This window comes from Aulostomus chinensis, chromosome 13, assembly GCF_037954235.1.
Source record: "Aulostomus chinensis isolate RoL2024-O1b breed Wild chromosome 13, RoL_Achi_v1.0, whole genome shotgun sequence".
NCBI lineage: Eukaryota > Metazoa > Chordata > Actinopteri > Syngnathiformes > Aulostomidae > Aulostomus > Aulostomus chinensis.
In genome coordinates this window covers 13,272,501-13,517,896 of record NC_141332.1, presented here as the reverse complement: position 1 = coordinate 13,517,896, position 245,396 = coordinate 13,272,501, and the positions used below count along the sequence as shown (strand labels likewise).

General features: G+C 42.0%; 4 protein-coding genes and 3 long non-coding RNA genes across 12 annotated transcripts; 4 read left to right on the top strand and 3 right to left on the bottom strand.

Annotated features, from left to right (window-relative positions):
• Nucleotides 1-14,535: 14,535 nt before the first annotated feature.
• Nucleotides 14,536-20,235, bottom strand: adra2db (adrenergic, alpha-2D-, receptor b). Its single transcript, XM_086221423.1, has one exon. The coding sequence runs from the start codon at nt 19,864-19,866 to the stop codon at nt 18,595-18,597; it is 1,272 nt and encodes a 423-aa protein (XP_086077549.1). The 5' UTR covers nt 19,867-20,235; the 3' UTR covers nt 14,536-18,594.
• Nucleotides 20,236-23,372: 3,137 nt separating this feature from the next.
• Nucleotides 23,373-32,066, bottom strand: LOC147250949 (uncharacterized). The gene is made up of 3 exons (XR_015118881.1): nt 31,919-32,066; nt 27,861-28,012; nt 23,373-24,382 (listed from the first exon to the last, which is right to left on the bottom strand). It is a non-coding gene; the product is annotated as an uncharacterized LOC147250949 (long non-coding RNA).
• simc1 (SUMO interacting motifs containing 1) lies at nt 31,726-42,905 on the top strand. 4 transcript variants are annotated; one of them, XM_086221420.1, is made up of 11 exons: nt 35,383-35,475; nt 35,582-35,644; nt 36,547-37,602; nt 37,684-37,931; nt 38,032-38,101; nt 38,303-38,472; nt 39,330-39,422; nt 39,586-39,717; nt 41,433-41,589; nt 41,845-41,929; nt 42,590-42,905. In XM_086221420.1, the coding sequence occupies exons 2-11, from the start codon at nt 35,630-35,632 to the stop codon at nt 42,799-42,801; spliced, it is 2,238 nt and encodes a 745-aa protein (XP_086077546.1). In that variant the 5' UTR covers nt 35,383-35,475; nt 35,582-35,629; the 3' UTR covers nt 42,802-42,905. The 4 variants fall into 4 exon arrangements, with proteins under 4 accessions (XP_086077545.1, XP_086077546.1, XP_086077547.1 ...); XM_086221419.1 differs by lacking the exons at nt 35,383-35,475; nt 35,582-35,644 and adding an exon at nt 31,726-32,057; XM_086221421.1 differs by lacking the exon at nt 35,582-35,644.
• A 350-nt stretch (nt 42,906-43,255) lies between these two features.
• Nucleotides 43,256-59,591, top strand: cnot6a (CCR4-NOT transcription complex, subunit 6a). Of its 2 annotated transcripts, none has more exons than XM_086221417.1 (12): nt 43,256-43,342; nt 44,414-44,535; nt 46,726-46,912; nt 48,056-48,141; nt 48,222-48,326; nt 48,646-48,714; nt 50,248-50,405; nt 50,818-50,972; nt 53,128-53,282; nt 54,889-55,122; nt 55,403-55,605; nt 56,420-59,591. In XM_086221417.1, exons 2-12 carry the CDS (start codon nt 44,424-44,426, stop codon nt 56,633-56,635), a joined length of 1,680 nt encoding a protein of 559 aa, XP_086077543.1. In that variant the 5' UTR covers nt 43,256-43,342; nt 44,414-44,423; the 3' UTR covers nt 56,636-59,591. The 2 variants fall into 2 exon arrangements, with proteins under 2 accessions (XP_086077543.1, XP_086077544.1); XM_086221418.1 differs by having other exon boundaries at nt 43,258-43,328.
• Nucleotides 59,592-112,716: 53,125 nt separating this feature from the next.
• LOC147250946 (uncharacterized) lies at nt 112,717-123,129 on the bottom strand. The gene is made up of 3 exons (XR_015119040.1): nt 123,044-123,129; nt 113,319-113,404; nt 112,717-112,767 (listed from the first exon to the last, which is right to left on the bottom strand). It is a non-coding gene; the product is annotated as an uncharacterized LOC147250946 (long non-coding RNA).
• Nucleotides 123,130-125,291: 2,162 nt separating this feature from the next.
• On the top strand, nt 125,292-239,650 carry LOC147250944 (uncharacterized). 2 transcript variants are annotated; one of them, XM_086221415.1, is made up of 23 exons: nt 125,292-125,477; nt 126,957-127,369; nt 174,678-174,852; nt 207,316-207,521; nt 218,070-218,153; nt 219,830-219,986; nt 221,437-221,542; nt 221,826-221,969; nt 222,510-222,642; nt 223,338-223,367; nt 224,477-224,590; nt 224,718-224,863; nt 224,987-225,162; nt 227,466-227,599; nt 227,689-227,812; nt 228,234-228,314; nt 228,413-228,576; nt 228,768-228,924; nt 229,021-229,156; nt 229,813-230,020; nt 230,348-230,477; nt 230,943-231,026; nt 234,447-239,650. In XM_086221415.1, the coding sequence occupies exons 1-23, from the start codon at nt 125,390-125,392 to the stop codon at nt 237,680-237,682; spliced, it is 6,426 nt and encodes a 2,141-aa protein (XP_086077541.1). In that variant the 5' UTR covers nt 125,292-125,389; the 3' UTR covers nt 237,683-239,650. The 2 variants fall into 2 exon arrangements, with proteins under 2 accessions (XP_086077541.1, XP_086077542.1); XM_086221416.1 differs by lacking the exon at nt 223,338-223,367.
• On the top strand, nt 139,309-140,804 carry LOC147250945 (uncharacterized). Its single transcript, XR_015118880.1, has 3 exons — nt 139,309-140,152; nt 140,233-140,331; nt 140,513-140,804. It is a non-coding gene; the product is annotated as an uncharacterized LOC147250945 (long non-coding RNA).
• Nucleotides 239,651-245,396: the final 5,746 nt, after the last annotated feature.

Genomic DNA, 245,396 nt, shown 5'->3' with positions numbered 1-245,396 from the left:
CATGGCTTTTTTTTTACACTCAAATAATTTTTATATTTAAATTTTTATAATTTCAATTCATTCACTCACTGTTAATCTAGAGGGAAAAATCATATTGATGGTTTTTGAAGTACATCTTTTAAGACATTCCTCTTCTCCGCAATCACTCTGTGTTCATGTTCCCATTACAGTTGGGTCTTAGCAGCTTTGAGTTAATTGCGAGGATGGTGCTTCAATGTGCTAATGCAACATTTTGGATTTTGTTTTTTGTTTTTTTACCAAATTGAAATCAAGGTTTGCAGCCAACCAAATGCTGCAACAGCCAAGTCCAATAATTAAACTCCTTCCATTCTGCTTAATGTTGTTCTTGTCAGTGACATCAGGTGCAACAGGCTACTTATTAATTTCATTATCAACAGTTCTGTCACTCAATTGGTTTTCTTTTTTTTATGGCATTTCTGAACAAATCCTCTGTGCCAGAGGCTCCTGAATTATTCCGGTGTTGACATCAACCTGTGTGTGTTTCTGTCTCTGAGCCTGACTAACCCTGTCTCTCTCTCTCTCTCTCTCTCTCCGTGTCTGCATGCCGACCACAACAGAGCTACGGCTCATTTCCGACTGTCAAGTGACAAATGCTTTCTGATGGGTTTATGTCAAACAAGGAAATCAGCTTCTCCCACCTTTTATCCCGACAGTTTCATCATCTTCATCGGAAGGGAAAAACCAAATTAAATCAGGGTGAGCTCCTCACGCTCTAACAGTATGCCTGTAGAAGGATTTTGAATGGAATCTCGGCGCTGGGGATAAAATACTCTGCATTTCTACATGGCTGTCATTGTGAGGCATTGCAGTCTCAGCCACCTGAGTACTGCATTATTCATAGGTAGCATACAGGGATCCATCATTGTAATAAGCCGATGCAACATGAAACTTCACCTCCGACTGCAAAGAAGTAGATGATATGTAAAAGAAAACCAACTGACTGTATTGTGCAATGTGCTGTCAGGGGCTGGTCAGGGTAAACACAGAAAATACATCAGCATCAACTCAGAGTACATCCCTCTATTTACCAAGAGAAAAATGTGCATTGTCTAGAGGCATAACGGGTACACCGGATTCAGCACCTATGCCAGGAGTTATTCAGCCCACTATTGTGGTTCATGCGTGTAACGTCTCATTAAGCGTTGGATGAATGAGTTCGTGTGACAAAATATCAAGCGTCAGTCTATATTTTTGAGAGGCAGAGAAACATTTTCAGCGATGAGTAAGGCGCGCTTTTATGCTGATTTAAGCGCAGTCCAGATGTTTTGTGGACGAATCAGATTGCTCGGTCAGAACTACTTGTGTGAGTTTTACTACTTGATCAATGATAAAAAAAGAACAAATGAATGTACAACAAAATGTTTTTCGATTGTTCAGCTCTGCTAGATTTTTTTGGATAGATTCCTCGAGTTTATATTGACAGCGCTGAATGTTACAGAGGGGCTGAAAAATCGGTCTTGTCAAAAATGCTGGTGTTCCCTGGCAACTTTAACATAGAAGGCTATGGATGCAAATCCATAGCCATGTGTTGTTGTGGCTAAAAGGTCCATCCATCCATCCATTTTCTGTACAGATTATCATGTTAGTGGTCACGGAGTAGGTGGAGCCTATTTTTTCTGTCGCTGGGCGAAAGGCGGGGTTCACCCTGGACAGGTCGCAGTTGGCTAAAAGGTTTGATTCCTAATTTTAAAAGGTTTTTAACATTTAATCACCACTGTACGTCACCAGAAAAATAATACCACAGACATTTCAATTGAATTATAATCCTCATTTGATCACATAATCTTATATAGCAGCCATCCATTCAATTGCTACCCCCCCCCCCACACACACACACACACACACACTCACACACACAAAACCGCTCCACTCTCCTCCTCTTTACCTGTCTGGGTGTCTCTGTATTGCTACAGTTCAGCCTCTCCCTTCTTTTCACCCTTCTTGCTCTCCTCCAGAATGAACTCTATTCCACCATCTGCCAGCTAATCGGAGTGCGCAGGCTGTCGCATCCCCACCACTGTTCCCCCTCCTTGGTTCCCAGTAGCTGCAGAGTAACTGCCTACTCATTTAGCTACCAGTCAGCATAGCACCTACATCCACTTTGCACCAACATAACAAGGTTATTCTCACCCACGTCTGTAGGCTTTGCAAAAATTATTTGTGCCTGATTGACAATACAATCCATTGCTTTGGTTCCTTTCGGATCAGAGCAGAGTTTTTACATAATGTGTTGCTTCAGAGAGTTGCGGGCACGTTCAAAGCTCTACCTTCGTTTGCATCTCATTCATCACAGCAGATCTCCTTGGGCTTTACATTCTCACACAAATGATCAGAGAGTCTCCCTCAGTGGCAACTTGCCTTCCTACTGCGGTTTGACCTGAACATATTCCCTGTGTGCATGTGTTATTTACAGGTTCTCAAGGTCCCAAAGCTACAGGAGCTTTGTCTCAATTAACGATGTCTTATATTCCCTTGGCAAGCACCAACCCACAAAGGTAATAATTAAAATTGATCCCCCAGGGTCATTAAAACATCATTTGGGAAGTCCCGCTGTATCTAGCATGGTTAATTTAGAGTAATGTGTCATGGTGGAAGGAATTCCTGAATTTTCTACTCGTGGTACTCTAGTCAAAATGCCAATGTGAAGGTATGCGTCCTTCGAAGAAAAAAAATCAAAATATTTGACAGCTAAATACTTAAAGTGACTTACTTAGTAAGTTGGTATGAGATAGTCATTCATGGTACCTTGAGAGCGTCGAGAGCAGCGGTGGCTCTGCAGCTTAGCATTGTACTGCTAAATATGGGCTTCAACAACAATCAGCCCCTCCAGAAAAACTGTGATTCTATGATTGCATAAACTGTTGCATATTTTCAAAATTCTGCACTTTTCCCCGAAAAATCAGTGTTTTTTTGGGGGGGGGGGTTGCAAAAAAGTTGGAAAATATTGCATCATTGTTGGTGCAGGAGGTGCCTTTTTACTAGATATGATGTCATGGTGTGAATTCTGTGGTTTAAAATCAATCGTCATCGCCTCGTACGTACTTACTCTAAAACAGTGTCGTTTTTTTTTTGAGGTGGGTCATTTTTTTTCAACAAATTGCTATTTTTGCACCATTTGAATGTTTTACAAGTTCCCACAATTTTACTGCAAAAAAGTCATAGTCAAGTCAAAGTCATTTTTGACCCCCCCCCCCAAAAAAAAATCACATTGAAAACTCAGCACTCCCTTGGCTGAACCATACTGTAGAACTTCCTCCGTATTCCTATGCGTGCTGTGCATTGTATTACTCCTTCGTAGCAATTTTTGATGCCATCAGCTGATCTGCGCTGCTGTGAAGGAATGCAGCAAGAGGCATGTGTAGGGATGCAAGGTTGAAAACGTTCGAGCAGCAAATGATCTCGACAAGCTAAATCTTCATATTTCCCTGTCCAAATCATGAGTGGGCAGTCGAGTACCGGACAGTACAGTGTTCACCCAAGTTGTGAGAAACAAGGAGATGCTAACTACTTTATCATTGGGCGGCTAGAGAAAGTCTAAATTTACAAACATCTCAACTCTCAGCTTGGGTCACAAGCTTTGATTGGTGACTGAAAGAGTTAATTTTGAGTGTGTTAGCTGGTCTGAACCACTGCACGTTTGCAACGCTAGACCCTGGAACACATTGTGGCTTGGATATCGTCCCAGTTTACCTGCCACTGCCAGGTGAAGAGCTTCAAGTTGACAGCCGGTGCAGACCAATGGCACAGCAGTGGCTTCACCACACTACTGATACACTATCGCCAGCTAGATCTGACTAGAACCTCGGATCCTTAACGCTAGAATATCAAGACAAGTACAAACAAGCTTGGTGACGAGAAAACTGTCCCCTTTAAAAAAAACTGCACCTTTGGGTGACTGCAGACTTCTCTTATGTGTAGTAAGCAGTTTTATTGCTGGATGCTTGATTTGATATTCCTTTGTTTCTCTATAATCAATCTCATACTCTGTACTTTCTGTCTGCATGGTGACAACATACCACTTGGCCGTGCAGGATCCACCTAAAAATACCCTCTTTAAATACCCGCACAGATCTCTTGAAGCTCTTGTTATTCATCTGGGAATTTCAAATAACTCTCCAATACTTTCTGTACTACTTGAAGTGGAGCACTGGCAATTTCAGCTGAAGATGAATTTCCCCAAAGAGACCTAAGCAAGTGCAAGGTAATAAATCTTATAATATATGTCCGATAAATGTGTCACAGTTTGAACTTTATTAATGACAGTTCATTCATTGTGAAAAAAAAAAGTCAACATTTTGGATTAACCTGGTGTGAATTGAGCTTTTTGACTAAAATACCGTGATGTTTGATGAGGTTTTTATTTGAAATGTTTCGAGTGACGTGAAGCATGAGAGACTTCTTTAAATCTGGAAGACTATAATTAGCAGGAACGATTAACCGCTCATTTAAACTGCTCATGCCCTAAAATACCAGTACAGCTGGAAACTGGCGAAACACAAAAGAGGCGACGGGTACACAGAGGGAGATGGAGGCAAATAGATGCAGCAGAAAGGGCTTAAAGGTCATGAAAATAAACAGTGCACTTGTTTGGACTGGTTTGTGTTGTTCTCTCTGCGGGACGTTCGTCTATTTCCTTAGGGTGCCGTCATAAATGTTTCATTACTCCTGTAATTTTTTTACTCTTGCTTTATCTTGATGTCACTGCAGAACTGTGACAGTCTCTGTAATGTATGATAGCCTCTCTCTGTCTGTCTCTCTGTCTCTCTGTCTGTCTCTCACACAGCTGTTCTCTCTTCTTTAATCAAGCCTCGCTTTGATTTATTGCTTCCTGTTGTCCTTGAGGTTGCAGGATTCACTATACAATCTTAACAGTTAGACCATCAGAGTCCAGCTTCTCTGCTGCTTGGGAGCGTTGACCGCAAGGCCTAGCTGTAGGGTCTAAAATAGTTTCAGCCAGGGAGGGAGATAAAAGCTATGGAAAACTAAATGACTCTCCCTCCCTGGCTGCTTGTAGGCAGGTTGCAGGTTTGTGAGAACTTACATCTCTGGATGACGGTTGTATGTGGGTGACCTGAGTGACTCCCAGCCCCTCAGGGACTGGTGGGTGGCCCCACTTGAGTCATTGTTCCACTATCTTGGATTTGGATTAGTAGATTTAAAATAACCCATTATTATCAGGCTCTTCCATCCACGCAGACCCTGGTAAAAGAGTACAGGATATCTTTATGGAGAGCACGTCAGGCCCCGTTACATCTGGGGTTCAGGATAACCAAGATGGAGGTCAGTGCCAGAGGATCCCTCCTCCACCTTTCCCATAACTCCCTCCATTTCTTGCACCAACAGCTGCTCTTGCTAATCATTAATGAAGAGGTCATTTCACACTCTTCAGTACAGATGGAGAACCTATGAATATTAATGATGGAAGACTGTGGCTTTCATTCTGATATTTTTTTTCAGACTCAAGACTCAAGCAGGTCCACAGAAAAGCTACTGTAGCGCAAATGGCTGAAAAAGTTAAAGCTGGTATCTAGCGTTGAGAGAAAGGTGCCATGGAAAGGTGTCAGAACACTTGTCTACCATTGCCCTCGTATTTCCATAATACCTGGTTACATGCTATATCGTGACAGGGCAATTTTGATCTAGACCGGCCAACCACAATCAGTCCCACACACCTCCCATTGTCATGCTTCCCTGAATATACGCACCACCTGTGGGACTGTTGGTTATCAAGTCAAACAGCACATCGGTCCTTCGGGAAAGCGACCGGTCTACCGACGATTGGTCTCTACCTCATACAATTTTACCATTCAGTAGAAAACTGGTCCAAAACCCCACAAATATTAAGAGTAATTCAAATGTGATCCTACCTCTCAGAACATGACTAAGAGCATGTTATCCTGCTTCTAAGCTTAACCTTCGTATCGCTTGTAGGATTAGGAGAGCCAGAGAGCTGGAGCAATGTAATAGTTTCCAGCTGATGAACACCAGGCAGTGATGTGCACACAGTTTGTGGGTGAGGATTTACATCCTAAATTACAATGACCAAAAAAAAAATTCCATAAAGAATGAACACTGAGGTTCTTCAATGCAAATCCTGGAATCCAAAAGAAAGTTCTATACTCATCAGCTGTGCATCAAAAAATAGATTTGAGCTTGTTTTGCCTGTTGGAAAAGATTCTGTTACTGCATTGCACATTTCCCAAAAATACTTTTGGAATATGGTTGCCATGTTGAAAGCAGCAGAGCCAAAACCAAACACTGTCCAACTACAACTCCTCCATGATCCTACTCACTGAGTACGGTTGAAGAAGAGCTGGCTTTCTCCTTTAAAAGATGCACAACGCTGGATAATTGGATCACCGCTCGACTGACATCCAGACGACGAGGAGCAAAATATTAGGCGCTGCAGGCTTTGCCAGACCCAGCTGGAGGAAATCTCAACCTTCAAGAAAGCCACATCAAATCTGGGGAAAACGTGGAGGGAAGATTACCGTCGTAATGTTTACACACACGCAAATGTCTTCCCGTTTGGCACAAACATTGGGATTTTTGTGTCAAAGGCCACAGTGGTCAAAGGTCACTGTCACTGTCACCTTAAATCAGTGCGGTAACTTAAGGCCCCCTTGCAGGAATGTGGACATAAACACGAACATTGGGGATTAAGGTCACCTCAGCTGAAGATGAAATCTCAAGGCCACCCTGACCACCTTCAAATTTAGCACACACATTCACTGGGACGTAAGAATTTGTGGGTCAAAGGTCAAGGTCATGTCAACTCATATGAACATGATATCAGACATATCATGTCTGGTTCTGGATTGGCATTTCAATTACACTTTTCAAAGACATCTAATGAACTTAGGGTACTTCTACACTCAGTTTTACTTCTACTTGAGTCTTTATAGTTATACGCTAACACTTATACTTCTTATATCTCCAGCTTCCACTGATCATCAAAGCTTCAGCGTGCATAGCTGAGCAACCACGGTGTCAGGCTCGTTCAAAGAGGTCTACTCTGCAAGAATGTAGGTTGAAAGCTTTGTTATCTTTCATATCCCGGTAGGTTCTATTTACTGCTTTACTCTTGGACTGAATACAAGATGTCTGCATGATAAAAATGCCTCCCACTGTTCAGATTTGCAGTCTGTGCCTGTGTCCACTCAGGGGTATGCTCAAGAACTTGGAGGCTCAGGTCAAAGATCTTTGCAGATACAAAGATCCTCTGCATAACACCCCTCACCCTTTCCCCTCCATAAGATGAATTTAAAATATGTATTGATTGGTTTTGAAGAACCCCTCCAGACAATAGTTTAAGAATATATACGTTGTGCGTTTATGTTGCTGCAACTCCTTCTATTCACCCTCATTATATTCTGTATTATCTCTGAGTGTTTGGCTCAATGGAACTTTTCTAATTATTGCTGCTGTTGGTGCCAGTGGCCTTTAGGCTTTGACAGTATTCTAAATACTGCAAGTAGTTGAACGTGAACAGTTTGAAACTTTCCTTAAGAGCCCGTATGTGAAACTCCTTTGGTGGAATTTATTTTTATTTTTGCTTATCAGAGCACGGTGATCAGCGAAATCCCATAGGAAAAAAAAAAAAAGAGATATAAAGAGCTGTGTACGTGTTGTTTTATGGTGTGATTTCATGCAACAGATAAATAGTTCAGGAATCTGATCAGAAATGTTAGGGTTAAATTGATGTATAGTCAATTGGCTGTTATTTTATGCCTCTTTCTTTACCGTCATCATGCTACCTCAGCTGGCAGAACAGAGGTCGAGTGAGTGGTGCTTCTCCCGTAGCATTACCCTCAAATTCATAATTAATGACATCTAAAGTCAAAGCAGACAGTAAGAAACTTTTGAAGAACTCAAGAGCTATTTTTTTCCGTGGCAAGCAGCCTATGAGGTTTGCGTGAGGCTAATGCTAAGTGCTAAGAGGAGTTTAATTTATTCTGCACGTTTACATGCACAGTTACAGTTGAGCTACTCGTATAGTTCAGTTAGGTAATTTGATTGGACTGCTGTTGTCCCAGTTTTCATGAATGGGAGGGATTGAATTGTTGTGCTAACCTCCTTAACGACACCTGGCTGTGATCAGACCTTCCTCCAGTTTACTGATTATATCACATCAAAACAAGACAACATGCCTGAGAAAAAAAAATGACGACTTCCGAAAACTTCCGAAACAGAATAAAGTTTGTCTCCGTGTCCAATAATGTGTTGTTGTTGACAGTAGTTTCCTATTTGATACTCCCTTGACTTTCACTGTTGGACTTCTGGGTTAAATAAAACTGCAGTACCAAAACAGAACATGCAAAGAATCTGATGCAGAGCAGCAGTGCTGAAACGTCACTCACTGTTGGTGCAATAAATAATTGATATCAGAGTCCTGCAGTATGCGAGCTGTTTCTTTTTCCTTTTCATGTTTTAATACTCTTGAATCAGCACCTGCCCAATAAGTCTGGCTTTGACTGTGTGTGCGGTCTCCTTTTGCTGCTTTCCCACGACGGAAAATGTGCCAGGCAAGTGCGGGGCCAACTGAAACAGAGTAGTTCGGTTCCCAGTCATATTTTATCCGTATGTTTGTCAGATTTTGTATGGTAATTGTCAAACTTGTCAATTTCCTGTTCTGGCACATGTTCATATTTAGCTTTGAACTTCTCCCTCATTCCTGTTTGTGTCTGTTTCCCACCTTTTCTTTGTGCTCAGCTGTGTTTCGTGAGTTAATCGGTCCCCATTGGTTGCGGCCGTGAGCCTCTTATCCAAGCAACTTGTTTCTTGCTTCCGTGTCTTGTCGCGTCCTTAGTGGAGTTTGCATTTAAGTTCATTTTCTCACTTCATTATATGTCTGTTTTTGTTCTCTGTCGATTTCCAAGTGCATTGTAAGTTTCTTTTAAGTTTATTTTTCAAGTGTCATCTACATTTGAGTCCATCTTCCTACAGTCCAACAAAGAATGACAAGACACACAGGATCCAAAAAAGGGAGAAAAAAAATCCAGAACAAAACAGAAAAGACCGGACGTAAAGCAAAAAACAAGTACTTTTCAAAATAAAACAGGAACTGACAAAGACTTTGATCACAACATGAGTGCACAAACTGGAGAATTAAGGAAAGTGAGGATCAGCACAAAGATGAAGAGTCAAGAGTCCATGATTATGCAAACTTAAAGGCAAAAGTTCAAACAAATGAAATAAACAAATGTGACAGGACTATCATGTTTATATATTATAGAAGTCCAGTTTTAGCCAAACTAACACATCATGAACGTACATTTGCACTTTGCTCGTTCACAATACAATTCTCACAACATGACTAAACCAGGGATTGGTACATTCCAGCTGGACCTAAAAATGCCCATTTTAAGGAACCAGTCTTCTTCTGTGTATCTTCAAGAGAGCTGCAGTTTGATTGACAGCTCGGCTGTGTGACTTCCTCCCCTGCTTCTTAGGTCACGTTTTCCTTCCTTGTTTCCTGTTTTATTTGGAGAATATTGTCACAGACAGGTTGTGACAAAGCACGGAGTTAACATGAGTTGGCATGATATGGAAAAATGAAACATGCTTCTGTCAATCCTGCAGGGAAGAAGAGATCTCTCACACACACATTCTTCAGACCAAGTGATTAAAGGACATTGAAAGATACAATATGGACAAAGATGAATTCAGTTTGTCCAAGTGTGAAATTGAACCATTAGTTTGGAGAGGTTAAAAAGAGGAGAACCTTTTTGTTGACTCAGCAGTGCTGCTACTAACAAAATGTAACTGAAGCCATAAATTCACTCAGTACTGAGCTCCCTTGACGAATTAAAAAAAAAAAAAAGAACAGCAACAAGCAAGACCACCCAAATGACCCAAAAGTTTTTCTCTTCGAAACAACTGCTGACAAAACATCCTGTCTTTAACTTGTGCTGAGAGTCTACCGGGCACATTGGCGCCATGTTGCCACTGGAGCATTTCAGAAGCACAGACAGCTGAATTTGTGAAAGTACACAAGAATATATGGAGCATTGGAAGAGAACAACAAACAAAGCAGAGGGTACTTGGGCTATTTTTCTTATGTGCAATCTAAAGGGAAGTCAAGGGCAAGAAATGGCACAAGTCCCCAGAAGAAACACCAGGGAAGAATTAACGGTAACACCTAATCTAACTATGAGATCAAGGATGAGCGCGTGAGCAAGCTGAAGCAGCAGAAGTTGGATTTCTCTGGATTTTCAGCGAAGATACTCGAACAGTGAAACCACCAGCTTTTAGAAAGCCTCTCCTCAAACTTCTAAACCAATCATTAGGTTTGCAAAAATTGCTCTTGAGACCAAAAGTAGTACTTATCATTGGAAACTTTACTCAAATAACGATTAATTCACCAAATAAGGTGTTGTTTGGTCATTTAAAGGGAAATGAACAGCTCTCATATTTTGTATTATTTATGGTATAGTACAGTATTTTATATTCTTTATGGTATCTTAAAATTGGTCATCAGATACAGGCCTTGAAGGGTGATCATAAATAAGAGTACATTTTTTTCCATGACGTTACGTAACTCTTTAGTGCAGCGGTGGCGTATGTTTCACTCGTAAGTTCTCATATATCAGGTCATAACTGACCTTTTAATGGGGTGAAGCGCGCGCGTGTGTGTGTGTGTGTGTGTGTGTGTGTGTGTGGTATGTTCCCATTTACTGTTCAATGTCAGGAAAAGAGACACTACATAACAGGTCCAGCAGGGCTTAGCATCATTATTCTCCACAAACGAAACCCCTATTGAACACTAGAACACACCAAGAATAGCAGCACCAAGCAAAAGAGATTGTGAAACATAACCACTTCACACTCTTTCCCTGGAAAATGAATCAGTTGCAGAGAAGTTGGGTTTGGATCCAAACATTGACTGTGAATTTCTGCAAGAAACAAACGAAAGATGTTTATATCATACAGACTGCTTAGAAAGCAAGTTGACTTAATGAATGAGTGTGTGTGTGTGTGTGTGTGTGTGAGAGAGAGAGAGAGAGAGAGAGAGAGAGAGAGAGAGAGAGAGAGAGAGAGAGAGAGAGAGAGAGAGCATTGACCGGACAATAAAACTCATAGAAACAATTCATTCACTGGTGAGTCAAGAAAATAACTTAAACTGCAAACTGCAGGAAGTAAAGGGAAAGAAAAAAAGAGGATTTTATGTATTAACTTTAATAGAACTTGAAAACCTGGAGAGAAAGTTTTTTCAAGCAGCCAGCAAATCATTAATCACACCCCAGCGTTGTCCTTTTAGTTCCACCAACAACCTTCTTTCTTTGGGAGTGTTTGATGGCCAATTATTATTATGCAAATATTCAGCCCTGTATGCGATCGACTCACAGACCAATTTAATGGTTTTAAAGGATAAGGCTGGACGGTAACCCTTTATAAGAGAGCCTGCGTGCAACTTGCCAACATTATTATGTTCAGTGATTCACCAGAAAAGCAGCACAGTGGTGCAGTGGTCAGCACTGTCGCCTCACAGCAAGAAGGTTCCAGGTTTGAGCCTCGGCTCCAGCACAGGATCTTTCTGTGTGAGTCTCCATGTTCTCCCTGTTCCTGTGTGGGTTCTCTCTGGTACTCCAGCTTCCTCCCACAGTCCAAAGACATCAAGAGGGGACGAGGCTGATTGATACTCTAAATTGACTGTAGGTGTGACTGTGAGTGTGAATGGTTGTCTGTCTCTATGTGTTGGCCCTGTGATGGGGGGTGAATCCCGCCTCTCGCCTGTGCCCCCCCCCCCCCCCCCCACGACCCTTAAGAGGATGAGCAGTAGAAGATGCATGGATGGACTGCTTATCCCTCCTGTATGAATCCTACATATAAATTCGCAAATGTTCTCTCTGGTACTTCAAAAAAAAAAAATCGTGGCTGTCGGGTATTACAAAAACAAACTAAGCCCTTTGTTCAAGCTAACACCCATGAGCATCTGGCTTCAGTTGTACTAAGACATGGGTATTTACTGGCTTTGGCTCTGATCGATATTTACGACGTCATTTATACTTAAATACCATGCAGGTGATTAAAGCTTGTCATGTCCGTTGCTATTCTCTGCAAGTTTTTGTCATTTCCGGCTACAAATTCATGTCTGCATTCATCCTGTCTGCACTGAGCTTGTAAAACAGACTGGAGCGAATTATATAAAAATAATAATAATGATAATAATATAATACTAATCACAGATTATTACCCCTCATACTGCTTTGCGCTAAGCCGACTGTTTGTTTACATGGTTTTCAGGTGCATGATTAGTGTCATTGAATGTGACGCAGCAGAAAAATACAGAGAGAGAGAGAGAGAGAGTGAGTGAGAGAGAGAGAGAGAGATGATCTACTCGCAGCAAAAACAGAATCTGTTGTCTTTTACTTAGTTTTGAAAAAAGTTGCATGTATTTGTTTTTTGTATGTTGTTTATTTTTCTTAATAATGAACAATGAATAATATCTGAATTTTCTTGAAAAATCATCCCCAGAGAGACAATACTACATTTAAAAAGAATAAAAAGACAGAATATCACCTCACAGTGAGTACGTAACAATGATGTCAGCAGGCTCGTGTTATGTCATTCCTCTGTTACACAACATTCAGGTCTGGTGGGGTTGAACGTAATTAGAAGAAAAGAACTTTAATTGTTGATTGTTCTCTTGATTTTAACAAAGGTTAGACCTTCTTCTTGGCTTGTCAGTCCAGAAGCAGGAACTTATTTTTTTTTGCCTTTGCATCCTAACACAAACACAAACACGCACACGCGCGCGCACACGTACGCACACAGGGCACTAATCTGGCCAGCTGCCTGGTTTCTCCTGACACCTCCAGTCATACACAGGTTAAATATATTAGTCCTCGGAGATGAGCTTAGTCGCCCACCCTTGGACACGACACCAGCTGATTTACGCTAATGACAAAATGGCTCTTCTACTCCAGATGCGCGGCTTCCTGGGATTGACGTGGGTTTTAGCCCTACTTGCCTCCCAGCCTTATCTTGTTAGAGACAATTGAAAAAGCAATTACCTGCAGATGCCAAATTGTGTCTGACAAACAAGGTAGCAGAGGACAAAAAGCCACTGCTCTCTTCCCTCTCTCATCCTAAGAGGCTATTTCTTTTCTTTTCTTCCAGCGCTGTGGCCATCTTGAAACATTTATAACCACGTCTCCTCCACCTTATGACTGTAGATAGTATTGCTCTGGAAGCCCGGCTCTGACCCTGTGGTCCTCGTCTGATTTGGAGGGTCCAAATAAAGCAGCATCCCACCCCAGGACATGTTGTGAGTCCATCCAGCTGCTCTGTTGCTCTCATTATGCCTTCAGAGGATGATTTGAGGTTGAGGGTCGTTAGATGTGTCTCCAATTTGATTTCTTTTACATTCTGGTATAAAAAAAGGCCTAGTAGATGGAAGTACTTTGTAGCCAAGACCACCTAAACTGACCAAGATGAAGACAGAGACAAGCCTCGAGGGTCCCATAGCGGTATTTACAGCTTAGGAGTCCTTTCTTTGTTGATGTTGTTGGTTTTGTTTTTGTTTTATTTTTTTTGCAAATTCAATCTTTTTGTGTGTGTGCGTGTGTAACCAAACGTAATTATAGGCAAATTTGCCGACATATTCCTCACAGGTTCTTCCACTGATCGTTGAAGTGAAGGGGGTGGGGGGTAAAGGCGGGGCTAAGGTTCTAGTAGTGCTCAAAAGGAACTAGTCAAGTAATTGGTTGCATTTGGAGCAAGCAGGCGTTTTTACATACATTCAAAGAACGTAGAAGCGATCTTGACATCAAATATCAAGTCTGCTGGGTCCGAGAGCGAGACAAGACCCAGTAAAAACGCATTTGAGACAGAGACAAGACTGAAACTGTTAAAAAGTGGTCTGGAGACCGGTCTCACTTGTGCACAACACGTGAAAGCAACACTAATCTTCACTCCCGGCTGCAATTAGCAGAAGATTAAATGATAAACGATTGCCATCCATTTATTCTGCATTACACTTTTCATGTCAGCAGCGATGATGATTATGTCAGTGATACATTTTTTTCTGTCTTCTACTTTGAGCGGCAGATCAAAAAAAGTGAAGCGTGTGATCAGACGTGACTGCAGAGACCGTGCATGACTGAACGTAGCAGAAAACACTACAGCTAATTAAGAACGTCGTGCTCCATCCCTGCTGCAATGGAGCAGTTGATTAGAAAGATAATTGAGTTTGGAAGTGAGATTTAACAAGGGAATTGTACATTTTACCAGATTGTTATCAGTATTCTATATTACATATGAAGTGGATACATTCCTCATGTTGCACGCCTCGCTCTCCAGAGGAATGAAAATAGCATGTGCACATATATAAATCACAATAAATAGCACTCCCATCCTGTTATTCTTCTGACTGATTACACAAAGTTCACATGTGAGTGCGGCCCCTTGCATGTCATTTGTTTCAAGAGTTTCTCAAACCCTTCGAGATAAAGTTTCCATCCTCACCCCCCCCCAACCACCCCCCCCCCCACCTCCATTCTCTCAGCCTCTCTAACACTGCTCATCTTCACTCGACCCTCACTGTGGTTTCCTTCATGGGTTTTTTTGTTTTTTCTTACACAACTCTCTCATGAATATTAGCACACCTCACCAAGACCACTTCATTCAGCATTTTTAAAATCTTTTCAAGCATGACACCCCTCAATCTGGGTGATTATCTTTGGCGAGGAGCCACCGAGTGGTAGGAGTGTTCTGAAGACATTCCTCAGAGGATATAAATAGTCTGTTTATCCCCTGCGCCCCCATGCAGACAATAGCGTAACGATACGGTCAGCTTTTCCTCTCACTTTTCTCAGGGAAGCCTCATCCCGCGGCCTCCATCATATATTCCATATTTCATTCACACTTTTCTCCCCAGATCCATCATGAATCAAAGACAGTTGGAGGCTTTATGAGAAATGGCACCCACAATATTCACTTTTCATACAGTATTTTAAGGGCATCTGAAGTTCCTGGATGATGTGAATTACAGTATGTCTACATAATTTTATGCAGCTATTTGAAGTCGTAATTCAAAGGTCTTTTCCTCCAGAATACAGCTTTATAAAGCTGAGGATTACTACAGAGCCCTACGGAGGGAGGAAAAAAATAAATCCTTTACGGCCACAAGATATCCTTATCTGGCATGTTTTGATGAAATCAGAGCAACATTTTGATTAATTTGTAGTCACAAGATATAATTTGCCTCTACATTTGAATTAATTTGTGGCCACAAGGTGAAAGGAGTCCGCATGACAGACCAGTAGTTTCATCTTTCAACTAGCTATTTTCTAAGTAATCACAAACAAGAGAACATTTATAAACCACTTAATGCAGCTTTTATCATAATACAACCAAGGAAGACATGTTTTTTTATGGCATATATCTGTTTGTTTGTCGGCAGGGTGCAAAAACAAAGGGGTTGATTTTACCAAACTTGATGGAAGGGGTGTAAAACATGCTGAGGAGGAACCATTTTGGGCCGGATCAGTATGGTGCCACCCTGGCAACAGGAAATGACATGGTTTTTTTTTTAACACTTTCATGTAATTCTTCCTAGTGGGTTGACCCGATCCAACTCAGATTTGGTCAGAAACAATTTAAGAAGGTGGTGATGGGTGATGAAGTTAACTGATGTTGTGGTGAACCGGGCAACATTGATTCTTCGCCATCCAAAATGAAACCGTATAACCGGACTCCGCATGGACCCATATTTCAAATTCTTCACATTTGATGAGAGTCTGAAAACATCTACTCAATTTAAATCATAGCGCCACAAATTCCTGTCTTTTCAACAAGTCAGAGACAAATATGGCGTACCCTCTCAACATTTCTATGGTTGTCTCCAAGTTAGACATTTCATTAACGGTCTCAATCTCCATCAAGCTCAGGCAGTAGTCTCAACCCTAGAATCATCCTTATTACATTTTCACGGCAATAAAAAAATGGTATCTTATTTTTATGAAAAACTCAAATCCTTCAATACATTTAATATTGACAGAGTTAAAACCTTATGGAGTGGAGACATGGGAAGGGAGTTTGGAGAGGATGAATGGTCTGCAGCGGTGGAGTCAATGGGCAAAATTTTCCTGTGTAACAGGCTAACAGAGAGTCAATATAGGATCCTTCATAGACTGCAGCGTACCCCCCAATCCCTTAATACTTTCTATTCTGGGACCTCTCCCTTTTGTGTCAAGTGCAAGGTAGAGGTTGGGACATATATACATTGTATCTGGAGTTGCCCTCTAATTTTCAAATTTTGGGAAAGAGTCTCACAGGAAATTAACTCAATTTTTGGTCAGTGTATACAGATAAGTCCAGGCTTGTTCCTATTAAATCTTTCAGGAGAGAGACTCTCTTTGTCTAGAGTCAGGCAAAAACTTCTGAACAAGCTTCTTTTATTAGCAAAGAGATGTGTTCTATTTCAATGGATTAAATCCAGGCCTCCAACTATTAATCAGTGGTACGGGGAAATTTTTTAAAGTTTTGCCTATGGAATGCTTAAGCTCAGTTTTGAAGGGGAATGAGGGGGCTTTTGACAAGATGTGGGCACCCTTTTTAGATTATTTACCTGGCTGCACAACGGACTTTGTACGTAGAGGGCGCTGCAGCATTGACTGGCGCCCCTCTGGCACCACTGTGAATATTTAAATGCCCTCCCCTGGGTACTGATTAATGCTGTTGAATTGTTTCCGCTATGTTATCCCAGATCCAAGAGAAATAAGAAATGTCCATGTATGACCCCATACAGTAGCAATTTAATGTGTATGACTTATGTATGTATGCATGTATGTAGATATTTGTACATGTATATGCGTGTATATTTGCTGTCATGTGTGTTTTATTTTTTGTTTGTCTTAAAAACTTAATAAAATATTGTTTAAAAAAAATCATAGCGCCAGCTAGTGGTTACAGGAAGCAAACCTGAGGTGGCATTATTGGATTTACATCACAATAACACTGACTTTTCTTCATGTGAATTGCTGTAAAATGACATGTTGTAAAGGTATGTTCTCTATGGCCATGTGGATACAGGAAGTGATATTCGTGAGACAGTGCACACGTGAATCAGCTCCTTTATGCAAAAACCCAAATATTTCCAGGTTCCACCTCCCTCTCGCTCCTCACAACAGCCACACACTCCACCGTACACAGTGATGGGAGAGCCCACTCTTGGCAGTTGCTCTGGTTGAAGTTGACACTCTCAGAATGCTTTCTAGTCATTCTTATATTTAAGAATATGAAAAATAAGAATACTAAACAGGCTGCTTTCTGCTGTGTGTCCTCGGCACCATGAGGATGTGCAGGAGAGAAAAATGAAATGTTTTTCAGGTGTTTTACAAATGCCTGGTGCTCCCCTTCGGCCTGTCACTGAGCCTGAAGGTGTTTGTGAAAATACATAGAAGCTTGTGCAGACCCCCTCAGGGAACCTAACAAAGAGACTGTAGCATTTGAAGAGAAGCGCAGCTCTACCTGCAGTAATTGTGTCCAGAGATGTTGTTTTTAATGAGCATAATTATCTTTACTTTTTTGTTTCATGTGCGTCACATCGGTTCATAGATATTACTGCTAGACTTGTATTTCTCAGTATGTTTGGAATTTTTTCAGAGAATAGAAAGGAGTTTGACAACACCGTAAAAGTAATATTTGCAGGTCAATGTGGGCCTGATCTAATCTCAGGCTTCGGACAAATCTGGTCGAATTGTGCTATCACGTGGTTTTACATGTTTACACGCTGAATGTTGAAGTATTGAAAGGACATGCGCAGATTGATCCAATAAATTCTGCACAGGCGGCCCTCAGCTTATCATTGTTCTCGCGTGAGGTGGCGCAATGGTGCAGTGAGGATGTGAGATTAGACTCTTATGTAAGTTTGGGGGTTCACTGATAAGAAATAGCTCGGAGTCCTGCTGGTCCAGCATTAACTGAATTGGCTCAAGCTCCATTAAACGAGCGAATCTAGACGAATGCGTCAGAACGACCTGCCGAATATATAACATAGAGTTTACGTCTGGTGTTTCATTTCATCTTTCAACTCCCAGACCTTCCTTCATGTCTTATAGATAGTGGAGATTAATCATCCCAACGCTAAAAACTCCATGAATTTGACAGCAGCTTTGGAATGCAGCCACATACATTACTTTAATCTTCCTTTAAAGTCGGTGTCTCCTGCTTGCTGCATGGTAAAAGACTGATCCAAACCAATGACTTTTTATTCTAAGATGCAGAACTTATTATACAGTGACCTATAACTTATACCTATATGCATATTTGCAGTAAAGTTGTCCAATAATTAAATATTGACCGTGCAGACGTCAGGTGTGCAACACTGATGAATATAAATGGAGAATATATTTCTGTTACCGTTTTTTTTTTTTTGCTCAACTTTACATTTTATTCATATACATTACGATGTGCACACAACACTCATCATTTCAGTAAGATAGTAGTTACATTAAAATAGTCAGCTGAGAGGAATGAGTTCTAAATCTCCCTTAATTCCTCCCTGGAGGAAAGCTGGCAGAACACATTTACCAGCTTAATTTTTTTCTTTTTTCTGTATCTCTGTATTCATGTTCGTTTAGAAGTCCTGCAAATTATTTTCTTGAAAGCTTTTCTGAAATCCCTGTTGAAAATCGTGTAGATGATGGGATTCACAGAGCTGTTGCAGTAGCCAATCCAAAAGAAAAGGTTAAAAAGTGCGCCAGGTATGTAGCAGCGGTCTCTGCAGATGGCATGCAGGCTGTAAGTAAAGAAGAACGGAAACCAACAGAGCACAAACACCCCCATTACCACCGCCAACACAAAAGTGAAACGTTTCTCCCGCATCTGGGCCACTTTGGTCTTGTTGGCGGCGGCCAGCTGTTGTCGCGCTACTGGGTTCTTCTGCTCCGGGTAGAGTTGCAACGCTCGCGCTGACGCCCAGGAGAGGCGGCAGTTCTGAGGTGGGCAGCAGTCCGAGCCCTCCACCTTCCTCCGCTTGGTGAAGTGGTGGTTGCGGGGTTTAGTATCCGATGGGCAGCAACTCTCCTCCAAGTCAATGTCATCCAGCTCTCCCTGCCTCTGCTGGTGGCTGCCGGAGCTCTGGCTGCTGGGGCTCTCCATCTCGAACCGGTCCTTCCTGACGAAACAGGTCTCCGACTGAGAGGGCTGCCTCTCCAGGCCGTTTTTGGCCACAAAAACAGTAGAGGAGCGCTGTTTGGCAACCTTATATATTTTACAGTAAACCAAAATCATGATGAGACCCGGGGCGAAGAAAGACACCAGGCAGGAGGAGAGAATGTACCAGGTCTCGTCGTTCAGCAGACATTCCCGTTCATCATGTTTGGTCATGAGGAGAGGAGGGAAGGAGATGACAGCAGATATGAGCCACACCACGGCGATCATGGACTTGATGCGCTTAGGTGTCCGCTTCAGGTTGTAGCTGACCGCCTTAGTCACTGACCAGTAGCGGTCCAAGCTGATGGCGCACAGGTGCACGATGGATGAGGTACAGAACAACACGTCCAGCGCCAGGTAAAAGGCGCACCAAGTACTGCCGAAGTACCAGTAGCCCATGACTTCATTGACGAGGGAGAAGGGGATGACCAGTGTGGCCACCAGGATGTCCGCTGAGGCCAAAGAAACGAGGAAAAGGTTCTGTGGCGCACGGAGAGCGCGGCTTGTCAGCACTGCTACAATAACCAGCACATTACCAACAATAGTCACTGAAATGATCACAGTAACCACAAGGATGATGAGCGCAGCGGCTTCCAGCGTGTGTGGCCAAACAAGCGGCGCGACCGTGGTGTTGTCATCGTTTGAAACATTTTCTACCAACAAATTTACATCCGCTAAATCCATTCTGGCTCGACTTTGCACCAGCGTATCATGTTTGTGCGCCTGCTGAGACGCGGTGCCCTGAGCTGCTCTCAACTAAGCCATGCTTTCTTGCGCGTAATTCTCCTGGTCGATTCAAACCCACGTAAGATGCAGTACTGCGCATATTTAGCCTATATTCACCGCAATTCCTCCTCCAAATGGTCCTGAGGCGCGCACCAAGTTCCAAATACATCGCGAATGAGTCGGAACATTTTAAAATCCAGTTCTACAGGAATGGAGGTTGCTCCTCTGCTGTTTCATCGTCGTGCGTAAAGCTGCTTTTGGTTTAAAGCATAAATTTGGCTGCAACGCAGATGAACGGTGCTGGTGGACTGAATACCCATACAGCGAGGTGACATCACTCAGAGGACCAGCCCATCTCTGAACCTCTAAACTTAAAAAAAGGAGAGAGAGAGAGAGAGAGAGAGAGAGAGAGAGAGAGAGAGAGAGAGAGAGAGAGACAGCTGGTTGAAACTGGAAGTTTTTTCTATTCAGGGAAGCCCTTGGGCTCCTTGTGTTTGATTTCATACACACTTTGTCGTTTTCTTTCATATTTAACTTTTCTCTGCATACACATCCCGCGGGGAGAGGGAGAAAAAAAAACAAGACTGCGGAACAAAAAAATACCTTACATTAAGTATTTACTGTGCTATGATAGGTGAAATGTCAGGGATGGAGGTAGAATCTGCAGGAAATGCAAAATAAGAAGAACTTCATGCAGCAGTAACTGAATGATCTGCATTTTATTGTCCGTCACACAAGGGGAGGCCCAGAATTGTTTACATGCACCATTGTAATGAAATCTGTGGTTGTTCTATGCAGGCAGGGAGGTGACCACAGTACCTGTTACTGAGAAGGTTGCATCTCTTTGCTGGAGGTTCAGTTACGTAACTTGTTTGTGTTGGGCTGCTAGTCATACGAACACAAATCCAACACGCACACATGGCCACTCAGAGGTCATTGTGAAATGAAATAAATAAAATAAATAATAGTGCTGTTAACAGACGGCAGCTCAGATCACCAGAAGCCAATCCATCTAATTTTCGATTTTAAAAAACCTGTTTAGAGAATAAATAGCTTTTGCTGGAAGGTTATCAGTGAGGGATTTTCGATCCATCTAAAGCTGTTTGATGGATGCCAACATTCATGCGTGCAGCTGTGTCCTTGAAATGGAAGTGTTTGGAGGCTCACTAAGAGCGTCTTTTACCCACCGCAATGAGATGAAACTCAAGGAGATAGGATAGACGTAGAGGAGGATTCAGACGGGCTATCTCCTGCTCTCGCTAACCTCGCACGCCAGCTCTCATCTCACTCCCCGGGATGAACATAAAAACATAGTGAGGATCATCTCCAGGGTGACTGTCACCATAAATCAAGGGTCTGTTGACATTCTCTTAAGGCTCTACCTGCTACATAAAAAAAAAAAAAGAATAAAAATCACCAACCTCAGGACCCGCCAACACACACATGACCTGTTTGTGCAGTTACATTTTTATCTTGCTGTTTAACCTCAGTATAATTATTACAAATGAGACAGCCGAGCTCTGCAGTCCCTTGGTGCACATTTCATATGTTTTATTGTTTTTCCTCTGTGAGATTATCTTAACATTAAAGAAATGTGAACATGTTTATAGATTTGTTCCAAAGCAGGGAACAGACCTGGTGTTGATCTGAGCTGAAGCTGAAGTAATGATTTAATTACTGAAATGAATAGCTGTGACATTTCCTGAAACTGGCTGACAATATAATAGCCTCTGCACCTGTTTTACAGTTACACTGTCCGTTATAAATAGCCGGCATTTTATCTTTCAAAGTCTTTATGCTGGTCAAATTCAGGTCAGAAATGTTCTGTCATGTGGAGAACGTGCTTGTTAAACTGAGAACAAGTGCGGAAAAAAATGCTAAATGGAAGAAGGAGAAAAAGTGCCGAACAATGCAGTAGTGTTATTTGATCCAGATGTTGATGAGTGCAGCGTCGGTGGTTACGTTCTGCAACAAACATCCCTGGAGGCAGAAAGCTACTAGACTCACAGTATATATAGAAAATAACCAGAATATATGTTTTGCAAAAATATTGATGCAAGGCATAAGGATATTTATACTTTATTCATTTTCCTTCTTCAAATGGGAATTTTTACCTTTAGAATTATTTTGCTGGCCCAGGAAAACTAAATATAAAGAAATTAATTATGTTTCCTTCAGCCATCCGTACTTTCCTTTCCAAGTAGTACAACAATACCCAGCATCCTGTCACTCTGGATACAGCTTCCTGTTATGATGCAGTTCATTAGGCATAATTAGGGGTGGATATACTTTCATGTCTGTCGTGGGGTCTCCGCTGTTGTGTATGTCAAAGATCTCCAGTAAAAATGATTCAGTGGAAAAGGCTAAGCTGTTCGCTGCATTTGCCTGTGCCAGATTCATTTACAGCCATATTTCATGATATAAGCAGCCTCAGCTGGAAGCAGTGCAAACACTCATCATCAGCCAACGCGCAGTTATTTAGCATGGTGTTCAACTGCCAGCAGGTAACTGATGTGGTAGTGGTGATAGCTACTGCCCTTAATACTCTCAGTAAACACTGTTTTACTGTAAAATCTCTGCTTAGAACAAGAGTCCATAAACAGGGCAGCCTCTTCCACAGAAACGACTGACGGCTGTGTGTCCCTCGTTGCAGCAATCCTCTTACCTTCCTGTTTTCCTCTAAGGAGGCTGTTTGGGCTGAATGTGAGCAGAACCCACTGCGTTACGTAAGGTTCCAGGAATAAATGGCCTTAGGTGGTGTGAAAAACTCATTTTAGGTTGTAGGTTTTTTTGTTCTACTAATCATTTCCTCCTGGAATTCAACCTGCAGAAATTCTACGATGCCCTCCTTTGGATTCCTGGAATACAGAAACTTTCAGGAATTACAAACCAGACAAAGATGAATTATTAGAGTCCATGCGTGTTTGCAGTTGCTACAATGCAGATTTTGGGGTCAGAGGTTAGGGATTTGCAAGCATTGGTTCGGGTTGGTCGATGTAAATGCCCCAGAACTGACTTAAGTGAAGATGTGTGTGTGCGTGTGTGTGTGTGTGTGTGTGTGTGTGTGTGTGTGTGTGTGTGTGTGCGCGCACTCGCATGCGTGTTTGTGTTTGTGTGTTCCAGGCTCTTGTTGGTGTGTCTACTTGTAGGAGATAGCTTACAAGGGAGTAGGAGTGAGAGTGTGTCACAGCTCGACTGTGATTCACATGTTCTTTTTTCAGACATCACACATCTTTCCACATCTTCTCGGAGTGTTGCTATGGCTGTCAGTAGGTTTGGCAGGTTGAGATAAATACATGACAGCTGACCTTTGTTGCATCCCCCCCCCCAAAAAAAAAAAAAAAAAATTCCACAGCACTGGACACAAAAACCACACTGGAATTTTTAAAAGGGGAGCAAGTAAATGAATCTTTGAAGGTCACACACATCAGCACATTGCCTAAAATAACTATGAATAACACGAACAAGAAATCTGGGAAAAAAGCTAAACCATTAGATTAAATACACAATGACTTCGTCACCATAGATTATTAAAATTTCTTAGAACAATTACAAGCTAGAAACTGATGGATCTGTGTGATTAGTTGGACAATGGATGGGGAGATTAGGGATGATGGACTTCAGATCTCTGATAAAGATCTGTAATGGTCTGCACTAGAGAATGGCTTCCTGTAAAAACACTTGAGGGATACAGATACTCCATCTAATGGAGCTCTTGTTCTGGGTGTTTGGTTAACCGCCTTTTTAGCTGGTGAGTCGTTTCAATAGGAAATGTAAAACAATGAAAATGAAGTAGGGATTGAGCAAATCAAACTTTAGTTTCTGTCCAGTACATAAACAGTATAAAAAAAAAAAGATGAAGGTCTTAGAAGTGAAGCCAGTGTGTTCTTCCCAACCTGCATTCTTTCTCATGGTTAGCAAGGGGCCAAATCCACTGGGTGCAAAAAAAGTTTTCTGGTATAGAAGTCTGTGAGAAAATGATCCAGTGATACAGCTTGATTCATTCCCTCAGGTACAACAGTTTCAGGTTTTCTTCAATACGCATACAGCGCAAAATAACAGCAGGGAAGGCTTTATGACATGGCTCCTGTGACATCAGTGTTGCTCAACCTGTTAGCATATGGCTACAGTAAAAAAAACATTCTGGATTGTTTTTGTAAGCACAGTGTAGACACACGAGTGTTTACATCCTATATTGTTTTTCACACAAAACTCCAAAATCGAATCTATAAACAGCGTTCTTAATATCAAATCGATTGCGAGTGAGGATATCACCGACGTCATTTCAGTTAAAGGAGATGAAATAAAGACACACACAAAAAAAAAAACAGAATTCACATGGGGTATTGATGCTGGAGGTGGAGGGGAGAGCAAGAAATGGAGATGGAACATCTGGAATAGTGTAGGTGGAGCAGATCCCTCGGATGGGTGGAACCAACTGAGGTATTATGGGGAGGAGGTGGGTGGCGCATATCTGAAAGAGATAATAGCATAATAGCATGAAATGACAGCAAAGAGAGCCTGGTAGGTTCACGGGCAGAGAGGTGATTATGTAGATGAAGTAGCATCAGAATTGTGAATGAAAGGAACATCGACAGTGTGGGAAAGCACAAGTGACAAACCAGATGAGGCAGGATTCCCAGAGGATGATGAAACGCAAGATCTTCCTCACTTAATGAACTTCCGACAAGGCTTGATTAGGCTCCATGACTGACCAACCCACATGACAACCAGCGCGAGGAACTTAGCACGACTCAGTCACATCGAATACGTAATGCATAGTGTCAGGATAGGTCTCACACACACACACACACACACACACACACACACACACACACACACACACACACACACACACACACACACACGGGCACACCGGTTGATGGTGGCGCAGGCCTCGGGATGTAGAGTGGTTGTAGTCCTCCGGTTACTGGAGAGTAAGACAAGCATGAGCCTGATAAGCTGGTCGGATCGACTCACCATCTGTGTGTTTGAATACGAGTGTGGAAGGGTGAATTTGGCAGCACCTTAGTTTAACTGAATGGAGAACAGAGGGATGACTAAATGATGTAAATGTGTTTGCTACACCAGCAATGTAGACTGATTCCCTTCAAATTTAGCGCTGGGGCTGAGAGGATGAATACTACGAGTGAAAGCAGCTTCTCCTCCATCACCACCACCTGTGTGGTCCAATATGTTTATGATCAGAAAGCTGAAAAACTAATAACAGAGCGAGATGATGAACGAGAAATATTTGTTTTTATTTTTAATGAGACGATGAGTAGCAGCGATATTTCTCTTGTTTTTATCGACTGGACATTAAAAGCAGAAGAGAGAGAAATCGCCACAATGCTTATTCCTCCCAAACCAGCCTGCAAAAGATGATTTTACAGCTGTAATAATAATAATAATAATAATAATAACTCTTTATAGGCTTTTCACATAACCAGATGTTGTAATAACACGCCATTCGACCGCGCTCAAGTGCTTCCTCTAAAACATCAACTAATGAGTCCCTCAATGTGGCCCAGGTCACACCACTGGAAGGATGGGACTTCACGTGGCCCAGAACACCCCCGGCTGTGGTTTCAGTCATCGGATCTCAGGGCGTATTGAGTGTGCGCACACTTGGTATGAAGACGGCCCACTTGCAATCGCATCACTCGCTTGTGACGGGATCTTAATAGCAGGTGTGCTGAAGGCTGGAGACGCCTTTGGGAGGACTTAACTATTGGATGAATTACCTTCAAACTTAGCACAGGTATACAAGGGGCCGAGAGCAGGATCCCACTGGTGGACCCACAACTTCAACAACAATAAGGTGAATAACATTCCTTTTCCAATGAACAACTTCCTATTTGGAGCCTCTTAACAAGGTTATCTAGCTGTAATTTTATTTTGTACAATTTTATGGTGTACAATAAAATCCGGGGTTTTATCTGCACTTGGAGTGTTTGAGTCTGTCCAATAATTATCAGATTTGCAGTATGACTTCCACTTGAACTGCAGTTAGAGTTTACAAGTTCCTCAAATTAAGTTTTTGTATATTCAGTTTCTGTTTTATTTGTCTTAGTGTTGCTCAACTGCTCCGAGATGATTATCTACAAGGGAACATGAGGACGTTCTTTGTAGTCATCAGATTTTGGCACAAAATGGCAAATTTAAACATCTCCTTTCAGTTTTCTGAGCTTATTGGTTGGTGTGGATCTGCTGCAGCTGCCCAGGGAGGGAACCTGCCGTGACACCCGTCAGCTGCTGGGGTCACAGATTGTGGAGTGAGTCATCGGGCTCTGATCCAGAATCAGCTTCATGTGTCTCTGGACCTGGCACGCTCTGCCACTCAAATGAAGCGCGTTCAGGGTGCTGTGCTGCTCAACGGCTCCAGATAAAAACAGGCGGCTGACACTCTTCCGAAACCTAAAGTGAAGTAGGATAATTGTGGCAGGCGAGGAGAGCATGACGAGTATGTGGACGTTAAACTAAATTAAGGAGGCGGCTGTTGGGCACTCGTGTTGCTTCTTTTTTTTCTTTCTCGCCACCGTTTCCTTCATCACGCCTCAATCTCACTCTTCCTGCAGCTCTTCCTCTATTCAGTTCATGGTCACTTGTAAGAGTCGAAACCAGCAAAAATACACTTTGATCTCATGACACGTGAACGGTGTGACTTTGATCTTTGAATTTAGTCACGGGAGGAAAGCCAAAGTGAGTCACTTACAGAAGCACACACCATTTTGGTGTTCTGGTGCATAACGAAGAACTACACAACTATTGATGCATCACACTCGCCTGAGCTGCAGACCCGTTGAACGATTAAAAAAGTGGAGTCGGGTTGAGTAAAGTGCATTGTGGAGCTCGAAGGCTAACCTCTCCTTCGTAACCACACAGAACCGCATGAACACATAATTCCCCCATATTCACATCCAAAAACTCTCACAAATTCGGCTCATGCAACAAATTGTTTCGCTGAAATCTCTTACTAAAGTATCATTTGTACAGCATGGATGCATGATTCAGTGACCTCGGCAATAAACGCAACAGTAGCTATCCGTTTCGACCACATGCTTGAAGTTGTTTGTGAGCCAACGGGAGGATCGGCCTCAAAAGAAGATGGTTGAGCAACTCCTATCAACACTGCAGTATATTTCTGAAACTATTCCGAAGGCACATTCTTTACTATATCATATAATATGTGCTGAGATAGGAGAGTCTCTGCTTGTTTGAGACGAATGGCCGTTAAAGGAAAGTCATATACTCGGAGGAGATACTATTTGGTTTTGCATAATAATGTTTTCCCCTTCTGCCTTGTCCATTATTTTTCAGTAACAGTACACCCCTTGTGTATTCTGACTTAGGCCTGACTTGAATAACAGACACTGAAAAACATTATTCCCTCCTCATAAATTACTGTCACTCTGAGTCAAGAACAGGGAGCTCCTGCAATATTTATAGCTCAGTAGAGTTGTTCAAATAATAGATTTGTCAAAGCGGTCTGTCTCTCGCTATTATGATGTTGATTGCATACTGAAAGCTATAAAAAAAAAGTTTTAGTTTTTGTTTTTTGGACTCGATTTTCACCCAGAAAGTATTTGTTTCTTTATTTAAATAATTCTTAATTTTCTGCTAAATGCGATAAGACGACTGGGTTGACCTTTGACCTAACTGCCCACGTTGGCGCTTATCTCCTTTCTTTGTCAGCCATGTTGTTTAACAATGGTATTTCATATCTGTCTAGGAAAAACGCCTCAAATTCCAACTGTGCAACTTTCTTTTTTCTTCTTTCCTCTGTTAAATAAAGTGTACATCCTCTTTGTGAAAAAGTTATGTGCCTTTAGGTATGAATTCATTTGCTGATTCTTTAAAAGAAAAACGCCTGCCACTTAAAGATATGACTTCTTTTCAAACCCAAAATAAACATTGTGGAGTTTCATTTGTATTTTCATTGCAACACTTACTGGATGAAAAGGTGCTCCCAGCATGCTTTGCTACCTGTCACATGTGAGAGTCCTTACAGGCGACTCTCTCTCTCGCTCTCCCTTGAAAACATCTGCTGGTATTGCCGAAAGCAAAGAAACGGTTGTTTTCTTTTGTTTTATTAATGTTGATCCTGTCAGAGAGAGAGATGATGTTGACATTCAGTTCAAGTCAGTCAGATGATGAAAACCCAAACCTTGGCTGCATGCAGATGTTGTCGATTTGTAATGCTTCTGTTGCGCATTTGAAATTAGTCAAACGTACGATGAGCTCCTCTGCTGACTCGGCAAGAGAAAGTCAATCCAAACTACTGACCACTAGGTTCTTCTTCACCACGCTGCTTTAGAAACATGGAGGCTGGTCTACATTCATACGCAAAAAAAAAAAAATCCAGTCACTGCTATGAAATAAGCAATTATTATGTCATCAAATACATTCCACAGCTTTCCTTGAGGAGGAAGGTTATTAATATTACATGGGTATCCTCCATTCTCCTTGCCAACTACTAACAGTAGCGACGTGCTGTTGTTCACCTTTATCTTACGCTCTACTGCAGAGAAAGTATTCCATCTTTAATTTATGTCCATGTATGGACTGCATCCTGGAGGATGAGGGGGTTCATCTGGACTTCGTAGCTCTCTTTCTCTCTGTCTAAGCAGAGTAGGAACACCGTTTTCAGTTGACATTAAAGCAATGCGTCACCCTAAAAGTGTATTTTGCCGTTAAAGTATTCACAAGTAATTGCTCGGAGAGATGTTTTCTCACAGCTGCGTTACTCTGCAGCTCCTGAATGCAGAAATAGTAATCCACGTAACTACATAAGGCTAAAGATGGGACAAACTTTCCACATAATTCGTGTCTTCTCCATCTGTGTTTTTAGATTATTCTGGACGATAACATTTTAGACTAAGACACTAACACTTTTCAGGCAGTTTTTTTAAGTGTCATGAATACTTGAAACACTTTTAAGGGTGAAGAATCTTTAAGTTTGACATTATTGCAATATTCATATGCTCTCTGAGCCTGACCTGAGCTCATGATTTAGCATCGATTGCAGCTGTGTGTTTGCCATCGTCACTCATTACAACCTGCTACTTCCATCCAAACAAAGATGATAGTCTGCTTTCAAACCACGTCCTCGAGAGACCACACTATCTTGCCATTGAGTGCAAAAGGCAAGAATGATTCAAAAGTAGAAAATACAGTGAAATGCATCCCCACACAGCCAGCAGCATCAACAGAAAGAAAAAATTATGTCTCTCTGTCTGCACCCAAGTATCCTTCTTTAAGTCTTCAACTCTCCATACAGTGTCAAGCGGTTGTTTATATCTGACGACAGTGCCACTTCCTGCCTGATATTCCTTAAAGGATCTAACGGCTGCGGGTCGCTGAGGTTAATGTCTCCTTTCATGCAATTACAGCCATGCGCTTTATAAATGTGTGTTTCTTTGAAAAACAAGCACAACTTAAAGAAAAATACATTCCAGGAATGTCCATTACAAATTTGCCTGCTTATATTTTTCACAGATATTATGCTTTGAACGACCGTATGATCACGAATATGTCCTGACAACAGATCAGTGTTCTAATTTGCCACTGCAGCTCCAGTAATGGTCTTATCACAGTTACAGCGCTCTTATCTACGAAAAGCACCAGTATGTCAACAGTAATAGGAAGCAGTTTACTGATGGCGTGTGCCACAAAAACACTCTTAATTTTTGTCTTTGCTTATCATTGGAAGTCAAGACATTAAAAAAAACAACCTGAAAAAACCATGCAGCAGAGGGTACCACATGGTATCTGTCAACAGTAACCACATGTAGAAGTGTTTCACATCTGTTTCCTGCTGCCTATTCATCCCTGACAGTGTGTGTTTCTATCACTACAACACATGGATTTTTATGACACAAGGTTTTTATTCCAGTAAAGTAAGGGATCAGAAGAGTGGGCATCAGTATGACGTGTATTTATCTCATATAACCAAGGCCGTGCCAAATTTACTGGAGATACGCTTGTTCTCCATCATTGTTAGTGGCAGACAAACAGATAGATACCCTTCTCTCTTTCCTGTGGGTGCATGACAGAACCTGACTCCCACCAGACGGATGTCTGCTTGTTACAATAAGACAATACATGTACACCCCCCCCAAAAAAAAAAGGGAAAAAAATTGGCATGCACCTTTAAGTATAAATACATTCAAGATGCGAGTAAACCCAGACAACAACTGTCTCATTGTTCACAGCCCACATTTGAGTGCACCTTCTGTTAATGTAACAGGCACATTTCAGAATCTTTTATACAACATGACCGCCCTCCAGTGGTGATATTTGAGACTACACATTGTCGCACAACCACAGGGTTGATCGTTTATGGTTCTGAATCGCTCCACCTAGGGGCCGCAGTGATTGTTGTTGAAGATGAGCACCACTGCAAAAAATTTACACATAGATAGATAGATAGATAGATAGATAGATAGATAGATAGATAGATAGATAAATGGTGTTAGAAAGCCCTCGTAGTTTAAGTAGAATTTTGTTCGGTTCATTCAGTACGTTTTATTTCCATTTACAGAGTAAGTTGAAAGTCACAGTTTTTTTCCGTGGTGTCCCTGAACGCACCTCGTTTACTCTGTGTCGTGGTTCCTCTCGCGCGTGCATGTTTAAAATTATATCTGCTTCGAAAGCCTTTTAAACTTTAATTTCTTTGCTGTGTGTAAATGAACAAAGGTGGGTGGAGGTGGAAGTACGTAACGGACATTAACTTTAGCCATTACGCCCTCAAATTGTTAATTATTTCACGTCTGGTTATGTTATTCACGTTCCTTTTCTTCGGTATAAGTGCTATTTACAGTGGTTGTGCTTAAGATATGTTCATTACTGATGATTACTGTTTTAATATTCCAGAAGCACAGCGATCTGTAACAGCTGTCTGCCGTGGATACCTACCAGCTTTTCGATTTATATCCCGTAATAAAGACAAAACCTGGGAAGTCAAGCTGCCTGCTCTCTAACCGGAACACCTCATACCTGCGCCGCTCTGAAACTACACACCTGGAGACATCCGTCTCCTTTTTAGATAGATAGATAGATAGATAGATAGATAGATTGTAAAACACGATATAACATAAGATGTTCAAAAAGATGGAAGATGTACAAACTTTTATATAATTTATAAGAACTATCCCACATTTTTGTGCTGCTCAAATATAAAGGGATCAAAAATCATTCAATAAATAAACCAAGCCTTGACACACTTTTAGATTTTCAATATATTTTGTAATTCTCTGAAATCGTGACCATGTCTGTGTAACAGAACAAGATTTGAGTATTACTCTGTCGTGCATTAACTCTTGCTTCAAATGTAATTAGTCAGATCTGCATGAACTTTATTGCATGTGACCTTTTTTTACTGTCCAAATAGAGGATTTTTTTCAGCGTGTGTGCCAGTTGCCTTTATGAACTGTACCCCAAATTTCCACACAGCAATTTAGATAAGCAAATACAAGCAAACAATTCAGAATACACAGTGATTTGTGTCTTATTTTGCCCAAAATGGCAAGAACACAAGTATTAGGTTCTTGTAATTGTGTGAAAACATCTTGATCTCTTACACAAGGACGCAAAAACACGGCAGACATTACTGTGACGCGCTTCATAAATCTGAAGAGGCGAGACGTGGATCAGATTACAATAGGAGATCAGATTAATATGGTGAATAATCCTGTTTTTGAAAGTGGGTGGTTAACTTGACAAGAGGACGGCATCAATGATGGAAATGATGTCAGGCATGCCACTCCAGTAGGTGGAGAAGCGTGCATGTGTAGCGAAATGTGCCGCAGAAGAAGAATGACAAGCGAAAACACAGGAAGCAGGCAGTTTTAGACATGATTTTAATTTTACTTGTAATTAACATCAGAATTTAAAGTTACTCCGTACCCTCCGACCCTTCGCATTGTTTTAACGCGCTGCTATATATTAACTATAAGATTTATTTATTTATTTTTAGACTGAATAAGTGAGAAATGGAAACAATAATCACCATCAGCTCTGGCAGTGAGGAAGACGAGTCTGATCTGGAAATAATCTACGGCTACAGTAACGGTAACAGTTACAGTAACAGTAATGTCATAGCAACGGCTGATCGGCTGCCACAAACGACGAACCTCGACGTCTCCCCGGTAGGTACCGAGAAAATATCATCATTTGAACATCCTTAAGGTGTCGCTGCAGCTGTAGTTTGAGCCCACTGTAACCTGAACAGCGTGTTGCTCACTAGCGTTGCTCTCTGTTAAGAATTTAACTCGTTTCCCCATCGTCTGCATTTCCCGGGTTTTTTGCTTGTTTGTCTCAGCGAGGCTAACGGATGAAACCAAAGGTCGCTGGGGCACTGGTTGCCTTGAATTGGGGGGGGGGGGGGGGGGGACGACGACGACGACGACACAGGAACTTTTTGGGAAATTTGTTATGTTTCTTTCCGGGGCCAGACAAAGAATAAAAATCCCTTTTCTCCTCCGTGTGTCCAATATGAAACTCACAAACACCGACTGGCAGCTAGTTAGCTTAGCGTAATGAAAGGTAGCAGGTAGGCTGTGTACAGCTCAGCGTTCACCTGAGAGACACCAAAAAAAACCGTTTGTTTTAACGAGGAAATATTCCTGCCCTTTCTATTGACTGATTACTTTTCAATGAAAAAAAGAATTCCTGCTCTGTCAGTCTGAGTTAATAATTGCCAGCACTTGTTAATTAAGCTTCCGGTGACAAACTAACAGCCGCTCACTTGAGGGGTTTACTGGCAGTTGGAAACAAATGTCTGCCAAAGTGACAAACTAGGGTTGCACCGTGATCCTGGTCACTTTTTAAATATATCAGTATGATTCTGATATTTAAATCATCCTAGTTTTGCCCAATTCTCTGCATCTTTTCTCCTCGTTTGTCAGCTATGATAGGGAAAAAATTCAGTTAATACACCGCCTGCCCCCCCCCAAAAGTCACCACCTGGATTTAACTAAAAGCAAATAGGAACAAGACTCCTATTGGATAATTGCTGAATGGGCAATTATCTTTCAGCTGGCAACAAGTTATTAACCCCAGCTGATGCAAAGAGTAGCTTCTCATTTGTTCAAACAACCATATCAAAAGATACATCCTGTGGTTTTATAAAAAGCTGTTAGTCTGTTTGTGAAGGGTCAAATCATTGGAATGCATCAAGCAGAGAAAACATCTAAGGAGATAGCAGGACCTTCTAAAATTGGGTTAAGAACTCTCCGACACATTAAAAAACTGGAAGGATTGCAGGGAACCATTGTCTTAGAGGAAGAAATGTGGTCAGGAAAACACCCTGATTGATCGTGATTAGCAATCACTTAAAAGTTTGGGGAACTCAAATCAAAGACAAACAGTGGAAATCAGGGCTGTGTTTAATAGTGAAAGTAAGAGCATTTCCACACAAACAATGTGAAGGGAACTCAAGGGACTGGGCCTGAACAGCCACCAATAAGTGAGGCTAACCAGAAAAAAAGGCTTCAATTTGCAAGGAGCATAGAAATTGGACTCTGGAGCAATGGAAAAAGGTCATGTAGCTTGAGTCCAAATTTACCCTGTTCCAGAGTGATGGATGCATCAGGGTTAGAAGAGAGACAGATGAAGTGATGCACACGTTGTGCCTACAAAACAAGCCAGGGGGCAGTGCTGTGATCGGGGGTTGTTGCGGTTGGTCAGGTCTAGCTTCAGCAAATTTATGTGCCCAAAGAATTAGGTCAGCTGACCACCTGAACATACTGAAAGACTAGTTATTCCATCAATGGATTTTTTTCTTCCCTGATAGCACAAGCGTGTCCCAAGATGACAGTGCCAAGATTCATGGGGCTCAAATTGTGAAAGAGTGGTTCCCCGCTGAGGGGATGTCAGCTGTGATAAGCTCCAGGCTCCATCCTGGGACCCTTAATGGATAAGCCCTATAGAAAATGGATGGATGGTTCAGGGAGCACGAGACATCATTTTCATGCATGGATTGCCTCCCACAAAGTCCAGACCTGAACCCCGATGAGAATCTTTGGGCTGTGCTGGAGAAGGCTTTGCGCAGTGGTCAGACTCTCCCATCATCAATACAAGCTTTGGGTGAAAAATGAATGCAACACTGGATGAAAATAAATCTTGAGACATTGCAGAAGATTATCGAAACAATGCCACAGCAAATGCGTGCTGTAATCAAAGCTAAAGGAAGTCCAATGAAACATTAGCGCGCGTGACCATTTTATGGTAGTGACTTTTTTGGCGAGGCAGTTTGTATGACTAATGAGCTTTCTAAAGGGTTGTGTATACCATTCACAATGATACAGCAATTGAAATTTGGGAGACGTGGTAGTTTTAGAAAGAGATGCAGAGTGGGAATTTCCTTACTGATTGGGAGCAGTTATTTGATGCAGCATGGTGGCACTTGAGTTGACAAAACAAAACATTTGTTTACAATTAGTAGACCGACTTCTACTTCTTATAACCGACTTTGTATTAGAGAGTGAGGAGGGGGTATGTCTGGAAAAACTAAGATCCTGAACCATATTTATTTGAACCAACAAAATATAGAGAGAAGGTCTCAGAAAGCTGAACTGGCAACATAGAGCTATGCTATTCATCCCATAAACCTCCATTCATTGTGCTAAGCTAACTAGCAAACAGCCGGTCTCTGTGGGTCTCGCCTCCCTCATGCAGCACCGGGGGGGGGGGGGGGGGGGGAGTTGCTACCTTCTTGAGGATGACAAATAAGCATATGTCCCAATAAGTTTCCATGTTCCTTTAATGTTAGAAAGCATCATAGATAATAACAAATAAGATTTACCGGTTGTCAAAGATGAACCTAAACTAAAAGCAAGAAGAAGAAGCCAAGTTTGGACTGTTAGAAAGCATCATGGACTTTTACACAGTGACTTATTAATCTTACACAAACATACTGGCTACATTGAATTTTATTTAATGTAAATAATGGGTTCATAAAATTAGTCTTGTTGTTAGTTATCCTTCAAGGGTCTAAAACTTTATTTGCATTTTGTCCCCTGCCACTGATACTGAATGGGTAATATGAATACTAACTCACCACCATCTGTGTTGTGTTGTAAAGAAACACAACAATTGTAGTGTGTAAGTGTTAGTACTTAGGGGTATCACAATTTCAGTGCTAACCAAGTGAAGTGATTCCAAAGCATTTCCATGGCAGCCCTGCCCACTTTGCTGTGATTGGGAACTGGGAATCACTTGAAGTGAGAGCTTACTCACAGCAGAATGGACCAGCAAAGCAACACATTTTGATTTGTTTGAATGAACTCTCTCCTGCCTGTGTGTCTGACACTCTTCCCGGCTGGCTATGAGTCCCCAGGGCAGCCAAGGTGGCAAGGTTGGTGAGACTTTACTACTGCCTGGCTGGTTATGTTGGCCAGGCCACCATTGAGTTGCGGAGTGTAGGGTGTCAGACCTGGATCAGTACATCCACATGAATGACATTACTGTCAGATGCCGTGAGACAAGACTCCAGTCACATGCTCCTGCCATGATGAGGGACCGGTAGAAATCACTGGACCCAAACTGATCTCAATGGAGCAACAGGTAACTGCATTCTTCCATGGCGGAGGTGTAGCAATAACACTGAGACTTGCCATCCCTTACCGAGGATAAACAGGAACAACAAATCTGTTTTCTGCTTTGCAAACAGAAACTGCCTGCTCACCGTGGTGTGGATTTTGATCTGCATGGATAGAAAATGCAACAGCCAGTTGTGTGTATAGAGCACCAGGATCCAACATTGAAACATTCAAGGACACTGCACACTCTGTATTGTTCACACATATTTCCTTTTCTGACCTACCGAGTGGAGATATGGGCTAACACTTATAAAAGCACCTTACAACCACTGCAACAAAAGAGCATTAAGAAGGTCTTGTCTCTTGTCTATAAAGTCAAATGCTTTCAAATTGATTGATGTAATGAAACGGAAGTAATGTAAAAATATCACCCAGTTCAGGAAGAGTGGAGAAGAGATCTTTGAGAGAAACTTTGATAGTTATCTTTATAGTTGTGTGTTGCAGTCTGGACTGACTGTGTATCATTGACAAATAGATTGAGGGAATATGTGTATTTATGTCGTTGAATTGATTTACTGCTGAGAAGGTGACTGGATAAATGAGGGTTTTATTCTGTTCCTTTTCCTTTTGTTTACTGAGGTGATTCTTTTGTCTTGGCTGCTTATTTTTTGTCTTTTTTTATATAAAATGAAATATTCGCTGCTTCACTGGGTGTCTGAATATACAACCTGCATGAAACCCCCTCTGTAAGAGTGCTTTTTGTGCAATACCAGTTTATCTTGGTGGTTTCATAACATTTCAAAAAGTGAACGGATAGAGAACACACAACTAGATTTAATAAATGTGTCCATTATTTTCTTTATATTTGTTAACTAATGCCATGCCATGTTGACATAGTACAGGCGACTACTTATCGAAATATTGATAGTTTGAATTTTCTAGAATTATACTCTTCATGGGAAGCAGAATATGTTCATGATGACATACTGCATGAGTTTTGCCTCCTACTTCCTTGCTTCAAATGTTTCTTCAATATGTGTATGTAAGAAAATGTGGCAGATACTAATGTATTTCTGTTTATCTTTCCCTTGTTCAGGTTTATCTTGATTCCAAACATCCAAAACGGACTCAAAAAGTGGGGTTGAGTAAAAAACACAGTCTCATGGCTTTGCCAGCGGCAGACTTGAGAAAGAGTGACGTAACAAATGTCACTAAACAAGAGAGAGAGAAATTACAAGAAAGTCCAACTAATCATCCATCATCAAAGAAAACGGGGTTCCATGTAGGGAACTGCTCCACAGACCAAACTATTCCTTCATCAAAGCAGGGATGTGGGAATAGGTATATTGACTTGAAAATACAAGCAAAAAAGCAGAGCATTAAAGCTCATGACTCAGATTATACACCATTTGTAAAACTGAGACGACTGCCTGTCCTTGAAAACTCCACACAGATATCATTCCTTCTGACAGACCTCAACAAAAACAGTGCACCGCATTATTTGGGGACATCAAATTTGCAGAACATGGCAAAATCAGGTGACGAGCCTCTGCCCGAGGCTCCTGCTGGGCTGCAGCAACAGGAGGAAAGAAATGACTCTGACTCTGAACAAAAAACAGCTGCCTCTCTCTTTGAAGATAAATATGCCACAATTGTCAAGGAGCACAGCACTCGTGAAGAGAGGAGGGATGACGTTCTCGTCCCCTATGACTTATCTCCTGAATCATTAGCTGAGCAAGTGCAGGGTGACCGTAGCTCCAGCTCTAAGTCCCATGAAAGTCTTGTATCTCGTAACAGCGAGGATCAAGCTGACACAGCCCTGGCCTCTTACGAAGCACAAGCTGAGAGTGCTTCAGCGTGGAAATTGAAGGAGGAGGAGGCTTCAAACGCCTCCGACCCCGTGCGCTGGGATCCACCTGGTGATCCTCAGATAGTGTGCAAAATTGAGGACATGGACCAAGTCTCTGGGACACCTCCATGGGATCAAGAAATTGAGAGTCCATCAGATTTCCTGTGGCAAGACGAAAGTGATGAAGAGGTGAATGCGGAGAGTAGATTTGATTCTGAATTCAGGGGCGCCAGCCAAGACGACTTGCACTTTGTGTGCCCGGTTGCATACATGAAAATAACATCTGGACCGACTCACTCGCTGGTTAGAAACATTTCTCCAGATATTTCCTGCTTTTTTTCTTTAACCCATTATAAATGACTTTTGTTTTTTTTTTTATTTTAGATTTTAGAAAAAGATGAAAACTGTGAAACTCCAGCGGAACTATGTTCTCGGAGCCTCAGCCTAGTTTACAGCACAATAGACGAGAACTACCCAGAAGGCACCCTGCAGCTCCTGTCTGACCTTCTGCACCCCAGTTACTATCCTCCCAAGGACATCATCTCCCACCTGGTGCATGGCATACTGCTGGACCCACATTGTCCCCATCACCTGTGTGTGCATGCCTTTAATCTGCTAATGAAGACCCAGAGGTGAGAGAAATATAACAAATTCCCAACCTGTCCTCCACATCCATCTTAAATCTTTGCATCTCTGAATCCAGTGTTAAAGCTCACATTTTGGTGGTTGCAGACTCCACATGGCTGATAAGAACACAGTTCCATGGAGCTGGGAAATGCTGAGATCAGTCATGGCCAATCAGGTACTTCAACCCATTTAGTTCTGATATTGTGAAACTGCTAAAATGGTCTCGTCTGACAGTCTGAATTACATTTCCAGGCTCGGTTTCCAACTGAAATGGTTATAAAATCTGCAGCTTCACATGTTCGTGTGTGTGGGCGCGCGCGCGCACGTGTGTGTGTGTGTGTGTGTGTGTGTGTGTGTGTGTGTGTGTGTTCTCTAGCTTGATCAGGACCACAGCAAGAGACATCGATGTGAGGTTGTGCACATGCTCTTGGAGTACATCGTGCAGACTTTGGAGGATGACTTCCAATACAAATGTTCCAAGTCAGCCCCACATCAGTCAATTGCAAAGGCGACGTTGTCATATGATCAGCACTATCCACAAGTCAGGTGAGTTTGGTCACCAGCAGCTCATATCACAGGGTTGCAGTGCAGGTCTTTCACTCATATGTGCGGCTAGAAGTAGTCTAAGTGCAAACTTAAATAACGTCTAGTTTTAATATATTTACTTATTTGAAAAGTGGATAAGTCAGTTAAGATGGCAATAGTAGCAGCCGAAACACTGAACAGTTGTCATTTGAAAGAAATCATTTGGCCGAACTGGATCTAGAGACATCTAGTGGTGAAGTTGCAGATTGCAACTGCCCCTGTGGTATTAACAACAGGTGTCATGCCACATTTCACCATGATGACACACCCACAAGTTGAAAATAATACCAGCCAGAACAGCTAGTGGATCTTACACCATATGATATTCATATATATGAATACTATATTCTTATTCAGCCATGAGGCCATCCTAAATTCAATAAACTGGACCTTCAAAAAAACATTTTAAGTTAACCCATCTGAGGAACTTAGATCGAGAAAATCAAATCAAAACCTGTCCATCTACTTACCACTCAGCTCCAGTGACAATTCCTCACTTCTAACAAAAACACCCTTTAGCCACACCGCAGTTTTGTTTAATGAATGACAAAGTCGGTTCTGGTTTGCTCTAGAGTTTTTGCCAACAGCCCCACCTCTTGTGTGTAAATGAAACTCAGCCAGTTAAGAAAGGAAGTCAAAGTCTGCTGGTGAAACAGAGATCCAACCTGTGTGATGATACTGGCCATTCCACTTCAGGACATAAACAACTAAATATCATCTATCACCTTAACCTACATGCGTGTCTAACAAGTAGTACTTGCATATTTACATTTTTTCATTTTATTTTTACTCTCATTAATACTCGACTTTTTTTTCAGGGATGTCATCAGATGGCTGTTTTTTGCCATTATGAAATCAGTAGAGTATGGAGAGAGTGGTGAAGCAGCCCGTGAGAGAGATGAAGCAAACAGGTGAATTGGTTTTTTTTTTTTCAGGATAATGAGTCGTTTCCATGAGCAGAGTACTACTAATACACTCGGGATACTCGTATCTGTGTGTATCTTATATTCTAATGAAAGGTTCTAAACAGATTGAAGGAGAACATCTTGTGTTTTGTCCCTTTCTCTCTGGCAGAATGGTGTCCATCCTGCAGAGGATGCTGTCCCTGGCTCTAGAGGCGGACCTCTCTCCAACTCTCACCTCTGCCAAGTTGTCCCAGGAGCTCTTCCACATGCTCCTCGGTGACATGCCTTTACGTGCACACAGGTGAGGACGAGAGACAAGTGAAGACAAGCATGTAACGAAGGTTTTGTATTCACCAATAAAAGAGGGTTTTTATTAGGGGTTCGCTCCGAGGATTTCTGAAACCTAAACAGTTTAAGAATGCACACACACCAGATGATTCAGTCAAGATACCGAACCACACGTTTGACATTTATATTAAACAATTAAAGAGTGCAGAGAAATGTTAAAGATGTTTTAAGATTCAGCCTTTTTAAGGCCAATTATGACTGATTATCTAGAGGGGATCCAAAGCCAAAGGGGTTGTTACATTGGATGTTCAACCTTTGCAGAATATACAGTGGACTTTGTCTTTGGTAAACAGAAGTGCATCACATTTACGGGTTTTGTCTCTAAAGATAATCTTGACAAATGAACACCACTTCTATGGTTTTTGAATCATTTAAAAGCACAAAGCTAATGTTATTCTTCCAATGAGCTACAAGGGGCAGGCGTGACTCCCGCATCACCGCAACCAGCTTCACACTTTTGTTTTCATCATGATGAGGTCCAATGTTACAACCTCTGTTGTCTTGTTTGGTCAGTTGTGAAGAACCACCATTTTAAAACACATAAACGCTTTAAAAATGAATTTTTCACCTGTTGTATATGTTAGAACAAACCTTTGAAATAGTTTAAGTCTGCATTCCCCGCAGAACTTTTACGCTGCTCTATTCTCTATCTGAAAAAAGCCATCATAGCATCTCTGCCACTAAGCTCTCCCTTCCAGAAAGCTGTCTTCTCTTGGTCAGCCAACGTTTGGAGGCCTGCTAAGAGTCAGTGGTTCAGGTTAAAACTGAAGGTTTATGCATCCTGCTAAAAGAAATCATTAAAAATCTTACGTTTGTATAAAAAAAGAACTTATCTAAGGAGTTGGGTTCGCCATGCTTGTAGACTCGCGTCTGTGTTAGACACCCTCCTGAGACAGCATTTTTGAACGCACCCCCTGTAGCTTGTGTGCATGCTGTGCCTGGAACAGATGACCATAGAAAGACATCCATGATGAGCTGACGTCCGTCTACATCAGTAGAAAAGAACACAGTGTTCAGAACAGGTTGAGGCTTGAGAGTTTTTCATTATAGATCCTTTGACCATGTTTAATATCGGCATGTTACACTGTGACACGGCAGAACACAAGGGAAGAAAAACACAAGTTCCTTTCAATTTGAAATTGTCATCGTCAAGTTACCCATACTTGAACAATTTGGACATATTTGCCCTATACGTTTCAGATTACATGTAAAAATAAATACATTTCATGAGGCTTAAAAAAGGGTACCTTCATAAAAATGAATTCTTAATTAGAATTCGATTGTCACCTTTGATTTATCTTCGCTGAATATCCTAATGAATCTTTGTCTTTGAATGAATTAGACGACGTTGTCATGTAATGGGCCGAATCGTCAACTCAACAATAAAGGAGCAGGCAAAGTGTGAGAATATATCCCAGAGCTGAGGCAGCAGCATGGCGTCGAATTTAAAATCCCTTTTAAAAGGAATTACATGAGACTATTTCAGCTTGCGTCGTTAAATGACGGCTGATTTTCATTTATTAAAAGCACATGCTTTTAAAATATTGTATTAATTCACCAATTACCTGATTTATAATCCACACAGAAAATTATTTAATTCTTGCAGTTGCGCAATCGTCCTCTTTCCCCCAGTTTTGATCCGTGTCCTAATCTGTCTCTGACTCCCAGGATGTTGTTACTGGAGAGCCTGCAGAGCATGCAGCTGAGGTGTAAGCTGTTGGAACATCTGCTGGACTACGCATGCCCACTTAAAAACCCCGTGCCCATGTCACTCGGACTGCTGCTTCACTTTCTGAAGTACTGCACGCTGACACCAGACCCGACGGTGACTACCAGACTTGGCTTGAATTTGTCCCCCTAATTTGGTTTTATCAGCTCAAATGTACCCCTCACCTATATAATTGTAAGGAGTAGTTGTGTCTCGTAAAGATGATTGTATGTAAAACATTCTGGAAGTGCCGAAAAATCTCTTTAATATCATTATAGTTTTGTTTTTTTTTCTAATGGAGACACCAAGCTATGGTTTGTTTTTCCGAACTCAGTAACTTCAGAGCCCCTGACTGATGGCTGTCTTCTCTAGGACGGTGCTGAGCGGTGGCAGAAATGGGAAGAGTTGATCCATCTCCTCTGGATGCTGCTGCTCAGTTACAACAAAGCAATGAAAGGTGAGATGTTGGTAAACAGGAGCTCGCTGCTCTGTAGGATTTATGGCCGAGAAAATAAAAATGGGTCCCTATAAATTCTGTAAATGTGAGGAGGACATAATATTTGTTGTGATGACGGGGCGTCCGAATGGTCATGATTACTGTTTGCCATCTTGTTCAACAGCGTCTTAAAAACACATTGGTGGTCTGAACCCTAACCGACATTATTTGCTCCAATGTCCCTGTGGACCAGCCTGCTGGTGTCCTCTGCCAGGAAGCAGACTGTCTTTGGAGCCTGTGGGAAACCTCAGACTCCAGTGATGGTGCAATATCTGGGATTCTACTGAACCGTTTTATCTTAATGTTGTTTGTACAACAGAGACGTTTGGATTTATGTCATAATAACCAATGACAGGGTTGAACTTTTAGTATGTTTCATCCTATGGTCTGTTCCTTTTATTTTACTTCACGTGAAAGAACCAACCTATTGATTTTTGCATTGTCATTAAAATTGAAAGTGCATTCTTCGTCTATGAAATATGGATTTCTGCTCATACTACGCTTCTCAGGCGATGGTCGCATGAATCACCTTTTGATATTTGATACACCACATCTCTCCGTCAACATCAAGCAAAGCCTCGCATATCTGAATGTTAACTTCCAGGCGTCTTTTATCCCCAGGTCATCTGTGCAGCTCAGTCCTTGAACAAAAACTCTGTAGTGGCACCTTGGTCTACAGGCAGTATGATAAGGTAACACAGCCTGAGGTCCGTGAAGCTGTGGAGGCCTTCTTGACCAGATCCCAGGAGGACCTCGGTCAAACCTTGCCTTTCCATGTGGAAGAGTCACTCACTTATCTGCAAGATTACCTGCTGGATGTCTGTCAGTGTTGATGCATATTCATTTTGACTAAAGACGTTAAAAAAGAGAGATTTCAAATCGAAATTTTGGTATGATATTTTTACCAGTTCTATGATAAATAAATGACTTTATGAAATTTATTGTGAGTGAAATTGATGTGTGCATTTCATTTTTTGATTATCTTGTCTGATTGCCAAGAGGACATTTATCATTTAGCCATCAAGCATGATCCTCCCTGGGTGGAACAATATATCACAGTAGTACTTGACTCCACAACTATTGACAAATATAATTTTGCAAAGTGCATCATATCTAAATAAAATAAAGTGAACTGACACTTGGTATCCATGTCATGGTCCAGGACCATCACTCGTCACTTGAGGATTTATTTACTCAGATTCAACAGCTGGTTGGACCTTCTGCACGCTGACCAATAGGATCTAGCGCCGTTATCGGCAGAGAAAAAAAAAATTCCGTACAGTCGCCATGATACAGCAGCGGAAACGGTTGAGAAGTAGCTAGAAAACAAAAGAGAACACGCAGTCGTCCTCGCGATCTGGTATGCTCTTGCAGGTATAAATTAAAGTCTTTTTTATCAGATTGCTTCTATTTCCTCACATTTCACCGCAATCTTAATCAGATGCTGAAAAGCATATGGTGATTTTCAGAAGCACGACTTATTGGAATAGGAAGTCGGTCAGCTTCGAATAATTGGATCTGTTAGCTTTGAGCTAGCTGGCTAAGAGAGGCTAGGCTAAACAGCTTCCAATTCCTTGTAAATCCAGCATTGTTTGGGTTTGTGAGCTCGTTTGCTGACTGTTTATCTAAGTGACTGTGATTCCTCCTGTTGGTAAGCAGCTAGTGGTAGCTAACTATTGCGATGTTTCTTGGCCTAGTGTTAATGCGCGAGGCACTGCTTTGCTGTTATGTAAACAACATTTCTATCTTTTTAAATAACTTTGCGTGTCTGTGGCAAACTCAACGAGCAAAGCTATTGCTAATTTCCTAATATGACCAACTTCAAGTGTACATTTTCCGTCCTTCTTGTCAGCAACTGAGACGGCGATAACGTTAGCTTTGTAGCGTTTGTTATGTATAGTTTGGTGGCTAACAGCTACCTATGTAGGTTAAGCTAGGCTAATCAGCTAGCGACAATGAGAAGAGCGATCGGCTATCCTTGGCTAACTAGGTTTAAGTTTCTCCAGCTTAAAACAAAATTTGGCTGAATAAGTTGATATTAGGTTATCTTTTCAAATTTTTATTTACTATTAAATTCAAAATGTAATACATAATATGTAACTTAAGCGAAATCACAGCCTTAACAAGAAGGTGTTTAAAATTTAATTATACTGCATTAGAAAGGATCGACAGCAGTTTACTATTTCAAGCCTACCAAGATCTGAAAGTGTTTTTTTTTTTATCGGTATGGATCAGCTCTCCCATTTACTATTTATACCTGTGCGTGCTGATGTGGTTTCTTATTGCAAAATTTCCGTACAAAACAGACTTTATTTTACTGGGTACATCCCTAGCAGTCAGATTTTACAGACTGTTGTCTTTATTTGGGGGCTAAATTAGTTGAAATTGAAACTTTTTTGTTTGTTTGTTTTACATTTCACTCATACATTGAAATGATATGTGCAGTGTTATAGGAATGCCCAAGGAAAAATATGACCCGCCAGATCCCAGGCGGATGTACACAATTATGTCCAGTGAGGAAGCAGCCAACGGGAAGAAGTCATACTGGGCTGAGCTGGAAATCAGTGGTGAGTATTATCCAAGTGTTCTGGGCTGTCCAGGAACTTCATGCGAATTAGAATCATACCTTTTACTACCATTCATATCACAGCTCCCCACTACTCAAAAAGCAACGGGTCCACTGGTGTAGGACCACTCCTGTCAGTCTCATATAGGGTTTAAACTAATTATTAATTTCCTTATGGATTAATCGTGAACTTTTTTTTTATTGAATTACCATTAATTAGTGTATAAAATGAAAATCTCAAATGATGTAATTTGAATCAGTCTCGGAAAACATGAACATTTACTTCTTAGAGATGATGCTAATGCAACCTGGCAAATGAAAACCATCATCACTGCGATCAATGAGTTTGATGCAAATTTAATGCTAGTATTTAGTACCAAGTATTGCATAGGAAACGGTTGATGGACATGACAGAAATTTGAACAAGTTATTGCAAAAGTTTAATGGTTTTTTTTTATGCCATGACTTTTTTTATGCTTGGTTGTTTATTTATTTTTTAAGAGTAAATGCTCAAAAAATCAGACAGAAACTAAAGCAAATGTGGTCTTTACCTCTGGGGAGAATGCAAAATGTCTAGTACAGGTACGTAAAGGAACATGTCAACTTTTTATGTAATGTGCTTACTATCCATTCTTTTTTTTTTTTAAGTGCTTGATAAGCAGATAGTTACTGTGTGTGTGCGCGTGCACATGTGTGATTGAGAGAGGGAGAGAAAGAAACAGAGCTCCTGAACCCAAGCAGAAGGTCAACTTCTACTTAGCTTAGCTGCAGTGAATGCTAGCCGTGGGGCAGGAGAGAACCCATCACAAAAGTCATCAAATATACCTTTAATCCTCCAAAACGGCCTTTGCTTGCATTGATAGAATCAGGGCTGTACAAAAACGATGGACAGTGTCTTTGATTAAAATACACGTTTGTTTATTTATTTATATCAAATACATACCTGGAACAACATTGCCAGCCTCAGCCTCCTGTCATACAGTCAGCTTCCAAAGCCTGCAGTTCCTCCTCTGTGTATATTCTGGTTCAGATATATCGTGTCTTTGTTTGTCAGAAGTAATCCTCTTCATCCTCTCACAAAATTAGCCATGATTAGTAGCAGCAGTTGCTCCTCTAGTCATCAACAAATGTTTTTTTTTGTTTTTGATCGAAATTTCGATGGGTGCTTATGAGGTGCTGCGTCAGATCCCTGTGCATAGTAAGGAAAGTAGTAGTGGGTCTGAATCAGACTCTAATAACAACATCCTTCAAAAATAAATAAATTAAAAAAAACACATCACAAAGAGTGTTGAGCATAGTACAAAGTTTTATTAATGCCGGCAAAGAGCATTTTGGAGAGAAGAGTTTTTAATGACTTTTTGTAGACAGGTTGTTCTTGCGCCCCAACACTAGCTTTAATTGCAGCTAAGCTAACCAGCAGTCAGCTGGCTGGTGGGGGTTTTGAGCTTCTTAATACATGCAGAGAGAAGAGAGAGGTATCTATCTTGACTTGCACTAACAGCAATGGACAGTGTGCACATGTCCAAACCCCCCCCCCAAAAAAGTCACATTTTGAATTGTTCCTTTTTAATTGCTTCTCTTTACATTGTCTCCCACCAAAGGTTTATTCTCAATTCCTCTTAATTTTTCACTGATTGACAGCTCCTTTTTCTGTTTGTGACAACCATGCGCAGTGATGCTTTTGCTGCCATCCTTGTTACTGCATCACATTGCCCATTTATTCACTGTAAATCATTTGATGGTAACACACCTGATGTACATTTACTTTTTTTGCACCATATCTAAAGTTTGCCTAAAATTAACATGTCACTTAAATAGAAACGCAGTTCTGATTTAGAACTGTGCAGTGCCATTTTCAATGAATGTGACGTCTGCTTCTACAGTAGGTTCCAAAATATTGATTCTCACAAGAGTTGCAGCACTGTATTCCCCGACCTCAGCTTACTAACAAGGTTTCCTGCTGGTGCCAACATGGAGCAGTATAACATGTCCCCCCTTTTCATGAAAAGACATGTTGGGACCAGCAGGAAACCTTGTTAGTAAGCTGAGTTACAGATCAGATCATTAAAGCCATGTGGAGCCAACCCCACCAATGGTGAAAGATCTATTCCCAGGCTTTTTCTCTTAAGTGTGAAAGGTTGAATCCATGTTGTTTGCCTCTGTAACACAATTCCTCCACTTGTCACTGTAGGCCGAGTAAGGAGTCTCAGCACGGCCCTGTGGTCTCTCACCCACCTCACTGCCCTGCACCTCAGTGACAACTCATTGTCACGCATCCCGCCAGACATTGCCAAACTACACAACTTGGTGTACCTGGATCTCTCATCCAATAAGATCAGGAGCCTGCCGGCAGAGCTCGGCAACATGGTGTCTCTCAGGTGAGTGATTTTGATTTGCACTGTTATCCTGCTGTTGGCCGATTTTTCAGATTGAACAACAAATGCTTGGTTTAGAAAAGGAATACTTTCAGTCATTTTATCCAGTTATCCCTGTCTAGTTTTAACTGATGAAAAGTCACTACATTTTAACCAGCGTTTGATAGTCAATCTTACAGCTCCACGAACTTTGAAAATTTTCACTACTAACCACAGGCCACAGAACATTTAATTGGATTACAAAGTTAAATTCAGATTAAGAACATTGTTGTTGGTTAATTGCGCAACCAAGCCATGGGAACTAATCTTCATGTATTTAGCAAAGGTAAGACTTTGCAGCTTTGTCAGCAGGGGGAGCTTGAAATATCTGAGCTTTTTTCTCGTGGACATAAAGTCTAAACTGTACTTGTATGTATGGTGTTGCAGTCAAGCTTCTGACATGCTTGAAGAGTCCTAATCTGTGTGGATGCCCCTGCTCTACTGGAACACGAGCAAAGCTCTGCAAAAACATCTTTTTTTTAAATGAATTTTTATGAACAGATATTAGTAACACTGCCTCTGCTTCACACTCTGGTTCACCCACTGCACTGCTATGTTTACAGCTAACGCCATTGCTAACTTCATTATGTCACCAACACACACTCTCCTCACCAACATTGTGACTCAGGCGGAAACCCTGCTGTCTCCATATGCGACGAGTGTCTTTTTCATTGTGTTTGAAAGCCTCAGCAGACGGTAATTACCATGCATTTAGAACGTCTGCTAGCCCATCTCAATCATTGTAGTCTTACAGAATACAGATAAAACACATTATGTTTAGAATCATCTTTATTTATTTTTTTAGCTTGAAAGGTTATTGATGGACATTTTCCTCAATGAGTGAATAACCATTTATTCATCCTTAAAGGCATATTGTTTGCATCGATTTTTTTAATTTGAGCTTGGCACTCAAACCTGATACACATCAGTCCCTGTAACACTGGTACATTCAGTTATTCTTGTCTATTATAGATTCTTTTCTTTTTTTTGTCAATTCAATGTCATCTCCCACCTCTATTGATGAGTTAGATTTTTTTCAGAAGAAGCAAAGTCAGGTGTTTGTCTGGTGAGCTGTTTTCTGATCCTCTTCCTCCATGTCCTCCTCAGGGAACTGCTTTTAAATAACAACCAGTTGCGGGTTCTGCCATTTGAATTGGGGAAACTCTTTCAGTTACAAACACTGGGGTTGAAAGGTAAGTAGCTCATCAATAACTTTGAAATCCTGTTGCTTTCTTGTATAAGTAACCCCACTGCTATGCTTTTCCTTCACTAGGAAACCCACTTGCACAAGAAATTATGAGCCTCTACCAGGAACCTGATGGCACGCGGAGACTGCTCAACTACTTGTTAGACAATCTCGCAGGGGCTATCAAGCGCAGTGAGTCTCCCTTCTCCTTTCTATTTGGAGTAGCGTGTGATTGTTTCCCTTCATGCACGTACAGTATAAACAAATTTGACTGTATGTAACCTGTCAACATTCCTTTTCTTTCATTACTTAACCACGATTAAGGGAGCGCGGAAAACACCGCAGTTCCTCTCTCTAGTTTGGCCAGGTGGCAGTTAATTTCACTGGCTAAAAAATACAGTCGACAGCTGTGCATCATTTCAGTTGGCAAATAGTATTTTAGATATAGTTTAAGTCTTGCAGCTGAGTTTATGTCACCAACCATATTAAATCATGGTATCTCTTTGTCAAGTACCAACAGAGCAGCCCCCAGCCCGGTCATGGATCTCTCTCCAGGAACCAGACCGAACACGACCATCAGGTAAGAGCAACACGTGTGAGACTCAACTTTATACAGAAAGACACAACTCAGAGAGAAATTATTGCTGGAGTTGCTAACTGCAAAACTGTTTGTGGAAGCTATTTTAGTTTACTGGTGACAAACGTATGCATATTTATTGCGCCGTATTTTATTACAAGTCAAGGAGATCACACACCATCCATACTGACAACAAAATGACACCTCCTCCACAGTATATGTAAACTGTCAAAACACATAACCGCAGAAAGGAATAATACTTTTGAAACGAGGAATTTCAAGAAGGAGAAATATAAAGTATTCAAGGAAAAAAATAATGCTGGCAAAAAAAAATCTCAGGAGCGTAGGTATCATCAGAAGTAAATCTGCTGCAGCAAGAGAACATAATGGGGAAAATCAAACAGCATTTATTGAACCAAAGCTGATGTGAGTCTGGACTCATGAAGAGTAGTTGTGTTTTGTACAGAATCACGTGCCAAAATATTTTTTTCCTTCCACATTAGCCGTGTCAGCTTCGGCAATAAATTACAAATATAATATTGTACAATAAATTCTCTCTGCGCCTTGGTCGGGAGGCTGGGGAAACTACAAGAGCCGCTGTTGTATGCTGTCTCGCTCGAGTCTCTAACTCAAGTTCCTTAGGGAGGAGGGTTAAGGTTGTGAATCATGGCAACAGAATCGGTGTGGGTGGCCCTGTGTCCTAAAAAAAAAAAAAAAATACGATTGTAGACCCAGTCTCTCAGAATAGTCAACCATATAACATTATGCTACTGCAGCAGGGTGTTCACATTACTGCGTAATGATAGTGTAGCATAATTTGGCTAGTTAGCCACTTACTGGGATACTGATTTGTTTCTAGTTCACACCAACATGTACCCCTCTGGTCCCTGTTAACGTTCATCTCTCAAGGAAATGTTAAAAGGGCAGAGGTATTGTTGCTAAGAAGACTGGTATACTGGACTTCACTGCATGGGGCAGCTCAGATGGATTAGGTCACAGTGCACGGGATAAAGATGCTCATTCGTCTGTTCCAACATTCGTAATCGGGCACAGTGGTAAAAATGTCAAATCTGGCTGACTTTCTGTAGTCTGATCCCCACATTAAATGTGTCATCCAATTTGTTGTCCAACCTGACTCGCAGCTTATCAGCTTTCCATGTATTGCTTTTTCCCTCGCCTCCAAAGAGAAGGCCAGGCTTCTGATTGTTTACCACAGGCCATCTTCTTCCTGTTGTTAGCCATATATGTCAGCTCCTGTCTGATGCATGATGCAGTCACACAGATGCGTTCTTGCTGATAACAGACGTCCTTGCTGAAGTCTGAAGTAGAAACTGAGAGTGAGACCTTTTTAAGGCGCGTTATATCTGATTCTAATGTGGGGACATTGAAACAGTTTTCAAAAGCTCATAAATCTTTGCTTGGTTGCTAAAATATTAAATCAGTGGAAATAAAAACAAAACGGCAAAAAGTGAGATAACTAAGGATCGGAGCAGCTTCTTCAAGTCTGAAATATATCCTACTTTTTCCTTCTTTCAGCACTCTTCTCCGTGATGTGCTACAATGTGCTGTGTGATAAGTATGCCACGAGACAGCTATATGGCTACTGCCCCTCTTGGGCTCTAAACTGGGAGTACAGGAAGAAGTCCATCATGCAGGAGATCCTGGGCTGCAACGCAGATATCATCAGTCTGCAGGTGAGAGATGGTCATCTGTGCACATGTTCCTGCTCAAAGGAGCTGAGCTTTAAACTGGTCAACTAATATTCAAAATGTTTCTGTTGTAGAGAAAATCTCTTGAATACCGTAAATAGAAATGTTATTAAGCTTCTATTGTTTTCTAGGATTCATATCCATGGTCAGATAATTTTTTAAGAAATAAGCAAATATTCTGTTTTACAGATATTTGTCAACCTTTGTTTTGTATCTGCTCCGGTTGCATTAATTATGTAAATGTTTGAAAATGCATCTCTGCAAATTGTCTCAGACTCTTCTTCCTCTCGTATTACAAAACACAAACCAGCATTAAGTTTTTTTTGTACACAGGTCGATCGTATATGCGTGATATTCAACCCTCACCATCCTGACACATGCTTGTTGTGAATTACAGGAGGTTGAGACGGAGCAGTACTTCAATTTCTTCTTGCCAGAACTGAAAGAGCAGGGGTACGACGGGTTCTTCAGTCCAAAGTCACGAGCCAGGACCATGTCGGAGTCTGACCGCAAACATGTGGACGGATGTGCAATATTCTACAAGACAGAAAAGTACATTCACGCATTTTGATTTTTTAATATTCATCACCTTTAACCAGATATTCAACAATTTCTGTATGTAGATACCGGGTTTTCTAACCTTTTCTTAGTCAAACAAATACTTTGCTGCAAATGAAGAAAAGTTATAGATCTATATTTTGAAATATAATTTTGGTGTTTGTTTTTGAACCTGATTCACCATGACATAGAGACAGGTTAATATTACGTGGGATTTGGCTGCATTAATTCAGACATCCTGTTTTGATAAAAAGCTTAAGTATGGATTGTTGGGGCACCATAGAGAGCCAAATGCCTAGATTTGTGTAGGAGGAAATGTGTTAGGAGGGGGACCAGTCGAAGCTGTTGCATCCTGCATCAATGCCATCAATTTATTTTAAGTTGATGGTGTAAATGTGCGACACCAGCATCGCTCCCCTGGCATGTCACTCATGTTGAGTCACCCCCAGTCCTCCACGTCAGTGAGAGCGAAATATATTTGAAAGTAAAATGGTGCGGAGCAGTAATAATATATACTTTTTTTTAAAAATCTAAATGGTATGTGTTCATTGAATAAAATTAAATGTTTTCTAAAGACTTTATTCTGATCCTCGGAGTCACTAATCTCCTCTTCAGTAGCATTCTGGTCCTGTTCAGTTTGGCATTAACATGCACCCTGAGTGATCCGATCACAAGTGGACAGCTCTAAGTATGCGAGCACACACACACCTGGCATTACAATGTTCTCAACATGCACCTGGAGTGACCTAACTTCCCTGCTTTATATGCAAGCGTGCGGTCGTTGTAACCAGCAGTAGCAAGTGTTTCACAAGTTAATTGGAAGTCTTGCTAAAACAGAAATGCCTGAGGTGCTGTGGGAGCTGTGTAGCACATCTGCTTCAATGTAACCCTTGTAGAACTTTTTTTTTTTTTTTTAAGGCCAACCGAAATGGCAAATTATTTTCCTGCAACAGTTTTTGTGTATAAAGTACAAGCAGCACGTGTTTGTACATTACACAAACTGTGAAAGTAAGAGATTCACTCATTTCAATCGCTGACAATTAATTCATGGAAATGCCATCTTGTTTGGATGATCCGGCTGGATTATTTATATATTTATTTAGAAGTGCAAGAGGCGAGAGATCAGTTATGAAATTGCAGGGCATTGCTCATCTTATTAGGACCCACAACGTTGTGCCTGACCAGTGGGATGCAGCAATCTTCGGTTATTTAAAAATGACATCAAAGCAATGGACATCAACTCCATTTCCTCCATATGTTCCACACAAACCAGAACAGCCCAGATATTTTGGACACTTCTTGTTTATCTCTGAGCTTCTTGACATTTTCAGGCATGGAGCAATAATAATATCCCTTCTTTTTATGGATCGTAAATCAGCTTCTACTTTCAATAACCCAGAGCCGAATAGGCATGTGATCACATTTGTCTTCATGCTATTAGGGGGTTGCTCATATTCACAAAACTGACCTTAATAATAGAAACGAGGGGAAAAAGAAGCATGTTCTTCACGTCACTTCACCTCTATCGCCATAACAATGTGCAAAAAGGTCTTAGATTTGTAAGTCTTGTCAGTGTTGTTGTCATATGGTTGGACAGCATCAACGTTTGAGTGAGATGCAGAGTATTAGGAGCCAGTGGAAAAGTTTTGCCATGTACAAGCATTTAAAACGTCACGCAGCAATTTAAGATCATTTCTAGATAACAACTAAATCCCACACACTCTCTCGCTCTCTCTCTCTCTCCCGCTCTGGCGTTTTGTTTTGGTGCTTTCGAGCAGAGTAGCGTGACCCAAAATTGATAGCCTTTAAAGAGGTAAAGGCCTAGCGTGGAAATTACATTGCAGCTAATCCTCCTTACTGTGGCGCATATACATTTGACATATAGTATTGAGGTATGAAACATTTTATTTAAAAAAAAAACTTCAATTTTAATTATTTTAGGTTTTTTTCCCCTCCTTTTTAACAAAATGTCGCGGGACAGTTTGCTAAATGATTGTCGTCTTAAGTTTCGATATTGTAAAATTTGGCATGATTGCTTCTGCATATTCAGCAAAAACTTTTCATCAATGTTTTTTTGAATTCCAAGTAATGAGTCCAAAACGTGTCCCTCCCCTCATCTCTCTCGGCTTTGTTTTTGTTTCCCCCGCAGGTTCAGTGCGGTGCAGAAGCACACAGTGGAGTTCAACCAGCTGGCTATGGCTAACTCCGAGGGCTCAGAGGCTATGCTGAACAGGGTGATGACAAAGGACAACATCGGGGTAGCTGTACTGCTTGAGGTCCGCAAAGAGATGATGGAGTCCTCCTGTGAGTACAAGTCTAATTTGTGTTGGTCTCTCGAGCATCGCCACATTCACCGTTAGTGTGTTTTTTTATCTGATTGTCTGAGGATAATACTTCCAGATGTTTCCCCCACAGTGGTGCGTACACTGACTCCCACTGCAAACATTCTGAACACCCACTGCACCTCAAATGAATATTTTATGTACTACGTATGAAATTTAAGGCGTTCAATCACATATGTGTGTATTGTTATGTAAAATATGTTCTTTACTTTTCTTTTCTCTATATTTAATTCCATATTTATCTATTTTACACCAGGAAAACAGAGATGAGAGAAATGAAATTTCATTCCCATGTACGCTGTATGTGGAAATGACAACAAAGTATCTTGAATCAAACTGAAATGTTTGGCAGCTCTTAGGTCGGGTTTCCACTGGCTCACTTCGGCTTGGTACAGCTCAGTACATGTGCGTTTCCACTAGCACTGGGTATCACATCAGTGCGGGGGGACTCACCGGCCGAGAGTCCCCCGGCGTAATTTGTGCGCAACACAACAACAACAGTGGACGACATGGAGGCAGCGTTATGCCTGTTGCTTGGTCATTGGTTTTTGCTTGAACTGAAAGTAAGGGACGACAGACAGGCAAGGCTTCAAGCGGCGACACTCCCAAGAAAAGTATAAGACTTTACCAAGCGATCGACCAGTATTCCGCTGAGGCCAAGATGATAGGAAGTAGACGACGTGAGCGGGTAAGTTACCCAATCAGCGCCCCGCTATGTGTTTACGTCACATTTTAGTCCCCACTCGGCTCACTTGGAACTCCAGCAGAGCAAGGACCAAAATGGTAACGGTTAGTACCGTGTTGGGGTCAGTGGAAATGGGGCCAAACCGACCCGACCCAAGCCGAAGTGAGCCATTGGAAACGCACCCTAAGTGATTCTGGGCCAAACATGTCACTAGCTTTGGGGCTAACACTGCTCAGTTGAAGCAGCTTGTATGATAACGTAAGGGCTTGGGTCTTGAGGAGCTGTCACGTGTGTATGTACGTATCAGTATAAACATACAGGTTTGCTTATGGTTATTCATCCTTCGCGGTTTGATTTCAGAGCTGCTGTGTTTGAGCTTCGCAAATGCAGGAAAATGAAGCACGTGTGGACCTACCTCAACATGTGGTCAATTACAGAGCTTTGCTACTGCTCTTTGATTTAGAAAACAAGCGTGTTACTGTACTACATGTTTCTAGTAATGCTGCCACTCCCAAACACTGCACCGCTGTTCTCGAGCCTCATATCCATTATCACGCACACACTTTCTCTCGCACTTTGTCCCTCTTCAACTTCACATTCGCTAACACTGCAAGACTGATGAGATCTCTGATGTCTCCATACATGACTCAGAGTCGTTAAGCTGACCTGGTCTCTAGCTGCACTTGCTACCACGTCTTGGAATATTGTCATTATTATCCAGTATCTCCAGGGCCATTAGTGTTTTTTCCGTACCATAGAAAAACAAGCACGTTTTCAAGATTTTGTCTTCAAAATATTGATGGCACAAGTATTGTACTGTTCACTGTTATATTGTGTTTGTCTTCCTGTCAGCTCACTGTCTTTCTGTCTTTCATCCACCTAGCTGGAAAGTCATTGCACGGTATGGAGAAGCAGCTGCTCTTGGTAGCAAATGCCCACATGCACTGGGACCCAGAATACTCTGACGTCAAACTGGTCCAGACCATGATGTTTTTGTCAGAGGTGAAGAACATTGTGGACAAGGCTACGCGCAGCCTCAAGCTGTCCTCGGTCTCCGGTGAAACCAATGCCATTCCACTGGTGCTGTGCGCTGACCTCAACTCCTTACCTGATTCTGGTAAGCAGTGCTGATCGACCTGTGCTGTAACTGACCCCAAATAAACTGTATAGTAATACTATCAAGATGCAACAACAGTAGGGTGGTATTACAGTACCCATGTCAAAGTATTTTGATTATGTCTCATAATCATCATCTCCATTTTGTTCTAAAAGCAGCCTGTAGATCTGGTTCATGATGTGCAGTGCAACTGTGGCGTTCAGTAAACCACTCCAGATTTTGCTAGTTCTGATGACGCAACCTCTCCTCTCCTCTCCTCTCCTCTCGTCTCTCTGTCCAGGCGTAGTGGAGTACCTGAGCACTGGCGGAGTGGACTGCACCCACAAGGACTTCAAGGAGCTTCGCTATAGCGACAGCCTGACCAAATTCAACTGTAACGGCAAGAACAGCACGTCCAATGGCAGGATTACCCACGGCTTCAAGCTGAAAAGCGCTTATGAGAACGGCCTGATGCCTTACACCAACTACACCTTCGACTTCAAGGTAATTTGGCAGCCCAAATAATAGAGAAGTGCATTTAAAACAAAATTCTATTTATTATTTGTTCACTTGGAATCACCAAAGACGACTGCATACATGGATACCTGTGGTAGCCCCTCTAATGACTACTCAGTCAGTCACCTGACCTAGTCACCAGTCACCAACGCAGGTTATTTCTCGGAACTCTGAACCAGAAATTACAATACCAGAAACTTTGTGTTTCTTTGTTGCAAGAGAACACCTCTGAGGTGCAATACCTCCACCTTCTGGTGGTAGTAATGCATTCCTACCCATGACCAGCAAAACATGCATGTTACATATGTATTTTAAGACTAGTCAATAGTTAACCCATCCCTAAGACAGATGTGTTATTTCAAATGGGTGTGTAATGAGGATGCTGTTGAACGGTCAGATTGCTGATGCAGAGTCAGGCATTCCTAAAGAGGCAAAGGCCATTTTGTAGCTTGCTGCATCACACTTGAGCGGGACTCATCGAAGTATGCATCCAGAACAAGTTTACATCGGGCTGTTCATTCATTCAAAGATCAACAAAGAACATCTGAACCTAGGACATGAGAATCGCTGATCCAAACAAGTGTAAGCTGCACCAATGTATATTTAATAATCAAGAAAAACGAACACACACAGACAATCCTCATGAAGATGTGTACATCAAGTCTGTTCAGGATTAAACACAGAAGGTCAGTGTCGAAGTTGAGATGAAAACTCCCCTCAGCTCCAGAGCGTCAGTGATGTCTAGCATTGATCGGCTCTTGCGCACGTATCTGTAGAAGTGACTCTCGTCTTTTCTCTCCAGGGTGTCATCGACTACATTTTCTACTCCAAGCCTCACCTGAACGTGCTGGGTATCTTGGGCCCCCTGGACCCTCACTGGCTTGTAGAGAACAATGTCAGCGGCTGCCCACATCCCCACATCCCCTCCGACCACTTCTCTCTCTTCGCCCAGCTGGAGCTGCTCCTGCCCAACGTGCCCCCCCAGGTCAACGGTCTCCATCTGCCTGCACGCAGGTAGTGAGTCCCCGCCACACCACCAGAGGGAGCTGGAACCACAGCCTCTCTCTCTCTCTCTCTCTCTCTCAACACCTGCTCCCTCCCACTACCAGCTCTTCCCTCCGTCACATCGGAGGAGGAAGACAAAAACACAACCTGTAAAATATTCGTACAGTGAGGTCTGGCCGACAGGGATTTCGTATAATGTTATAGATATTCTATATTTTTCTTTTTTCTTTCTCTGTTTTTCTTTTTTGTTCTTTTTTTATCTGCTTGATTCAGTCCAGTATGTGTGTCATATTTTGTGTTTTGGACTCCCCCTTTCCTCCTCAAATCCACCCACTTTGCTTCTGTCTACTGGCATTAGACGGGATGGTAGCTTGTTCAGATTCAGGACTCTGGTTTAAGAGACAGAGGAAACTTGGCTCCATAGCTGATGGTCTGCCTGTCTGTCCTGTATTATTCTAAAACCAGCAAAGACAGCAGACGTGTCAGTCTCAGACCTCCATCATTTTGGCACGTGCTTGTTTTCTCGAACTCTCTGGGCGGCCATAGTTCTTCTTCAGTCTTTGTAGGATACACACATTTATCAATGTGGTTGTACGAGCGCAGCCTTAGCTGGTAGTTAGGCGTCCCTGGAGGCGGATGTCGGGCAGCTCATATGAGGTGAGATTTCCTGCTGTCATTCTGTGGTGCTGAGGCCTTTTCATGTGGTCATGGCCTCCTGTGGTGCTACAAAGATAGTCTACACCTCTGACCCTGGCCCAGGTGCATTAGCTACCGAACCCACAGATGCCTCGAGAACCAGACGTCCCGGCACTGCATCGCCCCATTTCACGTGGGTAGTATCAATCTGTGAAAGAGAGGAAGGATGTTTGTGAGAAACTGAGCGCTACCATCCTATTCACAAACTGTTTCACCCCCAGCTTGTGTAGTTGTTGGGCTAGTCTTGTGCTTAGGAGCTTATATGGGCCATATATACCCCCTTTTTTTTGGGCTAGGGGCATGGGATTCAGGCTGATGGGCAAAGGGATTTGGGGCTTTCACAAATCTTTCCTTCATTGCTTTTAGGCAGAGAGAGCGAGTAATGGAAGGGTAAAACCAGCATTCCTCTCACTGTCTGGAGTTGACACAGAGCTCCATACATGCAAACTGACACACACACACACTCATGCACGTACACGCGCACACACACACACACACACACACGTAATTTGCAGGCAGATCTGTAGCACTGTCTCTTGAGGCCAGTAGTGACTTTCCCCAGCCATAAATTCCATACACGAAAGCAGTGGGTTTTTTTCACAAGTGTTTGTACAGAATAGAACTCTAGACTCAGTCTTTACATGATTGTATATGAACCACAAAAGACCTGTTTTCTGGCGTTTTTTGTACTAAGAGTAAATTATGATCAGATTTGAGGAAAAAAAAAGATTGTATTGTAAACTATGGCTAAATTTTTATCCAGTTAATGTTAAGATGAATTGATATTACCAGCTTGTACAAAAGACGTAAGAAGAGGTTGTTCAAGGCGTCCCGTCACTACTTTGCACTCCCCAGAGATGAACTTAAATTAGTGTTTCAGTATCGTTTGATTCCCACCTCCACCACCAACTCACTCCGTCGTCGATTTAGCTTGCTGGCATATTGCTGCAACTGTAAATAGACATGAAGTCAACTCCACCTGTTGCTGTTCGCCCATTTAACGAAAGCCATCGATCCATATTGCTGCCATCGGTTCAGACGAAAGGACACAAACATGAGTCGCATCTGACAACACACACACATACACACACACACACACACACGTGTGACCGCAACAACCCGTACCAACCCCACTTGTACAACAATAACATCGTGCCTCACTGTAGCAGTTGTCGTTGTCTTGCACTATTTACATTCGACGTACGCCTGAACAACCTTTTCTCCTTTTATTTTTAAATACTGTTGAGACATTTGTGAAGATTTTATGTCCTTTTTTTTTTTTTTTGTTAATGTTGATTTCCTTTTTTATGAGCTGTGACAATGTAACAATGTGTATATCCTTCCTATTCACTGAGCTCTCTAGTAATCAGGTATGTTTTCTCCCCCCCTCCAGAACTTGTCCCCTTCCTGTAGGAACATGAGTCTTTTATCGTTAGCGATCCACTCTCGCGGATTGTTTTTGTACCCTCATTATACCTTAGCACAGCTCAACGCCCAGCCCCACCCAAACACACCAGTTTTAGCCCCGAGCTGCTTCCCCCAACCATATATGATTTTAACCCCCCCCCCACTTACACACACACACACACACACACAAACACACACACACCAGGCCTCGCCACTGCTCCACCAGACTACCCTTTATTTACTCGAGCTGTGTCTTTTTAAATCCCTTTGTGCAACCACTTTGTATAGTTCTTACCCTTGTCACTGCAGCTATAGTGCCATCTGTGGACCCCTGCCCCCCCCTCCCCCACCCCACCTCTATATTGGAAAAGGTGGACTTTGTTCTTCTTTCCTTCCTTTTTTTTTTTAAATTTTCCCTCTTTTTTGGGGGTGAAGAACAAAGAACGAGGGGCGGTGAGCTTCGCTGTTTCTCTTTCTCTTAACTTTTGATTCAAGTAGTTTCACCTCAGAGGTGAACTCAGCTGAGCTTTTACACGACAGAGAGCGAGCACTTAGCGGATCCACCCCCACACACACACACACACACACCCTGTACTTTCACCATTCACCCCCTTTTTTTAAACCAATCCAGGGAAGCAAGTAAATAGGAAGTTTGAATTTATTCAGATCAAGGTGTCCCCCCTCCCCCTATTTGTTTGCTTCATGTTTTTTTTAAACTTTGTTTTCCGATGGGAACCAATGTGTCCAGTTTGACTTTTCTTTTTTTTTTTTCCTGAATGGCATTAGTATTGTAGTAGATTTAAAAGGCTAGCTTTTTTTGTAAAGTGTGAATAAAAGATGTATCTCATGTTTCCTTTCTAAAAAGATATTGAATTGTGTTGTTGATGTATAAATCATGAATTCTATGATGGTATTATGTTTGCTACATACATGTTTTTACTTTTGACTCAATAAGCCCCTGACACCCCCCCCCCCCTTCACCACCACCACCACCTCCTCCCTGTATGCCTCCCATCCAGTCACAAATCAAATCCTCCGTAGTAATCATGAGTTCTTGTCTTTGGCGGGGTTGAATGTTCCTGATATGTGATGCCTACGTAGAATGAAGGACTGAGGGCGTGTCGACGGGGGTGCCTGCATCGTCGGTGTGGTCGTTCAAATGTTCAAAACAGGGATATTCAAACTTTGCGTTGTTACATTTCAGCTTTATTTTTGGATGTTGCCTGGCACTAGCTGGAGAGTGCTAGTGCCCCGTAGGTTAGGGCAGCAGAGCTGTCTTTACTCGTGGCTAAAGGACACTGGTGTGTGTGTGTGTGTGTGTGTGTGTGTGTGTGTGTGTGTGTGCGTGCGTGCGTGCGCGTGTGTGTGCGTGCGTGCGTGTGTGGGGGTGTGTTTAAGCTAATGATGTGCCGCTGGTCATTAGACTGGTCCTGTGATGACTGAGTACTACTAGTCCATCTCACCATGTTCTTGTGCGTCACAGTGGTTTAAATCTGTTAGATAGCTACTTATTGATAGTCACTGATTAAAATCTCTTCAGTTGTTGACCACCCCCCCGCCCCCCAAAATCACCCTTCTGATTGGATTCAAAACAAAAGAAAAAAACCTGGCGAATCACAGAGCAGAGTTGTGTCACGCTGTGAAAGCCTCAGCGAGTGATCGCGTCCTTTTACTTACCACTGTCGCTTTTGTGTTTCATTGTTGGCTTGTTTAGGCGTAGAGTGACACCCCCCTTCTCCCTCCCTCCACTCCTGGCTGCATCCTTTTGTAAACGATGCACACCAAAGCGGCTTGTAGTTGAATCGTAGAGCGATTTCTTCTTCTTCTACTTCACCGATCGTTACCATTTCCTGCCAAAATCAGTCGTCATGAAATGTAGGGCTGTAAGGAAAGCAAAGGTACTTTGGTCCTTTTCCTTCAATCACATTAGCACATCCTTCTTTTCTTTTTTTTTTGGTGAGTTTCTTGACCTTTTATATGTATCGTCCACACACACACACACACACACACACACACACATACAAAAAAAACAACAAAAAAACTTGGCAATAATTCTCAAACATTCACAGATCTTCAGAATTTTTAAATATTTTATCTGGGGAAAAAATGTAGCTTTTTCATCTTTAAAACTGTGGTTGTTGTTTTTTTTTTTGTCTTTTTAACCTCCCAGCTTCAACTTTTTTTTTCTTTTTTTTTGGGCTCTTTATGATCCATCTTGTATATTTGCTCACACCCCCCACCCCCACCCTACCCACCCTTCCTTTCCCCCCTGCCAATCTAGTGGTAGTTGTTCAATGATCAGGATTGTCTCTCTGTAATCAGCTAAGTACATTTTATTGATCTGTCACTGTGTTTATGCACTGGACCAACTATTGTTTACCATTCATGAAAATACCAGCAAAAAAAAAAGGAAAAAAAAAAAGATTTAATGACGAAACACTTGCACAATGTTGTAGAATGTCCATTAACCCAGATGAGAAATCAAGGCAGCTGTTTTCAAATCAACACATACTGTTTTAAAAAGAAACTGAATGGTAAACAATGCTTTCTGTTGTACCCCCTTAGCCGTCCTCTCGATTCTCTTTGGACTAGTTTTGTACTTTAATTTTTTCCATTGACTACAGGTTCTGCTTGGTTCCTTTACACCTACCTATGTATTTTCCTACTTCTTGTTGAAAATAAATTCTATATTATCTGTTTCAAGCTGTGTCACCTCTTATTCTTTGCAATGAATATTGGAAAAAAAATAAATGCTATATCTGTTCTTCTCTTGCCTTCTTTCGCCCCCCCCTTAAAATATTAAATTCTTTCCAGTCTTCCCTGCTTGGTTTGAGTCCAGTGACGTTGGCTTTTTTTTTTTTAACCTCCTGTATTTTAAAGAGTGAGTTCCAACACTTTGCTGGTTGTGTCTCTGAAGTCTTCAGCATCTGCATTTCTGCGGGTGTCAAGTGAAAATACAAACCCGTCAACCCTTAGTAGCCCATTTTAGCCGCACCAGTCCCTCGAACTTGCTTCTGTAGTGTCCTGTAGCACCGAACCATTAGAAACACCGCAGGAGCTGTTTGCTAGCTGAACCTGACCTTTGATTCTCCTCTAGGATGACAAATGAAAAGAGGATTTCTCACTTGAGACCAATAAGATTTCACATTTCATATCTAAAACAGCTGGAGGATGATGTGCTGGGTGTGTTATCACTTGTGGACACAAGGTGGAGCCAAAGACACACCTCTGAACTTGGTTCATTGAGGGATAATGACAGGTCTAGCTGGGCTTCTCACATCAGCTGGAGACACGTTGGAGAACACTCAGAACCCAGAGGTGCAATTGTGCTGTATGACTTTATAAAATACGAGAGGATGAAACGGTTTATAATAGTTGTATTGAGTGTGAAAGTTACACAAATGTTGATATCCCAGTGATGGTAATGAGTTATCCTCCAGAAACATGCTGGATGCATCGTATTTTACAAATGATTTGGCTGATGATAAAAAACAACTTTAATCGAATAGAACATTTTGTTCATACTGACAAACAAACCTAATCCTTCCGCTTATCCTGTTAAAGGTTGCGGGGGGGGGGGGGGGCACTGGAGCCTATCCCAGCAGGCACCATTCACACTCACAGCCACACCTGCAGTCAATTTAGAGTATCAATCAGCCTCGTCCTCTCTTGATGTCTTTGGACTGTGGGAGGAAGCTGGAGAACCAGAGAGAACCCACACAGGAACAGGGAGAACATGGAGACTCACACAGAAATATCCCTGCTGGAGCCAGGACTCGAACCTGGAACCTTCTTGCTGTGAGGCGACAGTGCTGACCACTGCACCACCGTGCTCAAACCTAAATATGACAAATTTAAATGAATATTTTTTTCGTAATTTAAAATGGAAATGTGATGGAAAACCTCCTTGCTAGTCTTGATTTTTTTTTGTGACCAAATCTACTGGTCCGGATGTACAGTTGTTATCATGCATCCCTGATTTATAGAACCTGAGATGATTAGTGGCGGAGTCATACAATTAAGCAAATTTAAGGGTTCGTTAGCTAGTTAGTTTGATTTACCAGTACTCAGACCAGGGATTATTTCACTGGGTTATTTTGAATTTTAACAAATTAAACAGGAGTCAGTACTCTGTAGTACTGACTGATGTTGTTTGTTTGTTCTTCGGGGATAGCACACAGTCAAAAGTATCTACAGCAGAGTAAGCTAAAAGCTAATTTGCAACTGTCATCCTTGGGCAGGAAGACAAAAACACACGTAACATCAAGCACAGTAACCAGTAGTAGGAGTAGTTGTAACTAGCCAATTCAAACCCTATTTGTAAGAGCCCATTGTCACCGTCTTTCGTCTTAGTTTTGTATTTTTGTTGAAATAAATGTTTTTTTGGTACCGTCGGGGCTAGCTAGCTGCAATGGGACAGTACTGATGCTAGCTAATGAGGCCGGGTGTGCAGTCTGACAGGAGAAGCAAACACACAGTGGAACTGTTTTTTTTTAGTCAAACTACCTCAGTGAGCATTCATCCGCCTGGATGAAAGAAGATGAGAAGGATGCAGAACCCTAATTCATCACTCGCCCTCATGAGTTCTTCATGAGGGCGAGTGATGAGAATTAGAGGAGTTTCTTTTTTGTAATTTTTCATGTTGAAAATAAAATCAAAATGTCTGTAATTTAGCCAAAATGGTTTTTAAGACTTCGATTTATTCTCCAGGTGCAAAATTAAAAATATGTTCCTATTTTTTCCTATGTCTTGAGCTCATATTCTTCCATCGCCAAAATGTTGGTGTCTTCCATGAAAGCATTTGTCTTTTTTCTCCATTTCATTATTGTGTGTGAGATATTCATGCGGAGGGTTTGAATTGTGTGTTTTCTAGTTTGTTTTTTTTGACTGACTTAGCAGCTTGAGCGCTCGTTGTGACTCGAGGAAAGTTTTCACCCGGCAAACTAAGTCTTGTCGCTTTCCATCTTGCCGGACTCGCCGCAGTGCCGATGGAAATGAGCGTTGACTCGACACACTGACGAACATTTCCTTCTCGCTTGTGTGTGCAGGTACTCTGGAAAGATGGAGTGCAGCTGTTTCTGTGAACTTAGGAGCAGTTAACAGACCTGCAGGGGTGTGAACCACCACTTCTGGCTGCTCAAAATGATAAACATCTAAACAACTCTATACTTAGAGATGTTCATTTATATTCTTGCAACAGAACTTGTGCAAAATTATAATCAGTACACATAAATGTGACTGCAATCCAATCTTAATTCGGGGAGTTTAAATAAGAGTTTGGAAACTGGAGGGGGAAATCAAAGGTGGTCTGGGACTTATTTTGTCCTCCTACGGTTCTGAACTATTTTCTTGTTTTAAATGGAATGTCTCCCTGGAGAAGCTGTCCAAATTATATGTGTGTGTGTGTGTGTGTGATAGGACGCTGGACAGAATGAGGGGGTTTGCTGTTTGTTTCAAGACACACACAGACACAGACACACACACATTCCGCTCTCCTTCACCGCAGTGTTGGCCGACTATCTGTCTTGTGTTGACGTGGCAGCATGGTTGCAAAGCCTACTGAGTCCTTTGCAGATGTAGCCTCTCTCTCTCTCTTTCTCTCTCTCTCCTCTGTTGTTTCTGCTTGTTTTCATCCTTCCTCCACTACTTAACCCCCCCCCCTTTTAAAAAAAAAATCTTTTTCCCTCTGCAATGTGGGACTAGTAGGCCAGCTGCCTGTGTGATGTTCAGCCAACAGCACAACACACTCAGAAGACTTCTTTTGGTTCCATGCTTGTGAATTCAAGTTGTAAAGACTAAGAAATGAACCTGTGAAATATAGCTGTGTGTATTTGAGTGTTTCCGTCTGTGTGTGTGTGTGTATGTGTGTGTGTGTGTGTTATTGAAGTTGGCCCTGCCACACCAGATTCAAAGCCAAAGCAGCAGGCCGGTTCAATTCCCAGGAATTGATATTTCCTGAGGGTTTCCCGTAGAAATCAAGAGAACCGAACCTTCACTGAACCGTAGCTGTTACGATGGCGGGATGGACACCTGAGCGTGTGATGGTGCGTGCATGTGTGTGCGTTTTATTACTGCTGTTAAACCCGGGGGGTGTGGTTTTGTCCCATTAGAGAAAGGTGAGACCCTGACGTTTTGCGTGCGTGCACGCGTGTGTGTGTGTGTGCGTGCGTGCGTGCGTGCGTGTGTGTGTCAGCAGGGTGGTCAGGTGGCATCCTGACCAGATGTAAAAGGCTTTTAACTGGCGTCACCTGTTGTGAGTGTGCGGGGAGTTCGTGCACCAGATGAGCTGTGAGCTGTAAACTAACTTGGTGATGGTGCAGCACCCCTGGAAACAATTAAAATTGTTTGTTTGTTTGTTTGAGGAGGGTGACATCTCTTGTTGGGTTTAAAATTGTTCTGGATGTGTACGTGTGTTGATACGTTCCATCTGGTCTTAATTTCGTCAACGAACACTTGACTAAAGATGTTTATTCACTACCCTTTCGCATGCTGTTAACCACAAGGAAGAATAGGCTAAATAAGAATAGTACAATACCATGGAAGAAATAGACGGTTTTACACTTTTGAGAGGAAAATGATATTAAACCTCTCCTTTTTCTGTCATAATTCAACTTGTGAATATTGTGGGAGAGCTCCAAGTATGAAACTACTGTAAGCGAACAAATATACGGCGGTGTCTTGCAGTCCTGCGAGTTAACAATTATTTTACAAAATTTCTTGACATGAGACTAAAACTGATATGCGTTGTTGTCAAAAGACTAAAAGTAAATTAAAAGCAGCTGCCCATAAAAACGAAGACACACAAAAGCATCGAAGCTTCAAAACAAAGACAACAAGGTCAAACAGTATGAGAATGTTTTCTTCGACTAGGATAATAAAACGCTCGACTAAATTTTGACTAAATACAAAGAGAATAAAGGTTGGCGTCTAAGCTTCAACTAAAACTAAATTAAAGAAAGAACTGATTAAATTAACACGAGTGAGTTCCATCCGGTGTGAGATCTTTGTAAGAAGAAAAAAAAAAAAGGAAAAAAATCTGTTTCCCATTGTTCGCTTGCGGGTTGAACCGCCTCCAACATATTTGAAGATGTCATGTGCTGTTTATAACGCGGGTCATAAAAAAAAAAAGGAAAAAAAAAACACACCATAAAATGTCTGCAAAAGGAAGAGCTGCTCGAAAGGTTTACACGTTTCCTGCAGACTTGCTTTGATACGCTCTATATGTAAAATGGTTTCAGCTCCAAGAGCGCAAGTGAAGAAAGATCTTAACTGCTGTTTGCTACAATATGACAAGCGATGTGATCACAGCAAATCAATAATAAAAAAGAACTCTCAGGATTTTTGAGAGAAGGCTATTTGATGGAGACTGAATTACTCAACTCATAAAAGGGAAAATAATCTCTTTTTTTATCTTAAAACCTTGAATTACATAACGCAGGTTGTTTGGCCTTTCGGTGGGTGAAACGCTGAATTAAATTCGTTTTCTTTTTGCGATCTGTTCGAGATGAAACGGAGAGCAACACGAGATGGAGGAGAACAACAACCGACCGACACGCACGCGAACGCACAAACGCACACATGAGCGCTCCCCTTCACCGGCAGCACCCCTGCCACCGACAACATATATTATCCACAAAGAGCTGAGGGAAAAAAAAAACAAAAAACGGCTGTTTTCCTGTGAAGCCATGCCAGGAATTCACAGCACGTATTTCATGAAAGACAGGGAGACTGAGAAAGAGAAAACACATGCCCTGATTTTTCTCAAAACAATGCAAAGTAGCGTATTTCCTGAGTTTATCTGGGGTCGAGGTGTGTGTGCTGGAGAGGCCTGCTTGCTCTCTGTGTGTTGTGGTAATGTTGCAGTGAAAATTGTTTAAGTGATCAATCTTTGGAAAAATTTTGGCTACTTGAATAAACAATTGGAGGCTCATGGCCGATCTGGCTGGACGTGCAATTTTCTCTCCTACCGCACAGGAAGGAGGAACTGCTGTTGAGGGTGAGGTGAGGATACCCTGGAGTGAGAGGTGAGAATTGGTCAAAGCTCGCCATTTCTCTCCTGTCATAGTCAAGGAGTCTCAGCGACGTGGATCATCATGTAACAGTACCCGGTGTGTCGGAGCCAGGGTCACGACCCTTCGTCTCTCATCAGTGAGCTGACAGTCTCTCTCTGTCTCTGTCTCTGTCTCCAGTGCTAGCTGTGCTAATTGTTCTCAGGGCTGGGGAGCGTTCATCTGTCACTTGAGGCCCATACACTGGCATTTGTGGGTGACAGGCTCTGGTGGAGATTTAAACAGAGTATGACAACTCCTGTGTGTGTTTGTGTTGGAGTGTGTGTGTGTGTGTGTGTGTGTGTGTGTGTGTGTGTGTGCGTGTGCGTGTTTTGTCAGTGTAAGGAGAGACTGACGGTTAGAGCCACAGATTATCCAGACATTATGTTTTGTAAGAAAGACAACACAAATGAGAAGATGGCAAGCCACTGGGTTATTGTCGCAGTTAGCATCACGCTGTCTGCTATTTGTTTGTGGGGTCTATAATTAACATTGTAACCCCCCCCCCCTCCACACACACACACACACACACACACACACACACACACACACACACACACACACACACACACACACACACACACCAGTTGCAGGAACAACACTGTCAGCTCAGTTCTATAGATGACACCTGATGCCTTTGACTAAGCCAGTGACAAGTATACATACACACTTCTGTGCGTGTGCAGTTTTTCTGGTGGGTTAACCGCTGAGCTCATGTTGCACCGTCGCGGTGGTTGATCGTCTGATGACTCACTGTTGAATCTATGTAAACTATTCTAAAATTCGTCATCAGGATGCAGCATCCTGCTCTCAATTACATGTGTTTACAATTGTTTTCTGTTGTTCTGTAGCTGCCGTGACGGTTCACATCTCCAGCCTGGACTGTCTTAAGTGTGTGAAGTTTGAATAATAAGAACCACAGCACATCAGTCTTCAGAGAATCTGCACGCAAACGGATCAGTTCCTCACACTTCCCTCTGATGCTTTCAAACACACCCAAACGTCACTCATCCCGTCCCGACTCCCTTAAGAACATCAGCAATGTCCATCAGGCCGCCTGCCGTCGGGGCCCAGCAGCAGTATGGCCTCCAGGAAGTGGGCGATGATTGCAGCTTGTCTCTGTGTCCGATCAGGTTGATGAACCGTACATCCAGACAGCCGTTCCCCTCATCTCCTGCTGCTCCGCCTGCAAGTCCAAAGCAAAAATGAAGCCAGATTTGAGCGGGTGTGTTGTCCGCCAATATGCTGGTTGGCTGGTCGCTGCCTGTTTTTCACAGTGGGGACAGTGTGGTTTTACATGTTGACAATTAATCAACTACTACTGGGACACACTGACCAGCACGGTCCATACATTTACCAGGCTTTCACCTGTTCTAGTCTGACGTATGCACCCTCCTTAGCCCTCGTTAGCACCGCAAGAGGCTAAAGTGATTGGAAATGCAGTTTTCAAATAGCCTTTTTGCCTATAACAGTCTATAGTGATATTACCACTGTGTGTTTTAGACACTTTAGCATTTGGGTCTTTAAATTCTACCTGACAGGCACAATGGGTTCTGAAATGCAACGAATATGTGAACTGATGCCACTGATGCCTGAGAATTTTTAGCTGAGAGATGGATTGGGAAGGGGACGGTGCACAAGTGAGTTTTTATTGACGACGTGAGGCTCGACGGCTTGATGTGAGGTTTGGAGACTTGATGTTGACAATGGACCAACACCAAGGAGGGGAAACACAGAGGTTAAATACAAGGAGGTAAACGGGGCACAGGTGGTGCAATCAACCAGGTGCGACACATAAGGTAATCACAGGAGGGAGGACAGGAAGACAGGACATGACTACAAAGTCAAACAGGAAGCACGAGACAGGGATGGTGACAAGAGACACAGCAAAAGTCTTGTGTTTTACCATTCTTATGTAAATGGAGTCTGTGTCTTGTTAAACCCTAGTGATACTTAACCCATCGAGTGTATTTTGCCCATCAAGCAGCATTCACAGCAACATTTATCTCCTCCCCTCCTGCATTGCTACTTTGTGACTCCAAAAGGCAGAAAGAGTAAGCCATGTATATTTAGCTTGAAGCTAATGGCGACTGATGCTAACAACAACAAAAATGTCCAAAAACATCAGTTTACAAAGCTCTCAGGCTCATCTCCCTGTACAATCTATGTCTTCTTTGTTTGACTGTCTGTTCAGTAATCTGAAAACACTTGGATGTTTGCTAAAAACTTATTATGGTCACATTCACGGTTTGATGACGCGCCAATGAGTACTAAAGTAGAGGGGTTACAGTTTGTTTTGTTTTTTAGAACACAAATTACAGTGTTTGTGGGTTATAGAGCGTATGACCACATAAAGAAGACGTGGATTACACCAGACACATGCTTTACTGTTGTTAGCCTTCAGTCACCAATAGCTTCAAGTGAAATATATGTGACTGACGCTTTCTACGTTCTCAAGTCACAACAAAGAGGCACACAGAGGTGAGCTGAAGACACATATTTATGAATACTTGAAAGGCAAAATATACTTTTTTGAATGACATATCACTTTGAGAACTGACTTGAAACTACTTTATATCTGTAGGTTACGCTCCGACTTCCTCTCGCCCAGTTTATTGTCTGGGCCCGCGTCCCACTGGTCTTAGGTGGTCTCAGAAGTATAATATGATATACAGTATACTACCTGCCTATATGATTTAAGCCCCAGGCTCAATTCTATCCAAACCAACATGAATCAAATATATTTGCTTGCGGTTCTGGAGGAGTTGGATGAGAGGGAATAGAGGCTGAGGGAATAGAAGCAGCTCCGGCTGATGACATAGTAGAGAAAGATGACCTCAACGATGACCTCAATAATAAGTATGTTGTGGAAGGTTTCATTGTGAGGATTTGATTGTGGATTTACGCTGCAGCCAGAGTGCTGATGGCTCCGCTGTCAAGAGCTTGTAGGAAAGAATGTTGTCCCTTTGTTTACTGTTGTTTAGTCTGTGGTATTTATAGGTACAGCGCTGCTTGTTTCTGCTAATCATACTGTGGATGCAATAAGTATGATTGCAGTAATGACTGGTTGGCTTCCCAAAGAATTTGTCGCTGTTTTTTTCTCTCCGTTCATTTTGCTACACGACGCAATCGGGGTTTTTTTTTTTGGGGGGGGGGGACGTGTGTACGAGCACTTTAGGTTGGCGCCTGGTGGTGCTTCTCATCATCAAAGAATATATCTAATTCTTTTGCCATGAAAGTGCCCATCTGATAGGGGCCCATCTTACACAACTGCCAGAGCTTAGTTAACATGCAGAAACAGACCCCAGGAATGTTCTTTAATCAACCTTAATTATAGGTTCCCAGACTCTGCTGCTCCCAGGTCAGTTGTTAATCCTAGATCCTGGTTCAAAAGTTCAGAGCGTTGTTCGCTCAGAGGGTGAAGGCCCCCGAATACCTCCTGCAAAATACTAACCAACTTATAAGTTGATGCAACATTCATCACATGGCCCTGGTCTGCGCACCCACATATCAATGCCCTGCTAAGTGCCTGCTGTTAATGATGTAAAGTGTGAACTTTCAAGCGCCTCCTCTGTCTGTGGGACAGGATTTTACTTGTAATGGTCCGAGCATTCTGTGATTTGTTTTTTGCAGCATTGTTGCATCAGGAGAATGTAATGTGACAAGGTAGGTCTGCTGAACGTACACATCTCCGAGTGATGATTGTTTGTGGTGTGTGTGTGTGTGTGTGTGTGTGTGTGTGTGAGAGTGTGTATGTCTGCCTGTTCTTGCATGTAAACAACAAAGATCCAGTCACACGCAGAGGAATATGGACGGCTCATTCAGTAAAGCCTGAAAAATAATCCAGCCCAGATCCAGTCAAACACACACATGTGGAGTGCGGATGTTGGAACTACTGCCGACACGTTTTCAAAACACTGTGTGCTGGGTTGAGAGTGTGCTGGATGGGTCAGTGGAGTTTGACGGAAGAAAAACAGTCTGGTGTCAGCTGAGGAAATGCATCTCATCTTGTCTGACTGCCCAGTAACTCACGACCTCAAGTGACTTCAGTTTGGGTTCGAAAGAAAGAAAAAAAAAGTCTAAGTGTAGCGGCATTAATGGAAAAGGAAAATCAGAAATATCTCAATAGATATAGAGTATTGCAACTCCAGCTGTAACAGATATGCTAAATAAATGTGTGGTCTGACCAAAATAATGTAAATGTTGACATGTGGATTGTGGTTGTGTTAAATCAGTGTGTAACAGAACTCAGCCGAGGCTGCATTTTTGTGGCCAATTTAAACTCGTAACATGAACAAACCTATCTGACAATGATCCTTCCCAGGCCTCCCAGGGGTCACGAGATAAGTAAAATAATACACAGAATATTTTTTCTACACTTTTTCCACAAATTCTTGCTTTTTTCTTCAGGCATCTAAAATTTCCTCAAATTGGATTAAAAAAAAATTGGCAGGAAACTGCTTACAAGTTTTCTTATTCACTTTTATTCAAGGCTTTTGACCCGATATCAAAGCTTTCCTCTGCAAAAATATGTCATCCTGTTCATAAGTCATCCTGAAGATGTCCAAGTCACTGACAGGGAAGGTTAGGAAGAACATAAATATAGTTCTACCATAAAGACACGGCAGTTAATAATGAAGTTTTATTCCCGAATATGACAATTGGTCACAGGAGGCTTCTAATCTTTAAAATTTTTAAATGAACAAAGTAAGATTCAGCTTTATTGCCACGAAAAATATAACTATATATGTAAATACTGTTTTGAACTGTTCCAGCTGTTCCAGCTGTTAATTGATAATAAAATCACTTATATAAATATAACAGTGCAAGAATTTAATATGAGAATATAAAGAAAATATAGAAAAAATACGTTGAGGCACGGTGGTGCAGTGGTCAGCACTGTTGCCTCACAGCAAGAGGGTTCCAGGTTCAAGTCCCGGCTCCAGCACAGGATCTTTCTGTGTGAGTCTCCATGTTCTCCCTGTTCCTGTGTGGGTTCTCTCTGGTACTCCAGCTTCCTCCCACAGTCCAAAGACATCAAGAGGGGCCGAGGCTGATTGATACTCTAAATTGACCGTAGGTGTGGCTGTGAGTGTGAATGGTTGTCTGTCTCTATGTGTTGGTCCTGTGATGGACTGGTGACCCGTCCAGGGTGAACCCCGCCTCTCACCTGAAGGCTGCTGGGATAGGCTCCAGCACCCACGACCCTTAACAGGATAAGCAGTAGAAAATGAATGGATGATTATAAATAAAAATACAAAAAGTACAAGGCAACACAACAACAGTACTTGGCACAGGCTTCTCTCCTAGGTCAAATATGCAGGACCAATGAAGAGTGAACACCTGGTGGAGGAGGAGAAGACGCGCTGAAAGCAGGAGTGAGGTGGGACAGTTTAAAAACAGTATTCGCTCTTTCTAGGATAGTAGGAAGGCTAATATAACCTCCCAACAGAGTTACTGTGCTGTTGGTTAGTAGAACTGAAAGACTGAAATAAACCACAATACAACCCCAGAAGGTGTTTGCTATCAGAGTCGCGATGTGATGGGTGAGCGAGCTTCCAGGGAGAACTTTTGTCATGTCCCCAAAAGTTGATCATCATCTCTGGGGAAGGCCATTGCCAAAGACAAGACTAAAAGCTCCAGATAAACAAATCTAGCTTGAATACAATAACATCTTACAGACATACACAGCTTTGTTTGGAAGTACAGGGATGCTTTTCATGAAATCCAAAGGTTAACATGTTAATATGCAAGCCTATTATATACATATGTCTTGCAGGTATCATATTTAGCAGAGGCTACGTTTACCAATCAGTGCTAAAGTACAGTCGGGCTGAATATTTGGTTGTAAACTACAGAGTGAAACAATCCAGATGTGATGGCGGTACTAAATGCTCCATTGCTTCTGGGTTGCAGCTATTTAAGAAGTAAAATTGTTAAATAATCTCCCCCTAGTGGCCATAGCCAAGCACATGAAGTCCACAAATAAACAAGTCTACTTTTTGAATGAACACAGAACAAATATTCATTGCAATGCCATGTTGTTTTCTGTCTGATTCTTGTTTAATTCTGTGGTATTATAGCCAGTATCAGAACCATTCATGGCAGGAGCCGTTCATGGCGATGTCATCGTTGCCATAGCAGCGACAGTACTATATAACAATCAGTCAGAGCATCAACAAAGTCACTTGGATTCATCATCTGGGAACTGGGAACACAAGAAATGATAAACTCTCATTTAATGTACTGTAGCTGAAACCTTGATTATAGACATTTCATTATCTCTGATTGTTCATCTGTCCCATATTATCTCAATGCATCATTTCTTTGTAAATGAATAATCTTTTCTATCTGATTGTTGTCAGTATCTGGCCAGTATTTGAACTCTGCAGCTGCATGTGCATACGAAGGCTAAGAAATACAATTGGCAAAGTTTTTGACAAGGGATTAACAGTAAGATGAGTTGAGTATGATGTCAGACACACACAGCCAGTGTGTGTGTGTGTGTGTGTGTGTGTGTGTGTGTGTTCTGTTAGAGGCGTTTCAAAATATTGATCTATTGACCAGAGTGTCTTCTGAGAGCTGAAGTACTGACAGCTGCCTCAGTTGCCGATCGCTGCTTTCATTTCCTCGTTTTATTATGTAGTCGTCGGTGCTTTATCATGTTCTATGTCCTATCCCACCCTGCTCGTTATGTCCTGCAGCAATCCTCAAGGCAACTGTGGGAATGAGGACGTGTCTGTCTGCCTGTGCAGTGGGTGAGTGGAGTTGTGACACTTTCATGTGCTAACAGGCACTCACACAACCTTGATATAATAATACTCCGACTTCTGCTTCACGAACAGGACCAGATCCACAACAAATACACAGATCAATGTTTTACTTCTTATCCTGTCCATCATGCCTGTTCAAATAATGTCTTTGGCAAAACATCGACTTCTGCTTCAGTTGTCAAGCTCTGAGCATCCAACCTGGATACCACTGCCGGAGTTAGGACTGATGAAACATGTATGGTATGCTCGCAAAAGATGCTGCCAAGAGAGGTTCTCACATTCCCCCCCCGGGCACTGCCAATCACTCGGATATCTGTGTTGGTAAATGTAAGCACAGGCGAGTATGCAGCATCCAGACACAACATGATCAGACAGGCCATCTTTGGTCTGTATCCTCTCCACATCTTAGATTAGTTGGCTATTGTTGTGCTGTATCCTTCATCAGTCCAGCATTACCAGTGTGTTAAAGCAGCTTCGTCGAGGAGGGGGACGGACAAATAATTTGTTGAGAGAAGGACCTATTGTGAGAGATGGAAGGAGGGAGATAGCCGAGGTGAGAAGAGATAATGATGCAGCTGGCGTGTTGGCCCCTGATGACTCTGGGAAAAGTGCCTCAGCATCCTGTGGCAGCAGGGCCAGCCCTGTGCATCTGGGGACCCAATTGGCAGGAAAAATTCAGGGGCCCGGGACGGTGAATTATTCATACAACCAGCTACTGTGTGCAATGTATTTTATGATGCATTTTATTTGTACTTCACCAACGTGACGGGCCACAGTTTTTAAATTATTAAAACAAAAGTAAAGCTGACTGAACAATTTTACTTCAATTGTGTTTTTATCTGATGATTTTACCATGTTTTTAGCTGTAGTTGTCTCCTACCATTTGGTAAGTGTGAGATATCAGTAAGATTCTGCAAAAGATATATGTGTATATACAGTAGAGTATTCTGTATGCATTGATGTGTTGGCTCTAGGCATTACATGGCTGTTATACTCCAGCGTGTGTGCATTACCTTGAGGGCTGTAGTTTCATGGAATAATGGCCAATTCTACAGAGCACATAAATTTCCTTCTACAAAATGAAGTAAAACAACCCCAAATACATATTTTTAGTTAAACATTCTGCTGTCTCCCTCCATGAGTTGAAAGACATGTTTCTTTGCAGTCTTTCAGACTTGGATTTTCCAACTTGCTCTGCCAGCATCTGCTGGAATTGATCCATTCTTGCAATGCCTGCTTGTTTACAAGGAAACGGATGTGACATGTCTGACTGGAAAATCTCTGTGACCTCTGCAGAGTTTTTTGCATTGCAGCATTTTTCTGGATGCGTGTGACACAGCAGCAAGTCGTCTCTGCAGTACGCAGAAGCGTAATTTCTGCTTTTGTTGACGAACCTCTTCAATGTCATGCAGATCAAGGACAGTTTCTGTGGACTGGAAGACTGGGGTAGTGCATGGTTCCCATTAAAAAAAAAACACACACACAAGCGGAAGGTGTGTTCCAGTCACAGGAGGATCCCAGTGCTCAGCCCCCTGGGTCGAGCCTATGCCAAGGTGCTGGAAAGATGTCTGGGGCTGATTCAGCAGGAACGTCCTGGCCATGGAGCAGTGATCCAAACTCTGCCTGTATTCTTGTTCCCTGTGGGTGTTGGGCTCCACCAGGGTTGTCCATAATCCCAGTTCTATCTTGTAAAATAGAATTGTAAGGAGAAAAGTGTCCAGCGTCTCTGCTTGTAGCAGCTGAGATAGTTTTACTGGCCTTTTCAGACTGTGATCCTGGTTAGATCCTGGCAGGTTTGGGGCTGTCACAAGGCAATGGTTCCTTGCAGGAAATTGGTGGATTGCTTCCTCCGGGTGGGAGGTGAGTTTAAATACTTGGAGTCTTCGGCGCAGCATCAACTCTAGTGCCAGCACCGCGTGGATCTCGTGCGGCGAAGAAGGAGCTGAGTCGGCAGGGGAAGTTCTCAATTGACCAGCCGGTCTATGGTCACTATCTTTAGGTACAGTGACTAAAAAAAATGAGAAGGTGAGAACAAGCTGCATAGATTTCGTGAGGAGATCAGATATCAGAGTAGAACCGCTGCTCCCTCCTTCATGTGGAAAGGAGTAAGCTGAGGTGGTTTGGGTGCCTCCCATTGAGGTAATCTGGGCGCATCTGTTTTGTAAGAGGTCTTGTGGTACTAGACCCAGAATACGCTGAAGGGCTGGAGACACCCACTTCTGGTTCCACTGAAGACAGTGAGAGAAAATGGTTATTACGGCTCAGGATGATGAGTAAATCCAAGAGTAAATGGTGTTCCCTCCCTTCCATATACATTTTATTTGAGTTTTTTGAATGATTTTGAAATGTATTCACTCCGTGTGTCCATTATGAATCCCATTAAATCGCAGCTGGTACAACGTTTTTTTTTGAAAAAGAAAAAAAAAATCAACTTCAATAAAGCAACTGTAAAATTTGAACCTTACCACTGAATTTTATTCATCAAATGAAGAACTGTTTTTTGTTTTGTTTTTTTTATTGCCAGAATTAAACCTCTCAAAGCTGCTTTCATGGTGGAGGGGGTGGAGCAAAGGAGGAAGCCATTAACATCTGAGGCAGATCCAAACCTCATTGTTGTCACAGGTCTGGGTTCTCCTTTCTAGTTTGATGATGCAAAACAGTTTTCAGCTGCAAATACTGGAAATAATTTGGGAACGTATCATATCTCCATCCTTTAATAAGTGACCCAGCTTAGTTTATTTAGTGATATGCTATTAGAGAGAGGTTTACCACCAGCCATGAGACCAGAGGGCATGGATAAACCACAGATTTAAGGCTTTAATCACGCTAGAATAACTTTTTTAAAGGGTTGGTGATGAGCTGGATGGGTGATAGGAGGAAGCTGGGGAACAATCTCTGCTCCAGTGACCTGCATCTGATCTGTTAAGTTAGCTGAAGATACTGGCAATACCCATTTGTACTCCATATATCAAATCGCATCTGTTATCCTCAGCTCAACTTTGTTTCTAGGAACAGATCGTGTTTTTTTGGGGGGGGGGGGGGGGGGTTGGCGTCTCGAACAATGTCTTGATTTAGCCCTTAGCTCATCCATCAACCTGTTTGTCTTTCATGTGTTCGCTGCGTTCTTGGTAAGTGTAATGCAGCTGTTAGTGTGAGTGTCTGCGATGTGCACATGTTTGGACTTCTTTGAAACTGCAGCAGACGCGCAGATGGACACTTAACGGATGTATTACCTTCCTGGGGAAATGATACCGATCCTCTTTATTTCCCTTCGGTTGGTAACGAGCAGGTCGGAGAAGCAGCTTTCCTGAAAACTAGTCTTTCAGGTAAATGTTCTACCCTTGTGGATGGTAAAGAGGGAAGCACACCTTCAAATTAGCCAAGGAGAGGCCAGTGGAAAGGAACATTCTCGACGCCTTCCACCTGTATAACAGTGACAGACAGCAGCGAGGTGGTAAATGTCTGTTGTGTAAGCAGCAGGAGCCTTTGAACTACCTCCTCCTGTTACGCAACCACCGCTGGCCCTTGTACTCTCTGCCCAGCTATCTTTTTAACCTGCTCCTGGTGACACCTGAGTGTTTATTGTCAGATACCAGTCTATTAGTTTGACCCCATACCTGTGTTCTTGCAGAAATGGCACTTTTTCCCCCTGTGTCGTCTTTGAGGCTGCAAGCGTGAAGCAGAAATGCCAGGGAACACTGAGATGGCTCGCTCTGACCTCCAAAAAGTTGAAAGAGAGATGCTACCGAGCGAGGAGTCAGAGCGGAGGATGATGGATGACTCTAAGCAGTCTAATAGTGTTGCCCTCCTCTACAGAAAAAGAACAAATATCTACCGGGGCTGAATGATGTGTGTGGCCTCTGCTCCCATCATGCAGTGTACCCGCTTCTCTCATGTGGCTTTTCCTTCGGAGGTGCTGTAGATGCAGAGAGGGAGGGTCGTCAGCGCTGTCAGGCTGCTTGTCCTCACAGATAGATGCTCCATACATGATCACCCTGCAGGCTGCATGTGTTTTATTACTTCTCCTGAATGTCGCTCCAGTCACCAGAAGGCGGTTTTAAATGCAAAAAACACATGTGCACAGATTTTAGTTCCTGCTTAAAGTGAATTATACAAGTTCATCTTTTCTATGCTCCAGCCTCTCAATCTGGCTGCGATCTTTGATCTATATTTTAGACATTAAGAGTCCGTGTCCAGAATAGATAAAGGTATCACAAACTTGGTACTCTTGTCTCGTAAAGCCTGGCAACTTTGTTAATAAATTATTGCATGCTGGGGCGAGCAGTGGCCCTGAGGGTTTTGGAGGAGACCTTTAGCGGAGCACAGACTGCTTTACACCTGTAATATAAATTAAGTGTGAGCAGGGGAGGGAAAAGGATGGACACCTGAACCTCTTCCACAAAGCAATAGCTGCAACCTGACTTTCCTGGCTCATTATTTATCACTGCCGGATGGAGCAAGGCTATGCTTTGAGGCTGTGGTGACCTTACGCGCAATTTTTAGATAAGCAAATTGTATGTTTACAAGGCAAAAAAAAAAAAAAAAAATAGAGCCATGAAATAAAACCTGACTGCTGAACATATGAACCTCATTCAGCCTCATGTTTTGACTGCTAGAGATAATCTTCCATTCTTACAACTTTGTGCTTGAAACTAAAACAAAACAAAAAAAAACCACCTCATGATTTCTTAGTAATAATGACAGCGGGCCTCTGGTGTCATCCCTGTTATCCAGAATCATTCAGTCTGAATTTTTAAGCTAAATAATCAGAGATGGTTTCTATATGACTGGACACGAACGAGAACGCTCATTTGGAATGTTTGAGACGGTGTTCCACTTAAGAGGGAACAGCACAGGCTTAGCTGAAGCCAAAGCTGAAACCTAAACTAGTTCTTACCCTCTGACAGAGCTAGAACTGGCAGGGACAGTAGGGACAGGAGGGACATGTCCCCACCAATATCCAGCCACTAATGCATCGCCCCTGTCAGCGTAAGTCCAGTAATCTTACATTTGAAATATCTGAAGTACTGAAAAAGGAATCTACAACCAGATTTTCAAGACAGAGCTGAACTGGTCAAGTGTTCGTGGCTGTCATTAGTGAAAGATTGATAAGCTCCGATGTTAACGTCCCTTTGAGGCTGTTTTTTTCAACGCTGGTAGTGGCGTTCTATGAGTCCTCTTCCTCCTCTCTCTCTCTCTCTCACACACACACACACACACCCTTCCCATCCCTGCTAGCCTCGACTCTCCTGCTTAGGTGTATTTAATTGAACATATTTGAGCATTATATTTTTGTTGTTGTTTAACTTCAAGGAAGTCATATTTTAAGAGATTATTATAAAATAAAACAACCTTAATACCGAGTACAGTTCAGATACTCCATTTTTATTTTTAGCCTTTATTTAAAGTAAAATCAAAGTTAAGTAGAAAAACATAGTGACTGTATTTTATTACTTGCTAAATCTCATCAAGACCTTTAAAATGATATATAAAACTAATTTTCAGCCAAGATGTCACCTTCGCCCTTTTTGCACCAAGCCCTCGAAGGTTAGACTACAAACCTGATCTTAATGTCAATCTTTGAATAGTTTTTTTCTTCCGAGTCACCAGACAAAGACTCAACCAACAAAATATATTCAGTCACGAAATTTAATATGTTTTCATCTTGAGGTGCATTGATTGAAACGCTAAAAATACAAATAACAAAGTTGATACCAGTGTTTCTTTTTGCTCATTAACTGCGTTATTTTTCTAAAATGTGGAAAACAGTACAAATAAAGACGGTCCAGTATCGAGTCTGGGAATGTGTGGTGATAAAGTTGGTGTAGTTTGGATTCAACAGCTCCAGAGTTCATAAGAGATGCTTCACACTGATGTCAGACAGCGTAAAGGCAAACTGTGTGTTGGATAATTACAGATTTAATACAACAGTCATTCCTGTCTTCAGACTGTGGCAGCGTTGCTCTGTAGTCAAACGTACTCCTTAAATTGGGCTGTGACTTTTAGCTTTAATCTGTACACAAACAGGAATATTCCTCCGCCTTGGGGAGGGGGGGGAGGGTCACGTGTGTAAACGTTCTTGACAGGCAATGGTTTAAACATCCGCCAGAGCACTTACTCATCTGGAACATATGCTCAGCTCATTCATGGAAATAAAAGTGAATAAGCATATTTCCCATCAGGCTATGTGAGATTCTGAGGATGACATCACTGTGACTGCACGGACAGCAACAGTGGTTGAGACCGCAAGTTTATTTTTACTACGATTTAGCATGACCTTTATGTAGATGTTCACTCTTTGAGAAAATAGAGCTATTTTTCTCCTGGTCTTCCAAGTTCCAAGCCAAGTTTCAGCATGTTGAAGCGAGCTGGACAGCTTTACACGAGCGGGGAGGCTCTCCGGAGAAGTCTACAGGGAGTTTCACTCAGTGTCATCAAGTTTCGTGCAATAACTTCAGCAGTGACTGGACAGGATATTAGCTTCTTGAAATTTGTTTTACCATAAGCGGGGGGTTATCTGAGTCACCGCCCCCTCTTTTTTTCCTTTCTCTTTCTCTCACCCTGCTGTGGCTGTTTGCTCATCATGCAAGAAACAATCAGCAATTCTGCAAAGCTTCCACCGTCTCCATTAAAAAATCATGAATCAATTTGAGCTTGTTCAAAATTTCAAACAGAGCTTTCATTAAAAATTCACCGGGACCTCTCTGTCTGTCGCTTGTAAATACGTCACTGGTATTGCCAGGGTTGGCGAGGGCTGCGTCAGAATGAGCCAAGTGCTTAAATGCTTGATCCCTGAATTTGGTGTCAAGGGCAAAGCCTGAGTCTGGGTTCATGTAAGGTCTTCCCTGAGGCGGCTGCTGCGAAACAGACTTTCCACAGCACGTTGAACCACTGCACAGCTCCACGTCTTATCATTTTAACTTGATTTTTTTTTTAAATTCACCATTATACTTTTATACATTCAGCTCAAGCATGCCTTTACAATTGAAAGTGACTGTCTTCAATTTTTTAATGGGAACAACCAGGTGTTAAAAATAAAGTGAACTCTGTAAAGTGCAAGCACTTTTTAAACTCCACATCCTCTCTCTCTCTTTCTCTCTCTCTCTCTCTCTCTCTCTTTCTCCCTCTCTTGCACACACCCTTACACACACACACATACACACACACACCCAGCCTCCCGGGTTTCCATGGATACCAGTGGTGAAGGAAAAGAGAAATTCAAGGACAGGTATGTTTGCAAATGAGAGTTCCTCGGATCATATGTCCACTGAGCCGTTATCATCAGCCCATCTAATCTTCTAACACTCACTCTTGTGCCTTCCCACTGGCAGGATAGCAACACATGACGTTAACTATGGAAATACATAAATGAGAATGGAAAGATATCGAAGTAAACATGATGCTATTTGCACATTTGCCTGCTGTGAGTTGGGTACATCTGCCGACCGTGCTGTGTGTGTGTGTGTGTGTGTGTTTGTGTTTGTGTCCGTATGAGAGGACCACGTGTTTTGGCTGCCTCACACACAAGAACAGATATAGAACAGACATACTCCAATATGGTCCTGGATTAGAAGACCAGATCGTTCTGTCTTCACATTGTTGTGTCACAAACAATAATAATGAAAAAAAAAAGGAAAAAGAAAAAAAAAAGATTTCAACACATGATATTTTTGACAAAATCACAACAACAGGAAAAGAAACTGAAAAGAGATATTTAAAGGACAGAGTTTGTACATTTGTCAATTTTATCTTCATCAGTTTCTCAGCGGGTAATGGGAACACAGTATTTCACTCACTGGCGCCGTGTGACTGAGCTGTTTTCATCTCGTCGAGTGCAGGGAGGATCACATCTCTTTGTGATGGCTCATCTCCTCCCCCCACACACACATGTAGGTGTCAGACTTTGGTTGATTATATTCTAAAGCCCATTACATTTGGTTAGTTCCCACATCAGGACAGGAATCAGAGCTGTACACAAGTGGACCACCTACACTTACTTAAGGGACTGTTCTGAGTTAAGGCTTTTTTTGAAGTATATAATCTGTAAAAATGACTATATTTGCCCTTGTTATAGTAACATAACTAAAATGGCTGTGTGATTCTACCATTACTCAAGTAACTGACTGGTCTTCAGTATCTCTTGACCTGCAAAAATATGTGTTAACCCACTCGTAATCTTCAGGGGACAAACTGTATTTCTTCAGAAGGGGTATTTGTCAGTTTGGATTGAGACTACAAAAGATGAAGATATATTACATGAAATTTAGCCCATTAACTTCACATCCGCTCAGAAAGTCCCTCCAGGAGTTTGTAGAAGAGGTAGTTTTTTTTTATATTGCTAACATTTGCAGGACGTGTACCTTACCTGACCAGGTTATCAGTCCTTCAGATGTTTGAATCCTCATTTTTTACTTCAGTTGATGTATTTAATAACTTTAAATTTTGGTCCACTTGCCTCCACAAACTGTGAGAGAACGTCTCACGCTGACTCACTCACTATGACTCGACTATGATTGCTCTAATAGTCAGGGTTTTTGTGAGTTAATTTGAATTTTATTCTGTATTTTGCATGCGTGTAGCCACTCTGACATGACTCAAACAAAACACACACACACACACACACACATACACGCACACACACACACACACACACACACACACACACACACACACACACACACACACAGACAGGCTGTTCTGCCTCCTATAGCCCTCATACCATATGTCATCCCTGGAGAAAAAGGCTCATCCCACGTAATGTCATGGTTTGCTCTGTACCATGCACCAAACATCAAATTTAATCATAACAATATTTTCATACCTTTCATTTACCTGTGGCAGTGTGTGTATGATTTACGTGTTTATGTATGCAGACACACACACTCACACACGTGTCTGCAGGCTGCACACAAGCTTTTACATGTATGTGTATGTATGCATGTATTAAGCTGTTTTTCATTCTTTCAGCATGAAGTCTCATGTTGTCTAGATGATGGGCTGATTAGCAGCTGAGCAGCGTTCTCACAACCTCCACACACATCTGCATGGCAACCAATTTGTTTGTCTCCTGTCCTTTCTCTCGTCCTCCCTTTGTAAGTCTTTAACTCGGGACCATGTAAGCGATTAAGGCTTTGATGGCGTGAGTGAGCTTGTCTGTGCAAATCTTATTGATGGTGCTGTATAAAATACTCAAGTAATATCCATCCATACATTCATTTTCTACCGCTTATTATGTTAAGGGTCACGGGGGGGGGGGGGGGCTGGAGCCTATCCCGGCTGCCTTCGGGGTGAGAGGCAGGGTTCACCCTGGACAGGTCACCAGTCCATCACAGGACCAACACATAGAGACAGACAACCATTCACACTCACAGTCACACCTACAGTCAATTTAGAGTATCAATCAGCCTCGTCCCCTCTTGATGTCTTTGGACTGTGGGAGGAAGCTGGAGTACCAGAGAGAACCCACACAGGAACAGGGAGAACATGCAGACTCCACACAGAAAGATCCCGTGCTGGAACCGGGACTCAAACCCGGAACCTTCTTGCTGTGAGGTGACAGTGTGAACCACTGCACCACTGTGCCGCTGTTTTTTTTTAAAATGTAGCATTGTTAATTCTCTCTTGCATTCTGATCCGAAAAGATGTGTGTATTTTATATATTTTTGAATATATATATTTAATATATATATTTGTTATATCTGTGGGTGGAATGACAGAAATAAACTTGAAACCTGAAAATATGATGCGTAGACAGGAAATCTCTGTGGTGTCACATGTTGGAATTGAAATTATATTTTGACACACAATCAAAAGTTGGAAAACCACTGTTAAAGGACCATGAGGAAACACCGGAATACTTTATATTTGGGAGCATCTGCTCCAGCATATCGTTAGCCGGTCTATATTTGGTGTATCGCGCGACCGCGTGAGACTGCAGAGAATTATCACCTCAAATCCATAAAGCTTTTTAGTGTATGAAGCCACAACTTTCCCATCAACCACGGTGTGTTGGCAGCAGGCGGCTCAGGGAAAGCTTTGACAATCCCACTGTATGTTACACGCAGCCGCCACTAAATGGAAGACAGACAAACATAATAAGTTCATAGTGAAGCATTTAGTTGCGAGAAAACCTGGTATTTCCCCCGGGAGTTGGTGGAGAGCAAAATGAGTCTGTCACTGGTCGGGTACATGAGACTATTTCTTTCTGTCTCATAATTAGATCTTTGTTTACAGGTTTGCTGTGCACAACTTCATCACAGGAGTTTGTTAGCAGTGAAGTTTCCATCCGTGAGTTGCAAATGTGAACCATCCAGAAATGTGACATCATGCATGTTTCCACTTGCTTAATGTATTTGAACAGCAATGACACAAATCATTTGGTTCGGACTGTCTTGAATCAGTGTAGTTTATTAAAAGAACTACAGTCGGAGATACTGTGAGCTCAACCTGCACTTTAACTTGAAAACTCATAAATGGACAAAATAAATCAACTGGCCCGAAGGTAGAATTTAGACTTTATGAAGACACAGTGAAATTATGAGTAATATTTGACAAAATAAACAACCACTATATAAAAGTAGAACACGCAGAGCCTGTTTGCTCAGCAGCTCAATAAAATGAAGCTTTTAATTTACTTAACAACGCTGGTAATTTTAGCATTTCATTTAAAACTAAGGGGTTTAGATATCAACTATTACCATAATATGATGCAGGATCTACGTCGTGACACCTCAGTAACTCGCTGGGTTTCACCTTTCGGACATTTCACAAAGTTATTATCCACTTATGAAACTCTTAGGTCTCTTCAACAGTTCCTCTGCCCTCTCGTCGTTCACCTCAGGAGCTCTCTTCAGAGTTCAGATGTGAATAACTTTCATCTTTACCAGGATCCAGTCTTAACTTTAAAGGGAATGTCTTAGAAATCATCATAATTCTAAGAATTTTCTTTGAATTTCATTACTGGGAGCAACTCTTTGTACCTGGAAGCTTTAAGAATATCACCCCCTGATGTATTCGCCAGCTAACATTTGATCTCCTCAGTGGAGAGCATGGAAGGGTGGAGCCGAACAAGGGGAGAGACAAAAGAGCTGTTGAAGTTCTCGGATATCTGAGCATATGTGAACAGCGAGAAACACATACATTCAAAAACTTGCTTACCTTTCCTTGTTGCTTTTTTACCGATGGCACATATACTTTAGGATACAAGTATTTTACTTTATGTTGTCGGTCGGCAGCGTATGGGAACAACGGAGATATAGTTTGATTCAAGATGTCTGCGTTACTCTACACATAAGCTGCAGGGGTTCATCAAATAAATAGAAAAACAAAGAAAAATGAAGCACAGTCTGAATATTATACATAATATAAAGTAATATATGTTAATTATATTTTTCAAAAACTTGTCAAGACACTTTTTTTGACTCATGGTGATCCAATATACTGTAGCTTGAGACAACACAACCTTCAGACCCAGCAGGAGGCGGCCGATAACCAGAAAGTGGTGCTCACTCATTGGAATACTGAATAGTAGAATCGGAATACTGAAAAGCCAAGACACAGCAGGTGATCAGCTTTTATACAAACCTGAGAAAGTGTGCAAAATATAGAGCAGCTGTGTTGTGTAATGCAGCTTTCCACGGATGTGCCTACGTTAAAACCAGACAGTGATACTTTTTCAATTTGTCAAACAACTTCAGAAAAGAGCCAAAAATAAAGTATTATACATGCAAAATATTATAATTTTAGAAGAAAGATTTTTTGGGGGGGGGGGGGGGGTTTGAGCTGCTGGTATTTTCCCTCTCTGTTGTCTTCCTTTTTAAAAAGAAAAAAAATTAATCTAATTTTACCTGTCAGAGGTTTTACTGGTTTGTGGTTTGCACATCAGGTATTAATCTGCTGCCCTTATATGGTTTTTACTGGCAGGGTTTCCTCACGTTAATTCCACATTGCCTGGCCCACTCAGGTGGGTCAGATTTAGCGGTCAGCGTGACTCATGAATACCACGTAGTACGCTCCTCTTTTTCCTGTTTCTGGACTGTTTGAGAACAAATAAGAAAACCCTCATGCGTGAGGAATGACTCATCCTCTGCATGCCAGATTACCACACATGATCCATGTGGGTCATTTTTGATTGTGTGTGTGTGTGTGTGATTTTTGAGTCACTTGAAGGGCAGAAAACACTGCCCTCTGCTGTGGCGGGTCCTCCTGATGTAGTTCCAAGCACAACAGCTGAAAAAGAAACACGCTTCATGTTGTCCAGCTCCACTTTCTAATCAGTTGAAACACATGGAAAATGCTTTAAGAGCAGCAAAGTTCTACAGGACTCCGAGTTTTGAAGGTAATTGATGAGTGGTGTATAATTTATTGAAATGAAGCATGAAACAAAAATAAAAAATGGTCGTAACAGCAGGTATGGGAGACAGAGACCCACACTAGCAGTGTGGTGCTTTGTCACTTTGGGCTTTCCTGTTTATAACTACTTGAGCCTGCCAGACAGAAGCAGACAGGAAAAAGAGACCTGGTATGTGTTCTTTTTCCATCATACTCACACTCTCCCACTGTCTTGATTTTAATTGGATGTTCCTTTTCTATCTTCTATTTTTTTCATTTTTGTCCTCTTTCTGTTTTAATTCTGGACTTATGTTTTGTTTTGTTTTTTCCCACCCCATCTACCTTTGTTTCCCTTCTCCCTGCAAAGGCGTGTGTCAGGTCTTGGCATGAGTGGCATGCCTCCATATGGAAGCGTTCAGGAGATGATATATAACATATGTGACCCTACTTGCTCACTGGCGAGGGGACTGGCTGTGGAGATCACACTGTGTCATTAGTGGTGGTGAGAACGCCAGTGCTGCAGTGTAAGAGAGGAGAGAGAAGGATATGATATATAATTGGGTTAGGGAAGGGGGGGAAAGCGTGAAAAAGGAGGAGCAGAAAAAGAGATGGTGCTGAGTACATTGTGTCCTTTGTGGAATGTGTGTGTTCGCGTGTGAATGTGTATGTGTGTGTGTGTGTGTGTGTGTGTGTGTGTGTGTGTGTGTGTGTGTGTGTGTGTGTGTGTGTTCTGGCCCCCCCAGCTCGTCAGGTCTCAAGCGCTGATGTAAGGCGGACTTGGCAGAATAGCCAGACACACACTCTGGTTTCAGTGCGCATACAACGTTTGCTTTGAACCTGAATCTATCGGGACCAACAAACAAATTGATTTTGTCTGTGTAATGAGATTGTTCAGGATCTACTGACTCGCCGCTCGGAGGAAAAACAAGATTGTGTAAAGTTTTATATACTTTCATAGCATTCGGCCAATCTTATCTACGTCTTCATACAGACGCCTGCTGATGTCATGCAGCTTCCACAGACCTCCAAGAAAAAATACTGAGAGTGGATCTCCCATATTTTCCACTGTTCTGATTGGTGCTGTCAAGGCCTGGCTCGTGAGATGATTTGGTTTAGCCACAGTTATTTTGGCTGAAAGGCAGCAGAGCCCAACTTTTAATTCTCACATCGAAAGAAATATTACACATAAAAAGCTGTTCCGCTGCATGTTTGTACTTTGATGTAGACTGCAGGGCCACACAGCGAGGTTTGACGTGTGCAAAAGTCTAGTAAGCAGCATTAATTATGGAATCATTCTCTTTTACATCCTTCTGGTTTCAAATCTTGGTGCTGAACAGGATGTGGTACACTCAGCAGGACCATAAATTAAAAAAAAAAAGTTGTGACAGCTACACGGAGAGTGGAAAGTTCAAGTGTGAGTTTACTCGCTAATCTTTTCGTAGGTATACAGAAGATTAGTGTGGTTCTGCGGATGTGACTGTGACAACAACAAATTCACGAGGAGTTGTGGACTAAACTTGGAAACCCTTCAATTTGTGTCTTCAGCTTCGAGCAACTTAAATAATGAAGCTTGATTGAGTGACAACTTGTAAATCAGTTCCTCTCCTCTAAAGTTTAATGTGTATGTTTAATTCATTTACCTTCATTGATTGTTATTTGATCAATGATTTAAGGATATCTTTTGACCACTCATTTATAGGTGTTTTTTTGGGGGGGGGGGGTGTTAGCTTAGCGTTATAGTTTATCCGGGTGTTTCAGTTTCATATCATCTCATATTTGTGTCATGACTTTGAATGTACCAGAATGATGTCATTGAGGGAAACCTTGAAATCCGATCACTCATCATTTCGGAAAAGTGAAATTAGATTGAATTTTATGAGGCAAAGTCTTTATTAGTGGGACAGGAACAGAGACTGAAGAGAGACAATAGCCTGTGGGTTGAGATGGAAAACTGAATAATTTAGAAGAAATTAAAGGATTTTTAAAGATTATAAAAAGAGCTAATTAGCTGACTGAGTCAATTTGAAATTGAGTCAGAGTCGATGTGAAAGGAAGAGGGTCAGAGAGAGCAAAGACAAGACAGTGACGAAGAGGAGCGATCTAACAGAGAGAGGAAGATGGCAACTGAGGGAGACAGACAGCGCTTGTTTGCTGAGGCATTGATTCAGGGCCCCTCGAGGCTGCGTCTTCCATTTACCAATTTGTGTCTTTCCCTCTCTCATCCTCACCTCCGCCCATCTTCCCTGTCTCTGGCGGATCATTCGTAAGGAACAAACAGCGGCGCTCTGGAACACCGGACCCTTGGTTGCTGGGCAACCGCACACTGACTTGATGGAGTGGAGGCAACTTCAGAGGCCTGTGTGAGAACACTATCAAGGTTGTTATTAGACCTGAGTCCTGATAACCCCCACATCGCACATACACAGAAGGCACAGAACACACATGTGGAAAAGCACACGCTGGAAACATACGACTGGAGTTTGGCGGCTGCCACTGTAAAAACCACACATGCATGTAACCGCTCATGTAACAGAAAAGGCAACGTGGTGGCAAAACTGCTATTTTAGCCCCTTCTGTAGACATCCGACATCTTTACGAGGACTTCCTCTCCCCTCCCTGCTCAAGATGAGTGCGGCTTCAGTAATAACAGAGACAGTTATTAATTAAAGAGGGTAAAACTGACTCACTGCTACCCTCTATAATTCACCGGCAGGCCATCTGACTCGGCGACGTGGACGAGGAAACGGTGTGTGTACACATCAACGGACAGCAGTTTTAACCACTTTTTGATTTAGAGGTTCTGTGTGTGTGTGTGTGTGTTGCATGTGCGCATGCAACCCATTTTAATGTTTTTGGTTTAAAGTCCTACAAAAAAGTGATTTATTCGAGGTCGTATTGTATTAAAATCATTGATGAGGGACTGATCTGTGGGACCGTCCAATCAAAACCAGTTATTTATGTACACATCAGTCTCCCACTATAAGTGAGGACAATCCCTAAAAACTACAGTATAATAGAATAAGTTGCAATATTTTTTTGTTATTTTTGAACAGCGTTTCAAATGTGTTTTTTAGTCATTAGTCAAAATGGAAAGGTCTTAGTTTACTCCCCATCACCCTTTGGTGAGCATGCATGAAGTCACATCAGTAAAGGTTGAGGTGAGAAAGAACTACTTTATAAAAAACTCAGCTTTTAGAAAACTAAATCAAACTTTTAAGAGTTTTAAAGAGTGGTGTTTCCACAATAAAGCTATCTATCTATCTGTCTGTCTGTCTGTCTATCTATCTGTCTGTCTGTCTGTCTATCTATCTATCTGTCTGTCTGTCTATCTGTCTATCTATCTATCTATCTGTCTGTCTGTCTGTCTGTCTGTCTATCTATCTATCTGTCTGTCTGTCTATCTGTCTATCTATCTATCTATCTGTCTGTCTGTCTGTCTGTCTGTCTGTCTGTCTATCTGTCTGTCTGTCTGTCTATCCATCTATCTATCTATCTATCTATCTATCTATCTATCTATCTATCTATCTATATATCTATCTATCTACCTATCTACCTATCTACCTATCTACCTATCTATCCATCTATCTATCTATCTATCTATCTATCTATCTATCTATCTATCTATCTATCTACCTATCTATCCATCTATCTACCTATCTATCTATCTATCTATCTATCTATCTATCTATCTATCTATCTATCTATCTATCTATCTATCTATCTATCTACCTATCTATCCATCTATCCATCTATCTACCTATTTATCTATCTATCTAGCTATCTTTGCACCGTGGTATCAGGAATTCCATGGGGGCAAACTCAGCCTGAAAATAAATATGACACCGGTTTTGAACCTTAAAAGAGTTGTTGGCAGCTTCAGATGTGGAAATAAGAAGGGAAGAAAAGTCTCAGCCCTTTAATTTACATGTAAATCTCCATAGGATAAACATTGACTTTATAACCACTGTGGGGTCCATTTGGAAGGGCTGCTGAAATAAGCTCCAACACAGAAACAGAACAGTGTGTGTGTGTGTGTGTGTGTGTGTGTGTGTGTGTGTGTGTGTGTGTGTGTGTGTGTGTGTGTGTGTGTGTCAGATGGGGGGGTTCCTGAAAAGCTGCTTCACAAAGACTCTGCTAAATTGTTGTGTAACGTCTCTGAAGTGAAAAAAGAAAGAGAGAGACAGCATCATTTAACACAACTGTACCCGTGGGAATGCCTTTCATGCTTTCTTTCTGTTTAACAGAATAATAATCAGACTCTGACTTATATTACAGTTTCTATAATCCTGCTGGGGAGCAAAGAAGCTAAAATGGGCCTTTAAATGGGCACTAATGCATTTCTTACTATCCGAAGGGTTGGCTTCAGGTAGCCTATTGGGAGCAGTATGAGGGATCTTGGCGATAAAATAGTTAGCAGCTGGTATCTTTTGTGTTCTAGAATGGATTGTGAGGCTATAACTGCCTCACCTATAATACGAGGGGTGTGGTGAGAAACGTCGTCTGCTATAAGATTTTGTTTTTAGGAGTAGAGCTTTTAAGGGATCAATCTAATTAGAAAAAAATAACAAAAGAAAAGAGCGCTGTAATCTCTCTCTCTCTCTCTCTCTCTTTGTGTAATCCTCTTTTACGTCTCTGGGACAGCCCGGCTTGATTTGGGTAGACACAGTGGCGAGTGAAAATATAAATACAGTCCCAACCAGATAAACTGGTGCTGCAGTTATTTTTTTTTCCATGAATTTCTCTTTTTCTGCATCTTTGTCATCCTACATAATGCAACGAGACTGGTGTTGATGTCTATTCAGGTATGATTTATTACTGATTCCGTGGTGGTGGAATATCAATCGCGCATCAATCACTTTCTCACATTAATTCAAAGGCAAAGAATAACATTCTTTTAGTCCAGCCCATTGATTTTTTTTTTTTTATTAATGTATATTTTGGTTTTACTTATATAAACCGAGTACACCTCCATGCTTTGAGTCTTTTTTGAAATATTATTCGGAGGCATTCAAATGAACATACTGGTTATATCTCCTTATATCAACAATAACGTGTGCTGAATTGAGTTGGATAATAAAGCCGGAACCTAAATTGAAAGGACAGATATCTGTGTTCCATTCAGGTTGGTTCATAACCGTGCACAGATGCATCGCTGCAGTGCGTGACCCTCATCCCCCTCACACCCGAGCAGCTTGGCTTATGCATGTCACTCCTGGATTCATGCTTTCCAATATCAGTGACCCAGTCCATCCAGGTTTTCCTCCGCTCCACTCTAATACCTGCCATCATCCTCTTACTGCGCTGTAAGTCGATTAAACACAATGAAATTCTGAAGAGAAGCTCATGGAGACAGCGTGAGCAGGTTTATGTGTGTTGGGGGTGACGCTGTGTCAGTAACTGATTTATGATTTATTAGTGTTGTAATTCAATCAACTCTTAGTAATAAAACTTGATTATGACCAGAGACAATAGACGTTTATTCAGAGGATGCTACACCCTCAGCCAGCAGGGGGGTGATAGATTTCACACTCGCACACGCAGTCAGAAAATATTTCAGACCACATGTATGTATGGTGTAGAGCTGACATTCATAGGCTGTGATATGATTTGTATGAATTTTAGTTTTGCATATTCTTTACACTGTCCAAGCTGATCTTTCTTTAAACCCAACAAACTATTTTTGTGACTCGCCTAAATCAGACCATAAATATAGTGATGACACGTCATCAAACACTATTCTTTAACTGTGATTTGTTAAAGGTTTTAAAAACAGAATATCAAAAATTAGAACATACACTTCATGTGAGAACAAAATAAATGGTCTTAAGGTCGGAGGTCGTGCTGGTTGTTGGAACCGGATATCATCGGCATAACAGAGACGATAACATGTTATGTTCATGCAAAAAATGACCACATGATAACACAATTATAGGACAAAGAAGTCTCACAAGCAGAGCGAACAACCTGTAGACTCTGATCACAACACCGCGTCTTTCTGACTCTGTTGTGGTGAGAAACTCAGATGAAAACGCTTTGACTTTACCAGCTGGTTTTGGATCCAGCCGTCACTGATAGTCATGAGTTTTGCTGGTCGAAAGAATGAGATTGTGGTTAAGTAGAAATATTGAGTTTCCTTTGCGGGGGGGGGGCAGCCCAGAGTATAACCACTGCTCCATGGATGTTGGAGGTAACTGGCGAGAAGCTCTGTGGTAGCCCGAGAGCCGAGGGATTATTGTTAATAATCTGGACTAGGAGCTCAATCTGCTACCACCCTAAACTTGTCCTGGATCAGTAGCAGAAAAGGAATTGAAAGGAGGATGGAAGGAAGGATGCAAAGTTGATGCAAAGCCCATACAGTCTTCATAAAGGCCAGTTTAGGTCAAAGATGTGAAACAAGACTGGATGAAATTTACAATTACTTGCAATTTGCCGGTGTGCACCCTTCTGAAACCTGCTGGATGCTTGAAAACCTGAGCTGCAGGTGGATTTGTTGGGATGAAACGGATCAGTTTACTCCCTCGCAACTTTCCCTGCAATTGTTTGCCTTGACTTAAATCTTTTGATCAACTGCGAGGAGTCATTCGTTCCATTTTTCTCAAAAAGATCATTTGCAAGCTAACCGCAAACCAATGACTGTTTTCTCAAGGGTTTCGGCAGTGTAGAGTTTAGAGATATTTTATTACATTGATTAAATGGATGATGTCAAATCAGTAGTAAAAAGATGTACTACTAGAACTGAAAGCAACCTCATGTTTCAAAGAAGCCACAGGATTTTGAACCTGCTGACCATGACTTATCTGTGTCACTCCGTCTGTCCGGGTCCATCCATCTGTGTCAATCTCTTCGCTCTGAGCCCAGCAACACTGACAGTGTGCTGAATAGATGCAGGTAATGTAAAGATATGATTATTCCACTGAAAGCAGGTAAATGAGACAGGAATTGAAAAATATAAACGTCGGAACAAGAACAGCAGAGACGTTCCCTCATGGCGATATGTTTTCCTGAGCCGGATGAATCTGACTTTTATTTGGGGGAGGCCTCCCAGAGAGCAATGTCTCCAAATTGCTCCTGACACCGTCTGTTATGGGGTGATGTAGTTGTCAACAGTGGTTTGAAAAAGGGGTCAATGTGTGAATGGAAGCGCTATGAGAAGGTGCTAAAAAAAACTTGAGACTATTTTACACAAAACATGAAGGCGAGAGACTCTCCATTTACCACAGCTCTCTCGCTCTGTCAACCCAACCTCAAATGAACCAGCGCAGCAGTCCAGATGTTGCAAACAGTCCTCCGCACTGTGACAAATACTTATGAACAAATGGTGACAGACCAAACTAATCACAGCCTGATGTGCTATTTATTGCAGTTTTGGCTCCACGTGTATTTAAAGGAACTCTGCCTCTAGGAATCCTGAAGCGGATCAGTTTGTTTGGTGGCGCCTGGTTTACCACAGCGACCTTGTTCATTTGCAGCTGACCCCCAGGGAAGGCAGAGGGGAGCAAGGTCACGAGGAAATATAATCCTCCTCCAAAAACAGTAAAGTGACATTCCAGTAACCCCTGGACCCTTGCTTAGACCTATCTCAGATAACATCTTGGGAAAAGTTCATTTTCAACTGTCTAATTTCTGAAAATGTATGCTCGCTTTTCTTGTTTCACAATTGTTTTCACTTTAAGTTGGCTTGACTTGTGTGTGACTGACAAACATTTTTCGGGGACTCCTACAGTATCTAGCAGCCAAAGCAACAGGGGGCGGCTCGAGTTGATGTGTTTCATTTACTGTTGTCAAACTGGATTGAAGTGAACTAATTTGGGCATCAGGGAAAAACAAAACAGACTATTTACTGCGTGGATTCGGCTCTGAAACTCCGGGACGAGTTACGTGCTTCTTCTGAAAATTTCGTGGCGACCACATTGAGCTAAGACTCCTCTGGGTTTTAAGAGCCACTTTTGAAATGCAATGACCTTTGTTGCTCAGGTCAGTGGAAAGGGTTGTCCTACTTGCTGGAGTAGTAAACCAAAGGTTTTGTTACATAACAGTCTTTCAGTGTGACAGGTTGTTTTCCACGTATTAGTCAGACCACATGTATTTCCAGCTAACAATGAAAAAAACACTTCTTACTTGTGTACTTCCCAGAAATATGAATAGATTTATAGAATATCTTTTATTTTGCTAGTAACGGTTGAATAATCCATATATAACACTCAAGGATAGCTGGTGAGATGGTAAAGCACACCCCTGAGGATAATGTTGGTTACGTACCAGAGTTCAGGGATGGTTGTGGACGGAGCGTCATCTGTAGTGTTCTGATTTATGTGGAACACATCGATGATGTAAGACACTGTCAATTTTTCCATCTTATCTTGTCTGTGTGTCTTTGTGTGTGTGTGTGTGTGTGTGTGTGTGTGTGTGTGTGTGTGTGTGTGTCTGTGTGCGTGTGCGCGCGCCTGTCTTTCTATTCTTGCGTGAAACAACCCTTTAGAAAACTGTGAGGGGACATTTTGACTTGTGAGGACATGTTGGCCAGTCCTCACAAATTTCAAGGGCTTTTTGAAAGTCAAGACTTGAGGGTCGGGCTTAGAATTTTGTTGGGGAAAAAAGGGATCCTTGATGAAAAATGTACATATGTACAACCTGACGGGGAAACTCATGACACAAAGGCTGTAAATATGAAAAAGGAATGATAATAAATAAATGGGGCTAGAGTCAAGGCCGGGATAAGGGTTGGGATCAGGGACAGGTTTTTAGTTGTGATGATTAGGGTTATTGTAAGGGGCCGCACAACACCGTGTGACAATGAAGGTCCTCACAAAGATTGAAATAATACACATGCACATAAGTGTGTGTGTGTGTGTGTGTGTGTGTGTGTGTGTGTGTGTGTGTGTGTGTGTGTGTGCGAGACTTCAGCATGTCCAGCTGGCAGATAACTCAAGGATCCAGAGAAATAACAGGGTTAGTAGGCATTCATTTTATTGCTTGAAGGTGGATTTGATTAATATTTATATGCATGTGCGTGTGTGTGTGTGCATTTGTGTGTGTGTGTGTGTGTTTGTGTGTGTCTGTGTGTGTGTGTGTGTGTGTGTGTGTGTGCAGCCCGGGGGCGGATTCCCCGCCATCTCAGAGGCATTGTCTAATGTATTGCCAAAGAAAAGAAAAAAAAGGAAAAAGAGAGGTTTGTATGTTTACTCCCACAAACATTGTGTTTAGATGCTTATCTTCTCCAGCACAAATACACCCAGCAAAGAAGAAAGAGGAGTCAGTCCATTCCCTCTCAGTTAGAACGAATATACATAAACTGTAAAACATCTTTTGCTTCATAGTTTCCTCAACATTGACCTAAAATTGCGTAATCGTGGCATTCCTCCGTTGGGATGTAAGCATAATCTTTTCCCTGCTAGGTCAGGTTTCTGGTCAGTCACGTCTGTGGAACGCTCCAATTTTCCAGCAAAGTAGCAACACTTCACCCTTGATGTTTCTGTGCTTCCAGGATGAAAATTAGTCCTTTGGGTTAATTCAGTATTTTAAGATTAAAAATTAGAGTCACAGTTTTGGTGTGAGTTGAAGACACTCCTCCTCTGGATGGGTATTAGATAACTAGGGTCCTTTCAAGACCCTCCAAGAACATCTGCTGTAGGTCAAGACCACAGGTGGCCTTCAGCACCTGGGCCCTGAGTTCAAGGGCTGAAGCGGGGCCCTGTAGCCCCCCCCCCCCCGACAATACAAAAGAATATGAGAGGGAAAAACGAGGATTCCTTCTGGCTTACTGTACACTTGCGTTATAATTCACAGCTCAACACAGAAATCGTCCATTTCTGCTTTGAATTCAACTTTCTCTGGAGCTACTGTAGCAATCTGCATTGAGCAGTTCTATGGGTTGTGTCTGAACAACACCTTGAAGAAATCCCTCTGATTAATATACAAATTCAATGTCATATTCATTAAAACTCGTGCCTTATTTGATTAAATCTACGTGTTGTTTTGGGGTCAAATTTGACCTCTTTTCAAAAGGGGGTGTAGTTGCGTGTAAATTCAGTCTTTTATCACAAAATTTTGGAAAGTCAGATTAAACCTGTGGCAATGAGTTGGATGGATGTCATCCATCCATCCATCCATCCATCCATCCATTCATTTTCTATACCGCTTATCCATTAAGGGTTGGGGGGGGGGGGGGGGGCTGGAGCCTATCCCAGTTGACATTGGGTGAGAGGCGGGGTTCACCCTGTATGGGTCGCCAGTCCATCACAGGGCCATCAGGAGCAATAAGGGTTCAGTGTCTTGCTAAAGGACACTTGGACATGGTCACCTGGGGAAGTGAGGATCGAACCAACAACCTTTTGATTGCTAGATGGCCTCTCTATCTCTGAGCCACGCCGTCTCCCCTGTAACAAGATGTCATGCCTTACAATTGGTCAACCAGAAAGAGTCATTGTTGACCACGGGAGGACAAGCGCTTAGTCCAGGCAGGAGACAAGACAAAATTAAGAAACATTGTCTGAAAAAACTGGAAGTTTCAAACAAACTTCAGCACCATGGACAACTCACATCAACCCTCATAACCTCTATAACTACAAATCTCCATTCAGAGGAAGTTGAAACAATATGTCTGCATGTTTAGAAAGTAAAAAATAAAAACATTTAGGTTCACATATCTACGATCATATCTGGAGAGCATCTCTGTCCGCTCCAGTCTGCGCTACTCGACTGCAGCGAGACACTTCCAGCTGCCACGGAGACGGACTGTTTTGATCAGCGACAGCATCCACGTGGAAGAACAAGAGCTGCTGTCGTGTCAGTGAGACAGTGCAGGCAGCCTCTCTGTGTGATCCCTCTTTCTGGGTGGTGCATGAGTTGATACAAAAACAGGATGAATTATTTAATTCTTGCGTGTCAGTTGAAGCTCCTTTGGGATGGCGAGGCCTACTTTAATAGAAACGGGTGAAACGCCGTTAAGGTTATGACATTTTAATTTAATTTAGTGAGGCAGTATCCATTTCTGCATCTGTTGTGCAGCAGATGCATCAGACGAGAACTAAGCCAGACTGTGTAAATCCACTCCATCGCGGATCACTTACTCTCAGAATCATTAGGGGTGTCTGGAGAGGACATAGGGTTCCCCAGACAGGAACAAGCAAGCTCACAGAACACAAACTTCAGGCAGGGTAAGTGGCTTCTGTTGTATGTTGTTTACGCTCCTCAGTCGATGGGTGTTGCATAACTTTTGGTTGGGCACTTATCTAACCGCTTCTCTCTCTCTCTCTCTCTCTCTCTCTCTCTCTCTCTCTCTCTCTCTAAGGTGCTACCTCTTCATCTGCGAGAGGCGTTAACCAACCACATGGTCTGGGAGAGTTCTGACCACGCCACGCTGATCCCTCATTCACGCATGAGCCGGCTCTTGATTGGCAGCTGGGACAACATGTGGTTCGCGCTGGCATCAAATTAACCGCTGCAATTGAATAATTGAATGGAGCCATGGAAACAGGCGCTGGTTCACCATGTGAGATCATGTATGGGAGCAGTGTCAATGTTTAGATCCCGACGTCTTCACTTCACATGAAAATGAGAGTATCTTTTCTGTTCAAAGGTGGATTCTCATGTCGTATGTAGAGATCTTTCATTTACAGGAGTTTACACATGCGTCACATCATCCAGTGAATTTTAAAAGTCTGTAAAGCTGGGTAGTTTGAGGAACCATGACGGATCCTGCAATCGTTCATTCACAACAGGATTTATTATTTCCATCATGTGATAGATGTGATGCTTTCTTATAACTCGTGTTCTTGTCTCTAATGGATAGTTATGTTTCAGCTGTCACCATTAGTCGGAGGAACTCTCAAGGAAGTCAAATGTACTGTGGATATGTTTGTGAGAGGTTTAAATCTACATTTTTCTTTAGAGTTGAATAGCAATATCAATACTTCATAGATAGGCAGCGGTGGCCTATAGGTTCAATCCCCCAGAACCGGCAGGATGAATTGGCACGGATTCCTCCCTCGTAACCGGGATCAAACTACCGTTGGCTACGTGGTAGCTTTTCAGACCAATAACTTCAGCCTGTGACTGCCAGCTCTAATCAGATACTTGGAATATCCAGATTGTGTTCATATTGATTAGACTGACTGGACCGTAAATCAGACCCAAGCCACATTAAGAGGTAGTTATAAATGTGATTCCTTTCAGATTCCTACAGATGGATCTCACTCCTTCAGAAAAGTTGTTCTCATGGCTCGTAAGATGATACAGAACAACGTCAAAGCGAGTGTAACGGAGGTGGGTCAGAGTGGCTGGTGCGATTCCATCGAGCTAAGCAAAGTTAGCTCAACATTGCACTGAGTAACACTGCTGAAGTGTCACAGGCAAAGCTGGAACCTACCAGAGTGAGACAAATTCAATCTTGTGGCATGGAAGAAAAAAATAAGGAAAAAAAAAAACCCAGCTTACACAGTTATTGATTCCTACTTTGTTAGCATGGCAACCCAAGTTGCTAGATTGACAATGACCTGAGACAATAAGTCTCCTGTTGGATGCAGAGAAAAGGAACCAACAGGATGATTCAATTTATTACATGACAATAAAACATCAAACAAGGAAAAACATATGACAGCATGACAGTGAGGTTCTTTTCTGTTTGCTGGATAATGTTGCTGGAATGTTACAGTTTCCTTATTGGTCCACAGAGATCTGATGTTTTTTGGCTGTCACTACTCATCATCTTTAAAGTGGTCTGTTTTGATTGAGGTATTTGTTTTTCTTGAGGAACCAACCTGAGGCCAAATACAAGAGCGGTTCTTTGAATTAAAACTTGTTTTTAATTTCTGTGTTCTGGTTTTTTTTTGGGGGGGGGGGGGGAGGGAGCGGGGGCGGAACTCACAAAGGATCTTGAAATATTGTTGTCACATCAAATCTGAATTTGACTGCACAGATGAAGTGATAATAATACAAATTTATCACACAATTTGATTTATAGAAGTTGCTGAACAAAGACACTACCTTGGTAGCTTTTACCTCTATTTGTCTGATTAGATTGGATTTCCTTTCCTCAAATAAACTTATAGTTACATTTATTGTCTTCCCACCTTATATGGTCCAAGCCACGCCCACATCCGGTCTGCCACACGGACACAGATACTTGCCTTGTTCATCTCCGTACACCTCTACAGCGAGCAAGACGAGCGTATGAACACCCAGAAAAATGTTACAAAATGGTTGTTTTTACAGTTCTGTTGGTGTAAATGAGATTAAGTCGTTAATCAGCTTAAGAGGTGCAGGTTTGCAAATGTTGGACAGAGATCGACTGCATAGGCTGAATGCCACCTGGCTCCAGCACAGACTCTTAATGATCTTGTTGCGAATCTATGAAGGAAAGTGAGAGAGAATTTAGGAAAATATATATTTCACAAACGCGTCCTGACAATTAAAAGTAGTTATTGAAATAACTCCAGAATTTAATGTGTGCCTAACTGTGCAGCATTAGGAGACAGTTATCATAATAGTGCACATTTCATGAGGTCCAACTGGTTGTCTCTGGGGACATTTTGAGACATTTTTACCTTTGAGGAGATCCCAGACACAGTGTGCTTGGTAAATACTGGAGGTGTGCAGCTGAATACATTATCGGACAGCTGACAGGCAGGGATTTCATTTGTTTTGTGGGTGTGTGATAGAGAGAGAGGGTGTAGATGCTCTCCTTGTGCTTGTGTGGCTAACTGGTCTTAGATTTGTGGACACATTTGTATAATAATGATCAATAGAGAACATGTTCTCGCTGTAGTCCTGAGTGTTAGTGGAATTCAGTTGTTAGGCAGGGATGTAAGCTGAAGGTTTGAATTGGTTTTATTGATGTCAGACTGTGGAGCCGTCTCTCTAAATCCCCCTCCCCAGAGTCCAGTGTCTATATGTGTAATTGTCACCTACCCCCCCCCCCCCCCCCCAACTGCAGAAAAGGGCTAGAGGGAATGAGATTGTACCCTGCCAGTAGATGCAAAGTTTATTTCTCCACAGAGCATCACAACTCCTCTAATGTTCCCCGTGTTCTATTTTAAGGAATTGGATTTCCAAACTGAGGATGCGGGGAGGCTCCACGATTCCACCAATTTGATAGGCATTTGTTTTAATACAGATTAACACCAGATAAATTCTAAATCCATGTTACTAATGCCGCCTTTGATGTCGTTAAAGGTTTGTTTACTTCAATAATTCTTGTAAACACAACGTTAAATCTGGGCTTTATTTTGTCATACGAAGTGTTGATTTGCAAAAATAGATGAAAGCAAAAACGGAGAAATACATTTAAACGAAATAAGTTCAATAAATACTTACAGTTATAAATACATTTCCAAAATATATAGCTGCTGCATTTTGGTACAGACATCAGCCCTCAACTCTACTTTTAAAGTAAAAAAGTGAGAAAATATTTAATGCAAAACATTAAAAGAAAAAAAAACCCAGAGTCCTTGTTGTTTTAAAAGAAAGCTTCAAACTTATTTCTTTATTTTAGCATTGACCTAGTTTTGCATTTGCTCTCTGCTGCATTTCTTTGAATCAAACTCTTTAGTTTTACTGTAAGTTTTAATTTCACTTTTAATATTTTCTTAATTGCAATCAAGTTTTAACTCTTATAGCATGACATAGATTCCAGTTTTCTTCTGTTTCACAATGTTATGAATGTTCCTCTCTTTTGGTTTAAAACACATAATTATTGCATGAAAGCTGCTGTGCAAATACATTTTATAAGTAGTACTGTATTTCTGCCTTCACTTTTAAATGGAAGTGACGAGCCAATATATGAATGCACTATGATTTAATTTTTTCTATAAAAGTGACATAATGCACCATGCGATGCCTGGTAAATGCTAATGCCGCAGGTTGCTAACTAAAGTAGCAACCTGCGGCATTAGTTTTGACATTTCTGGCACTTCATGTACATTTACAGCAATTTCCAGGAGGCTAAAGTGTATCATGCCATGCTTTCTTAAATTGCAAGAGCAGGACATTTGGGTTGTTCTTATTAAGTCTGAATAGAACTCTTGTTTTTAGAATTACTTTTTGAAGCAAGCGATTTATATTGGCAGCTTGATTGCCGTCATAAAACTCTGAGAACATTGAGGTTTACTTTTCTTTCTGGAGCTGCATTGCTGTCTGATGGCGAGATGATGTTGTTTTAAAGAAAAATTTTGTTGGGATTTATGATATTATAAATGTTGTGTTTGACCCAAGTGCATGGGACTGCAGTTTAACCCTGAGGATCAATCTCAATGGACAGACCAATGGACAGACGAACCCCAGCCAACAAAAATCTGGACATCTTTTGTCTACGAGAAATAACTGACTTCCACCAAGTTTAAAGTGAACCGTATATGTCATCACGTGAATTGTACTGACGATTCAACATATGAACAGCACATGTGTAGTGTATGAACACATGTACGGCATGTGTCTTGGGCTCGGTTCTGTGTATCTTGGCAACAGTTGGACCAGGATAAATGAGTGTCGGGATTGATCCAGTGTTTTTGCAGCTGGACGGTGTTACAAGGATTCAGGAGTGTTAACGAAAACAAACCAACCCTTGTTTGACTTCATTATAAAGACCAATAGAATAGTAAGTTACAATTTACATATGCAACTCCATATATGCATACATACACACAAACACACACACATGCATGCATGTCTGTCCATCCTGGGAGACGGACCCCTCCTCTGTGGCTCTCCCTGAGATCTCTGCCTGTTAAAAGGGTTTTTTTGGGGGGTTGGGTTTTTTTTGTGTTTTTTTTTAGGAAAATTGACGTCACCCTGATCCAGGATCACACAGAGGATGTGAGATTCCAAAGCCCCTCAAGTAAAAAAAAAAAATCTGGCTTTGTCAACCTTTTCTTGCTTTTTCTTAGATTTAAAACCGCAAAGAAGAACGCGATGAATATCTAAAAGGAGAGGTAAACTGATTTAAGCCCTGAAGCCATCCATTCAGGAAGCATTTTTCCCTTTGTACAAATTTTGACCCAAAGTACTGAAGGCATCGAGAGTGAAGTGTGTGCTGTATGATAGTGCATGAAAGGACATGTTTATTGTGTTTGCGCATTTCTTATTGCCTTTTAAAACTGCCAAATCCTTATGTGCTGTGAGGTGGCGGTGACCTTTATCTACAGATATGCAAGTATTGTGTAAGGGTTCGTCTGTGAACTGATGTGAACTCTCGCATCTGTTCCAGTTTTTATGGATACGGAAACTAAATTGCAGAAATACTGGAGGACTTAAATCATCTGTTTATATCTGTGCAGTCGCTTGGCTCTGTCTCCATGCCTCCATTTCACTGCTTCTATAAATTCCCAAAGAGATGTATGGTTGTTTGAGGATGCTTGTGTCACCTTTCAAGTTTGCTGCCACCATACTAGAATTCATCGATCATCTTCCTGTGTGAGGTAACTGATTATCCGCCTGGATGATTTTGTGGCGTAAAGATTTAACCAATTTTAACAATTACAACAATTTTTCTATTCAACAAAGGAACTAGGTGCTAGCAATAATCGGTGAAGGAGTGTGTAAACATTCATAAAAAATTGGATTTGTTTTTAATTTTTGGTGCAAATTTTCTAAACAATAATTTGTGCTTGGAGTTTGAAACAGTGAAAATTGGTTATGAGATCCAATGTTTCTGGAATCACCACCCTGAAAGTGTTAGGTATGCGATCCTCTGTCTTGATGGAATCATCTGGAGTGTTAGTTGTTATTCATAAAATATTAAAGGGAAATTAAATATGTCATTTGTCCGTGGCCTGTCTTTGTAAAGATTTGAAAATCCCCCAGCGTTCACCAGCTGTGTGATGCTAATGCCCGATGCGCGTGCTCGACCTGCAGAGATGGCTACTTCCGGTTAGCCTTACGCTAAGACTTTCAAAATGTAAACGCAGCAATGTATCCGCTGCTTTACACCCAAATAACAGCAGATAAGGTTGTGGCTGGGATGACTACTTCCTGTTTCCCCTAGATACTGTAGATAAATTAACACGCAGCTGTCAAGAATTTCCAAATATAATCATATCAAATGGATCGTACTGTGACAGTGACACAAGTCGATTTGTGCGTTGATGAACTCAGTTTATTGTTTTTTTTACAGCTGAATCATGAACAACTGAGTAGGTTGCAGTGACTGTGATGTAATGTTCAGCTTTAAAGAGAGACGAGGGTAGACAGTGAAGGTACGTATTATAAGCTACTCTGTTTTAAAGTCGGGAGGACTGAACTTAATCTGAACTCGCAGATCACGTGCGCAGCATATACACGTGTGTTTATCTTCACTCCTGCTATTTTTCAAACTCATCCTCCCTTCACTCTGCCCTAACTTGCCGTCTGACAAACACCAGTATGACATGACTCATTAGTATTTAATCCATCACCTGCTTTGACATTGTTGTTGCAGGACATGCCGGTAATTACAATTTACCTGTAGACATTGTTGGGATGCACCTCGACCTCATATGGCACCTCACAAGAATTCCACTCTGTTTCTTCTCTGCTCAGGTATGTCAGGATGTAACCGTCTCTACATGATAAGAAGTTGATGGCTAAGGGCTTCACATAAGTTCTATTTTTTGATTTAAAGAACTTAACATCTTCCTTTTACAAGTTTTGGTTGATCCCAAGTTCTGTCTTGTATTCTTCTCAACTCTTGACAGTCTTTCTTTCACTTTAGGCTAACAATGATAGATGGGGCAGGAATGGGTTCTGTGTAATTTTTCAAGGTTTTTTTTTTTTTTTAGTTAAATGCTTGAAATAAGGTCTGTGCTTTGAACCAGCTTGATATAATTTAATGCTATGTCCTACAAAAAAAAATACACCAGAAAATACTACACTTGTGAATTTTTATGAGTCTTAAAATTTGTGGTCGCTAATAAGTGGCTAAACAAGATGACACACGTCTTCAACCTGAGAGTAGAGGTAGAGTAAAGCCAGTTGTTGTGATGCTGAAGTCATGTGTCTGCAGTGTGGTTCATGAATAGTTTTGCGTTAGCTTTGTGCTTCTAATGATTGCATTTATGCCTCATACATAACAAAAGTTGTACTCAGGTATGAACTATGGCTAACAACCAGGATAGTCTATAAGAATACATCATCTGTGTGGAAATCTATTTAGAAAAAAAGTTAAAAGTCCCTCACCCAATAAAAGTGATTCTCTTCATATTTTGGCCTGGATCATGCTACTAGATTTCTCCACCCTGACACACAGTTACAAATATTTGGTTCCATTCCCGTTAATAAGCTAGCCTAAATTCTACACATTGTATCTTTAAAGACTGTTTTTTTGTTTGTTTTGTTTTTGTTTTTGTTTGTTTTTTTGCTTTTGTTTTTTTTCTCTCAGTCTTTTTGAGGTCACACATGCTGAATTCAAAGTGTGTAAAGTTGATGCTGGTCATGACTGCTGTTCAAAACTATGTATATGTTTGAAATATCAGATGAGTTAAATAATCATAAACATTATCAACACAGCGGCCATTATGATGGTGAAGAGTTAAATAATCTGAGAGAAAGACTGATTACCGTTGTAGAAAAACTACACATTAACACGTACTGATCTCTCTTATACAAAATGTAAATTAACTTCGGTTCAGCATTAAAAAGAGAGAAAAAGTCCTTTTTTTTGTTGATGTACATTTGAAGCATACATAAGAATTTCCTGACAGCTTGGTTTACAAACACAGACACACTCCTAACGAAACAGAAACACTCCTAGGACACGGCAACATCGGCATCCACAAGGACACTTGCAGCACAAAAAAACCCCACTTGACTTGCAGTCGAGGCAACTGTTTTTCTCTCTTATTTTTAATTAGAGCAAAAGATCAGAGAAATACCGTGTGTCAATACCACAGAGGATGAGAATATGGCAACGGCGACCTTTTCGAGCTCCCTGATCTTTTATAATGTCAGGGTTTCTGCCATTAGTTTATGTCAGAAAAGATGCCCCCACATGGAAATATAGAGAACTGCATAATAATAGGAGACACAAGTATATTCCAGGGGCTATATTTAGTTCCACTTACTGGCCAGTTTTTAATCAGGCATATGCAACAGATCCTTCTTGTATGTCAGCAGACTTTTTAATGGCTGTCAACATTTTCTACATGCAAAAGGAACTTCAAAAAATGTTGAAATCTTAGCCATCGAGTGCAGCTGTGAATACTGCAATGATTACACGTCCCTGAGAAATAGTCACCATGCATGTTCATTTTTAAACAGACAAAATTAAAGCCCTAAATGTTTGGTAATTATGTTATGTGTGTATGTTTTGCCATTCTTTAACTGGAATTGGTGAGAACCTGTAGCAACATTCCCACAGTCGCAGGCATATGTTGAAATAAACCCAGCCTAGGACCCCTCTTTGTTGGATCATCCATCTATCCAACCCTCCCCTCCCTTCTCTTTGGATGAAGCTGTTAGCAGTTAGCATGAGTATTAGCCTCAGGCTGTGAGACAAGGGAAGACTTTTGCGTGAGCAGGTGCCCTGGTCAAGTGGAGAGAGGCCTTATCTCCTAATCCTTTTAAATAAATGGCCTGCATTTATGTTGTCAGTAGACTGGAATAAAAAGGCTAGAGTAGAAAGATATGTAATAGCCTGTGAGATAAATGTGCTCCTTGCCCTTCTCCGTGGAGGTGGTGAAATGATAGCTAGGAAAGTCTCCTCCATTGTGCTTGTTCCTCTTGTGTGAGCCACTAAATTACAGCGCTACGTTGAAAGCATTAAAAGAAGGACTTTATCTCTGCCTGCTGGAGAGATACTGAAGATTTTCTCACTAGCACGATAAGTGCAGCAGCTGGAGAAAGAAGAGGAGATGAAGATAAAAGCAAAAGAAGAGTTATCAAACGCTGAATCGAAAAGATTGAGAGTGACAGGCAAGTGTTGCTTGAATACAAACGGGGAGGAGTGTTGTCTAAAGCTCACACACACACACACGTGTCCTCGCTCATGTCCGTGCATGGCTGCCAACAGAATGGGTTTGCCTGACCGGTGCCTGTTTAACTGTGAATGTTTCCTCCTGATTCAGTGACTCACAGCCTGGGGCTTAGGCAGAGTTTGTGTAATCCTGAGCAGAAAGAGCTGAGACCATAGTGTTGTAACTAAATGGTTTTCAATGAATATTCAGATTCTCAACACGTAAATAGGAGTTAGTCAATGATTTACAATCAATTCATTGTAAATGGAAATAAGTTACACTTCCAGTGGGATACAAAAGAATGAAAAGTGGTGATTAACATCACCTGATGCTCTGTAATCATCTCATCTCACCTCATTCTCTTATCTTGTCTTATCTTATCTCATCTTGTCTTATCTTATCTTGTCTTGACTCATCTTGTCCTATCTTATCTCATCTTGTCTTATCTTATCTTATCTTATCTTATCTCATCTTATCTTATCTTGTCTTATCTTATCTTGTCTTATCTTATCTTGTCTTGACTCATCTTGTCCTATCTTATCTCATCTTGTCTTATCTTATTTTATCTCATCTTATCTTATCTTGTCTTATCTTGTCTTATCTTATCTTATCTTGTCTTGTCTTCTTGTCTTATCTTATCTTATCTTGTCTTTTCTTATCACATCTTATCTTATCTTATCTTATCTTGTCTTGTCTTCTTTTCTTATCACATCTTATCTTATCTTATCTTATCTTATCTTATCTTGTCTTATCTTATCATATCTTATCTTATCTTATCTTATCTTGTCTCACTCTTAGCCCTAGAACACTAACATTAAAATTAGTAACACCATCACTAGCGTCAGGTATATTTTATCCGATTAAATATTCCTGATAAAATATAGTTTTCATCAACATATATTAAAGTGAAACACTGTATGCTAAATTGAAGTACTCTTCTTTAATTTCCCAATATGCAATGTCACATAAAAGGAATAAAAAGGTACCATGGGGGAGCCTAGAAAATGACATGACAAGAATCATGAGGGTGAAAATCACCCCATGTTAGTGTTCTAGAGTGAAGAGGAGGTAAAACTGTTCCCTGTAACTAAACGACAGAATCATTTGTTGCCATATGGGCATGACAGTATTTCAACTGAACTGCTCAATCAGCAAGAACAATTATGATACATATCACTCGTTAATGACTGCATGTCTTAATTTGTTTTCCAGTAAAAATGTATTTATCTCTTTTGTCGTCTTGAGGAAACACTTTTTGGTTGTTGAAGTTCTACCAGCTTTTACGTGATGATGAGATGTATTAACTTAGACTCTCTTACCTCCTGGTTTGTATTAATTATTGCTAAAGTAAAAAGTTTTTCTCTCAAGAACGAGATGAATGAAAATGTTATCATGTGAAAAGGAGCTGGAGAAAATGCCTCAACTAAGTAGTTATCTCAAGGTAACGGTGTTTAAACAAGCATGGCTGTTCTCAGGTTAAATACTTGTTGAAGTCTGAAAACAGACTGTTAAAAGAATAAATCTGACAGGACAAGTTTTACACAAACTGGCACATCCGCTAGATGTATAGAGAAAACAGGAGCAGTAAACCTGTCACCCAATTTGTCTGTTGTAAACGCCATTTAGGGCAGCCAAGTTCATATCTGATCTTCTGTGCTTGCTGTAAATGTGTCTTGAATTATTGGTTTCTCTAAAGAAAAAAAGAAAAAAAAACACTTCCGCGCTATGATGTCAGACGAATCTGTCAACACGGTGGAGTTCTGCTCCCAGGCGAAGGGAAAAACCCCTCACAAACATCACCACTTAAACTTTCTTCATCATCATCATCATCATCATCATCATCATCATCAACAGGTGCCCTGTTCAGACGCCAGAACACTCAGTTACGTCACCTGCAGAAATACTGGAACAAGTTCTTCTGGCTTCTTGCTTTTCGTACTTGTTCGTTATTTTATCCTATTCCTTTAATGGCGATAGGTTCTCATCTTTTACTTTTAGCTGTATATATGTAAAAAAATGTCCATGCTTTTCTTTTTATTATTATTTTAGATTCTTTATAATCTATTGTTAATGTAAAGTCATGTTTTTGACTTTTTGTTTCTAAGTACATTGAGTTAACATCTATCGTATGAAATGTGCTATATGAATAAATTGAAGTTGACTTATTTAATGAGCACTGCTGCAAGTTTTGCCGGTAATTTCCCCAAATCTTATAACTTTAAAGCTGGTGAGGCAAATCCAGGCTGAAGAGCAGCCATGGATGCAGCTGTCACAGAGTCAAAGCAACGAAGCCAAAAATGTTAGCCTAGCTGCCTCAAGTGTCATCGTCTGCCTCGAGCAACCGAATGAAATTTAGTGATTTAGGAATGCAACAATATTTGGGAATTGCGTGACAACCGTGGGTGGAGCTAATGAGATGCAGCAAAGAGAAATGGTTTATAAATAGTGTGGTCCTGTGAGAAACAGACTTTGAGAGGCCAAAGGGACGTAGAGGGGTGTGAGGAGCAGTGCTGGCAGTACACTCTGTTATTGTGTGTGCGTAATGTGTGGGACCCAGATGGACTTTATTGAGGTTACTTGGAGAGGAGAAGAATTGTGTTACTGGGAAAATGCACTTGTCTGCAAAGAAAGAAAAAAAACTGTTGAATTTGTTGCATTCTTTCAAAAAAAAAACACGGCATGGACTTGTAAGCTGTTAAACTTCATCTGTTTTGATGTTGGGGTTTTACTGAAGAGGACTGTATTCACACACACACACACACACACAAACAGAGAGAGACATAAGCATTGTTCAGTATTATAAAAGTGGCTAGCAGGGTAGAAATCAATCAGGTAAACTAGGTCAGGGGGGAGAAGAGAGGGAGATGCAGGGGGTCTCAGAGGAGCCAGCCTTTGTTCCACATAGGAGGTGGATAGACAGAGACATATCAACAAAATACCTCTAGCCTTTCTCCCGAAGGTGCAGACATCACAACAGGTTGCCAGTATACGTCTACATGTGATGCATGAACAAACATAGACATATCAGTGTTAAACACATGTGGCTGTGGGTTACATAACCTCTGATCCACACATCGAGACTCAAGCGAGCCACCTCCGAGGCAATGCCTTTAGACCCTGAGCCCAGTATTACCGAGGCACCACTGTCCAGAACTCTCCTTTTCCATGGAAACTCCAATAAGAATCCACTGTGCTAAGCCCCATCCAGATAGATGGATGACCATGTTATGTCCTCAGTAACCTAATAAAGTATCACATCATGCTCAGCAGCTATGAAAAGGAAATAGAGCTGCTGGATAAAATCTATTCAGAACCAATTTCTGTGTATCATTCCTAATAACTGGTATTATTGCAACCACAGCATTTGCCCGTATACGTGGAGAAATTATGCAGCAGAGAATCAAATCAATGAAATCCACCCACTTTTATGTAATAGAAAAGATACATTACAGGTTTACATGGTTATTCATGCTGTTCTTTCAATTATGCACTGCCGTGTTCTCAGGATTTATCAATATTTATTTTTAGGTGTTGAATTTTAAATCATAAGTTATATAATGATTTGATTATGCATCAACACAAATTATTTTGCATCTTTAGTCTTTGTGTGTCTGGGGTGCGTGTATATTTGAGACAATCTGCTTCTTCGCATGAGCTGCAGGGCAGTTCCATAAAGTTTAATTATATGTTGCATTCCCAGCGGAAGGGCTGAGATTAAACTAAATTAAATTGTGTCGGGGTGCATAAAATGTTTCTGTGCTGTGGAGGAGATATATACACACACACACACACACACACACACACACACACACACACACACACACACACACACACACTCACGCTCACGAAAGAATCACGCAAGTCTACAACCGGGGAAGAAAGTGTGGCATCGCTGTTTGTAGCACTTCAAATGAAGTGGAAGCGGTTTTGCAGGCTGGTTTGATCGTCATTATATCAGCCTGCTGAAATGACCAGGTTATTTATCTGTCTGCTCCTTGACTGTGATTTATTTCCTTAACCCTTGTACACCACTGCAGGCAATCTGGGCTCCTTCCACTGTGTTCTGCCTGATGTTTGCAATCCTGGCATGAGTCTGTGTGTGTGTGTGTGTGTGTGTGTGTCTGTGTGTGTGTGTGTGTGTGTGTGTGTGTGTGTGTGTGTGTGTGTGTGTGTGTGTGTGTTTGTCTTCATTTTGCAATTTTACCTTGGCTCCCTTAATGAGTCAGTAACACACTGTCTACACGTAAGAATTTAGGGGACAAATATGATGTCCACTAGTGGGCATTACTGCTGTATTATGTACTGAATACTAGTAGTACTGCAGGACAGTGGAGTTTCTTTTCACCATTTGGAACCTGTCAGCAGTTAGCAACAAAATTAATTTGTATGCATTACTGGGTTTTGTATTTGTTTTCCGTTTGTTTGTTTTTGCAGTTGCAGATTTAGGAGCAGAAACACTACTACATATAAGTACTGATTCTCAAATCTTCAAATATGTTTTCAGCTGACCATCCAGGTGAAAAGTGTAGTTTTTGGTAGATAAACATCTACATAAACGGATACAATACAGAATTTGATTTAAAAAAAACAACAACAAACAGACCCTGCAGTACCCCAAAGTACCCTTAGGAGTAGTTGAGAGACATTGAAACAAAGAGAACAAATATATTCCATTGACAGCAGCTAAACTGCAGTTTTTGCTCCCACTGCAATTACTGCATACTATCTTGTACTCTAGTATTTTAGACTTCTAGAGTATTGGCTTCAAAATCAGTTTCTATTTTATTATTTTCCACCAGCTTGAGCAATTTTTTCCCTTTTGGCTCATGGAACAATTACATAGAATTTCCTTTGTTTTTTACTCTTTTCCACCACTGCACGCACGCACGCGCGTGCGCACACACACACACACACACACACACACACACACACACACACACACACACACACACACGCACACCGCACTTAATATCCATTTCAACAGACTCATTTTATTTTAGTCACATTATCCCACAGTGTCTAGCAGGCCTCCATCCATAATAATGCAGCAAATCAAGTTGACATCAGGAAAATAGGTGCATTCATCCCACGAGCCAAAGACGGAAAAAAAAAAAGCTCAATCTGGTAGAAAACTGTAAAAAATACAAAACAGCAGCAACAACACCAACAGCAACAAAACATTTTGAAGCCAGTATTTCAGAATAAAAGCCCAATGTAACAGTGTGTGTGATTTTGTGCTCTCTCCGCAGTGGGTTCATAAAGTAGAGGTCCGAATTGGTCTCAGGCGGACAATAGAAGACATTAAATAAAATAAATTCAAATAAGTAGGTGCATGTCGCCGCCGTCTTAAAATAATTGCCTGTCATTTTTTCCCAAGTTTCTCAGAAAACACAAAAAAACCTGGAAACAAACATCATAAGGAGTTGATTTAAGCAAAAAAAAAAAAAAATTGGTAGTTATTTTAAGAAGGCGACGATTTGTTAGTGGTGTATAAGAGTTTGGAGGCTCTCAAACAAAGTGAGACTTTAAATAGGATATCCACAAACTCTCCATGCTACTTGAAAATTAAATGTGGGTTATATTGATCCAGTGTTGTTGAGGTTGTTGGTCGTTGGAATATTATGCAGATAAAACATTTCAACCAAAAGAATTTAAGAATCTATCATTAGACAAAGTATTGGACACATGGGTTTATATGGCCTGACCTCTACTACTTAAAATATGACATTCTGCACTGACAGCTCACGTGAGCCTCATCCACCAGAGACTGAAAATACATCTTTTCCCTCGTACTCCGTTTCTCCTCCATAAACACAAACTGCACATGAATCATGCACTCTCAGCTGCAGACAATGATTCACACACTTCATCGACTGCTGTATATCCAGCATCCCACATGAGAACTTTTCAACTCTTCATCAACTCTCATTGACTCCAGATTTGAACAGTGAGGATCCCAGTTTGGTAAACACCAAGATCCTAGAGTATGGTCACGCAATAATGCTCTTTTGTTTACTGGGTTTAGTCTGTTCTGTTTTGGGGGTTTAACTTTTATAAAAATCTGGTGTTCCAAAAAAAAAAAAAAAATGTTTTCGCGTGTAAGCACGAGTGTAACACTGTTTTCAAATGGCATCAAAACCCGTCGTGAGCTTAATTAGGATTAGAGAAGTGATTATCTTTTATTATCATAGCAATAATAGTATCACACATTTTATATTTAGCTATGTTAATCCGAGGATAAGTATTCATAATACTGAGACAAATATGGATTGGAACATTGCGTGTGTGTGTGTGTGTGTGTGTGTGTGTGTGTGTGTGTGTGTGTGTGTGTATGTGTGTGTGTGTGTGTTTGTTGTTGTTTTTTAACACTCACTTGCTCGCTGTCCTCTCCTCTCCTTTTTCTTTCCTTTCTTTATCCTTAATGTTTGCCTTTAGCCTTCTTTCTGCAGGTAGATGTGTCCTATTTCTGTTATTTCCCTGCTCTTCTAATTCATTTTTCATTTATCTCACACTGGAGCAGAAGAGAGAAGAAACATGGGTCAAATTAGCAATGGTTGTCACACTCTGGGTGTTTGTTTGAGTCCTAAAACTTGTTAATGATCAGAATTACTCCTTCATGGTACTTTTGATAAGAACAAGTAATGAGGCCTTGGCAGTTTGTTGATCAGTAGCAGTGTATTATTAAAGTATAACATAGCCCAAGCTGGACGTATGGATGTCTGGTAGACAAAGCTAGAACCTACCGTTTTTTTTCTGATGCAGATGTTAGAAAGTGTCCACAGCTGTGAGGGACAAGCTGAGGGGGAAGAGGGTGAGAGGAGGAGGAGGAGGAGGAGGAGGAGGAGGAGGAGGAGGAGGAGAGACAGAGTGAGAGAGAGAGAGAGAGAGAGAGAGAGGAGAGCCAGAAGAAGAGCCAGAGGAAGAACTACAGAGAAAAGAGGAGGCAGGCATGAGAGAATCCAGGCCCTCCTAAAATAAAAGATTTCAGGCAGATGTTTGTCTTGTCAATCTTGGCAATGACAACTCACAAAACCATGTAGGCGTATGTTTGAATATTGAAGTATCGTGAGAGCAAAGCAGTGTTCTAGAACCTTTTGTTTCTGTGACAATAACATATTAACTCAAACATGGAGGTAATTTTGAAGTGCTGACTGAACAAAGCTGTGAGGTCGACCTCCAGGAGTTGGTGTCTGATGCTCCGATGCTCCACCAGTCGCTCTGGATGGAATTTGGATGGAATTTTGATGGAACACTTTTCTTTGTGTCTCCAGTTTGCGTTGATCTTGCGTTTTGATTTAGCACTCTTTATGTTTTACCCATTCTGACTTCCTTTTTTATTTTGAAAAATACATCCCTCGTGCATCTTCTGAAGTTTCTCTTTAAGGTGTGAGTCACTTGTGTCTCCTCTAACAGCCTTGATCCCATTGTTTTTCATCCAGTCGGCTCCAGTTTAGTACCTCTACACACATTTAGCTGGTTGTTTTGTTTCTGGCTCTCAGTTTACTCAATTATCTGTTTACCTACTGTTGTTGTACGGGTCCAAAATGGTGACGTGTTCCTTTAAGAGTGTCGAGACTTCTGGCATTCTTCTCATACACCCCTGAACCTGACAGGAGTATGAAAGGCATTTTTTTACACATTGATAACAGATGAAGTTGAATGGAGAAGTCTCGTCCTCTACACATGAAGACAAGAACAGACAAGGAAAGGATGCGCAGATAAATATATTTGTTCTCATGGATAAATAAGTAGGTCAGTATCTGAAAGTTCATATACTTAAACTATAAATCAAGATAGAAAATTCGAAGCATGCTTTACTTATACATAAAGTTTATATGATCATAAAATAATGTTAACAAAGTAAATTATGACTTATAGTAGTTTCTATAAAACGAGAAATATTGTCAAATACAAGAACATAAATTACAATAATAGAATATAAATTACAAGTACATTTAGTGTCTATAAAACCTGTCCCAGTATTGCTTCATTAAATGATGAAGTTTAGCTCAATGTTTCTGTAAGAGTTTTTCAGGAGGACGCATGATTTTGTGACGCATGTCCGTGGTAGGGACATGAAGAATAACCTGAAAGCTCACTTGTCTGCCTTTGAAATACTGCGAGTGCTCTAGAATGAACTTTTTAAGCGTACGTCACAGTGTTTCCCTGTAAACTGTTTTTGAAGACCATTGTTGATTGAGAAAAAAAACACCACTTAGTGATTATGGAGAGAAAAGGGAGGTGTGTTTCCCAGTGGAGCCTGCTTAATGTAGACTCTTTGGCTGCAAAGATAATTTGTGAATATTTGCTGGTGTTTATGAAGGAAGCTTCAAGTTGCTCACTAATTGTCTCGGTCATTCCTCACTTCTCCATTCATCACTCTATCTCCTCATCAATGTCCTAATTTTTCAGCCCGCCAACCCCTTTCACTCACCCTTTAGCCTTTGGCCTCAGACCCCTGACCTGCCTCCCTGTGCAAAGACCACAGACATATATTTCTCACAAATAGCTGGAAGTAGCTCCATTGAGTCCCCGACACCTCGGAGCAGCTCTCGGATCATGTCCTAGAAGAAGCCCCGCTGATCACCTGTCATGTTTGACATTTTTCACAGTAGCAAATCCACAGTTTTCCACAGGAGTTCTGAAGGTTGCCCCCATCACCCAGTATCCTACAGCTGGTCATCAAGATAAATACCTTCACACTGACATCCAGACTAAATACTTTCACCAACTGCAACTGCAACCTGACTGTCACTGAGTGGAAATGAACCAAGAAAAAGACTGAGAACGAAGGACAGAAGGAACGATTATGTGTATTCAGTTCTGTAAACGTGATTCAAGGAGGAAATCTTTTTTTTTTTTTTTACTCAGTTGATTCATACACACAGACTTATACAGCAAGTTGTACAAAATACAGCAGTAAGAGAAACATGTATAGTAAATACAAGCAGATTACAAAATAATGAGGGAGACACACCACTGACTGGGTTTGTGTAATGTGTTTAGCGTTATGGGCTCTAATGCATATGGGTAGTATAGGGTATACCTGCAGCCAGAGGGAAGGTGGAAGGTGGAAGCCGCAAGTGCTATATAAATAAAAATTATTATCCTTCCATCCATCCATCCATCCATTTTCTACTGCTTATCCTGTTAAGGGTCGTGGGGGGGCTGGAGTCTATCCCAGCAGCCTTCAGGTGAGAGGCAGGGTTCACCCTGGACAGGTCACCAGTCCATCACAGGACCAACACATAGAGACAGACAACCATTCACACTCACAGTCACACCTACGGTCAATTTAGAGTATCAATCAGCCTCGTCCCCTCTTGATGTCTTTGGACTGTGGGAGGAAGCTGGAGTACCAGAGAGAACCCACACAGGAACAGGGAGAACATGGAGACTCACACAGAAAGATCCGTGCTGAAGCCGGGACTCGAACCCGGGCTCTTGCTGTTATTATTATTATTATTATTATTATTATTATTATATTTGTTGTTGTTGTTGTTGTTGTTAATGATGCTTTCTTTTTCATATTTGTGTACAACGTAGCTTCAGGGTTAGATTCAATAATACATTTGTATACACTGCATATGAATTATGTATCTACGTTTGTATGTATTTAGCTGAACTTGATTCGACTCCATGCACTCTAGGGATTTTAAGAAATCAGACATTTGAAATGATACTAATATATTATTATTGTTGGGCTCCTGGGTCAGTTTCACACATAGAATTTACAGTATTGAATGAATATTGTGAAACTGCTATGTGATGTATTTGAAGATGAATTTGATTTTTTTTACATTTTTTCAACAACAGGGAATTAGCTAGAATGCATCCATCCATTTTCGTTTATCTGTTAAGGGTTGTGTGTGTGTGTGTGTGGGGGGGGGGCTAGAGCCTAACCCAGCTGTCATTGGGTGAGACCCAGGGTTCACTCTGAACTGGCTGCCAGTCCGTCGCAGGGCCATCAGGAATATCTAGGGGTTCAGAATCTTGCTCAAGGATACTTCAACATGTTCACCAGGGGAAGTGAGGATTGAACCAGCGACCCTTTGGTTGCTAGGCAGCCACTCTACCTCTGAACCATGCCACCCCTACTCGCTTGAATAGTTTTACTAACCCTAAACACTGCAAAGAATAACTGAGATGATACATTTACATATGTACACAAATGACGTTGTGTAACAGCAACTGTGCCCCATCTGTACATTTGATTAATTAATTAATAGTCCACTAAACGGCACAGCTTTCACAGTGTATACTTGCTAGTGCAGATGCATCAATAAAAACACTTTCCAAACCACTGCATTAGCCTTGACCCTGAACCCAGAGACCCAGAGCACATCGCGTCACACTCTGAAAACCACACCCAATGGAGGGGGAAGCCAGTCTGCCACATCCACACTTGAAACACTGAATCCTGCAGGCTGACATGTCTGAAGCAAGCCAGAATAATATCAGATGTCACAATGTCAGTAGATCATTATGGTTATTAAGGTGGAGATACTCAAATTGTTTCAGTACTGCCTCTGACTCACCCATTCTCTCACATTTACACAGTAAAGGGTCATCCAAGATACTGGCCTGCCTGTTGGAAGACGTTCAGTTATTGTTAGCTACTGTAGGTGTTAGATGGTTGTGGCATTTGCAGTCCTCAACATAACTGCGTAGCTCTCTGATTTGTATATCTGCAGGAGTATCATTGGTTTACAGAAGTACTGACATTTGGAGATTTGACTTTTTAACTTCAGAGACTAAATGTACCCAATCCCTCCTGCTGATGTCTCACATTAATACTGCATCTTTTTTGTCACCTTAAAGCATCTGAGGATTGTTCAGCAACAGCTCTTTACATTGACTGTAGTCACTACTCCCAATATAACAACTACCACCAAAACCAGTGAAAGCAGGACTTGATTGGATTCTGTCCTTGTGCAGGAGAGGAGAAGAAAAGGTTCCATTCCATTTGCACTCTGCAGAACGTGTTGTGCATTTACATTTTATGCCTGCGATGTGACTCGAAGTCCATTTGTCTACTTTTAGAAATGTCCATTTCTAAATGTTTTTGTAATATGAGAGAGGTGAGAAACCAGCCGGGGTCAACACAGTAAATGTACAGGCACTTTTGGTTTTAGCTGAAACCTACTTTTTCTTCCCAGTTTTGTAGTTGAACTATTTGTGATTGAATGAGTAATCTTGTGTGTAATTCGTAAAGAAGAAAACAAGTATGCAATATGTCTACTGACTGTTTTCATGCAAGTTTTTTTTCCCTATGAACTTGTTTGAAATGTTTTTATTATTTTTCAAATCTACATTACATCAATCATCAACGTGCAACTGTTTATCGTGCCAGGAAATAATGATTGACAACCATTTTGATGTGTGAACATGGAGATCAATTTATGGGACATTGTATGGAACTCCGCTTTGTCCTCTATTTTGGCTTGTCCATCTCCCAGCAAGGAGGCTATGAAACCCAACCTTGTCGGTTAAATCCCACAAGCCTATTCACACTAAGATGTAGCAGAGCAGAGTTCCGCCTCCTGTCATTATTATGGGCGTAAGTGCTTTTAAGAGCCCAAGAGGAACTCAAGATTATATACAGTTTATGCATCGCACTTGGCAAATTTGGTAAAAAAAAGTGATATTTTTTCCTCAAAGTATCACAAATCGAAATACTTTTACTGCTCAAAAGTAGCTTGGGCGCATCTCCTGGGAGTTGAAATACAAGCTAGATTCCACTTTTAGCTGGGTAAATGTGGCTACATAGTTGTAGCTGCTTTGCTAACATGCGTAGTTGTAAGGCCACACTCAATCTTCGTTTCCCCGTCTGTTTCGTTAAGTCTGTATAATACACTGGAAGTCTTATATGAAAACTTCCGTGATGTTGTTTGCGATGCTCCCCTGTCTATTTATTTTCCGTCCAGTTTTGGTTCAAACGAGACTGAAACGGCTGGACTTTTGCCAAATATTTTGTAAAGCCATGAAATTGGGCCAGCAAAAACAAGCTAACAGGCTACAGATGACGGGCTATGACTATCTTTCCAGCTATCCCTCTGGTGTTCCTGTGCAGATATTTTACATGATTAGGTGTCAAAAACAGATTAAATTAGCCCCCGACCTCTGGATAATCAATTCTTCAGACACTTGTATGAGGAGATTAGTCGTCAACAACTACCCTTGTGAGGTTCGCTGAGAGAATAAAACGTCATGCAGTTCTATTTCTATGGTAGATCCTGATGACCAGGAAATACCTTTAAACTATAGGTTTGCTGCTTGTTTAACCACAGGCCCCATTTTCATGCCAGGGTGTCAAATTGTGATGCTTTCAACCGCAACTTTCTGCATCTCTGCAGCTGTAGGCAGAGAGTTTATCTCCAGACGACCCAGATATACATTTCTGACTTAAATGTAACCCTGCCCCAAAACATGACTTAACCCTAACCTAGACTTAAGCTTAACCATAACCTAACCAACACTCGGAATAGATGACACAGAACACTGGAAAGTCAATGCAGAGGTGAGGGCATCTGGCTTCCACCACAGGTAGCCGGTTTGGATTCCTGTTAGCCTTGTTTTTTTATCACCTCATCATGTTTTTTATCACCATCTGCTGGTACTTCTCCTTCATACACATGTTTACTTTTCACACCCAAAACCTGACAAAGACATATGCTCCAGTGACTGCTACATACACATCGTACACGCGTTGGATTGAAAATAAAGCTCAGACACCACAAGGACAGTTACTTGGTCTGCAGCTGGCTTCAAACAATGTAATGCATCCATGCAACTGAAATTCTTGTTTTCACTTCTGTCAGCCGCAGTGGTGCAGCAAAGGTGAAAATACGTCTTTATGCACTCTCTGTCCCAGTCACCTTTCTTTCTTTCTTTTTCTTTCTTTCTTTCTTTCTTTCTTTCTTTCTTTCTTTCTTTCTTTCTTTCTTTCTTTTTTTCTTTCTTTTTTTCTTTCTTTTTTTCCTTCTTTCACACGAGCGCACATACTTTCCCACCTATAATTTAAGTACAGCAATAGTACTCATTCCTGGGCAGGACCTTGAAGCTTCCTGTGGTCAGGTTAAATTCGGCGGCCATTGTGCCACAGAGGTCAGGGAGCAGAATCTCTCAGCTGGCATGGTTGCCTCTCTGTGAGATGAGTCCCTGTTCAAATTACAAGCCAGACTGCCCTCAATCATCCAGGCCTATTTCAACTCTCAGTAGCCTGGGAAAATCCACTCGTCCATTGCCCTGGTCAGTAGCACATACCAGGTCCGGCCAAAGATTAACATGAGAAAAATAAACGGAATTGTAATCTTCTTACGGCAAGAGTGGAAGATTAAGAAATATTAATTTAATGGAGGACAAGGGAGATATTCAGAGCATTATGAAAGTTGGCTTATTTTGGCGAGGTGAACATTTTTCAAGTTTTGCAATTGTGCTCATTTTCATTTAATTTTACTGTAATAATACAATGTAAAAAACAAACAAACAAACAAACACCCATAAGTTGCAAAGCACATAATGCTCCAGATGCATGGTGATCAGGAATGACACACGGACCAAACAGATCAGAAAAGGACATTAAAGGAAATAAGCCAAAGGCACCCGCTGAGATCTTGGATAGCATATGGCGCATTAAGAGTCAATAGTAAAGGTAGTGTGTGTGTGTGTGTGTGTGTGTGTGTGTGCGCGCACGTGTGTGCCTCGTCCAGCGCCCGAGGGTGGTCCTACGGTGGATGGCAGTGTATTGGCGTGGCTAGTGAATAAGTAAAGGAACTATTGACCTGAGGGTCACCTCCATGGGTTTTCCATAGAACTCTGCCCAATAAAAAATGAAACATACTGTACTGACAGAACAGCTCAGTAGAGTTCACACTGAGAGCCCAGAATCACCAAACAGCTGTGAAGTCACCAGATGATATGGATTTGCTATGTCAATTTTGGAGTACCTCACATCTTTAGTGAAATCAATTCTATTTGTGTGTGCATGGTGGAAGCTTCAGACGGAGAAACGCCAGCATCCAGTCTTGTTTGGTTTACATCTGTGATAACTATGGTTTTGGCGTCCTGAATTTTCACGTTGATTGTTGCTCTAGACAAAAGTGCAGACCAGCGGTCGTTGATTTGTCGGCTTATATTCGGTACATTTGTTTTTACAAGAAGCATTTGGGTCTTTTAAAGTAATGGTTTTGACCTGAGGATGCAAGCAAGGTTGAGTGAGCCTTCTCACCTTTGAGCGTGTCAGGGTGTTGAACACTTATTTGGTCATTTCCACATCGCAGTGGTCCTCTACCCTTTTCACAAACAAACATTCAACCGACTGCTGTACCACTCTGCTTTCCCAAATGGTGCTAGCACCATCAGAACAAGTTAGTTAGCTAGTAATTGCTAGTTAGGCAACAAATTGGGTGCTAAAAAGCTTTATTTTTGCTGACCCAGTTCCCAGAGTCCTATTAGCTCCCTCCCTGCCCTCATGTTCTCCCAACCGCTCCTTGTGTAATTAGTTCAGTTTGTATTTTTAGTTCTGTTTCTTGTGTCAGTTTTTGTACAATTGTCTGTTATGTTGTTTTGTTCAGCTCGATAATCTTGTCATCTTTCCTTTGTACCTCCTGATTAAATCTCTCATTTTGGTTTATTGCTTTTATTCCTGGAGTCTTGGTTTGTGTAATACATGCAACTTCAGGTAGGTCCATCCCCCTCCTCCGCAAACAAATACTTTGTGTTACATTACTCACTGCATAAACGTCAACAGCTTTGTGTCATGAGATTAAAGCACAACGTGTGAGCTGGCACGCATGACATGAGAAAAAGATTTAATTGTTTGTTTTTTTTATAACAAGTGCCATTTTTTTTTGAGTGTGGCGAGTGAGAAATGAACAACTGCTCCTAACCTCTGATCAACTATTACCATAAAAAGACATGAAGACTAAGATATTTCTCAGTTGTTACGACATCCATTTTGCATGGCATCACACATCTGCCGTGATGAACTCTCTCTCTCTCTCTCTCTCTCTCTCTCTCTTTACATGTGAAGTTTGGTGCAGATTGGATCATGCACGCTTCAATTACAAACTATTTTCTGTTTCATGGCAAAATGGGGAAATTCATTTAAATTCATTCTTAACCTTAACAGCCTTCTGTCCTTACCGCCTGTGTTTACGTCGACATTGACATGGGCACACCTGCATTTTGTGCAGACATCTATTCATATGTGCACACACACAGACACACACACACACACACACACGCACAATGATTTCCAAGTAGAGTTATGTGAATTGACTTTCAGCGGACACCTTAGCCGGGGTTCATGGCTGAGGCCGATGCGCTGTCATTGGGCTTTGATGCCTCATCATGTAACCTCTCGGAGACACTGAGAACACCTGTCCTTGCACTCATAAGGCATGCTAATACATGCGGACACATGGTGGCCCGCTGCCTGACCTTGCTAGGACAGCAGGACTCATTGGAGGGACCGGCCATGGCTGCGCTGCAGGACACAATATGGCATATGCTCCCTGTGTATACCCCTTTACACATGCAGCATAATCAAGTCGCCTGTGCTAAAGGGTGCATGATGCTCAGGTAGAGTGCAGCAACACCACTTACAGCCATTCAAAGCTATAAAACACACTTTTGAGCAAAGATTTTATTGAGCAGATTCCTTAAAAAAATGACTTCATTTGACATTTTTTACAAACTATAATCAACAAATAATGCAGCAGATGTCAGTTTCGCTTTAGTTTTGTGTTGTTGCTATTGCATAGTAGAGCACAAACAAGGATGTGTTTGTCATTACACACTGGTGACACTACAGTAACGGCAATCAGATATGATGACAACTTGTAATTAGAAGGTATATTAGCACATACAGCAATGAAACAGTGCAACACGTTGAGAACCCAACAGATTTCCTCCACTTGTCTTGTCTGACCATGTAGCTCTATTTCTCCACTCACAATCTGTTTGCACATGCACAGGCAACAGACATTTGAACACCCACCTCCCAGACAAACACACACACACACACACACACACACACACACACACACACACACACACACACACACACACACACACAGTGCCAAACATAGCTATAATAATCTACACAAACACATGAATCTGTGTGCATGTGTGTGTATGTGTGTGCATGTCTGTTTGTCTGAGAAGAGGGATATTATTGTCTGTCTCTCCCTTGCTCCTTCCAAGTGCACTTTTCAAGGTACAGGGCTTGGTATCTCCATGGCAACAGCAAAGCGACCAAGAACGGTGGTGGGAGGGAGGAGGTGGTGGGCGGTGGAGATGGAGGAGGGTGGGATAGAGGGGTGATGATGGCGGCGGTGGGCGGAGGAGGGCATCTTCAGGTCACACATAGGCATGCTGGGTACATCTAGTTGGGAACATTGTGACATTTTCATGTGTCGTGACGGCCGGTTCCAGAGACAAACAGGGTGTGGCTTTCATCTAGGGGTGTGTGTGCGTGTGTGTGTGTGTGTGTGTGTGTGTGTGTGTGTGTGTGTGTGTGTGTGTGTGTGGCATGCATTTGGTGCGTTCTGTTTTGTTCCTAAACAGTCTCATGGTGATCTATGAACTGAGAGCCCAGGTGTGATCTCGATGCTTGGTGAAAGATGACCTCTCACTGTACAACACACACACACACACCTACACACACACACAGAGGAGGGTCTGTGTGTGTATAGAGGAGACCTCCATGTATTATTGGGTTGTGTTTACATGTGTCCACACTGGCCCAGATATGTCCACCTCTCTACATTTTTGTCCTTTTCTCTCTTTTGTCCTTTTCTCTCCTCTGATTACTTTTACTTCACTCCATCTTGGCAGAACTCTCTGGCCTTCTTTTTTTTTTTTTTGCAAGCATGACTCTTTTTCATTTTGATCCAATTCAATCAGAATATCACTTTCTATCTTCCTCTTCATTTTCCTCTGTCCTTATCTGCATCCCGGAGGTGTGTGTAGCACCTGCAATTGAGGAGGTACCTATAGGTGCTTATTTGTTCATGGCAGGTTCAAAAAGAAACATCTACTCATTAGAACAGCAGGACCGCACATTTCCTTATTTCCTTTCACACTCGTTGAAGTCCAGGAGCGACTGAGATGTTCATGAAAGTGATCGGAATCGGGTGGGTGTGTGATTTAGTGAGCGAGCAGAGTAGAAGAAATCAGTCATAGGTTTCTGTGGGGTATTTTAAAGAAGTTAAACCTGTCAGTCAAAGCAAACACTCACCGAAACGTCTCCTTAAATCTTTTTTTTTCTTCTTTTTTCGAGTAATCACTAAGAGGCACATTAGACGATGTGGAATTACTGGAATCCTGCGGTCGAACTGAATGAATTGACTTCACAGCTGCAGGGAGAGGTTGATGGGGGTTTTCCCACTCGTTTTGGGAGCCGGTATTTCGTGGTATATTTGAAACTGCATGTTTGGCTTCAGCGATCAGTCATTGTGGTTGAGAGGAATCAGACATGATGTCATGAGATGGCTGGTAAATACAAATCCATTGCAATGCTGAGAGCTAATTTTGGTCACTGATGATGATCACTTCTCTTTGCTGATGCTGTTTTATTATCGTTTGTGGTGAGTCTGCAAATGGTGAGTTGTGTGCAGTTCTTTTTTTTTTTTTTTCTAAAGGGGTGCACTTGCAAGGAGTTCAGCTTCTTGGGACACTTTTATTGTTTAGTGTTACTTTGAAAACAAAATCAGCTAAAACCAAATACTATAAATAAAGTGACATTTTTTGAAGTTGACATGTGGCAAAATGAAACTAGGCAGAGTCTCCTTGATAGCTGGCGTTACTTCAAAGTTTTGTCTGTGGGTTTTTGTCACAGTTCAATAGAAAGACAAAGAATTTTAAGTCCCCCCTTCTGTAAGAAATGTGTTTTTTCTTCTTGTTCCCACAGTCGGATGTTCAAACTTCGCGGTGCTGAGTGATGTATGAGCAGAGTTTGACACCAGAAAATAAATGTCCTATGAGCTCAAAGAAAATCAGATTTTAAGAGGCGACCATTTGAGAAGGATTGGAGACTTCACAAATGCTTGGAAAGCTGATCCTGGTCCAAAACTCAGAACACACAGATATACTGTGGAACTCTGAATCTCCCAGAATTACAGAGACACATCATGTCTCTCTGTAATGCAAAATTAAAAATATCTGTACATGAATACATACGTCATGAAATACAGAGTTAATTTTTAATCAGGGTAAAGGAATGATGACGTTTAAGGATTATAATGTGATGATGATTATTTCTCTTCACAGACAATACTGATGGAACAAATCGCTGCATGTATGTAGTACGTATGAAATAATGCAATTAAATAAAAATCCGCTTTCATTCTATGATATGGTAGTTTAACTGAAAAATGCCTCAAACTTCAGAAATTAAAGTTAATCACTGATGAGATGCTCCCTGTTGTTACTGTTCTTACATCAGTGGACTGACAGCTCTCTCAGTCGTATCAGTGGAACACTGGAAGCTTGTTTTGAGACATGTTTTAATGGTGTTAGCAACCACCCCCCCCCCACACACACACACACAAATATATATATATATATATATATATATATATATATATATATATATATATATATATATATATATATTTGTGTGTGTGTGTGTGTGTGTGTGTGTGAGATGCATGGAGAGGCTCTTTAAAACATTTTCTGGTTACTTTTCGTGCTCCCCAATGCTGTTTAATATAAAAGAAGTGTTGGAGAGAGGTAAACAGCGCGCTAATTGAGGCCATTGCAGGCTATGAGTGGTAAGACCCTTTTTCTCTGTCTGTAAATTGGACTGAGTCCTGCAAACCGGCCTGCGCTTCCGCCAGTGAGCCACACGGGGCGCCGTTGCACATCCAATCCAGACCTCTTGACGGGATATTCAAAGTTTATGCGAGCCTGCCAGTTTACCAGGGACAGGCGGAGGAGAGAGTTGAACAGTAGTAATGATCCCAGACGGAGCTTCCAAGTTGCAACAATCACTCCGGGGCGCATCACTCTCTAAAAGTGTGATCTAAAGCAGCTTGCTTGAGAATTACACTGCATCTCATGGTGATGAGAGCTGTCATCGGGCCTGTCAGTCAGATATATCGTCCTCACAACAGCGGAGACACACAGCGGTGGTGCCCGGCGTGTAGTTGTCAGAGCTCTATGGCAAAGAGTGGGGGAGCCCGCACAAGACTGGAGTTGAAAGACAGAGAAAGAGAGAGACAGGAGGAAAGAGAGGAGGAGAGTTGTGTGAGTGGGAGAGAGAGAGAGAGAGAGAGAGAGAGAGAGAGAGTGAGATAGAGAGAGCGAGAGACCTCGGTAGAGAGGAGGAGGGTGGGAGAGAGAGAGAGAGAAAGAGAGAGAGAGATTGAGAGACAGAGAGAGAGACAGAGAGAGAGAGAGACAGAGAGAGAGAGAGAGAGAGAGAGAGAGAGGGGGGAGGAGAGCTCCGTCTCCTGCACTTGGCAGTCTAGTTGCGGGCTGCTGTGCTGTTGCTATCGTGGCGTGGCTGGTCGCGCCAGGCGGGGAACTTCACCACACTGGAGCCCGGAGTCCCACTCTCTCACCTGCGCAGTTCGGAGCTGCCATGGGTCTCTCGCCTGGATTTACTGTCCTAATTATTCTACCGGCCTTTCTGCTGCACACCAGCGGCCTTTACATCGCCAGTAGCGTTGGTAGGTACAGTAGTGGTCAGTGTTTATGTTGTTATCTGCTGATCTGCTCTCACTCTACACGGGGCTCCTCATGCTCTCTCTGGGAAGTGTGGAGCTCCACGTAGCAGCGGACCGCTTCCTCCCGCGTCCTAACAAACATTGCATTTGCAACTTCTGTGTCCTGCTGTGGTGCCTGCAGGGACTTTCCAGAGGTCCCTCGGAGATGCGAGCACTGTTGTGATTTACTTCTAAGCTGATGGAGGTGTTATCAGCGGTGTAAAAGAGGCATCTGATGCGCCGCTTTACTGAAGGCTTTTTTTTTTTTGCGGGGAAGTAGTCTGACTATCTGATTCGGCCGCTGTCGCATCTATCGATCTGTCACAGGACGCTGGAGTCGGATGTCAGCTTATTGATCACACTATTATCAAATCATTCCTCGGACACGGAGGCTGGAAATGTTACAAGAGTGTGTTTGGTTTTGTCAGCCAGCCAGCAAACTTTATAAATTATATATGAAAGAGAGGATAATAGTTGAAGGGCACCTGAGGACCACATAAAATAGGATGACAGCATAAGTAGGCGATCCCTGACCCTTGCGAGTGTGATGGCATTGACAGCATTAAGTGGCTTTGGCTCAGATTGTTCCTGGATGTGCGTGTTTGTGTGCGTGTGCGCGTGTGTTTGTGTGTGTGCGTGCGTGCTTGTGTGTTTTATGGGAGCATCTGTCAAGTCGCCCTCCAAAACCTGCATGCACATGGAGCAAGGAAACGTTACTTCAACCAAGAAAATATCAGAAATATTAAACCGAGTATCTCTTGTGGTAAATATACCCACAGCAATGGAGATGAATGGTGATTTGTTTGCTCGTGTTATTATCTAATAAGAAAGGAGCCTAAATTTAGATGGCTGATAAGATATGCGTTTGTCTCTCTCTCTCTCTTTCTCTCTCTCTCTCTCTGTCGATTATAGAAATATAGCTATTTTTCACGTTTCGAGCAGGCTGACAGTGTGAAAACAGCGTGAGAAAGCCGCAATTAGCACCTTGATCTTGTTCTGGCTTTCTTGTTGATGGTGGAAGGGCACAGAAGGTGTAAGGAGCGCAGCGCCGCTCTGCTGAGGCTGCCGTTTCCAAACTCGCGCTTGCAGAGCACCGGGGTCGCCTCTGGGTTCATGGGTGGGGCTGTATATATATATATATATATATATATATATATATATATATATATATATATATATATATATATATATATATATATATAAAGAGAGAGATAGTAGACTGTGTGTGTGTGTGTGGTTGCTCTTACATGCCTGTTATTTATTATTGCGCTCCACGTGACGCATCTTGGCAGGGAAACACAATCCCCTGTAAAGCTCCTTAACCCTTTATATTTCCTCCCATCGCTGTATTTGTTCACATTTTCTACGTGATTTTCTCTCCACACTGTCCCGCATATCCGTCATCATCATCGCTCTCTTTCTCTCTCCCCGTAACCGTCCCAGACTCCCTGCAGCACGTCCTGGGGGAGTATGGACTGGTTAGGCCGATGAGTGTGGACGCAGAGGGCCACTTCCTGTCACACGCCGTCTCGGCAGGCCGCATGGCAGGATGGCAGTCCCGTAGGCGCCAGAAGAGGGAGGTAGGAGCAGGCAATGATGAGTGGGAAGGACCGAGAGGAGGAGAAGGAGGAGACCACTGGGAAAGGCTTTACTACAACGTCACCGTCTTCGGCCGGGAGTTCCACCTGCGCTTGCGTCATAACGCCAGGCTGGTGGCACCCGGAGCCAAGATGGAGTGGCGTGACGACACCGATAGCACCCGACACTTTGAGCCATTGCACGACGAATGCATGTACGTTGGTGACATCACAGATACGCCAGGAGCCACCGTAGCCATCAGCAACTGTGACGGCCTGGTGAGTTTGTTACCTTTAAGCAGGAAGCTCAAGCTGCTTCCTCCTTTTCTTCTTCTTCTTTTTTTTTTATAAGGGGTTGCCTTATAAAAATTGACAGGAACATCTAATCTCATTTTGCCCTCTGACCTTGTCACTGTCCCTGGTGGGTCTTTCTGGTGGATCCCACAGTTCAGAGGTTGTAAAAGGGTCAGATTTATGATTCACACCGCTGTTCCCCTGTTGTACTCTGAGCAGCAGGCCTGCTACGAGAAATACCTGAGTCATGTTTTCATCCCTCTGCCCTCTACACTTTTTAGTTTAGTCATGAAAAAAGAAACAATGAGGGGTACCTATTATCCTTCTCCGTATTTGGTCATAAAGTTACAATGTCAGATATTCATAATAATCACCAGGGAAAGTTTGAAAGATTCAGGTAAGTAATGAGCTCAAGCTTCTTTTTACATTTTTTTTTCCACTCTCATGTCAGGGATATCTTGATGCTGGTGTTGCCTCGGCGATGCTCTAAAATGAAGATTCCAATGAAAACTTGTTCACGTCTGTGTGTGTGTGTGTGTGTGTGTGTGTGTGTGTGTGGGGGGGGGGGGGGGGGGGGGGTCTTCGAGTGGATCCCAGAGGCTGTTGTGCTTGAATTCCATCCTATGGGAAAAGTGGCTCATCGCCCTGAACAAACTGCTATTTTGTGAAAACAATTTGTTTCATAACAACGCCACCTGCTACGATCTGAAATGAAAGAGTAATTGTTTTGGGAGACAAGATGGGAGCTATTTGGAGAGACTGAACTCAGTTACAGTGGTTTTGTCATGTTGCCTGTGACTTTGTTTTGTTGTTTTTTGCAGCCTGATGAACATAATGTTGGGCAGTAACACTTTGCAGTCATCATATTACTTTCCACTTCGATGAGCAGTTAAAAAAACTATCCAGGATGCGGTTTCTGGGATAATTTTACAACTACCACCTCCACTCCCCCCCCCCCCACCCCTGAAATCGCTGTCCTGGCGCTACTAGCACGGAGGATAGACGCACTCTTTACTCGTTACCTTAATTTTATCAGGAGGAAAAATGACAAGATGGTTCCCAGACCTCCTAAAATTTCAACTGCACCGGCTGCAATGTGAAGATCCTGGAATTATACGTACTGTATATATCGATATATATATACACCCCCACCAAAGACGAGGCCTGTGGGGGTGCAGAGGACGGCTGAGCTAGATGTGCTTATCATCCAGCCACTAACTTTTATAGGTTCACATGCTGTAGAAAAACAAACAAACTGCAAGCGTGTAGCCTCGCTGGATTTTACCATCCAGGACTCTGACACACATACAAAGTCTGAATTTTGAGGGAGCAATTACTGTTTTTTGTAACAATTTAACACAAAATTGTTCATTGTACTGCATTATGGGTCCGTTCTACAACCACTGTGGTAATGTTTGAAGAATGCTGCATCATGTCTGATAACTGGCGATGCACAGTGAGTGTGAGTGAGGAAAGCTGATAGGCCATTAATGCTTGAGTATCTCCGGGTTTCTGTATGACCAAAAACATGTTACCTGGAGAACCACGTTCGAATGGGGCTGGTTATTGGTTTATGTGCTGGATCGCTCTGCTGTGATTGGCTGTTTTGCTCTAGTATCAACATAGTTGTCAGTGCATATTGACACTCAAACCATTCTTGTGCCTCAACCTGATCAGACTGCACCCACAGCAGTGATACACTGAAATATGTTTGGGAAATGCATGGCTTAGTGGGCTTGAAACCAACCAGAGTGAGTGAGATATTGACTAATGACAGGGAGCGGAAGATGAAGGTGCCCCATTCCTTGCAATACTGATAACACCTCTACCATTGAATGCTCCTTTACAGCCTTCTGGAAGTTAACCAACCAAAACAATGCTATTATTTAAAAAGACAGGAGCAAAAACAACTGTTTTCAGACCCAGGACCGACTGAGGGGATGTTTGATGTTGGGCAAAATTAATTCTGTCACATGTTGGTGGGACACGTGAGAACTCATCTCAACTTTTGAGCAATGCAATTGAAGTGAAGGACAGTTGAGAAATATGGGCAGTGTTTATGAGGGTTACCTAGGTAACCCCAAGCCCGTCCTATCCGGGAGTACCAATGCGAGGCACAACTGCCATGTCGCTATATATGTTTAGTTTTTTGAGAAATATGTTTTATTTTAAACAGTTAATGTTTACAGAAAATAAAATATAGAGAGGCTTCATATCAGAATAGAGACCCCTTAATGGATTGCACTGATATTTCTCAAATAATCTTCTTTTTACTTCTCTATGTGCATTGTGGGGAGCTTGAATTGTAAAACTTGCAATGGAGCTGAATGAAAAGACATTTGGAGCAGTTTGTGAATGCCTGTCGTCAAGGGTGAGAAGAATGGTGAGATGGGAGGAAGATGGATACCAGTGTCTTATGAGAAGAGGAGCGTGATGAGCCCAGAGATAGCACAAAAAAAAAAACCCATAAATAGTTTTAAAATGAGCAGGAATGATGAGGCTGGAGGAGGAGGAGGAGGAGGAGGAGGAGGAGTTCCCCACAGTAGGAGATTGTTCATTAGTCAGGCGGGCCAGCCCACCACTAGAGCTGAGTACAAGCAACTGGATCCGTTTAGAGTTGAGGACACTGGGGAGTGTGCGAGCAGCTGAGAGAGCAGGCAGGGAGCCAGGACAGCACAGGCCTGACATGCCCATTCAGCATGACATCAGCCAGCGGCAACTCATTGCTGCTGCTGCTGCTACTGCTGCTTCTGCTTGCTCTGGCCTGTCATTCCAGGCCTAATCCTGAGGAGAAGTTACTGTCAGAGTGTAGTGGGTTACAGATAACAGATTGGTTGGTTGAGTAGCTGACAGCCCCGCCTCGGTTTTTTTATAGGATGGGTTGACTTGTTGTCATCTTTGCCATCACACAGAACAACATCATATCGACTTTGACTGAATATTTGTCTGCAGATATGTGTTGATTGTTTCCCCTATGTCTTACACTCATGTCAGATCAGGTCTCTTAATGAGCAAACACACACACACACACACACACACACACACAATTTATTGTCATTTTCTAACCATATCTGCCCTATTGAACCCCACGCAGCCAGGCAAGAGCCTGGCTAGCTTTGATCCTATCACAAAATAAGCTGAAAGGGTAAAATTAAGAAGGCGACGGATCGACTGTAGATTTGAAGAATTAAAAAAAAAGAGACAAGAATGAGCAAGAAAGGTAAAGCGAACATGTCAGGAAAAAAAGCCAAATCTTTGAATGAATAAATGACCTTCAGAGGGAATTGAATTCATGTGACCAGAGGTGTGATCAGCTGGTCGGTCCTCTGGAGACGCCATACTGTGTTTTTATGTGGAATAGTGGAAAGTTTCAGTGAAAAACACAAATAATTGCTGCAGGTTCCCATTGCACGTACCAATATGCTCGTTAGCGGTCGGCTGATATTTGTTTTTCAGCAACCGGTTTGGTTTGCAGAAGCGTCTCCTTGCACTTTGGGGATGAAAATGAACATACTAACAAATACAAATTGGTGCACAGTTCCGACCTTTGTGTGTGTTAATTGGCCTAGTGAGCGCAAGCATCAGCAGATTATCCAAAAGTACCATTAATCGGCCCGATTAATCTGCCGGCCGAATAACTGGGTGCCTGCAGGTATTTTTTTGGTGAGTGGATTTAGAAGAGAATAAACACGATGTGAACGCACATGTGCAGTGTGTGCTCATAATGAATGCATCTGCAGCTCCTTTTCATTGATAGAAGAACATACTTTCATTGTCTGCTTACAACAAACCAGAAACAACAGACTAAGCTGAAGGTTATAGATAAAGATATATAAAAAACATGTCAGAAAAAAGGGCTTTTTTATGCTACATTTTTCTAAAAAGAATCTTGTTTCTTTTCCTAACCTGCCTAAATTTATCGATGTTATATAAGACTGATGAACTGTCACGCATAAGGAATGTTGAACATTTTTATGAAAAATTAAAAAAAAATCACGAGCTATTAATCCATGATCATCATAAGAGGTTGCGGTTTGTCATAGGTGAAGTTAATCATCTTAAAGTTGAATATGTTCCTGTTATTTTGGGTAACACACGTGAACCTCTGGCCTCTTGGTGGCATTTCCTCCAGCCTCTCAGTATTTGTTCAGAGATGGGGAGCTATTGGCCTGATTTTGTGGGCATGTGGGTGTGAGGTCAGGTGCATTCATCTGTGTGTGCGTGTGTGTGTATGTGTGTGTGTGTGTGTGTGTGTGGAATGTCGAGTGTCAGTTGAGTTCCTCCGTCTAGAAGAGGCAGACACACGTGAAATCAAGGCTTATAGAATTACTGCTGCTTTACGTTCCTTTAAGGAGCAGTTGGCAATCAAACCGTCCACAAGACAGACAAAGTTATTCATTTTCTTCATAGTTGCTACATGTCCAAATTTTTTTTAAACGAAATTGTTTATTTGAGCCCTGTGTTGGGGCAAATTTCCTTCCTATCAAGTGCTTCCCTCAGCTGCTCATTTGTCGAGGGATTCAAGATCTGGATCGTGCTTAATAACATAAAATGACATGGTTCATGTCATTATGTCATGATTAAAATCAAATTATTATTCATTGAATCAAATTACTGGTGCATAAACAATATCTGTTGTACATGAAGTGGATACGTTCGGAACCAACACTATTATTTTACAGGGAAATATTTCATTATTCAATAACTGTCTGATGACAGTTGAGTTGCCTCAGTTTAGCGTGGGAAAAGAGGGTCACTGGAGGCATGTGAGCAGGCCAGAAACCAGACCCAGCTGGAAGTGAGTTTTTATGTTATAGAGGAAACGTGTTACCTGTCAATTTGAGGTTTACTCTTAAAAATCCAGGTGGACGCACACCTGGATGAGAGGTCATGTGCTTTTCCCTACGTGGTACACCCTCAGACACACATGCAGTAAACACACAGTGTTATTTAACTGGGAATCAGATGGTCTACCGTGTGGTCAGAGCCTCAAATGCGTGTTAGGCCAACAGGCAAAGTTCTTTAGCTCGCTGTATGACCAGAACCTCTGCACACGTTTCTCTTATTGTCTCCACCTCCTGCTCTTCCTCCCGCCCTATCTGTCTGGTGTTTCTTGGCCAGCAGCAGTAGCAGCGAGCAGGAGAGCTCTCCTAATGATGGTATCAAAAGCGCCAGGAAAATGACAGAGAAAGAGCAAGAAAAAGAATGTGGCAGACAGCTTTTTGCTCCCCAACACCCACAGATTCAGAGCCCCGGCAAAAAAAGAAAGAAACAGCAAGAGACAATGTTCCTTTCGTGAGCCGTCTTTGTCTGTTTTTAGCAGCAGTTCTGCTACCGAACGTCGATCAGACAAGTGGTGTTGAGGGTGAAGGTTATTGCCTGCTGTCTATGGAGAAAAAAAAAAGTTTAAAGCAAATGATCTAGATCTCACAGAGACACTTGATCATCAGTATTTGTTGGCACATCATCAGCACACTATCCTGTGCAGGTGTTTCCTTTGTATTCTGATATATTTATGTACAGCTGTGGGCTTTAATCTGCTCCTGTGTGTTATTAGTGCACAGCAGGAATGCTGGAAGGCTCTTTCATTGAAAAGACTCAGACATCACCAGTGAGGAGAAATGCCAAAGCATTGAAAAGTGTTTTATTTATCTGTTCCTGTGGGCGGATGCTTGGAGATGGCTCACTCTCTGCAAATACTATAAAAATAAGCACATATCAGGTTTACGATTCTATTTTAAAGTAATTTTGCAATTATATCAACACTAAAAAAGAGAAAGATCATTAATTTATTATTAAGAATTGATGCTCCGAGACAAGCGTGCATGCACTCGCTCACATGCAAGAGCTTGTGTGCCAGCAGATGGCTTAATCGTGTGTGAGTGTGTTGACAGTGGAGCAGGCCAATCACCATAATAGCCCCAGAACTACACTAAATGCCAGCGACACAGACTCTTGCACCAGCGGTGCCCCAGGAATACGCTCAGTCATTACCTCTGCATTAGGAGTCAATAGACAAGGCAGCCCTGGGCTGAGCCAAGCTATCCATCCAGCCATCCAGCCAGCCAGCCAGCCAGCCAGCCAGCCAGCCTGGCAGTTAAGCTTGGTCAGGCGTGGCAGCTCACTGGACCCTACAGTGTGTTATTCCACCCCGGGTCACACGATAAGCAGCTCTCAACTGTAATCAGCTCAAATTGAAATGATGACATCAATTACAGCACAGCGCACAGCTGTTATTGACCCTGGACCTCACTGGCTGTGTAGAGTAGGATGTGTGTTACCAAAAACAAAAAAAATTGGGGAGCGGGTGGAGGAGTACCTGCAGGAAACACAGGGCTGGAGGGAGGGCTGGGTGGGGAGAGCCCAGACTGCTGAGGCATGGTATGAATGGAGACAGACAGACAGAGAGAGAGAGGGAGAGAGGGAGAGAAACGTGTTCTCGGTATCTGATTGCAGGTTCCACCCTGCAGTGTAGCTCCACTCAAACACACAATTACTCAATCTAGAGCTATTATCAGACAGAGAGAGAAACAGAGGAAGAGAGAGAGTCAGAGAGCTGGCCATTCTGAGCAACGCTGAACGGAGAAAAGAAGTGCTTTTACCAGAGCTGTGATTACTGCCGCTCATTCAGTGCACTTAACCAGCCCCCTTGCCTCTCTTTCCTCTGGCTGTCTGTCATTGACAGACTGCTGGCTCAGAGCACATGGATTGTTTGAATGGCGGGAATAACAGGCTTCATCAGAGAAAATAGAGTAGTGGAACCCCCATGATTAAAGGGAAACACCGCTGTGATGTCATTTTAGTTCTATACGAAAGGTAACCGAGTGATGGAAGGATGCACATGACTTGGCGATGAAATGTGGGTTTATGTGATGTAACTGATGTGTGAGGACTGAATAGTTGTACGCAAATGCACTTGCTGCTTTTATAAATGCACAACAGGAAGGAGTTAAATGGAGTAAACACCGATTCAATCCTTACGGTAAAAGTGGGCCCTGATTCTTAAAGCAGGAGAGAGATGTTGTCTGAGAGGTGGGTGGACCTAAACAGCCCACATGCACAAACAAAATGTAGACAATAACATGATAAGAGCAACTGCAATGTTGCAGGAGCAAAAGTACAATTAATTTAGTCCAAAAACTACTAATAGCATTGCTTTGCAAAGTAAAGAGGGAGAATAGAAAATAGACCCAGCTCTGTTGAGTTATTGCTCCTGCCTGCTGGACAGACACCACCAACACGCCTGTCAGCCAGTCAGTCAATCCGTCAGCCAGCTGGTCCCACAGGCTGCAGGAGGGCCATGCAGGAAACTGATCGATGTTAGCCACATCAGCACTTCTCTGGCTAACAGGCCCCTGCGGCCTCTGTGGAGGATCTCGGGACTACGGTGCCATTATGAGCCTTCTGCCTGTCTAGCTCAGCCTGACCAGGTCAACATCTCCTGTGGCTTTATCCCTTCCAGCCATCACACAGGTGGCGTTACACTCTGAAAGCTCATCACACAAAACAAAACACACCGGCAGCATCATAAACATTACTACCACCTCGGTGAGTCTAGACAGGTAGAGACTTGATGAGCATGAATACTCTCACTTTTTATTGTCTTTTCTTCGGAGGTCACTCACCTGCTCCCACAGGCTGCAACGCCCGTGCGACTGATCATAGATGTTTCTCATGTTTGCCAGCAGCTTTCTTTGTATTAGCGCATACTTGAACCTTGTAAAAACACGAGTGCATTTGTCCTAGCTCGCTCTAATTATTTGTTTGTATTTTGTGTTTGCATGCTCCTAAATGGAAGGAAGCCCGTCTGTCTGCATGCTTTGGTTAAAAATCGTTTTGATGCTCGGTGCAGCAGGAAGCTAAGCGGCAAGAATCGCACCTCATAAGAGAAACTCACACCTTTCCTCATCTTACTAAGGCTGTTTTTGTTTCCTGCAATACAGAAATAATCACCTTTTCCTCTCCCTCTGTGATATGTTTGGGGATTTTTGCCAGTGCTTGAAGAACTTTGGAATTGTTAGTGTACCAGCATATGTAATATATTATATAATAATATATTGTATTCTAATAACTGACTGTGGGGGTTGAAGTGAAGCAGCAGAAACAAAGAAATACATCTATTGCTTTGATGACTGTGACTGATCGTCTGCCAGCATGTACAAAGAGTGCTTTGGATGCTGCCTTACAATTATATAATCTGTTCGCTAAGATGTAATGGAGACTTCGAGACCACCAAAAGGTCTGTGTGAGAATGAGTTACTGTAACTAGTCGGGTTACTGAGGTGTGCCGGATGTATTCTTTTACGCAGTCGGAAACAGAACAGATGTCTGTGTTAGAGCGGAAACACGGAAACGGCTCGCTAAGTCATGTTTCCATGTTATTGTCAAATGTTGCAAAAAAACAAAACAACCAACAACCTAGAATTAATCAACTGGTTTGTAACGAATAAACGAGATGACTCAGTGCATAAATCAGTCAGTAGATGGCAGAAGAGAGGCTGCGACGAAACCTCGCCATCTTGACCATATGCCAGCATAAAATGGAGGGAATTATTTGTTGTAATTGTTCGTTTAGGAAGATGAAGTTAGATATAAAGGTTAAGATTCTACATCAGAGCTTATTCGGAAATTATGAGGATTTCTAGCTCTCTAATTGCTAATATACACTTTTCAGGTTCAAAAGAAAGAAAGAAAGAAAGAAAGAAAGAAAGAAAAAAACTTCTACAAATCAAATACAATTACAATAACAAAAACAAAACAAACAAACAAAAAAAAACATTGATCATTCAGTAGTTTTTTTTTTTTCATGTTATATTTTGCTTCCACAATATTAATATGCGGATAAAAATGTCAGTTTTCCACTGTGGTATTTTCCATTTTGACTACCTCCTTCACATTTTGTTGCTTCCCCACAAACCATCTTAAGTGAGCATGAACACATTTTTTTTGTACGATAGAGGGAGTTTTTGTGTGATACTTCAATATAACCTTGACGGAAACATGACTTCTGACACTGTTAAGTTAACACATAACTGTAAACAAGCACATCGCCATAATGGCGAGGTCGTTTTTGTGGCGGTATTGTAGAATCTGCGTGTAAGTTGGAACACCAACATGTTTCCTTTGACTTGTCTCAAGCATCAGAGATCATCAGAGCCTAAATGATGTTCATTGTTTCACGTTGTGTACTTGTATTTGTTTAAGTGCTCTTTGAGGCTGCAGCTTGGTGGTGAAATGCTGCCAGATTTCAGGACTGTTAGGATTTATGATCACTGTATGGTCATAGCCGGAACTCACACACACACACACACAACACACACACACACACACACACACACACACACACACACACACACACACACACACACACAGACAGCTCCTTTTCCAGAGCAATGATTGACAACATCACTTAGAACACAAAGGGAAATGATTTTTTCTTTCCCCTTTGTCTCTTTCTTTCACACACACTGACACTCAGACACAGACACACTGGGGAGAAGAGGCTTATTGTCATGTTGTGCTCCACAGTTTATTTCTAATCCTCATCCTCCTTTCTCCTCCCCACCTCCACCCACTTCTACACACCAGACACCTAGACTGTATTCTAGTATCAGGAAGCAGCGATCCACTGCACTCGTCTCCACTGTGGCCCGGGGATAAGAGAAGAGGCCGGCATCATAGGGAGAGGAAGTGAGGAGATGAAGAATCAGATAGAAATGAGGCTCATGACAGAAGAGAGGCTAATGGAGAAGGAGGGAGGATGTTCTTTTTTGCTTTGCTTTATGCTCTAATTCTCTCCTCTCCTCTCCTCTCCTCTCCTCTCCTCTCTTTCCGGGCGGGTGTGGCTGCAGTTGACTCTGATGCGATATGACAGGAACCCCCACCTCTCTATCTTTTTTTTTCTGGTGCGTGATAAAATGAAGCCACCATCCACCTCAAACTCTTTCTTTCTCACTCCATCTCTCACTATTTGGGAGAAAAAATATTTGCCTGGTAGGCCCTCATGGGGACTTTTGGACCTTTTTGTTTTTTTTCCAATTCTGCATAGCATGAAAACTAGAGGGTTCTTCTGTAACAGTTTTTAGGCCCAAGTCTCTGTTTTGGTGTGTGTGTGTGTGTGTGTGTGTGTGTGTGTGTGTGTGTGTGTGTGTGTGTGTGTGTGTGGTGTTACTTATTGTTCCTTTGCAGTTTTCCTTCAGGTTGCAGTAGAATGTGCCACTGCAGTTGAGCTTCAGTCTGGAAAACTTGAATATAGAATCTAGCGCCGCGCCAGTAGGTCAATAACCAGCTTCACAACTTCAAATGCGACAACTGTGTTGTGATGTGATTTGGGGATTTGGAATCACACTCGCCAAAGGGCTATGGTTATGTCCTCAAAATCAGCCAGACACACAGGAGAACCTCTTTGTGCTGCCAGCTGAGCTGGAACACAGGAACTAGACAGGAACCTCCCTGTGTAGAAACAGCAGGAGTTTAAATCATGGACGTGCCAGGGTCTCAAAATACCTGGAGGCTGCTGATGGTCCAGTCTTGTCCAACTTCAAGGAATAGAATAAAAATAGACCACTGCAAATATTCAAAGAGACGGATTGGTGGGATAAGCAATAGGACCAAGCAGCGAAAGAGAACGTTAATTTAGAACCAATGACAGCAAAAGACTTTAGCTTTCTAAAGGTTTGTTTTGGACTCTTTTTTTTTGGGAGGGGGGGGTGGCAAAACCAAATTGATAACAGGCAGATGATTTTAATTACGACTGTTTTGCCAGAGGGATGTATTAACACACGCACGCACACACAGTTACATCTGGTGACTGAGTGACAGGTGAAAAAACAAAAGATCTCGGCTCTTGCGAATGTGAAATACTGCAGGCAAGAGACATTGATGAGGGTGAATAAATCAGGACCTGAACAAAGGTAAATGCACTGAATATTGTGAGGGTGGAGTTAAGTTACAGCTTCGCGTTTATCTTCACCAACTGGATTCGATGATCTTTTTGAGGCTTCCAATGCAGAAGTCTTTGAATCATAAATGCACGGTGAAGTCCTGAAAATGCATCTTTTGGAAACAGGAATCGCAGACAAATTCAACGTTATGGTATAATTTGTATGACCCGCAGTGTCGTAAAATAAATGCAGAGTGGCGTAGTTTTGCAATACACTGGACAAAACCCTGGTATGTGCGGTCAAAGATACAAAAAATATTGAATAACATGAATGAATCAGTAGATTATTACAATTATGAGTGCCAAAAGAGGCAGAATTACCTGAGTACTTCAGAGGGATTCTTCCCTGATATTAAGGCTGTAATTCTTCATCTTTGAGGGTGAGATGATCACTCAGCTCATTCCTCGGTCGGGGTGTGAGAATGCTGACAGTCACTTAAGGCTCGGTCACAATGGAAATCGGTTGTGTGCAGGGTAATTAAGGCCGTTTACCTATTGATTTCTTCCAATGCAAGAAATATTTTTGTAAGTCTGTTTGGGCCAAATAAACTGAGGTTAGAGGCAGATGTCAAATACCTCTGTGGGAGATGTCAAGATTACAGACAGCCACTCTGCACTGAATGCACTGCATATATTATTAGTTTATACTTAAAGAGGACTGGATGAAGTCATTTATTTCAATGACGAATTTAAAGAACTTGTTTAAATCATTTTTTTCCCCCAGAAAACTGCCCCATTTAGAAACAATTCCCAAACATTAATGAGCAAAAATCAAGAATTTACAGTTATTCTGACATTAAAAGTTTTGAAAACCTTCAAATTCCGATGTGGCAAGTGTTTGAAATACCATAGTGTCACACTGTGACATTATGAAACACTGTGTTTCATCATCATCATAGTATGACTCAGCACAATAAGCTCTAAAAATTGTCATTGCCTCTGAATGGGTTTCAGCATTAGTCACACTGGCTTGGTTGTAGTAGTGTTAAGGTTGTCACTAGCACCGACGGCCAAACAATTTACTCTAGATGGAAAACAGTTCTCGGAAAAGACAGCGACGGGATGCGAGGATTAACGTCCATTTTCATGGTTTGGAGAGACTTTTCCTGCGTGTTTGTTTCCTAAATCCCTGGGGAGACTCACTCCCACTCACCTTCCTGTCCTGTCTGGCGGCACGTAGAGGGAGCGAAGCATCAATACAGCAAAGCAGGTTTCTAACATGTCAACAGGCGTGACAGAGAACGGTGATGTGTGCAGAAGCTTTTGGACCTGAGGTGCTCTACGGCCAACATCTATCTCCCGTCCTCTCGCTCTCTCCCTCTGTCCGTCCCTCCATCACAGTTCACGGAGGTCATCGCCCTGACTGAGCCACAAGCTGTTGTTGCCTCACACTGACTGTACTACCTGCTAACATGCCCAGCGAGCCCAGTTAATCATGCTACTCTCAAGCTCTGCAGGATCACAGAAGCAACTTTCAGTAAAAACACTTGATTAAAGCCATTTTAATAGCAGGTTTACAATTAGGCGCCTCGGCTGGAGAATTAATGAATCCTTCAGTTTGGTGCTGACGATGTCTCTAATGTGATCAGTGTTGTGGTGCTCTTGTATTCCACTCCCACTGATACATGCTAATGAGTGTTTGTGCTCCAAAATAGAGGTAAAGAAGTACATTTTGTACAAAGTGTTTTGTTTTTTTGATGAAACTGTACTATCCAGGCACATGAGGCACCCCAGATGTTTACTTTTCGATCCACCACAAAAGCCTTTGATCCTGCAAGAATTTGTACTAATTCCTGCTGATCTAAGTGAAGAGATAATAGAGTGAAGTGTGTGAATTAATATAAAGCATTTGCTTTAGAGCAGAGAAGACTCAACATTGACTTTAAAAGAATTTTCTTTGTAACAGATTGGTTTCCTCCGATGGAATGGGTCGAGATGCAGTAATCACTGAACAGAGGGGTAACATAAATGCATTTTTACCACCTCAGAAGTAAGATTTTACAAGGTACAATTCTACTTTTATGTTTTTGTTTTGTGTGTGTGTGTGTGTGTGTGTGTGTGTGTGTGTGTGTGTGTGTGTGTGTGTGTGTGTGTGTGTGTGTGTGTGTGTGTGTGTGGAGTTTGCGGTTGACTCCTTTTTTCTGATCATGAAGTGTTTTTTTTTTTTGTTGCTTTTCTTCTGTAAGGCACCGTTAAACCATTTCTCATGTTTTGCCCAACGCCCAACATCAGCTGGCATAGGCGACCCTGGATAAGCGGTATAGAAAATGGATGGATGGAAACCAATGACGGACTGAATGTTTTATTTTGTAGAATGTATGTTTTTGTATATATATATCAGAAAATCAAATTCCATTGTAACTTTAGCCACTCAGGCTGCCTTAAGGTAGACCAACATTTAAGGTGGATCTGCTGTCCCAGTCTTACTCTGTCAGTGTGTGCAGCACCCTCTTTTGACCGATAAATAAATAATATATAATAAATGGAGACATTTATCCTGAAAATAGCTTCCATTTAACTGTGTAATGAACTAACACTGTTCTTAATCTGAATTTAACTTTATAATTAATCATAAAATGAATGGCCTGTGGTTAGTATGAAAATAATTGACTTAAACTGAGGGCTGCACGGTGGTGCAGTGGTCAGCACTGTGGCCTCACAGCAAGAAGGTTCCGAGTTCGAGTCCCGGCTCCATCACAGGATCTTTCTGTGTGAGTCTCCATGTTCTCCCTGTTCCTGTGTGGGTTCTCTCTGGTACTCCAGCTTCCTCCCACAGTCCAAAGACATCAAGAGGGGACGAGGCTGATTGATACTCTAAATTGACTGTAGGTGTGACTGTGAGTGTGAATGGTTGTTTGTCTCTGTGTGTTGGTCCTGTGATGGACTGGTGACCTGTCCAGGGGGAACCCCGCCTCTCGCCCGTAGATGCTGGGATAGGCTCCAGCCCCCCCGCGACCCTTACTAGTGAGGAATAAGTGGAAGCCGACGATGGATGGACTTAAACTGAAAAGAATCAAATGAATAGATTGTTACTAGGAGACATTTTTGACTCCTTCTGACTTCTTTCCTCTGTGACAACAAGACAAGTACTATTGTTGTAAAATGGACAATAATTTATTTGGAAATTGCCATTGAATAAATGTTGCTCATTCATTTATTACAGGTGAAACATGACAACAGCGTGTTTGTCTACACCCTTTCCGTTTCTAATGCTTCTGGCCTTTTTATTTATTTATTTATTTATTCATTTTTGAGGTGGATGTTCCTGAAGCTCATCTTTCAGTATCTACAAGAGAAGGGGAGTGGGTGCAGCGTGGGGGTTGGGGGGGTTGGAGGGGTAATTTGGTTAGGCGAGGTAACTATGAGATATGAGGGAGAGGAAGGCAGGCTTTTTGACACAGCCACTCGCTGGAGCTGTGCTGTGATGTATAATGGCAATACGAGTGAGAGAGCAGAATGCCTTGCATGTACCACACACACATGTACACACACATATTAAATTGCACACAAATTGGACCTATAGGCTTTCACCATATGAATAGCATCGAGCACAAGCCCTTGTGTGTTCTCTGGATTGAGGTATCCGTTTGATCTGAATGAAAGTATTACATAAAAAAAGAATAATGTGGAGACGTCTCCTGGCTAAGTGTATAAAATCCTTTCCACAAGGAGCTAAAGTCATTTTTGTGCCCTTGCTGCCAGCTCAAAGCAGAGGCCGACATGATTTTATAAAACTGTGGCTGTTGACTTCGCTTCCAGGCCCCCAGTAATTGGTGGCAATCGAGTAGCCTGGTGGTTCCCCTGCAGATGAAATCTACAGCTCAGTTTGGGTGTGAATTACAGCGTCCACTGTATCCTACAATTCAGGAGGGTGTGTGTGTGTGTGTGTGTGTGCGCGTGCATGTATAAGAGTAGAACATGTCTGAGGGTGTTATGGGTTTACAAGCACATATTTATTTGTTTGAAAGTAGTGGGATTCCCCAGTGATTGTCAGTTTGATATCCTGTCTTTATTTTTCTGGTGGTGAGTTTTCTCTGAGGACACACATTATAAATCTCTCTCTCTCTCTCTCTCTCTCTCTCTCTCTCTCTCTCTCTCTCTCTCTCTCGCTCTCTTTATGTGTGTGTGTGTGTGTGTGTGTGTGTGTGTGTGTGTGTGTGTGTGTATCCCAGTGTGTGCATGATTGAGGGATATGTGGAAAGGAGGACAAGCTTTTGAACTGTTTTTGTAGATTTTGGATAAGTTGGAGCCAATATCACACATATGGGAATCTGATGTTGGGAGTGGGAATGCTCTGTGTGTGTGTGTGTGTGTGTGTGTGTGTGTGTGTGTGTGTGTGTGTGTGTGTGTGTGTGTGTGTGACAGAGTTTTAATTGGCACCCACAAGTGTACGCAGCTCAGAATATGTATTCACACCCTGACATTGCCTCAAGCTACGCTCTTAACCCTTCTTCCCTTTCCCCTGTATGTGCATGAACATTAAATATGTATATGGGTGCATCAGTACAACAATGGCTGACTGAATTTTATGCAAGTTTAAACAACTCAGTTATTTCCTCAGTGCAATATTACAGTGACATCGTGAATAAAGTCTGTTCTGATCATTAACCTTGTAAAGCTGAATGCTGTAGATTAATTTGGGATGTCGGCACTGTTGCATAGGAATCTCCAAAAGAGGTGTACGGATGAACAAAACAACTTTGTTTGAGTGAGTTGTATCTTTAGAGGAGCTATAGTCACATGACCAGGACATTTTCAGCTGAAGATGATCGTTAGTGTGATGCCAATGAGAGCTGAATAAATTTTAAAGAAATGTTAGATCACATACTGTAGTTATAAAGCCATGTCCTTTTGATAAAAGACACAGTTACTGGTTCTCCAGATGTTCCATTGCACCAAATGCTGCACAACTGGGTTGAATTAATAAGATCATTTTTAGGTTTTTCCTGATTCAGATGTTGTCCTCTACCGGGGAGAGGGTTGTGTATTAGGCTCATAAAAATAACTTGTATAACAGTAAATATTACTCAAGTGTGGGTCTGATCCCAGTGTCAGAAAGGCCTCCGAATACAAATGTGGTGCCGATAAGGACGCAGGTCGAAGCCCTGATTCATACCATAAAATATGTTAGCTTGGAACAGGACCCTGCTGCTTCCCAGCTAGCAGGGGGCAGTAGTTTTACCAAAAACATATATACTTTTTTATCACATTGCTAGATGATCGGTGCTCTGAGTTTATTAGAGAGGAGAAATACATGAAAACATGTTTGTGCGACGGAAGTCATAGTTTTCAAATTTGGACGAACACACACGCACTTTTTCTTTTATAGTCTTTAAATCGTCTGCTGTCAGAGCCACTGGCTGACTTGTTTTGGTATTTGACAAAAAAAAGCAGAAGCCGAAGAAAGTCTTGTCTGCCACCAGCTGTAGGGTGTTATACTGCCACCTGTTGCTCTGGAGGTGGACAAACAGGTAAATAAATCAATCCTTCCTTTCCGCATAGACTCTGAAAATGGGAGTAGTCCAAGTAAATAGCCTAAACTTTGCAACTGTGCATGGACTGTAAACACACTATCATTATCAGGTGATCTGCTGCTGCAGGTATCACATTTCATATTGGGTATTAGACTATCTCTACATTTACTATTTTGATTTTTTTCAATTAAAAAAAAATATTTAGGTGTAATATAACAAGTCTTTCAGATGGCCAATAAAGTCTAAAATGTTTCAGCCTCAGGGACATTCAATCACAACCTGCTTTGGAAACTCAGTGTCCTTAGAAAACAAATTGCAGCTCTTCCACAAAGGTGTCCAAGCTGAGTATTAAAAATGAAATTTGGGGCTTTTCATTGACATCCCTTCTACTCCTGACCAGTAAATCTGCTGCATCTCCAACTATTTAGATTCAAAAATGTGCATTTTTCATTTGTCACATTTCTCCATAAACCCACTTCATTTTTTTTTTAAGTGCCTCCAGGGATTGCTGCAGAATTCTGGGACAGTGAGACTGTGGTGGATTGACATACTTTTTTCTGTAAGAATATTTGACCTTCTTCAGTAAATCATATTGCGTGCTCGAAAATTTCTTGCGCATTTGTATTATCCTGCTTTACATCATAGAGCCCCTTCATTGTTTATGTATGACACACATTTTAATAACATCATGCTGCAAAAATGTCAGCTTGCAGTATTTGTCCATGTTTCTATTTGAACACCCAAACCAATAAAACCACATTATTTCTTGCAGTTTATGTTGGAATTGGTTCAGGGTGGATTCCACCTTTAATTCCCACCGAGTGTCGGTGTGAGGAATAGTTGGGGGAGGGTTGACACGTCACATCAAAGTTGTGCTCACGAGGCCTCTGTGTACCCTTGAAATACTTGGAAGCAGGCAGTCATTGAAATCTATGCTGTTTTCAACCACACCCAAACACTGACACACACACACTCACACACACACACACACGCATATACACACACGCTTAGTCCGCTCAACATCCAGCTCAGTTGCTGAAATGCATTTCATGTTGAAATTGTGAAAAAAAGGTTGTTGTGGCAAGAGTAAATTTATGTCTGAGCACTCATTAAATATTATGTATGCTCGATTGATAAAAATAAAATGTAAAAATCCTTTCTGCTTTCTTTTTGCTCCCCCCCCCCCCCCGACTTGAGGATGGATGGAGGAAAGCAATCCTTGTCTCTATGTGTCACACACACGCACACACACACAAACACGCCTCTTCAGGCAGAGAAACTGAAGCTTGGAGCATGCCTGGGAATATTTTTTCTTAATTTGTGTGTGAGTGTGCTGGATACACAGATGCTGGCGAAGGCCCTTCTTTGTCATGGAAACACCAATTTTTAATTTGGGGTCCTTAAACCAGTGAAAACAACCCTCTTACATCCGCTAACAAACTTGCAGATTAATGCATGCGCTGCGGTGTCACTGATGCATCTGAAATGTCTATTATATGCGCGCACACACACACACACACACCACACACACACACACACAGTATTGCCGCAGCCAGAGGTGTTCAAAGATAAGGACCAAACAACACCTCGGCGGTTAATAACGTGGATCAGTATTTGTGGTAAAGTCAGCATGCACTTAACTGTTAAAGGTAAAAGGTGAGACATGGGTACGAGAATATGGAAGGATGAGGAAAAGCACATTTGCACATTTAACATGCAGCAGGTATGTTGTGAGTTTGTTTTATCCACCTAAATGTGAATGATTTCATCAGAAAAATATCAATTGCATGAATGAAACATGCTTTTACATTGTGTTTAATAGGTAAAAATATCAGCTGGAGAACAGATTTATGCATTTAAAAATTGGTAATTTTTGACATAAACATGTAGCTGTCGACCTACAAGACTTTGGCCACACCCATTTTTTCAAAATTTTCACAGGCGGCTCCGATGGTATCCCTGGCTACCACTGGTAACCTTGGTGATACCGGCGGAGATATGCTGCAGTCAGTGGGCGTTTCCAGGGCGTGATATGAAAGCATAGATGGAGCAGTGTGTCCGTGTGTGTGTGTGTGTGTGTGTGTGTGTGTGTGTGTGTGTGTGCGTGTGTGATACATGTCTGAGATCCCGATAGCAGCCTCAGCCAGAGCCTTCATTTTGACGTATCCTTTGATGACGGCATTGGCATTCCAGCTGCCACACACAGATGTACACACACACACACACACACTTCTGCAGAGGAGGGGAAGGGGTACGGATAGAGGGAAAGCTGTGAAATATGAAACAGGAGTATTTAAGTCCAGGCACAATCTAATCTTAAAAATCTACTAATTCAACGTGATTGCCAAACATGAGGAGGAGGTGTTGAATAAGTGTTGTTGTTGTTGATAGTTTATATACTTCAGCTGTATGAACTGTTTGTATCTCCTTGTGGGCCTGTGAGACCAGAGCAGCAGCACTTGTCCCTCTCAGAGTGATTTATGGCTGAATAATTGTGCTTCATCAACAGTATTGTATTCTGTATTTACACAGTACCAGTGCTACAGGTACTCCTCTTTAGCTGACCTCCTCTTTATACATTAGGCTATTATGATGCAGTATACAGTAAGATGGTCGATAAAGTGATTAGTATTCGTGTTAACATAACTTCAGATGAGCCTTAGAGCTTTAATTCACCGGAGTATAACTAATTCAATCATTTTTACATCTTTTATTTCAGCACTTTAATTCAAGTTCAAGTGAAAGTTCTAATGATATCCACTATATAAACGCAAGCAAAAGTGACATTTCCTTTTCATTTTGCTATTTCGTGCCGAGTCTCCTACTTATTTTTTTTTTAATGTGCATAATCCCTCCCTGTGTTATCTCGGGCGAATGTACAACGAATAGCAGAGCAGCGTGAGGGAGATGCACTCACAGACTGAAGCTAGCAGCTTCCCAAAGAGGGTTGAGGCGGAGGCCAGAGATGTTCACTCGTCTGTCGAACACGCACACTGTCTGTTCTCCACAAGAGAGAAATTCCCCCAGCCTGGCCTGCCTTCATCAACACTTTAGCAATATGCTGTGGCCAGCAATTTAGACGTACTATAATAACCCGCACACACACACACACACACACACACACGCACGCATGCACTCTTGCTATCCGGCGACGAAGTGGAATGTGAAGAACCTCGTCACTGACTTTATAAAATCTATGTGTAAGACTTTATTGCCATTCTGTGTGCGTCGTCCCATCTTTTTCCTCCCTTCCTCTCCTCCTTTGCATTCCAGTGAAGGAGGTCATTACTAGATTCCCCTCCAGGTTCTTCATAATCAAATATTTGACCTAATGAAGGGATTTAATTACTGGTTGCCCAGCATTGGAGGTGTCAGATTACTGCGCCGCCTTTTCATTTTCCCTTCAATTTATCACCATCCTGACAGCCAGGGTCCGTACACATACATATGCAAGTGTGTGTGTGTACGTGTGTGTGTGTGGATGTGGGTGTGTTTGTGTGAAATGTTCTTTGAAGCAGCATGTTGAAGGAGTTGGTGTGGACCTGTATACAAATTTGTAGTTGGTTGGCCTCTTGAGAGTGTGACAGTAGAATGGCTTGCTAGAAAGAGACATCTAAGCTATGCTAATGCTAACTTCAACCATACTTTACAGTCTTTTTGTGAAGAGTGGAAAATGATGAGATGATCTTAGCTCTGCACCATCAGCTGTTTGTCTGTCTATCTATCTATCTATCTATCTATCTATCTATCTATCTATCTATCTATCTATCTATCTATCTATCTATCTATCTATCTATCTATCTATCTATCTGTCTGTCTGTCTGTCTGTCTGTCTGTCTGTCTGTCTGTCTGTCTGTCTGTCTGTGTATATATATATATATATATATATATATATATATATATATATATATATATATATATATATATATACTTATATTTTTAAACATACATATGCGTGTGTGTGTGTATTTTAGATTTAAGAGTCAGCAGAGGAAGGCTTATGTGAGTGTCCACATCATAGAGATCTAACTATGAATTAATAACTGACGGGATCACAGCGCTGGAGGGAGGGCAGGCGGCTGAGGGGGCGAGACAAAGCAGAGCAACAACAGAGAGAAGGCTGAAGGGTGAAAATGACTCCTAAAGCCATTCTCTCAGCACGTTGGCGGATGCCAGAAAATATTACACAGGGAGGTTCTCGTCAGTGCAAACCTTCCGCTTGACTTGTTTTTATATGTGCACACACAGTTTGTAGAGAGATGAGGTAAAGATGACCAGCAGTTATATTAAGTAAGTCACTCTTAGTCGGGTTACACTACCCAGAAATGTTTGGGTTCTGACACAGGCTGCTACCATGAATACATTTGGCAGGCATTGCCTGTCATTTGTCATCTCAGACAGCTGCTGCCAACTGTCTTAAACTGTTTACTATTGAAATGACTAATTTGTCTGTCATATTGAATATACTACAGACAAAACATTCTGGAGTTATTCGTTCTAAGACAATGACAAGTTCATAAACAGAAAATAGTGGTCTGCGCATATACAGTTTGAAAGGAGGGGCGCAATTAGTGAAATTCTGTTTCATTTATATATGTGTGCATATTGGATATTATGTTCGAATCCCCCCTTCTGACAAGAGTTTTAACCCATAATATCCAATCATTCATAAATCTTGTGTTGACTTCACTTGTAAGTTCTGGGAATCATAAATCCAGGCTTCTCTGAACTGCAGCTGATCCAATGTTTCCAAAGATTTATTCATCGTCTGTACAGCGCAGTTTATTTTTGGTTGACTATTGCTTTGTAGCTCTTACTGGAAAATCATGAGCACTGTATGCTCCGTTTGAATGAAAATAATGAATCTGACCCCAAGAAAAGCCCCTCGAAGGTTAACACACCTTGACCACAGAGTTTTACAGAAATTCACCAAAAAAAAAACCAACAACAATAATTTAGGTTGAGCATTTCAGGTAAGTACATTCTTAAATACTAAATACCAATTTGCCAGTTTTAAATAGGAAGCAGAGAGCTTGAAAGCATTCAGTACATGCATTTCCTCTGCCAAGGTGAACTTTCGGCCCCTGGCGCTGAGTGGGCCCTTGCACCCTCACGCATGTCTGAGTAGGTCTGACTTTGTGGCTGAGCCAAAGAGTGAGAGGGCGGTGAAACTTGATGATATTTGGTCTTTGAATGAAAGAGGAGACTAATGTCTGCACAATTATCAACGAGAACGTTGGAGATGGATCTGGTCAGGAGTTCCTCAAAGCGATTAAAAAAAAAAAAGCGTGTCATTTCCTGCTGCCACATAATGGTGCAATGACTGCTCTTCCTTAAAAAGTAATAGGTAATTCCTTGGCCCATACTACATTCCTCTGCCATCTTTGGTGAAAGTCTGCCTGGTAATCCAGTGAAACACCATCAAAACCCAATCTCCTCAGTGAGAGGAACTACACGGAGAAGCGTCATCAAAAAAATTTGCAACTGGGTCTTCCGCCATTTCTGCATGCAGCAGAATGTCAAGTATGCAGACAGAGATAGTCACTGCGTCAGTAATGATTTTCTTCTGCATAACACCCAATAATTTTCCACTGTTGCCTCTATTGCTGTCTAAATGAATGCCCCTGAGGCTTGATCTAGTGTTCTCTTTCCAACTAAGGGTTAAAGTAGTGTGAGGGAACTTGAGAGAATGTGGCAGTTTTCCCAGATTCATTCCCATTCCTGGCCCTGTTCAGGAATTATTAGGCTAATTCCTGCTAATGAGGGAGGTCATGCTAAGTGCAGAATAGATGCAGACATGGAGCCCTTGAGCTTGTGTGTGTGTGTGTGTGTGTGTGTGTGTGTGTGTGTGTGTGTGTGTGTGCGTGTGTGTGTGCACGTACGCCTGACATAAATGCCTCCTTCAACTGCAATGGCACACATAGTCCCGACCTATTGACCTCTGCAGCACAACCGCAGGGGGCCAGTTGTATGTTGGTTGGAGGGTGCAGCGACGCGGCCGGTCCACAGAGCGTGCACGCTGTCTGATCGTTATATGTAATGAACCTGTGGCTAATCGCTGCCCTCTAACCATCATTCATGACTTCAACAACTGAACCGAATAATTTATTGACTGCAGTTAAATGGAATCATCGAAACGCAGACTAATATAGAAAGGAAACAAAAGTGTCGTGATCAAGAGTTGGATTCGCTCAGTCATAACAATGAACTGAATCTCGTGTGCCACGTTCGTAACGCAAGAATCCGTCTTGCCAGGCTTAAAGTCACATTTCTGCATCTTCACCAAAAGATTCAGGCAAGATTGTCCATTCAGACTTCAACTTTATTCATTTCATTTATACAGTAGATTTTTACAAACATGGCTGACAAAACCTGAAGAGGTTAGCATAGAGGCTGCTATAGAACTGGAGAATATTTCCTCTTGGATAGAAGTGCAAACATGGGACTTTTCACTCTTGTCCCGTCTGGCAGCTTCTGTCAGTTTGTTGATCTGATCAGCTGACAAATTCCATCACTTTTTTCAGCTATCTTTCGAGAAAGCCTCTCCTTTACTGAACTGGTGACTTTCCCGATAGTTTTGTGTATCGGGTGTGTCAGGTTAGCAGGCCACATCTACCTGAAAAAAATTACCCCAGCTGAGCCTGAGATGACCAGACGTGACTTGTTGGTACACAACGGACCAGACAGAATTAGGACAAATATTTTTGGGCAGTAGGACAAAAAAAATGAGGCCCAATCCTCCTTGTAACAGAGTGGTGGATGAAGTGGAAAACAAAAAGATGACCAAAATGTATTTTAACATGGTACAAATGAGCTAAACTGGTGGTTCCATTCTGAAAGTTTCTCCCATTCAGGCACCACCATACTTGCTTCTGCTGTTTTCAAACATAACAAATGCATCATGTCCTCTTTGTTTTTTCATGAAACTTCCCATGAAAACCTCCCATCCTGTTTGCACATACCACACCTGGTTTTTAGATGCACATTTTGGCAAACTTTTTGGTAAATCTGCTCCTGGGTGCTCTAGTTTTTCCTGAATTTCTTAGAGCTGGTGTGTGTTGCTTGCTTTTATAAGTTGCCACCCTCCTTTATCCATGCTTTCATCTGCAGCCATTCAAAATCACCTGCGTAACTATGCAGCTGAAAACAGCTTTGTTTATATTCCATGTCCAAGCAGTTGTCTTCTCAAAGAGGAGGAGGAGGTGGGCTTCATTTGAAAACAGTTCTCTCTAGCCTTCCAGCTTGCGGGAATATCAATAGCATTACCACTGTGCTTTCCTTGACACTTCTTGAAGAATTTCAACCTCTCAGATAGCACAAGATTCTAGCTGATAGATAGTTGTGATGCTTTTCAAAAGGCTGGCGGCGCTGACAGATATCTTTGCTGTACACGCTGCGCCCTTGTCTCTAGTGTCTTGCCTGCTGTGCAGAGCTGTTATGGTTGCTATTCACTGGGTGGCCTTCGACAAGGTTCCTGGCATAAAGGAGAGCTGAATTCCAGTGTGTGTGTGTGTGTGTGTGTGTGTGCGCGCGAGAGTGTGTGTGTGTGTGTGTGTGTGTGTGTGTGTGTGTGTGCGCGTGCGTGCGTGCGTGCGTGTAGAGTGTGTCACTCAAACATAAGGGGCACAGGGTTAAGCATAGACGGAACGTTTGTGTCCTCACAAGTTCACCATGCCGCTCAGGTCTACAGTCACTTTTACTGCAGTTCATTCAGCGCGTGATTGTTTGTGATTCATAAAATATGTTTGCATCTGGAGTCATTCATATGTAAGCTGCATCCGTCATCTTCTCTCTGATTGGCTGTGCAGTCTGGAGCAGCTGGCGCAAGCACATTTGTGAAGGTTTGATACGCTAACCTTGGAACAAGGAAATGACTGTCTAAATGTGCTTTTAGGCTCCAGAGATGACACAGAACCATCCGCTGAACATCCGTCCTGATGGTTTGGCTGTTGCTGCTGTGCTAAACTAACTAGGAGCAGAATACACAAAAGTGTTTTAGCCACCGCGAGTCTAATCTTAATCTGACGTGATCTGTAATGTGCTGACAATCATGGAGTATTTTATCCTTTCATCTCTCTCAGGCCTCTATTCTCTGTGTCTCTTTCGATTTCCCTCATGTTCTTGATAATCAGAAGCACTCCATTTTGATCATAGCAGATGTCAGTCGTAATGTATGATTTTAAAATGTTAATCCCGCATATACATGCCAGAAGACACAAGAGCTGCATGAAAATACCTTCATACCGCTTCATTTTTTTAAAAATCTGCAGGAGTACATATGTATTGCAAACCATTTTTAATGGAGGAAAGTTTAGTGTGAGGGATTTAACGGACAAAAACTCACGATGTTAATTAAATTTGATAATGTTACGCGCAATCGTTCGGCCATACTCTCATTCATTCGGGTTTTGTGTTAACATCTATACTGATCAGAGCCGGATTAACACAGATTAAACCCTTTATCACTGCGGATAAATCCAGGGGTTAGTGGGTGATACAGCAGGGTTTTTTTTATTGTAATTTTTCCCATAATTTCCGTTAAGGTGCATTTAAGAAAATCTTTTTTTTTTCTATGCTGGTATGTTGAGAATATCAGGTAGATCCCTGACAAATTGATGAAGGTAGTTGCTCTCTTATCACATTTTCTCCAAGCAGAATTCAATAAGGGGAGACTTTCACATTAAATATGCATATTTTTTTCTCCACAATCTTCCTCATGTTGCGATTTTCATGCCAACAACAACAAGAGGAGTGTAGGCTATGAAAGCCTGCCAAATACACATACAGTACACACATAAAACACACGCGCGCGCGCACACACACATATACACACACACACACACATACACACATTGGCAGGTAACTTCCTGCCTCAGTATCCAGTCCTCTCTGCAGTCGCGCCAACGGTGCCAGAGGCCGTTCTTTGGTGTTTGAATAGTAACAAGCTGCCTCTGTCCTCAAACATGTCACAGATGGGGAACCCAAGCTTGGCATCAGGACACACAGGGGGCATCCCAGAGTGATGAGTCATGGGAAGCAGACAAGAGTACAAAACCCTTGGATGTTCAGAAAGGGATGTTACATGGAGAAAACACGCGCGCGCACACACACACACACACACACACACACACACACACACACACACACACACACACACACACACAGCATCTTGTTGTGATCTGAAAAACAGGAAAAAAACACCTCTTTGAGTATCAGGGTCACCTCCTTTTAGGGTTTCTGTCCTGTCAGCTTAAACAGTTTAACTTTAACAGTTCATGTTAATCTAACTAAATCTCTCCATGCGCTGTTTTTATTTCTTCTCACTCATTTCTTTCTCCCCCTTTGTCACGTATTCTTGTCTTTGATCCTGTATTTGTAATGATGCAAACCCTTGAGCACTGACGGAAAGTGAATCTGAACTGGAAGGACACTATTTTGACATGCGTATCAGTTGAGTCATTCACATTTAGGGGAAGCAGCTGCATCATTTATGTTTAGAATATCAACAGCGCTCTTGTTGTAACTCCTTAAGTGTTAAACTTTGCTAATATTCCTTTGGCGGATTTGCCTGACAAAACAAGCTATTTTAATAATTCTGCTTGAGTTTTGGAAAACAATAATAGGAGAATTACATTGACCGAAAGATTGAATAAAACTTTATTTTTGGCAGATGAATTAATATGGAAACACAGAACGTAGTCAGATAGCAAATATCTCTGCCAAGGAGGTATCATCATGCAAATTTGTTTGCAAATTTTCTCCCAAATCACAAAAATAGGTCACACACCCAGAAAATATTTTCTCAAATGTATTACATTTACTTAAAAAATAATATGCTCAAATGAATTGGAGATAGTGACCATTATTTTAAAACTCAAATCGTCATCAGTCTTAAGGGTCCAGGATCTATGGATCAGATCACCTCTAAAAGTTAATCCCTTGTTCCTTTTACGACTGTTCATCTTTCCACCAGATTTAATCAAAATCTGTCTATTTGTTTTTGAGGTATCTTCCTAACAACACCTCAAGGTGGAGGAAATGATTGTTCGTTGCAATCCCACATCCTGTATTGTATATCAACTTGTTTTGTTTCCTATTGCATTCTATTCTTGTAATGGGAGCATGAAAAAAGTCACATTCACAGACATAAAGAACAGACAGGTTGAACACACACACACACACACGCACACGCGCGCGGAGAGAGGCTGAGGAAAGATCAGAGATCAGATGTACACAGACGGACAGTGTAGACGGTGCCGCTCACATCTCTATTAGTGTCTGAGCCAGAAAAGGAGACATCAGGTAATTAAAAAGAAAAGAACAGGAGAGAGAGAGAGAGGGAGAGGGAGAGAAAGAGAGAGAGCGAAAGAGAGAGAGAGGCCAGTAGGGAGAAAGATAATGGACAACCTCATGCAGCTTTGCCTGAAAACATAACTTGTCATTAGGGCCATCAGTAACTTCCATGTGAAAGCTTGCAGGTTGTGCCTCTAAAGGTCAGTAAAGAGCGAAGATTCACCAGGAAACCAACTGAAACCTGCAACCAGACGAAATGATGTGCGGTTGTAGGTGAGGCCCTGGGCTGAGACGGGCCACTATACAAGGCTGTGACTGTTTTTGGTCTAAACCGGCCTTTAGACACTCCTTAAGATGGAGAAAGTTCTCTTGGACAGTCTTGCTGATACGAGGTATGCGTGTGTGTGTGTGTGTGTGTGTGTGTGTGTGTGTGTGTGTGTGTGTGTGTGTGTGTGTGTGTGTGTGTGTGTGTGTGTGCGCGCGCACGCACGCACGTGCCTGTCCAGTGGTTAAATATTAAGCAAGAACTGTCAGGTTGGCTCAGGAGCTACTTTGCTTCCAGGCGTGGCCACCTCAAGCTTCCAGGTACTGGAGAGGGGAAAAAAAATATAAAGAGAGAGAAGGAGGAGGTGAAGAGGTTCAGTCATTTGTGGTTGAAGGTGAAAACAAAAACACTGCAACACGGAGAGTGAAAATTGCACATGGCTAGAAGAACACAAGTGACAGATTTCTGTCTCTCCTCCCACATCCTTCGCTCCAGTCATCTGTCCAGTCTGAGCGAGCGAAGGAGAGGAAGAAACGTTGAGCCGTCATTATGAAAATGCAGTATGTTTTCATTTTCTGTTTGTTTTCTGTTGTCATGGCAGCAGCAAGTGAAGTTAGCTTGTGTCAGGTGCCTGTTGGTTTGACCCTCATCTTTGAAGCTGTCAAGTACTCAAAAATACACACACACGAACAACCACACACACACACACATGCACACACATGCACACACAGAGGATGGTTCAGTTTCGCAAACCCACACAGGTTCACACATATCCGCAGGGACACAGGCATCAGGTGTTCAACACACACACACACACACACACACACACACACACACACACACACACACACACACACACACACACATTCTCTCTCAGATACTAAGTATGGAAGAGGTGGGCTTTTAAAGATGATTGCTACCTGTCAGTCACAAGATCATTGATGAAAAGTCACTTTAGTGTAACAGAGCTAATAAAGGAATGTGTGAAGCAGCAGTTCTAATACTGGCTACAACAAACCGATACAAGAGCTGAATAGGACAACTGAGGCCAACAAGAGAAAACATGCAATGAGACGTTAGAAAAGCAAACTAAAGTTAAAAAAGTTTGCCTCGACTTCCTCATCCTTAAAGCTTCTCCTGTAAACAAACCGAAGCGAAGGTCCAACTTACTGCGGCAAAAATGAATAAGTAAAACACAAAGTCGCACATGCACATTATTCATGCGGTGCTGTCCATTTGAACTGTATGTGCTGTACTTCAGTGCAGTGAAGAGGTAGGAAAGTGGCACGGCCGCCCCCCCACCCCCACCCCCAACTCTGCTCCAGCTGATTTGAAGTGAATGAGTCTCTCATTCTGTAAGCCTTGTAAATTTTTTAGCAGTTCAGGCGCTTGCGCTAAGCCTAGCCGCAGTGCTAACATGTCATTGACCATTAGTGCTAACCTGCTGGTTCTGCTCCTTTGCTTTATCCTAGTTTCGTCTTTTGTTTCGTCTCAACTCAACTTTATTTCCCTTTCCCTTCTCGGTCCTCTCTGTGTGTTTTAAGAAACCTGAACCCCATGTTGGTCTTAGTCCAGTTATGGAGAAAATCTGCTCTCTAGAATTTAGGCCATCGTCAGATGCTGAGGTCACGATCAGGATCATATACTAAGATTATAAACATGTTGGATTAGAGTACATTTTACAAAACTGGTAGTTCATTAGGAGAGTACAGCTGTCTGCCAAGGTCCATGTAGAATTTATTGAAGTGTAATATTTATTAAGAAGCGGTTGAATCAGCTGATCTGCTACAACAAAAGGCTTTAATTGTCTTATCTTCAAGCCCCGCCCTCATGTCCTGATCATCCAATCATCACTGTTGCCTGCCTCGGTTAAACTGCGTCTGCATCATCAGGACATCTATAGCACGTCTTGCGTATTACTGCAAAAACTGCACAGTGAGTGTCACTCATATTATTGTCTGTCAAATTTGTAAATAATGACATCGTATATTTTTGCTCTCGCTCATGCCTTTTTTATAATTTAATTATATCCAAGGTATTTTTTAAATACATTGATACTTGTTTTCCTCACTTCCAGTGCAAGTGCTTTTGAAAATTCAACTTTGATTCTGTCAAGGATCAAAGCTGCCATGTTGTCTGAACCCCTCATTTTGGTGTTTTTTTTTTTTTTTTTTTTACCATTTGACATCGTAAATTAGTGTTTCTGTTCTGAAATATATATTTTTTAAGAATTTAGGATGTTTACAAAGTGTGAACGAAAAAAGCAAAAAAAAAGCTCATAAACCCCTTTCTGTCTTTTAACACGCTCACATATCTACACCCACATAACGCCGAGGCTGGATCAATGAGGAGCACAACAGGCCCGACCTGTCAACTGAGGCACAGTCTGAGCCCGATCGATCCAGAGGCAAATCTTATCTGTGTACACTCCATCAGGGCTGAGACACACATGCACGCACACGCGCACACACAGACACACACGCACACGCATGCACTCACACACAACAACAACGACAACATACAGGCCCGTACTTAAGCTGTGAGTTAAAAGCTCAAAGTAGGAATCATAGTGGTCAAGTTAATAATCCTGAATCTATACCGCACCCCCCCCCCCGCCAAAAAAAAACCCCAAAACAAAAAAAACCCACTTTTTTTGTTATTTTTGGTGACACATTTTGTTGACAATTTGTTCCTATCCTGGAGTGTGTTTCCCAGGACTGTTGCTGCCGAACAATTATCATAAATTCTGTTGGATGAGGCAGCATTGGGATGTTTTGGTCCTCTAATACTGGGTGGCTGCTGCAGAGCGCGGCTGTCTTCAAGGAGGCACGCTGATGGAGACAAACCACAGTACATAAATAAAGGCTCGGGTTTTGATCTGCGTTCATTTAATACCACTCCATTAAAATAGGAGCTTGATGATCAACTCAGCATGTCTCTAATGCTATCATCAGATAAAGCGTGTGATAAGTGTTCCGCGTGACGCAGCAATTCCAGGCCACGTTTTTGTTTTTTTCTTCTGTTACCTTTATCTTTTACACTTTGTTTGAACGTGCATGTCATGTGACAAATGTGGATCCGACTGATATTTTCCAGAGTTCCGCTACCTTTTTGGGGGTTTTTAGACCACCCAGGTGTTTCCCTATTCATGAGATAATGAGAGTATTTCAGAGAATGTGTGTGGCGCGTGATGCGTACAGAGTTCTTTTGGACTCAAAAATTTATTTTGATTAGCCTGATAAAATTAGGCCACTGATGAAGACGAAAGGATCTGGAAATGTGATTGTAATTATTTTTAAAAAAATACTGTGATTATTTTGTTACTTTTATCAAACCAGGCGGGCCTATTGAAAAATCTCTTTTTCATAGAAGAGGCCAACTGTGATACGATTCATTATTTGAGAAAGAAGAAGAAAACCAATATTCTTGTGTCATTATTTCCGCTTTCATTTTAAAAAATGAATAAATGATGATAATATTATTTGGGGTTTTTTACAGAGATTTTCAACAACAACAAAAATTCTTAAAGCTCTATACCATACCTAAGTACCACTCATGTGCTGTGACAGATATTTGACTTTAGAAAATTATTGCAAATCAAAAAGTACGATTTTGATGACATTTTTATTGTTCAGCTTTAGTCCACATGAAGAATTCTGGTTCTAATGATCCCTGTAACCTCCCCATCCCAGTAGTTTTGCCTTAAAAACTGGCGCTTTTGCCTTTTGGCTGCAATTGTCAACTTAGGCAGTGGCCAGGAAAGCAAAAGACAACTTGCCTTTGAGTTAAATATGCGAACAAACCCCTGAAACTGCTCCCACTGTGTGCTTTGGTTGTGTTTGGCGTTGGCCTGTCGTTGTTGAAGAGAGGTCCAAGTCTGTCTGTTGTGTCTGAGCTAATCATAGCTGAATTATTGATACTCCAGTGAATTATTCAGAGGGGATAATTAGATATAGAGACAATGGTAAACAGGTACAGAAGACCAAGGAAATGAGATGGAAATGAATAGTCAGAGGGAGAAGAGGACGACATGGCCTTTACACCCCCCCCACTTCATCCCTTTCCTCCATGTTTATATCTTTCCCATCACTCCTAGCCTGATGTCTCTGTCCTTGACTCTGCAGTGTTGATCTCTCTGTTTTTATCCTTCCTTCATTCCCTGCTTTTCCTCCCTCTATTCCCTTCTGTCATTCCGGTTGCTTCCTCCTCTCGTTTCTTGCCTGCACCTGCTCTTTACTCCTCTTCCCTGTGCCGCACCCATTAGGCTTTTCTTCTCCCTGTTGCTATGACATTAGCTAGCTGTAGCGGTGTCAGGCCAGTCTTGAGGGATGAGACTAAAGAGCTAAGTCTTGCTCTTTTAATTTAATTACTCCTCCCTCTCTCTCCGTCTCTCTCTGTCTCTCTCTCTCTCCCCCCTTGCCTCCCTCCTCCCAGCCTTGTTCCCCCATATATCACACCCTGCCCTCATATCCCTCTCCTCCTCCTCCTCTTCTCTCATCCCTCTGCTTCTTTGTCTCTTCCTCGTCTCCTACCTGCTTCTACCTGTCTTTGTGCATGCATCCTCTCCCTCATGCTCTGTCTCAGGAAAAGAGAAGAGGAAGAACACAACATCACAACCCTCTTTTTGCACACACCCCCTGCACAATCTTTCCTTTTTCGTGTACATTTACATAAAGTCTGGTTCTTTAAAGTGTCACTTATCCCAGTTGTGCACAGATACCGCAAAGTGTGTAAAATGTGTGTGTCTGCCTCCATGTGTTGGCCTAGGCTTGACCTTGATTACCACGGTGACGGTGAGGCTCCTCATTAGTGCTGGACTGGAGGAAACATTTGGGTAATGAGGGAGCAGCATTGTCCTTAGGCACACAAACACACACACGCACACACACACACACACACACACGTATACACACGCACAGATGCCAATGCACCACTTCGTATTAGTGCCTGCACACACCTGCTGACACCTGCACTTATGCAAGAAGACACACAAACACACACACACACACTTATTACACCTCAGTCTCATGGCCCCCCACTCAGTTGTCTCGCCTCACCTTCTGTTTGGTGTTTTTTCTCTCCCACACACATTCTGCCTCTTCCCCCTGTCTCCCGTCTTCCTCTGTCTGTTCTGCCCACCAGACGGACCTTGCAGACCTTTCTGCCCACTGAGTTCCTTCAGGCCTGAAACATCACAGTGTCGCCCTCTGGTGGTGTCATTCAAATCTCAGATAGAAGTGCCTGGAAATCTTCATACGGAATTTTACCCAACGGGATATCTGAAGTTACAGATATTTGAGCCGTGTGAAAATCAGTCCATTCTGAAAACCTTTCTTTCTAAACTTTTACTCATTTGTTTTCAAGTTTCACCACAGTGTGTAAATATCTTGAAAAATGATCGGTAAACATCTCTGGAGGGTGAGAGGTGACACCGTAGATAGTCAGAGTGGCAACAATGCAACTGCCAGCAGCAAATGTGAACTCTAATTTCACTGCAAACCAGTATGCATTGTAGATTGTGTTGTTTTAAAAGCTTGGCATATACAACTTTTTCTGTATTGTGCATCCAACCAGCCACACAGTGCCTCTGTCTTCTTCCTTCTTTTTTGAATTCAAGCAGATTAAAGATGCACAAATCTGATTAGTTTTTCAGTTTTGATTCTGATCCCGATACCTGGGCTTTGGACTCTAGCCAGTAGTGAGTTCTGATTTGAAAGCCATCTGTTATTAGGAACGTTAGGTGGATATACAGATAGTAGGGTCTGCATCCTAATTGCGGGCCAGTGTTGCTGACATTATAGCTGATGCTGATACTAAGGTCCATCCATACATTTTCTATACCGCTTGTCCTGTTAGGGTTACAGGGGGGGCTGGAGCCTATCCCAGCAGCCTTCGGGCTAGCGGGGTACACCCTGGACGGGTCACCAGTCCATCTCAGGACCAACACATACAGACAGACAAGCATTCACACTCACAGCCACACCTACGGTCAATTTAGAGTATCAATCAGCCTCGTCCCCTCTTGATGTCTTTGGACTGTGGGAGGAAGCTGGAGTACCAGAGAGAACCCACACAGGAACAGGGAGAACATGGAGACTCCACACAGAAAGATCCTGTGCTGGAGCCAGGACTCAAACCCTGAAAACTTCTTGCTGTGAGGCGACAGTGCTGACCACTGCACCACCGTGCCACCCCTTGATATCAAGGTTCTAGATTTAATTATGCTTCTTTATGTTCTTTATTTTAAGTAGAAATGTGTGATATATAAACCAGAAGTACTTTCAGCCCTCCTTCACAGTATCTTCAAATGAAATGAAACAAATAAACGTGCTATCATCAGTAAATGTAATATTATTTGCAAGCATACAGATGGGACCCAATTGGCAAACAGTGGCCAGTATCCATATATGACGGATAAATCCAAAACCTACCATAATACATACAGTACATATGCCCTTGACTTTACCTCCCTCTGTGCCGTGAGCTCTGCAGGTCTACAGATGTACTGCTAACACTTGATGTTTTTCAGTAGTACAGAATTGAATGAATCGTTTAATTGAGTAACTGACTGATATTTGATATCAAGTTTGGATCCTTAGCAGAGATAAATGAAAATCAGTTAATCAGCTGCAATCAAATGATCTCCAGAATATCTGTGTGTTATTCAATTAAATCTTGCGTATGTGCAGTCTCGGTCTTGCTCCATATTTCCACTACAACTAACAATTTGCACACTGAGAAAACAGACACTGGCTGGAGTACAGATACAAAATAGTTTACACACACACACACACTCACTCACACACACACACACACACACACACACACTTGGAAAAAAAAGTGAACACATTTGCCTTAATAAGATTTTACACGCTGGTAGCGCTACAATAAAAATAAAAGCAGGAGTGAGTGATTAAAGTGAGTTGGGCGGGGAACAAAGTGGCTCTGTGGTCCTACGAGTCTCTAAAAATCTCCTTCGAGCAGCAGCCGGCTGCAGCTCAACCTCTCTCATCCTTGTGCTTTCACAGACAGAGTTGTCACAGAAAAACTGAGGCGCTTCTCTTTCGCTTCTATGTTACTAGAAATGCAGGAAGTCACGGTGCACTCAGAGTTGAAATGGTCTGTCATAAAAGTGGATGCCAACACACAGTTAACATCTATTTAAAGGATTTGCAACAGAAGCGTTACATTTAAAATGTATTAACTTAAATTATACGTACTAAAAATGTTATGGACCAATAATTCTTTCTAAACTGATGAAATATTTAAGCCAGTCCAAGCTTCAGCCACAGAATAAAATGCTTTTTTGTTCTTGTATGTGATGGTAGGAATATGTCCATCATTACCAGGCTCGTCTATAAATTCAATATTTAATAGCAAACTTGTGAAACAATCATACAGTCTCATGTATCAAGCACAAGATCTAATCGGAATGAGTGAACTGTCTGCAGCCAGTGCAGCACAGACCTCATTACATCAGCACTTCACGTCCACACAATTAAATATACATGCACATTCACAGCTACAGTGGTTTTCATACCTGGAATTCTTGGAATACTATAGATGGAGGCCGAGGTTGTTCGTTTTTTTCTTTCATCCTTTTATTTCATATGCTAGGATTTCTGCTTTAAGTTTCTGATATTTTGGCTCTTAGGTCACACATTAATGTTGATTTTAGCCGATTTTATTTTTGCTGATGACATCAGTGCTACTGTAATTGGGAGTGTTTGTAGACAGAGGTGGGAAATATCGTGTGGACCGAGATGTCTCTCAAAAGCGGTGCAACCGGAGTAATCAATAGAGCAAGAAAGAGAAGAGGGCTCTTGTAATTTAGAGGAAGACGAGGGATCGTCTCCCTCACGTCCCTGCCTTTCCTCCCCTTCACTAATGCGGATGCAGTCTTGACAGATTCCAGTGCAAAAAGAGTGGGAATGTGAAAATGAAAATAAGCGAGGGCAAAGGAGGGAGATAAAAGAGAAAAAAAGAATAATGATTAAAAAAACGACATGCAAAGGGAAAAATCACGTGATATGACCCACAGATGAGTGTAGCGGGCATCTGTAGGTGATGCTGCACAAATGTTATTGGAATAAAAAGTTCCCAAAGTGCCTGCGAGGCTCGGAAAGGAATTCATGGCACTCAAATGTGAAGATTCATGGGCTGATGTAATAATTCCCCCCCAAAATGACAAAAGTAGGGCAAAAGTGGAAGAACAAAAGTCCACAGCCCTCTGTACCTTAAGCCAGGCTCACGCTACGTCACTGTAGAAGTCGTAGTGTTGCCTCAACAACGGAGAAACCCTGTAAATTCCCTGGGTGATCCTGGACACCGACATGATGCTAGGTGGAGCGGTGAGGGGACAGGGCGGAGGAAACACCCCAGCTTCCTATTGTGTTATCTAATGGCTGACCCCTTTAAACCCCACTCAGATTATATATCCTGGGTCAGATGAAGGTTAAGTACATACTCAGTTTAAGTGGCTACTTTATCATGTCAGTATGATATTATATCATATGAAATGATGATATATTCTTTATTGTTACTCCATTCACAGGTAAACACTGCGTATCAAAACGACGGCTGCACTCTAACCTTTTAAAACCCAACTCATTTGAGCAGCTAGGATCCGCCGGGTGGTGTCCACAGCCTAGAGTCAATGGGAACACACACCAGCCCTCCAGCAGATTATACATGCTTTGTCTCGTCAATGAAATCCTGATCATGTTAAGGCTCTTTAATGACATTCATGAAATCTGTCCCTGAGTTGGCTGCTATAGCAGAAAATCGTGGTTAAATTTGGTAGGATGATAGAACTCAAATGGTTTTGGAATTGATCCGGATTTGGATCTGATGAGCGATCCTAAAATGATTAGGTAGAGCCGGTGTGTGTGTGTGTGTGGTCGGGACACATCAACATACATCAGCAGTGTTTCAGGCACTTATTTCGCGCAATGATTTGTTGTGAACCGAGACGTGAGTCATGTTAAAGAATCGTTTTTAAAATGATTGTCAAGGGGGTCCGCAAGTTCAAGTTTTGTAGGTAGAAAACCTACAAATATAGAGAAATGAAGGATGATAAACCTGTGATTCATTGGAATTCTGAAAGTAAATATCCAGTTTCACAAAAATGTTAACTATGAGATTTTAGCAGGATGCTGTAATAAATAAAAGAAGAAATGAAAACGTGTTTGTCATCACAATTTGACCTTAGAGATCTCAGTGGGATGGATCGAAAATCGAGGATTCCAACAAGACGGATGAAGTAGTCAGCAGCAATCTGATGGAGGGAGGGCAAACTATTAGATTATCACATAAGAAAATGAGAAATTGCCTTGAATGAGTTGGACCTGCCACCTGCACATGAAGCTTGTTGTCACCCTGTTTTCTATTCTTCATCATCAAAGCTCAGGTTGGCTTTGTTTCGTAGTGCTCACAGGTAGCTTTCCCCACTCAGCTAATGAAGAATTGGTTGTTGTGAAATCAACAGGCAAGTCAGCCCAATCCTGTGATCTCTCCTGGTGGCCTCAAGAGACTTGTGCTGTGTGTGTGTGTGTGTGTGTGTGTGTGTGTGTGTGTGTGTGTGTGTGTGTGTGTGTGTGTGTGTGATACACGCACAAGCATGCCTCCTGTGCATGCGCATGCCTGCTTCTTTGCCTGCAAGTGGGGGTCAAAAGGGTGGAGAACAGAGGAGGAGTGGGGGGGGGGGTGGCACCTCCCAGTTCTAGCATACATATGGTTGGCTCTTATTGCTGCTCTGAGAAACACTGATTGGCTCTCAGGTCCAGCAATCAGCAGAGCGAGCAGGTAGGGGAGGGTCTTCACTCTGCTCTGTTGCTAGGTTACAGGTATACCCAATAGATGTGGGGATATAGATAGAGTAGAGATAAGGATGAGGTTGGGTGTGGATCAGAGCATGGATCTGTGTGTGTGTGCCTGTGTGTGTGTGTGTGTGTGTGTGCGCGCGCGTATTTGAGTGATTGTTAGTATCAGGGTGGGGTCGAAAGGATTGAGGGGTCAGGAGGGTGGAAACAAGGGTGAGAGAGAAGAGGATCTACTACAAATGAAAGAGATTCATGAAGAATAAGAAAATCAGGCTTATTGTTTTGGTCTTTAATCCACATTCCAACCACCCAAACTGACAGTTTATCCACACAAATGGAGCAAATATGGAGAAATCAGAAAATACCAGAATGGTGTTGCTGGTCCACAAATGGAATTCTAAAAAACACACAGGAAACAGTCCAATGTTCTACCTCACATCTGAAGAATGTTCAGGTGGAGTGTTGCGATTGTGACTGGCCTGCAGATCTCAGGCCTGTGGTTGGAGGGTGTGTGTGTGTGTGTGGGGGGGGGGGGGGTAATTCATTAAAGTGCTGTTGTATTAATCACAGACTGCTTTAGACAACGCTGGTCTGAGAACAGCTGTTCCACTGCACTTAAATTGCAATCATAGAGCGGTCAGTCGCCACTAATCGGGGTCATTTATCAATCCGGAAGACCACACACACACACACACACACACACACACACACACACACACACACATTAAATGTACACACACTGAAATAAACACACAGACACACTCACAAATTCACACACATACTGATCAATGGCTGGGCTGGGCGAGGAAGAGGGAGTGATGGGTGTTTGGCTGGTACACACTCTGTGTGTGTGTGTGTGCGTGTGTGTGTGTGTGAGAGAGAGAGACAGAGAGAGAGATCTTGTTTAACTACATTTGTGAGGCCCAGAAGCTCACTGAAATTCAATGTGCTTTGGAGAAAAGTTTAAATTTTTGGGTTAAGACCTGGTTTTATGTCTATAGGGTTAATCAATCATTTGTGATGGTTCGTGTTAGAATTCGGTAAAGGGTCTCAAAGGAGATACCGACAATGGAGATGAGGATAACACAAAGGCTTTCGACCGGTAAAGCTACCGGTCAGCTGTGATGCGCGTCATCATCAGAACTTATCAAATGATCCTTTTACTATTTATTTGTTCATCTGTTTGTGTCCGACCATTTTTGACAAAGGAGAAAATTGTACCTTTTAACTCCAAGTTAGGACAAGACCGAACAAGATGTGGTTAAATCTCTGTTGGATGCTGGATTGATAGATTTTAGCTCTGCCACTCCCACCTGAATGTAAATGTCGTGAAGCCTAGCGCGTACCTCTGTGGAGCTGGAACCACACGTCACTGTGAACACAATGCAACACAATGGTTCCTTCATTATTAGCTAAAATTCCAACGCTTAACTGCGCACTCGTGTTTCAGTGGTGTAATCGCAACTAGCCGCGGTCAGACCAACGCACAAGTCTCAGCGATCCCAAGGCATACCAATAATTCAAGATTTAATATTATTCCCCTATTGCTGGCACTGAAGCGAGCAGGAGCAGCTGTAATTAGAGGAGGTGCTCACTGTAGAATGTGTCCTGATTTAAACGTCACACGTAAGATTTTACGTGATATTGTTAGCTAACCCCGGGAGATAGAACAGAACTTATTCCCGTTAAAACACAGAAACAGAACCTCCAAAAAGTACAAAGCAAATGCAAATTTAAAAAAGAAAAGTTGCTCAAAATTGGTTCATAAATAGAAAATTAAAGTTATTAGTTCACTGTGGATTTACTGAGACTTCTCAGGTGTCCATACTTGAAAAGTGCATGCAGGTTTTGTAAAGATTCTGCATTTTTTATTGTTTTATTATGAATATTTGTACAAAACCCAATTCACAGAAAGGCAAACTAGTGTATTTTGAAAGCTTAAATAAACACGAAGCCTTATAAACATGCATTTTACTCAGAGAACACCTTTGGTGAACTGCCCTGAGGTCTGTTTGCAGTACTGAGATTTCCTTAATGACACTTTGGCATTGTTAGCAAGGCTTGAAATATAACACGACATCAGCCAGCATCCGCAAACCAGCTCATGAGAGCTGTGTAATTTGCTACGAGGTAAGATTTTCATCCAAAAGCAACTTTTTTTTTTGGCCTCTCCATCAAAATGTGCCGGTCTTATACAGGCCCCTGCAGTAGTACCTGAGCCCGACAACAAAAGCCTCCACAAAGTGAGGATGCGTGTTAAGTTTGGATCTTGTAAACATTCCCAACACTTGTCCCGACTCCTCCATGTTGGTCAGGCCAAGAACATTTGGTCGTCTGGGAAAGCTGGCAGACTAGTGAGAGATTGAAAGGATGAAAAAGAAAGAAAAGAGAGGGAGAGAGAGAGAGAGAGAGAGAGAGAGGAATAACGGGGGGAAGAGGACCTTTAGTGAGTGCCAGTTCCGAGCACATCATGGAGTGAACGAAGCTCTCTAATTTGTCAATTCTAAGTTTTCCACCCTTTATCTCTTTTTTCTCCTCATAATGCCTTTCAGCTGTTTCCCCAGTTCCTTCTTGTTTCCATTCCTTTATTCTTTAGTCTCGTTAATGCTTATCCGTCACTTTTACATTTGTCATTTTTAGCTACCACTTCTGATTACCCATTACATCTTTTGCAGCTGCTAATCATACATTTTCCTTCCCCTTGAACTCCTCTGCTCATTAAGTGACGTCTCGTCTTGTGTTCTTCCTCGTATTGCTGATTCATAAGAGTTATTTGGACAGAAAACAGAGGGAAGGAGCTTCTGTCCTGATGGATAACAACAGGGATTGGGAGAGTGAGATAGTGAGAACGGGATACGGACGCTGTCTTTCCTTGCAGACTGTCCGTCTGGCTGGCACTCTGTCTCTCCCTTGATCTGCCAGGCTGTTCGCCACTGTGTCGACGCTCTCTCCCTCAACCAAAATTTCCAAAGATTGTGCGGTCAGGCTTGCGAGGCTTGGCTGCTATTCTTAAAGAGGAATGTCATTGTTTGGTTTAAACAAACCTGTGCAGTTTTTTGTTTTTTTTTAAGTGCATAATTTTTGGAAAATGGTACTACATGACCAGAGAGAAGGCTTTTACAGGAAAGGCAGAAAACCCACAACGCCTCAAATGGACGCTTGCCTCCTGTGAGGTTGCTCCCACGAACACCAACGCTGCTGCTAAACGACATCCATTTTGCCTCGCTGGCTTTGGTTGACATCATTGTTGGCATTGTTTTTTTGTTTTTTTATCTTTGAGATGGTGGGAAGCAGCTGCCCCACACTTGACCCAACTGGTGGTTGAGGCAGGCTGACAAAAAAATGTGGAAGTATAATTTGTAAGTGACCGGCGCCCAGACCTTTTTCCTTGGAAGGCCAAAACTCAAAATAAATGCACTCAGTGTGTTGCCAATGTGCTTTTTGTCTGTGCCTCTTTTTCTTTTTTACCTCACTCAACCAAAACAAGATGTTCTGCTCAAAATGCCACTATGTCAGCTACCTGATTAAACAATGAAAAAAACAGCATTTTTTTTTTGTATGTTTTTAAGTTATTTTTTATCATTTGGTCTGTTTATTGACATCTGGCAGACCAGCTCTAAAATTGGGAAGAGCCAAATTTGGCCCCCAGGCCTATCAGTGTATCCAGTGTGTTTAAATAGCCCGTGTTGTCTTTTTTTTTTCCAACACCTGGGAGTACACACCGTCTTTTTACCGTCTCACTTTAGTGTGTGTTAAAAAAAAAGAGATGAAGTCGGGGAGAAAGGCAAAGTAACGGAATAGAGAGGGAGACGAAAAATAGAGCAAATTGGGAAGAAGCAGAGGAAGGAAAGGGAAGAAGCTGATCTGGCAGATAAGGGAGGAAAGAAGATTGAAAACAGATATAGGAGGACATACAAAGACAACTGACTGTAAAGCCACCTTGATAAGCCATGCTTGTCCTCACACACAGGCAGTTTTACAAGTCACACTTTTCTTTTTAGGGGTCGCAGACAGTTGATGTGCGCAGACAGACCTGCCTGCTGAGTTTAAACCTGAAATGACCCAGACACACACTCTCTCTCTCTTTCTCTCTCTCTCTCGCTCTCTCTCTCTCTCGCTCTCTAACATAGTGTGATCAAAAATTTAGGTCATTAGATGAACAATTTGCAAATGAGGGAGAAACCTAGAGCGGGTGGGTGTACGCTTACTCTGAGAGTGGTTTTTTTTTTGTGTTTTTTTTGGAGTGACCATTTTTAGAGACCACTCAATGTAATGAACTGACCAAGATGACAGGGTTGGGCCTGCATCGCTAAGTCCTCTGCAGCTTAAATCACACTGGCATCTGGCTTCCACACACCAACACCTCACAGCACATACACACACAACCTTTCAGTGACTGTGATCATGCACGTGTGTGTGTGTGTGTGTGTGTGTGTGTGTGTGTGTGTGTGTGTGTGTGTGTGTGTGTGTAAGCTCAGGAAGACCGCCCTCTCTTCATTTGTTTACATTTGATAAATGTTGTTTGCCGCACTGGATTTATTCTCCTCATCCTCCTACAGTAGCATATTCCTGATTACCATAATTCAACTTGCTCTTTAAGTGATTCAGTTCATTTAAACTACAATGATCTCACACTTCCTTCGTCTTCCTCCTCTGCAAGCTTACCTTTTTCTTCCACAAGTAAAACAGTGAAGGGGCGGCAGGGCTCTGAGGTAGAGTGGCGGTCTAGCAACTGAAGGGTCGCTGGTTCGATACTTCCCCCAGCGACCATGTCCAAGTATCCTTGAGCAAGATACTGAACCCCTAATTGCTCCTGATGGCCCTGGGAAGGACTGGCGACCAGTCCAGGGTGAACCCCGCCTCTCGCCCAATGTCAGCTGGGATAGGCTCCAGTCCACCAGTACCCCCCCCCCAAACACACACACACACACACACACACACACACACACACCAGCACCACCCCCAGACAACGGATAAGCGGGATAGCAAATGAATGGCTGGAGTAAAACAGTGGAGGTGTTCCAAAGGTCGTAAATGTCTTTTATGTTTAGCATCTTTGAATGATTTAAATAGCTTTGGCTTCATGCCGGCTTCATAAATTTCACACAAATCTCCATCTTTGCTCGCACTTATAATCCAAACACAAAAGATGGCTTTCTCTGAGCTTTGCGGGGGAGGAGGAAACAAATTGCCACTGATGCGATTAAATAAAACGCCACTAATTTTTCATTCTCTTAATCTGTCTTTGAAGCATTTCTAATTTTCCAGTCAAGAGTGACTGAAAAGGTGAATGAATTAGAGGGTTATAACACTAGTGAGTCACTCTCAAAGGTCTATTTGTAAGTGGCTGTGTGTGTTTCCTGTTGTGCTTAAGTGAGTGGACTCATGTGTGCCACTGTGTGTGTGTGTGTGTGTGTGTGTGTGTGTGTGTGTGTGTGTGAAGTAAGACAGCAGTATCAGGGTTATGAGGCAGATAAAACACACACACACAAACATAGAAGACACTAGATCAAACACACATTGCTTGAAAAAACTGGACTGAGCTGGAGGGCCCCAACCGGGCGTGACTTTGATCCTCAACACAACATCCGCTCTTCTATACTCCAACTCTACATTTCTGCTTCTCTTCTGGCTCACGTGCCCCTCAGGACACTTACACAGGATTCAAGTTACATCTTCAAACCTACAAATAGAACTGTGTGTGTTGTCTTCAAACACAGAGGATCCTCCTGTTGTAACTGGATACTCGGTGTGTAAATTCCTGATTTGTAGCCTGCAGATGGGCTTTGGGGCTCAAAGGGAGGGTTGTGGTTGGTATCTCAATGGCCACGAGAGTAATAATAATAATAATGATAATAATAATAGTAAGACACTATATATGTATTTATATATGTTGAGTGGGGAACATGAGTGTTATTTTGACGATGAGCCAGATGTGAGTAGGTGGTACAGGTTGCAGGATGCGCAAATATTCCCTTCTCGTTAATCCCGATGGTAATTACCCACATGTACTGTATTCAGTGTGATGGATATAAATTGATTGAAGTGTGACCTAAAATAGATCCAAAAGCCAGCCTGTAGGACGTTTTTATAGCTAGGCTTTACGAGTATTTGCAAAGTAGAGTCAAGAGGTTTACTCACAATTTTTGACAGTCTTTAATTCCCACAACATTTATGCGTTTTAGGTCTCGGTTCTCCTCATCATTAAAAAGTTAGGGACACAAAGTGCAATGTCAGGCTCCTTTAGAATTTACAATGCTTCTACAATCGTCTGCTAATTATAAATGATTAATGCATTTGCTGTGGCATTGATTCCCGCGACGTAGACGGTTTGCTGTTGCTTCGTGCTAAGCAGGCAACAACAAATTAGATTATTATGGCAATTAACTGTGAACTGAGCAGCGCTACCTCTATACCAGTGTGTATATCCAGTGGTCTGATATGCACAAGTGCTAGCTTTAGCTGAGCAATTTAAATCAGATGAATAATTTTTATTTATTTTTTTTCGGAATGATATGCTACACTCATTCAGTGACAAAGGTAGAATGTACAAACATTTAGTAACATTTACAAACACGCCAAAATCTGCATCTGACTGCAACTAGCACATAGAGTAACTTCAAAATAAAGGCTTGTTCGTCACCACAACTGCTATTACCAGCGTTGTTAGTTCGATATTATCTGGGCTCTCCAAAGAACTCGCTCATGCTGTCTGGTCACTGCTGAGTGTTTTTCTCACCAAGTTCTCCAGGGATGATGCGATTTTTTTTTTTTTTTTAATGTCAGCCTGAATGTTAGCGTCACCATGGGTTACCTCAACCAAAAGACCATGAGACTTTTGATCGTTGCAGAAAATAAGGACAATTTCAGAATTACACATTGCTCAGTATAGTAATATTCACAAAAGAACAGCACAAGATGAATGATTTTTCAGGTTAAATGCAATCGTTAGCTCAAAGCCAATGTTATGCTATGAGTAAACTGCACCACAGAAGCACGCCGGACTTCGGTGACGCTGCAACGAGCTTTGCCCTTCTATTTTTTTTCAACAACTCATTTGCATCCCACAAATGCTTCAAAGCTCAAGAGCGTGGTAATTATTGACACATTTTTTCCCGCTGAACAAAGCGTTGAAATACATCAATCTGTTGTTAACCACAACAGATCGTATTTCAGGCATTTAACCAAAAAGCCATACAAAAATCTCATTAATGTTGAGACGAGGGAACCAGACAAACACTACTAACTTATTTATGCCACTCTATAATATATGATGTAAAACCCACAGTACCAGAATGGAACCCAATCTAGACCCATTTGGCAGTAGTCCAAAAATAGTTGGTTCTGAACTTGTGCAGTTTTAGTGGACCTGTGAAGATCTAGAGTCCCGTTGACTCTATTTTTTTCAAATATTGAAGGTTTTTTTGTTGTTGTATGTGTGATGAATAAGATTTTTTGCTCTGGTGTTCTGGACACCATGTTTTTTGGCAAGCCTTCCCATAATCCATCCAGCTAGGCAACTTTGCCATTCCTACTACAGAGGAGGAAAAAGAAGATGCTCCCTCTGACATGTGCGCAGATGCTTTGATGCTTTATTCACTATACGGCTTTTCGAAGGACGTCTCCTGTTCTCAAAGTGTCCCCTCTCTCTAACCCTCTGGCCCCTCCATACCGGCTCTGATCGATCCAACGATGTCTCCCAGTCCCACATGTCATCTTTTTTCTTAGACACAGCTCTTCTCTCCCCCACTGCTTGGTATTCTGGAGCGGGAATGCATGCACCATCGCAGATCCATCAGCTCCAATCGGAATGCCGCACCACGGCTCGGGGAAATGCAGGGATGAGGAGAGAGAGAAAGACGGAGAGAGAAAAAGAGTGAGAAAAGGCTGGTCAGTGGCTTGTGGATGTTCTTATGGGACCAAAGACGGAGAAAGAAAAGAATAAGAAAGTAAAGCAGGGATAAGAGTACCTTTTTTATTTCCATTTCCTCTCAATTAGCTGCTCTGAGACTGTAAAGGAATGTAAACACCCTCTCATGCTGAACATGCTTCACGGCTCAGAGGTTTCAATACTTAATACAAAACAAAATAAATAATTTGATTGCCCACATTTTGTGTCTTGTTATCTTTGACCTCCATGTAGCAACTTTAAACTCACAGACAATATGGATACAGGTTTTATTAAATATTACTGCTCTTTATTATAAGTTATCATATATTAAATGAAGTCAAATGATATTTATGAATGTGGTAAAGAAGCAAAGTCAAAGACCTTATTGCTGGGAATGGATTGGGAACCTTTTTAGTTTTCTTTTCCATTAATTTAAAGGTTATACATGTTCATTGCTGGTTTTATGGAAACCAGAAACCAATATACTGTAACACTGAATAGTTTCTGTTCACAATAATATGTTACTGAAAAACCCCTGTACTAACCAAAAATGCATTATTATATATTTTATTATATAATTATTCTGAACACCTGACCCTTCCCGTATAAAGCCACCTTGTCCTTCATCTCAGTTCTCACGACCCAGCCCCCCTCCCCGGATGGCACTGTGGCACCGTTGCCTCATAGCAAGAAGATTCTGGGTACAGACCTCAGTCGTCCCAGGTCTTTTCTGTGCAGAGTCAGCATGTTCTCCTCGTGCTGTGCGTGGCTTTTCACCGGGTCATTCACCAGACGTGTACTTACCGCCCTCCTCATCACAGCTATCGCAGGGGACGAGGCCAATGCTCGAAAGACACGTCCTTTGCTCTGAGACCTGACCCCAGATTTGTCGACACTTTGTTCAACCCTGATAATCCCTCTTCTCTGACCCTTATCTGATCCTTTCCAGACCTCTTGCCAATGTAAATAAATCTAACTTTATACCAAACTATCGGAGAGGTCTTTGTTGGTGAACTAGCCTTTGAAAATGATGAATGTAGCAGGGTGTCTTCCTCCCGGACCAACACTATCAGCTGCTGCATAACTGCACTCCTATTATACATATTACACTTTGGGGTTTAATATAATATTATTGGCATCTGTGGCAGGTCATGCGGTGGCAGCTCTGGCTCAGCTGTCTTCCACTCTTTCTAGTACAGTCCACTGAGCTTCTCATGGCAGATTCCTCTGTAATGTATCCTTCTCCTGTCAGAGAGGAGAAGGAAGCAGACAAGCACTGATCATATTGATGTTTCCTCTCTTGTTCATTTATCGCTTCCTTTCTTTAACGTTCTTCCTCTCCAAAGCCTCTGCATCTCCCTCTCTCTTGGTCTCTCTCTCTGTCTGTGCTCTCCCTCATGGCTTTCCTCTACAGCAGTGCGTTGCCTTGGTAATTACCAGTTGTCTTAAACAGACAGATGGAATAAGAGAGAGTGACGGGCAATTTTCCCAGTGCCTCTTTTCCCTGTGAGCGTGCAAGCAACTCATTTTTTGCGCATGTGTTCTGTATGCACGCTTCTTTACTTCTCTAAATCTCTTCTGTCGCTTTCCTCACTCCCCATCTCACTCTCACTTTGTGACTTTTTGTGTTTGTGCATGGCTGAAGTGTGTTTGTGTGTGTGAGTGTGTGAGTCGGACGAGGGGAATTGCCTGACAGAACGTGTTAGTCCAGGATGCGAGTAGGACAGTCTCATCTCCTGTTGTTGTGTTTGGCCCTTTTAGATGCCAAGTGTCACTCTGGCCTTTGCAGGGTCTCAGGAGGGATCACTGCTGTCCCCTGCTCTCCTTGTGTCTCCCAGCATGCCCCAAACACAGGAAGGAAAGGAGTGTTTCTCTCTTCAGAGGCGAGAGAGGAGCTGAGGGCTGGATGGAGAAGAGAAAAGGGCAAATGAGGAAAAAGCTTTTTATCCGCTACATCAGGAGACACTGCTAAATCTAAAATTAGGATGATAAAGACTCCAAATCCTATATTCGTTGGTTTAATTACTTCAACCACACCTGACTTAAGTAGAGCAAATCAAATCTTCCGGCGCTTCCACAACAGAGCTTTCTGTCACAGGCAGACTAGAGGGTCACTCTGACCCAGACAGCCAATGCTACAAAACACGAGCGCTACAGGACAACAACCTGCATTAGTGTTCCGGCTAAATATCATGAGGGACAATTCATATATTTGTATTCATGTGCTCAGCACATACTTAAATTTGTTTCTTAGGACCGGTGCTGATGAAGTCCTAGCTTTTCAAAGTGTCTGGCAGTGACTTGGAGCCACAGCAGTTTGTTTACTTTGTTTCGTCTCCCCTCAGAGCAGCACTGGCGGCCAACCAGCTCCTGTCAGTAAAAACAGACCCTCTTCCAGCCAGCTGAGACAAAAATAAGGATCATTTCTGAAATTTTTCCTTTTTCATTCAAACTTAAAATTCATTTTACTTAAAAAAAAACAACCTGTGGCCTCATTTATGAATGCAAAGGAGAAATGCGACATCCCTCCAACCTCTACATGGTATTATCCAATTAAATTTCTACATTCTCTTTACATTTTCTCTCCTTTGTTTTTTTTTTTTTCAGGCTGGTATGATCAGGACGGAGCAGGAGGAGTTTTTTATCGAGCCAGTAGAGAGAGGCGACGGAGTGATTGAGGAGGAGGAGGAGGAGGGAGGAGGAAGGACACACATCGTCTATCGCTCTTCAGCCGTAAAGAAAGCGCCCACTAGCAGCACAGCGGCAGACTACCACTCCAGAGGTCAGTCTGACTCCCACTGTCCAGCCTTCCACATGAACACACCCTTCACTCTCAATTCCATCCACACGGCACAGTTAAAGCCACGTCACTCCTCGTTCACCTGTTTTATTGGAAATTTTCTTGCAAATTTGACTTGTCTCATATTATCTCACACACGGTGCACATCCGACACTCATTTCTCCTCAAACTTCAGTCAAGAATTGTGAACCGTTTTCCCTGTCAAACACACCTGGTTATATAATCCTGTCAAACTATTGTATGCAAAGGCAGTGACGCGCAGCATGAGCACCCTGCTGTCAAAAAGATTTCACCTACACACACTCAGACTCGTCCTCCTGTCGCTGCACTAATTATCCAGTGAGAAAGGAGTGACATATGGAGATGTATCACCAAGTTGGATTGATAAAGGAAGCACCTTCTGTGTCTTTGATTGAATTATATGCTGCCGAGGCTGCCTAAAGAACTAACCGTGTTATCTGCCTCCATTTTCCACTCAACAGCGGAACTAAATTAGCAACAACAACAACAAAAAAAGGGAAACATGACTTGCATAACACTAAATATGAACAAGGATCTTGGGTTAAAATGAAGACAAGTAGGTCTTAAAAATAGATTTACATTCTAAAAGACTGAACATCAATGGAAAAGCAGGTTTTCATTATTGGAATCAATTAATTTACTCTTGTTAGACTGAATTGCATTTTTTTAGATGAGGTAAAATGAGGCAGGCTTCAAGGTAACATCACATAAGTGCAGAAACATTTTAAAATAAGACACTTTTAAACGAAGTTCAAATGAGTGTTTTAATGAACATGAACAACACCTCCGGAGTAGATGTATGGCTTTATTACACAACCCAAAGGCCCGAGAGAGAAAAGTTGTTTGTATAACTGCAATTCTCTGGGTAATGTTTCTGCAGCACAAGATGAGCTGTGAAAGAAAACAGGAGCGTAGATGCAATCTTTACTGAGAGGTCGGTCTATTGTTTTGTGCCTCTTATTTATGTGAATAATGTAACGAAATATTAGGAGGCGCTTTCCTGTATAAACCTGATTAACAACTCCACAAATTACCGCCTCCGAAATGGAAATGATTAAAATGTCTGTCAAATAATCTCAGTAGAAAGTGAACAGTTTCATCCTCATGAAGGGAGGTATTGCAGGGCTGTTGTAGTATAGTCAGTACGGAACCTGTAAGTAGTTTTAATGCTTTAGCTGATACGATGTTTATGAACAATAAGTATAAGAAGTCACGACATGAAGTACGGAACTGAATAACTGAAACAAAGTCTGAGACTTTCATGGAGTAGAAACTATTTACATGATCTTAAAATGAAGTCCAAATTATGTTTTTAGTAAATAATTTAGCAAAGAAATCTGTATTCATTTAGACCACAGCATCAGAGGCTCAGACCTGGAAGTCTGTCTTGATGAACTACTGTAAAAGTGCAGCTAACAGTTAAAATATGATATAAATAGGTTTAAAATATGTATGGTTTAATTTTATTCTTGTGCAAAGGGAATCTATACAACCCTTAAAATACATTCAAATATCAAGTAAAACCTGTTATATTTATAATTCAAATACTGTTGTTTCCATCCATCCATCCATTGTCTTCCGCTTGTTCATATTAAGGGTTGTGGGGGGGCTGGAGCCTATCCCAGGCTACGGGCGAGAGGCGGGGTTCACCCTGGACAGGTCATCAGTCCATCACAGGGCCAACACATAGAGACAGACAACCATTCACACTCACAGTCACACCTACGGTCAATTTAGAGTATCAATCAGCCTCGTCCCCTCTTGATGTCTTTGGACTGTGAGAGGAAGCTGGAGTACCAGAGAGAACCCACACAGGAACAGGGAGAACATGCAGACTCCACACAGAAAGATCCTGTGATGGAGCCGGGACTCAAACCTGGAACCTTCTTGCTGTGAGGCCACAGTGCTGACCACTGCACCACCGTGCCGCCACTGTTATTTCCTTTATTATATATCTTTTGTGTTTAAAGTGGAACACAGCAGATGTAAATTCCACTTCCTTTTTTTTTTTGCATGCCTCAAGTGTCAGTAGAAGTTGCTGTCCAATCAGTTTGATTGATCTGATGCCAACAAATCAGTCAGTGGTGACAGCTGGCCAGAACCAGAGTCTGCATCTCAACTAGTCACCAAAGCGAAAAATATTCTCAAAGAATCCAGTCTGCCTTGGCGTACAGGCAGGAGTCAAAGCGCTTTATATCGAGTACTTTGCTACGGATCAGATCTATGTCTTCCTATTCTGAGCAGTTGACTCAAGAATGTCTAATAATATACAGAGAATGAGTGAGTTTCCATAGGAACACCCAGTGAGGACAGACTGCATTAGAGTAACACAGATCGGCTCCCACTGATACTGATACCTGGCAGTACATCCACATACAAGCATGAGCACACACGCGCGCACCGACAGAGACACACACACACTCATACCTTGTACAATCACATACATACAGGATGTAAGCGCGCACAGCTTACTCACCTTTGATCATACATTTAACACCTCTGAACACACACACTACATGTGCACAAACTAACACATGCGCACACATGCCCGCACACATGCACGCATGCAAGCATGCACGCATCACTCCTGTTGCCTTTGAATCTTTCTTTCTAATGAAGAGTGGGGTGCAGATCGATAGCGTGGGATGGAACAGGCCACAGTGTGTGTGTGTGTGTGTGTGTGTGTGTGTGTGTGTGTGTGTGTGTGTGTGTGTGTGTGTGTGTGTGTGTGCAAGCATGTATAGCGTGGGCATGAGTTTTGTGGTCGTCTGGCTTGGAGTGCTGGGATTTTCAAGGCTAAACAGACAGACAGACTGACAGACGAGCAGGCATGTGCTGCTCCCAGTAGCATTTGATGTTTCTCTCTCTCTCTCTCTCTCTCTCTCTCTGTCTCTCTCTCTCTCTATCTATCTATCTATCTATCTATCTATCTATCTATCTATCTATCTATCTATCTCTGTCTCTCTCGGTCTCACTCTCTCTCTCATTTTTCCTTTTTATCTCTCGTCTTTGCTATTCTAGACCACAACATTATGTAAACATGAGTTTACCTTGCAGTTGTTGCATCATATCACAATAATATCAAAGGACATTATAGCTACTCGCACCTTTTTATGTTCAGCCTCTTCTCTAGCGGCACTGCAGCCTTCCCTCCTTTAATCCCTTTCATTCTTCCCTGTAGATCATCAAAATCAATTGTAGATCAATCAGGACATTAGCAAATTAATTAGTAATCGATCAATAATTTCTTGAGATTACCTTCACCAAGCCTGTTTAATTTACAGCCAGTTAGTGAATGTTGGACTCATTTCCTGGCTAAAGACAGAGGGAAGGAAGTTATATTTAGCAAGGTAATAGCGGAGCTCAAGAAAGAGAGAAAGTGAGCTGAAGAGGGAGCGAGATGGATCAGTTTCTTGCACCATGAGCTGAGGAGCTGTGAATCAATGTCCTAAGTGGAGAGGGAGCACGCGTCATTATTAATGTGGCACATTTGTCAATTAATTGTCGCAGCGATAGAAAACGAAAGATTGCCATTCATTTTTGGCTAGGCAGACATAGTTCCATTTTTCAATCTGAATTTTCTTCTCCCCTAAAAATTTCATTTTATCTCCTTCTACCGTCTGTGTTTTGATCTTTATCTTCCTGTTTTGCAGATTGTATTTCTTTGTCCTCTCTCTTTCTTCTTTGTCACTGGCCTTAACCTGAGCGAGAGAGACTTAAGCCACTTTTGGGGAGGGAATCACACAGAAGTGGTGTAGCTAATTTAATTAGTTCAGTAATATGCTGATTTGTGGGTCAGCAGTATGGATTAGGAAGGTAGAGTTAGTGGATACAGTGTGTCTCTTGGCAATAGCAACAAGATGCCTTCATTTAATGTACCAAAAACAACATCTTCTTTTGCTTTGTGTGTGTGTGTGTGTGTGTGTGTGTGTGTGTGTGTGTGTGTGTGTGTGTGTGTGTGTGTGTGTGTGTGTGTGTGTGTGTAATTCCACAGTTGTGTTCAGGGCACTGAGACATGCCCAGACATGTGGACAACCAGAGGACTTTTTCCCATAATCCCCCTACCAAGTCTACTATCCCCTGCCCCTGTATGAATATTATAATTCCCAAAACACACCAAATTCCAGCGGTCGGAGTGTTTACTTACACTTCTTTTGTCCAAATACTTCTTTGAGCACTACGCACCTGTACTTTAGGAATATATGGTGTTAGGATTCTTGACTGCATGCTGCATCACTACCATCGTGTAACAATAATGTAGTCCTTTGCAGTTGACTTGTTTTCATTGACATTTTTTAAATCAGTATTATTGTCAAAGCAGAAAGGCTCCCTGCAGCTTCTGGGGCAAAGCAACTCCTATTAGCTGGTGTGCTAATGGTGGACGGAAGACTGAGGACCCCATGTAGCTTCACAAAGCCAGGATTTGTTTTAGCCATGTGGTGCTGCAGTCCGGTGTTGCTCTCGTATGTTTTCTGCTGTTTCTAGTCTGGCATGTACTGTTGTAAGGTCGCTGCTTGTGCTGTGTGTGTGTGTGTGTGTGTATGTGTATGTGTGTGTGTGTGTGGGTGTGGGTGTGTGTGTGTGTGTGTGTGTGGGTGTGTGTGTGTATGTATGACGCTGCACAGCTCTGATACAATGCTGAGTGGTGCTTGGAGGGGGTCAACCAGGGGCCAGTGGTGCTAGTCACTGTTGCTTAATGTCTGCTCCTCGCATCAAAAAAGAAGGGTCCTCCCTGGAGAACCCACTCTCTTTTAATCTCTGTGTGTTTTTGTGTGTGTGTGTGTGTGTGCGTGCGCGCGCGCGTGTTCCTCTGTCTCCCCCAAACACACACTCTTTCCATCTTTGCTGGTGTGACACAAGCATAGTCATATGGTGCAAGGGTTTTAAGAGGCTACTCGTGACAAAGCACTTAGAAACAACCACACACAGACACACACACACGCACACACACACGCACGGCTGAGTTCATCCCCAGTATGTAACCAGGGTCCCAGCAGCCACTTTGCAGTGCAGTCTCTTGAATAACCACCTGAAAACCTTTGGAAGGTGACATTACTCCACCATACAGCATATTTAAAAGCAGGAGCAAAATAGATTATAAAGCCTTCGCCTCTATCCTTTCTGCTGCTACCTGTGAATATTAAAGGGGAAACCAGGAGTCCAACGAAGGTTTTTAAATTATCTCATTGTTAGAAAGAAGCGGCAGGGGTGACCATTTTCAAACAAACTCTTAGGTGAGCTGAATATATTAGGAACATATTTATGACTCAAACCATCTGAAATTGAAATCCATATTACCATATTTAGTGCAACCAAATCTCTTATCACATTTTGCCACCACTACATTGCAGTGTTCTTCATATTTTCTGCGAGATCGGTCTGCTTATTTGTCTCCAGAGACATACAAACTTTTTTTCTGTACTTTTGGGTGCTTTGGCTAACCTTGTTAACAACTGTCTCTCTGGCAGTTTTCCTTTTAAACTGCAACTCAGAAAATAACAAATACAAAATCATTCTCCTCATTACATCCGTCATCTCATCTCACATTGCCAGACTCATGCCTCTGCACACCTCTGCTTATCCTGCCCACTACCTAGAAGACATTTCCATTTTGTTTCCCCTCGTTTTCCTGTACAACTTCAAAACGAGATGGTTAGCGAAGCCATGCGACCAAACCATGAGTTGTCTAACCTGCGTGTCCTCAGACTGAGCTCTAAAATGAGAGGTTTAGTAGAGAATTCCTTCACTGTATATAGCCTGCGTAAACAGTGTCTTTTGCCAAGGCCTGGCTGTATAATTTTAGCAGGGAAAGCGCATAGCATAGCAGCCACAACATAAACTATCACAGTACCATTAAACACGGACTGTAAACCTCTAAACAGCTGTCTTTTCAGTATAGGAACAATCTATACATTATTTCTTTCTTTTCATTCACCAAATTGTCCTACACTCATTTAATGTCATATTATGATGCAGACTCATTTTTTTCCTAATCTCTTATATTATAAGCATTATGTGGACCATTTGTGTAAATGAAAATACAAAGCATTTACTGGTCTCAGATCAGAGGGTTGATCCGCTCTTACCACAACACATAAGCATCCGCAGCTGATTTTAGGTCAGCAGAGCAGCCGCCCATCACCTGCATTATGTATGGAACATGTGTTTTATGTGTGTAATAATGTGTAATGTCATGTAATTACATGGGTGTTACACTGGGCAGTGGGGATGCATGTTGGATTGGGGGTATGCATTAGCTCAATACCTGCATGCAGCCAAGTAGAAGAGACATACACACACACACACACATATAAATACACACAAAAAGAAGCAGACACATACACAGGTGCAAAAATACACTCCCGTGTGTGTACTGTCCAAGCTAACACACACACACACACACACACACACACACACACGTACCACACGTTTACAAAATATGTGGGAATTAGCACTGGCCCAGGTGTACCTCTGGGAAGAAATTACAGTGCGAGGAGGGGGAAGTATTTCAGTAGCCAGCTGCTTCCTCCACCACCCCCCCCCCCCCCCCCCCCCGCTCCATGGCCACTGGCTCTATCCCTGGAGAGCTCGACTGGCTTATTACCACACTCAGCATATGTGTGTGTGTGTGTGTGTGTGTATGTGCATGCATGTGTCTATGTACACAGCCATGCAGTCTGCTTTTTATTTCTTGCCTGTTTCACAACCGACTGACAAAGCTTGTGTGTCTACCGATGTGTAAGTGTGTACTTGTGCGTGCGCCTGCACTACGTCCCTCTGTGTGTGTTCTCCCTCTGGCTCCTCACCTGCTCGTAAGCTCCCAGCAGGCTCTCCATTGAGCCGTCACTCACTGTGCTGCTGCGCTGCCTTTAAAGAGAACAGGACTCAGGGGATAATGGCAGGGTGTGGCCGACCTCTGCCCCAGTCTGCAGCCACCACTGTCGCACTGACCCACACACTGGCTGTTTCTGTGGGTGTGTGTGCGTGTGTTTTTGAATGAGAGACACAGAGAGTGAGTGGGAAGAGGAGGAGGAGGAGGAAGGAGAAGTAGGAAAGCCTTGAAGGGATACAGCAGGGATATAGTATTATTACAGCTGTAGAGATTGAAGAGAGTGTCACTATAATCATGGTAATCACAGTGTTTTGACAAGATTAGCACCTTTCTTACCTTTGATGTGGTGTTTTCAGCAGCAGACTGTTGATGAAAAATCTCGCTACATTACTATGTGCGTGTGTGTCCATGTGCGTGCTTGAAATTTCTATTCTTAAAGTAGAGTTCGTGAGATAATCACTCAGCTGAAAAATATTTTAGAAAGTAGTTTATTTTCCTTAATCCTCACATATTTCTGTGGAAAAAAAACATGTTTTCAGGGGGCAGAGTTACAGGAAGGACCTCAAAGCAAGAGGTCTAAACTTTAAGATCTCAGAGGTTTTCACTGAAATAAATGTGTAAATATATTGCAGAATCCGCCAACGTAACAGGGATTAAACTTGCAGCCTAATGAAAGCCATGAGTTTGGAGTATCATGGACTGAACAAGTTGTGTGTCAGTTGTGATGTCAACCAGTTTCTTCTTCTGCTGCTGCTTCAAAATAAAAGCATTAAACTCAAGGAACATGAGTTATATTTTGGATCAGTCGCAGCACATATTTGTCTGTGAGCTCGCGCTAAATACAATATTTCATCAAAATATTTTGTCTTCATTGTTTGACAGCAGGAACAGTTTGAAATATTACGGGTAGTCATGAATCTAGAAGGAGCAGCCAGAGTGAGCTGTCAGATGATGAGCTGCAGGCGACAGGCTGCAACTTCTCCATGAGGTAGCCAATTTTTTTAACTGTGTACCTCTGATTTGAAAACTCACGCCATGTGGAGCAAAGTAGCAAAGTAGAAAAGGATACTTTTTTCAAGACTTCTCAGTAAAATAACAATCATTTGTTTTCCTGTTTGGAAACAAAGAATACATTACACACTTGCAGTTATCAGCAGGAAATATACATAACCAGAGTAATCAGGGATTAAATAATAGCATTTTTAAGCTTAAAAATTCATTTAAAAAGAAGTTTTTGGGTGCAGTCTGGGGTTTTGCAGACATTTTTTAAAATCAATAACCTCTTTACACTGGTGTGGTACAATAGGACTGTAAGAGATTGTTTAGTTGCATTGCTTACTTTATGGAAAATACAGAAAGACACAAAGTGCAATTGCAATTGTGTTTGTTATTTTAAGAAAAATGTAGTTGGATTGGGTGGCACTTTGGTGCAGTGGTTAGTGCTGTCGCCTCACAGCAAGAAGATTCCACGTACAACCCCCGGCTCCAGCACAGGGTCTTTCTGTGTGAGTCTCCATGTTCTCCCTGTTCCTGTGTGGGTTCTCTCTGGTTCTCCAGCTTCCTCCCACAGTCCAAAGACATCAAGAGGGGACGAGGCTGATTGATACTCTAAATTGACTGTAGGTGTGACTGTGAGTGTGAATGGTTGTCTGTCTATGTGTTGGTCCTGTGATGGACTGGTGACCTGTCCAGGGTGAACCCCGCCTCTCGCCTGAAGGCTGCTGGGATAGGCTCCACCCCCGTGACCCTTAACAGGATAAGCTGAAGAAAATGGATGGATGGATGGTAGTTGGACTGTTAGTGTGTATTGATAATGAAATATATAATGGTATGTTTTAGCAGCAGGTAGAACTGTGTGTATGTGTGTGTGTGTGTGTGTGTGTGTGTGTGTGTGTGTGTGTGTGTGTGTGTGTGTGTGTGTGTGTGTGTGTGTGTGTGACTTCAGTTATATGCAACAGACCCCCCTGAAGGTAGCTAGTATTCTGTGTTAGCATCAGTTATGTAATCAGCTAACCCAAGGGACAGGAGCTCATGGAAGATGAGATGCCGTGTGACTTCCTTCCTCCCACTACTGTCACAATGCTGCAAATACACTCTACTCACAAACTCTCTCTCACACACACACACACACACACACACACACACACACATACACACACACTCACATGCTGTGTTAAATCTGGCACTCCACAGAGAAGTGTGGAAGCTATCGTTGAATAAGCTTCCTTGATGTGCACGCCTGAGCAGGACAACTTGAGGGTGTTTTGGTATGTTGAAGTGTTCATTCAGCCGGGGTTATTTTGGCTGATTGTGGGTGTCCCCCTGTTAGTTATGTTGCATCTGTTAAAGCAGGACAACCTTTAATACTGTGGTAAGTGCATGTTTCGTGACTCGCAGCACAGTTCCACCCAACATCAACCTATAAATGAAGGCTAATCAGCCAGAATTTAAAAAACGTGTGTGTGTGTGTGTGTGTGTGTGTGTGTGTGTGTGTGTGTGTGTGTGTGTGTGTGTTTGTGTAGTGCCTTTTGAGTGCTATATAATGGAATGGGCAGCCACTCACTCACAAGACCGTGTAGGTAGTGATGTGTGTGTGTTGAGAGGATGTAATACGATGGCAGCGGATTCAGAGGTTAATGGAGCCTCTCATGTGAATGGGGCTTTCATCACTCTGGAGACCCAAATAAATTCTCTGCTATTACGGCACTTTCTTCATCCTGTGAGTGTGTTTAGTTGTGTTTGCGTAGTAGCTGTCTACTTCAGGGAGGAGTAAACATCTTCCTCGAGTACCATGTCTTTATGACGCTGTATTCTGTGGTGGTTCTCAGGGCCAAAGGTAGCGGTTGGGCTACTATGTGGAAAGACTACCACGTGTAGAAGACCACGTCGACAATTAAATGTTTAAAAAGCCTCTTAAATATTGCTACTTTTAACAAATCCAGATTTTTCTTTTTCTATAGACACAATATCACAAGACAGACATCTATGGGTGCTGCATATTCAAATGATGACTTAAGTATGTACTTCCACTGCTGATACGACCTGTGTCATTCGTCCGATATGTTCAGATTGGGTTTGAAAAATAGCAGCAGAGAAAAGCGGGGGGGGGGGGGGGGGGGGTGAGCAAACAATATACATGAGCTGAGAAATGTGTCATTTGTCATTGTTCACTGCACCCAATAAACCAGTGTTGACTGTCAAATCCAGATGGGTCATGCTGTGGCTTCCAATACACTGTTTATTCCTGACCTTTAAATTGTGTGTGCAGCAATTACAGTAACACATTGATTGCAGGATGTGAACTGCAGGCTTGGTTATATTTCTATTATTAGCCCTCATTTTTCAAAGTTACAATTATCTAATGATCCTTTTTATTGCATTTGCCTATAGTCTCTGCAGTATCCTGGCTGGAGCACCAGAAGGAAGGCAACTGTCCACTGGCTGAATGGACAAACGTTCTCCTCTAACACTATAATTAATTGTCACAATACAAATGTAAATTAAGATTCAACGAGCATGACATTTGCAATCCATTTTCTTGGTTACAGAAATTATTCTTCAGTATTACTGCGAATTCAGCTGTCAGATTCAGGTTTGAAAAGTTAAAAATAACCCAAAATGGTTGTAATCAGTGCATTTATGATTGTACTTCAGTGTTATGACAAGCTAGAAGGCCAATACATAAGGAGGGATACGCATACACAGTCATAGGAAGGGTGTGTCTGCTAGCGATCTAGTGGTCAGTGTGAAAGCAAGCCAAACTTTGGAGACCAACGGATGTTGCCATCGGTGGTCCGAGGTAAGAGAGCAAAGCCTCGACTGGCAGAAATCAAAAAAGTAAACCTTTAAAGGTCACATCGTTGGTCATGATAGGCAGCTAATTAATAGTTCATGCCAAAAAAACCCAAATGAGCTTCTCTTGTTATAACACGCCCTGTTGTCATTAAAGACATTCCTCCCAATGTTACATCCTATCTGCACTCATGCTCAAAATACATTGTGATATGGGAAATACTAAGTCTGAAACTGCTGTTTCATCTGGACTTAACTGTAGAAGCACAATGCCCTTTGAAAAAGTGCAATTGTCTTGCTTTGACACACTGTAATGACCATGCTGGTGAAACTGTCAGACACCCGATTATAATATAAGATATAGTGTCCAGAAAAACATGACATCAGGTTAGCCATAACTCACACCTGATGTTAGTCACGCTATAGCTGGACCAAAACCCCACAGCCGGAGGTACACTAAACAGCTGTACACAGTTTGTAAAGGGCTCTAAGTGTGTGAGGGGTACAGACTCCAATCTGCAAGTGCGTGTGTAAGAACAGACTCCCAAGGATTTGAGTCAGAGTAGTTTTTCAAGCTGACTCTGGACGCACGGGCAGGTAGTGTATACTACCATCAATAACCAGTAAAAACGGATTACTGAGGATCATGCGCCGCGGGGGTGTGTCGTTATTACGTCCACAACTGTTGCACCTATGAAGCGTTAGCTTACGTAGCCTAGCCTCTGCTAAAACAGCTGCTCGCCACCATGTTCGTTTACCCTGTGCAAACATGTTAAAATGTGTGCTGTATTTGGTCCCCAGTCATTACATGTAACCTCAGTTTTTCAGTCATCATAAAATCTCAGCTGAAGCTAGTTGTTTAGTGTTTGCACATAACCTTTTCATATTCTGTTAGGATCGTAAAAATTGTCTGATGTACTGTATCCAAGGCTTTCATCCAAACAACAAAGAACCGTCGCGCAGATAGAAATTGCTTCCTTTATTAGCAGGATTAACTCAGATACTGTCCAGAAAAGGAATTTGGGGGGAATAAAGGCTTTGCAGAGCGAGTCATGGGTGATAGTTGTGTTAAATCGAATTGCGAGTTACATGCACAAGTTAGAAATCACGCGTTCATAATCTGAGCGTGCTTTGTATTAGACAGAGCATGTTTGCTCATTTTTTTGGGAAAACAACAATCATAATCTCATAATAACCAGATAAAGAGCTCAATAAATTAAATTGGGGCCGGATTGGAGTCTTATTATTGCTCTAGGGGGAGAAACAGACAGTTTGGGCAGTTTGTTCCTCTATGAGGTGAACTACAACTAAGGAGCATGTAATGGATATAATTAAAGTCACTTGTTAACTGAGTGTGAAAGCCCTTTGCTTCTATGTAATGTGTCCTCTGCAGCTGCGGTCACAATCACACTGAGTCAATTACCCAGAACTGCCACACACTACCCCTCCTCCTCGCGTCAGTCAGTGCATGCGCGCGTGTGTGATTGTCGTCACAGGACAGCTTAGACTCCAACTCTCCAACTCCTGCCATTTGTGTCGTCCTGTAGCGATGAGAGGCAGATAGATCATCCTCCGCAGCAGATGTGCTGATGCCAGAGAAAAGTTAGTTCACTTCTCTGGCATCGTACCCGTGTTACCCCTGTGATCCTTCTGTCTCTATACCGACTTCCTACTGTTGCTCAGAACTCTGGGAGATTTTCTGAAAGGCGAATCAGTCTGACAAACCCCGGTGTTCTGGCTCATGATCATCTTACCCTGCTCACATTCTTCTGTTTCTCCCAACGTTTCAGTTCTTTGCTCTCTCCTTTTGACCTCTATTTCCTGTCATTTTCACTGCTGTCCTCCCCCACTTCACCAAAGCATCCATGTCATAGCAATTTTAGAACGCTTAAAAAAAAAAAAAAAAGTATTTTGCATTAACTTACTGCCAAATTCTTCTTTTCCTTCTCCTTGTCCTGTCCCTGAATGACCCCCGGCTCTCCTGCTCTTATGTCTCCGCGTCATTTTGAAACCAGAAAGCACAGGGAGGCTACGTGGTTACAGAAAATGAACTTGGTATCATACAAAATCACTTGGTCCTTGTAACCTTAAATGTAAATTGTAAATTTCTCCAAAATGATCGTATTACAGTTCATAATCAAATGCATTTCAAAGTCACAAGACATTTATGGCTTACAGCTTGATTCTGAGCAAAATACTTTTCTTTCTCTCCCCCGATTGACAAATCCAAAAATTTTCCTTCCTAAAACTCATTCCAGGTTCTTCATGATGATCCATCTCCATAAAAGGATAATAAATGGAGGACATTTTACTCAATAATACACCCCTCAAGTCATCATGAGCAGGACAGAAAATGAAGTCTGTTGTTTTCTAGAATGTTCCTAAACCAGCTTGTGTCTGGAGTTAATGGTAACGCTCTTGAACGTACATAGAAATCTTTTTCTTTTGTTCAAATTCTATTTCACAAAAGACTTTCTCTCTCTCTCTCTCTCTCGCTCTCTCGCTCTCTCTGAGTTTCATCCATGCCAGTGTGTTAGACCGACCTCTATCAAAGGTCATGTTTCCTTGCTTAGTTTAGGAATGTTAAGTGTGATTAAGAATGCATACCTGGGATGTTTGGAGGACAATTTGAATCAATCCTGTTCCGTTGTGATGTTTTACATGTTTTTAATGACACTGCAGAGTTACAGAGACTGACATCAGAGACGAGACAGCGGAGAGAGACACTAAGACCAAATCAAGAGATGAGAAGTTCTTGTTTAACTCTCTGTCTCCAGTCAGAAATTCAATCCGGTAATTTTAAAGTTCTACAATTAAAAGTCCTCTTAAAATAACTGCAGAGGAACACTATTAAATATTTCGCCAACAAAGCTTGCCCCTTGTCCTCCACCTCTCAGAAAAATGACCAAAAAAAATTGTTATGAAGTGTTTTCTGATTCCTGCAAACAATAAATTGCTGTTTTGTAAAAGCAACCGCACTGTCATAAGCTCTCTGTGTGGGTTAGTTTGCTCTAAGAGTGGATAAACATGCTAATTACTCATCCTTAACTGTGGCCGCACCAAAATTGCCAAATCCTGTTAATTAATTCTTGAGGTAAAAAAGTTATTCATCTGAGACATTGTTTTTGTTCTGCTTCATACCAGAACACTACTGACTCAAAGGAGAACAGAGGACATCCCTCAGTATACGTCCTTGTGTCTATTCATGTCCTGCTTTTTCCAAAATGCTATTTCATGACACTAACGGGTGTATTTATTTACCGCAGCAAAATTTACCCGCAGCACATGAAAACCTGTCACAGAGGAAGACTCGGCAGTGGTGCCCAACTGTAGCAGGCGTGTTGCTCTCTCTGTCTGGGTAGTTACGGCTGAGATTGCCAATAAATAGTGGCCGGTGGCCTTCAGCATCACCAGCGGGGAGAGATTTGTGTCCTCATGTCTGATTGGTCAGAGCCTGAGGAAGAGAACAAACCATCTCGTTAATCAGGGAACACTGTGGGGACACAGTGCGTGTGTGCGTGTGTGTGCGTGTGTGTGTGTGTGTGTGTGTGTGTGTGTGTGTGTGTTTGGTTTGTGTGCGCGCTCGCGCACCAGTCGGAGATGGTGGCACATTGTCAAAATACTGTGTCTACATTTATTGGTGAAAGAAAGTGTGTTGTGTGTTTGCACTATTATGTCAAGCGTTGGAGACAGCAGAACTGAGTAGATTGATAGGTGTTAAAAGGCCACCAACATACACGTGTGTGTGTGTGTGTGTGTGTGTGTGTGTGTGTGTGTGTGTGTGTGTGTGTGTGTGTGTGTGTGTGTGTGTGTGAGAACACATTTCTATCTACCTGTCACATGGGAATGCTACCTGTGCCTGCATTCCTCCCAGCACCAATTTTCACCTTTACGGCTGCCAAATATAGTAAAGTGTGATGTCAAATTTGATTTCCATCCATCTTTCAGCGAGTTCAGTTCTGAAATAACATGCTCATTTATTTTTTAAGGACAGACAGAAGTTGAAATTAGTAACTTTAGTCTTTTGACGGCCTAATTACCCAGAGCTGTAAATGTAGAAACTCTCAGCCATTGTTTTCTTGCCATGATCAGAAGCTATCTTATTCCTTAAAGTGCTGCAAAAAAAAAAAAAAAATTGGATTTAATCAAATACAAAAAAATGCAACATAGCTCAAACAAGTGTGGTCCTGTGATGGCATATGGAGAAAAACAGTGATTTAAAATTCTGAGGGAAATAATGAAAAAGAGCTTCATTGTGGAATTAGCATGTAATGACAAAAACAATGTCGAAAATAACAAAAATCACACGTTAACCTTAAAGATACAATAGGTGTCAAGGGAGGAATCTTTGTGCCATAATAATGATTTAATAATAATTTCATAATCCTCTTGCTCCTTCGTTGATCCGACAGTATTTGAGATAACGGAATGAAGCCTTACGTCTCTCAGTCTTTTCTCTGGTTAATCCAGCGCCTGGTGACACCTGAGGTCAGTGACCACCCATAGATTACAGGTGATATCAAAGCGTTTAAGCTGTTGGCTCGGAGACATCAGCCAACACACTGGAATGTAAATATTATGGACATTTTGGGCCTGATTACCTTTTTACATCCTTTTTTCACCACTGTAAATATTTTTTTCGCTCTAATTCTGCAGTTTTCTAAAAGTTATGTGGATTTTTTTTTTCTTAAAATTGTTGTCTGTATGACCTTTAAGTGCTTTTTAGTACTTTTACCTTAGTAACAGCTCGCAGTATATTATAAATAGTAATAACATCTACAATTTCTATCAAGCTCCTGCTTGTGTGATGCTGAATGTTTCAAATGAGAAAATAAAGGAATAAATAAATAAGACTGTACAATCAAACCCTGATCATTGCTGAGCTCAGCAGGGTTGCCGTTAAGTCAGAAATGTGCTTGAAAAAACATAATTTCGTGTCAGTGTAAAGAAAAAAAAGAGATCTAATATTTCAACTAAAATGGTTTCATCAACAGTTGTACCATAAATCTTTTTATTTATTTGTTTGCAAGCATTAAAATTCTTCAGTAACATTGATCAAAACATGCCATCCTACTTATTGTGAAATGCTAGACCCAGCAACAGTGTACACTAATTGCTGTGGGCATTAAGGAAGTCTCTGAACTTTCATTTTTATTTATAGTAGCAATTTAGATGTGATTAGAAGGGATTCGATTTGGAAAATTGGGATTTAAGTACCTTGGAAGTACTTGAAGAGGTGTAGAATTGAACTGCTGGATCTCGCCTGTTTTACTCTACCCACTTCCACTTATTCTTCTACTTGGTTTTTCCTCTCCTTCCCTCCTGCAGTTCCATCACCCGTTCTGTCCTGGAGGTAGCCCCAGGGCTGCTGGTGCGTGCGTGCGTGAGTGTGTGTGTGTGTGTGTGTGTGTGTGTGTGTGTGTGTGTGTGTGTGTCTGACTTCAAATATATTCACAGTTAGTTGTCCTTGAATTATTACTACTTCCTATTGGTCAACTCACCTCAACTTCGACCGTGCAACTCCCCCCTCTCACCAGAAAATACAGCCTTTTGTCATTCTTGGAACATACTGTACACTCATGTATGGTAAACACACAACACACACACACACACACACACACGCACACACACGTCAGCAACACATGAACCTGATGAACATCAGCATCAGAAAAGGGCGCGACACATCATCATCTCCTCTGATATTCACATATTTATTGTCACTCCAGTCTTCTTTAAATCCCCCCGTGCCACAAAACATCCACCCCTGAAACATCAAATCCCTGGGTAGTATTACTGTGGGTCACAGTGAAAATCATTTTTTTTTTGCCAATCTATATTCCCAGTCTGACATAGTGAGAAGCCAGCCACGAGGTCACAGCCAGTGAAGGAAAAGGTGATGTGCTGTACTTAAATCAATGAAATATTAATAGAGCAAGCCAATTAAAATCCTGGCAGTCGGAGTGTCCCATGCATCTAAAGCAGACATTAGCACATCACTAATAAGATGATTTCCATCAGCCATAGTCAGGGTACCAACCACCAGGGCCAGAGAGACCAGGGATGGGTGAGCCTCTGCCTGAGGGTAGGAGGAGGGTGGTAGTCAGGTGGGAGCGCAGTATCATGACGGCCTGAAAAGATGGAGGACAGCATCAGCCAGTTCTTGAGCTGTTTATATAGATGTTGTCCATCAGGAACAAAGGTAGAAATTGTGTGACAAATTGCAAAATCTTTTGAATTTTTTTTTATCCTGTTTCCTACAAACATCATTATTTAATATGTGACCAGGCTAACATTAAAAACAAACAAAAACATTGGCCTTAAAGGGCTGGAGCTTGTAGGGTCAAGTAGAAGCCCTGAACGGTCGCAAGTGCATTTGCAAAGTATTATTCAATCAAACGGTGTGTAATCTGGGTTCAAATCAAGCAAGAGGCACAGGCTTGTTGAGTTGAGGTGAACCAAACAGAATGTCATCGCGCCTGCACCTTGGCACAGTGCTGTTTACACAATGACTTTGGAGCGTTGGAGAGAATCGAAGCGTATCTGTTAAAAAATATTGCAGTAGCTAAGAGTTGGATTCTCCCTTGGAGAGTTTCTTCTGTCTTGTCAACTTTATAACTCCAGTTTCTACTTTTACGGCTTAGATGTCCCAATATTTGCTGCAGGGACATTACAGCACGCTTGGAAACACTTACAGTTACTGAAAGCAGCCTCTCTGAGCTTTAAAGTAAATCATTAAGGAAAGTAAGAACATCAGAACAGAGGGAAATAAAGAAGTCCTCTTAATTAGGATCCATTTAACATAGTTCAGATGCTGGGACACTTTTACACGCTATTAATAAGATCCAGAATTTCTTCAATCACAGCAACAAAAGGCTAACATTTTGATCATATTATACCCTTTTCTTGATTTGTTTGCACTTCGTCAATCATATTCAACAGATAATCAAACCCAACAACTCCATTAATCACATGATCTGATGTGACCCTCTCACATGTTGGCAGGATGTTTATTTTTAATCGTTAAAAAAATGATGGTTTGTGATTTGACAGCACCATGATCTAGTTAAGTTAAGCCATAAACCTCTACTACTAGTGGGAGGGTGGGAGTAGGCATGCAGTTGTTCATGCATACTCCATATTTTGCTCTACACAGTATGTGATTTTTTTGTTGATATTTTTAGATTTCCTCATATGTGTCCTGCTTCTTCTTCTCCTCTTTTTAATTTTTCTTTTAATTTACATATTGGTGTATTATTTTTTAATGTTTACACTGGATGGTTAATTTTTGAATGTTGTGATGTACGATTTTCTAACCCTTTGCAGCGTTAACACCTGAAATTTCTTGGCAAATGTGAAAATTAAATCATCTCACTGTATCTTATCTTATTATATCTCATCTTATCTTATCTTACTTCATCTTATCGTATCTGTCAACTACAAAAAGACAGAATTGGCCCTGTATTTGTCTTGAAAACTGTAGTTTGTTTGCTGTATAAATCCTTCACGAGAGCTCAGACGCTTCCAACTAAAGTTCAAGCTGTTTTGTTAGCATTATTTTGCGTGTTTTTATTTATTATGTTGTGAGCTGAAGCAGTTTAAGTTCTGCACCTTGAACTGTCCCCAGAATTCCTTTTGTCATTTACAACGGCACTTGAATTCCTTTACAGAGAACAAAAATTACCCCGAAATTGTCATTTTGGAGAGTCGTGATAAAGACGCGTTCGGACATGTTGAGATACAAAGCGTTGCATGGATCACGATGACAAACTGAGAGAAGCTGCCTCGTTTCTATATGTGCAAGCAGGAGCTTCTCTTCCCCAGGAACTGCGTGACAATCCACAGATTGGCTTTTCTCTTCCTCTCGTTCCTTCACTTTTTCTCTCTTCCTGTCGCAACTCAGTTCAATGTAATTCATCAGCAAAATGGAAAACTTAGTGGGTTCGGTGGTATACTGTAGCCTGGGCATGTGCCCATTTACAAAAACTCAAAGTGCTGCATGTATGGAAAACAGTAGAGGAAGATACTGTAACATCCTGTCTGATGTTAAAGTGGACTGACAAGTCTCAGTTTAGCACACCGAGTACACTGTTCCCCCTCAGAAACGTAGTACAAAATATATTACTCTCAGAATCGGCATGTTTATTTAACATTGATTATCTTTAAGTAAATTATTGCTCTTTGATTTAGTGTCAGCAACATTTTCAATTGATAAACCCCTCCTGCTGGCTTTCTTTCCGTTGACCACATGTTCGGCTTCAATTTGCTGGCTCATCATTACTAAAGGACACACAGCTCATCATTTCACACTCCTCTCTCTGCCCGCAACCTCCTTTTCTCTCCTCTTTCATGGCTAGCTGTTGCTATTCTTAGCCAAAGGGGGGATGCAAAAAGTTCTCCATTACAACCCGATGGATACTGATGTCTACTCGTGCTTTCTCTTGGCCCCAGTACGTGTTTGTGTTGTGTCTACTACTAATCTACCTTAAGCCGACTGCATCTCACACGCCTCTTGCACGGCTTAACTGAGCGAGTGCCCGTCTGTGCTGTTTTATCTATTTGTAAGTCTATTTGCATCTGTGTGTGTGTGTGTGTGTGTGTGTGTGTGTTGCTTTTACCCATCTTTAATTCTTTTTCATGTGTGCATGTGCACGTCTGCTCATATTATCCATATACGCCCACTACCCCCCTTCCCTTCATTTCTCCCTCCCTCTCAAAAACAAACACACAAACTGACAATAGATTTATCAACGCATATTAACCTTTGACATTTTCACTGTTATGTAATTCAGTATTATTTAATTTACCTCAGTAATGCAATGTCAGTAATCCTTTTGGAGGGATTCACAGTGTAATACGCCAATGAGAGGCAGAACAAATACTTGGCTCATGCATTGTGAGTAGGCACTCGTCCATATGTGTACTCAGACACACACATACACACACACACACACAAACTACATAGTTGTATTCACAGTAATCAGTGTGGCAGCTATTATTAATGAGAGAGAATCAGGTCATCAATATTTAAGTCGTGTCACTGAGGCCATGAGAGAGTGTGTGTATGTGTGTGGTCTGTTTAAGTGTGTGTGTCCACATATAGAAGAGGGGCAGAGGGACTATAAGGCAATTTCCTCAGGCAGCGTAGTGAGACCTACTCCATTACAATAGCATAGACAGAGATGGAGACATATTACTCCCTTAAACAGAGAGGTGGAGGAAGACAAAACAGAGGAATCCACTTTTGCTTCTCATCCTTTTGCTTTCTTCTGTACGGTGGAGGATGAAGTAGCAGGAATAGGAAACAATAGATATCTGATTACATCGCATTGGATAGGATGGTCCTGGAAGCTTCCTGTGAGTGTGTGTTTGTGTGTGTGTGTGTGTGTGTGTGTGTGTGTGTGTGTAGGTGTGTGTATGCCAGTTTAAGCCCCTCAAAGTAAACAGTTTGGGATTGTTATTCTTTGGTCTGTGTCTAGTCCTGCACACCAGGCCTGTTTTGGTGACAGTGGACACACACACATATACACACACACACACACACACACACACACACACACACACACACACACACACACACACACTCACAAACAAACACGCACACAAACTCTCACAATCCAGCATGACGGGGTCAGAGGTTCGGGTGTGAAAGACTGAAGGACAAACTTATGTACTTTAGTATAAAAACTGTAAATAGAGAAATCAGCTCCCCCACCATCACCATCCTCTTTCTCTCTCTCTCTCTCTCTCTCTCTCTCTCTCTCTCTCTCTCTCTCTCTCTCCAGACTTTTCCTGTGTCTGGGATTAGTAGGCATTACTTGCTCTACAGAGCGAGGAGAATGAGACAGGCTTGTCCCTCGATTTGTAGAGCTGGGAAAATATTCCTTTATAATAACCTCTCTTTATTAAATCTGGCCAGAGGACACACAGCAGCCTGTTATGTCTCCCAGAGAGGGTCATCTGTTCTACCCCCAGCTGTTTTTGTTGATCAAGTCTTAAACTATTGATTATCAAGGATAATTTGACTTTTTTTTTTGTGGGTTATTGTTATGCGGAGTTGTAGCCTGAATGCTTAAACCAAACATAAAGTAGATCATATGTCACTTTCACAGCTATCAAATTCTCTTCAGTAGATCTGAATCTTTTTTTAAATCCTTGAATGAGTTTTGTAATTGCAAAACCATCGTAATTGAGTACACCTTTGTGAATTCATTGAACCATTAGGCTGCAGCTCTTTTTGGGTTAGAATTGATGCAAAAATATGAATTAATGAATTGTACAGCTCAACCCTACGACATGGAAACTGTTCATCAGATTACAACACAGTCTTAATCCCATAATGACATTCTTTTATGCTAATTGTGACATTAAAGGAACCAAAGTTCTGATAGCACAAACGCTAAACAATAAAATCTGCATAAACGGCTCATCAGAATTTTGTACAGTTCTAATCTTGGTATTATGTACAGTATGTGGTGTATACCTCAAAAATGTCAGAAGACTTTTATCTTGAGGATTTTTATTTTGAAACGTATTTTCTTTTTCTACAGCAGCTAACAGAGTAATACTCCAGGTGGATGTGTTTGTCTGAATTTCTTTACATTTCTGAAGAATACGATTGAGGACTAGTTTATTAATTTCCTCCTCATCAGCCCTCGGACAATGTCCAGTTACAGACACTAAATGCTGTCTGTGTGGTTATGAAATTGTATATAAATTTGTAAATTTTGCGACTGATAGATTGAAAAAGTCACAAGAAAACCAGAGCAAATTCTTAATATGCCATATAGTTATATTCACACTTCATGATAGCAACACAGCTTTTTTTATTCTTATACTCCAATGTGGATTATTTGCTGCCCTCTACTGTAACCTGGTCTTTACCAGTTGTGCTGAAACATGATGCAACCCTCCAGAACCTGGACAAATCTAAATATTTCCTTTGAGGTTTAGTCTACCTACATTTAATCCCACATTTTTTCCCCCTCTTAGCATGAGTTCCTCACTACTGTGGCCTGGCATCCTTACCCTCGTGGCTCTGGAAACCTTGAATGCCTAAAATAACATCTTCCACTTTACTACCCTCGTCCTCTCCAATAAATGAACATGCATCTTAAGCCATATTTAGCACAAGTCTGCACGCTATCATACGGCGTCTTTTATCTGCTTCAGTGAAAACTATAGTCTGCATACCTTGAGCTCATGAACAGATGTGGCCACATGTTCAATCATTTTAAATTTTAGTTCATGCTAAATAGATACTGAAGGCAAAGAAATGACTAATTAATATGGTCACAAACTTTGTCGTGATCCAATCGAGAAGCCACGGTGGCCACTGCCTTATTTGCCATCTGCCTGTGTGTACGGTGATTTGATTACATTGGAGCTTCATTATTATTATGGAGATAGGGGAGGCCATGGGGGTAGCTTCCCCCGGTTCAAGTTACCTTTACACGCATTTATTAGCTATGTGCCTGGGAGGTGAGCCTCACCCTGTCCTTCATGGTTGTTTCTGGAGGGGAGGGGGGCGGGGCTGAGAACTGGGGAGGTTTGATGTTCAGGGGTACAGGGAAGGACAGACATTTTCCCACTGTTACCTGGTTACCAAAAACTCTAATTTGAACATTAAAGCAATACCTAAAGCAAAAATTTTGAGCTCACAGAGCTTTTTTTTTTGTTGTCATCACTGTGTCTCTTCTTTGCTTGAAGGTAATAGCAGCTGATGGCTAACGACGGCTGCGGCTAAAAAAAAAAAAAAGGCAAAACTGCTGAAACATTTAAACATTTAATAACTCTTGAGCACACATCCAGTATAACCCACATCTTATTTATACACCCTTATGCTCAGTAAACCACAGTCACTTTTATTTGAGCTGAAACAGGTGATAGCATGAACAAGTGCTAGCATGAACACGTGCTAGCCAGATGGTTGAATTGAAGCGCCAAGTGGTTGCACGGTGCTGTTGTGAAATGTCTACAAAGACTTTTTGGGCTGAATAACAATGACGTGCATTTTAACAGACAGTTCACTCTTGGGTTAATAAACTGACATTTTGGCTAAGTCTCCATTAGCTTCGAGCTAATATGGTTGACTCTTTCTGTACTCTGGAGCCTCAAAGAAGTGACAAAGCGGTGAGGAATCTTGGAAAGCTCAAGGCACCTTTCTGTGAGTACTCCAAAGGGACTTTTTGGGTATCACTTAAACAATATTTTCCACAAAAGTAGGAATGCAGAAAACTGTATGTCAGTCAACAGAATGCACACAGATAGATCAGCACATGGCTTCATATTTGAGCAGACACGTATCTCGCTGTCGATTGCCAAGGGATCAGGGATAGACTTGTTTATGTGATTTCTCTAGCATGTTTTGAAGTTTCTTCACAGCTTGACTTTAAACCTGTTCCAATCCTGTTTTTCTCCCCTGTTGTCACTTCTATCTTTTTTTTTTTTCTTCTCCAGCACAGATTCTGCTTCAGTGGTCATGTGCTGGTTTGACAGACGTGAGCAGCATTCAGACCGGAGAAGCTAGTTGGAGGTGTGATCCTTCCCTAAACATATACCTCCGCTCTGTCGAGATTAGCCTCAGTTAATGAGAGCTAACTGATGCTGGTTTTGATTACATTTTATCAGCTTCTCTGTCAGCGCCGTTCCCTGTATGGAGTCGGCTTTGTGAGAATGATGAATGGCTTTTTTAATTGTTTCTAATTGATAACAGTGCTGAAAGACTTTGTTATGAAACACTGCCAATTTAGTAACACCGATACACTGTAGTGCCTTATTAATTCTCTCCCGTCTGGCTGGAGCACTGTTCAATTGAAAAGAACTCCGTCTGTGTGTGTGTGTGTGTGTGCGCGCGTCTGGGCTGACTATGCAGTTATATTTCTTGGTGCAAGAGCATGCCAGTTCTTAAATGCCAGAACACTTTTAGTTTTATTTGACTGCTTGTGTCCAAATGTTTGGTGGATTTCCACCTTAAATGTTTAAAATATTGCGATGTAATCTCTGCTGATTTACTGCTCATGTGGATAGCTGGGTCAGAGTTGGCATATAACCATGTTACAGCCCAGCTTATGTGTTGATCATTATCATTTATGATGAGGTGATATTGGATGATAAATCCTCATCCTGTCGCCCCATGACAAGCTTGGGCGCTGCTCTGCTTGTGAGCTGCACAGAGAGAACATTTGCATACATATTGACTCACACCTTTAGATAGACTTTCCCTTTCTGTCACACACTTAATCCATATATACCCTCTCAGAAGCACTTTGAACAGTATATTTAATGGGTAATAGAGGAAATGAAGGAAGCAGGAGAGGAACAACAGGAAGCACTCGGAGGTGGTTGTCGGTCAGCAGGTCTACCAGCGAAGGTACTTGTCAGAGTGACCTGCAGTGTGAGCATTTATTTGATTTCCACCTGCTTTTGCCTGTGGGTAATATTTATTTTCTTGTGAAATCCTCCTGGTTTTAACAGCACTTTTATGACCTCTCTCTCTTCACAAAAAAACAAAAAACAAAAATGAGTGAAACAAACATGAAATGTAGGGAGACGGAGGTTAGAGAAACAAACAAACAGACAGAATCATCAAAAACAAAGCTGACTTATTGTGTTCGACACGGCTCCTTGTCGCATCTTGAGAGACTCTCTCGTTTCATCGCAGAAGAGCGGTTTGAAGTGCCAATGCAAACTGCTGGAACCCTATTTTCAAGTCTTACCACTTTTTTGCCTTGCCTCTGCCATATTGTCAACCATATCCTCAACTTTTCTCTTTGTCTTCTCCCTGTCCTCCTCTCCCTCCTCTTCCTCCTCACTACAGTACCCAGGTTGACAGTTGTTTGGCTGGCTGGCCTGTCATAATAGCTGTAGAGGTGGGTGTCTCTTGTGGCTGGCGCTGGCTGCTCTCTGAGTCCTTCCCAGCCAAGACAGGACAGGACATTGCCTGCGGCTCTGGGTGAAGGAAGGAGAAATGAGGATAGCACCGGGGACGACGGGAGGGGAAAATGAGGGATGAGTGACAAGAGTTTTAATAGAGGTTGATGTCATAATGCTTCTTACATAAGTTCTACATGCTGTTTCTGAACATCTCTGTTAAAGGACCAGTGTGAATAGAATCTTTGTAGCAGGGAAGGAGGATATCGCAATAAATGACCTCAAGCAGAAAACCTACGGTAGCCTGCAGGACGACTTCTCAGTCTTGATTGATCCTCACATGGAAATCAATTTGTTAGCTGACAATTGTACCAATAACTGTTTATAGTTTAAATTTTTACTTAATTTTTCCCATCTGTGCTGTTGTAGTAAGTAAGACATAGTGGGCTCTGTCAGAGATGAACCGCTCCCTGTGAATATATATTGTTTTAACATCATAAACACAGAGTAATACACTCAATTTCTGAAAAATAATCCCTCCTAATTCTACAAACTAGGGCTTGGTATTCACTACACGATAATTATTGCGATATTTTGGTCACAGTACAATTTTACCACTTTATGGAATATTGTGATGTCATACTCTGTATACTATACAAATGTATAATTTCCTGAAAATTTCAAAGTACTGCTTAAAATACTGCTTGATGCCACCTGAGTAATCTGATGAGATGTATACAACACCGTGTTGACGTTTCAGTTCAATTTTTTTTTACTCAATTGTACTAAAGATTGACATTCCAATTTATTACAGTTGTAATTGCAAAGTTACACCATTGTATGCTGTTGTCACTCAATATTGCTGTCATTCACTTAACAGTAACACACTGAAGTGTGGCTGCCCTCACATTCTGGGGTCACAATTCTATTTTATCACGTTTTAGTGATATGATATTGATATTGATGGGATATACTTGTTGGATCAAGTTTATTGCACAGTCCTACTACAAATTTGACTTTTAATGGAGGTTGAAAACAATGCAACTATTTCATGAGCATCAAAGTCCATTTGATGCACTGTGTGTCTTGCGTGTATCTGGTATGATCACCCATGAATGTTCCCTAAATGTAACCAGACCCTTATCATAGCAGCAGCACACAAAAAATTATTATTTTGCACCAGATTTGGAGGGCTCTGTCAGCCCAGTCTGTTTACGCTTACACATGTGTGAGTCACACCTACCTTTGACTCACATCAGACAGCGACAACAACCACGAGCCACATTTAACATGGCGTGTGTGATGATTCAGGGCATGTGGGGACATGGAGGAAGCTTTCTGGCGTTCGTGCAGTGAAGTACAGATAGAATAGACATTCCTTTGGTGCTGGAGGTCAGAGCCAACGGGCTGAGAGCAGCTAATGTCAGGTTCTCAGACAGGTTGCCCGCTGCTGTCAGCTTTGACGGACACACAAAACTCACTGATGTTCCTTTGACAGAGTTGCTGTGTGGGTTCCTGTGTTGGAGCTCCTCTAGTGCCTACATATTCCACCGGTGTGTTATGAAAAGTGCCACACTGCAACATAAGAGGATTATCCAAAAAAAAAAACAATAGTGGTGGTAGAAGTGTGGACTTCCTCTTGAAATGAGTAAAACATCCATCCATCCATTTTCTTTGGAAAGGTCATCAGTCCATCTCAGGGCCAACACATAGAGACAAACAACCATTCACACTCACAGTCACACCTACAGTCAATTTAGAGTATCAATCAGCCTCGTCCCCTCTTGATGTCTTTGGACTGTGGGAGGAAGCTGGAGTACCAGAGAGAACCCACGCAGGAACAGGGAGAACATGGAGACTCCATACAGAAATATCCCGTGCCGGAGCCGGGACTCAAACCCGGAACCTTCTTGCTGGGAGGTGACAGTGCTGACCACTGCACCACCGTGCTGCCCTGACTCAAACATATTATGCTAAAAATGCTAAAGGTAGTGGATGAAAGAAAATTGCTAATTGACAGTGAATTTTTGCCTAATTTTCTGACTTTGTTAATTTCAAATCAAAACATGCTTATGCCAACTTGAATCATGACATAATTTTACATTTTAGGTGACGATAGAGAAAGATAACAGGGAGTAAAGGGGCTACAAAGTTGGAGGGAGGCTGTCACCACTGTGATTTATAGGTACTCCAGGAGCCGGACCTTGCACCAAGCTGTCATCCTCTGTCTCTTTAGCTTCCTCTTGATGCATGCGCTGTTCACTATTAACGCAGATATCCAGGCGCAAGAGATGTAGATGAAAAGTCCTGCCTGCTTCATACTGGTGCCATTTGTGTCCTCCTTCTTCTTGTGGCTATAGATGTTTTCCAAGTTTTTGCTTTCATAAGAGATCTTTATAAATGTCTGGCTTTCTGAGGCTGATATAGGTAGACAATGAGAGAGATGGGCGCTCAGAGAGTTCATTTTCAGAGTGGATGAGACCTGCGGTAAGCCTTATATCAGCCTGGCTTTGCTGTCTTATTGGACTAAGGCGCTCTGGTTTACATTGAGCTCCTAAAAATCTGACCACAGACTAAAGAGAGAGTTTGGGGACATGATTGATCTTTGCTAACCGTATTGCCTCTGTAGATATCACTGATTGGACTACTGTGTTTTGAAATGTATTTGCAAAGCGAACATAGGTTGTTTTTCTTTGCTGTAATTATTGATATTACAAAAATCTCTCGCTCGTTTCCTTGTGGCTTATGAGAAATGTCATCTCTCTATTTTGGCTCATTTGTGTCAACATGTTAAATCACTTGTGTCAGTTTTCTAACCTCAGTGGAGCTTCTGTCATTCGCTGGCATTTGGCTATGAAAGTGTAGTTAACTGCGTGCATTATAAACCTTAGCCTATGAAGAAATGGCTCAGCTTGACTAATGAAACTGTGGTACAGCGGGACACGAGAGGAATCGGCGTGCGTTACAACACCACCGACCGACCGACCGAGCACCCCCCCCCAGCAGCAGCAGCAGCCACCACCAGCCCGGTGTGTTTCTGACAGACAGTTATGTAAGAGGGGGAGAGTTAAAGGTTGCCTTGTCTCCTGAAACACCAGAAATCCACACAGACATAGCGAGCTGCAGCTAGGATGGGTGGCTCTCTCTCGCCTGCTGATTATAAAGGCTGCTTCGTTCAATATTAAAAACGGCCCTCTTTTCAACTTTAGCCAGCATAGATATAATTCATCAGCCTTTAATATCACCGATCTCAGGGCAAAGAAATCGCAGCCGAGGCTTGACGACTCAAAACACCTCATCAGCGTGATAGAACTGACTGTTAAAAATAAACAGCCCTAACCTAAAGCAGTTATTAATAAATGGGCAAAGTTCAGTGCTTGATGTATGAATAATTATTATGGTCTTCTGGGAGCTGTCCATGTAAAATTAGATCGCTGATTGCCAATCTAAATAATTAACAGCAGTACGATTATGGGAAACATAGTTCACAATGTGTACCACCACCTCAGCTGTCATTTAGCGGCGCAGGAATAGTGAGTGTTCGCTAACAGAGGATGCTGCGACGGACGGCGAGGCGTTTCGCTACCTGCCCGGGTGCTAACAGCAGCCTATCGTCCGAGCCACTCATCACCAACTCATAAAAGATGCGACATGAATGAGCAGACCAAGATGTGTCAGGAAGTAGATTAAACAATCTCAGGTACCCCTCCTACCTGCCACCACATGACCAAACTGAAAAAAACATGTAAGCACCCACCTCTCCTATTTTTTTAATATCATTTTTAATCATGTTAGAGCATTGAGATGCACCAGTTTATCCGACATATATTGCTATTAGCTGGCCTTCTTGATCAGCTATGGTCGTATCTGTTGATAACATACGATGAAAAGTTGATGAAACGCTACTGAATGTTGTCTCTCTTTCATGCATGCCTACACTATTGCTAGCCAGATTAACCACAGTGAGGCCAGCCAGTCATTTTACAGTAGAGCAGCTGAATGCAGATTAGAGCTACGTGCCACACCTGACTGCCAAACAGCCACCTAAAACCAAAGAGCATTGCACGCTCCTAAAATGAGGCTTGACCTGTATTACCTCTCCCTCCTTCTCTCTTTCTCTCTCTCTCTCTCTCTCTCTCTCTCTCTCTCTCTCTCTCTCTCTCTCTCTCTTGCTATGGCTTGTTAGTCTCCCCTTATTCCCTCAACCCCCCCACCCACCCACCCACCATTGCTACCCCGCCCCGCCCCTTCCTCGTATTTAGCGAGCAACCAACCAGACATTCTTGACATTTTGCAAAGGTTGAAAGACAAAGAACCTTTGTCTCCTAATAAGGCTGTGCTCTATACCCCACCTGAATGAGAAAACTGGAGGAGGGATGGCGTGTGTGTGGGGTAATGTGTGTGTAAGGGGGTTGTTTATTTGTTGTTGTGGTGATGAACATGTAGGGGGTGGGTTTACATGCATACAAGCAGAATGAGGGGTTTGAGGTTTGTCTGTGTGCCTGCAGGTACGTGAGGAGGAGACTGCAGGAGGTGTTGTTCATCTCAGTCCAGCACCTAGAGTTTGATCACAGTTTCCCAGGCTAATGTGAAGTATTACTGCTAGAACCAGCCTGACGCTTCACCCGCAGTCACACACACAGGCAGACACAGATGTTCTACAAGTGAGCAATGTTCTCCATCACGTAAGGGGCTGAAAGTGGAACTCGCAGAAAACACAAGGTCCTTCAGGCCTGTTCTCATATCTCTCTCTCTCTCTCTCTCTCTCTCTCTCATCCATCGCACGCCTCAGCTCTACCTCTCACCTCCGTCACCTCTCAACTCTCTCTCAATCTCTCATGTACCCTATCCTTCGCCATTTTTCTTTCTATTGCAAAATAAAACCTAAAATACAAACTTGTTCCACAACAGCTGAAGCAAGAGAAGAAGAAAAAAATAACATAAGCAATGATAGAGAGGCGTGATAAAATAAGAACGTTTTAAATCGTTTTCGAGTTTGGCAGCACCTTTCAACCTTGAACGGCCTAAACGTTGGTTTAGACGCTTTTTTGGATTTTCACTCTACTGGTGTCACTTTGAGTTATCTCTACCTTTCCTTTCACTTACCGTACAGCTGCGGCTCTGTGTTATGCAATGTCCCTGCATTGTTTCACTCACAGTTTTCAAGGAAATGCAATTTTGTGACTTACAAGTCAGAAGCAGTGCTCCTTTTTTGTGGTTGTTTGTTTGTTTCAACATTACATAAGCAAAGGTTGGAGTTATCTGGACTAGCGTTTAGAAGCTAAAGTGTCTTTAAAAGACAGCGCGGTTATGACATCAGCCTCGTTAGAGGCAGCTATAACACGGAAGAGCCGAGGGTTGTTGTGAAGTATACCGCCTTAAATCCAGCTTCCTCCACTAACAAGGAGAAGAAATGATCCGTTTGTGTGTGTGTGTGTGTGTGTGTGTGTGTAAGAAAGAGACGAACGAGCAAAAGTATGTTAGATTCTCTACTTGCATTACCTTGTCACTATATTAGCATCTATCTTTTCTCTCTATTTGTGTGGGTATTCTGTCGCTCACTGGAATGTGGGCAGATATGGGATCATATTCAGACTTCCAGATTCATTCTGCTAAAGCGTATCAGGAGCCAATATTAGCCACGCGGTCGTTGTTTTACCCATGAGCCCGTTGCCTTGGATACGTTGCATAAGAGGGAGCGGGAAAGCGGGATGCCCCTTGCTGATTTGGAGACAAGGTGGCAGATCTCTCTTTCTCTTCCCTCGTTTTCCCTGTATCTTCCTCTTAGATCTCTTCCCTCCTCTCGCGAGTCGCTCGATGTGTCAAAACACTCGAGGCTCCCACTGTCCCGTCATGCCACATGTTGAATCAACCTCCAAATAAAGCTCTGTATTCAAAAGCTGCATATCTCTTACACTTCCTCAGGCGCTCACGCAAGATTTAACTAAATTAGAGCTTCTGTAGCAGCAGTGATTTATTGTCAGATTGGAACATACAGTCACACGCAGTCAAACACACACACACATGTAACGCCACGCGCTACATTGTGTGTCATCCTTGGCTGTGGGAGGATTGTTGATTCCCCTGAGACCACACGTTTAAGACGGCATGACTCGGTCTTTCATGGACCTCATACGTGCAAGGCCATACTGTGTCTGCATTCCAGTAGGATGAGAGAAGGAGAGGAGGAGGAGGAAGAGGGAGGACGGCTAGTGAGGGAAAGATGGCCTTGAGTCTGGAGACAGGACAATTTATCTTCTCTTTCTTCACTCCAGAGTGCTTTTTGCCTATTTAAAAAGGAAAGAGGGGCAGAAAAAAAACGAGACACTCAAAACTTAACACAGTCATTTAGAAGGCAGATATAAAGCATCACAAAAACAACACAAGGGTAAAAAACAGAGAAGTGTTTGGTGATTCAGAAGGAATGGAGGCTACTGTTGGCTGCACAGTTTCTTATGGAATAACCTCAAGTTTGAGTGTCTTGTGCAATTTGCATTTTTTCCAGCGTGTAGCATGCCAAGAAAAGAGCAGGGTGGGCAGCCCCTGTGTGAGGGAGCTGTCTTAATCCATGTGTTTAGCAAGCACCATCTGCTGCATATATTCAGACGGGAGTAGAAATATTTGGTTGATTAGGAGAAGATCTGTGAAGGATAGCCGCACCGTTACCACCAGTTACAAGGGACACACACACGCACACAAACACACACAAACACACATGAAAATTCTCACAACTGGTGTCTTGGAAAGGAAATAGAAGACAGACACACAGACGTCAACATGCACATGCTCAGATAAGTAGAAACGTGCATATGGGGGTGAATCTGTAGCCTGAGCATGTAAACGCACGCGCGCACGCACGCACACACACACACACACACACACACACACACACACACACACACACACACGACAAGAAGTGTTGAAAGCACCACAACACTGTTGGAAGAAGAAGCAGACGTGAGCACAAAGTCTCTCTCTCTCACACACACACACACACACACACACACACACACACACACACACACACGAGAAGAACAGATTTGAAAGAATGCAAACACTCACTGGCAAATAAGTTTTAGGCTCTGTGAGGTAACTGTAAACACACAAATATCATAATGCAGGTTTGGTAATTTAATAATAAAGGGTGACTTTGATTTGTGTAACTACTGCACAATTTGCAAGCTTTTGTCTAATTCCATTTTATCATAGACAGTAAATTATTTCTATATTAAATTCTATATCCTTGGAGATATTGTTTTTTTTTGTTTTTTTAGATTCTCATTGTTGAGATCTGTACATGAACTTTACAGTTATTCATTCCAAATAAAAAAAATCATACATGGAAATGTTCTTTTTAATCTTTCGCTTTTGCTGAATTGACATCAGACGTGCACCAGAAACAGGTTTGTCACTGACTCGCTGAGTGAGCAAGTTGTACCACTGATGCAACAACCGAGTTATGCAACTTTTCCCAGCGGTGATGCTCTTTCAAAACGAATCGCTGCAAAATGTTTCTTTATTTTGTCATCAGGTACATTATCTAAAGGAATTTGTTTCACTTCCACTGGGCCCGTCATTATAGTTTTATGGCTGTGGTGACAGTTCAGATCTTTATAGCCTGGAATCCATTAAAACATCACTTTTGTGAAGATGTTCTATTTTAAGTAAAGTTTCAAAAATTAAAAAAAAAAACAACCATGAATAATCAGTCATCAGAAAAGCCCACCATTAACAGATCAGCACAATTGTTCTGAAGAAAAATACTTTATATACTCCCAATCACTGTACCGAAGCTCTGTCTGCCAGGCTGTCCCTCAGACCCAGATCTGAGGGTCCCGTCCAGTGGACCCAGGAGCTGAGGAACTTATGAGCAAGAGTCTCCTGGTCTCATTGCACATACAAACCTGTCTTTATACATTTTCTGTCTCCAGGTGCAGATGTTGGTGGTCTAATGGATCTGGAGTCTCTATACCGCGGCGTCGAACAGAGTATCAATCACACACGGGCAGGCCGAATGCGTAGGCAGAGCCTGGACAGGTCCTACAACATCGAGGTTCTGCTGGGCGTCGATGACTCAGTAGTCCAGTTTCATGGGAAGGAGCATGTCCAAAAGTACCTGCTCACACTTATGAACATAGTAAGTGTTGACACATACACACACACACACACACACACACACACACACACGAACACACACACACACAAATAAACTCACCGTATTCATGTGTCAAACACGTGTGTCACATTTCACACGTGCTATAAAGAAACATCCCAATGCATCCTCCTGTACACTCATCATGCACAGGCTCCCAAGAGGTGACATTCCTTGTCGCCCCTTGACGAATGGAATCATTATTTGAAAAAATGTTCCATTTGCGTTAAATTTGAGGTAAGTCAAAGAGAGGTCAAAACAAGGGGGTAACACACACACACACACACACACACACACACACACACACACACACACACACACACCAAATGAATGAGGATTCAATTCCCTTCCCACATATTCTCATCCTGCAATCAGCCATGGGTAATCCCTTCCTTTCCATCTCAATATGATGAGATTTCATTTGTGTGTGTGTTTGTGTGTGTGTGTCTGTATTAGTTGGGCTACACTACACATCATTTCATGTGACTTTGCATCATGTCATTATACCGTCATTCACTCCCAGGTGCTTTTGCATGTGTGTGAGCAAGAGCGTGTGCGTGCACGCGCACGTGCGTGTGTGGGTGTGTATGTCGGTATGACACAGGAGCCACTGCAGGCTTGAATCACTCCAAATTAAACCTGTGGTGTGTATTAGTGTGTGTGCATTTGCTCCTGTTTGCTTTTGCTTGCATTGCAACCCACTGTGCGAGGAACCAATCTCCAGCAGGTGCAGGCATACAGCGACAAATCCTGCCACACCTCTTTGTCTCAGCTCAGCGCTCGAGAAAGAACAAGAGCCGCTGTGCTCTCTGCCTCCCCTTTTAGATATTTGTTAGACAATAGAGGGGAAGGGAATACGCAGCTCTGTCGCAGCCCCCCTCTAATCTGTGGGGAAGAGATGGAGAGACAGAGGGAGAAGGAGTATTTTAAACAGCACATCCGGAATAAATTACTGACAGCCAGATAAACAGAAATAAATAAATAAGGGCTGCCTCCCACGCCTGGCATCTTGGTGACTTTCTTCTTGAAAGTTTGCTTTGCTCATTTCAGGATGGGTGCTCTCTCTCTCTCTCTCTCTCTCTCTCTCTCTCTCTCTCTCTCTCTCCCTCTCTCACAACACTAACTTATGCTACTCTTTTGCATTGTTACTCCTCCGTGACTCTATATCATCCTCTCCATTTAGGTGAAAAAAAAACATGTTGGGAGTGATAACACAAGTACACTTTAGCACAAGAAGGTAAATTTAGGATAAGGAGAGATGTTTAAGAACATGTCTCTCAGACTTTTTGAGCTGCTGTACTGAAAATGAATAGTCAAATAGAAGAAGAACCTTCCTTTTGCGTTTTTCTCTCAAAAGAAGAATTTTCACTGTACTTAATTACGTATTTAATAATTTAGACTTTTAAGATAATTTTACAATGAAAAGGGGGCTGGGGGGCTGCTAACTACTGCACCAACGTGTCACCCTTGTCTGCGACAATCACCCACCCCCAAAAAAAACAAAAAAAAAACAACCTCTGTGGAATACTTGAGGGACTGGAAAAGTTCCAATGTCTTTCATTTTATGGTAAATGAACTCTTTTTATATAGCACTTTTCCACCTTAGCACTACTTAAAGTGCTTTATAATATCATTTCATTCACTCGCACACTGATGCTGGGGATGCCAGGCAGATGCCAGCTTCTTCATAAGGAGCAATTAAGGGTTCAGAATCTTGCCCAAGGACACTTCAACAAGGTCAGCGGGGAGAGTGAGGATCAAACCAGTGACTTCTCTGTTGCTAAACGTCTGCTACTCCACCTCTGAGCCATGCCAAACTATGTCTTCCCTCTGTAGATGTGATTGTGTAAAACTACACATTCTACTGTTTTAGTGATTTTGTAATGACTTTCCCACCTCTCGGCTGTGTCTCTCTGTCAGATGTGAGCATTAAGGGTCAAGATGGACAATTTGGTCAATTGGTATTTAGTGTGTTTGTGCTTTGAGAATGGGGGTGGCACTGCTGTCTGTGGGACATCAAAGCACTCCCACAGAAGACAACTAAATCCAGTCTGCCAAGTTCAACCGGAGTTCAGTGTGTGTGCGTGTGTGTGCGTGTGTGTGTGTGTGTGTGTGTATGTTGAGTTGAATGTGGGTATTGGTAATTCTACTTCCCACTCCTTTCCCATGTGTTTACCCCGCGTCTCTAGTTTGTCTCTTCTTAGGGCTCTAACTTTATGGTGGACATTAATTAAGTAGAAGTATCTCCTCACTTTTCTTCAGCGTCGTTTTTCTTTACTATCCTTTTACTGAGTACTTGTATCCTATCACATAAAAAATGGAAGAACTGTTATTTCTACTTCTTTCCAGAAGTTTAAATATGTGTCAATTATAAGATGATGCACCCTGACACATTTACTGTTACATCAGTGCAGTGGTGGAAGAAGTGCGCAGTTCGTAATGTGATAGTAGACAAGTATGTTATATTTTGCCATCTCTTATGTATCTTAAGTAAAAGTACATGTTATCTCTCAATACATATGTATAACCCATGTCCTATTATTATCCAACTGTATGATCAATAATCCACAAACAATGTAGAGCTAAAAAAAACAAAGTGTTACACTTCAAGTTAAGTGCTAGCATGGACAAACGCCACAGAGTCAATTCAAGAGACACATGAACTGGTCACGCCGGCGATGAATAGGCCCAGCTCAGGTCTTTGTCCACCTCTGAATGCAACTATTCACTAACAATCTTAACAAACCATCAATGGATAATGTCTATATACCATATTATATTTTTTACCATTTGTAAAGGTGAATCATGCCTGTTGGACTTTCTCTCTCTCTCTCTCTCTCCCTGACTTCTTTGAATGCAACGAGGGACACAGATTAAGGCCAGAATGGAGGGATTAAGGTAAAAGTGGGACAACTGGAAGCTAATATTCCTCCCGGATTTGTCGAGAGGAGGCGTCATCTTTGTTACAGAGCAGGACAAAGACTAAAGCTGTGAACAAAATGTACGTTGTTGCACGTTGATTCAGCATCACACCTCCGTGACATCGCTGCACTCAGAGCTGACGCAGCACAAGCAGACATATTGTATTTTTCCACTCGTTCTTCTTCCTTGAAAAAAAAAACCCTCACTATCTAGAGTTCAGCACAACCACTAACAGTTAAGGATGCGGTATGCTAACGTGTTACCCTTGAGTCTCTAGCGAGACACTGACTTGACACCCCCCAATTTTTTAAATTTCAAACCAGCAGCCTTCATTCCCAGCTAATTCAAGTGAAAGGCAACATTACTCAGGGCTGAAGACTAGAATATATCAGATTTTGTTCAGATCCCACTGGAGCCAAAAGGAGCTAGACTTTACCAAACGCAGGAGGACTTGTCAAGTTACACGTCAAGAATAACGTTAAAACAAGAAAAGTAAATGTTCCCTTACGCCTGAGCTGAGTTGTCTTGGTTTCGTTTAATCATAACCTTAGTGTTTGCAGATTATAAAACAAATACATCATTTCTGTGAAACTCATTTTTTTAAGAGTTCGGGAGGGAACTGACAAACAACAATTGCCCTGCCAATAGGGGCTTTAGAAGGCAAACACTCATTTTGGGAAGCAATGACCCAGGACCTATTTGGTCATTTGAAATTGGAGGATTTTTTTTTTTTTAATTATTTGGATTCTAAGCTCTTAAGCTGCCTCTTCACTCAGAATGTGCTGTTATATTTAGTCTCTGTTCTTGTCAAGTTAATGTTAACTTCAAGAAACTGCGAATTACCAACACACGTACATACACATTTGTTTGGGCTTCACAATTAACTTGACATTTGTCATTTGATCATAATCGCAACATGGCAATATCAAAGTAACATGAGATGCGATTTCTTGTCTGAAATGCATCAAATGAATGATTGTGTCTCTACTGGGGTAACTTGACCTGGGAATCATATTCTGCAGCTGCACGGTAACCTGCTCGTTTGGTACAGTCCCAAGCAAATGGAGCATCATTTTTTTTGTGTTCTCTTCAATGAAAAATCAAATGCAAAAATGACAATCATTTCATTAGATTTCATTTGCTTCCTTTTTTTTTTGCGTCATTGTTCGGTCCTAACAGCCATTCACACACACCAAGTTACACACACGCGCGCGCACACACACACGCACGCACACACACACACACACACACACACACACACACACACACACACTCTCTCAAACAAAACATTGGAATTGTAAGTAGATTTAAACTTTATTTCATTGCACTTTTTATATTTTTGTTTCAATTATTATGTTATTTGTTATTGACAAGAAAAGTCATCCTCTGAAATGAGCTCTTGAAAACTTGCAGCAGTCGTCTACTAAATACTCTCAACAACGCTGTATTGCTAAATGTCATGTTGATCGATTTAGTGGCCACCAGTGATCTTTCTCCCTGGCTGCCTCCCCCATTAATGGAGACCTTTAGAGGAGCGCTACAAAGTGTTCATCACACTCTCCATGGATATGAGTAGTCAGTTGTGTGTGAGCGTGTGAGCGTGTGTGTGTGTGTGTGTGTGTGTGTGTGTGTGTGTGTGTGTGCGTCTTTATCTCAGCACATCATACTTGTATACTTCTGATGATGTAGATCGTGTGCCCCCCTGATGTTGGTTCATTCTTGTCTCCAACTAAAACGACCAGAAATATTCCTAAGTGGCAGGAAGAGCAGGTAAAGGAACGATAGTCCAGGTAATAATAGACACCTTGTTAGCTGGAGCTGTCACAGATATACACAGAGCTCTGTCAGATGGAAGCTCAAATTGTGGGTCTCTCTGTCTAAGTATTCCCATGTGTTTTCACAAAAAGATCTAGAAAAAGCTGTCCAAAAGCTTTCTCTAATTTATGTAGCGCTCATGCCAAATTTTATGTGCTGACTCAGTTCTGTCTCATCAGCAGCTGAAAGTGTTTTTAATGCATATTTTCAAAATGTTTCACAACTCATTTTGTGAGCTTACTATGTGAAGCCCTGTCCAAGATTAGCTGGAGGATGTAACTATACATTATTACTACTACGGACATTCTTCTCAGTAAAGACAAATCCATTTCACCATGTCTATCTTTAATATATAAGGAATGGTCTCATTGTATTACTTTATGTGAGGTGCCAGCAGCTAATTAAGTGCAAATTAAATGGAGCAACACCTTCATACCCCGTGGCAGAACCCTTTGCCCTGATTCTCACCTTCCTTTTTCTGTTTTGTTTTTTCCCCAGAGTTAATCCCCCTTCTTTGGCTGTGCCATATGTCAGGTTTGACTTCAATCTCTAACTTCGTCGCTGAACTGAAAGGACAAACTAATGCGCAGGAATATTCTCTCTGACTCCAACTGAGTCTTTATTGCATGGTTTTATTCATAAAGGTGATGACTACAGAACAGATTTTGAAACTGTGATTGTTGATGATGTTAGCAGGTGTGTGGCCATCACAACTGGACAATTCAGTCTAGTTCTGCTCGTCTAGCGAAGGCTTCAGGTTCCCAGCGTCCTCATCACCTCCTCCACAGCAAAGTTATATACTTGCACTCGCTGCAAATAATACCTAGCGATACTCACATTCCCATGGATCTCTGCTCTTTTGTTTTCTTCTATTTAGAGAAGGATCCCCACAAATATCACACTGTGATCATTTTATTGAGTTTTCAGTGAAAATGAGAATAATCTCTAATATCACAATACCAGTCAAAATAATCACAGATATTTTTTCAGAATCGGGCAGCCAAAGTATGTGCGCGCATGTGTGTGTGTGTGTATGTGTGTGAGACTCATTAGAATGAAAACTTGCGTGTTTGGGGTCACCCAGATGTCAACTGCCCTTAATTGGACTAACAGTTGTCTTGGAAACAAGTGTGATCAGGAGGTGCTAACAGACCCACCTAAGTGCCCGTGTCATCTCTCAGACAAATACACACACACAGCCACTCAATTGCGTGTCGCTTTCTTACATGTTCTTCAGTCTATCAAGTTAATGAGGGAATGAGACAAACGTTACCGAGAGAGAAACAGAAACAGAAATACCAGCAGGTATCCAGGCAGGCAGGATGAAGTTCAAGTTAATCTGGCTCTCCTCTGCTCCCTGCTGCGCTGAGACTGTAACATCGGTGATCCCAGATAGCTGGATATCACAGCGCTGGCTACCAACAGACTCATTTACCTCGGGGCGTCCTGTCCAGCTATGAGCTCGTCCACGGGGAAAGGCGTAGTTGTTAATTACACCAGGATAAAAATGAAAGCTGAAAGGAGATGGTAACCAAAAAAAAATACATATATATATATATATATATATATATATATATATATATATATATATATATATATATATATATATATATAAAACACAGCAAAAGTTAAAGCGCTGAAACAATAACTACAATGAAGAAGCTGTAGAATTCTCACACAAAGAAGTTGATGAAAGAACTATTTTCAAAATGTTTTAAAATAGAGTTTAAGAATATAAATGTGTTGGAATAATTACTGTACACAAATATAAATGCAACATTTACAGTGCTTTGTGTATGCAGTGCTGGGAGAGAGATCTTTTTGTAGAATTGCCGTATGACCCGGGAATAAAAACTATGGCTCAGTGTAGAATGGTTTTGATAAGATTATTCAGGTGCATTCATCAAAAATGTAGCAGTGAAAATTAGCAGCAAAATATACTTTTACCCAAACTGTCTACTAGAAGAGGATGTATATATTCAGCGAGAGACGGAAGGATTCCTAGATCAAGGCTTTCTTTTCAGCAGTGTTTGTGTGGGTAAACTAATAGTTGTTAGTTCATCCATAGTTAACCATTAGTTAACAGTTAACTGCTGTTAAAGTACCAGGTACCTGCTGGACTATGGCCTCCTTGGCCCCTCAGAAATAAGGCCCTTCAGCACCGGATTTGTTAGCTAACTTGCTCAAATATGATTTTCCTATGGGAGCAGCAGTCTGTCATTGATTCCTACCTGTTGGCACCATCTGCTTGTGGCTTCCATGTCCGACAGAGCTAGCATTAACGTCAGCGCTGCCGAGTTCCATTCCTCCGCAAAAGCCAATCAGGAACATGCTGCCGTACTTCAATCTGGTCCACAAGGTCCCGCTTACACTCAATAAGGGATGTGAACAGAGATTCCAGAAACCAGGCGTGCACGACCTAGTGACATGCTAAGTCACATGTTGAGGATCAAAGGGAACAGCAATGAATCATGGGAACCTCATCCTGGTGTCAGGCAGCATTCATCTTCTCCTGCATCTGAAGTCCATGACATATGTCACCCAGGACCCCCAAGGCCCCTCTGCTGTAACGGTCCCTTGATATTTGGATGAGAGATGCATCCATCAAAAATCTTCAGAATATGAAAGCGTTGTATTTCCATAACAACATATATATTATCAGTATAAAGCAAGTCTTTTCACTGATAATGAACAAACTATGATGAGCAAGTGAAGTGCATAAAAAAGGGATGTCTGACTCTTTGTGGACAGGGTGAAGAGGAGAGATTTGAAGTGTTGCGTTTGTATTCATAAAACATATGTGGTCAATTATTCCAATTACAGAGGGCAAAAGATTGATTCACTTATAACAACGTCACCTGACACGTGTAGGAGGAACTTTGCGTTGTTAAAATGAAACCAAATTTATCATTCAGCCTATTTAGGGAGGCAAGACAAATGTATTTGTAATGCACCTTTCAACAACAAGGCAATTCAAAGTGCTTTACATAAATCATGAAAGGCATTTTCTGTAGCAAACTACCCTTCATTTTGACGGAAAGACTTTTTTAGTACCAAAATGGATATTTAAAAGCTTAGAACAGTGAACAGACAAGTGATTCAACTGATATATACAAATATTTCTCTTTATTTACTCATCACTTTTAACTCATGCAGAAGAAATGACGATTCAGTCTTTCCTCTGATTAGTTCGTGGTCAGGTTTTTATTGGCAGTTGATCTTGTAAAAGTTCCCTTTCAGTGTCACAGATTTATTATAATCACCATTAATTCTAGCGTTCCAGTTCGGAAAATTTCTCATTTATGAACACAAATTTTACGTTCCTGCTGATGCTTTCCACTAAAACCCTTAATGTGAGGTGATAGCGTGTAATTCTGTTAATTACAAACTTCAAATATTCAGCAGTGTTTCATGATTTACTGAACAGATGTTCCCAACAACACAAGGTCTGTTGAAAATTAAAAATACTTCAAGTTTCTCAACATTATGTAATGCCGTTAAGCCTTTGAATTGGCGCCACGCTGATGTAAACAACAGACATTTGTGGTTAACAAATTAGGAATCTTTAAGAACTGGATTTTTCCTAACTAGATGTTGGAATTTTCCAACTTAGCGCACGCAGAATAGAGCGTTGGGTTACTCGATTTCTTTTCTCTTATCTTTGGAAATGCTTCTCCCTTGCTCTATGCTACTCTTACTGCCTAAGAATGCATCTTTCCTTTCCTCTTTAAAGATGGTCCTCTGTTCTCAGTTTGCCTCCATGTGTCGTCGCTCCTCTCTGCTCTTCCTTGTGTCTCTTGTTGCTAGTATTCCTCGTACCTTTCCCTTGCTGGATGTGTCTTGAGATTTTGTTCTTAGCTCTTCAGCATACCTCTGCTGGGTTTGTGTGTGTGTGTGTGTGTGTGTGTGTGTGTGTGTGTGTGTGTGTGTGTGTGTGTGTGTGTGCGTGCACGTATGTGTCGTTCTCCACAGCATGTCCATCAGCCATCTCATTATGGCTGTCTGTTTTTACATCCCTTTGCCTCATTAGGCACCACACACACAGCCACTAAGGACAGCAGGCCTAAACTCCAGCGCCAATTTGCCCCCTCCCTTTCCCTCCGTGTGTATGTGTTTATATGTCTGTGTGTGTGTCTATCTGTCTGTGTGCGCGCGCGTGTGTGTGTGTGTGTGTGTGTGTGTGTGTGTGTGTGTGTGTGTGTGTGTGTGTGCGTGTTGCCACTGTGGAAATCAGAGTTCCCTACACATTTCTCACCTTTCTTCCATCTCTTTTATGGCTGCTTTCTGTGGTCCTATCCTATGTGCAGCTGGTGAGAAACTTCAGTCCAATTATTACTCCCATTTTTTTTTTTTTTTGGTTTCTCTAGCATTTATCTAATGAAATAATGCAAAAACGTATAAATGAAAAGATTCATAACTGTTGTTTAATAATCCATCCATCCATCCATTTTCTTCAGCTTATCCTGTTATGGGTCGCCGGGGTGCTGGAGCCTATCCCAGCAGCCTTCAGGCGAGAGGCAGGGTTCACCCTGGACAGGTCATCAGTCCATCACAGGACCAACACATAGAGACAGACAACTATTCACACTCACAGTCACACCTACAGTCAATTTAGAGTATCAATCAGCCTCGTCCCCTCTTGATGTCTTTGGACTGTGGGAGGAAGCTGGAGTACCAGAGAGAACCCACACAGGAACAGGGAGAACATGGAGACTCACACAGAAAGATCCTGTGATGGAGCCAGGGATCGAACCTGGAACCTTCTTGCTGTGAGGCAACAGTGCTGACCACTGCACCACCGTGCCAACCCGTTGTTTAATAGTCATAAAACATTCTTCATAAGAACATGTTTTGGTTTCCAGGTGGAAAACTTCCTTTGGTTGCTGTTTATTGACCTCCAACTTGACACTGGCTTTATCCCTTTTGCTCATGTAGCTCATCAGGAAGACCAGCACACCAGCAGAAGGATGCTGTGTGTTGAGCTAACCAGCTGCAGGAGGTAGCAGCCTCGTCAATATGAGAGTGTCGTCAGTCCTCCGTTTTAACTCTGTGGCAGAAACGCATGCCCCTAGAGGATCAATCAGCATTCACAACTGATGACTTGACAAATTATTGTAAAAACTTGGTGGAATGCCTCCCGATATTTGATGGATTAGGAAGGAACGTTTCGACCCAATAGCGCCTCCTCAGGCAAGATGATTTATTGTAGTTCCACAGTTTTTTACTTGATAAAAAGATAAAATTGATGGATTATTTATCAGTTTGAAACACATCTGCATTCATATTTTTATTATGACTATCCCCACCTGGCAACTGAAAGATAACATTTATTCATGGCTAGTAAGTGATTCATCACATATATCAATCCCCACTGTGAAATCATTGAAAATATTAAAAATTTCGAATTTACCAAAATGTATATGGTAAACCTGGGAATAAAAGAATTGATGCACTTCAGAGATGGATATCTTTTTTTATACAGTCCTTGCATTCAGAAAACTTTTCAAGGCAGTGATGGTCCGAACAATCAAAAATATAACACAAATATTCCTGACAGAGCATTTCAATTAGTACCAACACTCAACCTTTTTACAAAACCAGTAAACGTGTTTGATGACTTGTGGGATCTTTATAGAATAGATGCAGCCAAATTGATACTGCCCTGTACTGCTGACTCACAACTCTCCCTCTTGAATTCTGTTAGTTGTTTTTAAACCCCTGTAATGTAAAGAAATAATGAATCAGATTTTGCTTTATTATTTCTAATGAGGCTTGTGTTCCTGTGTTTGTCCCCAGGTGAACGAGATCTACCACGACCAGTCTCTTGGAGCAAAGATCAATGTGGTGCTGGTGCGGATTATCATGCTGGGCTATGGAAAGGTAAGACCTGACTCAACTCAAGTCTTGCAGTTCCTGGAAAAGAGTTGCCTTGTCTCTCTATAAGCACTATGTTTGATACCAGGATTCTGCTATAGTTGCTACAGTAAGCACAGCCAAGTTACACACACACACACACACACACACACACACACACACACCCACAAGCAAGCACACAGACACATGCAACGATGCCCGGAGCCTGTTATTCCAGTGGACTGAGCAAAAGAGGAACTAAAAGCATGCAGGCTCCCAGGGGAGTGTTTTCAAGTCGCACGCCTTCACAGTTCAGCACCAAAGCACACAGAAACTCTGCCCGTTATGCAATCAGCCTTCCTCCCAGTAGACTGCAGCAAAGAATCATGGGAAGTCCAGGCAAAGATAAACAATCAATGATCGCCCTCCCTCATTCATAAACACAGAGACCGGACAAAGAGGGTAACATCCTTTTCTTCTTGACTGTAACTCTATCTGCCTGTCTCTGCTGACAAGAGGAAGAGAGGTAAAAAAGAGTGATAAAGCAGGAGATGGCAGGAGTGGATGAGTGCAGGGATTACCCCACAGGATGACACAAATGATTTGATTGCTGGATATGTGCTCTGTGATACACTTATCCTGCTGTAGCCTTATCTCTTCCTCTCTACATGCCTACAGTCCCACTGGAGGAGCCCGGAACCGATACACACACACACACACACACACACACACACACACACACACACACACACACACACACACACACACACAATCTTACATTGGTCATTCTGGACCAGCCCCTATGCAGCTTCAGCCAAAGCTCCGGCTGTCCATCATCCCCAATTACCGTGGCAACAGAGCTGCACCCAGACAGCCTGCAGATTGGCTATGTGACCCTGAATGCAGGCATATACACACACACACACACACACACACACACACACGCCCAGACACACACACACACACACACACACACACACACACACACACACACACACACACAATAGACCTTTAGAAACACATCTTTAAAGATCATAAAAACACAACTGAACAAAAGCCAAGCACCTGATGATGAGGTACACACACATGTACAACCACTCCATCATGTGTGCAGAGGCAGGCTTCACTGCAGCACACTCACACTATACACACACTCTTGGTTCAGCTGTGTATTGTGCATGCATGAAAACAGTGGAATGAAGAAAAGGACATCTACCTCTGTAGATGTAGAGAGGATATGGAGGAGAGCAGAGATTCTAATCATAAAGAGTGTGAGAGTTGAAGGTGAATGGCATTTGGGTGTTTGTGTGTGTTGTGTTATGAATTGAATCCCAAATATTCTTTAATTGGGCAAATTCCCAACTATTACTGCATAGCTCATTAATAGGTAGTCATCGTGTCTTGTTCCATGTTTGTTATTTAAGTCATCAAGATTACAGGAAGCTTTTATTGCGTGTGTGTGTGTGTGTGTGTGTGTGTGTGTGTGTGTGTGTGTGTGTGTGTGTGTTGTACACCTCAGCAATTTGCAGGATGTGCTGACAATATACAGTATATAAAAACACTGACACTGCCCCCTACAGGGTTGAATGAAATGTTGTGCTAAGATTGAATTTAAAACCGCTGCTGTTCACAGTTTCATAGGGCTTTCTTTATAAACTCTCACTTCTCTCTGTGTGTGATTTGTTTCTCTCTTCCCTGCCCAGTCCATGAGTCTGATTGAGCTAGGGAACCCTTCCCAGAGTCTAGAAAATGTGTGTCGATGGGCTTTCCTGCAGCAGAAACAGGACACAGGGGACGCTGAGTATCATGACCACGCTATCTTCCTCACGCGGCAGGAATTTGGCCCCACGGGCATGCAGGGTAATGACAGTCATGTGGACATAAGACATTCCAGTGTTTTTCATAAAATATTCTGAGGAACAAACACAATCAAGAACAGCTTCCCCACCCTCTTAAAGACCCAGAATGAGCACATATAAAACCTTCCTCTTCCTTCATTTGCCTCATTCAGCTGCCTGGTGTCCTGTGGGTTTGGTGGTTTCGTGGTTTTTCTGTGCATCAGAGTGCAGGCTAACAGGCAGGCCCAAGGGAGAGGCCTCTAAAGGCAGTGGCCTAGCTATCCAGAAGCCCTTCAGCTGCCCTTGGGCTCAGCCTTTAGCAGCAGAAAATCAATAGACAGAGCAGGGCCAGCCACAGCTCCACAATTAAAGGTAGTACAGGACACACAAGCACACAGGGAGTTGGAGAGTGGCATATGTAGGAGTGGACGGTGTCGATTCAGGGTTAGGATTAGACACACAGACATATTTGAGCCTGACTTGCTACTGTGTGTGCATACATTTGATATACAGTAGTTAAATATTTAGAATGAGAAATGAGAAGCCATGAGAATTTTGTACACATAACAATAAATCATTTTGGAATATGGAGCCAAATTGAGGAAATTCCTGCAGAATTACATAAAATGTTATTTGAGTATTATTTACTTGCAGACCTGCCTTGTCTACAGATTTCATCTTTAAACAATAGAAATAGAAATGGAAATATTAATGTTGGGTAAAACAGTCAAGGAACATGTGTTTGTATGTTTTTTTGTGAAATATTCTTCTAAAAAAAAAAGCCAAACCGTCTATGCATCACTTCTTTTTAGCTGGAGAATGGATGAAGTGTCAGCTCTGTATATTTAGCTTGAAGCTAACAGTGCCGCTTAGCCGCCAACTAAAATCAACAACAAAACTGTCAAAAAACATCTGATTACAAATTCTCACAGGCATCATCTGGCAATATCCCCATTTTCTTTGTCAGGCCATATGCTTACTGACTTTGATTTTAACTAAAACCAAACCGTTTCAGTTTGGTTCATTGTACCACTAAACTGGAGGGGTTGTCACTAGTTCTTTTAGCTCAAATCCAAGAGTTTCATGGATTATTGAGCATTCGGCAGGATAAAGGAGATGCGGATTATACTGGATGATGCATTTGAGGGTTTGTAAATGAGCATTTTTTTGCACAGTTTTGCTGTTGGTAGGTAAGGTTAGCGTCAAGCTAAACATACACAAACATACACAAAAAAAAACAAACATCTTTTGACCTCTAGTCATATCTGTGACTACTAAAGTACAAAATATATAGATTTTGGGTGAAGTATTGTGTTAAAGCTTTTCCAAAGAGTCCTACTTGGGTCTCTACTGCGTAGATATTAGTTGTCTTGTGTCTACTGAGTTGAGTTCAAAGAACTTCACTCCCTCTAAAAGACATAAAAAGTCCTAAATAACACTAATAATAATGATAACGAATCTTGGCTGCCTAGGTTATGCCCCCGTGACGGGCATGTGCCATCCAGTAAGGAGCTGCACTTTGAACCACGAGGACGGTTTCTCTTCTGCCTTTGTGGTGGCACATGAGACTGGACACGTGTAAGTGAATTGCTTTATTAATTCCTTCAAGCCAGCTCTCATTGCATGGCAACAGACAACAACGCAGTCACTTAAAAGGCTGCATTGATCTACTACATTTGTGGCCCATCGGTCACCTTAGCCAATATCTGACAGAACTGCCGCTGCCTCCTTTCTTTGTTTCTTGTTCTTCCTTTCCTCCCACATGTTCCCAATCTGTCTGCACCGCTTCATCTCCTCTCCCTTCACTTCACTTGTGTCCTCTTTTTTTTTCACCCCACACCTCCTCCCTGACTCCCTGCAGGCTGGGGATGGAGCACGATGGCCAGGGGAATCGTTGTGGGGACGAGGTGCACATGGGTAGCATCATGGCTCCACTGGTTCAAGCTGCCTTCCACCGCTTTCACTGGTCCAGATGTAGCATGCAGGAGCTGGGACGTTACCTTCAGTGAGACACAAACAGAGACACACAGCAGACCAGGATAGGATTAGATTTTATGGGTTTTTAAAGGTCAACGCTGACATTGATATTCTCCACACAGTTCGCACAATCTTGTATAAATATCAGTTTGTAATTTGCATTTTCCAAGTTGTATTTTATATCTTGTGCACGTTAATGTATTAACTGTATTTTAGCTGATAAGAGACAAACTGTCAACAGTTTATTGTTGCACACACATGATATATTGCATGCAGTATCAAGTATTTGGTCAGAATTACCAAGACAGAAATATTTCATGAAACATCTGGAATTTCACATAGGCAGAAGGACCAGATCTTGTCTTTATTTATATGTATGATTCATTATTTAGTTTCATTTTGAATTATAAATTGCAAGCGGTGATTGTCATTCCTTACTTGCAAATAAAATCCATGGTAAATAATACTAAAACAGTGTTTTATTTTATAAAGCCAAAATATAACTCTAACAGTAATATGCAATAGATATACAAATAAAGTGACATTTCATTACAAATTTTCTTCACAGTTCCTATGACTGTCTCCGTGACGACCCCTTTGACCACAACTGGCCATCGCTGCCTCAGCTTCCTGGTCTACACTACTCCATGAATGAACAGTGTCGCTTTGACTTCGGCGGCGGCTACACGATGTGCTCCGCGGTAAGTAATCCGCTTAGTCTGGTAACCCAATTCTGAAACAGCTGCCTCCATCTTTTCCAAACTTAACTTCACTTCCGTATTATTTGAGTGGGGATAAATTCGCTTTGAGCTCAATCTGATGTTTCTTTTTGAAAGAGCATAATGTCAGTTTTAGGGAGTGAATTTAGCCCGCGCTGACATCTATCTCTTATCTACACTGCAATGGAATGAGAGTCACACATACACAGCTATTCACATTCTTCTGATGGCCTCTGCTTTCCTGTCCCGGCCTCTGGTGGGATTGACATCTTGCTTAAAAGCAGGTAATTTGGTCTTGTTAGCTATTTGTTTTTTTTTTGTTTTTGTTTTGTTTTGTTTGTTTTTTTGGTTTTGGTTTTTTCCTGTCTTAAATGTACATGATATTATATATATTCAAGCACAACATTGATCTTGTTAGTGTACCACAGTGCCTTTACGTGAGCCCGTCACAAACAGCACTTTTTTGTAAACACAAAATGTCACCCAGTAGTTGAGCTTCACCCAGCTGCAGCATCTTGGCAGGCATCTTACCTTCCTCTGTCACCCTCACCTGCTCTATGAAGCGACTGCAGCACGCTGCTGGGAAGCTGTTGCTTGATTGACAAAGGGCTTGTTCAGGGTCTTTGCACACATTGCTAGATTACCCTCTACTCTCTTGTCAAACCCATTCCCTTCAGCTACAAAAGGCGGGCCAGTCAGGAACGCAGGTAAGGTACCCCACCTCCCGGAAGACATGTGGCCCGTCATATTATTTTTTTCTGTTTTCTCAGATTTTCTTTTTCTATTCGTCTTTTGAAGTTGTAATTGTTTGTAATGTTGCTCCTTTCTTTTCTTTTACTGTATCCGTTTCTCTGTTCCACCCATTGTCATATTTTGAACGTTAGTCTGCAGGATTCTAAAACGCTCACGTTTTTTCGTTTTTGTTTTTGAAGTGGCTGTAAAATAGCTAAAAACACTGTGAGTCTGCTGGTGCAGTCGCCATGGTGCAGTTCAACAGCTGAACCATAAACAGACTACTTTTCTACAAATCTGTGTTGAATCACTGCAGCGCTGGCAGGAAGAGCCTCCTTACATTGGCTCACTCATGACTATAAACACGTGGAAAAGGTTGAAAAGATGTCATTCCCATCCACGGGAAAAAGCTGAGCCAGAACAGAGGCTGTTTTTCCATGTTTTACTTCAGCTTTTAGGATCCTCCAGTCTGATGTCATTGGTGACTACCTACCTCAGTCTAGCCATTGATTGTGACTCGCCCTCTGACCTGCGAAGGTCCCCTGGGGTGACGGTGGGTAGGGGAGTGTGTGGAAATGAGGGAGGAGGGCACGGCCCCTCTGACACTGGACTGCAGGTCAGTTTGGTGGTATCCTCATCAATGGTTTATATCAGACAAGGACGGGAATTTGGTCCTTGATCTGTGTCAAGGGGCTCTTTAGAGGTCACTGAGAGCTCAACTTTTGGCTGTTTAACCTTTTTTCCCTGTGCCCTCTGACCTCCCTTGTGACCTAATTAAACCATGGGCTGTCTCATTCAGAGAGTTTTGTCTCTCTTGCATCTTTTGGTTGAGTTTGCATGAATGGCTGTGTGTTTCTAAGTGGAGCGTAGTGGTGTTCAGTGCTGTGCCACGACAGGATTGTTGTTGTTGTTGTGGGATTTAGTACTGTTATGAATATCTTTCTTCTCATGCCTCTTTTTTATTTCCTATTTTCAATGTTCAATCTGTGAATTATATTATAGAAGGTCAGTCTGGTGCCCATGTGTGCAGTTCATGTTTTAGGTGTCAAGTCTAAAAGCAGGTGTTTCTCTTTATGCCCTGCAGTATCGCACATTTGACCCATGTAAGCAGCTATGGTGTAGCCACCCCGACAATCCCTTCTTCTGCAAGACCAAGAAAGGACCGCCCATTGACGGCACCATGTGTGGGGACGGGAAGGTATTTTTTACAGGAGTTACCCAGACATCACATTTCTTGCAACCTTTCATATTTCTATGCTAAAGCAAAAAAAAAAAAAAAAGAGAGAGAGAGAACAAACATCTATTGTGTTCTTGGCCTGTTTCAGCATTGTTTTAAAGGTCACTGCATCTGGCTGACTCCTGACCTCATCAAGCAAGATGGAAACTGGGGTTCTTGGAGTGAGTTCGGCCAGTGTTCTCGCACATGTGGTGGAGGAGTGCAGTTTCGCACGCGTGATTGCAACAATCCGAGGTAGGAAACTCAGTCTATGCTTAATTAGCTATTTAGCTGAAACTTTGCGATAGCTGTACTGATTCCAAAAAAGTGACAATTGCACAGCGTATAAGTGGGTCATCTTGTCTTCCACCCTCCCAGGCCAGCTAACGGAGGCCGTACCTGTGTGGGGGCCACTTACCAGTTCCAGATGTGCAACACCAACGAGTGCGAGGATATCTACAGCGATGCACGAGAGGACCAATGCCACGCTTGGGACCCTCGCTTTGAACTGCACAGCAACAAGCACCACTGGCTGCCCTATGAACACCCAGATCGTGAGTTTACACACACACAACGGCAACAAGGGGATGAGGTCATGTGTCCCGAGGTGATAGACTCAGTCAGTAGAAAACATTACAGAATAACAGAAACCCGAGGGGGTGTTGAAAAGCCACAAAGAAGGATTAATTTCTTCAATGTGGTTGGGTTTTATATATAGGTTGAGCTCTGTTATGGTCATTGACATCTGGCTGTCCTGCTGAGTCTTTGAGGTACGACTACACCCTCCCGTAAAGGCACGGCATGTCTTTGAAAAGCTCTTTAAAACAATTTTCTTTGAACTTGGTCCCCTCTCTCTCTCTTTCTCTCTCTCTCTCTCTCTCTCTTGTTCTCACTCTCTCTCTTTCTGCACCCACCCTGATGTTATTTGACCCTCACTGACCTCTTCTTCCTCCATATTTGTCTCCCCCTTCCATGTAGCTGCTGTTTGTTGGCACATACAGATGCACCAGAATCACAATGAAACCTGTTATTGAGAACTATATATGTTTTTGTGTGTGTGTGTATATATATATATATATATATATATATATATATATATATATATACACACATACACAGTATACACACACACACATATGAAGGAGTCCTGATATTAAATTACCAGCAACTAAAGGGCAGTCCTAGAGGAAAAATGTTGAGCTGTCTCCTTAGCTAATCGCAGGTCATGCTACACACACTCCACTAAGAAAGAGCCTTGCTAAATTGTTTTTCTCCATTCTTATCATTTCTAAATGCCATATTTTTCAGTTGGGCTTTTTGAGTCTCAAATTACTTTCCGTGAGCGCAGATGTGCATGCTTGTGTGTGTGTGTGTGTGTGTGTGTATGTGTGTGTGTGTGTGTGTGTGTGTGTGTATATGTGTGTATGTGTGTGTGTGTTTGTGTGTGTGAGTGCGTGCATGTGAGAAAGGAAAAAAAACGTACTCAGAGAGGTGAGACTGAATTCCATTCATGGTCTGTAATCTCTTAAGTACCAGATAGTGTGAGGAGAGAAAGAGTGTGTGTGCTCAGAGTGTGAAGTTATTGTATTTGTGAAGGGACATTTGACACACTGTTGGCTTTTTGTTTTTGTTTTTTGTTGGCCTTTTATTTGGGTTGACTTTTTTCCCAACTCAACAGATGTACAATAAAATTCTTTAGAACAAAGGAACACTCAGGATCAAGCTGGCCCGCGTGTTCACCCAGCTGGTCAAAGGTGGTTCACGTCATATTGGATTGTAAGCAGATGTGATCAGAGCTGAGCAGTTCTACATGTATATTCATTAACACTTAATGAGCCTCTGAGCCCTCTTATCAGGCATTCTTTGATACATTAATAGCAATATTATATTGTACTGTATTATAAAGGAAATTGTTTTATTTCAAAATAGAAAATGCCATAAACAGTGACTATAGTATTGAAATTACTTTAGTTTGGGTTTTTTTTTTTTTACCCTGCCATTTATTTATTTATTCCATCACACAGCCAAACTAAACCTCATGGCAGACCAAATTAGGTCCCCAACCCCCACTTTGTACACCCTGGTCTGTACTGTATACGAATGTTGCTGAACACATTTTTCTGTAGCTTTTCATGCTAAACCATACAGATGCTTTTGGTTTTGTCTCTATGTAACATAATAGAAAGAAGCGTTTTGATATATCTCTTCTGAAAAAAAATCGTACGTAATGAGATGTAAATGTAACAAACCTGTTTACTGTATGATCATGGACACCTGCTTGGTGAACCTTATTCTTGTTCTTACCCCTGGAGATCATTGTTGTGTAAGTGTTGATCGTTCAAGTGTCTCACTTTTATTTCTGAATATATCTGTAAATATTTGGGCAATACTGTATCAATCTGTAATTAATACATTGTTCAAAATTCCCATATTTATATTCAAATGATTTGTGTCTCTGGGTCTTCAGTTCAAGACAACAGAAGTCTGGTTTCTCCTCATCCTGTGTTGCAGAAGCTCAGTGGTGTCTGCCACTTTCTTATTAGTGTCAAAGCAGCATCAGACAAGGTCTCTGGATTACGTCCGTGTGTAGTGAACGTGATGTAGGAGGTGTTTTGATCATCGCTGGGATGAACTGCCAGCGTTTGTCTCTGGAGACTTGTGTAGTTGTAGTATGAGTCACACAGACGTACACAATGAAACACAGCACCGTGCTGACTCATGCAAAATTCATTCAGAATATGAAAAATAGTCACATGTAGGAGGTAAAGATGGTATCATCCAAACTGATTCTAAATATTCCAGTTTGGCAACAATTTGAGCTATTTTTGTGAATTTTGTGTGTCATTTTCTTCCTCAGCTAACAAACGCTGCCACCTGCATTGCCAGTCTAAAGAGACACGGGATGTGGTCTTCATGCAGAGGATGGTTCTAGACGGCACACGCTGCTCGTACAAGGATCCGCACAGTGTGTGTGTGCGTGGCGAGTGTGAGGTGAGAGAGAGACGTTTATGTCTGTGAGCAACACAGCTTGCGTGTATTGAAGTGTAGACTTGTTAAACTTTCCATGTCCTCATGAACAGAAAGTTGGCTGTGACGGCGTGGTGGGCTCCTCAAAGCAGGAGGACAAGTGTGGAGTGTGTGGAGGAGACAACTCCAGCTGCAAAACCTTCAAAGACACAATCACCCGCAATGCCAAGAAACAAGGTGAACACACAGTCACAACAATCCCTTCTCCCTGTATCTGGTCATGTTCAGCTAAATGTCGCCCTCTAGAGGAGGTTTAGTGACACCACCCAAACTTCGGTGAAATTTAAGTCGACACGTTTCCATGCCAGCAGAGCATTGCCAAAAAGTTACATCACTTTATGAGATTTCCAAGACTATTATCTTATTCTTGATGTTGTGAAAGACCTACATTATGTCACCAATATTGTGAGACTCAGATGATCTCACATCCACCACGTGTTTTGGATGAGAGTTAGTGGGCTTTGACCAGTAAGCAGGGATACTTATTTAAAATGAATAAGAGCTCTGTACTGGATCAGCTGTGGCTTTTTAGGCAGGAAACTGTAAAATAAGCTTTGGTGAAGTTGAAGTCATGAACCAGATCTGTGATTAATTTCAGGTTTCCTCAAAGTTCTTGAAATCCCCAGAGGGGCGAGACACTTACTGATCCAAGAACTGAAAGCAACTTCGCACACTTTAGGTATTTGACAGTTTTTTTCTTTCCTAGCGAGTGTATCTGTCTTGGTTTATATTTTTGCCGTTTAAGTATGTTAATGTTTATGTCTCTTCCTTTTCCAGCTGTGAAAAATGTGGCATCAGGACTGTTCTTCCTAAACGGGGAAAATGAATACCCAGAATCCTGTTCAGTTATAGAGAAGGGGGTGGAGTGGGAATATCAGAATGAAAATGACAAGGAGACACTTCAGACCACTGGCCCTCTCAGACATGGAATTTTGATCATGGTATACACTCAAATATGTTAAGACCATCTAACTCTCTGAACATGATGACCTGTATTTTACACAACCTGAAAATTAAAGCTGAAGTGCACCTCCTTTTTTGTGTATCCTTTTTCACTATCTTGTGTACTTTGAGGAACTGTTTGCTGTGGTATGCACGAGGAATTTGAAATGCATTTCTCTTGTCTTTGAAGGTAAAACTACACGGAGATGAGGATGTGAACTTGTCTTACAAGTACATGATGAACATGGACAGTGACTCTGCCATTCAGAACAACATGCTGGTGGAGGACAGCGCTTATGAGTGGGCCCCAAAGAGGTGGTCTTACTGCTCCAAGCCCTGCGGTGGAGGTAGAAAAGCAAAACCTGTGGGCATTTTTTTTTTTTGCATGCCTGTTTTTTTTTGTGTATTTATGCTAGTATTTGTTCTTTCTCATCCTGCTGTAGGGAAACAATACCTGCGTTATGGCTGCAGAAGAAAAGTTGACAGTAAGATGGTCCACAAGAGCTTCTGCAACAAGTCCAACATGAAACCTAGAGGAGACACAAGAGACTGCAACCAGAAACCCTGCCCTCCACCCATGTGTGTATTTAAACTCTGTCTCCTGAAACAGTTGTTTAAGGAGTACGTCAACTGTATGTCAACTGCTAGCATAGATTACAGCTAAGATAACCCGCACTCAACCATCTACTCTGCCCCCGATTGGCTGAGTGCTCATTGCCTCCCAGACACCTTGTGATCAGATGCTGCACATAGAGAGTGTTGCTATGTGTTTAGCGCCACTGACAATGAGCTAAAGCTGATAGAGTTGTAGCTCAAAGACATGTAGTCCTTGCTGTTTTAAGCACATGTTGAATTGGAGCTGGTGAGACAAGTGTGAAACAAGGCTCAAACTTTTCTGTTTTATTTGTGATAGTTACTTTTACCAGAATCCAACTTTTGTCATTCATGCAGTGAGCTCGTGTAGGCCCACATCATGAGCCTTGCGCTGTAAGAAATTAAGTCGCTCAATATCTGCGTCTAGGTTCATAGTTCAAGGTGTCTATTGGTACATCAGTGTGATAAACAGCCACAGAAGTGTCGGCCTACAGTCTGTGAAATTCTTGCATAGAGACGGTCATCTGGTCTGGGAAGCAGGGAAGGTATCCATCTACGTGTTATATTTGTTTACTTCATCATTCTGACAGACTGAATGACCTCAGTATTCTTGATTCTCTCATTCCCGTGATGCTCTCCAGTTGGGTGACAGGAGAATGGCAGAACTGCAGCAAACCATGCGGAAAGACCGGGATGCAAATCCGCACGGTTAGCTGCGTCCAGCCATCAGATGACAACACCACACGCTCTATTCATAACAAACACTGCAACGATGACCGTCCAGAGAGCCGTAAACCCTGCAACCGACACCCGTGTCCCACCCAGTGGAGAGTCGGGACATGGTCTCAGGTAGGCTGGAGTCAGAAAATAAACCTTAAAAATGGGACTTAACATAGGACCACTGTGAATGTTTTGCAGGAAAACACATCCAGTGATATTTTTGTAGGGATGCTGAACAGCTGCTGATCAAACATGGAGTGTTTTTAATTAGTGGAAGACCTCCTCTGAATTGTATTCTTGGCAGGTTGAACAAGTTCCTGAATGAGATGTCTACTTACAACAAAAGCCTGGAGAGTGAAAATAACAAAATGTTGCTCATGTCCATACTTGTCAGGTAATTTGTCATCATGTGTTGATTTGTGTGTGTGTGTGTGTGTGTGTGTGTTGTATCTGCAGTGCTCAGTCACGTGTGGTAATGGGACTCAGCAGAGGCAGGCACTGTGCCACACCAGGGACAACACCATCGGCCTGTGTCTGGACAGTAAGCCCGACACCATCAGAGTCTGTCGGCTGGATCCGTGTCCTAGTGAGTGTACTGGAACATGCACTTTGATAAACCAGATTAGGGAACCAGATTGGGAATATCAAGTTTGGGTGCCAATACTGATAGGGCTGGAAATTATGGTGCTGATCCATATTCCATTCCACAGCTTGTTAGACCATGAACAAGCCGTATCTCAACATGAGTTACGTCACAGATTCATACAGACTGTTCATATAAATTGCTCTTGAACACTTTTTTATCTATTTCAGTTGTGTATGTTGTTTTGTTCTTTTTATAGAAAATAATGAATCATTTACTACAGCCTCATGCTGTGACTAAACATAATGCCTACAACAATAATTTTCACGAAAAATCAGTATCGTCAGAAGTGTATCAGCGTGTCTCTAAATCTGATTCTTGCCAGAAACTCTGCAAATGTTGATTTGCATAGAGGGACAGGACAATCCAGACTAATGTCTCCATCACTCTCTCCTTATTTGTCATCAGAGGGCTCATCAGACCTTAACAAGAATGGCAACATCCTGATCCAGTGGTCTCGCCCCAACCCCAACTTCCCGAAGATCTCCTCACGTAAAACCTCCCTCTATAGTTCCCAGCCTGGCCTCCACAGCAGCAGCCGTAGCTGCATGTCCGTCCTCTGCTGGGCCCTGCCCATCTCTGTCCTCCTGTCTCTGCAGGGCCGGCCCCGGTTGGCCCCCTGACCCATCCCTCCCCCACACCCTGTGCCTGTGCCCACGCCCAAGAGCGAGCGGCAAAGCTTTTGCTTCTCTTTCGGTGGGGGGGGGGGGGGATGTTGTGTCTCTCTCTCTCTCTCTCTCTCTCTGTGTCTGAGACAGCTCTGACTGGGGAGGTCTCTGGCTCCTGTGTGTGCTAGTTGGTTCTCTCTTGCTCTGTCTCTCTCGCTATCTCTCTCTCTCTCCTTTGTGGAGCATTGTGTTGTAACCGCTGGCCAGTCGAAAACTCAAAAGATCAACAAAAAATTTGATATGAAAAGGATTCGAAGTGGCAAGGCGAACAGGTTTTTTATTGGCACCTCCTGAGACGTGTTGAAGTGTCGTTCACGTGTGAGGAACCACCTCTACATTTGACGGCCACAGTTTTTGCGCGAGCTATCTCCGTGTTGTCATGGGTTACCACTTCTGAGATGCAGTGGCGCTTTTCTTCTTTTTGTAGCGCACTGTCATTTGTGGGGAGAAACAGGTGTGAAAATAAACAGAAAAGGTATATAAATATCTATATAAAAAAGTTATAAAAATATGAAAGCTTTATTGTGAATGTGATCTTGTCACAATGAGGACATCTTTGCTAAAGTGCTCATCTGACATCCTGGTTCCATTCGGGGATGAGAACGGCGTCTCATTCTACGTTCCATTCTCAGAATAGCAGGAACGCAGCACAGGGACAGGAAGTGATGTAAGTTAACCTAATTGATTTCTTTGGTTTAGGGAACTGTGAGGTGAACAGTGTTCAAAAAAAAAAAAAGATCAATTTAAAAGGGAAAAAAAAACAACAACAACAGGGTAGTCTGACCGGTTGAGGTTGCTTCCCATTTCACCTCATCATCAGCCATCCTCTCTTTGACTGTTATACTAAAGTTCAATAAATGCAGCTTATTTGTGCTTGCAGACTTTAAACAAAACATCTATAAATATATTTGTATTTATATATACCTATAAATCTAAATCTATATGAGTAACAATAATATTAATAATGTTTTACCATGAATAAGCTGTAGCTTATTTGCCTAAAACCTTTGGACTGCTATTGATCGCTTAGATCCCTGACTGTTATGTGTATTTTTTTTTAATTGATTTTACATGAATATAGATGAATATTTAATAAAGGTAAGGTGTTTTGGGGGAAGAGTTTAGACCTATATTATGCAGGACTTGGTCAGTTAGTTGCCTCTCCATTCTCTCAGATGGATCAGTGGTTTATTGTTGTTTCTTGTTTTTCCTCAAGGATAGGATCACATTTTATCACGCACATTTGCATCCTTCACTTGTTATGCAAATATATATATATATATATATATATATTTATATATGTGTATGTATATATGTGTGTGTGCGTGTGTGTGTGTGTGTGTGTGTGTGTGTGTGTGTGTGTGTGTGTGTGTGTGTGTGTGAATGATTGAGGTGTGTGTTTATGTGAGTGCATGAGTATATTTTGTCTTGTGTGCAAGCTCAGGTAAGTGGGTAAATACATTGAGTGCATGAGCGATACTTGTCTTGAGTGTGTGTGTCTGTATATGACTTTACTGTGTGCTTTCATATGTGTGTTGTGTGTGCGTGTGTGTGTACGTATGTGTTTGTGCGTGTGTGTGTGTACGTATGTGTTTGTGCTTGTGCACGAGAGTGTGTGTGTATACGTATGTGAGTGTGTGTGTGTGCGTGTGTGTGCGTGTGTGTGTGCGTGCGTGCAAGGGTGCTTCTTCATTTGGGCTTTTACACATCGCGATCAGATACAGAAATACCTCATAAACTTTGATTTGGGAGCGTCCAGCGACTTTTATTTTGATGAACATTATCCACATGAACAATGCCTTATCTTGGATTGAATGTATGGCATTTATCTGTGAAAGAGATGGCTTTACTCATTCAAAGTTTCACTTGGAATAGAGGCAGCTTCAAACCAACTTAACAAACTCACACACCCGCCAACCGTCAAACCTACCAAGGAGATGTTGGATCTGTGTTCCAACAACTGGGAAGGGTTTACAAAGGGCCTAGGGTATTGACACATATGACATCTAGAGAAAAAAAACAAAACACTTCAGACTTGTCATTGTATTGTGATCACATATTTCTGTTGTGACTATGTAGCCAGCTATCCAAGGTTTCCTTCTGCTGGAGTTGGACTGTATGAGACCAAGCCAGACCCAGCAGTGCGATACTGTATATAACATTGGTGTTGACTGTATTTAATAATGTTCATGACTGTTATCTTCTTCTATAATATTCTATACTATGGGTAACTGTTTTGTGGCTTCACTGGCCTGCTGCGTGGGGCTGGCTAACGTTTGGTTAACGTTGAAGAAACATTCAGATGGACTACGTGCACTGCGTCTATATGCACTTTGATTTATCAGGGAAATTTTATTAATGTTTTGTAAATGTTTCATATGACACTTAATGTGCCATTCCAGTTTTTACATCATCATGGAAATTATGTATTTCATTTAAACAGCAAATATCATTTCTGTACTTCATTTTTTTTTTCCAATCGATAAACAGATTGACTGGTTGATTTCCAAGTAATGAAGTGTTTTACCAAAGTGACTGTGAACTTGTAACTTTCGATACAGTTGAATTATTTTTCTTAAAAAAGAATATATCTATATATTGAGTAGGGGGGACGTACATCTCATTGTTTTAGTTCCTGTCATTCTCAACAGCAAAGTTGTATCAATAAAAATGTTTTAAAAAGTGTCATTTCGGGAATGTTCAATGGTTAGATTCTTTGTCAGAGAATTGGTGCCAGGAGAAAGACTTCTACTGGATCGGCATCAATGTGGAAAGTGGAGTGATGTGCTAAAGCAAAGACAACACTTGAGTGAGAGAGTGGTGGTCAAATTAGGCATCAGATATTTTAGAGGAAAACTTCAAAATTTCCAACCCAAGACTGGCGACCCTTCTTTTTCCATTTCAGTTTTCTGGACTAATCTCATGACTGCTCTTGATGTTTGGGTATTTTCTTCCTTCCTGCATCCTCTGCTAATGGCCTGGCTTTACTACTTTTCTCTGCACGGTGTGGAACCACACACACAAACACACACACACACACATATTCACAATTAGCACTTGTGTACATAACAATGTGTACACTTGTATCCAAGCATGCACCATGCTATTGTAACTGTAATGCACTTATTTTTGCACATTCTTTCACATACTGTACACAGATCTATAAAAGAAATCAAACACACCCCTCCATAGTCTAGACTCCACTGTGCCCAGTCTCAGCTCCCTCTGTTCTTGTCTTTCACAGGCCAACGTTGTCATGGAGACCGCTCAGTGTTCTGTCGTATGGAGGTGCTGAAGCGCTATTGCTCTCTACCAGATTTTCGGCGCTTGTGCTGCAAGTTCTGCAGCAATATCACCAACACAGAACTTCTGCCCAACTCCACCATCAGATCAACCCCCACCACCTCCATCCAGCACAGTATTACTACTCTTCCAACCACAAGCTTCAGCTCTTCTAGCCAAACCACCATCCAACCCACCACAGATGCAGTCATCACCACCATCCAACCTACCATAGTTGCAGACACCAGCAACACCATCCAACCAACCACAGCTGCAGTCATTACCACCACCATCCAACCAACCACAGCTGCGGTCATCACCACCATCCAACCCACCACCACCATCCATCCCACCACAGCTGCAGACACCACCACCACCATCCAACCCACCACAGCTGCAGGCACCACCACCATTCCAGCTTCTACTACCAATTCCTGGACCACCACCTATCCTTTCACAACTTCTTTCCATCATTTCACCTTAAACTTACTCAGCACCACACAAATGATCACCATTCATTCACCAACCACTACCAGTGCTCCAATCTTCCATTCCACCCTCTCCATGGTAACCACCTCAGGAATTTCAACCTTTCCCAGTGCTACCACTCATCCTCTGCCTCTACCCATCCCACTTACAGACAAGAACACAAACCAGCATTCACAGAGTACTACAGATAATCCATCATCTGTAGGTCTGAGGACAACCACAGACTTTCCTTCAAAAACCAGTCCAACCACTAGTTGGAGAGCAAACACAATCAAAACCTCATTAAAATCCAAGCCGAAAAAGAACATTCCACCAAAGACACCCTTGAAAAAAGCGAATCCACCAATGCTAAATCCAAAAAGGAATACTGCTCTAAAAAATACGACAAGAAAAGATGTGCCACCAAAAGGGAATCCCAAAAACAAAACAAATGCAAGCCCTAAAAAGTATACTCCAGCAAATCTGATTCCTAAAAAGAATACTCCCAAAAAGGCTTCTCCAGCAAATCCAATTCCCAAAAAGACCACTTCCAAAAAGACTATTCCAGCAAAGGCTACTCCCAAAAAGAATAATCTTGCAAGTCCTAATCCCAAAAAGGCTAGTTCAGCAAAGACTACCCCAAAAAAGACTACTCCAGCAAATTCTGCTCCTAAAAAGATTACACCCAAAAAGACAACTCCGGCAAATAATACTTTGAAAAAGTATACAACAATCAGCACTCCTGAAAATTTTACTCCAGGATATATGACCCTCATCAAGACTACTCCAGCAACTTTGACTCCTGAAAATTATACTCCAGAAAATACTACCCCTGAAAATTTTACTCCAGTATATACTACTCCAGAAAACTTTACCCCAGCAAATACTACTCCAGATATTGCTACCCCAGCAAATACTATTCAAGATAATGCTACCCCAGTAAAAACTACTCCAGAGAATACTTCTAACAACATGATAACCCCAGCAAATACTACTCCAGATTATGCTAGACCAGTTAACACTACTCCAGAGAACAGTACTCCCAACATGATAACCCCAGCAAATTCCGCTCCTACAAATAATCCCAACAATACTACCCAAGCATACAGTATACCTAAAAAGTCTATTCCCAAAAAGACAACCCCAGTAAATGCTACTCCCAAAAAGGCTACCCCTAAAAAGACTACAGTAGCAAATACTACTCCCAACACCCCTGTAGTACAGACTACACCCAGAAAGACCACTCCTAAAAAGACCACTCCCATAAAGGCCCCTCAAGTGAAGAGCACTGTTGACAAGAAAAGCAAACCTGCACCCAAAAATAAACCTCCATCAAAGGCCATTCCCAAAAAGAACATTGACACAAAAGTTATAAAGACACAACCCAAAAAGAACGTTGGGATAAAATCAGAAGTTGCAAAAACAGAACCGAAAAAGAATGTTGGTATAAAATCAAAAGTTGTAAAAACAGAACCTAAAAAGAATGTTGGTATAAAATCAAAAGTTGCAAAAACAGAACCTAAAAAGAATGTTGGTATAAAATCAAAAGTTGCAAAAACAGAACCTAAAAAGAATGTTGGTATAAAATCAAAAGTTGTAAAAACAGAACCTAAAAAGAATGTTGGGTTAAAATCAAAAGTTGTAAAGACAGAACCCAAAAAGAACCTTGAGATTAAATCAAAAGTTACAAAGACAGAAGCCAAAAAGAACCTTGAGATTAAATCAAAAGTTACAAAAACACAACCTAAAAAGAATGTTGACTTAAAGTTAAAAGTTATAAAGACAGAACCTAAAAAGGACTTAAAAGCAAGTCCAACAGTTTCACAGACCAAGGTTAATCAGAATAGGTTCAAAGTGATAAAGACATATCCAATAAAGAAATCACCTAAAACAACAGCTTCATATAACACCATGCCCCCCTCTTCATATACAAGTCCAGAACCATCCAGGGAGTACTTTTCTTCCACTGTTTCCTATACCGCTAGTGGATATGGCACAACCCCACCTTACCCTGACTCTAGAATAAATGTCACATACATCACTAATGACACAACTATGGATGAAACTCAGCCATGGTACAGTGAGAGTACAGACTTTGGAGCCACTACTCCAGGCAATTTTGATGATGTCATAATGCCTACTGGAACTGTGAATTTTGAAGATGTGTCAATGCCCAGTGGAACCATGCCATATAGTGACATCACAATGACCAGCAGCGGTGATGCCACAGCAAGCAGTGGAGCTATTCTCAGTGGTGATGACATCACAGTGTCCTATGCTTACGCAGAAGTGGCCAGTGACACCATTTTACTAGACGATGGCCTCGCTGCAATGATACCAACCATCACCAGTGAAGATATGACAGATATGGCTCACTCGCCTTGGTTTGACCTTTCTGAGTACATCCCTGTGAACATCCCTGTGCCCACAGACCCTGCCACTGCCTTACCTCCCACCATTACCCCCACAGCAGAAAAAACAGCTACTGTAACTACTGCGGCTTCTACAGTAAGACCTCAGAGACAGCTAGAAAACAGCAATGACAACAATGCCATTGATGTGTTATACAACAAGCTCAATGGTGGGGAAAATGACGTCTCTCGGAACTACCTGATTGCAAAGCATCGGGTTAACCTTCGAGAGAAAACCAGGAATAAACGCATTCAGGAGCTTCTGGAGGAGAAACGGAACTCTCTCCTCAGGATGAAGAGGGGCCATGCAACAAGATAGACCAAGTCTTCTCATTTCTCTTATAGAGATCTCTACAGAATTTTGTAAACCCTTTTTAAACCTCTATGAACTGCTATGATATGTCCCATTGGGCCTTCCTATGAAAAACAAACTCCTATCACTATTGTGGCACTCAGGAAGGACTATTGTGAAGTGACAATATCATGGGCAAATGTTTGCAACAGTTGCTCTGAACAAAGAAAAGCCCCTAAAAGTATAAAATGTAGCAGAGTTGAAGCAAATTGTCTTGCCTGTGTAACTACAGTAATACACGAAAGAAGAGATGGAAACCCATTTTGTGTAGCACTTTACTATATCAACTTTCACTCCAAATCATCCACAGACCTGTTTGAGGATAGGTTCAATAATTATGTAGTAAAGGTAAAATGGTTTCATGGCTCGTGTAACAGTGGCTAGCAGGAAGTGCTGTGTAGTGAACAAACCTCACTCCGTGACATCTTAAGAGATGCACGGTAGCATCTTAAGAGAGTTTTGGCCTCTCCGCTAGTATATCAGCTACCACGCCAATGGTGCAGCAGTCGAGTCCAGTGGCAAACAGTGCTTACACAACACAGCTTATATTGGTGCCATGACCAAGATTTTAGTGAGGGGGGGTGAGTGAAACAGGGGCAAGCGGTTAGTGCTGTGCCTTCAGTGAACCACATTCCCCATCACCCAAAGAGATGTACTTGGGATTGACGCTTGTCATCATGGGGTTTAGCCCCCCTCTTGTGTTTGCCTCTGATGCTAATGGTACAGGGTTAGAATCCAGGGGAAAACTGTGCCTACACATGTCAAGTTACACTGCCACCAAGAATGCAAGGAATCATCTGATGTTATACAATTGCCCAGGACTGCAGCTCGTCTCCCACAAACAGATAGGAAACCCCTAAGCCTTAGCATAACAGCGACTGGAGAACATGATGACTACGTCACCTTGTTAAGTAACTGACATTATGACAATTTGCAGTGTCACAATCAAATCTTTTGGAGGCCTTAAATCAATTTGGTAATGTTATACACAAACAGAAAGTGATGTCAAGTCAGGTTTTGTTTCAGCTGAACTGAATTTCAGAGGTTAATACTGCTTGGGTTGTGTTGCATGATATCACTCTCAAGTTAAACTGGTGCGACTACCAAACACATGGTGCTTCCCACATTATCTGATTGCTGGAAAACAAAAGCATTGAAGAGTACACATATATATATATATATATATATATATATATATATATATATATATATATATATATATATATGGCGTTTATGTTTTCTTCTTGGCCAGTTAAGTATGGTGCTTTTTTGTCAGTGATGCTAAAAGCAATGTCCCTCATGCATTCATTTATGTACAAAAAAAAATATATAAATATATATAAAAATAAATAAATAAACAAGCCTGTTTGTATTAATGTGTCTAAACAGAAGCTTTGAGGGCTGCTTTATTCTTCCTCTTTCAATGTTATTATTGGCACATCTTTTGACCTGCAGCAACTGCAAAAGCACCTACGGATCTTTCTGTACAATATCTGTACATATGAAAAAGAACTTAATGTTTTAATATTTATTAAAGTTTAAGTGCCTGTGGTATTTTGCAAATTTTCAGTGTGGTGTGATTTTTCTCAGAGTATTTAATTTAAGGATGTTGTGTTTTTATCGATGCAATTATGTCTACTCATCATGCAAAAACATGTGACAGAGTGATATAAGGCCCCATGGGCATTTCCCTTTACATAATACACACTGACAGATACGTAGGGGGTGATGTAGCAAATGCATTTATATTGTTTATATATATGCATTTATTGTTTTTCATCAACTCTATACAGAATGAAGGTACTGTTAAAACGCAATGTTGTTTCTTTTTTTCTTTTTTTTTTTTACAAATGAGAAGTTCAAAATACAAAGTGACTCAGTGTGATGTACCAACGATGTAAGGGTTCTGGAAAGACATCGCATGTTTCTTTTATTTGAGCGCTGTTGAATTTTTTTTATGGGGGGGGGGGGGGGGGGGGGCTGCAGATAACCAAAATTCTGAGCCAAAATAATTTACAGTGCCAGATATGAACAGACGACAGCAGGGTGACTCAAGGCTGCTGGAATTGTGAATTCACTCCACTTTGCACACTTTTATTGGCAGTACAAAACCCGCCGCATAGATAGAACGACTCTTATTTTGTGCACATTTTCTTGCCATGATATCCTTATTATTGATTACTTTGGCCGTTCTAGTCATTTGGTGACTTATTGAGGGGTTCTGTACTGCTCATGTCATGATAAATAAAGGTTGTTTGTGTCCAATTATATCTCTAAATACCATCTCTGAGTCAGAATATTAGATCACTCCAGTTCTTATCAGGAGGGCCGAGCAGCTGCACAGCCAAAAAAACATGAACTGTTTTAGTTTTTACCTCTTCAGCGTAAAGAAGTACTAAGTTCTACTGCATGTGTCCATGTTGTTGTGTGTATGTTTGTGAGGCATCGGAGTGATATTTTAGCAGGATAATCAGTCGTATCTTTAGTGTTAAGTGAACAGTTTTACCCATCGACGGTTCATGTGACATTTTGGATTTATTGCATTCAAATGATATGTTGACTTGTTTTTTTCTTCTTTTTGATCAAAAATATTGCTTAAAAATTGTTCTTTGACGTAGACATTGTGGTGGAAAAATTATTAAGATGAGCGTGAGATAAGAAACAACACTCAAACAAGCTGTTGTTCAGTCTGAGCAATTCTTTAATCTTGCAAGAGGGAAATTTATTCAACACGCAACAAAGAAGAATCCAGAGTGCAGAGTCATTTGAACCTTTATACGATATTTGTTGCCAGGCAGATTAACATCTGCCTACCCTCAAGGTTACCTTTTAAGGTTATAGGAACATAAAATCTGCTGTCAAATACATGAGGAAGTAGAAGTTGAACTCTTGTCAGCTTGCACACCTCTGAAAATTCAGAGAAACAACTCTATAGGGAACTTACCGCTTCGGGAGGAATTCCCTCTCCTGTCCGCAGCCATTTCTCAGCAGCCCACCAGCAGCAGGAAGCTTGTTGACAAAAATCATCCACATTAGTCTGTCACGCTCAAGAGCAAAGTTTTCTGCTTTACATGTTAAAAATACTGTGCATCAGACCATCAAATACCACAGCATTGTGTCATAAAATGGTTAGATGGGAAAAAAGCCTGATTTTACAAGAATATTGTAATCAAAGTATTGAAAACTGCAATACCTTGAGCAACTACATGAGGATCGTTACCTTACCATTGGAAATAAACATACATACATACAGTAAATATTTGATCACCCCTTTATTGAAAAATGCATGTGGGACAAAAGATATTTCAGCAATTTTAGCTGGAACAAAGAAATGATGAATATTTTCCTCATAAAGACGTATTTTCCCGTGAACTCTATGTGACATAACGCTGAGTGCAGTACTTATAAGTGGCTGACTAATTACATCTAAAATACCACTGAAATACTTGAATATGCCTGCCACAATATATCCCACTACACACACACACACACACACTTCAATCTAAAATATAAAACACATTTACAGATATATAACAATTTTTCTTTGCTACATAATTCCATTTAGCTTGCTTCATGTATTTGATGTCTTCTGTGTGTACCTACAATGTAGAAAGGAGTAAAAAATCAAGTAATAACATTGAATGAGAAGGAGTGTCTAAACTTTTGACCGGCAACTGACACAGACAACATCAACAGTAAACTGAGAGGATGTGGAAAACGACCCTAGAGGCCAATTCAATGCCAGTAGCTAGTTGAGTTAACATGAATGCGGCATATACCAAGGAGATGCACCGTCATCGCTACTGTTCTGCTTAGACCTGAACCTCCGCAGTAGATCATCACAAAGAGTGGTTACAGATACCGATCACTAAGCAGGGCAACAATCAGCTACCTGTTCTACATGGATGACATCAAACTGTACGCCAGGAATGAATGAGAAATTGACTCACTAATCCACACCACCAGGATCTACAGCATCTACTTAGGGATGTCATTCGGATTGGACAAATGTGGCCAGATGGTATCAAGGAGAGGCTAGATGATCAGAACTGAAGGGCTTGACCTACTAGAAGGAAATATAGGTGACATCCAGAGCAGCTACATGTACCTTGGGATCCCACAGGCTAATGGAAACCACGAGGAGGCAGCAAGGAAGTCAACCACTACCAAATACCTCCAGAGAGTAAGACAAGTACTGAGAAGTCAGCTGAACGGTAAGAACAAGGCCCAAGCCATCATCATGTACGCACTGCCGGTCATCAGATACCCCGCTGGGATCATAAGATGGCCAAAGGAGGAGACAGAAGCCACAGATGTCAAGACCAGAAAGCTCCTCACCATGCAAGGAGGGGTTCGCCCGACGTCCAGCACCCTGAGGCTGTACACTAAGCAGCAGGAGGGAGGACGTGGACGAGTGAGCATCAGAGCCACTGTCCAGGATAAAACATCAAAAAGAGTACATCAAGAAGATGGCCCCTCAGGACGAACTGCTCAGTGAATGCCTCAGACTGCTGAAACCCGATAAGAGTGAGGAGGGAGAGAAGCAGAAGTGGATGGACAAGCAGCCTGTACAACCACCTGTTTAATGTATTAAACAGGTGTAAATATATTTCTATTGGTAATATTTTTCACATTAGTTGCCTCTGGATGTAAAGGTCTGTTTTTTTCATCTATGTAAAAATATAGCTGTGTAGGATTACTTACTATATTGCTATTTTGCATTTCAAGTGTATTTTGAAACCTATATTTTGAATGTATGGGCGGCACGGTGGTGCCTCAAATAATCTGCATTCTTTTCCAGATTAGAAATCTGATGTATGCAGCAGTCAGGGGGACAGTCAGTAGTATAACTGAACAGACACATTCCTCTTTGTGTGTGTGTATGTGTGTGCGCTTGTGTATGTGTACCTGGTTTTTGTTACCCACTGAAGACCCTTTCTAGCATAAACGGCAACATTTTCAAGACCTCTAGTCCTCAAGGGGACCAGAGGCACTATTCCAAGTTCCTGGTTAGATTTAAGGTGTGAATTGAGGATATGTTAAGGTTAGGGTTAGGCATTAATTGGTTTGCATTTGGATTAAGATCAGGGTTTAGGTTTGGCAGAATGGAAGTCAATGGAATGTCCCAATAAGGAAAGCTGTGCAAACCCTCTGTTTGTGTTTGTGTGTGTGTGTGTGCGTGTGTGTGTGCGTGTGTGTGTGCATTTGTGTAAACTGAATGATTTCAAGACATATTTAGTTCCCACTGACTAGTCCATTAGTGGTCCATAAAAAGCCAGAAATAAACCAGCACTCATCTTGGGTCATGCCCCCCCCCCCAACAAACACACACACGCACACCCACACACACACCCATGCACACGCTCACACACACACACACACACACACACACACACACACACACACACACACACACACACACACACACACAGCCCTCCCTCCCTCTTTCTCTCACTCCCTAGCTTACTTTTGGTTTGCCCTCCTTTGAACTCCTCCGCTTGGGCCAGGATCTCATCCCCGACCTGAAAATGACACTCCACCATTTTGGGGCGAGGACCTTGGACTCAGACTTGGAGGTGCTAATTATCATCCCAGCTGCTTCACACTCTGCTGTGAACAGATCAAGCGAGAGCTGAAGGTCACGGCCTTATTAAGCCAGCAGGACAACATTATCTGCAAAAAGCAGAGACTCAAACCTGCAGCCACCAAACTGGATCCCCTCAACACCCTGGCTATGCCTAGAGATTCTTTCCATAAAAGTTATGGACAGAATTGGTGACAAAGGGCAGCCCCGGCAAAGTCCAACCCTCACTGGAACCAAGTTCAACTTACTGCTGGCAAAGTGGACCAAGCTCTGGCACCGGTCATACAGGGAACAAACTGCCCATATCTGGCGGTCCGATACTCCATACTCCCAGAGCACCCCCCATAGGATTCCCCTGAGGGACACGGTCGGATGCCTTCTCCAAATCCACAAAACATGGAGACTGGTTGGGCGAACTCCCATGGACATTCAAGGACCTTGCCGAGAGTGTAGAGCCGGTCCACAGTTCCACGACCAGGATGAGAGCCACTCTGATGATCCTCATGGATCCAAGGTTTGACTATCTGACGCACCCTCCTCTCCAGAACCCCCAAATATACTTTTCCAGAAAGGCTGAGGAGTGTGATCCCATGATATTTGGAACCTTTCGAAAAAGGGGAACCACTATCCCGGTCTGCCAATCCAGAGGCACCGCCCCCAATGTCAGTGTGATGCTACAGAGTTGTCTCAACCAAGACAGCCCCGCAGCATCCAGGGCCTTGAGGAACTCTGGGTGGAGATCATCTACCCCATGGGGCCGTGCCACAAGGAATTTTTGACCACCTCTGCAAGCTCAGCCCCAGAGATAGGAGAGTCCAGCATAGAGTCCCGAGGCACGGTTTCCTCATTTGAAGACATGCTGGTGGGATTGAGGAGGTCTTCAAAGTATTCCCCCCATCGGTCCACAAAATCTCGAGTCAAGGTCAGCAGCACACTGCCACCCCATACATGGCGTTAACAGTGCACCACTTCCCCTTCCTGAGATGGCAGATGGTGGTGTAGTTTCTCTTCGAAGGCGTCGGGAAATCGTTCTCCATTGCCTCGCCAAACTCCCCCATGTCCGGGTGTTTGCCTCTGCAACTGCTAAAGCCACACACCGCTTGGCCAGCTGGTCCTTGTTGGCTGTCTCAGGAGTCCCATGGGACAAAAAGGCCTGATAGGACTCCTTCTTCAGCAGGTGTCCACCAGCAGGTTCTTGGATTACTGCCACTACAGGCACTGACCACCTTACATCCACAGCTCCAATTGGCCACCTTGAGAATGGAGGTGCAGAACACGGCCCACTTGGACTTGATGTCCACTGACCCCCTTGGAACATGGCCAAAACTCTGGGAGTTGAAACTCCTTCTGAATGAAGACTCCGTCAGGTTCCCAGCAGACCTTCACAATACATTTGGGTCTGCCAGGTCTGGCCGGCCTCCTCCCCCACCATCAGAGCCAACAGACCATGAAGTGGTGATCAGTTGACAGTTCCCCCGCTCTCTTGACCTGAGTGTCCAAGACATATGACTGCAAGTTCGACAACACAACCATGAAGTCGATCATTGAAGTGCGGCCAGGGGTGTCCTGGTGCCAAGGGCACATGTGGACACCTTTATGCTTGAACATGGTGTTCATTATGGACAAGCACAGAAGTCCAATAACAAGGCACCCCTTGGGTTCAGATCAGGGGGGCCATTCCTCACGATCATGCCTCTCCAGGTTTCACTGTCATCGCTAACGTGAGTGTTGAAGTCCCCCAGCAGAACAAGGGAATCCCCAGAGGGGGCACTCTCTAGTACTCCCACAGTACAAAGGAATCCCAAAAAAAAGGGGGGGGGGGGTACTCTGAACTGCCATTTGGCTTATAGGTGCAAACAAGAGTCAGGACCTGCCCCCCCCCCCCCCCCCCCCCACCCGAAGGCAGAGGGAAGCTTGCATCCACCAAGTCAAACTCCAATGTATAGCCACTGAGCATCAAGTATTGCCACCCCTGCCCATTGCCTCTCACTGCCAGCAACACCAGAGTGGCAGAGGGTCCAACCCCTCTGGAGAGGACTGGTTCCAGAGCCCTTGTTGTGTGTTGAGGTGAGTCTGACTATATGTAGCAGGAATTTC

Bases quoted from the DNA above. Each gene is read 5' to 3' on its own strand.
- adra2db (XM_086221423.1), bottom strand. From the start codon at position 19,866: ATGGATTTAGCGGATGTAAATTTGTTGGTAGAAAATGTTTCAAACGAT.
- LOC147250944 (XM_086221415.1), top strand. From the start codon at position 125,390: ATGGGTCTCTCGCCTGGATTTACTGTCCTAATTATTCTACCGGCCTTT. The intron at 218,154-219,829 runs GTAAGACCTGAC...TTCCCTGCCCAG, and splicing joins TCATGCTGGGCTATGGAAAG to TCCATGAGTCTGATTGAGCT. The intron at 222,643-223,337 runs GTAAGTAATCCG...CATTCCCTTCAG, and splicing joins GCTACACGATGTGCTCCGCG to CTACAAAAGGCGGGCCAGTC.
- simc1 (XM_086221419.1), top strand. From the start codon at position 31,902: ATGGAAACAATAATCACCATCAGCTCTGGCAGTGAGGAAGACGAGTCT. The intron at 32,058-36,546 runs GTAGGTACCGAG...TCCCTTGTTCAG, and splicing joins CGAACCTCGACGTCTCCCCG to GTTTATCTTGATTCCAAACA. The intron at 41,930-42,589 runs GTGAGATGTTGG...TTTTATCCCCAG, and splicing joins TTACAACAAAGCAATGAAAG to GTCATCTGTGCAGCTCAGTC.
- cnot6a (XM_086221417.1), top strand. From the start codon at position 44,424: ATGCCCAAGGAAAAATATGACCCGCCAGATCCCAGGCGGATGTACACA. The intron at 44,536-46,725 runs GTGAGTATTATC...TTGTCACTGTAG, and splicing joins GGCTGAGCTGGAAATCAGTG to GCCGAGTAAGGAGTCTCAGC. The intron at 48,327-48,645 runs GTGAGTCTCCCT...CTCTTTGTCAAG, and splicing joins CGCAGGGGCTATCAAGCGCA to TACCAACAGAGCAGCCCCCA.